The sequence below is a fragment of the Canis lupus genome, chromosome 3 (assembly GCF_003254725.2).
Source record: "Canis lupus dingo isolate Sandy chromosome 3, ASM325472v2, whole genome shotgun sequence".
NCBI classification, from domain to species: Eukaryota; Metazoa; Chordata; class Mammalia; order Carnivora; family Canidae; genus Canis; species Canis lupus.
The window spans coordinates 39,507,435-39,759,665 of NC_064245.1; the positions used below are offsets into that span (position 1 = coordinate 39,507,435).

The 252,231-nt window shown below is 44.7% G+C and overlaps 3 protein-coding genes and 1 long non-coding RNA gene across 7 annotated transcripts; 2 read left to right on the forward strand and 2 right to left on the reverse strand.

Moving 5' to 3' along the window:
- Positions 1–39,351: 39,351 nt before the first annotated feature.
- On the forward strand, positions 39,352–224,839 carry PCSK6 (proprotein convertase subtilisin/kexin type 6). Of its 3 annotated transcripts, XM_025438519.3 has the most exons (22): positions 39,352–39,703; positions 87,088–87,192; positions 102,142–102,252; positions 102,790–102,933; positions 104,037–104,113; positions 106,343–106,431; positions 137,918–138,090; positions 143,323–143,535; positions 147,212–147,312; positions 151,894–151,997; positions 153,773–153,890; positions 163,951–164,139; positions 168,244–168,380; positions 200,024–200,203; positions 200,365–200,403; positions 206,049–206,151; positions 207,322–207,518; positions 209,066–209,153; positions 211,658–211,761; positions 216,797–216,926; positions 221,538–221,650; positions 223,344–224,839. In XM_025438519.3, exons 1-22 carry the CDS (start codon positions 39,389–39,391, stop codon positions 223,439–223,441), a joined length of 2,928 nt encoding a protein of 975 aa, XP_025294304.2. In that variant the 5' UTR covers positions 39,352–39,388; the 3' UTR covers positions 223,442–224,839. The 3 variants fall into 3 exon arrangements, with proteins under 3 accessions (XP_025294304.2, XP_025294305.2, XP_035570288.1); XM_025438520.3 differs by lacking the exon at positions 200,365–200,403; XM_035714395.2 differs by lacking the exons at positions 168,244–168,380; positions 200,024–200,203; positions 200,365–200,403; ... (5 more) ...; positions 221,538–221,650; positions 223,344–224,839 and adding an exon at positions 159,060–159,253 and having other exon boundaries at positions 163,951–164,133.
- Positions 134,101–134,524, reverse strand: LOC112654130 (60S ribosomal protein L31-like). The gene has a single exon (XM_035714396.2). The coding sequence runs from the start codon at positions 134,500–134,502 to the stop codon at positions 134,131–134,133; it is 372 nt and encodes a 123-aa protein (XP_035570289.1). The 5' UTR covers positions 134,503–134,524; the 3' UTR covers positions 134,101–134,130.
- Positions 224,840–231,240: 6,401 nt separating the features above from the next.
- LOC118354257 (uncharacterized) lies at positions 231,241–233,892 on the reverse strand. The gene is made up of 2 exons (XR_004814418.2): positions 233,752–233,892; positions 231,241–233,479 (listed from the first exon to the last, which is right to left on the reverse strand). It is a non-coding gene; the product is annotated as an uncharacterized LOC118354257 (long non-coding RNA).
- On the forward strand, positions 233,473–247,271 carry SNRPA1 (small nuclear ribonucleoprotein polypeptide A'). 2 transcript variants are annotated; one of them, XM_025437542.3, is made up of 9 exons: positions 233,473–234,142; positions 235,952–236,099; positions 238,071–238,149; positions 241,694–241,740; positions 241,990–242,092; positions 242,726–242,805; positions 243,224–243,299; positions 243,981–244,074; positions 246,808–247,271. In XM_025437542.3, exons 1-9 carry the CDS (start codon positions 233,719–233,721, stop codon positions 246,864–246,866), a joined length of 1,110 nt encoding a protein of 369 aa, XP_025293327.2. In that variant the 5' UTR covers positions 233,473–233,718; the 3' UTR covers positions 246,867–247,271. The 2 variants fall into 2 exon arrangements, with proteins under 2 accessions (XP_025293327.2, XP_048964351.1); XM_049108394.1 differs by having other exon boundaries at positions 233,473–233,950.
- The last annotated feature ends 4,960 nt before the right edge of the window (positions 247,272–252,231 follow it).

Here is a 252,231-nt window from a genome sequence, read left to right on the forward strand (position 1 = left end):
ACCACAATGGAAGACACAGGACCCAAGAAGCAGAAGCTCTATCCCAAAAGCCCAGTAAATAGAAGTCCCCAGGTGACAAGGATGCAGCAGACCTTGGGAATATGGGGTCCAGATTTGAGCCTGAGTCCAGGAGGCTCTAACATGTATCTCTCCAGCCAGGTAGAGTCAGTGCAGTAGGATAGCACGTGGGTCAGGATCCAGTCAGGAAAACAGACACTCCTCTAGATATTTCAAACAGAGGGGGTTTATGATCTGGGAATTATTCTAAAAAGTATTGCAAGCAACTTATGGTTTCTAGTCTGGCACATAAGGAGGTTGGAAGTCATCACTTCCATCTTTACGACAAGAAAAAAGCTAAACTGAAAAATCAACAGCTCTTAGATCTATAGGAGTATTGAGGCCACAGGCAAATCACTGCCAAACAAATAGTGGAGAAACAGACAGGCAGGTACAGGGAATCACAGTTTATTGGAGCAGAAGGCCGGGAGTGAAAACCTCCATGGAGCCAGTACCCAGCTAGAAAAACCTAAACTGTCACTGATGAATTGCTGGAGATTCCATGTGGATGAATTTGAGAGTTAAAAACTTTAGGAGTCCTGGTCTTAGGGAGGGCCCCACACATTTATGAGTCTTATCTCCAAGGTTCTTTACACGTTCTCACAGGGAATATCAGAAAAATTCCCTTATGTTTTTAGCAGGACAGTTGGGAAAGTAACCATTTTGAGATCTTCCTAGAGCATTCTGTTCTTCTTCCTCTTCTTCTTAAGAATTTATTTATTTATTTGTCACACACAGAGAGAGAGAGAGAGAGAGCACAAGCGGGAGGAGTGGCAGAGGAAGAAGCAGGCTCCCCACTGAGCAGGGAGCCCAACACTGGGCTAGATCCCAGGACCCTGGGATCATGACTTGAACCGAAGGCAGATGCTAACCAACTGACCACCCAGGTGCCCCTGCATTCTGTTCTTCTTGACAAAGGCTGCCCTCAAGAGAAACTATTTTACTAGAGCCTAACCAACTGGTGTTTTCCCAGAGCCTAACCAATATGGGGCGAGGGAAATACCCAATTCCAATCCCTTGGCCCTTTCTCTTTCACCTAAGGGGGTGGAGGAACTTAGAGGTACTTGTGAAGGTCACAACCAGGGGACAGACACTTCCTAAAAGACTAAAACTTGATCGTAGGACTATGGGATGTTTCCCCTCTTCTACACCTCACCACCACATCAGCAGGGAGCCTGGATAATAACCAAGCAAAACAATTGAAAGAATTGCACGTCTCAGAATTTATTTAAGAAGTCTCCAGGAAGGCCCAAAGACAGCAAGAGAGACTAAAACAAGGACACCAGGAGAAATTTTAGCCTCTGACCCCTACAGCTACAGCAAGCAATAAACACAACCTAAAAACTGCTAACCAGATAAACATAAAATCTCACAGTAAAGACTTATCTATCTCACTTCCTTTTATCCCATACATCATGTCTAGCTTGCAACAAATAATTACAAGGCATACTAAAAGACAAAAAAAAAAAAAAAAAAAACACTAGAATTTAAAGAGGCTGAGCAAGCCTCGGAATCAGACTCAGATATGGCAGAGATTTTGGAATTATCAGATAAGGAATTTAAAACTACTATGATTAATATGGCAAAGGTTCTAATGGAAGAAGTAGACACCATGCAAGTATAGATTGGTAATATAAGCAAAGGGATGAGAACTCTAAGAATCAAAAAAAAAAAATGCTGGAAATAAAAAACACCACAACAGAAATGAAAAATGCTTTTTATGGTCTCATCGATAGACTGAACATGGCCAGGGAGAATTAATGAGTTGGGAGAAATGTCAGTAGAAACTTCAAAAACTAAAAAGTAAAGTAAAAATATTGAAAGGTAGAGGAAGAAAAATGGGAAATTGATATTATCCCATGTTTTAGTTTGCTTGGTCTACATAAAAGAAAGTCCACAGACTGGGTGGCTTAACCAGTATTTTCTCAGAGTTCTGGAGGCTGGAAATCCAAGATCAAGGTGTTGGCAGGTCTGGTGAGAACCCTCTTCCTGGCTTGCAGACAGCCATCTTCTCAGTGAGTCCTCACAAGGACTTTTCTTTATGCATTTGTGCAGAGAGAGAGATTGCTGGTGTCTCCACCTCTTCTTATTGGGACAACAGTCATATTGGATAAGGTCTCCATTCTCATGACCTCATTTACCCTTAATTACCTTTTTAAAGATTCCATCTCCAAATACAGTCACATTGGAGGTTAGAGCTTTAAATTTTGGGGAGACATAATTCAGTCCCTAACACCCAAAGATCAGTAGGCATAGGCCTGAAATGGAAAGTGGGGTTATCTAGAGCTTGTGAGTACTACTGCCACTCATCTGGAAGCCAGGAGCTAGCCCTCTGGCTGGTGCTGCAGAGCATGGAACCCACAGCTCCACCACTATTGCCACACCTACTACCAATCACATACAGTTGCTGCCAGCAGAACAGAGCAGGGGAAATGCTTTCTCCCATCCAGCCTCTAGTACCTTTCACTGCCAAAACCTTCCTGGGAAATATAGCTAACAGACCTCCAGCTCTGGCAGTACAGATGGGAATATAGAATGACAACTTTGGAGCTGTGCCCGTGGATAAATAACACAGATGGCAGGGTTGAAAAGCTTGAGAATTGGGAGGCAGGTATTCTTTGTCAATAAGAAAAAAGAAAAGTAATTAGAATATTTAGGAAAAAACCATAAAGTTGTCTACAAAGGGACAGTTTAATAATGAACAACTAAATGTGTCAGGATCTTGAGCAAGATGAATGAATGCACTAAGACAAAGAATCCATTTGACCTTGATGCTCAAATCATTCTCCTTTGTGCGGCCTGGGAAAGCCATCAGGCCTATAGAGAAGGAAACAACTTGCCTGCTAGGAATAGCACTTACAGAGTTATAAAAAAGCAAATGTCATTTACTTGTTTTAACACGTACTAAAACTTAACAAAGAACAGAAAACTTAATTATGGTTTCAAGTAGAATATTGTAAATTTTTGATATTGTAAAAGGAGAACCCATCTGATGGAAGGGGAGAGGGAAGCAGGAGAGGAGAGATGGGGAACGCTCAATATGTCTAGAGTGGATGAGAAAGCAATATGTGGTCAACACTACATTTAGAGCTGTCGTAAATATAAAAACTAAAATTCATGATTTGGAGGAGGTGGGGTTAGGTGAAATGAATGAAATTCTCATCTTTTTCATAGTGCAGAATGAGAGGAGCTTGAAGATGACAAATGAAGAAGTAAAGATAAAGCATATTACAGAGAGTCATGATGGTGAATAAATGAGTTGTTTTCAAGGACGGAAACAAGGCCAAGAACTCCAGAACTGTGTCACAGACAGCTATTGGTCCAGAGTCCCCTAGAGGGGTTGGCTGCCCCATTGCCTCTGAACGGTTTTGTGCTCTATTTTGTTTTTATCTTTTACCATTTGCTTCCAAAGATATTTACACAAGTTTTTGTTTCCTTGCGCGGTAAGAGATTGCGAGGGATTTTTCTGGGCCTGTTTGTCTTACTGTAAACACCACGAGGCTATGTGTATCTTGACAAATTAGATGTTGTTTGTTTCACTTCTCAAATTTACGCTCTTGGCCAAAGGTACATTTGCCTTCTCTTGCTTGTTCAGGGCAGGAAAGTGTGCTTGGGTACAGCTTCAGATGCCCTGAGAGGAGCAAGCTGGCTATTCCTCAGACCCATGGGAGCTTTCTGCTCAGCTGAGACTAGTGTGCAGCTGGGTGGCCCTGGGCCTTGTCTAGCTGAGCACAGAAGCAAGACAGCAGGGTTGCCCCTAGTAGCCTAACGCAGGTCTGATGGCACCAGCAAGAAGAGGCAGCCAGCCATTGCCAGGCACTCACATTCCTGGTGGCCCATAGCCATGAAACTGACTCTGGACAAGTTTCCCTACCCCACCAGTGCCCACTTCCCAGTTTGATGGGATTAATGGTGCCATGTCCCGCACAGGCACCTAGTAGGCAGCAACCCCCTCACTGTCCATTGTTTGGGGTTTTCTTAAGCCCAAACTTAAGAAAGGTCCACCAAGAACTGCCAAGGGGTAAAAGGCCCCCTGTTTTACCCTCTGCCAGGGAGCTGGCTGCTGAGATCCACCTTTTCCCACCTCTAGATCCTACTTTCTAGCCTGTCCCCTGGCATTTCTAGTACATTGTGTGTCCTGTTCTTTCTCTGTACACACTTTGCTCTTGGCTTTTCTTGTCTAGCTTTGACTCCTGACCTTGCTATGACTCCAGATACTGGCTTGATCTTTCCAACCCTGTGTCTACCCATTTTTGCTTTGAAGCAGTCCATTAAGTGACCCACTATAGGTATGCTGTAAACAAGGGGACAGATAAGACATCTAGGACATGACAACTTTTGTTCTTAGCAAGTGCTTACTGCGTGCCAGATACCATTCTAGACATTTTATACGTTAACTCATTTACTTCTCATTGCAACCCAATTTTATTTTTTCTATAGATGAGGCTATTGAGGCACAGAGGAGTTAAGTGACTTGCCCAAGGTCACATAGCCAGTACAGGACAGAGAAGTATTTGAATTCAGGCTCTAGAGTCCAGGCTCTTAATTCCCTACAACTTACTACCTCTCCCTGAGGGTTGCTGGTGAAGTTGGTCTGGGGTAAAGACAAATTCTATTGCATTGCTCTCCTACTTGTTTCCTAGAATATAGAGAAGGATACAGACAACCCCTCAGTGTCCTGCTGAGGCCTGGATATTTAAATATTATTATCTGTGTTAGTTTCTGAGGGGTGCTGAAACAAAATACCACAAACTGCGTGGCTTAAAATAATAGAAATGTGCTGTCTCATAGTCCCAAGGCTAGAAGTCCAAAGTCAAGGTGTCAGCAGGGCTACATTCCCTCTGAAGCCTCTGGAGAGAATCCAGCCTTCCTTCTTCCAGCTTCTGGTGGCTCCAGGTGTTTGCTGACTTGCACCTGCAGTGCTTGAATCTCTCTCTCCACTGTCACCTGGTCTTTTTCCTGAGTGTGTCTGTCTTCTCTTCTTGTAAGGACACCAGTTGTGTCAGATTAGCCGCCCCCCCACCCCCCCACCCCGATTCAGTATGTCTTCATCTTAACTTGATCACATCTGCAAAGACCTACTTCCAAGTAAGGTCATGTTCACAGGTAATGGGGGTGAGGACTTCAACATATCTTTTACAGGGACACAATTCAACTCACAGTACAACAATCTTTGTACTACATTGTTCTTTGTCATGTGTTATAGATAACTAACATAATTTCCAGAATATGCAGCAATGCTATCTCCAACACAGGAGCTATATTCCTAGAAAAATTTTTTTCATGAGCTTGTCATTTGGGAACAAGCTAACCCAATTCCACTGAGGCATCTCATCCAGGAAGAAGAAACAGAAATATGGAGCCTTGATTTTCATGACTGGGAAGGGTTTACTGGATCTGCTGTCCGGCTGCACTGGTGGAATGGAGAGGAGGTCAAAATCTCAGGTGATCTGCTCAAGGACACACAGCAGTCCTGGCCCTTGTGTTCCTGTGTTCTTCACTGAATGGGCCACACTGACACTTGGAGGCACTGAGGCAGTGCCCAGAGGCTCTCAGATGTGCCAACAGAATCTGATCATGTCCCTTGCACCCCCAAAGATCTGGTGGCTTTTGACAGTTGACCAGATCTTTCCTTTCTCAGCCTCCCCGTAGGTCAGGTGATCGTATTTGGCCCTTGAGAAATAGCAAGATACTTGCTTTTCCCTCCCTGATTAGAGCCAAGGAGCAATTGATGACATGATAAAGATCGTGTCATTCCTGGGACATCAACAGCTGAGGGGACAGAGTGGGAAGATGGAGGAAAGATCCTCAATGACCTTGCTGGGAACTAAGCACACCTAGGAACTACTTACCTCCTGAATTCTTGTTATGCACATGTGTGTGAATTAACAAAATTTCTTTCTTGCTTAAGCCAGCATTAATTGGATCCTCTGGTAGCCGAAGTCCCTGGTAGGTCCAGGAGCCTCAGAGCCTCACCTTGACCAGAGCTTCTCCATGATCACTGTCTACAGTTCAGCTGGCCCCATGAGAGGGTTACTCAGGCTTCCTGGTCCTCAGATTGGCTACTCTTTTGCAGGTCAACCCAGCCTGCTGTCCGACTTCCTTCTGGTTCAGGCAAGATGGGAGGTGTTCTGTTCATTCATTCATTCATTCATTCATGTATTGGTTCACTCAGGAAACGTGTTGAATATTATAGTAATACACAGATGAACAAGTCCTTGTAGTGGGCTCTCTGCCTGCCCATCACACACACCTCACCCTGCACGGGGTGGTGTTGACCACATCGCCTGTTTGTCTTCCCAACTTTTAAGTTTCCCAAGGACAGAACTGTGGCCTTCCCAGGGAGTTGCTCACAGTCTGGGGTCAGCAGGGGCAATGGACCATAGTTATAGCTCATCAGGGTAGTATGGTGATGTCTAAGCAAGACACATTTGCTGTCCAGCTGCTTGCTGAGCCAAGTGGTTGGTGGCAGACTAATGAGACACGAAACTCTGAGGCTGCCCCTCTACCTGGTGTCCCCTCACCCTATCAGGCCCATCTGACCAGACCTACTTTCTCTCGAGGACTTGACATCCTTTGGGCTCTGCCTTTCCCACACCTCTCCATTTGAGCAGCTTCCCTCCATCCCCCCTCGCTCTTCTCCTTCCCCCATCACAAAGCCTTCACCTATCCTGGGAGAATGCTGAAAGAGATCCTTGAGGACATAATTCCCTGTCATGTATGGGCTTTGTGTCCTCAATTCCAATACACTGGCACAACGATGCACTTAATTTATTTATCTAATTTCTGGAACTCCAGTACCCATTCAGGAATAAATGTAAAAAAGGATGCCCAGAGAGTGGTCACCCCTGGAGCAGGGGCAGGTGGTGACTGTAGGGGGCCAGAGGAAGATACGAGCCTCCTTGCGGGCTGCTCATGTTCTGTGTCTCAATCTGGGTGCTGTTTCCAGGGCTGGATTCAGTTTCTGAATGTGCATCAAACTGCACATATGTGTACACTTGTCTGCATATATGTAACATATCAATAAAAAAGTGTTTTGTGCTTGGTTTAAATAAAGAGCACAACCAGATCTGCATTTTGCTTTGGTGAACAAAGAGAACACAAATGAATGTTTTCCTTAGGGTCCTGGATCCTGGGTGTTTAAGTTCCTGCCCTAGCCAGGTTCCCCTGGTGGTGGCTAGAGGGGACCCAGATGTCTTTGCCATTGTCCTTGCCTTGCTTCCTGTGCTGCCTTCAGACACTGTCATTGGATCTGCGTTCTGTTTACTGCCTGGGAATTTCCGTTTTGATGATTTTGTGTGGTGGTTGCTGCAGGGCCTGGAGGCTGTTGGGCGTGGGTTTCATCAAGCACAGTAATGTTAATACCCATCCATAGCTCTGCAACATTTATATGAAGAGAATTAAAACCAAAGTAACTGCCATGATAAACGTTCATACCCTTGGCTCCTACCAGACCTTCTGGCAGAACTGGAGCCTGGATCAGTTCCCAAAAGGATAAACTTAATATTAATGATAATAATACTTTGCACTTGGTCTAGTAAAAATATTTTGAATACAGCAGAGGCAAGGATATGAATGTTTGCTTGGCACTATTTATCAGGAAGTGCTTCTGCTTGTTTATTATGTTAGGGCTTTGTATACAGAAACTATTTTTTCCTCCCTTGCCACCAGGGGCCATATTTCTTGCTGGTTGCTACATCCAAAGTTTAACAGGAAGTTGCTGTTCATATTTAAATGGTATGTTTTTGAAACATATCTGTAAATAGCTGAAGACAGAACAGCTGAAGGTGTGGAGTTGTTTAATATCCTCCCTGACAGATATTTTTGCACTTGAAATTACATCTCAGCAGTTGTGAAACAAGAAATTTAAAAGCACTAAGTCCAGGGGATTGTGACATTTTAATGCTTATTCATCTTTAAAAATGTGGAGGTTTAGAGATATTCAGGGAATAAGAATTTTTTCTTTAATTGAGGGTTGATTGAAGAATTATTCTTACTTATATTTAAGCATATTATATGAGAGCAGGAGATGATCTGGGAGAAGCAAAGTGAGTATCTATATTCTCTCCTAGTTGATAGGAGGGAGAGGGAATCTATTTTTTCCTACAGTAATTATTAAGAGTTTTCTTGCAGATCTTTTATTACCTCCAGGGACCATCCCCTTGTTGTGTGATACATCACCTGTGGGGAGTCTCTGGCATCTGAAACCACAGCACCAGGATGATGGGTTGGAGCTGCATACACCTGAGCAACAGGTGCCTTAGACAGATACTGCAACAATCCTCCTCCAGCACAGATAATGTATTATTTGTGGGATAGAATCATCCAAGGACCAATCTGTTCAGTCTTAACTCAGATTCCAAGATGCAGCTTCAGTTTCCTTATGGGGTCTATATTGCCATTATTCAGCATTTTGTAACCCTTGTGAGTCACAGATCTTGTTACAGCAAGTCTGGCTTCAGATCTATCCCAGGTGACTATAGTACCCCCCAAAATTGGTGGACATAAAATCTGTGCATCACAAATACATTGCCCTGGTTGGCTCAAGAACTTGGAAGGTTCACTGACTCCAACTCAGACATTTTTCTGGGTTAAGGAAAAAGCAATTATGTGTTTATTCTGAGGAAGCTTAAGAGCTCATAAAACTAGAGGAAAACAGACTTCCGATTTAAGATGATGGATTTTACACATGGATTTTTCTTTTTTCTTCCAAATCCCAATAAAGAGATACAAAAATGAAATAATCTCCTAAAGCAGGAAGGGGGGTTGAAGAAGGATTTATAGGTAAACAAGACATTAAAATGGATACCAGGAGACGGAGAGCACAGAAAACCAATGGGACAGAGCCAAGCATGAGTGCTCAGAGAATATGGTAGTAGGCTCATAGCAGTAGCCAACCCTCCCAAATGGAACATGGAGAAGCTGTAGGATCACAGCTGAAAAGTGAAAGGAAAAAAAAAAAAAAGAAAGAAATCAAACAGGATGTTTAATTAAAGGTTTGTTAACAAAACAGTTGCGTCAATCAGCCTCTTCCCCAAACCCCTCACAGGGTGAGACTGACAATCAGATATTTATCCCTAGGCAAACTGAAAAATTAACAAAGCAGAAGCCTCTTCCTAAAGACATGTGACCAGGGAGATCCATGGTGCTTAGTGTAGGTATTGGTGCTTTCTATTCTAATATCCAGAGATGGTCCCGAGAGCACCAAAATGTTATTTGTGAACTCTAAAGCAAAGTCTACTGATGCACGGGGCCATCCCCACATAGGCTGCCTCCACTCAAGCGTTTCATTAACTCAAGAGTATGGCCTGTTGAAGAGACACAACATGCCAGCTACCATGAATACGGTTCTCCATCCTAAAATAGGAATAGAAGACTGAGGATAATCAGACCCATGGGAAAGTCAGCCATTTGGTTTTTGTTGTTTATACTGAGATCGATGTATTGGTTTATTATTTAAAGGAAAGACAGCAGGCTCAAGGATCCAAGTGGCCCTCTTCCAAGGCCTAAGGGGATCTGTATCTCGGCATTCCTTTTTTTTTTTAAATAAATTAATTTTTTATTGGTGTTCAACTTACCAACATATAGAATAACACCCAGTGCTCATCCCGTCAAGTGCCCCCCCTCAGTGCCCATCACCCATTCACCCCCAGCCCCTGCCCTCCTCCCCTCCCACCACCCCTAGTTCGTTTCCCTGAGTTAGGAGTCTTTTTCTTCTCCCTTCCCTTATATTCCCTTTCACTGTTATTTATATTCCCCAAATGAATGAGAACATACACTGTTTGTCCTTCTCCGATTGACTTACTTCACTCAGCATAATACGAAAGTCAGCCATTTGTAAGAAAAAGACCAAGAATATTAAGACAATATCTGGCCCCATAGGAAAAAAAAACAAAAACAAACAGGAAACAGAGACAACTTGACAAATATAGTTATTATCTTTAGAGAGATTTAGGGGCAATTTTGCATCCACATAATCAGAAAATGGGGAGCAGCTGGATGAGTGGTAACTGTTAATAGATCCAAGAAAGGGGAAGCCTACATTAGCTCTGGGAAAAATCAGAAACTGAAGAGAACTCAGGAGTTGTAAGCATAGGTTAAGTCTCAAGGGAGGGATTGACAAATGAGGAAAATTGGTTGAAAATCTATACAAGAAGCAGATAGACTTCCCAGGATCCCCTCCCTCACTCTGTGTATTCAAGTCATCGCTGCTCTCCCTTCCCAGCAGATCAGAGCTTTCTACTATGAGAAGCTAAACTATGGGGATTCTAAACTCAGAAACACCTAAGAATGTAGCTACCAAAATTAAAAAGGAGAGGTTAGGACAGAGTCTACATACTGGAGGCTGAGATTTCTCAGTTCCCTTACTTGCCTCTACTCCAGAAACACTGGTAACGTACATGATACAATAAATGCAGAAAAATTGAGATTTTTTTTCCTTTAGGGACTCTGAGCAGGAAAAAAGGTAAGATCTTCAGATATTGACAACTGGGTCCTCCTTGATAAAATAGCTCAACCAGGTCACCCATTGTGAATCCTAGTACTTGGCAAGCCCTATCAGTCAGATTCCATATCCTCTTCACATATGCAAAATATTATTGCAAGTAAGCAAGGATCACTCAACATGTGGGGAAATCCTGTAACAGGAAAGAAGACAAGCAGAAACAGAAAGAAAAATGAAACCTGGAAAAGAAAAAAAATGCAATGACCAAAGAAGAAAGCTTAAAAATAATCATTGAAACATCAGAAATAAATTTATCCATCAAACAAGATTACTGTACATCTGTTTTAGCTGATAATAGTGTAACAGGAACAAGCTTTGTCCACTCTCTTGAAGCAACTAAAAATCTGAAAACATAGATGAAACTGACCTTTAGACATTAGACATCAGGCAACATTGGGGATGATAATTAGAAAGGGGAAACAAAAGAAGTCAGCACCCAGGTTGGCCCAGAGTACTGATTGGAGAGAGTATGCAGCTCTCAGCACAGGGAGGAGGAACTCAGGGTGGACCTGGTGGCCTCTCAGAGTTGAAGAGACAAGGCTGTAAGCCTGGCAACGTCAAAGCAGCTAGAGTTTACTGGGAAGATACTGAAGAAGAGAGAACTACAGGAGATAAAGAGCTTTGAAGATCTTCAAAGACCTCCAGGAATCTTTAGGTGAGTACTGTTAAGTGGATGCATGTGGAGAAATGACATGAGGCTAGGGAAGAACTACCCCAAAAGGGCAGAAAGACCAACTCTGGAACTTACTCAGAGCTGGGAATAGTTCATATTGTCACCAGACAGAATAAAAAACCTTGTGATTCATGGGGAATTGGGTAGAGTACTCAAAAGGATATTGCCTTGATAGAGGGGCCAAAATTGCTCAGGAGCAGCCTAGCAAAGCTTAAAGCAAATCTCAAAAATATCAAACTGTTTCCAAGTAACTTAACTGCATACAAAAACAAAGTTTAAGAATATTTATATAAGTAGAAAAACATTCATTACCCAATATGGTAAAATTCACAATGTCTGGAATCATCTAAAAACTTATCAAACATGCAAGAAAATATAACCCACAATGAAGAGAAAAATCAATATAAACAAACCCAGAAATGACCATGATGATAAAACCAGATAACAGTTATTATAGTCACATTCCATATGTTCAAGGAGGTAGAGGAAAGATGGAACATGCTAAGCAGAGAATATAGTACCAATGAACCACAGAACAACTTGAAGAGACTAAAAATCCACATGTAATCTACACTTGAGAGGGAGATGATAGCAGAGTAAAGTGGGGATAAAAGACAGAAAAAATATTTGAAGAAATAATGGCCCTAATTTCCAAAACTGATGAAAATTTTAAGTCCATAGATCTAAGGAAGTCAGTAAATCCCCCCCAAAACAAAGAAAACTACACAAAGTCACTTCATAATCAAATTGCTTAAAATCAGAGATAAAGAGAAAATCTTAAAAGCATATTGAAAAAGGAGCATCTGGGTGGCTTAGTGGTTGAATGTCTGCCTTTGGCTCAGGGCAAGATCCCAGGGTCCTGGGATCAAGTCCCACATTGGGCTCCCCACAGGAAGCCTGCTTCTCCCTCTGCCTATGTCTCTGCCTCTCTCTGTGTGTCTCTCATAAATTTTAAAAATCTTTTTTAAAAAGCATACAGAAAAAAAATACATTGCATTTAGTTGAATGTGTTAGCAACTTCTTTTTGGAAACAAAGCAAGCCAGAAGACAATGGAGCAACATATATAAGTACTGAAGGAAAATTGTCAAACTAGAATCCTATACCTAATGAAAATATACTTCAAAGACAAAAGCAAAATAAGGACTTTTTTGGACTATTAAAGCAGAAAGAATTTATCACCAACAGACACACTATAAGAGTTTTAAAAGAAGTCATAGGTAGACAAAGAGAATGGTCCTAGATGTGAACCTGAAACTGCATAAAGGAATAAAGAGCAGCATAAATGATATATATGTGAATAAATAGAAGACTTTTTTGTTTTAAAAATATTTAATCTTTAAATATGAAAATGGTAACCATAGATGATAGAGTTTATGACGTAGGTAAAATGTAGGAGAACGATGGCACAAAGTTCAGGAGAGGAAGAATGGAACTACACTATTATAAAGTTTTTATACTATACATAAAATGGCATAATATGACTTTAAGTTAAACTGTGATAAGTTAAAGATACATACTATAAACCCTTAAGCAACCACCAAAATAAGAAAACAAAGAGTTGGGCAGCCCCAGTGGCACAGTGGTTGGGCGCTGCCTGCAGCCTGGGGTGTGATCCGGGATCGAGTCCCACATCGGGCTCTGTGCATGGAGCCTGCTTCTTCCTCTGCCTGTGTCTCTGCCTCTCCCTCTCTGTGTCTATGAATAAATAAATAAAATCTTAAAAAAAAAAGAAAAAGAAAACGAAGAGTTATAGCTAATAAGGCAACAAAGAAGATAAAATTAAATAATAAAAATACTCAATCCAAAAGACAGTAGAAGAAAACAGGAACAAAGGAAAAATGGAACAAATAGAAAACAAATATCAAGCTGATATATTGAAACCCTGTTTGGGTTTTGATATGTTTTATCAATAATCACACTAAATGTAAATGGTATAAACACTCCCAATCAAAAGGCAGAGATAGTCAAAATGGACAAAAAAGCAAGACTCAACCATGTACTTCCTATAAGAAACCCATTAAAGTACATACATAAATGAGTTAAAAATAAAAGTTGAAAGACGGCATAAAAGGTGAAAAACAGACCAAAAAAGATAACATTATTCTAATGTCAGGGCAAAGAAATCGGGAGTGGCTATCAGATAAATTAAATTTCAGAGTAAAAAATATTATCAGAGATAGAGAGGATAATTTTACAATAATAAAGGACATAATTTACCAAGAATATACAAAACAAACACAAACATCAATGTACATCACAGCAGAGCTTTAAAATATATAAAGCAAGAGTGGATAGAAATGTAAGGAGAAATGGACAAATCCAAAGTATAATTAGATATTTCATCATCTTATTTACCATAATTTGCAGAATAAGTAGATGAAAAATCAGTAAAGATATAGAAAACTTGCACAAGACTTCAAAATGACATAATTGATATTTATAGAGCATTACATTTAACAAGAGAATACACATTATTCTGCAGTGCAAAATTTTGCTAATATAGACTAAGTTCTTGGTAATAAAAAAAATCTCTAGATTTAAGTCAAACGAAATATGTTCTCTGACCACAACAGAATTAAATGAAAGCTTAATAATGCAAAGATAGATGGAATAAACCCCAGATATTTGGAAATTAAATAACACTGTTTAAAAATAACCCATCAATCAACACAAAGATAAATCCAAAATGGATGAGAGATCTAAATATAAAACAGGAATCCATCAAAATCCTAGAGGAGAACACAGACAGCAACCTTTTTGACCTCAGCCAGAGTGAATTCTTGCAAGACACATTCACATAAGCAAGGGAAAACAAAAGCATCAATAAACTATTGGGACTTCATCAAGTTAAAAAGCTTCTACACAGCAAAGGAAATAGTCAACAAAACTAAAAGGCAACCTACAGAATGAGTGAAGATATTTTCAAATAATATATCAGATAAAGGGCTAGTATCCAAGACCTATAAAGAACTTATCAAACTCAACACCCAAAAAACAAACAATCCAGTCAAGAAATGGGCAGAAGACATGAACAGACATTTCTCCAAAGAAGACCTACACATGGCCAACAAGCACATGAAAAAATTCTCTACATCACTTGCCATCAAGGAAATACAAATCAAAACCACAATGAGATACCACCCCACACCAGTGAGAATGGTGAAAATTAACAAGACAGGAAACAACAATGTTGGTGAGGATGTGGACAAAGGGGAATCCTCTTGCACGGTTGATGGAAATGCAAACTGGTACAGCCATTCGGGAAAACAAATTACTTCTGTTTATACCATAAGAAGTACAAGAAAGAAGAACAAATTAAATTCAAAGCAGAGACCCCTGGGTGGCTCAGTGGTTGAGTGTCTGCCTTTGGCTCAGGATATTGTCCTGGAGTCTCAGGATCAAGTCCCACATTGGGCTCCCCTCGAGAAGCCTGCTTCTCCCTTTGCCTATGTCTCTGCCTCTGTGTGTATGTGTGTCTCTCATGAATAAATACATTAAAAATCAGGATCCCTGGGTGGCGCAGCGGTTTGGTGCCTGCCCTTGGCCCAGGGCGCGATCCTGGAGACCCAGGATCGAATCCCACGTTGGGCACCCTGCATGGAGCCTGCTCCTCCCTCAGCCTGTGTCTCTGCCTCTCTCTCTCTCTCTGTGTGTGACTATCATAAATAAAAAAAAAAAAAAATACATTAAAAATCTTAAAAAATAATAAAATAAAAAACTAATAAACACAAAGCATAAGAAAAGAAATAATAGAGTTAAAAGTTTGATTAAATGAAATAGAGAATAGAAAAAAAAAATCAGTGAAAGCAAAATACAATCAATAGAATTGAGAATCTTCTTGCCAACAGTGTCAGGGAAAAAAGGGAGAAGATACAAATTACCAATATCAGGAATGAGAGAGGTGACATAACTACAGACTTTATAGATATTAAAAGAAAATTAGGAAATACTATTAATGATTTTATATTAATCAATTCAAAAATTTAAATGAAAAAGACAAATCTTTTGAAAGATGTAAGCTATCAAAACCCTCCCAGAGAGAAATAGATAGCTATAATAAGGAATAAAATTCTGATACATGCTACAACGTGGGTGAACCTTGAATATTTTAGGCTAGATCAGTGAGCCAAATACAAAAGGGCAAATATTGTATAATTCCACTTTTATGAGGTACCCAGAATGGACAAATTCATAGAGAGGAATAGATTACCAGGGACTGGCTGGAGGCGGGGAAAAGGGTTTTGCTGTTTAATAGGTATAGACTTTCTGTTTGGAATGATAAAAAAATATAGATGCATAGATAAACATAGATTGTGATGATTGTTAGAGAACATTGTGAATGTGCTTAATGCCACTTAATTATACACTTAGATGTTTAAAATAGTTAATGTTATGTTATGAATATTTAACACTATACAAAATTTTAAAAAGAAACAATCTGAATCTGAAACAGATCATCTGAATCATAAATACATCATCTGGCTATGAGTAGACCTATTAAAGAAATTTCATTCGTAAGTAGAAACTTTCCCCAAAAGATGACTGCAGGCCCAGATGGCTTCACTGGTATAGTCTGCCGTACATTTAAGGAAGAAATAATACCAGTTATACACAAGCTCTTCTACAAAATTGAAGGGAAGGAAATACTTCTCAAATCTTTCTATGAAGCCAGCACCACCCTGATACCAAAACCAAAAATGAAGAAGTTGCAAGAAAATAAAACTACAGAAAATTGCCCTTTATGAAAATACTTAACAAAATGCTTAACAAAAATTTAAGATACTTAACAAATTTAGCAAACTGAATCTAAGAAAAAATTGAAATAATGCATCATTGCCAAATAGGGTTTATCCCAGGAATGCAATGTTTAACATTTGAAAATCAACCAATGTAATTCATCACATTGGCACATTTCACTAAAAGAGAAATCACATGACCATCTCAATTTATGCAAAAAGAGTATTTAACAAAATCCAACAACCATTCCTTTTTTTTTTTTTTAAGATTTTATTTATTTATTCATGAGAGACACAGAAAGAGACAGAGGCAGAGACAGGCAGAGGGAGAAGTAGGCTCCATGCAGGGAGCCTGACGTGGGACTCGATCCCGGGTCTCCAGGATCACGCCCTGAGCTGAAGGCGGCGCTAAACTGCTAAGCCACCAGGGCTGCCCCACAACAACCATTCCTGATAAAAACTCTCAACAAACTAGAAATAAAAGAGAATTTCCTTAATCTCATAAAGTGTATCTATGAAAAGTTTGTAATTAATATCAAACTTAATGGGAAAGCAGAGTACTTAAAATGAGATACTACTACACACCCATTGGCATCCAAATTCAAAATGCTGACAACAGCAAATGCTGACAAGAATGTAAGGTAATAAGAACTTTCATTCATTCCTGGTGGAAATGCAAAACGGTACAGCCACTTTAGAAGACATTTTGGCAGTTTCTTACAAAACTATACATTTCCCATATAATCTAGCAACTACATTCCTTGGTATTTATTTATGCAAATGAGTTGAAAAATTATGTCCACACAAAACATGCACGTGGATCTATAATAGCTTTACTCATAATTCAAAACTTGGGAGCAACCGATGTGTCAGCAATAAAAAGAAATGGCCTATCAAGCTATGAAAAATGAAACACAGGAAACTTAAATACATAGTACTAAGTGAAAGAAGCCAATCTTAAGAGGATACTTACCATGATTCCAACAATACAACATTCTGGAAAAAGCAAAACAATGGGGACAGTAAAAAGGCAGTAACAAATGTGCCATTCTGGTGCAGGATGCTGATAGTGGTCAAGGCTGTGCATGTGTGGGCACAGGAGGTATAGTGAACTATGTACTTTCCACTCATTTTTGCTGTGGACATATCACTGCCCTGAAAAACTAAAGTCTATATTAAAAAAAAGGAAAATAGGTACAATGCGAGGTTTCAGTATGATGTGTTTTCTTAGAAGACTTCACCTCACCCTTACAAACTTTCTTTGCTTTGCTTTGCTTTTTTTTAGAGAGAGAGTGTGTGAGTGTGAGTGGGGGTGGGAGGGCAGAGGGAGAGGGAGAGAATCTCCAGCCCAACATGGAGCCTGATGCAGGGCTCTATCTCATGACCCTGAGACTGTGACCTGAGCTGAAATCAAGAGTCAGATACTTAACTGACTGAGCCACCCAGGTGCCCCAAAAAGTTTCTTTGATGATTTTACTTTGTGCTTCTAATAAAATAATCTTTTAAATTAAAAAAAAAAAAGGAATGCTTTCCCTCTAAGGCTAGGAACAATTCAGGATGTCTGTTTTTACTACTTCTTTCTGACATTGTCCTGGAAATTATAGCCCACTTAATAAGGCAAGAAAAGGAAAAAAGCCATCCAGACTGGGGGAAAAAAAAGGAAAAACTGTCTTCCTTTGCAGACATGATCATCTACACGAGTCTACAAAAAATCTTCATGAGTCTACAAAAAAGGTACTAGAACTACGAAGTAATTTACAAAACTGTAGGATGTAAGATCACCATACAAAGAAGTTAAATGTGTTTCCATATACTAGCAATGAATAACTAGAAATTGAAATTCCAAAAACAATACCATTTACAGTAGCACCAAGAATATAAACTATTTAGGAATAACTTTGAGAAAAGATAGGCAAGACCTTTATACTGAAGAAAACAATGCTGAGAGAAATTAAGGAAGATTGAAACAAATGGAGAGATATGCCTTGTCCTTGAATCCGAAGACTCATTATTAAGATGAAAATCTTTCCAAATTGATACGTAGATTTAAAACAATCACAATAAAAATCCCAGAAGATTATTTTGCAGATATTGATGAGCTATTTCTAAAATTTATATAGAATTGCAGAAGACCCAGAATAGCCAAAACAACTTTGAAGAGAAGAACAAAGGGCTTTCACTACCTGATTTTAAGACTCATGATATAGTTACAGTGATCAAGTAGTATAGTGTTGGTGTAAAGATAGATCAATGGAAGACAGTACAGAGTCCAGACAGAGACTCACACATACACAGGTAATTGATTTTTGAAAAGGATGCCAAGACAATTCAAGGGGGAAAGGATATCTTTTCAACAAGTGGCACTGGAACAGTTAAATACACATACGCAAAAAAAAAAAAAAAAAAAAAAAAAAAAGGAAACCTGACCATTGGTTCATATTAGATCATAGACCTAAATATAAAATCTAAAACTACAAAGCTACATGAAGAAAACATAGGAGAAAATCTTTGTTAGCTGAGTCAGGTAGAGATTTCTCAGATAAGGCATCAAAAGCACAATCCGTATAAGAAAACACGGATCAGTGTCGCTGCATTTAAGTTAAAAATTTCTTTTTTTTTGAAAGATGTTAAGAGAGGGGCACCTGAGTGGCTCAGTGGTTGAGCATTTGCCTTTGGCTTTGGTCGTGCTCCCAGGGTCCTGGGATTGAGTCCCACATCAGGCTCCCCACAGGGAGCCTGCTTCTCCCCTGCCTATGTCTCTGCCTCTTTCTCTGTGTCTCTCATGAATAAATAAACAAAATCTTAAAAAAAAAAAAAAGATGTTAAGAGAATAAATAGAAGAGCCACAGACTTGGAGAAAATATTTGGAAGTCCGTATCTGATAAAGATTTGTATCCAGAATACATACAGCGGTCTTAAAGTGTGATAATCCAAGAAACAATCCATATTTTTTAAATGGGCAAAAAACTTAAGAAGACACTTCACTAAAAATGAAATGTGTATGTGTATATATGAATATTCACATACAGATAGAAAATAAGAAATATATATGCAGATAGAAAATAAGCACATAAACGATGTTTAATAGGAAATATATATTAAAATCCCTATTAGATACCAATGTACACTTTTTAGAATGGTTAATTAGAAAGTTTGATGATTCAAAATGTTGGTGAGGACAAGGGCAACTAGAATTCTCATATGCTTCTCTTGGGAATGAAAATGATACACCACTTTGGAAAACCGGCATTATTTTGACAGGGTTCCAAATGATCCCCACTCCTGGCTGTCTAGCTTCATGTAATTCCTCCTCTTAACCAGTATAATGCAACAGCATGGAAGGGATGTCACTTCCATGACCCGTGACTAGGTTATAAAAGATTGTGACTTCCAATTTGTTAACAGATTCTCTCCTTTGCTGACTTGGATAAAGCAAGTCATCATATCAAAGAGGCCTATGTGGCACGGAACTAAGAGAGGTCTCCAGCCAACAAAGAATTGAGGCCCTAAGTCCAACAATCCTCGAGAAAACTGAATCCTTCCAACAACCATATGAGTGAGTTTGAAAGCTGATCCTTTCTCAGTGAATCTTCAGATGAAACCTCAAGGCTAGCTAACACCTTGGTTGCACTCAGCTAAACTATGCTTGGATTCCTGACCCACAAACATTCTGAGATAATAAATTGTGTTGTTTTAAGCCAGAGAGTTTTGGGGTAATTGGTTATATAGCAATAGATTATGAATACTGGCAGTTCCTGAGAAAGTTAAACACACACATCTACCCTATGGTATAACCATTCTACTCTTAAGTGTTTACCCAAGAGAAATAAAAGCATATGTCCACATAAAGTCTAGTACATGAATGTTCATGGTGGCTTTATTTATAATAGCCTAAACTGGAAACAAACCAAATGTCTCTATCAGCAGGTAAATGGGTAAACAAATTGTGGTATAAGCAATATACAATGGAATACATAGAGCAATTAAGAAGAATGAACTATTGATACATAGAACATGAGTGAATCTCAGAATCATTATGCTAAATGAAAGGAGCCAAACAAAAAGAGTACATTCCTCATGATTCCATTTATATAAAGTCCTAGGAAGTGAGAACTAATCTACAGTGACAAAGAGCAGAATAGTGATTATCTGAGGATAGGATAAGGGCGTCCAAGGGGAAGGGTGAAAAGTATTACAAAAAAGCATAGGAAAAATTTTGTAAGTGATGGTATGTTTATTATATTGATTGTGATGATGATGGTTTCATGGGTATATACATATGTCAACATTTATCACAATGTACATCATAAATGTGGACAATTACATATTAATTATACTTCAATACAGCTGATAAAGGAATGTTGCTATAGAAAGGAATATTTAGAAAACAAAAATAATTTTGGAACTTAAAAATTAAAAAGAAGAAATGAAAACTTTAGTAGAAGCCTAGAAAGAAGCTGGGAAAATCTCCCAATAATTAGAACAATTACAACAAAGAAATGGAAAATAGAGGCTAAAAAGTAAAAATAAAAAAAAAAATCGGACTAGATGGGAAGTAGAAAAGTTTAAAAGTTTATCCTATTGGATAGGACTTTCAAAAATAGAGAAGAAGGAAAACAGAGCAATTTGCCAAAGAGACAATTCAAGAAAACTTCCTGGACACAAAGAACATGAATTTCTCGACCAAGGGGTTCACCAAGTGCCAGCACAATGAATAAAAACAGTCACACAAAACACATCAGTGGAAAGTTTCAAAACACTGGGGACAAAGAGAAGGTACTAAAGCTCCGAGAGAGAAAGAATAAGTCACATACAAAAGGCTTAGTATTAGTTCTGCAGTAGACTTCTCAATAGCAATTCTAAAAGCTAAATGATAATGGAGGAAGATCTTCACAATTCTTATTGAAAATGATTTCTAACATAGAATTCTATATCCTCAGTCAAACTCTGAACATGCTGTTAGGATAGAATAAGGACTATTGGACATTTTCAGACATGTAATATCTCAAATTTTTAAAAGTTGCTCATGTTTTCTTCCTTAGGAAAGAGATTTTCTCTTCTGTTGAAAAGTTTGGGGATGGATTTGTGACAGATACATTAAAACACAAACTATGCAAATAAAAAAAATTGCAATGAAAACCAAAGAATGTGTAAGAAAGAAAAGAAATGTTTAATTATTATTTATTATCTTATTATTTAATTATTTATAGGGCTACGGCATAACTATAAATTCTAAATATTAATTTGTTCAAAAATTATGACATTCTTTTAGAAGAATAGGAAGTTAAAAAATATACTTAAGGGTATGTAACTGGAGTAAAAGAACTAGACCCTTATTGTCCATTGACTGAAGTAAGTATATTTAAAACGAAGACACACACACACAAAAAAATATAAAATAAAAAATAAAACGAAGACACAAATCAATAAACAGCAGTTTAAGTATGCTATTTAGAAATATGAGGCAAATATCAGAAAGCTACAAGTTTTGAAAGTAGTGGCTTCTGGGAAGGAAACTGCTAACTTCACTGTAAGACTTGTGGAACTATTTAATTTTTTTAATCATGTAAATGTACAGCTATTATTAAAATGAAAAGAATGATGACATGACAGAAGAATGTTTCCCAGAACTGAAGAAAGATAGTTATTTCCGGACTAAAAGACCCTCCAAGTTCCAACTAGGTGAAGAATAAAAGAATCACGCCTTGATTCAAACTCAAATATTTCAGAACATGAAACATAAAGAGAAAATTCCTAAAGCTTTCAGAAGAAAAGAAGAGTAAAAATAATACTGGCTTCAGACAAATTATCAGGAACTTTGGATAGTAAAATTCTGAGAAATAGAATTTAATTTTTTTAAATTTTTTTAAAATTTATTTATGATAGTCACAGAGAGAGAGAGAGAGAGAGAGAGGCAGAGACACAGGCAGAGGGAGAAGCAGGCTCCATGCACCGGGAGCCCGACGTGGGATTCGATCCCAGGTCTTCAGGATCGCGCCCTGGGCCAAAGGCAGGCGCTAAACTGCTGCGCCACCCAGGGTTCCCGAGAAACAGAATTTAAAACCCAATATTCTATACCAAGAAAATTGTTATGCATGTAAGCAAATATTTTTAGATTTATAAGTACTCAGAAAATTTGTATCCAAAGCACCTTTTCTGTTATTGCAAGATATAGTCCAGCAAAAGGCTTCTGAATATAGTATGATTAAAAGGTTCATAAAAGGTTTGTAAAAGGTTTGAAGATCTAGTAAAGGTATGTTTCTTTTCTCAACAAACAAAAATTAAGGCAAATAAAAATCCCAAGAAAAACAAAAAGTTATGTGAGAAACTCATGTTTGTCTAAATATGAAGGAAGCAAAAATGTGGCATGAATTTAACAATTGGTCCTTCATGGGACTTATAGTTAATGAGACTGGACCCACAGAGAAGGAAATAAAATCCTACCGTAATGATTGACTTTGATCAAACAATACATACTAGGTCACAATAGCATAAACAATAGTTATTGCTTTTAGGTTTTTAGAACCATCCTGTGAATGAAACATGAAAGTTAATTATGTTCGTAAAATAGTACATAAAATGATGAACTCTAGCTAAGTAAAAGTTGTCGTGGTATTGGTGAGAGAAATTAATAAACTGTCTGAAAATAATAGAACAAGAAATGAGATTTAGGTGTAAGATTGAAACATACAAAGGTAACCAACAGAATAATTAAAAATAATAACTGTTAAAATTTAGAGATGCTGTAGTACAAGTCAACTAAAGCCTCATCCCTAGCAAGGGGTCCATAGCTAGTGCCTAATTGGATATCAAGATACAGATATAAATACACCATTTAGAATTAGGATGCTAACCATCAGAAAAGCCAAATGGGGGAATGGTTCATGGTGGTGGCCTCTGAGACTATATGTGGTGAAAGAGAATGGAGTGGGTGATTTTAGTTTTTCATCCCATGTCCTCTTCTACCATGCGCATATTCAGCAAAACATTTTAAAATTCTTTAAATGAATAAAATAAACATTGAATTATACATATATCTATGTTCTGAAAACTAGGTTTAAAAAAAGGGGTTGATAGTGAAGTGTAACTTCCTAGACCATCAGGACACGAGTGTATTCTGTATCTGTCATATACTTGTCATCAGGCTCCAAGATGGTGGCCTTGCCGTAGGTAGAAGGGACAGTCTCTTCATCATTCATGAAGTATTGCTCTGATGGCCATGTATGTGTGCATACACACACGTGCACCAGGCAGATTACATGAAAAGGTGAGGTGTCCAAGTTACCAATCAAAATTGCCAACTTGGTTTTTAATATGCAACATGATTCAGAAGACCTAAAAGAAGGCTCAGCATAAGTGAAAGTCCATTATTGAGACTTATCATGCTATAGACAACTGCCATCAAGGACCCACTATTCTTTTTTTTTTTTTTTTTTTTTTTTTTTGAGGACCCACTATTCTCACAGATTTCTACATTGGCCTCTGGTCACAATGAGAGTCCCTTATGTGTTGGTCTTATGAAAGAATCATTTAAGAAAGCCTTCCTTAGTTTAAGAGATTGGGACCATCTTTCTGTTTTCTATTTCCATAACCATGTGACCACCTCTGACTATAACAGACAGACCCCTGTTGAGCTACTTCGTTGACCTTCCACTTGGTAGGTGCAAATGGCTTCCTATTCTCCCAGTTCTCCCGCCCCTTTAATTGTGGGAGGAAGTTCCTATTTTGTATGACTTCCTACACGCCAAGCAAAACCTCCCATGGGCCATGTCCAACAGTCCAGATCATGGACACAGTGTCCCGTTGACTCTGAAACTGTGGCCATACGGGCACAAGCCCCCGGAGTGATCTAACTCCCCATGATCACACCTACCACCCCGATAGGCAAGTTACATGAGGACAGTGTGGGCCACCTGGGGGACCCCTGACTCTCAGTATCAGTGAATTCTCTGGACTTTCCATCAAATCTGGTGTTTCAGAGTGATGACAAAATGCTGAAGATCACTTACATATTATACACGGAAAAATTCTCACCTGGCCGGAAATGCAGGCCATCTGACTACTAATTCCTTCAGGTTATTTTCATTGCCTTCTCTGCTAACACTTAAAATTTTACTGTAATTGCATTTTTCTTTGTTTTCATGACCACTTGGGTATTCTTTCCTTTGGGACTGTGGGCTGGACCTCTTGCCTGGCATCTATAGGAAAGGACCTGAGTGAAGTGTATTTGCACGGAGGTCAATGATGCATTGCTGCATCGTGTAAAATAAGAAGCCACACTGCCTTTACATGAGGCATATAAAAGGAGTAAGAGCAGAGAGGTAAGAGCAGAATCACAACTATGTGAGAATTATTGGGGCCAGGTAGGCTATTAATACTTGATCTGAAAGGTGCTCAGACACCCACTGGCATGACACATCCTAACTACTTCTCAGGCACTAGGAATAATCCACCCTGTCAGAATTTGGTCCGTGTCTCCAGCAATGGTCAGCAGGGAGTCTCCCCTTGCCTGCTGGAGTGCAGGTAGGGGAGAATGTCACTGCAGATGCACTTGGCTGGAAAAGCATTCAAATGATGGGCTGGTAGCAAAAATCTGTGACATTTCGATAGTTCTTTGCCTTTTTAACATTGCTCATTTGGGGTTGGCCGGGTACCTGCTTCTCTGCCTTGATTCATCATCTGGGCAGAAGCACAATATAATAGAGAATAGAAAGAATTCTGGATCCCAAGATGGCAGGTACAGCGAGATCTCTGTTAACCTGACAACACACAGATTATTCAGACCGTGTGATTAGCACATTACTGTGTACGGCAGACATGAATGACCAATTTTTAAGTAATTAGAACACAGTTCAATAAAATACTCTATCATGGATTCTATTTAACTCATGACTCAGACAGCCCTAAGACTGCTTGCCACCTTGACATCGATGTCCTGAACATTGTCATTATTCTATAGGTCTTTAAAAGAGCTGGTTAATATAGAACTATAGTTAATTATCCATAACCTAAAAAGAAAAAGAAAAATTGTCCACGACCCTGCCTCTTTCCCCTTTCCTCCAACAAACTAACATTTGGAGCTAGAAGACAGTGCGGGTGACATTTCCTCCATTGTGCTGGACTCCTCGTTGCAAAGGGCAATGTGTGTCCCCATGATGTCCTGCCTGGTGTTTAAGCTGCCCTAACAAATTGTTTCTCACGTGCTAAGTGTTCTGGTGCTAAGTGTAGCACATGGGTGCTGCAGGGCAGCAAATGGCTATTCTGTCTCTATCTGCTCCATCCAAATCAAGTTCACGGAAAAGTTCTTATAGGACAGAAAGGTTGACGGACTAGGATTCCACATTGGGTTATACAGAGAGAATAAAATCAAAACGTTTGCCTGACATTTCTTTGTAAAATGTTAGCAATACATTGCTCTCCCCAATTTCAGTTGGAGCATTTGACCCCCACCTGGGGTTGCCAGATTTAGCAAATAAAGGTACAGGATGGCCAGGTAAGTTTGAAGTTTAAATGCATAACAAATCACTGTATTAACATAGGTATATGCCAAAGATTGTATGGGATATATACTCAAAAAATTTTTTTCATTGTCTATCTGAAATTCCAACTTAATTGGGCATCTAGTATTTATCTGGCAACTCTGCCAATTAATCCCTCAACCATTCTGTGAAAACATTTAACGCTGCTCTCGTATACAGGAGACACATTTAGCTATATTTATTGCCTAGCAATTATCCGCATTATCTGTTCCTGATGTGCATGCCTGTCTGTTGGGATGTATGCAGGTATATCTCAGGTGGTGAGCTCCCATAGATACCCTCCTTCTGAGTGGTCCTTAATATGCTGCCCTCATAGTGGGGGTTAATGGGCAGATTGCTCTCAGAAGGTGGTGAATCCACAGGAGGGAAGGATGTGGGGTGCACACCAGCTTTGTCAGAGGCAGGGATGGGGTCCCTGGGAGCAAGATTTGGCACTGCTGATGCGGAATTCTGGATTTGTGCAGCTGGCCCTGGGAGTCCCTGGGACTTCTTCACCTTCTTGGAGGGTAAAGGAGGCCTCTCTTCAACATGTCCCACAGGTTCCCAGCCCCCGCACCCAGCCTTTTGTGAGCCCCTTCTAGTTCAGGGGGCAGACCACCTCATAGGCAGCACACCACGTATGGAAGCAGCGCTACCTGTTGGCCTATCCCACACCATCTTCCAGCCAAGGAAAGCCCAGCTCAGAGAGGCCAAAGGAGTTTCCCTCAAAGCAGGGAGTTCTGAAGAGGCCTTCTGGTCTGGAAACCTGCTTCGTTTCCACTGAACTCTGCTCTTGCTCTCTTGCTTTCTTGCTGCCTGATAGAAGGCCACAAGCATCTGTTATTTTTTCATGTCAAAAAGGACATGTGTCCTAAAGACATGAGTTGAGACTGGGCAAGGGGTCCTACGTGTGTTTTTTGGGGGGTGAGCCAGGAGAAGCAGAGTGGGGCAGCTCTGGCAGGTGATGGGCATATAATTCTGATGGTCTGCTCCCTGCAGCCTGCTGGCCTGTCAAAGGAAGAAGAGTGCAGTGACTGACAAGAGCCTTAATTTTCTCCAGTGACAGAATGGCTCATAATTTACAGCCCGCTGAGCCAGCTTGCACCACATCAGTTGAGTCTTCTTTTTGTAGGCAGTAATAAATTGTCTTATCACCGGTGCTGACATAACATGCTCTGTTTTAAGTGCATCATAATTTTTATTTTTAAGGGAATATTCATATTTGATGGCAGAGCTCATGGGCATCTGCATGCTACCCTGGAGAGAGGACTTTTTCTCTTTTTCTTTTCTTTTATTTCTATCCTTTTTTTTTTTTTTTTTTTTTTTTTTAAAGAAGGTATAATTCAATACTGAAATGTTATTGGCAGGGGAAGCCTTGGTTTCTCAACAGACACTGGGGGGCAGGAAGAAATTTCTAGACTCTTGATAAACAGAATGACTTATCCCTCAGCAGGGAGGTATCAAAAGGATGAAGGTAAAACACTTTTAATAGTTCAAGTTGGGGGATCCCCGAGTGGCTCAGAAGTTAAGGGTCTGCCTTCGGCCCAGGGCATGATCCTGGAGTCCTGGGATCGAGTCCTGCATCAGGCTCCCTGCGTGGAGCCTGCTTCTCCCTCTGCCCATGTCTCTGCCTCTCTGTGTCTCTCATGAATAAATAAATAAAATCTTTTTAAAAAATTCAATCACAGACATTGACTTCCAATAAAATATATATATAAAAAATAATGGTTCAAGTTGTCTTGAGTCCTGGCCCCATCAGAAAGTATTCTGAAGTTTTAGATCAAAACCTTAGCTTGGCACTTCTTTTTATTTATTTATTTATATTAAAAGATTTTATTTATTTATTCATGAGACATAGAGAGAGAGGCAGAGACACAGGCAGAGGGAGAAGCAGGCTCCATGCAGGGAGCCCGATGTGGGACTCAATCCCAGGACCCCGGGGTCATGCCCTGAGCCAAAGGCAGACACTCAACCGCTGAGCCACCCAGGCATCCCTTGGCACTTCTTTTTAAAATATCAGTGATGCATCGCCCTCTTCAATTCCAACTTGAGCACTTTGGTCCCCAGACTTAGCAAATAAAAGACAGCCAGATAAGTTTGAATTTTAGATAAATAACAAATCATTTTGTTAGTTTAAGTATATCCCATCTATAGTGTAGGATATACTTATACTGCAAAAATATTTTTAAAAATTTTGTATCTGAAATTCAAATTTAGCTGGGCACCTAGTATTTATCTGACAACCCCACCAGCTAATTCCTCAACCATTCTATGAAGTCATTTAACCCCAGACTCATAGCCAATGCATGTCCTCAGATGTGGCCATACCCCTACGTCTAGAAGAGAGTGTTGGTGTATCCCTGGTCTTTCTTTTCCAAAGGGGCAGTTTTGCCACCACCCAAGGGACTTTCTCGAGTTTTCCCCGACAGGGAGGTCTGAAGGGTGATGCAGACAGCCAAAGCAGCTCCTGGGTTGGCAGCCTACCCAGCTTGTTTCTACCTCACGTGCCCTGGACTCTCTCAGGGGTTTCAGCAGCCTGGGGAGTTCAGGCACTGCTTTTCCCTCCTTCTGTATCCTCTAGGGGGTGACAGTACAGCCTCCTGATCCCCAGGGAACAGTTCTGGAGGGACTCCAGGGGGTCCCAGGTGCACAGCCCCAGGATGGCCATGCCACTGATGGTCACTGATGACCAGTGACTACCCTGGGTCTGCTCTCTATTTCAACTGACTCATGGGGAGATCAGTTCCCCTTCCCTCAAGGCTTCTTGTGCCTTGAAAATCTAAGGATTTCCCTTGCCGTTTGGCCAAAGAGATAGGGACCTCTGAGCTACTACTCGGCTTCCTGTCTTTTGCCTCCTGCCTTCACAGCTACCTCCTCAGCCTCCAATGAGAACATTTGCTAGCTCACTTAACTTCAAGGGGTGAGAGGCCTTAGGCAGGGCCCTTCTTCCCTGAGTCCTCCCTTTTTTATCTGTTAAAAAAAAAAAAGAGGAAGGATCACCACTGCACAGGGTGGGTTTTTGTTTTGCTTTGTTTGTTATTGTTGTTGTTGTTTTTGCACAGGGTGGTTTTAAAAACAAATGAGACACAGATGTACACTAAAGCCTTACAGAGGCCTCAGTAAATAAATGACAGTATGTTTCTCTTTCTGGGCCATTCCCCTCTCTCCTCTTCCTTGCCTGGATCCTCCCTTCTTATCATGCACATATCAGGAGAGGGAGCTGATGCTGTGTGCTCCTGCTAGGGCTGGGATGTGGAGCATCTCTTCTGGTGGAGATACAAGGCTAGCCCTGTGGGGCTGGCCAGCCAGCCCAGAACTCATCTGTGCTAACACAGCTGCACACACACAGACACTTCTAGCACCACCTACGTTTACAAGGAGCAATCAGTTATTGTCAAACCTCTGGTCTTATGATCATAGTTCTTACACAATGCTGTCTAGGTGCAAGGCCCAAATCAGAGCACTTTACACCGATTCATGCTAGGTGCCCATTTTATGCGCGGTTGGGAAAACTAAGGACCAGAGAGGTTAACCAATTCGCCCAAGGTCACACAACAAGGAAATGGCAGAGCTAGAATGAAAACCAAGATGGCCAGTTCAAGAATTTCTGCTCTACTCATAGTGAATGCTACCTTTCATATTCCTGCCTGGGCACCCCTACTCCATTCGGATCACTCCCTGCCTATTCCGTGGGACAGGACCCAAGCACCACCTCCTGTCACCGTGGCCTGTTGTGTGCCATGAGTCCTCCATAAGCTTTGAGAGGCACAGTTTGAACAGGAGTGAGAAGGTTCCCAAGAGTGAAGAATGAATTAGGTTTCCCTCTTAACGACAGTGGCCATCTACGACCCGTGTTGGCTACATGCTCAGGAGGAAGCACACTGCTCCATTTCACTGGTTTCTAATGCAAGATCAAGTTTATGGGATGGAGGGTAAAAGGGCTTAGAAGGAGGCAGAGAAAGAGTAAGAATAAGAGACTTGGCTTCAATCCAGAGGAAGAAGAGCCAGACACAAAATCATCCAAGCCACAGGATGTTGTTTGGTTACCAAATTCCCCACCTTTAAAAATGACAATATTGGATGGCAGAAACTTGTAGGGCCACTGGATGGCAGGTACCCCTGCAGTGTCAGGGTGGCCGAGCCTGTGAAGGGCAGAGGAATCCCAGGTCTCACTCCTTGAGGAAACAGAGTCAGGGGCTTGTTGGGGCCACGGGTCACGTGGCTGCCAGTGAGCTTGGGTGGAGAGAAAACACAGTGGGAAGGATTTTGGCTGGGTTGGGGATTTGGGAAAACTGGGACTATAAATAGTGAAGAAGATGTAAAAAGCCTCAAGTGCATTTTGGAAGCCGTAAACCTACCACATAGATCCAAGCAAGATAACAGGGACCATTTAGGTTTTAGTAACATCTAAATGTAACTCGGCATGGTGCCCGACCGCCCCACGCTTCTGCTGTCACCACAACCCCTGCCAGCATCTGCCAAGCTGAGGATACACATCTTGAGGACGTTGGCTGCCAGTATGCGAGCTGCAAGGGCTGCCCTAATCTTACACGGATGTCCTCACTCACTCTCCATAAAGAGGTACCACTTTAAGTATCGAGAAGGATGGAGGGAACCAAGGCCTGAGATCATAAGCCACCTGTCCAAAGTGACACAGCCAGCAAGAGCCAGGCTGGATTCCATGCTTCGCCCAGAGCCCACACCCCTAAACGATGCCCACCATGCCTCAGAGACTCAGTGGCAGAGGCCCACACTCAAGCAATCCCATAGGAAGTAACAGTAAGATCAGCAGAAAAATCAAAGCAGCATGTGGAAAGGAACATGTGGAAAGGAACAGAAGCCTCTGTCTTGCTTCTTGGGGTCTGTGGCCACCAGCCTTCTCTCATCTACACAGAGCTTATTTCACTTCCTGCGTTGACTTGTCATAAAGTCCCTCTGTGCTCCCATGGTCCCAGCTCAGCCAGCCTGAAGCCTGTCCTGGTCACAGTCTGTCTGGCACCAACCGAGACCCAGATCTTAATGCCCTTGCCCTATGTCTGCTGCCAGCTCCTGGATTAGCTACAATTGAGTCTTCTGTTCTTGACTCTTTCAGGAAAATGCTGTCACCTAATATTGAGGGAAGGATAACCTGGAAAGGGTGACATTTAGGATTATAGCTGGCTATCCTATTTGTAGAAAAAAATCTGGGGTTCTAATTGATTTTTTTTGTTGTTGTTGTTGTTGTTTTTTGTTTGTTTGTTTAAACCTATTGGATTCCCTTCTGAGCAGCGCCTACCCTCATCAGATGAGCCAATCCCTTCCCCAAGGTGCTGGAAGAAGAAAATCCTTGGACTAGATCTGAGATCCGGTCTTGTTTAAACAGGGGTAGAGCAAGCCCACCAGGACTAAAGTTTCATCACACCAGTGAAAAGTGGGGGCAGCCCAGGGAGCCCCACAGATTGAAAAGCAGCTGCTGAGGCCCAACTCCCAGCTGGGCAGTGAGCTGGGTGTGAGAGATCCCGTCACCAGTCATTATGGTTGGGCCACAAAGCATAAGGCAATATACCCAAGGTGAGCAATTCTCCCTGGGAACAAAGATGGGGAGGGTTGGCACGTGGGAGAGGTACTTTTGGTTACAGAAAGCTTCACAGAGGAGGGGACCTGTGGTGTAGGCCTGTGAGCGTGAATCTGAGTGTGCAGGAGAGCCAAGAAAGGCATGCCTCAGGAGGAAGTGGTGAAAGTCAAGCTGCCCGGGCCTGAATGGCTAGTCCAGGTGGGAATAGTATTCAGCCTCATGGCAGGGCAGGAAGAGCAAGAAAGAGCACCTGCTGGCGAAGGCCATGAGGGCTGTGTCCCTGAGTGTAGGTGTCACCCTGTCGGCTGCAAAGACTTGAAATGGTCTAAGGAAACTGAGCCTCAGGTCAGTGCACTGGGGGGGACCACAGGCTGGGGGCAGATTCACCATGTGGGAAGTGTGAGGCATGACGAGGGCCTCGGCAGGGCTGGGGATGGGAAGGAAGGAACGGGAAGAGAGATCGGAATCAGGTAGCAACTATTTGAGGTTGCTGAGAAAGTGGCACTTCTGTGAACACCTCAGGGGACCTCAAAGCCAGGGTCTGGGCAGGTTGGAAGTGAGAAAGCTGATGAAGGTCACTCTATGTTTAAGGGGCTGGAGACGGTGATGATGTTGAGGAGGAAGATAAAGATGCGGGAACCAAGGTGTGGCCCTCTGAAGACAGGAAGGCTGCATACAGATGCAGGCTTGAGAAGCACTGAGGAGAGGCAGGTTGGAGCAGTGGGTGTGTTCCTCCTCAGACTTCCACTCCTTTTGGGATCAAGTCCAAATTCTTGCCAGGGTTAACGAGGCTGTCACAGCCCAGCCTCTGGCTGTCCTTCCTGTCTCCTTTTAGTCCTTTCCCTCTGCCTTTTCTACCACACCACCTTCCTCTAGCCTCAGGCCCTTTGCACACGCTGGCCCCACTATCAGGTACACTGCAGGGAGGTGGGTAACACATCTAGGGATGGGGGAGACTTGCTAATCTCAGCTTCTCTATTGTCAGCGTCACCAATTCCCTTATTGTGAATGGTGTGGTTTCTAGCTTCCCGCTTAGACCTGACTGATGGTCCACTCCTCCGGGTATTTTCTGTTTATTTCTTTGAGCTCACCTTAGAAATCACTTCCTTCAGGAAGCCTGAGCCACCTGGTTCAATGCTCTTCTAGAACTGACAGACCCCATGGGGTGTGGTAGTGGGAGACTGTCTGAGATCTTGGGGGCTTCCTAAGGACTTTAATTTTGCTCTGCGTGAGACTGGAGGCCTTGGGAGAACTCTGAGCCAAGGAGCTGCCTATCTGACCTTCATTTTCATGTCATCCTGTGCTGAGGCTTGTTTCAAGGGGCAAGGGGCTGAATAGGGGGGCATTAGGAGGCCACTGGATTCCACCAAATGAGGGATGAGAGTGGTAGCATTGGGAGTGGTGACAAGTGGTCAGACTCTCCTCGGATTTCCTTGGTAGAAATAATCGGATTCACCGAGGCCCAGGAGCAAGTGTGAGGGGAGGGGTCAAGGAGGCCTACAGGCTTTGGAGCTGCCCTTTACGGTGACAGGGAAAAGTAGGGGTGGGGTGGGACAGGGAAGATAAGGAGCTCGGTTTTTGTGATGTGCCTTAGATATCCTGGTGGAGAAGTCATCAGCCATCTGGAGCTCAGGAGCTCAGGTCAAGCCAGCGACTCACGATGGGAACTATCAGCATGTAACAAGTACCCACAGTTACAGGAATGGTTAACATCACTGGGGAGTGAGGGGAAGGGAGAGGGAAGAAGCCCTAGAACTGGGCCTTGGGCACTCAATGCTAAGAAGGACCAGTCAATGGGGATGGGGAGGGGTAGCCACCGAGCTGGGAAGAGAAGCAGGCAGGTGGTGAGGGGTGTCCTGAGGGCCACAGGAGGAATGATTCAGGGGCAAGAGGAGCTCTGCAAGTCAAATGCTGCAGGAGGGGCTCCTAGGACCAGGACTCAGACCTGACCACTGGATTTAGCAGCTCAGGGAATGCTGGTGATGGTGACAGAGCATTGGGGTGTAGCCTGCTTGAAGTGAACTCAAGACAGGACCTTAGAGAAGCTGAGAGTGCATGAAGGCAGCTCTTTTGAGCATTTTGTTTTGCTATGAAGGGAAGAAAGGAAATTGAAGGGTAGCTTCCATGTTATTTCTAAGGTTTTTTTTTTTTTTAATTTTTAAAGATGGATAGAATACCAGCATGTTTGTTGTGAAATAGGGAATTTCTTTTTCTGTAACCTCTCCTGAATTCAGCAGGAGAAAGTCAGCCAAGAGAAGTGCACAGAGATAATCCAGCAATTGGTGCAGGGACCCCCTTGTGAGATAGGGTGGGGTCGGGCAAGACTAGAGTGGGTTGCTCTGAAGGAGAAGGGCGTGCCTATCTACAGCAAGCAGGGGGGGTGGGGGAGGGAAAGGCAGAACCACAGGGCAGGTGCAGGGGGGTGGGGAAGGTCTCTCCTTGGAAGGAATTAATAAGGAAGCCAGCAAGGGAGGGGGGGTGGTGTGTGGGTGGGAGTTGCAGAAAGAAGGTAGATACTGCCATTGAGAACAGTGGGTTTTGGTTTTCAGTATGATTGCAGAAGTGTGTCATGAGGAATGTCAAAGGAGACCAGGGTGGTTTTGTTTCTTCTCCAACTGTGGTCTGTCGGTCGGTCGGTGGGTCAGTCAGTTGATTGATTGGCTGCCACTTAGGGTACAGCTGCTGAGTCAGGAGGGAGCTGAGTCCAGGGTGACACTCAGGTGAAGACCGAAGGGACCTTTCACAGGACCTTGCTTGTGAAGAAAGGAGGAGGGAGAGAGAGATGTTATGAATGGGCAAGGGGGTGAGGGTGCCTTTATAGGGTAAATATGCTGCGGAGGGGACAATCTGGGGAGAGGAAGAGATGACTGGGTCAGGAGTGTGGGCAACTAGCAGAATAAGATCCACAGAGGGAGGACCGCCATAGGGACCAGGCAATGGGGAGGGGCAGGAGGACAGAACAGTGGCAGTGTTGGTGCCTTCTGGCCTTTGTTTCCTTGCAGGAAGAGAGAAGCTGGAGGGTGAGATCTGCTTTCCAGGAGGGGAGCTTTCCAGGGAGAATCTAAATGGCCAATTCCCCGCCCTCTGCCGCCAGGCTACTTCATTTGTGTCCCCTGGGATGCACTTTCCCCACTATTTCTACACCCAGGCTCCCAAGTCTAGAAGGGACTCGTGTTTAGCTCTTCTTCTCCTTGGCCTGTGACTGCAAACCCCCCCACTCCCACCTCATCTTCTGCCTCGCTTCATTTGCCGTGCCTATGAAGGGAGCCAACTCCTAATTTATTCTCACTCGGGAGAGTACTTAGGCAATGAACCCGAAACTCATCCTGGAGTCAGAGTGATGTCTCCACACAGGAAGAAGATCTCTATCTTGCTGCTGATGTGCCAGACTTGGGTAAAATCCACCGTGATCCCGAGGGTCCACCTGGCAAGAGGGTGGGGGGGGGTTGGCTTCGGGGGCAGCCCCACCTCCTTCCTTCCATCTTTCCCTCCTTTTGATAAATATTCATTTGTAATCCTGTGTGAGCAGGATCTACAGGAAGGTGATAATAGAAACAGAGAAGGAGATGGTAGACCCGCTGGGTGCCCACCCAGCAGCCTTCTTAGAGCAGCCTCTTGCTGCCAACAGATCTCTGGTTTTGCCCAATCTGGGGCAGTAACGTTTCCCCAGAAGAAAAACCAAGGCTGCTACAAACCGACCCGGGTAACACATTCACGTTGCCGATGATGACTTGGCAGATGGGGGGTGGGCTTATGACCCAGTTCTGATCAGGAGGACCTGAGGGAGATGAGCTGGGTGTCCCGCCCTTCCTTCCTTGGATTCTATCTTGAGAATCAAGTGCTCCAGTCTGAGGGAGTGGTTTAGGCACAGGAGGAGAAAGCCAGACAAAGTACAGAGAGAAGCTATCCTGAGTCCTGATATCACTGAGCTGCTGAATTAACAACTCTGGATCCATCTATCACCAAGATTCCTGTCTGTCAAATAAGCCATCCTTACTGTCCATGGTCCTTTTAGTTGGGTATTCTAGTACTTAAAACCAATGGTATTCTAACTGCTGTGGTGAGGAGGAAATAAACAATTGTGATTTTCTATGACACATGACTCTGAGTCTCCTGGAAGCCAAGGCAAAAAGGGAAACTAGATCAGTTGCAAAGCTCTCACTGTTCATCGGGACGAGCTTCACAGGGAGTTTCTACTTTTTCTGCTCCTAAGTTCCTTGTTTGACACTAAATTTCCATGTGGGAGTTTATGAAAGGAACACTAAGATACGTAATTGTGAGATAATTGTTTTGCAGGAGAAGCAGTTTTTACAAGGCTCTTTCTTAAGACAATGAGGATCTAGATATAAAGGGAAAGTCTAACCAGGGAGGCAAAGAGTGGGAGGGCGTGGAGTGGGCTTTGTGTTGCTGCATCTCCTTCCCCACCTCAGATGGTCAAACCTCCCCCTGAGCCACCTTGCCGCCCGCCCCGAAAAGTAGTAGAGTCTACCATGAATACAGAGCCTACCATCAGAGGAAGTGACAAGATATGTGGGCATTAACACAGAGTGTGAGGCAGGGCTCTGAGAAGGATGGAGAAGGGGAAGCCCCCTGACCCCACCGCTCAGAGGGAGCAGCTGTGGGTGGGACTTGGGATGGATGAAAAGGAGAGAAAAGAGAAGTGTGAAAGGGAGAAAGTGGAACCAGCTGGGGACTGCCGGTTCGTTGCAACCCGGGGAAAGGTTTCTCTGGGACTAAGGTGACAGGGTGGGAGGCAGGGAGAGGTCTGATCTTTCTGAGGCCCTCCCTTGTTGGGGATACTAACATTTGAGAAACAGGCAATGGGTAAAGGGGAGAACATTATGTGCCTGTGAATTCCCCAGAGGGACACAGTGTGCAGCCTTGTCCATTCCATCCCACTCACTCTAGGGTTCCTGGTGCCCAACAGCAGCATGGTCACCATTGTCACCACTGCTGAGTGCTTAGGAGCAGGTGCAGGACAAGGGGCTCTATATGCATCAGCTCCTGTTGGCCTCCCAGTGTGCTGCCCAGGGACAGCAGCATTACTGCCATTTCCAGCAGAAGACACTGGGAGCAGCTCTCCTGAGGTGGCACATGAATCGCAGTGAAGCTGGGCTCTGAGTGCAAGCATGTTCTTCTCCAATATCCTGAAGGTGGTGCCCATCAGACATTCTTTGAGGGATTCCACCCTGGCCCACGGAACCTAGCACATTTCCAGAATGCAATTTATCAGTACAGTGTTTATTGCTTAAATGGACACAACATTTGCATCAGATTCTGCTTCAACACACCCCAGGAGGCTATGGGAAGTCTTCCTCCATCCGTAGTCCTGGCCATACTGGGCATTTCTTGGCCCCAGCTTTGCCATCCTGTACTTGCTCTGAAGGGGATCAAGTGTGGGCATGGGGACACATAATTCAATAACAGCTTTCCAGTGATGACCCCTCCTCTTGTCCAATTTGGGAAGATTCTAGTATAAATATCACATCTTTGTATTAGCATTTCTAAAACTTCTGAAATGTGACCAGATCCCAATAATCTTTCTGGTCCATGTCTTGTCCATTTCCAGGCCATCTGGTGCTAGGGAAGCAGGATCAGCCCTCTCACCCCCATCCACCCTGGCCCCTACCCCGAGTTGTGTGACCCTTGAGGGCCATTTAGAGAGCTGGAGTCTATGTGAGTAAATCCCCTCCTGCAGGAAGACCGCCAAGTTTTATTACAGATCCTATCACAAGGCAAGGGCTGGTGATTGAACTAATCCTGTCACTGTGTAAATCAATAAGAAACCCACAAGAGGTGACTTGATTTAGGAGGTTCATTTTGGGAAGCTGGTCTCCCTATAAACATTGAAGCCAAGACAGTGCCCGGGCACTTTGGTGATAAATGCAAAATTTAGTCCAAAAGGATCAGATCTGTTAATAAAAATAAATTCAGATCCCACCAAATAAAAATTCTGATGCATTTTAGCCTCCTCAGTTCAGTGGGCTGAATCCCTTAATCTACCAAATTATTATGGAAAAACCCTTATCTCTGCCTGTCAAAATCACTGCTGTCTTGGGGGGACTCTTGGGAGGGATGAGCTGGTTCATAATAACTTAGATTATGTGCAGTGTAGCATTATCTTAAAGAGGGCCACACGCTTGAAAAAGTATAACACAAGATCTGGGACAGAGCTGAGACACAGTCCAGGTGACAGGTGTTGCCCAGATGTATTGTTGGTAGGTGACAGAGTGAGGCCTCTAATCCAGCCCCTTGACTCAGTCCAGTGCCCCTTCTCTGTGAACAGCTAGAGTGACCTTGGGAAGAGAGAGGCTGAGGGTTCTGATTATGTTTCTGCCGGATGGGGGTGGTGTACCCTCCTCTAGGGCAGCGTCGCTTACCCCAGGGCTTCCTCCTTTTTTTTTTTTTTTTTTTTAAAGATTTTATTTATTCATGAGACACACAGAGAGAGGCAGAGATATAGGCAGAGGGAGAAGCAGGCTCCCCACAGGGAGCCCAATGCGGGACTCTATCCTAGGACCCTGGGATCACACCCTGAGTCGAAGGCAGGTGCTCAACCACTGAACCACCCAGACATCCCTGGCCTCCTGTCTCTCAAGTTGGGGGTGGGGGTGGGGGGACAAGTGTCCAGGCAGTCTGGAAGAGGGATGCAAGGGGCCTGCATCTTGCAGTGTGGGGCAGGTCTCAAGTATCTGCCCAGGGAATGGACCCCATTTGGCCAGGGAAAGGAAGGTGGGAGAAGCTGCATCTAGTGCAAAAAAGAGAGAAACATGTAGGAACTCAGTCCTCTGATTCCAAGAGGGGCCCCTGGTAGGAGCCCTTGTGAACAAAGATTTGGCTTGTCCCTGTTGGGCCTCCCACCACACCTCGGTTCTCCCACCTCCATTCAGGGTGACTCACGCCTGCAGAAAGGATGAATCATGTGGGTTACGAAACCAGAGGGCTCCTGAGAGGGAGGCTGGAAAGGACCTGAGGACGCCACCTCCATGAATCCTGCTTTCTCCCCACCCCTCCTGCCCCTCATTGCCCAACCTCTACCTGCCAAGCCACAGACTCAAGTGAGCTCTATACAGGAATTTCTTCTAGAAACCGAACACCACATCAGTGGTTTTGCCTTCCCACCTCGAGGCATCCTCGGCCTATGTTTTGTTTCCTCTCCTGTATAAATGGGGGTAAAAGCTTGCTTTCCACAGGAGCCTGGTTGGGACCAACAGGTCTTGAAAGTAATGGGAGAAGAGATTCTAAAGGGGTCCCTGCCTCTCACCATTTGCTTGTTCACAGTATGAACATTTCTGTAATTCTCCAGGGTGCACCAAATAATTACCCAGAGCATTCTAGGTTGCTCCTGGCAATAGGGACAAGCGTGATTCAACTCACTTTCCCACTGACTCGTCCCAGCTCAGTGGGAGCTTTTAAGAGTCTACGCAGACGAACACCTACCGTGTGCAGGCCCTGAACTCGTAAAAAAACAAACGTTTATGGACGGCTTACTGCGTGGCAAGAGCTCATGTTATCCTCAAAACAGCCCTACGGGATAGATACTGTTCTCATCCCCATTTACAGGGGGAGCCCTGCTCTCAGCGAGGACAGCGAGGACAGCGAGGACAGCGAGGCGCCCGAGATCACAGCCTGCGAGGTGGGGAGGGGGGCCGCTGGGGGATTCACCTGTACCGCCTGCCTCGGGGGTGGGCCATAGCCCGGGGCTGGGCGGCAGGTTTCTCCTGCGCACTCCGCGAACCCGGCTCACCCGGCAAGTGTCTTTGCCCCACTTGACCTGCCTCTTCAATCAGGCCTCGTTGGGACGGGGCCGTGACAGCCCTTCCTTGTGGCTTCTCTCCCCGAGAGCCCAGAGCCCTTGCGAGCTCAGCACGTCACACGGAGATGAGCGGGGCCGCCCTGCCAGGAGATTAAAGCAGAGCTGGTGGCCGGGGCTTCCAGGATGCCCGACGGTGGGAGGACGTCCCCTCGGCCGCCGGTCTGGACTCACCTGAGCGGCCCCGGGCCCCGGGGGCTCCCGGGAGACCCTGCGGGGCCCGGGCCTCCCGGCCGGCCTGTGCCGAGAGCCCCCAAGGCCGGCGAGAAGTTCCCCGGTGGGGGGCGTCTGGGGCTCGCCGGGCCGGGGCCGGGTCGGGGCCGGGGCCGGGGCCGGGTGCGGCCGCTCGAGCGCGGGCCCAGGGGCGCCACCCGGCCGCGCGGGCGGGAACGCGCCGCGGCCGCCTCCGCCTCCCTCGCTCCCGCCCGCAGCGGCGGCGGCGGCGCTTCCCCGGCGCGGAGCGGCTTTAAAAGGCGGCACCCCACCCCCCGGCGCACTCGCCGCTCGGGCGCCGCGCGAGCCTGCCGCTGCCATGCCTCCGCCCGCGCCCCCCGCGCCCGCGCCCCGGCCCCGGCCCCCGCCGCCCGCCGCCGCCGCCGCCGCCGCCGCCGCCGCCCCCGCCGCCCCCGCCGCGGACGCCGCCCCGGGGGCAGCCGGCGGGCCCGGGCTCCGGCCGCCCGCGCCGCGCCCCTGGCGCTGGCTGCTGCTGCTCGCGCTGCCCGCCGCCTGCTCCGCGCCGCCGCCGCCGCGCCCCGTCTACACCAACCACTGGGCAGTGCAGGTGCGGGGCGGCCCGGCCGAGGCGGACCGCGTGGCCGCGGCGCACGGCTACCTCAACTTGGGCCAGGTGAGTGCGCCGGCCCCGCGCGCCCGAAACTTTCCCGGCCGCCGGGGGGCGCGGCGCGAGGGGCGCCTCCTTCCGGGGGCCGAGGGTCCCGGCGGGCTCGGCCAGCGCGGTCGGGGCGGCGGGCGGGGGCGGCCGAGGCGCCGGCCGGGGGGCGCGGGGCGGGACCCCCGGGGAGCTTGCGGGGGCGCCCGGGGGGCAGTCGGGCGGGCCTGGGGCTCGGCGCGGGCACCTGCCGGGCGCGGCGGGGCGGGGAGGGGCGGGGCGGGAGCGGGGCTCGCCGGGCGCTGTCCTCAGTGGCCCCCAAGCTCCTCCACGCCGGACCCGCCGCCCTCCACGGACTGCGCGGGGCTCGACCCTGAGCGCGGCCCCGGACGTCCCGCGGGGGCCGGGCGGCGACAGGACCTCGGCCCGGAGTCCCGGTGTCCGCGCTTCCCGCGGTTCCCGGAGGGGAGGGAGGGCAGCCCGTGCCGGAGCCTGGAGCCTGGAGCCTGGAGCCTGGAGCCTGGAGCCTGGAGCCTGGAGCCTGGAAGCAGCCCAGCCGTCGGAGGCTTTGGGGACAGCTCAGGACTCTGCAGCCGCGCGGGGCGGGGCGGGGCGGGGGGTGGCGGCTGGAGGGGGGGGGGTCCTGCGTAGAAAACCCCTCCGGCAGGGGGGGAATTGGCTTTGTTTCTAGGCTTCCGATGGCAGCTCTCCGCATACTAGCCATATGACCTTAGGCAAGTCACTTCCCCATCTTCTTCGTGTGTAGCGTCGGTGCCCGCGTGTATGGGCTGCAGTTGTTGAGAAAATCCAGCATTGGCTGGCAGCAAAACCCAGGGCCAGGGCTTGACCCTGGTGGGTGAGCCCAGGGCCCTCCCATGGCCTGGGCTGTCGCTGGTACTCTGTTCATAAGAGAGGACAAGCCCTGGGCGTGAAGGTGGCATAAGTCCAAAGAACTGCTGGGGCAGGTCCCCTTTCCCTGACCCAACCCCATAGGGTGGCAATGGGGCAAGGGGTTGATTTATGGCAGGTGGAGGGGCTGCAGCAGACCCAAGTGTGCCATTCCAGCAGGGGACCTTTCAGTGTGCAGTTAACAAATCTCCTACAAAACTGTATGCACTTTAGAGGATCAGGCGAAACGGCAGGGAAGCGCCAGCTCATAACTCAAACTGTAGTGTCGGGCAGTGTTAAATTTAGTTTCATCATTATCTGTGACAGAAGCCAGCAAAGTGTGATGTGGCCCTAATGTAAATGACATTTCTTCTGGATCCTGAGTCCTGCACAGATGCTGCTAATGGGAGATGTGTGGCCTCCTGGAAAAGTAAATTCTGCCGCTTGCTCTGTACTTTTACATGGTGGGTCAGAGTGTTTCTGGGAGAGTGCCGTCCTGTCTTTTGTGTATCTATAGCTATCTATATCTATATTGACAGCTCGGGTCTCTTCAAACACCCTGTGATTGAAGATTTTGCCTTTGGGGAGCACTGGCTTCGTTTCTGCCTGTGGTTCCTAAATCTCCCTGGCTGATGGTCCAGACCCGGTTCCATCCCCATTCATTGCCAGGGCCCCCGGCTCCAGCTACACTTCACTGCTCTGCCCAGGTGGCCTGGCAATTTGTCTTCCGCTAAAAGTGACTCTTAAGCTGCACGGTAAATTACAAAGTGCCTGGGTTTCTGGCTCCTATAATTAAAGAAGCAGGGGGGAACTGAAGTTGAGCTGTAAGGCTCCGGGATGTTGCCACGGGAGGCACACACAGTGATTCCCCCATCAAAGCTCTTGTCCAGCAGAATCAAACATGCCAGGGCTTTGAAGACCACTTCCGTCAGGCTCACTGAGTTGAATATCATATGCAGAGTTTTGCTGTTCTCATTTTGCCCGTTGGGGAGGTTCCTTCAGGTATGTAGCTGCCCGGACCTGGGACATTCTGGAGAGTCTCTCAATGTCTCCTCAGCTCTGTCCAGGGCTGCCAGGGTGGGCTGCACGTAGCCCTGTCGCCCAGCTTGGGAGGCAGGGCACTGGGGGAGCCACCTTGGGGATCTTTGCAAACGAAGGGATTAGTTGGTTGGGGATCCAGGGTGTGTGAGAGATTACTCAAGGAGAGCCTATTACTCTTTATTCCAAAACCAGCTTTTCTCCCTCCCTCCCTCCCCCAAGTGAACTACTAATGTGGAAAAGGCCTGGAGCATTCCAACCTCTACCTACTCTATAAGAACTCTTTAAAAACCTTATTTGCCTTTTTCAGCCAGGAGAATTTGTGACTCATAAATATGATGTAGATATTATTAGCTTTGATTTATGGACAAGTAAACCAAGGGGAAGCAAGGCGTGGAAGCCGTTTGTGTCTACGTGGTGCGTGTCGCCTCCGACAATTACGCTCTCTGCTCTTTGTTTCCTGCTACATTCTCTGGTCTGAGTGTCCTTTGTGTGACTCTTTCCCTTACCCTTAATGGGCAGTTAGTGTTTTGCCTGATACCTGCCCTGAACTCACAGCCCTCCTTTTCTCCTAGGTCTTTGCGATGCTCTAACTCCTGGATCGATTGTTTTAGTTTCTTTCATGGCAACTAAGAACCTGATTCCGTGTATTTACATACATGTACACAAAGGTAATTGAGACAGGTGGTTATTCACCTTTCTTGGACACGGTAGCCTTTCAGATTGATCAAGGCTCTGGATCTCCTGTGAAAAATATGCATTGTCAGGAAGCGGAACTATGAGCCTCATTTTTACTCCTTTATCACAATACTTGAGGTCCCATATAATGCACCACAATGTAAAAAAAAAAAAAGAAAGGATGGAAGGAAGGAAGAAAGACAGAAAAGTTTGGAAGAGTCATGTCATTATTGGCAGATGGTACAACTAACTGTAGATAATCCAAGAAAACCCAGAGGCTGTTATAACGAGTCATAGACTTGAGCAGGGTGCATGATCGACAGTAGCAACCTATTCAACAGCAATATCTGAGAAGATAAAAGAAATCATAATACACTCAAGCATAAAAGCTGTTAGATAGCTAGGAATAAATTTTTGGGGGAAAAAAAAAAGGTGAAACTTACCCAGAGAAGATTATAAAATATTTGAAAGATGTATTCATAGGTCTGAAGTAATGGAGGGATAAGCCATGTTCCTGGACAGGAGAACTGATTATCACATGCTCTCCCCCAATTAATCTCTAAATTCAGTGTAATTTAGTTGACATGCCAACAGGGTTTTATATGGGATAAGAAATCGTACAAACGAATGCTAAAATTCACATGGAAGAGTAAGTTCCCAGAATCCCTGAGACTACTCTGAGAAGGGAGGAAGGAGGAAAAGGAGGGGAGTGTGCTCTGCCAGAGAGCAGAACTTCCCATGAAGCTGGGGTGATCATGACAGTTGGACATTGGCCCAGGGATGATCCCATCCAACAGTGGAAATCACTCAAACCCAGGCACGTATGGGAACTTGTATATGCGAGCAGAAGAGTTATGTGAGCAGAAGAGTTACAAATGCACGGGGAAGGATGGGCATTTCAATTAGTGGCACTGAGACAGTTGACTCAGGAAAACAATCAGATCCTTACCTCATCCCCACACTACACAACAGTAAATTCCAGCTAGAAATAACCAGAGTGGAATACCTTTATGACATTGGGACAGGAAAGGATTTCTTAAACAAGATCTGAAAAGAACAAATAAAGGAAAAGATGGATCCGTGAAAAGTTCTGAATAACAAACACATAAACATAACAAACACGTAATCATAAAAGAATTTAAAAGCTTACAATAGACTAAAAAATGTTAATAACATATAACACACAGGTTAGTGCATCAATTATTTAAAAAGCGATAAATCAATAAGCAAAAGAGAAATGGCAGGTAGAAAAATGGAGAAGTATATGAATAGAGAATTCAGTGCCCGATGTGAAGCATCCACATCAAGTTCAGGTTAGTAGTAGCCTCTGAGAAGGGAGAGAAAGAAGGAAGAGACTAGGAGACGGATGTCACGTGACCAGTAAACATGAGAAAAGCCACTTAGCCTCCCTGGGAGTTATGGGAACAACACAATATGAGGCAGTAACCAGACCACTGCACACCCTCAGATTGGCAGATGTGGGCAAGTGTTAGTATCAAGTGTTGGCAAGGATATGGAGCCATGGAACTTCCAGATGCTGCTGGTGGGAGTATAAATCGGTAGAACTACTTCAGAGAGCAATTTGGCACTTGACAGTGAGGTAGGTAGAGTTGTATCAGCAGGTTCACATCCAGGCTTCTACTAGAGAGAAGATATTGCACAAGAGCACAGGGAGCCTTGCAGGGTGACGTCACAGGGGCATTTTTTTAAATGAAGGGAAATACAACCTAAATAGCCATCGGTAGAAGAATGGAGAATTAAATCAAAATAGTCACATGATAAAATGCTATATAATAGTTAGGAATTAACCAGATATGCATCTGCATAGAGAAGTCTCAAAAATGATGTTGAGCAGAAAGGCACATTGGAGATGCACAGTGTGGTAGTACTTATGTAAATTTTAAAAAGCACACTAAGTAATTTTAAAGCTTTTTAAAAAAAATTATTTATTTATTTATTTATTTATTTATTTATTTATTTATTCATGAGAGACACAGAGAGAGAGGCAGAGAACACAGGCAGAGGGAGAGGGAGAAACAGGCTCCATGCAGGGAGCCCGACATGGGACTCTATCCCAGGTCTTCAGGATCAGGCCCTGCACTGAGGGCTGCGCTAACCCACTGAGCCACCCAGGCTGCCCCACACTAAGTAATTTTATGTTATGTATGAATGCTTACACATGGAGGAAGCATCCAGCTCAAGTTCAGGTTAGTAGTAGCCTCTGAGAAGGGAGGGAGAGGGGAGAGACTAGGAAAAGAATGTCAAACTTTATCTGCAGTGTTCTAATTCATAATATATATAAGTACAAATCTGTATATATAACATATAAATGATATACAAAATTGTGTCTCCGCATTTTGTGCTTTCTATCACGCGTGTATACATGTACAGACACACATGTATGTATACATGCATGCACATATATACACCTACACACACGTACATACACGTAGATGTAGATACACATGAAATGTTCAAGGGGAAAAAAAGAAAAGAAAATTGCACATCATACACACATGTCCTGGTGTTCCTGTGTTGCCTGAAGCCTGTCGGTGGGCACACAGGTGCCTGTGGGCCTGGGGTAAGAAGCCAGTGCTTTAGACTACCTCCAGAGCTGGGCCAGTCTGCTTGTGAAGCAATTGGTGGCCTGGGGAACCAGAATGCTTGGCTTAGATCATGGGGCTGTTTGGATAGAGCCAGACCTAGAGTGCTGGAACCCTCCTACTAGGCTTCTTTCTCCTTCAGAGCATCTTCTGCCCACCTGGCCCTCACTCTAACCTATGTGCATTGCAACCTTCGACAGTGATGGCTCCAAAAATAGACAGGTTGTCTGTGTGAAAAGGATGGCAACAGGAAATTCTCACAAACCAAATCATGACATCTCAGCATCTTTAGCTTTTGGAAGTGATGTTTATCTAAAAAGTGGCACTCAGACACCATACTTTCCCTTGCATTTTTGCTTTGCCTGGGGTATTGAGCTAATTTGTTGGTTCTGAATCTGAACATAAAAAGGCAGGCTGGCTGCCAGGGCCCCTAAAACATCTGAGAGCCTTAAATGATTTTGAACTTGCCTTAAATAGTTTTGCTTAAAATAGCTACCAAGTGGGACATACCTGGCCCAGAATTTCAGGTGGGCCTACATAATTCACTTGTCAGCAGAGGAAAATTGTCATGCTGCAGGCAGCTTGTTCTTACAATTTAAAAAAGAAGAAGAAAAGAAACTGAAGCTTTAGCCAGGTGTTAAAATAATGGGCCAGCATTTGTTCCACCCAGAGTGCTGGGGGCTTGAGATGGACAAGGAGAAGCCCAGACTAGCAGTCACCTGTGACCTAGTTATCTGGTTTTGATTTTCAGTTTGAGGCTGCCTTGCCTTTATGCTCTGAACCAAGAGCCATGTGCACGGCTGGCCTGGGAGCAGAAAGGAAGAGGTTCCGGGTATGAGGTGGGTGGGTACAGACATGAGTGGGATTGTGAAGCTGGAGGCCTCACACCCTCACATTTGACATCTTTCTTTAGTTTTAAGTAGGTGGACTGCCCTGGTAAGTCACCGGGGCTGTGATAGAGAGAGTTGCCTGGAGCTGAGTACCTATGCATGGAGCCAGGTGACCAGGCGAGACTCAGAGTCAGGCCAGAGCGGATGGCTCAGCTGACTGGTCCCCTGGAAGACTTTGGGTTTCCCTTGAGGCAGAGGTCAAGGATGCAAAGAGAAATAGAGCTCTTGACCAGTGGAAATCCCCATCTAAGAAGAACCTGTCCGAGGCCTCTGTCTGGCCTTGGTCTTTGGGTTGGCAAGAGGGCCACATGGGACTGTTCACATGCTGGGCAACATCCTGGGCTCTTTTGAGTCTCTGAGCCTCTGTGCAGATTTTGCCCCTACAACATACTTCTTCCGATCTTCCATAGCCCAAGCCAGGTGGCTGCTGCTGCGTCTCCCTCTCCTTCTCCTGGGGCCCAGCACATGGAGGGCTTCTGAGTAATACTTACCGTGACTGCCTCTCTCCCTTCTGGCTCTTGGATTATGGCTTTTGGCCTTGGCATTGACCAGAAGCCCGGGCACGTACTCGTGCCAGCCAGTGTTTCTTGTGTTGGGTGTTCTTGCTCATGGAGCCTTGCACCGACCCAGCAGAGAGGTGTCACCAGGCCTGCTTCACCACGAAGAGAGCTCAGGTCCAGTTAGGTTCTGACTTGTGCAGGTCACAAACCCATACCCTCCTGACCCGCCTTCCATTGTCCTCACCCTTGGCAGATGGACCTCATCACTGTTTCTCAGAGAAGGGTAAGCCACCAGGCCAGAAAGCCTTTCACTTCTCTGCTGCCATTGACAAAGAGCTTACGTGGACCCCATTAGCCAGTTTCTCCTTCTTTCCATGTGGCTCACACGCACACACACACTGCTGCATATCCACATTGTTCCATCTAGAAGAGTTGGTACTGGCTCCTTCTCATCAGTATTGAACTTACACCTCACTGGGGCTCCTGGGCAGCTCAGTTCGTTAAGCATCTGCCTTCGGCTCAGGTCATGATCCTGGGGTCCTGGGATCAAGCCCCATGTCAGGGGGCTCAGTGGAGAGTCTACTTCTCTCTTCTTCTTCTTCTGCCCCTCCCCCTCTCAAATAAATATATGAGTTAGATTTAAGAAAAAAAAAAAGAAAAAGAAACATATATCTCTCCATTTCGGAGGGGAAAAAAAACCACTCCAATTCCTCCCACTCCTTTTAGGACAGATGCTACACTCAATTGCTCGAACTCTGCACATTATCTACCAGACTAATCATTCCTTGCTGCAGACCTCCTCTCTGGGTGGTCCATGTCTACGGAAGAGATGGTCTGGCCTGGTGTCTGAGCTCAAAGCCCGGAAGTTACGGCTGCCTCCCCCTGCCTCCATGCCTCCCATCTGGTCTGTAACTCGGCTTGTCTCATTGGTCTCCTGGATGGCTCTCAGGTCCCCCTACCTTCTTGCTGCTGCTGCCCAGCACAGGCCAGGACCTCTGTCACCCCTTGCCCGTCTGTCCAGCTACAGGGCCTCTTTCCACCCTGGTTCCAGCTCCAGCTCTGCCGAGCCACTTCATGATCCTGCTTCCATTCAAGCGGCCTCACACTTCCTGCTACCCTGAAGGCCCCTCCCACCCCCTGGCTAGCCCCTCATCCCTCCCGGCCATCTGCAGGCCTGCCCAATTTCCCCAGCCCTTCTGTCAGCCCCGTTGCCCTGACATTGCCCATTGGCTTGTCTGCTTCTGCCCGTGGGCTCTGGGCTTCCTGGGTCTGTCAAGCCACAGCTGGTCCTCCAGGCTGCTCTCCAAGATCAGTCCAAGTCCTGCCATTTCACTGATGGTGGAGGGGTCACTCCAGGCCAGCGAGAGGACACGCACTCATTTACTCAGAGTTTGCCGGGTGCTCTCATTGGTGTTGGGCCCTCAGAGATAAGAGACGTGGCTCCTGCCTCGCAAGAACCTCTTGGTGGAGGAGGTGGTGAGCATTTGTGAAGGAGCAAGGTCACCTCCTAGGTCTCCACATCGGTTGGATAAGCCATCGCCACCCCCACTTTTTAAAATTTTAATCCCTTTCTTTTGGGAGTCACCCAGCCGACTGGCGTCTCCTGGGTTTGTGCTTGTGTTCGTACCTGGGGACCACCCTCCTTGTGATGCTATAGTTTGCTTCTCAGTCAGGGCAGCCACATAGGAGCAAGGCCCAGCAGTGTCCTGGAGACTACCATGGCTGCCTCAGACTTGATGGGTCCTGTCAGCCCATCTAATCCCAGATCTTCCCAATGCCCTTGTGCTTCTGCTGGTGGAGGATTTTGGAGACCCAGCAGCAGGCACAAGGCCCTCTGTCCCGCGCTGCGAAGAACAGGGATGAATAGCCATCAGCTGTTGGAAGGGAGCCTCATGCTCCACGGGATGGGATCAGCAGCTCAGGTTCCCATGGTAACAAGCCCATCAATGCCCTCAGTGTCAAGACGGTACCACTGCTGAGAGGAAGAAACAGTCTTATTGTCTCCACTTTGGTTGCTTGGGTGCAAACCAGCTATGCTCCCCGCAGGGCCCAATAGCCTCTGGGTGTTGCCCCCCTGCAGCATCTGACCTGCTTGCAGAATTGGGGCCAGAAAGCAGCCATCCTTGGGGCCTTTGAATTGCTGTCACTGGCTGAAATCAGTCACTTACAGAGTCCTTGTTGGGTGAATCTGACTTCTCAATGGGAAGAAACAGCCCAACTGGATCAGGCTCCTGAAGCTCTGAGCGATGAGCCAGACGGCATTTGCCACAGGGGTGGATAAATCTCTGTCCAGTGGTGGCAGGCGGGGTTTTGGCAGGGCCCTTCATTTCCAGACGCTCTCCTTTTTGTTTCAGAAACTTGTGTTGATGCCTCCTGTGTTCATTCAACCAGAATCTCTTTTTTGCCCACGAGGGGATGGGGCCCCGAGTACCCCCCATCAGTGATCTCGGCAGACTCTCCAGGGTAAACAGGGTGGAAGGGGCGGACAGAGGGGCCGGCAGGGCTACCTACTTGCCAGGTGAGGGCCTGCAGTTCTCCCTGGCTAGGAGAAGGCTCGCCCTTTCTCATCCTCTGTCCTCCAAGCTGGAAACTGGGACCAACCCACTGGCTATGGCCCTGTCCACTCTGCCTCCTGGCTTTTCCCTTCCAGCTCTGCTGGCTCCTGACACACTCACATTCCCTCCTGCAATGCCTGGGTCACTGCCTCAGTATTCTCACTGCCTCCCTTCCCAGCCACTTCCCACACCGACTGGCCAGGGCCTCAGCAGCAAAGACCTCATTCCATCCTTTCCCAGCTTTGAACCTGGCAGGTGCTCCTGCATGTCAGGGCCTCACCCTTTTGGCCCTTGGGGAGCCAACTGTCCCTCTCTCCTGTTCCAGCCTTAACCCAGAACCCTTCCCTTTTGTGTTCCAGCCACTCCTTTGCCATTCTGGAAACTTTCCCTATACTTTTTCTTTCTTTTGCCTCCACTGTTAGTTGCAGTTGTTCTCACCTGGATGCCCACTCCCTGTATGGTCACCCTGGAGAATGCTGCTCTTCAGAATTAGTCAATGTGGCATTTCCAGACCTATCTGCTGCCTGGCAGGCCCGAGCACAGTGTTCTCAGAGCTCTGTGGAAGGTCTCAGCTGGACCCCTACCACCCACCACATGCACAGACATGGCACGGGAGCATCTTGTGGTCCTCATCTCTGTTCATGTCTGCTTCCTAAGGTCCTTGTCCCACTCACTGCCCGCAACCACCTCCCGGCTGTACCTTGTGACTATGTTTCATTAGAAAGGGTTACTGAGTCACTGTGTGCTGGTACTCCCAGCATGACCACCGCCAGCAGACTCCTATAGCATTGCCCCAATGATGAAGAAGCTCTGCTCTGATCATCACCCCAGCGCCCTAGGAGTGACCCAGTTGAACAAACAGGCTCCAAGCAGCTAAGTGCCTTAGTGCAGCTTTTGTAAATTTCGGAGCAAGGCTTTCGGCTTGGACCACTTTGATTCCTGGCCTTACTCACCCACAGTCCCCGTGTCCATGTTAGGAAAGGCTACAGAGAGCCGATGACACCTGACCTGGCCACGGAGCTTGAGGTGGGGTTCTCCAACTGGTAAGTCCAGACAGATGGAGGGCTGAGGTCGACGAGGCACCCTGGGGAGGCATCTGCGAAGGCCCATCCCAAAGGAGAGTGGCTGTCCTGTAGGACCCTCACTTCTCATCAGCGCTCTGGCCTGGGGCTACACTTCAGAGGTTTATCTCCACAGGAATGAAAGCTGCCCACAATATTCTTGACTTTGAAGTCCAGGAGTCTCAAGGGCAGGGAGCTGTTCTTGGACACCCTTCCCCCAGCCTACCAGAGATCTAGGTGTTTCCCACCCTGGGAGGATAGTGGAACACTGTGGAACCAGATATCTGACAAGGAAACTGGAACCCCATGAGGAGAGAAGGGGCTTAATGAGGGCCCAAGGATACTCAGAGGGTGGCACAGCCTAGTTATTAAATTGTGTCATTACTTAAATTTTCTTAGTGCTATATAAGAGGAATGAATACACATCAGTAGAATATTTAGAAAACACAAAAAAGAACAAAACTCCAAAAATCATTTATAATCCTCCCACCCAAAGATAATCACCATTAACATTTTGGACTATGTCCTTTTATTATTTTTGGTTTTAAACTGTGTGTGCATGTGTGTGTGCATGCATATATCTGTATATGAGTGTGCACATATGTGTATATGTATGCACACACATGCTCACACATACATGAATGTCTTCTACAAATAGGAGTGTGCAATCTGGCACCTTGCACCTCCCAAGCTTGGAACTGCTTACTCTATGGTGCAATTTTTAAAAAGATTTTATTTATTTATTTATTTATTTATTTATTTATTTATTTATTTGAGAGAAAGAGAGGGAGCGTGCACGTGCAGTGGTGGGAGGGTCCAAGGGAGAGGGAGAAGGAGACTCCCTACCAAGTAGGGAGCCCCACACAGGGCTCCATTCCAGGACCCCAGGATCATACATGACCTGAGCCGAAGGCAGGCGTGTGACTGACTGAACCACCCAGGTGCCCATCTACGGTATAACTGTTAATAGTTGCTCAGTGCATCGTTTAGTGTCTGGCCCATACTTGATTCATCTTTCCTCTGACATTTTAGGTTAGTGGATTCTTTGCGACTTGTTGGGGAATCTGGTCTGGAATGTGAGCACCATCCCGGGGGGGTGAAAGGGGTTCTGTTACCGCCTTGTCTAGCGCTGACATGCCTGGCGCCCCTGGGCACAGTGGCCCGGCACATTTCCCTGTGTCTCCCCATCCAGCCCTGCGGGAGGTCCAGGACTTGATACCATTTGTTCACTTCATCCCACAAGGATTTCATTGAGCATTTTTTTCTTGTTTTATAAAGTCACACATGTATTGTATATTCTCCCATTGAAAAGGATTCAAACAGTGCAAACGTATAAGGAGCAAAAATCCAAAATCTTCCTCCTATCGCCCCATCTTCAATTCCCTTCTTCCCCCAGATGCCACTATACTTTCACATAGGAGTGTCTGTTTCAGAAACATACATGTTTGTGAAGGTTTTGTTGTTTTCTGTAAATGGGATCATGCTAAACATGTTTTTCTGCACCTAGCTTTTCTTAAGTCTAACTATATATCCTGGAAAGCTTTCTACTCTAGTACATAGAGATCTACTCCATTATTTTAAAGTCGTTTTAAACTGTTTTACAAGTGTGACATTTTGTTACATCATTAACCTATTAATGTTCATTGATTTGCCTCTGGCTTTGTTTTGTTTGTATTATAAACAACATTGTGGTGATCATCTTTATTCATGCCTTTCTTTGCACACATATGATAATTTCTGTACGGTATATAATAACAAAACCAAATAATAGTTATAATAATAAGTAATGATCACGGACATCTATCTAGCCCTTATTATGTGCCAGGTAATTTTCCAAGTGTTTTCCTGGTATTGACCCATTTAATCTTCTTAGAAACCCCATGAAATAGGTGCTGTTCTTAGGCCCATTTTACAGACGAAGGAGCCAATGCACAGAGAGGTTAAGTAACTTGTCCATGGTTACACAGCATTTAAGTGTCAGAGTCAAGATTTGAACCAAGATGATCTGGCTCCGGAGATTGGGAGGCAAAGCATATATACATGTTATGTGGTATTAGTCATCGGCAGGTGGCTCTCCAGGAGGGCGGTGCCAACTGACACTGCCCCCAGTGGTGTATGAGCAGTTCTCAACAATCTTTGGAGATGGTTCCTCCAGGTGAAAATGAGATCTCACTGTTGTTTTAATTTGCTTTTTTCTGATTCCTGTTAAATACCTTTTCATAAAGTTATTAGTCATTTTAATTCTTCTCTGAATTGCTTATTTGCATTCTTTGCCCATTTCTCAATCGGGTTGTTTTTCTTTTTATCGTAATGATTTGTAGGTGCTGTCTCTGTATTGTGGATATTAATCTCTTGTTTGTAAATACACTGCAGATATTTCTCCCATCTGTCACTTCTCTTTGAACACTGTTCAAAGGGTTTTGCTTGCTTGTTTTCTGAAGTAAAACCTGAAGTTCCATTTGTTTGCGAGGCTTTGGGCTCATCACTAGGTATAGTGCAGTGATTATAATCTGTTCATTCGGGTCCTTACTTACAACAGACAGGCACCTACATGAGGAATAGTGAAATTAATGTAGAGATGGAAGCCAGATGCTTTAGGATAATAGAGGAGAGGAGAGCTGCTTTTCACCTGGGAAGTTCAGGGAGGGCTCTGAGCCAGACCACAGAGGGCCCACTGGACTTTTACAGAGAGAGAAGCAAGGAGTGAATGTTTCTCTGCAGGTGGATCCTGAGTGAGTGCATCAATCTGCATCCCGTTGGGGAACAGCTCACCTTGACTTGGGTAGAGACTCTCATAAGGGGCTATTTATAGAGATGTGAGTGGGGATCAGGGAACCAACAAAGGGTATTGAGGCACCTGGAGAGCAGAGCAGCGGTAGGGGAGCTATTACTCAACCTTGAACGGGAGGGACCAAGGGAAGGACCAAGAGAGAAACCTGGCTAGCAGAGCCCTGCAGGACCTGGGGCTCCAGGGGAGGCTGGCTCCTCCTGGCTCCACCCATTGGCCATCCAGAAGTGTGGTCCAGGTGGGGGTTCTTGGAGGGACACAGGGCAAGGCAGAGAAGGGACACGAACCAGCACGGTAAGGATAAAGAGAGAAAAAAATTGGGGCACAGTAAGAGCTCACCTAGCACTGTGATGTTTTTAGAGGGTAGAGGAATTCATTTGCCTCTTCTTTTATCCAGCAGGCATTTATTGGGTGCTGGCTCCAAACCTGGCCCCATGCAGGGTAGCAAGTTGCAGAGATCCGTCAGGCTGGCTTCACATCCAGGGATGTGTGCCTTAGTGCCAGTTTTAGCTTTCCACACGTCCTCTAGGAGGGTTACAGCAGAGGCGTGTGGTTTTGTTGCTGTTAGACCCCACGTACCTGGATCTGTGCCTCCTTGTTCCAGAGGGAGTTTATTTAGGTGTGTCTGTCTGAGGACAGCCTTTAACATGGAAAAATACGTCCACTTCTGGCCACCATTGCCCTCAGTCTAGTATACATCTTGATCTTCTACTGTTTTCTTAAGCTTGAACAAACAAACAAAAAACCCCTTATTTGTGTTCCTCTTAATAAAGCTAATTTCTGCAAAAAACAAAACAAAACAAAAAAACACCTTATTTCTGTCCTGCTATCAAAGTAACTGTTCATGACTGAGCTCATTAACAGTCTTTTTAACACACATCTCTTAATTTCTCATTTGCAGGAATATGACACTATTAGCCAGGAACAAGAAGCAGGATTTGTTTCAGTGGCTTAAACAAGTTTATGTACCACAACTTGCCAATTCAAGACCCTCACAACCCTTTCTTTTTAGCACAAGATGCAAAAGCCCATTTGTGAGAATGAATGCTTTCTGTTCCTGCAGAGTTTCTGTTCTTGTACAAAAGAACTTGAACTCATTAGTATTTTCTAGGATTGTTTTTGCAGGGCTGGGGTGGAGGTGGGGGTGGGTGGGATTTACTTTTACAAGGAATGTGATTTTCAACCTTCCTCTGATATTTGGCCACACCAGGAACATTGTAAAACCAAATTGATTCCTTCTCACACTAAATAGTCCTTAAATCCAAACAAAGCCCCAAAGGTAGATCTGCGAGCTCTAGATGATTCTAACCATCCTTATAAGGCTCATGTTGTGGGGGCCAGGACTAAGCACCCCACATAATGGTGAGCCATGCCTTATGGCATTCCTAGTCTAAGTACCTATCCAAAACCTAAGTAGGATAATCTCTCTACTTTTCCCTTTTGATATTTACTCATGAAAGGTACTGGATATTATTCTCTTTTCTTCTTGGGTTGGAAGTACTGTGGCTACATAAAACTACAGAAAATCCTATCTACAAGCCAATTTCTTAGTGTTACTGACAGTTGGCTTTACTTTCCAGCAATTGGTTCCTTTCCTGAAGGGAGTCACTCACGGGGCTTTGTAGTTGGTCTGTGCTGATGGCTGTGCCAGCCTGGGCTTGTCTTCCTGCCAGGCAGCCACTCATCCTCCTACCTTGAGCTGTTCCTGCACACTGACCTGCTCAGGGGAGTCTTTCAGTGACCAGGTGCTGCCACCAAGAGATCTTTCTCCCACCAAGCCCTGGGAAACCTGTTTGTGGACTCAGCACTACTTTTCTCCTCTCAGTGTGTATGTTTTATTTGAATTGTGTGGTCAGGCTGCATGAATTAAGTTGCAAGTCTCAAGGCAGGGCTGTGTTTCTGCATGCTCTCTGGGCATAGAAGTGATGCTCAAAGATCTTAGAGATGATGGGTGCAGCTGGGTGGGAGCCTCCATCTTGTTAAACCTGACAAGTCCATTTCAAGTGGTATGTCCTTGTCCTGTGGTCTTTTGGGGAGATTCCTTAGTGTTGAGCAGTTTGATTTCTGCATCAGCTTCTGCAAAGCAGAAGATAATGCGTTACTGCTATGACCAGGCCTTCCTATGGCCAGGTAGAGCCGGTGCTGTGGCTTCTTCAGCAGGTCATGGTGCTTCAGTGAGAGAATCAAACCAACAGGTGCTTGCATTAACACAAGCGTGTCCGCAGTCTGCCTATCACCCTGTCCAGAGATTCTCTGTAATCTGGGGTGCTGTGTCTGTTGGGCTTTTTAAAATTTTATTTTTAAAAATATTTATTCATTCATGAGAGATACAGAGAGAGAGAGAGAGGCAGAGACACAGGCAGAGGGAGAAGCAGGCTCCTCAAAGGGAGCATAATGTGGGACTCGATTCCAGGACCCCAGGATCATGACCTGAGCCAAAGGTAAACGCTCATCCACTGAGCCACCCAGGTGGCCTTCTGTTGGGCTTTTTTTCCCCCCAGAGGGTTATGAGGTTCCCTGGAACATTCAGCTTGTTCTTTAGGTCCATTAATAAGAGAATAGATAAATAAATGTGGCATATTCATATAATGGGCTCTCTTTACTCAGCAATAAAGAGGAGCAAACAAACCAGTAACACCTAACAGTGACAAGCTCATAGACATGATATGGAGTAAAAGAAACCATGCACTGAAGAGCTATCTGATTCCATTTATAGTACGTTCTGGAAGAGGCAAAACCAATCTGTAGTGGAATAAAAACTAATGTGCAGGGGTGGAGATGGGCTGGGAAGGTGCATGGGGAAGCCTTCTGGGGTGCTGGCTATGTTGTACATCTTGCTAGGGCTTTGAGTTACAAGGTATAAATATCGATCAAAACTCAACAAATGTATAATGAGCGTTTGTTCATTTCATCGTATGTCAGTTTTCCTTCAAAGGGGAAAAGCCATCAGCAAATATTGAACCTTCTATAATGATATGTATGTTGAAGTATTTAGGAGAGAAGTATATTGATGCTGCAATTTACTTCAGAACACACCAGAAATAAGGTGGATGGACAGATGGAGAGAGAGACATGGATAGATGAAGAGAAATATGATAGGGTAATTGTAGTAATTATGTTAATGGTAGAATCAAGGCAGTGGGTATGTGGGTGTTTCCTGTACAATTCTTTCACCTCCGCTGTATGCTTGAAAAATTGCATGAGAAAATGTTGGGAGAAGATGATCCTTAGGGTAGTGGTGGGCATAGGATGGATTTAGGAGAAATCTACTGTCCTTGGAGACATACTTATAAATTTGTGTTTGAAGATGAGAATTAAAAGCCTAGAGATTTCATGGGGCAAATGAGGTCATCAAAGAAAGCCCCACAGGATCTGACTTGAGGCGGGTCATAGACTTTTGTAAGGTGGGTTCTGGTCACCCCGGCATCTGAAAGGATTACTGAGGCTCCCTGAGCCCCTGGCTCAGTTAGTTTTCCAGGGACCGAAAGATTCAGCCCTGGGGAGAAGCATCCCAGTAAATGTAAATGAGCGGAGTCCTGCAGTTTAAGTACCTTTCTGCAGAGGAAAGATAAGCCTGCAGCAGATACCTGTGGCACAGCCATGGTAGTCTGGGTTGCTTGCCTACTAATTATCTTCTTGTCTTGCTCTGCAGTGGTTTTCTAGTTTCAGGATTTGAATTATTGACTTTATGTACAATTTTCAGCCTCTTGTTGTTGAACTGAAGGGCAGGAGTAGCAGCCATTCTGTACACAGTCCTCCTGGTTGAGTGTCCTATGCCAGCACCTTACCCCTGTGCTCCCCAGGGGGCTGGTCCCAGACCAGGAGCATCAGAGACACAGCCATAAGACTCCTTGTAGGAGAACCTCTGAGAAGGAAGCTCCTGGTCTGCTGGTAAATTTAGGGAATTTGTGAGGAGTGGGGGTAGGGAGAGGGGAGAAGAATGAAAGCATTATTCTAAGAAGCTGCTTTTATTTATAGATTCTCCTAATTCTATTAAAATGAATGCCAGAGGGATATAAAACTTGGAACATGTAACACATAATAGAAATGAAAGGACGTTAAGCTAAAATAGGGAACAATGGTAAAATGAGAAGAGAGTCTCAGTACCGAGAGGAAGATGTGACATTTTTCCGACATAAAATCATCTTCAAGCACACAGCGCAGGGAAAGTGAATTAAAAGAAGGACTTGGTTAGGAGAGGACTTGGAAGGAAACATGAAAATATTTCATAATGAAAAGGAGAAAGTGTTAAACTGACTCAAGGGGAAAACAAAGACGGAGATTATACTAATTACATTATAGAGACAAATAAATGTCACTGTGGTAAGAAGAAATAAAACTAATACTTAACACACGTTAAGAGGAGTTGGTAAAATAAAATGTATCAAATTCGGTAAAGTATGTAAATAGCCATAATTTGCCAGTGCCTTATTTCCTGCGTATAAAACGAGAGATTTTTGATTCCCTGGATAACACGCAAAGTAAGGGGCCACGTACATTAGATGGGCTGGAAGCAGGCAAGCACTTTCAAAGGAACAAATTGATGAATGACTGGGGATTCCTTAAAGCGAGGAGTTGAAAAACGCGCACTCAAAAAAGCAAGAGACAGAACTACCCCCTAAAATGAAAGCTTAATGTGTTAAGGCACAATAGAAGGCCTCAGTAACTCAATCTCACTGTGCCTCAGCAATTTCTACTGAAAAAAAAAGGAAAAGTTATCAGCACCTCCAACAATCAAATGCTTAGCACAGCGCCAGGCCCAGAGTGGACTTTTGGTGCATATTAATACTAATAATATTATTATCATCATGGTGATTATTAATACCAAAAGGGAGGGAAGTAACATGTCCTTTCAATGTCAGGCATTGGAGGCAGGCTAAGAACTAAGAGCTAGCAAAAGGTGACCTGGAGGTGATTGCAAATAGGGCGCTTCTATTACCCTTCATCTTTTTAGGGGCAGGAGGTGCAGGGAGAAGATTTGCTGATGTGAAAAGTTCAGGATGAGAAGGGTGGGAGGTACCGGCTAAGAAAGAGCCAATGAGCCATAGTTTACAAAGCCAGGACATGCCAGGCTGCAGGGCATGCTCACGGGCTTGCTCCTAGGGAGGTGCCTGCTCTGGGAGTCGCTGCAGCCCCGGGGAAGGTGCCCCCTCCTCAGCTCCTGGCATGCTCAGCTGGGCTCATGCCCACCACCACCGATGCAAAAGAGGGCCCTCTTGCTTGGAATTAATAAATGATCCTCTCTTGAGGATAAATAAAATAAAACTTTGGATTAAACACAACTTTCCATGTCAGTTAGCCTATGCGGGCATCTGGGAGCCACATAAAGCTTATGAAGGGATGGTCTGTTGCCTGAACGTAGCCAAATAGGGCCTGGAACAGCTCTCCACAATGTGCATTTGCCTATTAATTATAGCTGACACATGTCTGTGTCTGTCCCCAAAGGAGAACTGTGCGTCTGGAGATGCTGGATTTTTATGCATTTTTCCAAACTTTTCTTAGCCTGGATATCACTCAGGATGGATTGTACAGAACACTGACTCTCCTAATTAAATGAGCCAGAGGCATAATGGGACTCTGGAAACAAGGAGGCAGGAGATGGGTTGTTTTTTCTCCTCTTGCTCCTCACTTTGCCCCCCAATAATAGCCAAATTTCCCGATGATACATGAAGGCATGCATGCATTTCATAGGGCTATTTTGATGGTAGCTCTTGCAGACAGAGCCATTGGCAAAAACATAGACTTAGAAATTAGAAGAGACAGATTCTAATTCCAACACCTTTGACTACAAGTTGGTCAACAATTGGCAAGTCTCTTAATGTCTCTGGATGTCAAGTCCTACATTCATCTGTCAAGTATGATTGTAATGATGATTACCCAAGTCGTGTTCTCATCTAGCTGTTGGATCATAGTGTAGACTTAAGCCTCTGTGTAACTGAAGGGTCAGTTATTATTATTGTGGATGTGAAGTGACAGACACTCTGTACAGGTGCTCCAGTGTGATACCTAATGCCATCTACGCTGGGGCCACTGACCCAGGGCCCAGAGGGTGGTGGCCACCCCTATTTACTAGAACCTGCTTCTGCCCTCTCCCTCACATTTTGCCTAGGTTAGTGCTGTATTGGATTTTGGAGGTGCTGTGGAATGCTGGGTACTTGTAGAGCCCTGGAGTCACAGCCCGCCTTCTGATTGAGAACTGAAATTTGGAACGATCAAAGTGCGGTAATCTAATTAAACCAGTAATCTATAAGCTCCCCTTCTGAGAGCGGATAGTCTGCCTTCTGCTGGGGAATAATACACCCTGTGCCACCAATTTCAGAGCAGTATCAGATGGTCACAAGGAATGCATTTAGATGCAAATCCAGAAGATGATGGCCAGGGTCCTTTTACGCAGCAGTCCTGGAAATGGGCCATTCAGGGTTGGCACTGTGCCTGGTGGTGTCTTTGTCTGCTCTGCTACACTCAGCAGGAGGTCTCTGTCCTTGTGGCCGTAGCATGGTGGTTGGGGCACCTTCAGGCCTCATGTCCAAGTTCCAGGTAGGGTTGAGGGGCAAAAGGTAGAAAAGCATAGGTCTTTCCCTTTTTGTTCAGGAAGGGTCACTCATCCAAGGATTTATGCGGACATCTCATGGGGCAGAACTATGTCTGTGGCCCTGCTAGCTGCAAGAGAGTCTGAGAAGCCAGGATTTTAGATTCTAGAACCTCTCTGGAAGGGGGTGGTGGGCAGCCGAAAAATTGTTGAAAACAGGTAGGGTCAGCCAACCACACATCTCAATGACTGTAGTATGCTCCTGCTATCTTATGGATGATCAGGAAGGAGAGAGGGAGGAGAGAGCCTTGTGTTATCACAAGAGAGAAATTACTTCCCAATGTTACTCAGGTTAAGCAACAGTTCACTGTGGGGCAGGCCCTGACCTAGCTGCTGTGGGGAATGCTGATGGGACCGAGACAGGCCAGCTCATCCCATCCCTTGCTCTGTAGCAAGGGAGGTACCTGTACCAATAACCATATAGCAGTAGAATGTGGTGAATTACCCAGTAGGGATGCAGGTGATACTGGAGGACTGGGCAGTGGGGAATCACTTCCATTTTCCAAAAGAGAAGGAGGAGGAGGAAGAGAAGGGTAAAGAGAACGATGAGGATAATGATGGTGATGAGAATGGTGAGGGTGACCATGATGATAGGGATAATGATGGTGAGGATGATGACATTGACGATGACAAGAACAGTAAACTCTTACTGGGCTAGAAATCCTCATTTGCTCCCTATAACAACCCCACAAAGTGGGTGCCCCTCCCCACCCGCCAGGTAGCAGATAAGGAAACTGAGGCATGTAGCAGTTAAGTGAATTACTCAGATTAGACGTGGCAGAGCCAGAGCTGACAATACATGTATTTCTATTTCATTATCTTTAAAACATGTTATTTAATACATATAATATAGTTCCCATATGTGTTAGTTAGAAAAAGTATAATAGCAGTTGTGAAGGCACTACCCAGTCCAGAAACTAGACGATCATCAATATTACCTATATATTTCTCTTCTATCTTGCCACTGCTAAAGGTTAACTGAGGCATATTACAAATTTTAAGAATTTATTTGAGCAAAAATCTGTTTGAATCGAGCAGAACCAAACCAAAGTGGTTAGGAGCACCCTGTTGATAGGAGCAAGAGAGAAGAAGATGCCAAAGCAAGGAAGTGATTTGATTGACTGTCGCCAAAATGGTTGTCTTGTTTGGGAAAGCCTTGTTGGCTATTTGTGATTGGCTCTCCCTGGGTTTTGATTTCTTAGCCTTGAAGCATTTTCAGGCTTAGGTTTTGGTTTGCTTATGTAGGCTGCTAAGGAATTAGAGCCACCTCAGTCCTAATGGCCTCCTTGTTTAATTAACACCACCCTGCCACACCTGTCCAGCTCCACAGGGTATATAACCACTGTCCAAATGGTGTGTCACAGGTTGGATGTTCTTAGACAATGCATTCATTGCTCAGTTTTGTTTTTGAGCTCTATGAAAATGATGTATGAGGGTCCTGGACTGGGACTTAACTTGGTTATCTTCCTTAACATCTTGCTTCTAAGATTTAGCCACATTGAAAAAAAAAAAAAAAGATTTAGCCACATTGTAGCTACCCTGTTTAACTGTGGTTCATTTATATTCACTGCTATACAATATTCATTGGCCAACAAATTGCAATGTATCTGTCCATTCTCCTGGCGATGAGTGTTTATGATTTTTATGAAGAACAATGTTTCTGAGAATAATCTTGTACATGACTTCTGGTGCTCATATACCAGACTCTTGGGTACTTGCCTAGAATTAGGATGACTGGATTCATATATTGTGGATATCAACCCTTTGTCTATTACAAATGTAAGAAATAGCATTTTCCAGTATTTGAATGTTAAAGAAAAACTTGTGTAGGTGTTTTCTGATTAAATAGGAGAGTTAACTTTCAGGTAATTGTATTATCAATCTTTTCTCTTTTTTTTAATAACAGTTTTATTAAGTTGCAATTCACATAACATATGATTTACCTATTTAAAATACATAATCCAGTGGTTTTAGTATATTCACAGAATTGTGCAACCATCACTGCAATCAATTTTAGAGCATTTCATTATCCCAGAAAGAAACTCCATACCCATTACCAGTCTTTCCTCATTTCCTCTCCACAGCCCCAGCCCCAGGCAAATATTAGTCTACTTTCTGTCTCTATAGATTTGTCTTTCTGGACATTTCATGTAACGGAATCATACAACAGGTGGACAACAGGTCCACTTAGTGTGTTTTCAAGGTTCATTCATTTTGTAACATGTATCAGTACTTCATTCTTTTTATTTCCAAATCAAATTCCACAGCAGGGATGTACCAGTGTATGGATGCTTTGTCTATCAATCAATGGACATTGAGGTTTTTTCCACTTTTTTGACTATTATGAATTATGCTAGTGTGAAAATTCATGCACAAGTTTTTGTGAGGATATATGTTTTTACTCCTCTGGGATTATATCTGGGAGTGGAATTGCTGAGTCATATAACTCAGTGTTTGACCTATTGAGAAACTGCCAGGTTGTTTTCCAAAATGGCTCCACCATTTTACAATCTCATCAGTGGTATATGACGTGTCCAATTTCTTCACATCCTTATGAATACTTGTCATTTTGTCCTTTTTTATTATACCCATCTTAGTGCTCATTGTGGTTTTGGTTTTCATTTCCCTGATGGCTAATGTTGTTGAGCATCTTTTCATGTGCTTGTTGGCCTTTTGTATCTCTTCTTTAGCAAGCTGTTCAGATCCTTTACCCACTTGTAATTGGTTTGTCTTTTATTATATATTCTAGAGGCAAGTCCCTTTTCAAATATGTGATTTGCAAATCTCCCCCCCCCACTTCTGTAGATTGTTGTTTTACTTTCTTGATGGTGCCCCTCGCAGCACAAAAGCTATTGTTTTTCCATCCATTCTTCCATTCTCTTTTAATTGGTGTATTTAGATCATTCACAGTTAAAGTAATTGTTGACATTAGGTTAATATCTACCATGTTTACTGTTTGCAGTTGTCCTCCCCCCACCTTTTCTACCTTCTCTGATTATAATGGAGCCTTTTAGATATTTTCATCTTATCTTCTCATTTAGCATGTCAATTATACTCATCATTGCCTCCCACCCTCCTTGCCTCTGATCTGCCACTGGCCTCTACCTCTTAGGATCCCATGGTTCCCATTGATTGTAGAGAAGGAGCCCAGGGCCATTGGAGAATCCCTTGAGCATCCACAGGATAGAGAGGACAACCACCATGGAGCTCTTTGGGGATGATGTTGCGCCTTGCCCAGGAATCTTCTTAACTTCTTGTTGAAGGGACTATTGGTAGGGGTAGCATAGCAGATTTCACATAACACGTCTCTCCAACATTTCCATTCTCCCAATTCCCACCTGACCACCAGTGGTGGCATCATTTAGGATCACATTAGAGATGCTAGTTCTTGGACCCTGCTACATACCTACTTCCTTAGAAACTCTGGGAGCAAGTCCAGAAATGGAGGTTTAAAAAACCCTCCAGGGCATTCAGTGTTTGCTAGAGCTCCATAGGGATCAGGAAATTCCAGCAGGTTGGCCTTACCAGCTATGGTTTTTGTTCATTCTTGATGTTGGCTAGACAGTCTCATAGATGGTAAACACCTCCTAGGTATTTGAGTTACACATGAAATACTCTGATGGTGGGGAAAGCACCCATGTCCTCAAATTTGTCCAGACCTGGGCTATTACATTATATCCCCCTTCTTTGCACAGTCATCTAACTTACTCCAACACATAGTCCAGGCTCCTGCAGGACATACTAGCCCTCTTCTCTGAGAGCAGATGCTGGACCTCTAGAACCCGGCTCATTTTATGGGCCTGGAAAGTGAGGAATGTAGGCTGGGTCATGAGGAAAAAGGACAGTGGCCTAGTAGCAGCCATTGGAAGGCTTTTTCATAGAGGTCTTGTCCCTCGTATGTGGCCAAAGAGTTGATGAAGACAAAAGAGTTCAGAGTTCTCTGTTGTAGCCCATGTCTGCCTGTGTCTAATGGGCCCAGTTTTCCCCCAACTTTCCTAATTTTAAGAGACCTAGAACTGTCAAACATTTCAACACCTTTTTTGACTCTAAAACCTTAAAATCACACTCTGGGGGCTGTCGTGGGGGCCCTTTAGTTGTGAATGTGTTCTTAATTGATTGTTTTTAGCTTATTTCTCTTTTTCTCCTATATAGGCTCTGTAGGGCTACATGCAGAATCTACCTGACCTTACAACCTTTGCAGTCGCTGTTGCCACACCCGTGTTCTCCCAGTGCCTCACCCTCCTTCTGTACTTCATTCCCAGGTATCATTATGTGTAATCAAGAATGCTCTGGTTTTGCATATAATCCGAATGCTGTGGATTACTTTTATTCACACACACACCCCTGCCCTCAGCAAGGGGATGATCCCAGTGCTCTCAGAATATATGCACAACCCAATTCCAGAGTCCAAGTTTGAGGATTTATTTTAAGATTACTTCTAGTATAGGCAGCCCAGGTGGCTCAGCAGTTTAGCGCTGCCTTCGGCCCAGGACGTGATCCTGGAGACCCCGAGATCGAGTCCCGCATCAGGCTCCCTGCATGGAGCCTGCTTCTCCCTCTGCCTGTGTCTCTGCCTCTCTTTCTCTGTGTCTCTCATGAGTAAATAAATAAGATCTTAAAAAAAAAAAAAAAGATCTAGTAACAATGAGTTTATATGTCAGGGTCTCAATAAGAAAGGAGGACACAGTCAACTTAGGGTACTTTGAGGAGGATTAGTAAGTTTTTCAAAGGTGTGGACATTGTTCCAAGAAACCACTACGGATTATTAATAGAACTTTTTCCATCCCATAGCCCCCATAGAATAAAAAGAGGAGACACTGTATTGACAAGGTGCCCTAAGAAGAGCAGTGGCCTTCAGGGAGAGATACAGCTAGTCTGACCTAACCCTGTAGGGAGGATCAGGGGAGTAAATAGGCCACCTGCACCCTCTACCCTCCCTTTGATCTTTTCCCAGGGTAGTTCATTACCAAACCCAACCCACCGCCTGAGGGCAAAGGAACCCAGTGATGAAGTCCATATTCCTGGGGCAGAGAGCCAGGTAGAGGAAGTTGATTTAAGTACTTACCCTAGCTCAAGTTTGTTTTTGTGTTTGATGAAAAGTAGGAATGTAATTTTTTTCTCCATAGGAATTTCCCAGCATCATCAGATGATAAGTCCTTCCTTTCACCCTTGGTGTTCCATTGTCAATCAAGCTCCGAATTTGCACAGGTTTTGTCACTCTCTTGTTCCATGGGTTAATTTTTTTGTCTCTGACACAATGCCTCCCAAACTTTAGTACTGTAGCTTTATAATAAGGCTTGATATCTTATAGAGTAAGTATTATTCTTTTTCAGGAGTATCTAGACTATGCTTGGCCCTTTGTTCTTTCATATTAACTTTTTTTTTTAAGATTTTATTTATTTATTCATGAGAGACAGAGAGAGAGAGAGAGAGAGAGAGAGAGAGAGAGATGCAGAGACACAGGCAGAGGGAGAAGCATGCTCCATGCAGGGAGCCTGGGAACCTGACATGGGACTTGATCCCGGGTCTCCAGGATCACACCCTGGGCTGCAGGCGGCGCTAAACTGCTGTGCCACTGGGGCTGCCCCTGTCATATTAACTTTGAGACAATTTGACAAGTTCCACAAGACAAAAGCTCTGTCAGAAATTTGACTTAAATGTTATTTAATATATAAATCTATTTGATATATCTGTTATATCTTTGTGATATGAGGTCTTCATATCCATGAATATGGTATATTTATTTAAGTCTCCTCTTTAATATCTGTTAGTAAAGCTTAATAATTTACTATATATAGGACTTATACATTTTTGTTAAATGTATAGGTACCTTAAGCTTTCTAACAGTTGTTGCTAGTGTTGAGGGAATAGAGGACTAACTGAGGACAAAACATGAACCTGGGGCAGTACATTGACAAGTCCTTGAAACAGGCAGAGTGACATTACTCTATGGACTGAACTGCCTCAATGTTAATACTTTGCTGAGGGCAAAAGGCAATCTTAGCCAGATCCCCAGGATTCTGTAAGCCTACTTTAAGTATACAGATTCCTTAAAAATTTTCCTTTATCTCTACCCACCAAAATACATGTTGGCAATCATCCCCCAAGCACATGGCCCACTGACATACATCTGAAGGTCTCATGGCTCAGGTTTTATTAGCCTGTAATAAGTGACCTTTTCCCAAAAATAGCTAGCCCCCTCAAGGGTCCTGGAAACCTTGCTTCCAAAATTACTTAGAGAGTACTGTATCCCCAAACCCTCCCAAACTCCCAGGTGTATAATCAGCCATTCCTCACAGGCCTGGTGCAGCATCTCTTCCTGCCCATGGGTCCTGTCCCTGGGCTGTAATAAAACCACCATTTTGCACCAAAGACATCTCAAGAATTCTTTCTTGGTCATCAACTCTGGACTTCACCCCACCAAACTTTACCTATATTCCAAAACTGCATCACTGGTATAGAAATGCAATGGATTGTTTTTAATATTGGCTTATATCCAGCCACCCTGCTATAAACATTCTTATCTTTTCTAATAACTTGTCTATAGATGTTATGATTTCCTATATAGTCTTTTCACCGATGAATAATGTTAGCTTTATTTCTTCCTGAGCAATATTTAAGCTAATTATTTAGTTACTGCTGATGGTGCTGGTTAGGACCTTCAGTATAATCAGCAATAAAAGCATTGCTTGTAGATAACATTCTTGATTTTATAGGGAATGCTTTCAGTATTTCCCTTTTGAGATTCATATTTTCTATTTGATTTTTATATAGATAAGTCTTTAATAGGTTAATGAAATTCTCTTCTCTTTCTACCTGCTAAGAGTTTTTCACTAGATGGGCTTTTAATTTTATCAAAAACTGTTCCTATATTTCTAATTTGTTAATGTAGTTAATTACATTCATTGATTTTTCTAGTATCAAAATACCCTTGCATTTCTGGAATAAACTCAGTTTGGTCATGGTGGATTATCTTCTTTACTTACTGCTGAATTTGGTTTTCTAATATTCTAGTTAGGAGTTTTGCTTTTATATTTATGAGTAAAATGGACTTAAAATCTTTTCTTATACTGTCCTTGTCTTGTTTAATATTAAGGATAATCTGGCCTCATCAGATTTTACTGTTTCTATTCTCTGGAAGAGTTTCTGCAAGATTGGGATTATCTACACCTTGACATTTTGGTAGTTTACCTGTAAAACATGTCTAGGCCTGTTTTGTGAGAAAGAAAAAAAGATGTTCAACTAGTGCTCCAGTGTCTTTAATGGAAAGTCTGATTAATTCCATAAACATTTCTTCTTTGGTTAGTTTTCATAAATTATATTTTCCAAGGATCTGTTCATGTTGTCTAAGTTTTCAAATTTGTTAGCTTAACATCAATAGTGTTTCCTTAGTATTTTTAAATTTTCTGCTTTATCAGTAGTTGTATCTCTGTTTTTATTTTATAATATTACTTCTTTGTGTCTAATTTTTTAAATCAGTGTTGCCATGGGGCTGCCTATCTTGCTACATTTTTAAAGAACTGCTTTGGCTTTGTTTAGACTTGTTATCATAAACTTATTTTCTATTTCATAGAGTTCTCCTAACCTTATTATCTTTTTTCTTCTCTGCTTTATTTATTTATTTTACTTTTTTGTAAGACAATCTCATGAATGTTCAGCATGTCTACTCCTAATATGAACACCTAAGATTGACACTTCCCTTCTAGTTTTATGGTCATTAATGCTCATGAGTTGTCATATATAGTGTTTTCACTCATTAGGTTTTGAGTATTTTTAAATTTCCAATATGATGCTTTATTTGACCTATGAGTTATATATACATGTGTTTGTTAATTTCCAAATGTGTGAGATTTTTAAATTCCTCTTTGTATTATAGACTTCTTACTTAATCACACAATGATTGGAGACCTATGCTGTCCTGGAAACCAGTTCTTTGATACTCTGAAGAAATCGGTTATTTGCTTTTAGACCTGTCAGGTTTTTTGTTTTGTTTTGTTTTGTTTTGTTTTGTTTTGACCTGTCAGGTTTTTAAAATGTCCTGTGTATCTGGAGAATAGTATCGTCCTCTGATGTTAAGTGCAGAGTTCTAAGTCTGCCAGAGGACATCTCTGGATAGAGCGACTCAGGTCTCGTTCACCACCATTGACATTTTGTCTGTGTGACCCTCTGTGCCTTATGGCCTCTGGAGTCCAAGAACTTGTTAAGGAAGAGCAGGTATTTGGGCTCCCTGGAGAATGAGAGAGACAGTAGGTGGAGGGCCTAGACAGAGGGAGTAAAATAAATACTGGTGAGAAAAGGGAGTGGCGTAGCCTCTGGGGAGAAAGCCAGAGGGTAGGGAGGTGCCTGGGGCAAGGACAGGAGACCCTAGGAAAGGCTGTTCTTTAGCAAAGAGGCAGGAGAGAATTGTCTGAGGGGTGAAGACAGAAAGGAGAAGCCTGCGTGGTTTGAGCTGTGTGATCCTGATGTGGTAATGGTATAACTGAGTGATAAGGATGTCCTCATCCATGCCTGGGGATTGGAAAAACAAAGGTGACCAAAGGTGAAGGGACAAACAATGTGGGGTTCTAATGAGAGCATGGTTGAGACAGCTACCCCAAAGGCCCAGGACCAGCTAGGGCAGGATGGACCAAGAATCCAGAGTGCTCAAGGTCATGATAAATGGGAGGGGAGAATGGTGAGGGAGGAGACTGGAGTCTAGGGGCCTACCTGGAGCCATGCTCCTGGTTGCTGGAATAGACTGGGGGCAGCAGGGAGAAGATAAGGGTACTCAGGAATTTTGAGGCCAGGGCATTAGGTAAATGACCTAATGGGTGTCAAAGTCATGTGTTGGTGGCAAAATGGTGACAAAGGAGGAGGGTGAGCTCCTGGATAATGGTAATAAGGAGTATGACAAAGGACAAGAGTGGTGATAGCAGGTGGTGTGTCGGCTTGGGAAGAAGAAACACAGGGCTTGAAAGTTTGGAGATATCCTTTCCTGGGAGGATGAGCATGGCCACAGAACTTACCATTCAGCCCAGATGTTTCTAAGAGTGAAAATAAGAGCCATAATACTTATACAGGAAAACAAGGGTGAGAAAAACTGGACACATTCTATTTATTAGGAAAAGTTATCAGATAAGAGTTTTCAACCAAGACAAGAGTGTATAAGCAAATACCAAAGGGGGTAAAAGAGTTTTATATTTGTTTGTTTGAGGCCTTTAAAAAAAAAATGCCTGTGGTAAAATACACATAGCATAAGATTTACCTCTTCACCATTATTCAGTGTACAGCTCAATGGCATTAATTACATTCACACTGTTGTGCATCCATCACCACCATCCATCTCCAGAACTCTTGATCTTGCAAAACTGAAATTTTTTATTTAGCACTAACTCTCATCACCCCAGCCTCTGGAAACCACCATTCTACTTTCTATCTCTACAAGTTTGACTACTCTAGGTGCCTCATTCAGGTGGAATCATAGTATTTGTCTTTTATGACTGGCTCATTTCACTTACATCATGTTCTCAGAGTTCGTCCATGTTGTAGCAGATTCAGCATTTCCTTCTTTTTTAAGGCGAAATAATACTCTGTTATATGTATATATCACATTTTGGCTATTGATTTATCTGTCAATGAACACTTGTTGCTTCCACCTTTTGCTATTGGGAATAAAGCTGCTATGAACATGGGTGTACATAGATCTCTTTGAGATCCTGCTTCCAGTTCTTTGGGGGCATATACTCAGAAGTAGAATTGCCAGATCATGTGGTAAACTTATGTTTGCCTCTTTTGAAGAACCACATTGCTGTACCATTTTATATTCCCACCAGCAGCACAGGGTTCTAATTTCTCCACATCCTTCCCAACACATGTTTTCTGTTTTGGGGGGATAGTAGCCATCCTAAGATATATGACATGGTATCTAACCTAATTTCCCTAATGGTTAGCAATGTTGAACATATTTTTATGGGTTTATTAGCCATCTGTATATCTTCTTTGGGGAAATATCCATTCAAATCATTTGCCCATTTTTAGATTACTGTAGTTGTAGGAGTTCTTTATGTACTATTGATATTAACCCTTTTCAGATATATGATATTTGCAAATATTTTTTCCATTCCGTTTTTACAATTTTTTAGATAATAGCAATCTCTATAGGTTCAGTGGGAGGAGCTAATAGTGGAGCTTGGTGAGGTGAGGCGATTTGGAGATGGTGGGTGGGAGAGGTGACTCACATATGGGTAGCTGGAGTGAGGGAAGTCGGGCTGTTACATTGGACGGGCAGAAGAGATGGCTGGCTGGCTGAGCACCTAGTCGGGCTGGGGGCTCCCAAGCATGCTGATATGACTTGCAGGCCAATTATGCTCTCAGATATCTGGATGCCGATAGCAAGGTAGAGACAGTTTCTTTGACTTGGATCAAGACAACCTCTCAAACAAGTTGAATTTTAGGTTTTTTTTTTTTTTTTCACCCATGATCTTTTCTTCTATTCCAATGCCTTTCTCCTTGGCTAGGAAAAGCCACATACACAACTATTCTGTTGAGTATGTGGCATGCAGAACCACAGCAGCAGAACTGCCGGTAGTAAATAGCCAGGTGCATCAAAGAATTCTTGAGAAAAGATTACATGGGTTTGTCAGGGGTAATCAAATGAAATGGAAGGCAATTTGTTCTTTTTCAAGTAAGACGGAGATATAGGAATTATGTAGAAGCTGACAGAAATATACGAAAAGCAGCTAAACTTAGCCTGGGTTTGGAAAAGAAAGAGGTTAGAAAGGTAATGTGCTGCGTAATTAGACCCATCCTCGAGAAATCCGAGTGATCATTTGGCAAAGTTTGTGTCTATACTTGTCACTGGGGAGAAATAGAACAGAAGTCTTTAAAAGGAGGCTGTTGACCGTGAACTCTAGAATTTTTGGTGCTTATGAAACACACTGTGGGCTGCTGGAGTCTGTTTCTGGCAGAGCAGAGACTCTGAGGGGGGAATGGGTCATGAAATGCACAGGAGGGCATGGTCCCTGGAAATGGATGATGGTCCATAGATGGGTGAGACACCATTAGCCAGGAACCTTGCTGAGGGTGACGTTGAGGGTGCTCCAGGTCACTTGGTGATCCAGGGATAAGTAGCCCCCCGCCCCCAGGTGTATTTTATATTGACTAGAATGTTTTTAGAAAGTTGGATAGCTCTCAACATTTAAACTTTGAGAGATTTCAGATAGGAATTTGAATTTCTAGCTTCTCTTGAAAAACAGGAAGAACAGGCCCTTTCCCTACAGGGCCACAAGCAGGGCAAGGGGGAAAGTGACCACAGAGTGCTGGTGTCCTTCCTGTTGGGTTTCATGACACACATTCCCTCTGCCACACCCTAGCTCAACCTTCCAGCAACACCTGGTAGAAATAGTGTTGCGTGAAGGTAGGGGAACACAGTGGGAATTTGCCGGTCATTCACTGGGAGGTTGCGGATAGCAGCCCAGCCATGTCAGGTCTGTTCACCCAGCTCATGAAGAGTAGCCGCTAAGCCCTCTGAGAGCAGGTGTGTAGCCATTGCATTTCGAGTCACCCCCAAAATTGCTGGATCTAGTTCGACCTGTCAGGGGGATGTGTCCTCTGAGTATCTGTAGGTGAAGGTATGCATTGAAATACCAGTTCTCAGCTTTAGTAAGTGGTAACCATAAATCAGACAGAAGCTCACAGTACCTAATGAGTACATCTCTCACTTGAAGTGAATTTATCTTTGCAGACTTGGGTACATGAGTGATGATATAAGGCACGAATTCATTTTACAGAATCAGAAGTCTAGAACCTAAGAAATGTGTCGGCCCGGAATCAACCATTTATTGGCAGCTGTGTTTTATAACAGCTGAGAAGAATGAAAGAGATGACAGGAGTTAGTTTTGGGGAACTGAAAGATCCAGTGGACTGGCAGATATGGGACAGTATCACGTGCCACGACATGGTAGTAGGGGCTGCATGCGTGTGGCGTGTGGTGCTGCTTCCCCACAGGCACGCATATTCTAGAGTGCCCAGAGCACCGCTCCCAATCCCACATGCCCCCCAGGTACAGGCCTGCCAGCAAGGTGATACGATTCATGCTAGGACTGATAAAGAAGTCCACTTTTTAAAAAAAAAAATTAGAATCAAGGGGCAGATGGGATTTGTTACTGAACCAACTTTGCACCTGGCTTTGTGGCAAGTGAGATGCACTCATGTTCTTTTCTTCTAGAAGTCATGTGAAAAGAGCTATCTGAATGACAGCTTGCCATGTGCTGGCCCCAGTTACCCTCCCAACAGCCTTAGGGACAGAACACTTGTCCCCATTGCATGGAAAGGGAGTCAGAAGTGAAGAGAAAGTAAGGCACCTGCCTAGGGCCTCTTCAGTGAAACAGAGGAGCTGCAGTTCAGATCTGGGCCACCTGGCTGCAAGGCCCAAGAGGGCCACTTAGAGTCCCATCAGAGTGTCCCCTGCAGTCCATGCAAGGGGATGACTGGGGTTCCTTTGCCACCTGCTGACTTGGCCTTCCATCCTCACCTGTGGTGTCCTCCCTCTCTCTACTGGCCCCCGTCTTTCCTCGGAAGCCAGGTAGAAAATGTTTGCTCCACCAGCAGGACGCCAGCCATTCAGAATGCTGGTGCTTATTTCTATCTTATGATGCATTGCGGCAGGTCACTGCTCAGTTTGCCATCCAAGCACCAGCTGGGCAGAAAGTCTTCCTTTGGGTCTCCGCCCCGTACCCCCCCCTGCCCCCCACCCCTTGCCATAGGGAACTCACTCCTATTGGCCTCTGGCCTGGAGGCAGGTCCTGCACTATATGTAAGAGCTGCTAGATCCCCCCACTCCCACCCCTGTGTCTAGAGTAGTGCCTGGCTCAAAAAGCTGCTCAGATACTTGCTGAGAGAATGAGGGGGTGAATGGGCAGCTGCCCAGCAGCCCATGTGGGCATCACTAGCAGTAAGTATACAGCAAGGTCACTGCAGAAAAGCTGGTGACCATGGGTGGGTGGTGTGCATCCAGTCCCCTGTTCACAAGGCACTGTTGCATGCACTGTCTTAGGGAATGATGGGCCAAGGTGAGAGGGCAGCCTGGTGATGTTTTCTCTAACCTTCCTTCCAACAGTTACTCGTTGCCTGTGAATTAGCACTTCTGAAGTTTGACTTTGAATACAGAAGTTCTGTTGAAATTTTTTATTGCCAAATAGTCTATAAACCATAATGTGAGCATGAAAGGGAGAGAAAAGTGAATCCAGCCCCCCCCTTGAGTGAGGAGGAGCTGCGGCTGGTGAGGGGCCAGAGATGGGCCACCACCATCTGGGTTGCCTGATTCCTTAGCACAGTGGCTTGCTAGCTCCAGAAGCCCCAAATGCCACACTGAAAGGGCTAACCTGAAAATTATTGCACGAAGCCCTGTTTTTAGTTTACAAACCAGGATGTGCTGTGCAACCGGGAAGGGGTGTCCCTCAAGTGGTGTTTTGGTGAAATCATGACAGCTGCTTCATCAATAGCTTCTTCATTTTTAATCACTGGCTTGGGGTTGAGTCACAGAAGCCAAATGACAGAGCATGTTTCTCTTTACATCTGTTTTTAATTGGCATTATTGAGTTTGGGCACTAATGCAGTTCGACTAAAGTTTTCCATATCTTCATGTAACGTCAGCTGCCTGTCTCAGTAGGGCAGGCCCCTGAGAGGTCAGTCTAGGGGGGTTAATATGTGGCCTGCCTGGTCAGCAGACCTTCAAGGCCATCCCTTGGGCTGGACATCTGGATAAGAGGAAGCTGGGGTGATGGGGGTCAGGTGAACTTGGCCAGTCTCCAAGAGCACTGTTGTCTCCTCTCTGGTATCCTTTTGCTCTGGAAGGGAAACCACATAATGGAGAGAGACCCAGGAGGGGGATGCGCCACCTGGAGCCAAGAGTAGTTAGTAATTACAGCTGGGCTGCATAACTGGACTCTGCTGTCTGTTCTCTGCTCCTTGAGGCTGGCTGCACCTTCTCTCTGGTGCACCTCCAAATGCCTCTGTCACGGGAGCTGAGGTCCCCAGCACCCTGAGTGACATGGCAGAGGAGTCTGTTTTAGGACAGGTGGGGAGAGAATGTGCAATATTATATTTTTACTGTGGTAAAATATCCCTGGTAAAATTTGCCTTCTTCATCGTCTTTAAGTGTGAGTTTGGTGTCATTAAATGCCTTCCCAGTCATGCAATCATCACCACCATCTATCTCCAGAACTTTCTCATCCTCCCAAATTGAAACTATAGCCAGTACACACTAACTCCCCCTTCCACATCCCTCAGTCCCTGGCCATGCCCGTTCTACTTTCCATCTTTATGAACCTGACCACCCTAGGTGCCTCACCAAAGGGGAATCATACAATATTTTTTTCTTTTGCGACTGGCTTGTGTCACTAAGCATAATGTCCTCGAGGTTCGCCCATATTGCACCATGTGTCAAAATCTCCTTGCCTTTGAAACCTGAATAATATTCCATGGTATACACAGACCCCATTCATCCATTGATGGAAGCTTGGGTTGGTTCCTCCTCTTGACAATTGTGAACAGTGCTGATGTGTGCATGGGAGTGCAAATATCTATTCAAGTCCTTGCTTTCACTTCTTTGGGGTATAGGAGCTATTTATTTTTAAAGTGGAAAATTTGAAGATTAATTTCTCGAAAATCCTCCTTAATTTCCCTTAGGATAACTGCTCTCCAGTGAGAGTGTTTTAGATATTAAAGTTTGAATTTTAAACATATCTCTCATCAGGACAAAAATCCCTTTCTTTTTCCGCCCCCCCAAACCTTGCAGCCTTCTGACCTTCCTCAGTTAAGCATCCCCAAACAAGCCCAGTGCTGGCCTCTCTGGAGATATCCAGATGGACCCACTTGGTTTCCTTGGGTGCTTAGTGTCGCTTTTCTCTTGGATCTTCTGCATAACCGGCCTGCCAGATGCACTGTGCGCTATCATTGGGGCCAAAGGTCACAGTCATGCTTTACTCCATTCACAAGCTGAGATGCTTTTTGCTGAATGCAAATCTGGGCATGTCCAGACCTGCTCTTCCGTGGTGCATTTTACAGATGAGACTTTCTGAGGATAAGGCCATGGCTCATGTCTTGCATACCCAAAAAGAGAAAAGTAGGCAGCGGGCCTCCAAAGAGTGAGGGAAGTTTAAGTCTAAACCCAGTATCTGGATCCCTCCATTGCAGGGACCGTGGGTTCCCTGAGGCCTGTAGGCTTCACAGTGGTATTAACATTTTAAAATTAATTTCTACCTCCCTGCTTCCTCCCTGTCATGGGATCCCTGCCTGGGCCCTGTGGGCATCAAGGGTACCTTTAGTAACGGAGACCAAACCTGCACAGAGCACTTAGTGGGCAGCAGGGACACATGGAATGAACCTGTCCTCACTATCAGATCACCACACAGGTGGTAGGGAACAGCCTTGGGGGCTGGGGTGGGGAGCTGGGCCCTGGATACATGGAGAGCAGGCTAGGGGCAGGGCTGGGTGGGCCTCAAGCAGCCTCTCAAACCTAGCGGTCATCTGCCCTTGAAACAAACCCCACTGGCCTCTTGTCTCTTTTGCGAAGTTGTGGGCCGGATGGGTTGTCCTTTCATGGGAGAGAGGAAGGCCTGGTCCCAAGGGCCAGCTCACCAAAAAGTCAGTTGTTGAAGTGATTCAGGTACTGTCTTCAGTTCCAGACTCTAAGTCCTTTAGGCTTTATTTGGGAAAGTGTGGAGGGGATTCTTGTTACCTGGTTGTGTTGCAATTTAAATATTCTTTTTTGAAAATAGCGTAATAATCACGAGCTTTTAAAAACAGTTGGGAGTGCAGGATAAAATACAGCTTTTTCCTCAGCCACTTGAGAGTACATCCCTGAGTTGACCTCATCACCCCTCATCCTTCTGTGAGTCTTTCTTCATAAACAGGGCCAGTCTCTACAGAGCTGTGGCAGCATGGAAACCAGGGGACTACAGATGCTCTTGCACCATCAGATCCACACACCTCAGTCGCTGTTGCCAACTGCCAAACAGTGGTCTTCACAGGAGAGCGTCCTGTTCAGAGTCAGGTGTTACACATTGCTGTTGGGACTCTTTTGTGGGGTCAGGCTGAGGGTGAGGAGGGGGGAGGTACTCACCTGGCACAAGCCATAAGAGACAGATGCCAGAAGAAAACTCAGTAATCAAGGTAAATAACATTTTAATGCGATTTTTAAAAATTTGAAATGAATGAAATCCACAGTGACCAGAATGTCAGAAATTTAAATAAAGGTAGGCTCAGCATGATTGATTTTTCCTTGGCCTTGGGCTCCAGTATGGCTTCACACAACACCATTCCTTCCTATCGGGTTCTAGAGTGGTTCCTCAACATTCTCTTGACTTTTGTGGCCTTGACACTTGCCAGTGGCAGGCCAGCTGTATTGTGGAAGGTCCTTCCATTGGGGGTTTGTCTGCTGTTTGCTCACAGTGAGGTTCGGGTTCTGCACTTTGGGCAAGAGTCTCACAGGAGTGACACTGGGTTCTCACTGTGTCCAACCCCATGGCCCCCATTTCAACTTGCCTCATTGCTGGTGGTATGCTTGTGGATCACTTGGTTAAGGGGCTTTGTCTGCCTGTCAAGTTTCTCTTTTCCCCTTGACAAATTAGTAAATAAGGGATTATTACTTTGAGACTATGTAAAAATAATTGATTCAGGGGCACCTGAGTGGCCCAGTCAGTTACGCATCTGTCTTTGGCTCGGGTCATGATCTCAGGGTCCTGGGATCAAGGCCTGTGTCAGGCTCCATGCTCAGTGGGGAGTCTGCTTCTTCCTCTCCCTCTGCCTGCTGCTCCCCCTGCTTATAGTTTCTCACTCAAATAAATAAATAAAATCTTAAAAAAATAAAAATAAGTATAAATAGCCAATTTGTATACTGCTTGGGATTTGTTATTAAGTATACCTGTATAGACTCATGGTTTCCTATTTTATTCTTGGATTGTAACCTACCAGAGTGATTATTTATTTTGATTCTCAACTGGCCCTCTGATTTGGCCTGTGGGGGCCTTTCAAGTCTGGCTTCTGTGTATGAGTGATATGTCTCTAGAGTTCTTCGAACCGTTTCTTGCTCTCTTCCCAAACATGGTATTACAGACTCCACTTGCACTTTCCCTGCCCTAACTCTGGAGTCAGCCATTTCTCCTGGTTCCTTTTAGTAGAAATGGTATTTAGAAGCCAAGACCCAGGCTCTGGGTGGGTTCACTGTTGTTGTGTGCTGCTGCTCACAGGCCTGTCCAGTAGGGAGAGATGGGTGTGTGTGTGTGTGTGTGTGTGTGTGTGTGTGTCTATCTAGCTATCTATCTAGATATCTATCTTGAAAACTAAATTCACATGGCTATCCAATTCCAATCCAACACCACAGAGTTCTTTCCAGTTTTCTTCTCCCAACAGTGAGAAATTGCTCCCAGTGCCCCAGCGTGTTAATAACTATATTTGATCTTTCTCCTTGTGGGGAACCAGTATTCCATGTGTTTCTGTCTACATCTCACCGTGTGGGACATACTTCTCACCCACACTTAGGCTCTGATACCCAGACAGGGCCGCCTCCTCCCAGCGTGGACAACCTCCCCTGCCACCTGCTCTGGGCTGCTCCAGGTCTCCTTCCATGCCCTCCCCACATACCAGAAGCCATGCTGTGCCCACATGGCTTTAGGATTGAATTTTTTCAAGGAGGATGAGTCTTACTTCTTATTTTTCAGTCAAAATGAAACACAAATAAATACAAAAGGGAAGGTTGGGTTTAGAAATCTAGTAACCTGACTAATTCCAGACAGCCATAAAGAAACCTTTCAACAGTGAATGTTTTCAAAGGAAGATCTTCAAAGTCAAGATTGTTGAGTTTTCCAGATGTCTGTTTGTGGACATTAAAGATATAGGTTGAGACCAAATATAGAAATGAAACCTCCTCATAGGAGGCCAGACCACTTGGTTTGGCAACTTCAGGGAAAAGAAGTGAAGGTTGCTAAGTCAAAATTAATGATTTTTCAGGAATTTGTAGGAAGTCAAGCAGCTTAATTGCAGACTCTGGGTGGATATGTGTTGAAGAAAGCAATTTTAGGAGACTAGGAAATTGTGCAATAATCTTAACTTGGGTCAGAATTGTAATTATTGCAGTAACAGAATGTTGCTAAGTGTATATGTGACTGAAATGGGAAACAGGGTTTTCTTTTTCTTTCTTTCTTTCTTTCTTTTTTTTTTTTTTTTTTTTTGCTTTAAAAAATAACAACAAAACGTCCATTCTCCCTCTCTGGACTTCCTTAATTATAAATACTAGGTAACTCAGTGCTGGCTAAATATAGGTTCACTAGCCATCTATATTTATAACTTTCTTCAGGTAGGAGTCACCAGAGCAAGACAGAATTAATTTGGTGTGTAGGTTTTTATAGGCTTTAATTAGTTATGTTTTTCTTAAGCAGACCAAGTGAGATCAGTAATATTATATAACTGAACTCTGACGTCCATGGCTTTTAAACATAGACTCTTCTCCCCAAAGCCAAAGGCCCCTGGAAGATGCCAGCCGTGAGAACCAGCAGCTCCAGAAGCAGGCATGCTGCAGCTGCAAACTGACAGAACTCGAAACATCTGTTCCAGCCAAGGGCAGGTTTTGCAAGTGATAAAGTGAAGACTTTTTTTTTTGCACAGTCAGAAGTCTCATCTACAGCCCATTCATTTCTGAGACCTTGAATTGTGACATTTCGTGGCTGCTTATCAGCTGTTCCTGTGAGGCAGATTTAACTGTGTGAGCCTGGAGAGGTGGGGTGGCATTTTTGTGCACTGACCAAAGCATGCACTTAGTCAACCCCCCAGCACCCCCTCATTCCCCGCCCCCCAGGCCAGCTTGCTGACTTGAGGGCTTAGGGAACTGACTGCACCTGCATCTGAGGTCACATTCATTGGCAGGCCGAGTGGGCGGGTGGACCTTTGGAACCCTCCGATGTCATTTGGGGTGGATTTGGCATGCTCGTCAGTGACTCTGCTGCAAATCAAATGTAATAGATTAGATGGGGCTCTTCTCCACCCTGCCTTAGGAGCTGCAAAAAGTGACAAGTCATCTTTTTCATCAGGAAGGCAGTTTGCACCCTAGCTGCCAGCACCCACAGATCCCTCAGACCTCACACCTGCCCTATATTAGCAGGGAGGTGATTGAAAGCTGGTTGTACTCAAATTTATAGGGGGAAAAAGAAACAGGACAAGAGAGGCTCTTCCTGTAAACATCCCCAGCCCAGGCCTCTCCCCCACTACACTTGGCTCCTGCCCCTTCCTTGTTTGGCTTTGTGAGCTGTTTACACTCATCCCACCTGTAGTCCCCGAGAGGCTTCCTCTCCAAGGCCGGTAGCTTGCCATGAGTGAAGGGTGCCAGGCCACTTGGATGGAGTGCAGAGTCATGCATGGCCTTCCTTGCTCTGCCTGCACCCTTGGCTGTGGAGCTCAGAGGAGCCGCTTGGGGCCCAGCCCAGGCCACACAGCTAGTAGATGGTCTGCCTGACTCTACAGCCTCAGGACTGTCTGGGAAGGGGGCAGGGCAACAGTCACTGGGCTGGGAGTCATGGGGTCTTAGCTGGTCCCAGGGCACAATGGACAACTCTATGTAGGGGGAAAGAGGAAGATGTGTGTGTCCTTCCCATGTCATTTGAAGTCTGTTCATTTCCCTGAACATTTTTTGAGCTCCTGCCACCCTCCTTAGACTGCCAGGGCCTGAGGATTTATAGACAATTCCTGCCTTTGAGAGCTTACAGTGGAGGGAGAGGTGGGGTAGGTTGTGATAGCAACCAGGGCAGACCTGGGCCTTTGAAGTCCAGGAGGGCTTCATGGAGGCAGTGATAGCTCAGGTGATGGTTACAAACAGAGTGGGAGGTGGTCTATTGGTGTGAAGGGGCTGGCACAGGCGGGCTCTGAGGTGTGAGACAGCAAGTGACAACAGAGTCCCTCACACATAGCAGCATCGCTGGAGGACAGAGGTGACGCTAGCAGAGCCAGGCCCTTGGCCAAAGAGGTAGCATGGCCCAGTGGTGGAGATCTTTATGTGCCCTGTGAGGGGATGAGACTTCATCCCCTAAGAGGAGGCAGAGTGAGGTGGGTGTTTACACAAGAATCACAAATAAATGGCTCTGAAGTACAACTGGGCAAGTCTTTGGTTTCCTCAAGGCCAGTAGCTTGCCATGAGTGATTGGAAGCTGGTTGTACTCAAATTTACAAGGGGGGAAAAGAAACAGGACCCACTTCCAGAGGGTTTGGCAATACTGGACACACGTGGAAGATGTGGGGCCATTCACCAAGACAAGGGACTCCTTGGGAGGAGGAGCAGATCTGGAAGATGAGGGTGGCAAGAAGACACTGACATTGGGATGGCTGCTCTGGGTGTGGCAGGAGTCATCTGGGACATGCACCTTGAGGGCTGCTTCCCCCACTACACTCTGCCAGGAACAAGGAGACAGAGTTGCAAGGGTAAGGCCTGGGCCCTGGAGGACTCAGCCTGTAACAGTACAAGTACAAGTGTGCTGGGGACCCGTGTGCGTGGGAGAGGCTTCACAGAGGAACTGGCGCTGAGCTGAGCCTGGAAGACCAGTGGGAACTGTGACTGGGCAAGGGAAGGGTACACTCAACACAGCCCCTAGATGCAGCTCCGCAATCTCCTGGGGAGAGTTTTCAGAGTCCACATGAACAGTGTCCTGGACCCTTGGAACCAGAATTTTTACCTGGGGGTAGGCCCAGCCCATAGCTGGTATGCTCATGCTATCAGCTGACCCTGACCAATGTGGTGGCCACAAATCCAGAACTTCTGAATGAGGGCAATTAGCAGCGGGCTCAGGAGGTCCACTTGCATATGAAGGCTGTGGGGAAACCAAAGGCTTGCCTGGTTATGCTTCAAAACCATTTATTTGTGAATCTTGTGTAAACACCCACACACAATTATATACCTACACACATACCTGAATACATACATACTTGTATATATACGTGCACACACATTCATGTGTATGTACATACACACTCATACCTCGTTGTATATACATACCCACACGTTATCTGCATGCATACATATATGCACTCACACTTGCACATCCCTATACATACACGCATACATGTACACACATATTTGAATACATACATCTATAGGCACACTCATGCATGCATATACATACATGTATATGTGTATATAAATACATAAAACATATCCATACATACATATGACACACATATGCTTCATGGAAGAGATGCATGTGTGGAACATAATGTATGTCTCGCATGACTTCTGCTTGAAGTGAAGGAGCATGAACACTTGTGGAGCCACTTGGCCCTATGTGGGCAAACCTGCCACTGAGGATGAGAACCATGGCAACTGATGCTGTAAATGTGTCAACAGGCAGAAGGTATGATAGTCATGAATGTGAACTCTGAGCCTAAATCCTGGTGGTGCTACTTACTAAAGATGCACTTTTACTTAACCACTTGGTGCCTCAGTTTCTCCAATTACAAGATGAGGATAATCACAACATCTACCTCATCAGGCTATTGTAAGACTCAGACAGGTTCATGCATCTAACTGGGATGCAGTGAGCTCTCAGCAAGTGTCAGCTCGTGAGCCTGGAGCACCCAGTAAAAGTTGGGGATCCTCTGTGGCTGGGAGACAGGAGAAGGAGGGAGAATTGCTGTTCCTCCTGTACTGTCCATATTTTGTACCATATGCATACATTATCTAGATTTTTAAAAATGTCTAATAGAGTACCCAGTTACGGAGAAACCACGCTCAATTATTTTCACTATGCGTTCTTTGATCTCATTCCTTCCAGTGCTCTAGCCCAGAACATTTAGTAGGGTCTTTAATGATATTTTAATGATGTTACCAATTTTATCAACTAATGTGTATAATTACATATCAGTGTTGAGTGAAGAGACATGAGCATTACATATTCAGCAGATTGTTCATTTTCTTGGATGGGGTACTAAGGGACTGGCTCTAATTAACGCATTGTGAAAATACACAGACAAGAAAGAGAAAAGGCACTTACTGAAATTTTGTGTTATGACTTACGAAAAAACATACCTTGTAGACTAGAGATCAGATTCATCAACGGAGAGCACATTGAGGTTCTGGAAGTGTTCAGAGCGGAGCAGGACTGGGAGATAGCCTGATATTCTGGGGGAAGAATTTCTTCTCCATTCTCAAGGAGGGGAAGGAAGTGGGGGCTGCCAGAGCCTTCGAGCAGCAGTAATCCCATGGAAGCCACTGTACCCTGTGTTTATAAAGTCAGACTGCTTCCATATTGGCTCAAGAGGTGGGGCCCAGAGCATGTGAGTGGTGACCACTGAGGCACAGTGAGGCCTGGCATAAAAACTGCCCTGGGATAGCAGCACAGAATGTCCAGGGCTGCCCAGCCAGGAGTAGCTCCTTAATATCAGTGCAGAAATCAAATCAAAATTAGGGTATTTCCTCTGTTAGGAAATTGCTTTAATTCAAAAAGTATTTAGGCTGCCCCTATTTTTCTGTCCATTCTTATGATTCCAGCTGTGGTCAGTTTGATTCTGAAGGTGTACCAAAAGCATTGCAGTAATCCCAAATCCTAATTTGTGTTATCTCTATGTCATGTGGTGCAGAGCTTGTCACCTGTTCATCTGTGGGCAGTGAGGGGAAATTGCTGGTTCAGGAATTGGGAAACTCAGAGGGTGACAGTTGGGCTTGACTCCCTGGGCCTGTTTTCCCATGTGTAGAAGAGGGCCATTCCCATGGTTCTTTCCTATACCCTTATCTGTAGGTCAGGGCCACGGAACAGTTAGGTGTCCTGTGAGTTTAACCAGGCCAGTGGCCATGTCCCCAGGGACTCTACTGGAGAATGGGGGCTTTCCAGGCTATCACCCTGAATATGCCCAATCTCATCTGATCTCGGAAGCTAAGCAGAGTCAGGCCTGGTTAGTACTTGGATGGGAGAATAGGGAATTCCTAGCCATCTTGTCTTCTTAGTTCATAGATGCACCCAGAGATCTTAAGGAGTAGCTCCCCGAGTTGGGAGGGGCATGACTGGGGTCGACAGTGCTGTGGCAGGCAAAGTAAGAACCAGAGAAGGACTTAGGTGGGGTGGGGGAGGAGGAGGGAGCAAGACACAGCTACGTCGTAATGCTGCATCAGCCAAGCCAAGATGACTTTCATTGGGCTGTGTTCCATGACAGCCAGGTACAGCCATCTCCTGCTCTGTCACCCCTTGATCCTTTCTGACCTCTTGCCCATGATGTAAACCTCATTCCTGACCCATGCCCTATGCCAGGGAAGAGCCATGGAAGAGGGCAGTGTAGCATGAGTCAGACTGATGGGAGTGACCTCCTGGGTCATCTGACAAGGAGGGTTCCCGGAGAAAGGACAGCTCAATGACCAAATGAGGCACTGGTGCTGGCATAACAGCTATGCCTGTTTCTAAGCAGAGCCCCTCAGTGTGTGCCCTGGTGGCCCCCAACCTTTAGAGAAGCCATGTTCATCATCAGAGACTTTTCTGGACTCCCAAAATACACCCAGCAGCAAATGCTCTGAATTATACAATGGCAAGCTCTTTTTGTAAAGTCCACATATGAAATGTTTTAGGCTTGTGGGTGGGCCAGAGGGGCTCAGTGGCAACCACACAATTCTGCCATCGTAATATGAAAGCGGCCATGGGCAGTAGGTCAGTGAATGAGTGTGACTGTGCTCCAATAAAGCTTTATTGATAAAAACATGAGTTGTATATAAGGCCCAAAGCATTGAAAGTAGGGTCATGAACAGATATTTGCACACCCATGTTCATAGCAGCATTATTCACAATAGCCAAAAAGAGTAAGCAATCCATGTGTCCATTAATGGATGAACGGATAAAATGTGGTATACATATGCAAGAAAATGTTATTCAGCCATAAAAAGGGAAAATCTTGACAAATGTCATGACATGGATGAACCTTGAAGACATCATGTTTAGAGAAATAAGCCAGTCACAAAAGGGCAAATGATTCTATTCATATGAGATATCTAAAACTGTCAAGCTCACAGGGAAGAAAATAGAATGGGGGTTGTCAGGGTTGGTGCAGAGCAGAGAGGGAGAGTTAATGAAATGGGTGCAGTTTCTGTCTGGTGGTGGTGTTGGTCACACAATACTCAGTGCCATTGAACTGCAGGCACACTTAAAAATTGTTAACGTGATCAGTGTTCTATTAGTGTGTTTTACCACAAAAAAATAAGATAAATAGGAGGCAGACCAGATTTGACCCATGGGCCATAGTGTTCCAATCCCTACTGTGAACTGTTATTAACCACAGCTTTGGGAGGACAGTTGTAGCCATACTTTGGGGGCACCATGTTAATCTGTTCTGCAGACAGTGGGTGCATACTAGGGAGTTGACTCAGAGGCTTTTGTGGTATCTAGATTCCCTCCTGAGGATCTGGGCTCTTCTTCCTCCTTTTCTTATCCTCACAGTAATTCCAGTATCAGGTGACCCTTTCTGTCCCATGCTGCCCTCAGTGACACTATCTGGCCTCAAATCTTTGGTTGTGAGGAAGGAATGTGGCTGCTCCTCATGCCCTGAACCCTCCTCCATAATTACCAAGGTGGTGGAAGGAGGTACACAGAATCTCAGAGGGGACCCTTTGCTGCTTTCAGATTTATGAACAGCCAATGACTTGACCCCCTTGCCTTTCTTTTTTTGAAACACATTCCAGCTTCTTCTGCAGCCTGCTTTGTAGGGGCAAGAAGGCAGCCTTGGCTGGTATCCCCTTCTCCTGTGCTTCAGGAGTAATCAGTCCTTCCCAGACCCTCAGCCCCCATGCTGGGCTGGACATAAGTTTCTAAACATGTTTGGCATTGGTCACTGTTGCTCTGCCTGGTCAGCCCTGTGGGAGAGCATTTCTTCTTTCCATGGATTCCTCAAGGAGAAAAGCTCTTGTTAACTCAGATCCTTTGAACGGTTGCTAAGGATGGTCATGGTGGCTCAGAGGCAGGGAGGTGGATGGCCTTTGGGTTGGCTGCCAGTGGCCTGGCTTGTTGGCTTCCAGGGCCGCCCTGATATGGGTTTGCTTAGGGTCAGCAGCTCTGCAAGTCATTTATCCCTTTGCCAGCAAATTCGATTTACCTCTTAGTTTCTCCATGTCCCCGAATGGGAATTGACTTGAATGCCCAGAGTTAAAAGACCGGAAGTTGTGAAACATCTCTCAGGGATGGTGGCAGGGATAGAAGCAAACAGGCTGATTAAATACTGTTCCAAGTAAAGACTCCATTATTGCTTCTGGTTCTAAATCTTAGCTCTGGCACACATTAGAAGGATGCTTTGACACATACGGCAATTACCTTTGTTGAAGAAGTGAGCAAGGTGACTTATCTGTAGGAGAAATATAAGTGCTTTTGTGCAAAATAGGGCCGAAATAATGAGGTTTATGATGGTAGGAAAAATGTCTTGATGTAGAAAATGAACTGAGAATCTTCATTGCAGAAAACCATTTATTGAGCACTTACTACCTGCTGAGCACTCTGCTAGCTCTTTCTAGATTTGTGTAATTTAAGTCTTAGAACAACCCTTCATGTAATTTAAGTCTTAGAACAACAGTAACGTAGTTACTGTTTTCACAAGGCAACTAAGAGAGGGTCTGAAGCCCAGGTCACCCCACAGGAAGGGATCAAGCTGGAATGTGGACCTAGATTTGGCCAAAATCTAAAGCACCTGGTCCCAGTGAGGGGCATGGAGGCACCGTGGAGAGGAGCCAGACAAAGAATCCCACGCAGCTCCCCACACCAACCAGTGTTTGTTGACATCCACCAGGTTCTAGCACAATACAAATGATACCTATTTAATCTTCATGACTATCCTAGTATTCAGTGTTCTATCGTTGTAAATGGCAGGAATATATGGCAGTAAACCTAAGTGAAAAAGGAGGATATTTGGGGCACCTGGGTGGCTCAGTGGTTGAGCATCTGCCTTTGGCTCAGGTTATGATCCCAGGGTTCTGGGATCGAGTCCTACATCAGGCTTCCTGCAGGAGCCTGCTTCTTCCTCTGCCTATGTCTCTGCCTCTCTCTCTGTGTCTCTCATGAATAAATAAATAAAATCTTTAAAAAAAAAGAAGAGAAAAAGGAGGATATTTATTTTAAGGACAAATGGGTATCTCCTCACACTCAGGAATAGGAGACAGCCAGGCTGCCCAGGATTGCTGGAAATGAGAAGTGCTGGAGGACTCTTGCCTTGTGGAAAGATGTGGAAGTGGCCATTCAGAGTGTCTGTCCAGTGTCTCTCCCTGGGCCTGTTAACCTTTATAGGGTCAGGTCACAGCAGACAGAATGGCTTGAGTGAGGCGGGTATAGCCAAAGATGGTTGTGAGTTGTGCAGACTCTATTCCTTTCTTTCTTTCTTTTTTTTTTTTTTTTTTAAAGATGTTACTTATTTATTCATGAGAGAGACAGAAGCAGAGACATAGGCAGAGGGAGAAGCAGGTTCCCCCCAGGACCCCGGGGATCACGACCTGAGCCAAAGGCAGACACTCAACCACTGAGTCACCCAGGTGCCCCCACTTTAGTTATTCCTAACTCCAATGGTTAGGTAGTTTTATCCCCATTTTATACGGAAGGAATCAAGATTCACAACATTGCAAATGCCCTTGCAAATGCAAATGCAAGGTCACATGGCCAGTAGTGGTGAAGGGAGAGAGCAGAGTTTGAACCAGGTTCCTATCAGAATCACCACACATGTGCCACTCTTGAGTACAAATGGTATTAAATTCACTCTTTGATCAGAAGCTGGAAGAGAAACTAGGATGGTTTAAGCTGAGACGGGTAACTTGAAAGTCTATATAATATTTGGTCCAGCCTCATTTAAAAAAACTCTGCTTTCAAGGACGGTGACCAACAAGCCAGTTTCAATAACCAGTGAAAGTCAGAACAAGAAACAGGTCTTCTGAGAACAATGTCCTGATACTCAAGGGTCACTGAGGCAGGAGGGCTGCCTGTCCTGAAGGCCACATCCATTGCTTCTCTTGGTTCTGTCCAGCCCTCAAGCTGAAATCTGTCTCGACAAACCACCCCTGGCAGAAAATTGGGACGCCCTGGGGGTTTGAATGTTCTCATCTGACCTTTTCACAATCCCCAAGCAGATGGACCCGCGTGTTTTTTTTGGCTCCCTCGTTAAGCTTGGGAGTGAATGTTCATTCTTAGATATTTCAGTTTACCCGTGGGGTGGAGAGGATGGAGTTTGTTTAGAAATGAATATTTTGGTGCAGGCCTGACTTGACACTAACTTAGCTACTTCAGGGATGCTTGACCCTAAATGAACATTAATTCTTGTCTACAAAACTTGGCCCAGAGAGTACAAATTTTAAGTGATATGAACTTACCACAAGATTTGGAGGAGCATGTGCTTCATTGGAAATACTACCCTGCCTTGTTTATCCCAAAAGGAGTATATAAATCTACCTTCATGTATGTAAACAGTAAATATGGGCCAGAGAGATGGGTAGGAAAGCATAATGGAGGGTATGTTTTCATTGGGAACAGAATGAGTCTTTCAGAGACAGGAAAGATTTTTTTGTGGGATGGAGGATTTTTGAAGCTGTCTGTAAGACTGTATTAACTAGGGGGTGCCTGGGTGGCTCAGTTTGTTAAGCATCTGCCTTCGGCTCAGGTCATTATCCTGGGGTCTGGAGATGGAGCCCCACTTCAAGCTCCCTGCTTGGCAAGGAGTCTGCTTCTTCCTCTCCCTCCACCCCTCTCCACCGCTTGTGCACTGTCACTCTCTTGCAAATAAATAAAATCTTTAAAAAACTTTAAAAAAAAGACTGTATTGACTCAAACATCCTGCTTCTTGTTTTGCAGATTGGAAACCTGGAAGATTACTACCATTTTTATCATAGCAAAACCTTTAAAAGATCGACTTGGAGTAGCAGAGGCCCTCATACCTTCCTTAGAATGGATCCCCAGGTATGGATCTCCACTCCCGGGACAGGACCCTTTCCTAAGGCCTAGAATATTGTTTGCTTTTTGTTTGGATCTGTGGTTCTAAAAATAACTGAGTCCTGATTTTAACATGATGCTACACAGTTTTTCTTATCCACTTTGAATAAAACAAGACAGATGTGCAGCAACACATCAGACCATCTGAATGCTTGAAATATTTGGTCCCTTGTCAGACTTGAGAATTTCAATTGAAGCAACAGTCAAATGAATATAGACCTGTTGATCTTTTAAATCTTTAAAAACCAGCAAAATACACAGTAATCAGAGGAGGTAACTATATGAATATTACCCACAAAAGCAAAAAGACTAGGTAATTCAAGCTAGTGATTTAATAATAATGAAATTAGATTGGGTCAATGGTTGTTTTTGTGGTTGTCATAACACATGTTCTTAATGGTTACCATGAATTTTAAAACTTGGGCCGTAAATATTACTGTTTTCCTCTTAAAAATTCATGTGATCTTTGAGATAAGAGCAATTATAATTTGTGAAGAGGCTAACAATTAACATTTTCATATAATTCATGTTTATTGGATCATTAATTATACTTTCTCTCTGCATCAATTTGAGACTAGTATTTCACAAATGCCAGTCAACATACTTGGTAAGCTTAAAAATTTAAGATGGTCAAATTAGCTTTTGATGACTTCTTTCATTCAGCAAGTGATGTTGGAATACCAGCTATGGGGCAGCGCCGTTGGAGTGGGTGATCAGGCTGATAGAAATATGAAGCAGTAAGTAGAAAAATATGTGATCTGTCACAGGGTGATGAGTGCTATGAGGGAAAATGAAGTTCATGTGAAAAGCAGTAGCAACAAAGAAATGAGGCCATTGGTAAATCATAGTTTTCAAATGTGGAAATCGCCTTCTCTTAAAAAGCAATGTGCTAAATGTTAGTTTGGGCTTCCAAGCTGGCACACAGTACTATTTCTTTATTCCCACAGAATATTTACAATAAAGTTTCCATGGAGAAATGGGTTCTTGGTTTGTCCCAAGTCACCCTACTGATAGTCCCGGCTCCTTTTGTATTGGCTGAGCTGAGGGTAGGCAAGAGAGATGGATTAGGCCTGGGCACAGTACCTGAAACACCCTTCTCCAGAGTATTACTTCATGGTCTTCTGAATTCAAGCACATGAGAAAGTGGTCCTCATGCCACTCATTCATGTGATTGAGCTGTGACAAGACAGACATACCTGGGATCCCTGGGTGGCTCAGAGGTTTAGCACCTGCCTTTGGCCCAGGTCGTGATCCTGGAGTCCTGGGATCAAGTCCCACATGGGACTCCCTACATGGAGCTGCTTCTCCCTCTGCCTGTGTCTCTGCCTCTCTCTCTGTGTGTCTCTCATGAATAGATAAATAAATCTTTATAAAAAAAAAAAAAAAAGACAGACATACCTTGTACATATTTCTGAACTGATTTTATAGATGGGTGACTAAATGGATAGGTGGATAGAAGGAAATAGATATGAAGCATTATGCTAATCCCATTATTCCTTCCTAGCAGGGAAAAGAATTCGATGTTTATTAAGAGACTACTGTGTGCTTGAGCACTTTAATGTATGTCATCTCCTCTGCTCATAGGGTGCTATGATTATCCCTACGTGTGTTCACACCACGGAATTGGAAGGAATGTTTTTCAAAGGGGCTGGTGTATTTTTTTTTCCTCCTGGAAGTGGAGTTAGATAGTAGTTGCTGATTCCCACAGAACGGGACAATTGGAGAAGGATGAGCAGACCTGATGCTTCTATCAGTGTAAAGCTGAGTGGAAGGGGTTCTCTGTGCTGGTCACCAAAGAAATGTGGATTCTTTGAAGCTGCAAGAAGTATGCCGAGATTCACAGCAGCAGCATCTCTCAAAGCATCGAGAAACTTCTGAGCTGGGAAGAGAGTTGCTGCCAGGCCGTCCACAGTTTCACTTCCAAGCGAACAATGTGCCCTGTCTTGTAAAGACAACATGCTTGTTCTTCATCGGAAGTCTTCAGAGTTATTAAATTTTTACCACACAGATAGTTACAACACAGGTCAAGCCGTTTGAATGGGGGAGCTCCCGTCTCCCAACAGAAGCATGCAATAAGAAGATAATGTGGCAGTGTACTTCCTGGCTCCTTTTCTGCAGGGCGTTCTGAGAATTAAGCTGTTTCTCAATTGTTAGAACTACAGCAGAGTTGAAATAGGACCTGAGTTTTATAGACATCCTTTTTTTTAAGTGACTAAATTTTAAAACATTTAAAAGTATCTTGGGCACCCGAGTGGCTCCATTAGTTAAGCATCCAACTCTTGATTTCAGCTCGGGCCGTGATCTCAGGGTCATGAGATAGAGTACCACATTGGGCTCTGCACTCAGCATGGAGTCCGCTTGAGATTTTTTTCCTCTGCCTCTGCCCCTACCCCTGCTTGTGTTTAGTGTCACTCACTTTCTCTCTCTCTCAAAATAAATAAATCTTAAAAAAAACAAAACAACAGGGGTGCCTGGGTGGTTCAGTTGGTTAAGCATCTGCCTTCAGCTTAGGTCTTGATCTCAAGGTGCTGGGATCAAGCCCTGCATCAGGCTCCCTGTCAGTAGGGAGTCTGCTTCTCCCTCTCCTTCTGTAGCAAATAAGTAAAAAAAAAAAAAAAAATCTTTAAAAAAAACCAACACTCGGGGATCCCTGGGTGGCTCAGAGGTTAAGCACCTGCCTTTGTCCCAGGATGTGATCCTGGAGTCCCGGGATCAAGTCCCACATCTGGCTCCCTGCATGGAGCCTGCTTCTCTCTTTGCCTGTGTCTCTGCCATTCTCTGTCTCTGTGTGTTTCTCATGAATAAATAAAATCTTAAAAAAAAAAAAAACCACAACATTCAAAGGTATTCAACTTGACTACATTTCCCTTTCTTCCCCAAATATTAATTGTGCACCTGCTGGATACTAGGCTCTGTGCCCCAGGGGAGGCAGAGATGCCCACCCAGCTGGTGTCTGCCCTGGGTGAGCCCCCAGCAGATTAGGGCACAGGAGTTGGGCATGAGATTGTCCGATGTAGCAGAGAGGGAGCCCGGGCAGGCTTGAGTGCACCGGGTGGGAGTGTCCAGACCCACCTTCGCAGTAGCATCTATGGTGCCAGACTCATTCATATGAGGTGCATTCAGAGCCCTACATTCAGTTTGGAACTGAGGGCAAACCATTCCCAGTGATCAGCTGTGTCCTTGAAGGGAAGATTAGGAAGGATGGACTTTCTCTTAGCAAAGGCTATGGCAGTTAGGTTTTTCAAATAAAAGTCCTTTTTATACAAGAGCTTCTTAATAAGCTCCTGGCAGGGCTGCTATCAAAGCGTCTTGCCACTATAGAAGAAAGAGAAAAGGTAAACAGCCTGCACATTCCAGCCCTGCCTGCGACTTCCACGCGATTGGCTCCTGCTCTCTTGCAGCACTAATTAAATTTGTAGCCGCAGGGAAAACATAGAGACATCTGAACCAATTATGAATTCGGAATCACAAGTGAAATACTTCTGTTTAAATCAGTCTAGTTGAATACAAAACAAATCAATTAGCTGTCAGGCTGACTAACTAATATTTATTTTGCCTCGTCATTCTGATTAAATATTGAGCAAAACTAGCTGTTTTACACAAGTGTTGAGTGTCACTTTTTTCTCACAGCACACCAGGATGCTTTCCTACGTCAACGAAGCGTTTCTGCGGCATCTAGGCATTTGGAGATGGTGTGATTAGTATTAGTAAGGAAAGGACAAGATGAGTTAATATTATTCAGAGACACTGGAATGCAAAGTTGCCATTGAGTTTGAATGACCGTACTGGAAATGAATGTTGCAGTGCTTTGGGTACAGTGCGATCGAATGCAGATGGTATTTTATTGTAATTAGCTTCAGTCTCTATTGTAAAAAAAAAAAAAAGCGCTTTGATAAGGGATGGAATTTACAATCCACCCCAACCTCACAAAAGAAAGCAAAACAAAACGCAAGTGGGAAAGGAGTATTTAAGACTTCTTTTCGCTGCCCATGTGCACACGCACATGTGTACATATGGACATTTATTAAGCTACTTTTTGCATGAACCCTGTACCAGAATTGTGCTGTAATTTTCTTTACATTCTTAATTACCTTTACTTGATGTTTTTGTTTTGTTTTGTTTTGTTTTGTTTTGTATCAACCACCCTTGAAAAGGGCCATTTTGCTCCAAGTGCTTTGTGGATCAGCCTCCTCCTTGGGAGAACAGCCTGACTGTTCTCCGCGTGCAGTATCAGTCACTGGGTTTTTCCAAGGGCTGTCATTTAAGCAAACTGAAAGCATTTGTTTTTTAACTTGTTCTTTTGCCAAAAGTCTGGAGAAGGGTGGATGCTACAGAAGCATCAGCCAATGGCTGTAAGGGCTCACAAATTTTTTTTAAATTACTTGTTCTGATTTTGTTCCAAGCTGGCTTATAGTTCGGCATGGCTGGCTGCATCTTCCAACCCTTACATTTTAGTGTGATGACTGTGGTTCAGCCCTTCCCTTCCTTTCCGTTCTCAGCCAGATTGATGACAGAAATGGAAGGATAAAGATGTTATAAGGCAGGCCCTCTGTGGCTCCTTCTGGGGCGGTGGGAGCCTTCAGTTTGAAGCTTCATTTCAGTGCTTTCAGCTCAAAAGTTGGAAATGATTTCTAGGACCAGGGTAGGCATTCTGTCTTGTAGGATGGGACTCTGCCCCCAGAGTTTAGTCAAAGCTCAGGTTTCTTTCCAGCAGTGATGCAACGTTTAGGCAGATCTTTCCATTAACCACAGATGGAATTTTATCTGAGAGTTTTGTGTGCTAGAGCCATTCAAAGTGCAAACAAAAAGTTCCTGGCAAATCCAAGCACATAGACAGTCAGTGATCAGATTGATCTCAGGGGCCAATGAACTTGAGCGGGCTGGGGGCATGGGAGGGCTGCCACCCAGGGACTGATGGATTTGTCCATCTGGCGACAGAAGAAATTTCCAGCTGTCTCTTCACATTGTCAGTATGACCTGGCCAGGTAGAGTGGAATGGCTACTATGAATGGGCAAAAATTAGAATATTAAAATATGGTTTAAAAGATGGACCTTTATTATTTTTTCACTAGCACATTCTATGCTTCTGCCTAGATGCCTCATAGATTCTCAAAGTCCACACATCCCCAACCCAACTGACCGCCTCTGACCTTGCCCCGTCTCAGAAGCGCCATCTGCATCCATAGCATGAGCAGTAACCTCCCTCACACCCACATTTGTTTTACCTCCTACACAACTCTGTGATGCCCGTATACTGTGTCACCACCTGCACCCCTGCCTTCTCTCACCTGGACCACTGCCCTGCTCTCCTCACTGGCCTGCCATGTGCTTCCTTGCCTCTCACCAGTCTGCTCTCCCTCTCCCAAGAGATCCTATAAAACACACGTGTGATTCTCCCACTGCCCCATTGGGAGGTCCTTCTTTCTCTGTCCTCCCTGTGGCCCTTGGACACCAGCTACACTGGCCTGTCCTGTCCTCCTCAGATGGCACTGGCTCTTTCTCCCTGCAGAGTTTGTACAGACTGTCTTTCCCACTGTGTCTCTTCATCATCTCATCTCAGCTTATTTTTGTCTGCCACCAGAAGTTAGCTCATCTTCTCTGACTTAACTTGCTCTTCCTACAGTTGTATGTTTATATTCTAGACTTGTGAGACTTCCTCACTGGATTCCAGAAGTGGAGGGGTCATGTCTGTTTATCCCCCTTCACTTGTCCCAGTCCAACACTCAAGCTTAGCAGTGGCAGGGCCAGAGAGAGTCTTGGTGTGGGCTCTACATCCGGCATGCATTCCAAGCTGACCACCGTCACAGGAGATGCACCATCTTGAAGGGTTTAGTGGTCACACAGGTGTAGGAGAAGTGTCCCAGTACACACAAGAGCAGGAATGAAGCCTGTCTGGCTCAGCAGCTGTCGGACTTACTTGACCACGGCCTCCTCCCTTTTGTTCCTGTAAACATCTGATTCCTGGCCATTTTGGAAAGAGTGCCAAGATTGCAGGCCCAGGTGGGGAGCACACAGGAGCACACAGCAGTGTTTGGTGGAAATGATGAATGGTTTAGTGTGCTTGGGATCTGGTAATGGACAGGGACAGGGTCAGCAGGAGCCGCAGATGGTGCCCAAGGGTGCCAGGAACATGAGCCTGGGGAGAGTGTTCAGTTTTTTGGACCCCAAGGAGAGGCAATGGGAAGGTAAGCTGACCTGAGATAGACAAACTTATAGTTAGAAGCACATGAGCATATCGCTTGCCAGTGGATTATAAAGTGCTCAAGGGCCAAGGCCACATCTCAGTTTTATTCCCTTATGAGTCTAGCAGATTAATCAGTAGATAGTAGATGGATGCTTAGTAAATGTTTATTGAAACATCTCAACTTGCACAGAGTAGGTTCACATAATCAAGTTGTATCTCTTATCATCTGTTTATCCCCTTCTTTTTATGTAATGACTTTAGAAGTGACTTGTGGCCTGCCTTTGTAATATGATGACAAAAATCCTAGAAAGGGCCTGAATGAATTAATCATGTTGCATCGTGTATTGCTAAAGCCCACAATGAAGATAGGACTGACAATGCCAGCTGGACACTGGGCACGTTGACCAGGGTCTACTTGGTGAACACCAGTGGGGAGCTAAGCTCTAGCCACCTGCCCTGTTGTCTGTGAGTAGAGGCAGGTGATAACTCAGAGGTACAGGGATACCTTCTCTTTTCTTTCAGCAGAGTAAGAACTAACTGACAAATGAATGAAGAGAGTCAGTTTCCCAAAGTACTTTCACACTTCCTATTCTCTAAAACGGGCAAAATGACTATTGTCATGTCTCACCAACGTGAAACATTCGTGGCCTGTATAATGCAGCTTGGATGGCAAGAGCTGGAGATGGTCTACATGTTGTTTCAGCCATGGCTGTGGGTGAGGAAGTGGATTTGGGGCTAGGTCCCAGTCATCTCCCCGACATAGGAGGAACAGGGTGGTGGGTTTCTACACTGATTCAGAATACCCTTTATTTTGTTCGTTCATCTTCCTTCTCTTCTCCTTCATCCAGGGCCCAGGAGCCCTGGCTCCTGGGTTTCCAGCTGAGCAACTGCCAGAGCAGCCGAGCATCCCTTACCCTACCCCAAGGTGAGACCCTCAGGGGGGCTCAGGCATCTTACTGAGACAGGCTATAAAGAGGCTGTCCAGGCATTGCTTGCTTGGGAGGTTGGTCCCTCTGCCCCTCCTCACCCCTAGAACGTAAGTGCTACTGCACTTCTCAATTCCTCACATGGAAAGCTCTGATCTACTTTCTGTGAGCCTAGCTGAATTCAGTGGCTCATACTCATTTTGGAATCACAGGCCCCTTTGAAAAGCTGATGAAAGTTCTGGATTCTTTTTCTCTCTCCAGAGGAAAGAAAAGGAAAATACATGCTCGTGTCCATACCACTTTGCCTCTAGTTTTTGGGGCTTCCTGGGACTGTCACCTGTCTTTCCATTCTTGAGGGGCCCTAGGCCCTAGAGGAAGAAAGCCCCAGCTTAGCTCCCTGCTCATATCATGTGTGCATTAACCATTGCCTGTCACAAGACCAGGGCCACCTTGCATGCTGTAGGGTAACTGACACTTGTCAAGGAGTATTCTTTTTCTTTCTTTCAATTCCCTACTCAGGGGGTTAGCTTCTTACTTAGCTCATCACCTGGTTGAAAGTTGGCCCAATGTTCGTGTTGGCCCACGGTGTTGAGAAGAGTCAGTGTTGATGGGCACCGAGTTCTAAGTATCAGAGCCTAATGGAGTGCAAAGGTGGCTCAGGAATGGGCTGATCTGACCCCCTGATTACAGATTGGCCGCTGAAGCGCAGGCAGGCTGCCTAGCCTCCTACAAGCAGAGTGAGAGGTTGATTGTCTACATTATCTCTGGTGAGCTCGCTCTCTCCTGGAGGAGGTCTTGGGATTTGGTGGCACCTGGGCCCTCGGGGGTCTGGCCTCTGACTTCTTCCATGGCTATTCCCTGGCCTGCAGTCAGGACTGGCTTACTCACAAGCTAACAGGAGAGGAATTTCCCTGTCCTTCAGCAAGTACAGAATAAGCTGCCCTTCACTTTGATGATGCTTAGGGGGAAAGAAAAAAGATTGCTGGCAGGAGCTGTCTCCCATGTTCTGGATACAATTGTGCATGGAACTCAGAACCTACGTAGAATGAACTCTCAACAAACCGAACATACCAGTGGGCACTTCATGGAAGTTTAGCAGCTTGAGTCAAATGTGTGGTCTTCCCCCTGAGGCCGTAGGGCCCTCTGAGGGTGTGGGGACAAAGGATCCTGTGAAAGGCCTTTTTTGCCTTAGCTCTATCTCCAGACAAAGACTCTGGAGCCCCCCTCTAGGACTTTCCAGCTCCTACCAACTTCCTGAGGCTTCTGAAGCCATAGTGGGCCCCTATGAGCAATTGAGGGCTTTACAGCAGGGCATGGACACATGGTGGCTTCGGGTGGAACAGAGCTGGACTTTCATGCTCTCATTGGTGGCATTGGCTCATGGGAGGAAGCTACAAAACAAACCCCATTGTCACTTGTCAAGCCTATGACTGATGTGCTGGGCCAGCTTCTGGTCTGTCAGCATGCTGTGGGCCACAGGAAAGAGGACATGACCAGGGCTGCCTAAGGCATTAGTGACACTTGGACACTTTTACAGTACAGTAGCATTGATAATCCATGATACCCACAGGCATCTAGTGGAATCCTGATCATTTATGTTACCTCTTTATACCCATCTTTAAATTGTAATTACCTTATCAGGGCACCTGGATGGCTCAGTCGGTTAAGCATCTGCCTTCAGCTCAGGTCATGATCTCAGGGTCCTGGGATGAAGCCCCGCATTGGGCTCCCTACTCAGCGGGGAGTCTGCTTCTCCCTCCCCCTCTGTCCCTTCCCCATTTTGTGCTCGTGCTCTCTCTCTCTCTGTCAAATAAATAAATAAATAAATATGTTTAAAAAAAAATTTTTTTTTACCTCATCTACAGAATGGCATTCACCAGATGCCTAATTTTAATTTGATTGACTTCTTGAGAAGAAAGATGGAGGGGCATGCCTGGCAAAAGAAAGCATTGCTATTCACATAACCTTGGGAAGATTTTGAAGTCTTCTGCATGACTAGAATTCTCTCCCGCAGAGCAAATAAGTTCTATGATAAATATGCTATATGTATAGCAAGCAACATAGAAAAAAAAAAAACAAAGATAAAAAGAAAAGGATCAGTGTGAGGTTCCACCTTCACAACATGACTTTGAGGAAATCAAGACATTTTATACAGGTTTGTACAGATCTGCTAAAAGAGATGATTTGTTTGGGCCAGACGTGGCATTTGACAAACCATGCTCTTGCCCCAGATCACTTTATGGTTGATGTTACACACACACACACACACACACACACACACACACACACAAATTCAGTCAAGGTCATCGGGTAGTCATTAAGGCTATCACGTTTTCTCCTCTGCAATGTGTTTTTAAAAGTCTACCTGTGGTTATATTTGTAATCTGAAATGTATCCATTTACCTTCACTCTTGCATTCAAGAAGCATGTAGTGAGCTCCTTCTGTATGCCACATGTTGCCTGGCATGCTGAAATACAGTGCTGAGCAAAACCCAGGCCCTGCCCACAGGCCCATGGGGAGTGGAGGGTCATCAGACAGACCTCCAGACACATCCAGTTATGAACTGGCCAGTGCTGGAAGAGCGAGGTGCAGGACAAGCCCTCAACTTCTGGCAGACTCACCTAAGTATGTGTTCATTCTGTGTCAGTTTTCATTTTGCCTTTTCAGTAAGAAAGAGGATGATCTATCAGTCCAGCAAATCTTTGCTGAGCAAGTACCTGTTGCAGGGCAGGTGTTTGCTGAGAGCTGGGGAAACAAGGGTGACCTCAATCATCCCTCCTCTGAAAGGAAAAAAGAGCTGTCAAATAGTGTGCACACTGTCAGATGAGGGCATGCAGGGGTGCCTGGGCCCCCCAAGGGTAACCCCTCAACAGCCAGCCTGGATGTCAGAATGGGCTTCCAGGGTGTGCAGAGGTCAAAAGATGGATACAAGGATGCCTGGGTGGCTCGGTGGTTGAGCGTCTGCCTTTGGCTAAGGTTGTGATCCCAGGATCTTGGGATTGAGTCCCACATTGGGCTCCCCATGGGGAGCCTGCTTCTCCCTCTGCCTATGTCCCTCCCTCTCTCTCTCTCTGTGTCTCGTGAATAAATAATTAAATCTTAAAAATAAAATAATAAAATAAAATATAATATAATATTGGTAAAGAGCTGCTGCCTCGAGCATCTCTCCCTGGCCCAATGCAGCCTCAGCCACCATGGCCACTTCTCTGGGGTCCTCTATGTTCTCATCACTAGCAATGAGAAGAGAGGTCTGACTGAGCTAGGGCTTCCAGATCCTCCTTTAGCAGAACAGCCTCGTGGATTCTGAAACATTTAAGAATCTCAGCCCTAATTAAGGCCACTATTTAAATCCACATTACTCTCTGAGGGCAGCTGTAACAAATGACCACACACTGGGTAGCTTAAAATAATAGAAATTTATTCTCTTACAGTCCTGAATTCTAGAATTCTGGAATCAAGGTATTAATAGGGCAGTAGCTCCTCTGAAGACTCCAGTTGAGAATGATCTCTCCTTGCCTCTTCCAGCTCCTGGTGGCCCCAGGTGTTCCTTGGCTCATGGCTGCATCCCTCCCACCTCTGCTTCTGTCTCTGTCTTCCTAAGGGCTTGTCCTTTTGCCTTCTTGTATGGGGACCCTTGTCGTTGGAATTTAGGTCACATCCAAATAATCCAGGGTGGTCTCATCTGGAGATCCATAACTTAATTACCTTTGGGAGGCCACCATCTACTTAGGTATAGTAGGTGAGAGGCCAGCTACTATAAAACCTATGGAGAGGGATCCCTGGGTGGCTCAGCGGTTTGGCGCCTGCCTTTGGCCCAAGGCGTGATCCTGGAGTCCCGAGATCGAGTCCCACATCAGGATTACTGCATGGAGCCTGCTTCTCCCTCTGCCTGTGACTCTGCCTCTCTCTCTCTCTCTCTCTCCCTCATGAATAAATAAATAAAATATTAAAAAAAAAAACCCTATGTAGAGGCGCCTGGGTGGCTCAGTTGGTTGAGCGTCTGACTCTTTGATTTTAGCTCAGGTCATGATCTCGGGGTCACAGGATCAAGTCCCACATTGGGTTCCACGCTCAACGTGGAGTCTGCTTGAGATCCTCTGTCTCCCTCTGCCCTCCCCCCTGCTCATTCCCTCTCTCTTTTTCTCTCTCTAAAATAAATAAATAAATAAATAAATAAATAAATAAATAAATAAAAGAAATCTTTTAAAAAGCCTATGGAGAGCGAAGTAGAAGGACCAGGTACTTTCTTGTGTGCAGTATTTCTCCTTCCTTCAATCCAATGACCTGAAGGTTTGACAAGTCTTCGTAAGGAGGTTGGGCTCAATCCTTACAAGGCATACTTGGGCATTAAATGTATTTTATTATGCTCCAGGCCCACTCCCTTGCAGGCTTACTTGAGTTTAGGACTTATTTTCTGAGCTATATGTCTGTGGCCTTGAAAGGTAGATCATGTGTAGTACTGTCTCTTTCATTTTTCACCAAGAGGAAGTCTGAGTGCCTCCTCAGGAAGTTCTGAGGGAATCTGGATGGACCATGAGGGAAGCTTCAGTGAAAAGGGACAATCCAGGTAAACTTCCAGAGAAATATTATGAAAAACACTTGAAACCCCACAAAGGATCTCAGGTTGCCTTTTCTAATAAAGATAATCACATGCATCAAGGAAAATAGCCTCAGTCAGGTCTCCCTCCCAGCCATGACACCCATCATCAGGACTGTTTTGCCATATTTGTTCTCCAGTTCTGCAGAAAAATGATTCCATTTGTGACACCTCCTTGGAGATGCTAAACTATGTACCCCTTTCTCATAAATCACATCACTATTCATGAATGAAGACCCTCAGACGTGCCTGTGTGAGGGTAACCCCGTTAGCAAGGACAGGTCCAGATATTATTTGATGAGATACCTAAAGTTTCAGTCATGTGGTTTTGGGCCATTAGCACCTCTGACCTTCCTAGATAGGCCAGGTGGCTCCTAGGTTCCAACCTGAGGGGCATCTGCAGAGCCCTGTCTTTGAGTTGGAGGTGCAGGACTTTAGTACTTTGGTGCTGGATGGGACCCAGTGGTATTCAGGCATCAGACACAGAGCTAGACTCTGTCACAACTTTGTCAAGCAGACAACTGAATGAGCAACCACAAGGGCCATACCATCCAGAAATCAGGGCAGGTAGACCTAGCAGATGCCAAAATGCAGGAGTCTAGGATCCCCTTGTATTTCCCTGCAGTTGGCTGAGAAACAAGGCAATGACTGGGGCCCAGAGAAAGAAAATGGGAAGCAAGCCCAGACCAAGGGACCACTGGCCAAATCAGCCTGTGACAGTGAGGTCACCTGTGATTCTATCTGAAGAATTTGTTGTATTTGGTTCCATTGGCCTGACAGGGCCTCACTGGCAGTCAAAGACTTATAATAACCTGTTGCGGGAGAGAGGGCTGCCCCTGAGACCACATTGGAGGGAGAGCCCCAAACTGTACTGTGGACCACAAGCCATTATAGCCCACTCTCAGAACTGGGTGGTAACGTTGGATTTTTACCTAGAGTCCAGCCGTGACTTGGAGGCCAGGATGCCCACACTCTTTCATCCCACTAGAGGACTATCTTATAACTTCTGGCAACATGGTTTCTTATGTCACCTACCTGATTTGGGGAAGTCACCCACTCGGGCTTGAAAGAGGAGAGAGTTCACCTCCTCCTCTGTAACTGAAAGTGGGGCCTGGTGGCCACAGTAGCAGAAGGTGCTGGATGTTAGTAAGGTAAGTGGTGAGTCAGTGGGGCAAGATGGATGGGAACACAGTGGAGCCATTAGTGGTATACATAACACTTGATTTTGTAATTAGGATGTTTAGCAGATTAGGAAATATTGTCTCAGGTATCTTATGCCAAGCAAATCTTTTCTGGTTCAGGCAATGATATATGGGCAAGTTGCAGAATGCCATCGGAGGGTGTTCTGAAGGAAATATCTCATTGTATAGTTTTATTTTCCATGGAAGTATTTATCCATGGCACTTATAAATTATCTAGGACTTGGGGCCTAATATTAGTACCTAAGCCCAAAATTGTTTTTGAGCTGTTTATGGTATTTCTAAGGAACCTGGTCTCCTGGTGTTTCATGAACAAAGCACATTGGTGGTGGGACAGGCTGTGATACTTCTTTCTAAGCATTTTGTCTTGTTGACCAGGGTTGCCTTTCAGATCAATCCCTACCCTTAGATGTGAGGCTGTGTATGAGGCTGTTCTGCTTTTGTCCGTCAGGACAGTGTAGGGTAGTTGAGGGCAGGAGAGGTCTGAGGGAAGACATCTTGCCCCTCTGCCCTTGGGTGCCTTTATTCCTTTCAAGAGTTGTCTTGGGTGGCTCCCATGGTGGCTGTGCCAGCCTTGGGTCTGGAGCCTGGGGTCACCAGCCTTGCCTGGTCTCCAGGTCCCTCTGGGTTTCTACCACCCCCAACTTTGAGGTTCCCATCACCCACTCCTCCTCCTCCTTCTGCTTCCCTACCCTGTGCCACCTGTCCACTACTTCAGAGCCTGCATCACACTCTGGGCTGCTTGGTGCAAGACCCCACCCAGAGCACAGATTCCTGAGAGCAGAGCCCCAGTGCCCTCAGCCTGCCCATCTCTACCCCAGCCAGACTGAGCCCCAGAGGGAGCCATTACTGAATCAGGTGAGACCACAGTAGCAGGACCAAAAAAATGCTTTGCTTGAGGGCATGGGAATTCTTTTGCCCATGATCTTTTAAAAATAAAAATAAAACAGAATGAAACAAATCTCTTCTACCTTAAAAAACTCAGACACACATACACTTAAGTGAATACTATACCAGTTCATATGCCAGTGCCCCCTCAAGACAACTTGTGGTGAGACCCATTGTACAGATGAACAAACTGAGGCCATGAGATTACTGGACTGCTCTCAGTCATCCAGCTGCTGAGTATGGGACTGGGTTTTGAATCTAGGCAGCTAAGCTCCTGGATTCCTGCTCTTAAATGTCATGTGTACTCCCTCTCAAACCGTTTTCCTTGGCTGTGAAGGCAGATCATGCCAATTGAAAATTTATGAAACTGTGAAAATAATTTAGAAATTTGAAATTACCAATAATATCACCACTGAAGGGCAGCCCGGTGGTGCAGCGGTTTAGCACCGCCTGCAGCCTAGGGCATGATCCTGGAGACCCTGGATCGAGTCCCACGGCAGGCTCCCTGCATGGAGCCTGCTTCTCCCTCTGCCTGTGTCTCTGCCTCTCTCTCTGTGTCTCTATGAATAAATAAATAAATAATCTTTAAAAAAGAATGTCACCACTGAATTGCTGCTATTAATATTTTGCCATATCTCTTTCTAGATTTTTTTCTGTGTGCTTATTTTGGTGCCGTGTTTCCAGTGGCTGCTAAAAATTCCAGTGAATTTACTGATTCCTGTCCTCTATTGAACATCTTGCTTCCAACTTCCAATAACCATTTGATCAGTTTCTCCCCTCTTTCCTCTTTCAGCTCTTTCCATTCTCATACATGTATTTCCTTCATATTCAGGACAAGGGTCACCAGACAATTTACTGGCAACTTCACAAGCTGTCTCTCTCTCTCTTTTTCAGTAGAATGATCTCAAAACCTCTTTTTCCTGCCACATACACAAACGAGTTCTAATGTTTAAATGTGGTGAAAGTGAAAAGGAGTGAAAAGGTCTCCTTGGTATTTACGATCCAAGACTTCTGTGACACGGATATTCATGAAAAAGGACACTTGTAGCACCTACCGAGAGGCTACAGACAATTATGAGACCCTCTTTAAAATAAATAGTAACTGCATTTCTCCCTGCCAGGTGCAATGGCTCCAACAACAAGAAGTGAAACGCAGGGTGAAGAGACAGGTGCGAAGCGACCCTCAGGCCCTCTATTTCAATGACCCCATTTGGTCCAACATGTGGTACATGGTGAGTAGGATGTGGGCCTCACTGCCCCTGGGGCATTTGCACTGCTGTGCTTCTGAGATAGATTAATTTCTCCCAGCAAAGCTAAATTCTCATGACAACTGGAAATTGACACACTTCCTATCAGTGTGAACCCCCTACTTCAGTGCTGTGTAGCACAAGCTTTCTTGTGCAGGTTTTAAAAATGATGTGCAAGCTCCCAGGGAGAGTGGCGGGGGGTGGGAGTGGTGTTTGAGCAGGGGAGTGATTTATAAGTTTAATGAAAATGAGAGCCCCCAAAGGGAGATGGTGCCCTAGGAAAATGATAAATTGCCAGGTGTGGAAAAAGCATGGGAGCTCTTCCTATTTACTCTTCTTAGAAATGGGTGGGAGAAAGCAGTTGTCTGCTCTGTAGGGCATGGGGAAGAGTTTCCTCCTTATTGCACGCATAAGAGCATCCCTGCTGGGTTTACAGGGTATGATATATCCATCTTATTCCAAGGGATGGCCGCAAGGAGTGCCCCTGCTGGGTGGGGTGCTTTGTGTCTTCTGTGCATACAGCATTGTGGTGACAAGAACAGCCGCTGCCGATCAGAAATGAATGTCCAGGCAGCGTGGAAGAAGGGCTACACTGGGAAAAATGTGGTGGTCACCATCCTCGATGATGGCATAGAGCGGAATCACCCGGACCTGGCCCCAAACTATGTAAGTCAAGCCTAGGAATGTGCAAAGATATTCAACCATGCTAGTCAGTAAAGGAATACAAAAGATTTCCCCCTCCTACCCCATTATACTAAACAACACAGAGAGCCATGATGGGGAGGGGTGGCAAAACACACTTCCCTGTGCTATCCTGGAGCTAGGGGTTGTACAGAAGGATTCGTTCAGATGTTTGAGGAGTCACATATGCACACATGACATGATTGAAGCCTGGGCTCTGGACCCAACTGCCTGGGTTCCTCTTCTGCCTCACAGCTTACTAGCTCTGAGGCCTTGGGCACGTTGCTTCATTTCTGGACCTCAGTGTCACCATCTGTAAAGTGGCATCTCATCAGGTAGTTGTGAGGATTGAATGTGTTTGTAAGTGTAAAGAAGAGAGCCAGGCATGGATTGCATACTTTCGCTATTCTAAGGAACCCGTATGCCTAACGACAGTTAAGTTCAACCATGTCGTGTCTGTTTGAGAGACAATTATGCAGCCCTTAAAAATGACAGTTTTGAAGTCAACAACTCGGGAGAGATTTTCTGATGTGTTTTAAAAGGAGGATATGAAATGATATGAATACAATGATTGTGAATGTATAAGCAAAGACATGAACATTAGAAGTATAAGATGCAGGACATTCTGACACATACAACAACACAGATGAAGCTGGAGGACATTGTATGCAAGAAGCCAATCATGAAAAATCCAGATACTATATGATTGTGCTTGTAAGAAGCACCTAGAGCAGTCAAATACACAGACACAGAAAACAGAAGGGGGGTTGTCAGGAGCTGGGATAGTGGGGAGTTAGTGTCTGATGGGTGCAGGGTGTCAGTTTTGCAAGATGAAGAGGTGTGGGGATGGAGGGTGGTGATGGTTGCACAATAGTGTGAATATACTTAATGCCATTGAACTTTATACTTTAAAATGGTTAGGGTACGTTTTGTAGTGTGTATTTTACTGCAATAAAAATATATATAAGATGATAGTTATAGGAAGAGAGTACCAGGTGTATGTTTTTCTCTACTTTCTAAAAGAGGCATGAAAATAATTTAAAGCATACTGTACTATTTCTCTTCAGTCACTGATATTCCTTTCTTAGGATTCCTATGCAAGCTATGATGTCAACGGAAATGATTATGACCCATCTCCACGTTATGATGCCAGCAATGAAAATAAGTATGTTACTTTGTCTCCTCTTTCCTTGCTTCCCTGTCCTTCTCCCTGCAGAATCACTATTGAACTGTCCCCCAGGAGGGATTCTAGGAGGGTGATGGGGCTGCCTGGCTAGTATCTGGGGCTTACCCAGAAGCCAGATGTGGCACAGCCTGTCAGGCACAAGACAGTCTCTGTGGATTTTTGCCTCTTCCTTAGGTGCATCACCTCTGCTGGTCAACTAGAAATTGATGTGTGACCAACATTATTCCTATTTCCAACCTTGTCTCCATGACCAGCTGTGTTAAGACAGTGGTTTGGGGGTACCTGGGTGACTCAGATAGTTAAGCATTTGCCTTCAGCTCAAGTCTTGGGATTGAGCCCTGTGTAGGGCTCCCTGCTCAGTGGGGAGTCTGCTTCTCTCTCTCCTTTACCCCTCTGCCTCCTCCTCCCCACCACCACCACTCATGCATGCGCTGTCTCTCTCTTTCTCTCAAATGAATAAATAAACTCTTAAAAAAACAAAACAAAACAGCAGTTTGGCCTATTTGAGCACAAACGTCAGTGCCTGAGCTTTTTTTGTCTCCATCTATGACCTTGCAAGAGAGGTGGAAGGGGTGTGAATGATATTGGATAAACCTGGGTTTAAAGCCTGACTCTACAGATTCCTGGCTGTGTGGCTCCATCTTAGTCTTAGAGACTTTCCCGTGGAGATGATGCTCCTTAGCTCCTGGGGTTGTGGGATGGGTGAGCAGACAGGTGAAGGACATACACTACGGGGGGCGGGGGGATGTCTATATAGCTGTTTTCATCACTTTGCAAATGAAGGCAGTGGGGTCTGGAGAGATTAGGTCACTTGTACGCTGTAAGTGGCAGCCCTGGGGGTAGAAACCAGTTTCACAAAACTGGTCCTGGGAGTTCATTTGCTATGTCCTGCTTATCTTTTTTTTTCTGTTAGCATTTCCCGTGCCCTGAACTCTTACCATTCCTCAAAAAATATTTAGAAGGAAAGAACAAAAGCCCTTTCTTTTATCTCCCAGCTGACATTACACTTGCCAAGGTGCGTTCTCCCTCCATATAGTATTTTGCTTTTCTGTAGATTCCATGGTGAGGTTCAAATTCTGCTGCCCATGCCGTGCTGTGCAGGGAGGCTCAGCGAAGCTGACGTGTTCTACACAACAGACTGCAGAGCTCTCCAGAGCCCGCAGAATTCCCAGCCCTGAGGGCTGCCTCCCTGCCTCAAGTCCCAAGGTCACGGCCAGAGATGCCCTTCCTGCTCAGCGGTTGACATGCCTGGGGTGCAGGGTGCCTTGATTCCCAGCCACACATCCAGGGGGCAGGGAGGATTGATCCCGACTCAAGGCAGTGACCCATGAAGGGCAGGCTTGAATCTGGATGAGGCATGGAGCTCTGTGAAAATGGTAACAGCCCTAGCCCTGGCTGTGGGGCCGCCCAAGGTCAACAGAAGGATGGATGACTCCCTTCCAGAAGGCTAGCACACAGACCTAGGACTCTTTAAACATGGTTTTAAATTTGAATCAATGATTCTCATCCCTGTGGACTCTTCTTAGAGATGTGCTGTTTAAACTTGCCCATATTTTGGTCTGCTAGAGAAATTACCTCGATGCAGCACATTGGGAAATGGGGTCATTACCAAGGAAAGCAATTTGTTTTTCCGGTAATTTCCTCATAATCTCTCTGCCACTGTTGAGTGTTCCAATTTAGAGCGTTCTTCCTCAGCTCCTGCTTAAGTGACCGTGGAGGTGATGGGAAGACTGTCCCGAGGTGAGCATGGGGGCAATGGGTACACAGGGGACCCATTGGTTCCTCCTTCATCCTGTCAGCCCAGCAGTCTATACTGCACCTGTAATGTGCCAGGCAATGTTCTGTTAGTCATTTGAATGCATAGCTCCAGAGGAGGGAAGCCTGGGACCCTGGGTGCTGGAAGCAGAAGCCCCACCCTCAGTCCTAGGGTTTTGGGGAAGAGATACCCCTGAGCCAATATTCACCTTTATGGCCAGAAGGCCTCATTAGCCTGCTGATGTGGGCTGTGGCAGGGCCAGGACTGTCCCAGAGGAGCTGGCCATCAGAGGAGGGATGTTGTTGCACTGAGAGGGGAGGCAGGACGTAGGCTTTCGTGTCATATCTGGACTTAGGGCTAACTGGCTCTCTTCCTAGAAGACCTGAGCAATGCCCTGAATCCACCACAGGTTGCTGGGATGAGCCCTAACCTCGTTTTCTGCTTTGCTTCAGACATGGCACCCGTTGTGCAGGCGAGGTCGCTGCTTCGGCCAACAACTCTTACTGCATCGTGGGCATAGCATACAATGCCAAAATAGGAGGTAAGGTCTGGGAGCACAGGGCCTGGGAGCTTTGGGGCCAGTGGCAGGGGTGGCGGGATGACCCATCCTGCCAGGCTCAGCAGCTTTGCCTCTGCTGCCTCAGATGCCCAGGCCTGCAGCCACGTGCTACATATGCAGAGGAACTGCTCACTGTTTGACCTGAAAAGCCATCAGAAAAGCACCCTCTTTCTCTTTTCTGGTCCTGCTAGTCTGACTCACCCCCACTCCCCAGACCGCCCCTCCTATGAGGCCACATTGGCTCCCTCCTGCTCCCAGCCCTGCAGTGGCTCTGTGTCACTTCCATAACCTGCTGGCCCCCATCTCTTGCCCCTGCCCCCCTTTTTAGCCAGAAGACATTTATCATACTGTCTGTCCCCACACCCCCCCACCCCCCTGCCACATGTAATCTTCCCAATTTGGCCTGGGCTGGCAGCATTCCTTCCCATCACCCCAGAGCCTCCTTCTGCCTCTCCCTTTGGCTCCATGCCCACTTGACTCCTCCCTGGCTTGTTCACCACAGTGTGTAGGGGACTTGGTCTTCCAGGACCCTGTAAGGAGCAATGCCTGACCCCAGGTATTTCTGCCTTTCCTGTTCTCCATTTATGATTCAGACTTCTCTTGCTAGGTTAAGGCTTTAGAGCACAGTCACAAGTCTTCCTTCACCACCTGAGCCTGGCAGTTTGACAGTTCAAACTGGCAATCAACAAGTACTCTGAAGTATCATTTGGGAACATTTCATTGAGCTGGGAACTGAGCAGGTGCATGCCATGGGCATGAATGGCCCTTGACCATCCAGATGGCTTTGGGGCACCACTGTTCTCATTTGGGACTCTCTCAGTTTGGAGGTACTCATGCTCACTCAATGGGCATGCTAGGATGCTGCCTTCCTGTGGCACTGCTATAGCCCTTTCAGGTCTGCTATGCACTGCACAAGTAGAGAGGTTGGGCTGTGGATTCCCTGGATCCCCCTGGAGGTTTTGATGAGTGAATACTCCTAAAAAGTCTCTCCACAAACTGTAGGACCAGGGTGACCTGGATAATAATCCCATTCCCATTCCCATGACCTGCTAGCTGTGTGTCTTTGGATAACCAATGTAACTTCTCTGAGCCTTGGTTCCTTCACCTGTGGGGGAAGAATGGCAATAATTCAGCTGACTCCTGGGGTCTGTTCTGACACTGAAGTGAGATACTATGTGTGAAAGCATTGGCTCAGGGCTAAGTCTGCAGGGAGCAATAGAATCTGAGCAATTCCATTCCTCCTACTAAAACTCAAAGGGATAGACCCCACCTTTAGGATTGTCTGAGCCTTGCTCCCCAGAGACCCTGGACTGGCAGCATTGACAATGTCTGGGAGCTGTTAGAAGTGCAGCGTAGTTGCCCCTGTCCCAGACCTATTGGGTCAGGATCTACATTATAACAAAATCCCTAGAGGGTGGGACAGTGAGAAGTGCTGGTTTAGTAGTTTTTGGAGTCAGGCAGGTAGGTAACACCCACACTGTGGGCTGTGATGAGCAGCCAGTGGAGTTATGGAGGTAAAGAATCTCCAGAGAATGTGCACGTGGGTATGGTTGGTTCTCACCCTATACTCATTGCAAAATTGTATACCCCAGTTTCCCAAATTCTGAAGAGATCAAGTCTATGACCAGAGATTGGGACCAGGAATATATTCTTTAATTAATGCATTTAATACCTTTGACGATGAACTGTACATATAATATGGTGCTAGCCACTGAAGGGAAGGATAAGACAGACATAATCTGGGACCTTCTAGGAGCTCCACACATCTTTGGTATGAACAGTGTGAACATGAAAGACAGTATAAGACCAAGTCCTGAAATGATAGAGGCAGACCAGGGTTCCCAAGGGTGGCAGTGTAAGCACTTGGTGAAGGCAGAAGCATGAGAATAAGGCATGAGCTCAAACTGAGGGAATTTGTGAACAGAGAAAGTGCTGAGGGAAAAATAGGATCTGGAGCGTGGAGGCATGCTACATAGAGTTAGGGACCACAGAGTGGGACTGGCCATGGAGAGGCAAGTGTGGGGTTGGAGGCTGGCACTGGCCCAGGGAATCTGTGACAGTTGTGTCTACAAAAATGCCTGTGCACTGCTTCAACCCACCACACAGGCAGCCATCCCTTCTTCCTCCAAGCCCAGCCCTGGATAGGGCAATCTTCAGGCACCCCTAGTATAGCTTCCCTCTTTGCATGTGCTAATGTACAGCAGAGTTTTTCTGAGATGCCCATGGAGCTGATCATGAGCTAGACTCTTAAAAAAAATTTTTTTTTAGCTGTTGCCCAAGAGATTGAAGTATATATCCTAACTTCTTCCAATCTCTTTGAAATTACTATTATACAATTTCACGTATTACATATGAACAGATTATTTGAGTTCATACTCTCATGCTTTTGTTCTTATGTTTTATTTCATATGTTATAGACCCACATACATTGTTATTCTTGCTTTAAACAGTTGACTATAAAGTACTAATGGAAAGGAATATATTTGCATATTCACCATTTCCAGTCCTCATCCTTACTTTCTAGCTTTGGATTTCTATCTGGTTTCGATTTTTCTGTAGCCTGAGAATTTCTTTTCGTATCTTTTGAAGCACAAGTATAGTGGTGATAATTTATCTCAGCATTTATCTGGAAGTGTCATAATTTCATCCTCATTTTTGAAAGAAATTTTACTGAACATAGGATTCTAATGTGATCTGTTTTCCTTTCAATACTTTAGAAATGTTCTTCCATTGTCTTCCTGGCATCCATTGTTTCTGATGATGTCACATAATGTGATTACTTTTTTTGTATATGCGATTTGCCTGTGACTAGAATGTCCTTTGGTGTAATTCTGTTCATGTTTATCTAGCTTGGGGTTTGCTTGGCTTCCTAGTGGCTTGTTTTTACTTTTTGGTCTAAGTCAAATGTGGAAAAAAATTGTCAGTATTTGTTTTAATTTTTTTCAAACTTATTTTCTCTCTCTTCTCTTTGAGTACCAGTTATAGTTGTTAGATTGCTTAACATACCTTACAGGTTATTGAAGCTGTGTTCATTCTTTTAAGTCCTTTTTTTCTCTGTGTGTTTCAAATGATAATGATTCTATCACTGTCTTTGGGTCCATTAATACTTTCTTTTGTTGTGTCTAATCTGTTGTTAATTCCATCCAATGATTTTTTTTTTTTTTTAACTTTCAGATCTTGTCCCATTCTGTCCTGTGATTTCCACTTGAAATTTTTTTTCTGTTTCCAGGTCTTCCTGAGATTCTTCTTCTCTTCACCCATTATTTCTATCTTTTCTCTTAGATTCTTTACCATATTTGTAAGAGTTACTTTAAAGACTTGTACTAATTCCAGTCTAGGTCTGGGTGTTTCTAATGATTGGTTTTTCTTTTTACAGTGGGTCACACACCTCTGTTTTTTGCACATGGCTAGTACTTTTTTCCTGTGCACCAGACATTGTTGTGCTACCTTGTAGAGACTCTGGATTCTGTGATCTTTGAATGCTATTGAGCTTTGTTCTAGCAGTCTAGAGGTTTGATTATTCATTTTTTGATGGTTGATCTCTTTCTGATTTGTCCCTAGCCTTAGGGAAGATTCTTTATTCCAACCACATGGTCTTTACTTCTAGATTGTGACCCTTTGGGCATCTCAGTGGAAAGATGGAAAGGTTTACCAAGACCTCTAACTTGACAAAAGTCAAGCTCCAAATTGACTCCCCTGTGACAGGCAGCAGCTGAGATATCCACTTAGCTCATTCAACCTCCAGCTGTTCTTTTCCTCCTGAACCTCTTAGAGTCTTGCCCAAACATGTTTAGGTCAAGGTTCAGCCAAGTGTTTGGAAGGAGTTATATGTATGTCCTCTTCTGTGGCTCTCTCCTTTCTAGGATTTATCGCAATTTCCAGCTGCTCTAGCAGTCCCAAACCACATCCCCTGACTCCCCAGGAGAATTAGATTGTGCTTTCCTTCTTGAGTTAGCTTCTCTATACCAAGAGAATTGGGGAGTTCTCTCAGAAGAAAAGTTATTTAAACTTAACATCATAACCAGTATTCCCTTCTTTCAAGAACTGAATCCCCTGCCTGCCGCTGCCTTCTCCTGGTTGCTTTCTGATGCCCTTAAAAAAAAGCCCTATTTCTATTTAGTAAATATTTTGTTGAGAATTTACCATTATTGTTTTTTAAAGGAGTTGGTGTGATAGAATCTACTCTGCTGATATTAGAACCAAAACTAGTGGTTTATATTTCTTTAATGAATAGATGATATATTAGGTACTATTGCTGCATGACAGTCACTGCAAAACGTTGCTCCTTAACCAACAAACATTTGTCATCAAGCAGAAACAGTGGCTCCGGGTCACTCATAAGGTTGCAGTCAAGCTATTGGCTGTGACTTTAGTCTGAATGCTTGACTCGGGCTGGAGGATCCACTTCCAAGATGGTCACTTATTTGGCTATTGGCTGGAGTCTTCCTTTCCTTGCTGACTGGTGGCAAAAGTCCTTCTTCCTTGATTCCTCACCATGTGCAGGTCTCCATAGGGTTCTTAGAGCATCGCCAGAACATGGTAGTTATCTTCTTTCATTTAAGGTGAGACAAGAGAGACAAGAAAGAAGCAGCAATATTTTTTATAACCTAGTCTTAGAAGTTACATACCATTACTTTAGAGAAATGGACCATTATGTCTGACAAACAGTCAAGGGGAGAGAAATTAGGCCACACCTCTTTTTTTTTTTTCCTTTTTTTTTTAATTTTTATTTATTAATGATAGTCACAGAGAGAGAAAGAGAGGCAGAGACGTAGGCAGAGGGAGAAGCAGGCCCCATGCACCGGGAGCCCGATGTGGGACTCGATCCCGGGTCTCCAAGATCGCGCCCTGGGCCAAAGGCAGGCGCCAAACCGCTGCACCACCCAGGGATCCCCAGGCCACACCTCTTGAATGGAAAAGTATCAAAGAATTTGTGGGTGTGACTTAAAATCACCACAGATGGGCTCCTAAAATTTTGGCTACATATTTATACAAATGGAGTAATTTTGTTCTACCAACTTGCTTTGTCAGACTGTGCATTTCTTATATGTTCTTTCACATAAAAATAATTAAATCAAATGAAAGAATTAGTAGAACTGTCCAACTATCTGTAAAATAATATTCTCACTAGAACATTACTAATACATGTAATGATTTATCAAAGAATGGAAGAGTACAGAGGAGAAGGTAAAATATCTAGATCCTGGTGAAAATAAGAATTACCAGTACTTACTGAATGTTTGCTAGATAATAGGCACTGACCTAAGGTCTCTGTATTTTTTTTAATTTTATTTATTTTAGAGAGAGAGTGCACAAAAGCAGGGGGAGGGGCAGGAGAGGGAGAATCTCAAGCAGGCTCCAACTCCCTGCTCAGCAGGCCAGAGCCTCCATCTCACCACCCTGAGACCGTGGCCTAAACAGAAATCCAAAGTTGGTCGCTTAACCAACAGAGCCATCCAGGTGCCCCTATATGTATTCTTATGTAACCTATGTAAGACACTGTGTTACAAATGCTGCTGTTACCTCTATTTCAGTGATGAGGGCCAGAGAGGTTTTCTAATTTGCCCCAAGATCAAACCAACCTGGCTCCAGGTACCAGCTCTTTCTATCCACTCTTTAATAGAAATCTTTAAACCATATATACAGATGGATGGGTGAATGGCTGGCTGGATGGCTATTATTTCATTGACATTTGATCATACTATACTTGTTTTTAGTAAAATATATTAAGCTTAATTTTATGCAAACAGCATGAGAAATTAAATCAAACTGAGTAATTCCTGAACTCCAGATTTAATTTTATGTTTCAATTTATATATTTGTTTAACATTTAATTTTATGCTTAATTTGATTTATGTGAATGTAATGGAAGAAAAAGAAACTTAACTTGAAACCAAGACATTGCTGAACTTCACATAAATATTTTATTGTAATGAAATATTTTCTCAAATAGCCCTTTAAGGTTATTTAAAACAAAACAAATCTCAAGGTTGTGAAAATCTTTCAGAGGCCAAGGTTACTTTTTTAATGTCTAATTTGACTTATGTGAATTTAACAGAAGAAAAACAAACTTAAAATGAGGGAATTGCTGGGCCTCACATAAATATTTCATTATGATGAAATATTTTCTCAAATACTCCTCTAAGGTTATTTAAAAAAAAAAAAAAAAGCACCCAAGACCATGAGAATCTTTAAGATTCTAGGGTTACTTTATTTTTTTGAATTATATGTTTCCCATAGTGGATAATTAGATAATTAGCACCTTTTCACCCTCACAGCTTGATTTCAGATTTTTGTCATTGTTTTTAGCTCTCAGGGTTCAATAGTAATCATCTGTCACTATCATTCTGACAGTTAGTCTTGTTTCACCACCATCGTTTTCAGTGCAGTTTTTCCATTCCTGAGCTATTTGTTTTTGATTCATCTCTTAGTTCACTGGATTTCATCACTGAGGAATTTTCTTCAGGAAAGGCAAACAGGTGCTATATTTTCCTAGTTCTTTCATCTTTGAGAATGTCCAAAGGTTGCTTTTGTCCTTGAATTATATTTGTGTTCTCTATTCTATCCTTACAGAACCTAGCAAACATCACTTTGTTTGTCCCTGGACTCACTGTTGCTTGGAAAAGTTAGAGGTCAACCCGATTTTTTTCCCCTTATAGGACACATGACTTCATGGCTTGTGTAGAATTCTTCCTTTAGACATGAAGTCCAGTAGCTTTGCTGGGCCACCTGGGTCTGAGGATTATTCTATAGCAGCTGTTCTTGGGATTTAATATTCTTGAAAAGATCTGGGTATTTTTTTTCTTTCAGGCAACTTCTGTTATTGTTTTGACTATTTTGGGTTCCATATATGCAGTTCTATTCTTTGTGTGTACCACTTATGCATATATTGGGTTTCTGTTATCTTACTTCTGTATTTCTTTCCAATCATATTTAACTTTTTGTTTATTTCCCACTTTATCATTTTATTTATTTATTTATTTATTTATTAATTTATTATTTATTATTTTTTGTTTTTCTCGAGCCTGTCCTCTATGTTTTTAGCAGTTTCACCAGTGTCTTTTTTCCTAAAGAAAACTCTAGTAAGGCTTTCATTTCTAAAATTGTTTAATGTTTTCCTTCTATTTCTGTCCTGAGGATAAAAACACTTAGGGCCTCTTTCCTTTGTCTTATCATCTCTTCATTGAACTCTTGTATATCTTTGATCTCTTGCTTCAGAGAGAAATTATATTTTCATTCAATTATGCAGAAGTGTTTGTTTATGCTTTCATTATTCTCTTGCACTTGTTATGCCCCATTTTTCCTTGTTTCTTGTAGCATTATTGTATAGATATCATGCTAGTCACCTTTTGGTTCTTATTAATGACCAGCTGGAGAGTAGATGAGGGCTTTCTCTCTAAGCCAGTAAGATGCTAAAATTTGGGGGTGAGGGGTAGGGAGGAGCAGGAGAGAGATCAAGGCTGCGGGCATCAAGGTCATGGGTCTGTGGACCTAGATCCTTCTCTTCTGCCAGTCTAATAGCTTTAAGAGCTCCTCTACCCTCATCAGTGAATTAGTGTTAGCTCATGTTATGCTTGCCACAGTGGGGATGGGGCAGAGCTGATTGTCACTTGCTTTTTATCCTCCAACAAACCATGTCACAAAAAAAATGCCTGTTCTTTTTATTTTATTTTTTTAAGATTTTATTTATTTTGAGAGAGAGAGAATGAGTGGGGAGAGGCAGAAGGAGAGAGAGAGAGGGAGAGAGAAAGGGACAAGCAGACTCCCTGCTGAGTAGGGAGTCTGATCTGGGGCTCGATCCCAGGACCCTGAGATCATGACCAAGCCAAACTCAGATATTTAACAGACCAAGCCACTCTGGTGTCCTAAAATGCCTGTTCTTGGAAAGACAACGCGTCTGTATAGTTCTTGATCAGACCGCACTGTTTCTAGAAGAATAGACTTTTCACTTTTGCTGTGAAAGCAATGCAGTGTGGCAAAGAAACAAACCCCCCTCCTAATCCCCCAGCCACCTGATGCCTGGTCACAAGGTCCTTAGGTGTATTGCCTACTTTATGGTGGAATCACAGAGCCATGTGTCATCTTCATTGTTTTCAGAGAGGAGAGTGGGGTTAACTGGGAGTCTCTTTCATTTCAGAGAAATTTTAATCTTTTTTAAGTTGTAGAGCTGTATATTAATGATTTGTGCCTTTTTTCTATGTATAATATTTCAATAAAAATCTGTTTAAAATTTTTTATGTTGTTAGATTAATCATTTTCGTGACTCCTGGGTTTGGAATCTTGCTTAGAAAAATCCAAGATAATAAATCAATTGTCCTATATTTCTTCTAAAAATGTAGCTTTAGAAAAATAGTTCATCCTAAAGCTTTTATGGTTTTGTCTTTTGCATTTAGCTTTTTAATCCATATGGAATTTATTTCTGTGCATGGTGTGAAGAAGAGACCTAACTTTATTTTTTCCCTGCAGGTAATATTTAGTGATCTGCACATGCCACCCTAATCCTCCATTGTCTCCTTAGTTTCATCAGCCTATTTGTTTTTAATCCTTAAATGAGACCTCACTATTAGTTATTATATAGTTTAAGCAGATTTTTTTAGATAACTTATAGGACAAATTTCCTCTTACAGTTCTTTTTCAAAAATTTCTTGGCTATTCTTGCACATTTTCTCTTTCAGATGAACTTGAGAATCTGCTTGTCAAGTTCCATAAAAAAATCCTGTTGGGATTTTGATTGGGATTGCATGGAAATTATAGATTAATTGGGGGAGAATTGACATCTTTACAATATTGAGTCTTCCCACCCAGGAACATGGTATGTTTTTCTTTATTCAGGTCTTCTTTGACATCATTTAAAAGTGTTATCACTGTCTTCATATCAATCTCCTGCATTTCGTGTTAGGTTTATATCTAGGTTGATTTTTTGAAATTTTATTACCAATTGGTTATTGTTGAAATGGATATAGGAAACTATAGATTTTTGCATGTTGGGTTTTTGAGTCTGGCCACCTTAATGAACTCTATTGGTGTTAATTTTTTGTTCTCTTGGCTTTTCTGGACTGATATAAATAAAAGCTCTATAAATGTAATGGTGGTTTTTTATCTCTTTAATAACTCTCATTTCTTTTTCATGTCTTATTTCAATGTACAGGGACTCCTGATGATTATTAAATAGTGGCAATTTATAGGTTTTGTTGTTTTATTTCCTGCTTATACAGGAATATTCCTAGGGTTACACCATTTGTAGATATCTTTCATAGGTTTTCTGTGATTACTTTTTACTCCATTAAGGAAATTTTTATATTCCTAGATTTCTAAGAGGTTTGATGAGAAATGGATCTGTTGAATTTTATTACATGCTTTTTAAGGAGCATCTATTGAGGTAATTATATTGCTTTTCAAATGTGCTATTTAATCTGTTTATTGTGTTAAATTATAGCCATAGATTTCCTAACAGTGGAAAATTCATTCTTCTATTCTTAGAATAAGTTCTATTTGATTATGAGTATTGTTCTTTTAATATACTGCTTGCTATGTTCAATTGTTAATATGTTACATATGGTTTTGAATCTTTGTCTATTAGATAGCTTGAACTACCGTTGTTGTGTTTTGTTATGTCTGTCTCCAGTTTGGGTATCAGAATTATGCTGGATTTTTTGTAGAATGAGTTGTGAAGTTTTCCATCTTTCACTGTGCTCTGAAACAGTTTGTATACTGTGGACATTGCCTGCTTTCTTAAATGTTGGTAGGGCTGATAAATCAATCTGACCAGGCAGGGTAATTCTTTAAAGGGCTAAGTCTATTCAAGTTTTCTATTTCTCCGTGAGGAAATTTTGGTAGTTAAATTTTCTTGCAAAATTATTTATTTCTCCAGATTTTCAAGTATATGACCTATAAATCTAATATTGTATTCTTATAATTAAAAAGATATATCCTCCACATTCATACTTATAATTGTTCCTGATCTTGTTTGTGGCATCTCCTTTTTTCCTTGATCAGACTAATGAAAAATTTGCTATTTTATGAAAGTTTTTTTTTTCTGAGAACAAGATTTTGATCTTTTAAAAAATTATTTGAGTTATTTTGTTTTCTAACTCATGAATTCTACTTTCCTTTGTTTATTAATTCCTTTGGCTTTTTAATTTTTAATATTGTTGGTTTTTTTCCTAGCTCCTTGAAAAGAATGCTTAGTTCTTTATTTTCAGGTTTTGATGTGCTCTAATAAGGAAATAAATGTTCTATATACTTTCCTCTCATTACCTATCTCTGGCTTAATAATACAGTGCTCTTACTGTTATTTGTTTCTGAATAATTTTTATTTCAGTTTTGATTTTTCTCTTTAACTCAAGAGTTCTTTATAAGGTATTTAAATTTTTTTCCAACTGGATAGATTTTTTTTGGCACCTCTTTTGTTGCTAATTTCTAACTTCATTGCATTGGAATCAGAAGCTGTGTTCTGTATGTTTTTTGCTTTCTGGAACTTGTTGAGTGTTTCTCTGTGGTCTAATGCATGTTCAATTTTTCTAAATATCCCAGTGGATTTTTGAAGAGTATTTCTATCCTATGCTTATTGAGTACAAAAATCTGTATAAATTAGATCAGAGGTTGCAACTGGTAGTCCACAGGCTGCCTTGGCCTACAGATGTGTTTTGTGTGACCCACATGAGTGTTTTTTTAACACTTAAGCAAACATTTACAAATCAAGGCATCTTCTATGAAAGTAGGAGTTTCTTTCAGAAGTTCTGGCCATTTTGGCCCTCTGCTTCATGGCGACAGTTAGCTGGGGCTGCACAGTGGCTGCTCCTTCAAAGAGCAGTTCATCCATCTCCCTCACTGCCTGGTTTGGTCGACATATCCCCTTCAGCCTTTTGTCCTGACTTCCCGGTGTCCATAGGCATCCATCTGTGTCACCTGTGGGCCTGATCAAGCTCTTTCAAAAGTTTTGGCAGTCTTGTTCTATCTGCCTGGTCAGTTTCGGAGAAGGGATATTATTTCCATGATGATTGTGGACTTGGTGATTTCTCTCAATCTTTGGTATATAAATGTCATAGCTGTGTTCACACAGTGCACAAAGGTTATCATCTCTTGTTGATGTAATGACTCTTTCTTTAATCAACATAAAAATCCTCTCTATTTTATCCTTTTTTTTGCCTTTCATTGTTTTTGTTTTTGTTTTTTATCATCTATTTCCTCGTATGTTTTTCATTCCTTTATTTCTAGCCTTAGTTTTGCAAGCAACCTGTATCTGGCTTTATTTACTTATTTTTCTTGTACAATCTAAGAATTACTTCAAAGAGGAAATTTGATATGTCCACACCTGTTCTGATTTCAGATATTTCTAGATTTATGTATGTGACCATATTTTGCTTTCTCTTAATTGACTGACTTAGTTGACGGATTTATTTTTACTGTTTTTTTCTTGTTTCTTTTACTTCCCTTGAGAGATATAGTTTCTTTTCTTTGTTTCCTTTCATTCTAATGGCTTAAAATCTTTACATTCAAACTGTCTTTCTACTCCCCCGAGGCACACGTACTTGAGTTTATGTTTTCCTACACTCTTTAGCATTACTCAGTACCTATCCCCTTTTCCATAGCAAAACAAGAATCTTACCATAGTTCCCATTCCCTCTGCCACCTCTCTTCTCCTTCATCACCTCCTCAGATTGGGGCCATCCAGGATTTTCACTCCATATTGTCATTCACAGTTTTATATTATGCAACCTCAGTATGTCACCTTAACCATAATGGTTGACCATTTTCTTTGGTCACCATTGTTTCTTTGATCTTATGGCTTCTTTATATTAAATTCTTTATTTTACAAGATTGTCTTTTTCATTAAATCATTCATTCTTCTAAAAGATATTTTTAAGTGGTCCTATACAAGTGGATAGTTATATAGGTAATTAATTTTCTGAGCACTTGTAGGCTTTATTTTCTCCCAACACATTTGGCTGTGTTGAAATTTTAGGTTCAAAATAGTTTTCACTCAGAATTTTAAAAATATTGTCCCTCTCATCTTTTGTTATCTAGTGTTGTTGATGAGGGGTCCAATAGCAATATTAATTTTTGTGCCTTTTCAGGTAACTTGTTTTTTGTTTCCAGATATTTTCAGGATTTTTCTCTTTCATTGTTCTGGGACTCAACCTCTTTGAGTCTGGATGTGAGTTTGTTTTAATTTTCCTGCCTGGCTCTTAGTGAGCCTTTAAAGACTCCATATTGTTATTAACAGTTAAACATTACACTTCAATAATTATGTGAGCTTAACTAAAAGGTAGACCAGTTTCTTTGGTCACCATTGTCTTAGGTGTTGGGAGAATCCCTAAACTCAGTATTCCAGCTCTCTGAATATCTCCTATCTATTCAGTTTGTAAATTTTGAAAGTAATCTCCCATGTCGGATTTCTAGTTGGTGTTTTCAATTAAACTTTTATTTCAAATAATTGGTAGATTCACAAGTGATCATAAGAAATAATACACAAAGATCCAATGTATCCTTTACCCAGTTTTCCATAATGGTGACATCTTGCAAAACAATAGTACAATATTACAACCAGGATATTGACACTAATATAGTCAAAATATAGAATAGTTCCATCACCAAAATAATCCTTCATGTTGCCCTTTTGTAGCACACATACCCCTTCCCTAACTCCTTCCCTAATCCCTTGGCAACCAACCATTCATCTGTTCCCACTTCTATAATTTTGTCATTTCAAGAATGATATATAAATGAAACCATATACTGTGGAGCCTTTGGAATTGGTGTTTTCACTCAGTGTGATTCTTTGGAGATTCATCCAGGTTGCTGTGTATATCAGTGGTTTGTTTCTTTTTATTAAAAGGTAGTTTTCCGTGGTATGGATGTACTACAGTCACCCACTGAAGACATTTGGGTTATTTCTAGGTTTGGGCTATTAAAGCGCCTAGAAACATTCTTGTATAGGTTTTGTGTGAATGTAAGTCTTCATCTCTTTGGGATAAATATACAGGGGTGCAATTGCTGAGTTCTGTAGTAGTTACATGTTTATTTTTTTTAGGAAGCTGGCAAATTGTTTTCCAGAGGATCTGTACTGTTTTACAATTCCACTAGCAAAGTATGAATGATCCAGTTACTTTGCATGCTTGCCAGTAATTGGTAACATCACTTTTTAAAAATAGCCATTCTGATAAGTATATAGTGGCATTAATTTGCATTTCCCCAAGGCTAGTGATGTTGGAAATCTTTTCATGTGTTTGTTTGCCATCTATATATTCTCTTTAGTGAAATGTCTGTTCATATCTTTTGTTCATTTTCTAATTGTAATGTTGTATTTTTAATTGTTCATTGTTGAGGGTTTTTTACATATCCTACCTACTAGGTCTTTGATGATTATGTTGTTTGTGAATATTTTCTCCCATCTATAGCTTATGTCTTCATTTTCTTTAACAGGGCCTTTTGCAGAGTATAAATTTTAATTTTGATGAAATCTATTTATCAGTTTTTCCTTTTATGGATCAAGGTTTTTAGTGTCAGTCTAAGAACTCTTTGCCTTGTCTTTGATTCTGAAGTTTACCCTGTGTTTTTTTCTAAAATTTTTTTACGGGTTTAAATTTTACATTTTGAATCCCATCTTGAGAGAGAGAGATCCATTTCAAGTTGGTTTTATATAAAGTGTGAGACTTAGGTCAAGGTTTCTTGTTTTGTTTGCCTATGGATGCCAGAACCATTTGTTAAAATGCCTATCTTTCTTCCATTGAGTTGCTTTTGCATTTTTGTCAAAACTCAGGGACATTTGTGGGAGTTTATTTCTGGATTCTCTGTCTGGTTCGTTGATCTCTGGGTCTGTTTCTCTCCTAGTACAGCACAGTCTTGATTACTGTAGCAATGTGTAAGTTGTGAATCAGGGCAAACTGATTGCTCCCACTTCATTTTTCTTTTTCAAAATAATTTTAGCTGTTCTAGTTCTTTGGCTTTTCTGTACAGGTTTTATCATTATCTTGCCAATATCTACAGAAAAATCTTCTGGGCTTTTGGTAGGGATTGTGTTAATAAACCTATACACCAATTGGGATAATTGACATCTTTACTATGTGTGGAGGCTTTTAGCTCATCCACGGTGTCTCTCAATTTGTTTGAGTCTTTGGTTTCTTCTATCAGCATTGTGTAGCTTTCACTATACAAGTCCTATACACAATTGTTTAGATTTATACACTTAGGTATAAATATCACTAGATATAAATATCATTGCATTTTAAGCAATGATAAAGAGCACTGTATTTTGAATTTTGTGGGTTTTTTTTTTTAAGATTTTATTTATATAGTTCAGAGACAGAGACAGTAAGAGAGAAAGAGAGAGATCGTGAGCAGGGTAAGGGCAGAGGGAGAGAGAGAAGCAGGCTCCCCACTGAGCAGGGAGCCCAATGTGGGATTCCATTCCAGAACCCTGGGATCATGACTGAGCCCAAGACAGAGGCTTAACTGACTCAGCCACCCAGGCACCCTGTATTTTGAATTTTGATGTCTATATGTTAATTGTTAATATATAGAAATGTAATTGCTTTTTATATGTTGATCTTGTATCCAGCAATCAATCTTTCTGAACTCGCTAATTTGTTCTAAGAGAGATTCCTTGAGATTTTATACTTGATAAAGTCATCTGCAAATAGGGCTAGTTTTATTTCTTCTTTCTAATCTACATGGTTTTTATCTTTTCTTGCCATATTGCCCTGGCTAGAACCTATAACCTAGAGTAGACATCCTTATCTTGTTCCTGATCTTCGGGGGGAAACATTAACACTTTCACCATTATGTATTATAATGTCACCTACAGGTTTTTTGTAAATGCTCTTTAGGAAGTTGACAATGTTCCCTTCTATTTCTAGTTTTTTGAGAATTTTTAAAAAAATGAATGGGTATTGAATTTTGTCACTGCTTTTTTTCTCAATGAATGATATGATTATGTGATTTTTCTTTGGCTCATTAATATGGTAGGTTAAGTTGGTTGATTTTTGAATTACTGATCCAGTCTAGAATCTGTGGAATAAACTTCATACTTGGTAATGGTGTTTTCTTTTTATATTTACTAAAATCTGTTTGATTTCAACAGATTGAGGATTTTTGTATATATATTCGTTAGGAGTTTTGGCCTATTTTTCTTCCTTCCCTTCCCTTCCCTTCCTTTCCCTTCCCTTCCCTCCCCTCCCATCCCTTCTCCTCCCCTCCCCTTTCCTTTCCATTTTTTTTCCCATACTATCCTTGTCTAGTTTTTTTGTATCAGGGTAATACTAGCTTTAGTAAATGAAGTGGGAAGTAGAACCTTATCTTGTATATTCTGGAGGTGATTGTGTAGAATTGGTGTTGATTCTTTAAACTTTTAGTAGAATCCGGGACACCTGGGTGGCTTGGCGCCTGCATTTGGCCCAGGGCGTGATCCTGGAGACTCCAGATCGAGTCCTGCATCAGGTTCCCCTGAGTGGAGCCTGCTTTTCTCTCTCTCTGCCTCTCTCTGTATCTCTCATGAATAAATAAATGTTTAAAAAATGTAAAAAAAAAAAAAAAAAAAAACCTTTTAGTAGAATCCTCCAGTGAAATCATACAGACCTGGAGATCTTTTGGGGAACTTTCTTTTTAAATTACAAATTCAATTTCTTGAAAAGTTACAGGATTATTCAAATTATCCATTTCATATTGGCCGAGTTGTAGCAGTTGGTATTGTTTGAGGAAGTGGTCCATTTTGTCTAAGTTGTCAAATTTATATGTGTAGAGTTGTTTGTAGTATTACCTTATATACACTTTTAATGCTTGTATAGTCTGTGATAATATCCTTTGTTTCATTCTTAATAATGGTAATTTGTGTCTTCTCTTTTTTTCTTTATAATTCTTACTAGAAGTTTATCAGTTTTATTGATCTTTTCATTAAAGTCAGCTCTTTGTTACACTTATTTTTTCCTAGTGTTTTTCATTTTCAATGTCATTGTCTTGTGCTCTTATCTATATTATTTCCTTCCTTCCTCTTGTTTTGGGATTGCTTAGCTTTTATTTTTCTAGGATCTTGAAGTGCACGCATAGGTTATTCATTTGAGGCTTTTCCTCTTTTCTAGTATAAACAATAGTGCTATAAATATCCCTCTCAGCAATAGTTTAGCTGTGTCTCCCATGTTTTGATATGTTGTCTTTTCATTTTTGTTAAATTTAGTGTATTCTTTTTCCTTGAGATTCCCTCTTGAACCCATAGATTATGTAGAAGTATTTTGTTTTGTTTCCAAGTATTTGGAGATCTTTCTGTTATCTTTCTGTTACTGATTACTAGTTTGATTCCATTGTGGTTGGAGAACACAATTTGTGTGAGTTCAATTCTTTAAAGTCTGTTGAGGTTTGTTTAATATGACACAGGATCTAATCTATTTTGGTATAAGTTCTGTTGGCACTTGAAAAGAGTATTTATTCTCCTATTGCTGGATGGAGTGTTCTAAAAATGTTGATGAGAACTTTTGTTGTTGTTGAGTTCTTCCATATACTTACTGATTATCTGTCTAGTTGTTCTTTTATTTGTTGAGAGAAGAGTATTGAAGGCTTCAACTATAATTGTAGATTTGTATATTCTCCTTTTAGTCTGTTTTTTGTTCACATATATCGTAGCCCTGTTGTTTGGATTACTATATCTCTCTGGTGAATTAGCCCTTTTATTATTATAAAATGTCTCTTTCTGTCTATGGTAATTTCCTTTGCTCTATATTCTGTCTCCTATTAATATAGCTACATTGTTTTCATTTAGGTTTTGATATTAACAATATATATATTGTTCTATCCTTTATTCTCAACCTGCCTGTATTGTTATATTTGAAGTGAGTTTCTTGTAGACAGCATATATTTGGGCCATGTTTTTTAATCCACCCTGCCAATCTCTGTGTTCTAATTGCTATATTTAGACCATTTACACTTAATGTGATTACTAATATACTAGGACTTAAGTTTGTTATTTTATCTTTTTTTTTCTGTTTGTTCTTAGTTTATTTTTCTTGCCTTCCAAAGGTTATTTGAATATTTTTTAGAATCCATTTTATCTATAGCTTTTTGTTTTGAGAGAGAGAGTGCACACGTGAGAAAGAGAGCATGAGTGGTGGCAAGGGGCAGAGGGAGAGTGAGAGAGAGAGAATCCCAAGCAGGCTCCACACCCAGTGTGGAGCCCAACACAGGTCTCAATCTCATGACCCTAAAGTAATGACCTGAGCCAAAATCGAGAGTTGGACACTCAACCAAATGAGCCACCCAGGCACCCCTATCTATAACCTTTTAAAGTGTATCTTCCTATATATCTCTTTTTAGTGATTGCTCTTGGTATTAAATTATATATACATATCACAGTCTTTGGTTGTTTTCATTTTACCAGCTTGAGTGAGGTATGGAAACCTTACTTCTTAGATCTTATTACCCACTCTTATTTGCAATTGTCTTAAATAGATCTCTACATACATCTAGAACTGCATTAGACGGTATTATAGTTTTTGCTTCAATCATTAAATATAATTTAGAAAACTCAAAAAAAGGAAAGCCTATTGTAAGGTGAAGTTTTATGGGTCTTGCCAAATTTGGATAGAATTTAGCCATTGTATCTTCTAGTACTTTGTCAGCCCTTCCCTCTTTCTCTTCTTCTCCTGGGACTCCAGTGATAAGAATGTTAGATCTTTTGTTATAGTTCCAGAAGCCTCTCAGACTCTGTTCATTTTTATTGAGTTTTGTTGTTGTTGTTGTTGTTGTTGTTGTTTTTTCATCTGTTTTCTCTCTGTTGTCAGATTGGGCAATTTCTGTTATTCTGTCTTCCTTTTCACTCTTTCTTCTGTACACTGCATTCTGTTGTGAAACTCAGTCACTTAGTTCTTTAATTTTGACTATTGTATTTTCAATTCTAAAATTTCTACTCATTGCATATTGATATCTTTTATTTCTTTACCGAGATATTGTTTCTTTATTGATGTTTTATATTTTTTCACTTGTTTCAAACATAGTTATAATTGCTCAGAGAAACATTTGTATCATCACTGCTTTAAAATCTATATCAAATATTTCTGGGCAGCCCAGGTGGCTCAGCGGTCTAGTGCGGCCTTTGGCCCAGGGCATGGTCCTGGAGACCTAGGATCGAGTCCCACGTTGGGCTCCCTGCATGGATCCTGCTTCTCCCTCTGCCTGTGTCTCTGCCTCTCTCTCTCTCTCCCCCTGTGTCTCTCATAAATAAATAAAATCTTTAAAAAACAAAACAAACAAAAAAATACTTCTGACATCCCTGTTACCTCAGCATTGGCATCTATTGATTGTCTTTTATCATTCCTTTTGAGGTCTTGCTAGTTCTTTTTATCATGTGTGACTTTCGACTGAAACCTGTACATATTTGTATTATATTATGAAGCTCTGGATCTTTTTTGTTTTTAAGATTTTATTTATTTGGGATCCCTGGGTGGCGCAGCGGTTTGGCGCCTGCCTTTGGCCCAGGGCGCGATCCTGGAGACCCGGGATTGAATCCCACATTGGGCTCCCGGTGCATGGAGCCTGCTTCTCCCTCTGCCTATGTCTCTACCTCTCTCTCTCTCTCTCTCTGTGTGACTATCATAAATAAATAAAGAAAAAAAAAAAGATTTTATTTATTTATTCATGAGAGACACAGAGAGAGAGAGAGAGAGGCAAAGACACAGGCAGAGGGAAAAGCAGGCTCCCTGTGGGAAGCCTGATTTAGGACTCAATCCCAGGACCCCAGGGATCACAACCTGAGCCAAAGTCAGATGCTCAACCACTGAGCCACCCAGACATCCCACTTTGGAACTTACTTAAGCCTGTTTCAGATCGCTTTCTCTGATACTGCTAGGTGGGGGATGGGGCTCCCCTGCTTCACTGTTGCCAGGTATAGGTAGACATCCAAGTCTGCTCGCTCACCCACTGTTGGCATGGGAGAGTGGGAGGGCTTCTCATCAGTGCTGAGCAGGCTCCTCATGTGGCCTCCATCGTGGGGTCACATTCTTACTGTGGTTGATGATGAAAACCCTAACACACCACCAGGCCTCCTGATGTGACATCAGCAGGGAGGAAGAGAGACACCTTCTTAACTGCCAGGTAGGGTAGAAGACCAAGCTTCCCACAGGATCTTCACTGACACCATGGGGGTGAGCCTCTTTTTTGGTAGGCAGGGGAAAAGGCACCTAGGAGAGGTGTTGGAGTGCCTGACAAGAGTGAAAGTCTAAGTTCCCCACTTAGTCTTTGCTGCTGTGTGTAGGGATAGTGCCACAAGGTTGTCTCTGGTGTTTGGCTGGAGTGGTTATTGTGTGAAAAAGTTCTTTCTTGCTTTGTTGCCCATCGTTGGTGCTTTGCCTAGAGGGAACAGGCTTTGGGGGACTATTTTTTGGTCTGCTCCCATTGGTACTTTCAGGTTGCCAGCAGCTCCATTTCCAAGTCTGGAGATAGGAGAGACAATCCTGGGGAACTCACCATCTTGTTCCTTGGGTCCCAAGATCCCTAGATAGTCTGCTGCCTTCTCTCTACCTTTCAGGTCTTATGTTTGTTTTTTTACACAGAGTCCAGGGTTTTCGCTTTTCTTGGCAAAAAGAATGGGGCGAAGTGACTTCTAGTTGCTTCTTTTTTTTTTTTAAGATGCAGTATTTTCTGGGATCCCTGGGTGGCGCAGCGGTTTGGCGCCTGCCTTTGGCCCAGGGCGCGATCCTGGAGACCCGGGATCGAGTCCCACGTCAGGCTCCCGGTGCATGGAGCCTGCTTCTCCCTCTGCCTGTGTCTCTGCCTCTCTCTCTCTCTCTCTCTGTGTGTGACTATCATAAATAAATAAAAAAATTAAAAAAAAATAAGATGTAGTATTTTCTTATATCATTTGAAGGATATTAACAAATACTTACTTTAAATTTTTTTTTACCATTTGCTGCATTAACCATATCTCCTTGGGTTTATCTTATTGTCTTTTTTGTTTAGCTTTTTAATTTGGTGGTTCTCTTTCTTGATGTTGGTTTTCCCCCTAATTACTGATCATTGGTTATCCATTTGTGATTGTGCTCACAGATCCTTGTTTGGCTGTGGTGGTTGTCAGGCCTGATGGCAGCAGTCTGTCTATGATGTGGGAGGGGGAGGGAACTGCTGCTAGATAATGTTGCAGAGTGGGGGTGGAGGGGGGACTCCCTAGGCCCTGGGAGGCACTGTCCCACCTCTCTGGCCTCAGGACCCTCTTACCCTAGTGTTTGAATAGAGCCTGCTGCTACTCATCTGCTCTCACCCTGAAGGGGGAGGCAGTTAACCTGCTTCTTCCTTAGCTCCTCACACCTAGGCCTGCTCAGGGGCTCCTCCTGTCCTTGCACACCACACCTGGGAGCGTCAAGTACTTCTGGAATCGCTCCTACTGGCTGATCCTATCTGCTTGCTGTCTGTCCACAATTCCTCAAAAGATCTCACCTTCTGATTCATTTTCCAGGGCTGTTATGGATTTGTTGGTTTTTTTCTTCTCTTTTTTATGTTATTTCTGAGGATTTGGGCCCCAAGGAGAGATAGACTGAGTACTCAGTTTTCTGTCATGGTCCACTCTCCTTAGTGTTTTTATTGTGATGATAGTAACAGCTCTCACCACTAGCTGTTGGCATCTCATCCTCAGAACGATCCTGAGTTGGAATTATTACTGCCATTTCATACCAGGGAAAAGTGATAATCAGAGAGATCACCTACCACACCTAGGCTCACACAGCTGCTAGGAGGCAGAGCCAAGATGTGAACTCAGGCCTGCTGACTTGAAGCCTGGCTTGTCCCTTTGCAGTGGGGTCTCTCTAGTGCTGGGACATAGTGGTGATTAGATGAGGACAGCAGCCACCAAGCCCTGGGAGCAGGAACAGAAGCAAAAGGAAGTTTCCATGGCGTGCGTGTGTATTCTTTTCCTCGACCAAATTCATTTTCCTCCTAAACACAATTTTGGCCTTGTTTCCCATTCTTAGCCTAAAATATAATAAACTAGGCTTTTCGACCTTCGTCTGATGATGGAAATAACATAGGAGGGCAGAGACAAAGGATAGTGGTTATTGTTTCTAGCCTTTCTTCTCATGTAGCCTTTTGTTTTGTGCCCATTTCAGCCAATTAATGCAGTCATTTGCTATAGGCCCCAGGTGAGCTTTGCATGGCCTCCTCCCCTTTCTGAACTGATGTTAGAACTGGACCAACCCCTGTGGTTCTTATTACGATTGCAACACAGCCTTCAGCAACAGATATCAGGAAACTGGAAAACATATTATTACTGACAACCTGAAAATGACACAGCACCGGGGGCCACGTAGCAAGGTCATAGGTACAGAGAGAGACTGCATGCACAGGTGGTGTGTATGGGGGAGGAGGGTCTGCTTTCTTTGGGGTGGAGGATGGGGACCTGGGGATCCATGGGCTCACTCTATTGGTGAGAGTGAAAATATAAAATACCAGAGTGGGAATTTCAAGTGCTGGGAAGAGAAAAGACAAGTGGCCCAAATGGTCAGTCATCAAAATAATCAACCAAGATCTCTAAAACAAAGGAGCCTGGATGGAGGTAGGGGGGTGGTGTGAAGGGGGAAGGTGGCCTGACCCTTTATCTACTGTGGCTGGCAATTTGTTTATTTGCCATAGATAGTCTTTGAAGTGGACTCCTCTTTATAATGGATGCCTTAAGCAAGTAAAGAAGCTTAATCTACATTTGCATTACAATAAAGAATCCAGTGCACAACCACAAAAACAAAACAAAAAACCCTGCCAGTACACCTTTCTTTACTCTTTTAAAAGATTCCTTCCTATGCAGTTTCCCCTCTTTCTCTTTTTTTTTTTTAAACTTTTTATTTTATTTATTCATAGAGACACAGAGAGAGAGGCAGAGACACAGGCATGGAGCCCGACACAGGATCACGCCCTGGGCCGCAGGCAGTGCTAAACCGCTGCGCCACTGGGGCTGCCCCAGTTTCCCTCTTCTCATTCTGTGTCATGCTCATCCCTCTCACCCCTTGTGCTTCCTGTTGGCGTGGGTGGTGGGCAGCTCTCAGCCTTGGCTGCCAGTGGCTCAGCAGCAAGAGCAGCTCACCTACAAGCTACCTTCCATGGGACAAAGCCTTTCCTTCTGTCCTCAGGAACATGAAGGCGTCTCCCAGGCTGTGTGCTGAGGGTCTGAGCCTGGCCACTGCATCAGGGTATTCTTGGCTTGGTGCGGGGGGAGGCATCCCAGCATCCTGTAAGGCAGGGGAGTGAAGCCCCTGCCCCTTTAACGTGAGGAGGTGCCGTGCTTTCAGCAAGCCTCCCACATGTGATGCTTAACAAGATTCAGACATCTTCCTGAGGCCAGATGAGTGTCACCTGGGACAGGTGTTTTTTGGGTACTTCACACCTGCTTCTAGCCATGGAGAAGCACCACTGTCCTGGGAAGCAGATCCCAAGGCTACTCTGGGCAGGCAGGAAGGGAGCAGGGCAGCTGGAGGCTGTGAGGACACCCCACCTTGGGCCTGGCAGGTACTTAGAAACAGAACAGCTCCCCTTCTCAGGCCGCAAGAAGTACGTGCATCTTTTCAGCATGTGTTTACTCTGGTTCTGGGAAGGAAAACTGAAAAAGAGCAATAGCCAAATTTCCGTTGGCCTTTTTATTCCATATTTTGATTGGGGAGCTGAATCATGTTTTTCCTTTCATAAACACAAAAATGTTAAGTGCATAACAGCTAAATTAGTCCGGGCTCATAAATTAGTTAATTATGTTAATTCTGAGTCACAGAATTCTCAGTCTCATTAGCGTTTCCATTAAGCAGTTTAGGCTTGTGAGCATTTGAAGAGGATAGTTTAAGCTACAGATTAATCTTCAAGGGCTCCAAGTATATTTTCGACTGCAGTAGGATTTGAGACACATTGGGAGGTGCATGGGATTTAGTTAATGTGGGCAGCTACTGTATAGGAGCTGGGACTCCCCACCTCCCTGGTTCTCACCTCCACATTGTCATCAGAGTCTCCTGCCTGCTGGATCTGAGCATCCTAGGCTAAGCAGTAGCTGGGGGAAGGAGGAAATGGACAAGAGCAGCCATAGCTGCCTCACCCCTATGTCTCCCTGGCAGCTGTGGCCTCCCAAACCACCCTCCTGCAGTCATCCCCACAGGACAGATGAGACTGGCTCTTGGATGTCTTGGGGCACACAATCTGGGCTCTGGAGACTGCCCTCACAGACACTGGATGAGATGTTAGCTGCTTCCGGGTGTATGTGAGAAAGACAGGGAGAGATGTGCTTTCAAGTCTAAGTAACAGGCTGAGCCTCCTCCGGTGGCCTTTGTTTGTGGCCAATTTGAATATCTTATTTCTACCACCTTCAGAGGCCAGTTCAGGTCATGTGCTCCCTTACTCTATCACAGGTGAACATCCCATCAGGGTCCCTTGCTCCCCGCATGCGCAGAGTGTATTTATGGGTGCCCCATCTGGCTCAGAAGCATGCTGTCGTGTCCAGTGGCCCAAGCCGCCAACTCTCCCTGAATATCTGGTGCCTTTAGGTGATCCACTGTTGTTCTCTGGCCCCTGTTCCTTGGTCGGGAGACCTAAGACAGCCAGTCTAGATTTCAAATCTCAAGACAGTGACTGAGCTCTTCTAGTTTTTAACCATTTTTTGAAAAATCAACAGAACCCAATTATGAAAGAGTGACCTGTTTTAAGCTATAGCTTTCATTATTGTTTAGGCCTGGGGAGGCCAACAGATCAGGAGACAATGGTCATCGAACAGAGTTTGTCACTCACAGTTCCCAAGAGAGTACTCCAAGCCATGGAGGCCTGGAGGCCAAGCATCAGGGCTGGTGGGGAGGAGAGGGAGCAAGAGAAGGCATGGGCTGAATGGTCTTTGTAGTGGTTTCTTCTGGAAGGAGTGAGCATGGCAGAGGAAGCAGAGTTGGGATTGGTTCATTTGAATAATTTCAGTGGGCTCTGAGGCTGAAGGGCTGTCCCTAGTTGTCTGGTACCTGGTCGTGGGGTGATTAGAGTAGTTGGAGGGTGATCCCAGAGCCCGAGAGCTCCATAAAGGAGGCAGTTGCAAGTGTGGGCTCTGGATTGCCTCTGAAAGGCATGCCTCTTGGGAGAGTGCTTTACTATTTTGAGGAACTGTCTAGCCCTGGGGTATGAAGGTGTCAGTCTGTCCAGAGTCAACAACAAGGCCCTAAGAGGTCAGAGCATCAGAATAACAAAATAAAAGACATGGTTGGGGGGCTTGGCTCAGTAGGGGAAGCATCTGCCTTTAGCTCAGGTCATGATCTCAGGGTCCTGGGATAGAACCCGGTGTCAGGCTCCCTGCTCAGTGCAAGTCTGCTTCTCCCTCTGCCTCTGCCTCTGCCCTTCCCCCACTTGTGTGCGTTCTCTCTCTCAAAATAAATAAAATCTTAAAAAAAAAAAAATGACATGGTTAAAGCAAGACCGTAGCTGACATGGGCTTCATTGTCCATTGACATGGGCATTGTAAACATGCCCATGAGTTTACTGGTGGTATAGCACTGGCTACAGCTGCATTTCTTTCTGCTCTGGAAGGAGATAGCCTGGCTCTATCAGGAGATCAAGAACAGAGCAGGAGACCAAGAGAGACTTGGCTTGCTTTTCAATCAGTGGTCTCTAAGCATTTCACATAACAATGGTGAACATAGATGTGCCTTGACAACCCAGCAGACCACAGCTCCCTGGGGTTTGTAGAATAAGGCTGTCACGTGTGAGCATATTCAGAGATCGGAGAGCAGAGTGTGTTACAGTCTTAGGCAATAAGTAGAGTTGACCAAAACCTTTTAGGTTTGTAACATTTCTAAACAACTGTTGAAACCTCACTTGGCCCAGAATGGCTGCTGCTAGAACAGAATGTACTGTAATCTTTGGGGGGGGGGGGGGGGGGGGACGGAAAAAAACAACAGAAAAACCCCCAAAACCAATTCTCTGTGGATATATTAAAATAAACTCAGGATTAATGAGCAAAATTTGTTGGGGAGGCCTATTTATCACACTCAGAAAGCTACAATCTAATTTTACTTGTTGCTGTTCATTGCTCTTGCATTGCCATTCATTTGCTAAAGGCAAAATCCATTACTTTTCAATAAACAAAAGTGGGCTCAGCATGTCCTGCTCCCCTGCCTTCCTCCAGAGATAACAACCTGGGCTGATAACTGACTACTTATGTTGTATGTGTGTGTGTGTGTGTGTTCTTCTCCTTGTTCCTCTCTCTCTCTCTCTTTTTTTTAGTTCATCAACAGAAATTTATTTTCTCTCAATTCTGGAGGCTAGAAGTGCAAGACCAAGGTATTGGCAGGTTTGGTTTCTTGGGAGACTTATCTCCTTGGCTTGCAGATGGATGCTTCTTGCTGAGTCTTCCCATGCTCGTCACTTGGTCTGGTCTAGGTGTTGTCTGTGTCCAAATGTCCTCTTCTTATAAGGATACCAGTCACATTGGATTAGGGCCCACCCAGATGGCCTCATTTTAGCATAAACACCTCCTTAAAGAACTTATCTCTGAATCTAGGCATGCTGACCTTGCCATGCCTTTTAACATTGAGCTTCCTTGGAAAGTTCAGGGGAAAGGCTGTGTCTTGCGCTGCTTTACAGGGTCAACTGCATGTCAACTGCATGTCGATAGGCTGTAATTTCAAAAGTTGCACTATAAATTAGTAGCAGGGAGAGGAGGGGAGGAAGGACAGGTCACTCTGGAAAAAAAAAAAAGTACGGCTGGTTATTTACACTTGACCAAGAGACTTGTAAAATCATTCATTTCAGCAAGTTCTCCAGGGCATGTAAAATATTATTGGGTCCAGGCGGTTTTATAGGAAAGCATATGTTGTTTAAAGTGAGGCAAGCCTGTATGGTTTGCTCTCAGATGTAGCTTCTGTGCCTTCCAGGGCTGCCTGCCTGGGTGGGGATTGAGCCCTGAGAACATTCTGATCCCAACTCATGGGATCCTGTAGCTCCTGGAAAACACCATCTTCCTTTTCCTCAGTGCTCCTCCCATAGCCTGGTCCTCAGGGCGGACCAGTGGAGCACATTTGTCCTGCTACTGTGAGCTCTGAACCCAGCACACCTGCAGTGCACCACCACCCAGAGCTAATTTGCCATACAAACAACTTGCCCCAATTTTTTTTTTTTTGTACCTGACAGTTTATGGTAAATGGATCTTTCTTTTTTCATGAGAGAAATGATTACTGTTTTTCTTCAATTTGGCATTTCCAGAAAACCATTCACATTTAAAGCTAATATTGGAACAGCAGGTTTTCATTGAAAATATTTACCTTTTCTTTGTTGGCAAATTGTCAGTGTTGGGAAAAATAGATGCTTCATTAAAATCTAAAGACATTATGCTTTCTTCCTCACACATCAGTCACTCTTCTTCCATGATGAAAAGCAGCGTGAGAGGTGTTGAGAAATTATTCTGGTCATCTTTTTTTACTGTATTTTTGATGTCTTCTGGCCTCTTGTTCTTCTTGTTCAAAAGTAGTAGCTGAGCACTGAGTAAATGCATAGAATTGTTGAATCATTATATTGTATGCCTGAAGTGAATATAATACTGTACATTCATTATACTGAAATTTTTTTAAAAGTAGGTGTTCCGACACCTATAATTTGTATGGAGAGGTCTAGAACAGCAGGTTACATTTTGGCACTAGAACATCAGAATTGATTTTGGCTGCCTGTGTGGCTGGCAGGGTCTTCTCCTGCCCTGGCAAGCACCCGGTGGAATATAAGGGCATATAGAACAAGGCCACCGTTTCTCAAACAGCACTAGGTGTTGTGGCCTCAACATATATTTAATCCTCTCAACTACTCTGCCAGGTAATCATGGTGGAAAACAAGGGCTCGAGCTCTTGGCCCAAGGTTAGGCAGAGCTGAGATCCCACCCCAGGACTCTCTGATCCCTGGCCCCTCCCTGCTGCCGCGAGGTGCTCTTTATCTTGCCAGAGGCCACACCTTTGCCACACCACAAGGCCAGTGTCCTGTATGGCTTATGGCCCCTCTCTTTGGGCTGGTGGCTGAGTCAGCCACACCTGGGCCTAGTGTTTCTGACATAGGAGGCCCTGGGCTCTCAGAGCAGTGACTGAAGAAAGCAGGGGCATCTGGATGGCTCAGTGGTTAAGCGTCTGCCTTTGGCTCAGGTCATGATCCTGGGGTCCTGGGATTGAGTCTTACATCAGGATCCCCACAGGGAGCCTGCTTCTCCCTCTGCCTATGTCTCTGCCTCTCTCTGTGTCTCTCATGAATAAATGAATAAAATCTAAAAAAAAAGAAAAAAGATAACATTTCAGATCACCCTGATTCCTCGTGTCCACCCAGAAATCAGAAAAGAGGAGGTATAGCCTGAGATGATATGACCATGGCTCTGCCTCACCTCTAAGAGGGAGAAAGGAACCCCATAAGAGATGCCAATGAACTTGGATAAGTTTAACCCCTATCATAATTCCCTTGATCTTCAAAGGGAAGTTCTTCTTACTCCATTGAAATTAAGTATCCCTGTCTGTCAAAAGGCAGCATAATCAGTGAGAAGACAAGACCGTATCAACTGGAAGAAGATACTTATAATGTGTATAACCAACAAAGAATTGTTTCCCAGTACAAGCAAGACTAAGCCATATATATTATTCAAGGAAGCATACAATTGTGTTAAAACACTAGTTTTTTTAATTTTTTATTTCTTTTTTTTTTTTTTTGAGTTTTATACCTTTATTTGACAATCAGCGATTAGTTCTCATCCACATTAACAGTTTGTAGGTTTTTGAAAGTGGTGACAGGTACATAGGTAACCAGTGTGTAGAGCTTGTTTGGTGAATCTTCATCCTCGTTACGTTTTCTGGACAACCGCACACGGATACGGTATGGAACATTCCTTATTCCTTTGGCCCAGACAGCTTTGTTGAGCCTGGTGTCAGTGCGCACATCTGGAGTTCCTATCTCCTTCATGGCAAATTTCCGGATCTCTTTGAGTGCCCAAGGGGCACGCTTCTTGAAACCATGGATATGTTTGTGAATGTTGATGGTGTATTCTCTGGTCACTACCTTGTTGATGGCAGAACGGCCCTTCTTCTTCTCACCACCCTTCTTTGCGGGAGCCATTCTGCCGGGCCCTAGTTGGAAAGAAACACTAATTTTTAAAAGGCAATGAAAAGAATAATCTAAAATTTGGAGGAGTTTCCTCTGTGAAGGGCAGGGTGTGGGTAGAGACCCCAATCAGTCAGGTTTATATTTGCATTGAATGGATGGAGGGTTCATGGGTGTCAGTTATTTTTTTAGACTTTATCACTAATACATATGTAACATATGATCCTTCATACATATCAATATAATATATGTTTTTAAAATAAAGGTAAAAAGTAATTAACAACTCCTGGAAATTGATGTCTTCACTCCCATTTTTTGCAGATGGGAAAACTAAGAATTAGCAGGTTTATATTAACAACTAACATGCACATTGGGTGCTTATTGCCAGGCATTTTACCTTAATCATCTTTTTTAGTTTTTCTGGCACCTCTGTAGATACAGTAACTTTCATCACTGTGACCTACAGGAAATGGTGGCCTAGTGACATGAGGTAAATTCCCTGCATCACTAGTTGGTGGTCCCGGCAGGGCTGTCACCTGTGGCATGCCCCATCACCCTCCTGCTCCCTCCAAGGCACAGTGTGGGGGAGGGCTCTATTCCACAGGCCTCTCCTTGGCAGTGGTGAAGAGGCATCCACATCCATTTGCCATGTGGCGCCATCTTTGTGCCTGCACAGTGGTGGCTTCCAGGGGCCATCCTAAGCCAGACAGCTGAGATCCTGTCTGCATCCACTTGGGCTACCATAACAAAATTCCACAGACTGGGAGCTTAAACAACAGACAGTTATTTCTCATAGTTCCGGAAGCTAGAAAGTTCAAGATCGAGATGCCAACTCATTCTCTCCCCCTGTGACGGCAGTTCAAGATCAAGATGCCAACCCATTCTCTTCCCCTGTGACGGTCCACTTCATGGCTCGAAGATGGCTACCTTCTCGGTGTCTTCATGTGGTGGAGACAGAAGAAGCAAGCTCTCTGTTGACTCTTCTCATACTGGCACTCTGCCCATCATGGGAGCACCCCCCTCAGGACTTCATCTAAATCTAATTACCGGCTAAAAATCCTACCTTCATCATACTGGAGGTTGGGGCTTCAACATGTGAATTTGAGGAGACATATTCAGTCCACTGCAGGTAGTAAAGGGAGGAAGGGAAATAGATGAGGAGCTGGAAAATAGAACAGAGAGCATTGAAGCTAAAATTTATTTCTACTTATCATTGTCAAGGCCTTCGGGCCATAAAGAGATGGTTCTTCCAATGATTCCAGCACCACCCTCTGTCACCACCTGTGCCGGTTTGGCTGACACTCCCAAATGGCTCTCGACACTGTCATTGAACTGATATCTCCCAGACCTCACTCTCACTGCTATAAATTTCTGTGATACCGATTTTGAGTACAATTTCCAGACTTTGGGAGCAGGAGTTTCTGGTTTGCTAGGGATGGCATGCCCTAAAGTGTGACTGTCTGACTCGGCCTCCCAGGGACCCTGTATAGTGCCTCTGACCTTTTTTCTCTCAGCTCACAACAGGGACCATGAGAGTTAGGGCAGGCATTAAGGAGAACACTTCAGGGCAACCTGAACCTTTCAGAACCGGGCAGCATGATAGGGTGGAAGAATTTACTGCATTTAAATCATCTTCACGTGCTCTGTAGGTAGGAAGTTCCGACTCACCCCGACAAATCACAAAGTACTTTTATTTGTTCATCTACAATCCATGTGTTACTGGCTGAGAGATTAGGCATCATTTGAAATTTATGTGTTCAGGATTTCTGCCTCTCCACTCTCCACCAAAAGTGACAGTGGAGCATCTCTACAATTACAGTTTAAAGGGTGGGACAGAAAGATTGAATTTATATAAAACATCTGTCCCTGAGCTCCTGGGGAGGGTGTCCCCTCAGAGAGTCTCCTTCCCGTGGTTCCTCCTGCCAGAGCCCTGTACCATCTCTTTTCATCCTGGGGAAAAGTCACTGTTGTGTCTTTTAAAATCATTTGTATTCAGAGTTTCTATTTTTGGCATACTGGCTATATGTGGATGCAGATTCTGGGATTCTGCACAAATAGATCCAGTCCAGGCTAGGGGAGCTAGGGGCCTCTCTGCTCAGGGAGGCAAAGCTCCACAAAACTGCATCCAGGGCTGGGGTGCAAAGGAGGGGAAGCTGCAACCATTTACAATCGTGTCTTAGAGGAGTCTTTAATGGTGCAGGGAAATGTTCTGTATGAAGTTCTGTGGTAAAAAAAGAACTTGGAGAGAAAATGCCTGCTGTGGCCAAAGAAAAGTACTGGAAGAAAATAACCAAAATATTATCACTAGTTACTTCTCTATTTTCCAAACTTTCTGCAAAGAGCATATGTGATGCTTATAATCAGAAAAATTCCTCTTTTCTGTTATGTCTTAAATAGCTCAAGATTGAAAATTCATTGGCATGGCCACTGCACACATGGAGCTTGGCCTAGTGGAGGAGGGGCTCCTTGGGGGCCTCTGAGCAGGGTGACTGGGGGTGGAGCAGTCACCTAGAGTGCTGATCCAGGGTCATTTGGCCTGGAGTTTTCTGAGTCTCCAAGAGGATTGATTTTATATATTTACTAGTGTCCAAGCAGGACATGCTGGTGGCTTTCATTATCTCTGCTTCCCAGTCATGGGCCAGCATCACTGAGACCACCTCTCTGGGTCAGGCCCAGGGACATCACACCTGCTGGATGCAGAGTGTGATCAGTAATGGAGGCAAATGTTGGGTGTGGGGTAGGCGGGGACCCTTAGCTGAGGAGGTAGGCACTGGGAGAGGCTCATGGCTCCCTCCTTCTCCTTTTAGGGTGCTCTTGAAGTGGTACTCCCCAGCATCTAAAGACCCCCCTGGGAAATACAGAACCTAAATGCACATTGAGATATAAGGTGGCTCCTCCTTGATGGGCTACAGTATGGCCTTCTGTCTTCCAGGTTAAAAACTCCTAGTTACAAATCAGAGATGATAATATTTTAAAAAGAGAGAGAGAGAGAGAGAGACATAAGAAACAGGAAAAAAAAAACAACAAAACTATTGACAGCAGGGAAAGTTGGAAATGACTCCAGAGTTCTATTATAAAAATAATCGTCGTAATAATGATATTATGTTCCATTTTTCAATGCCAGAGTGACATCGTGCTACCAAGGAAACTGTTTAAATCCTGTATTTTCCAAACAATTCTGTTTCCTTTGTTGATGTCATGTGTTGGGGATGCCACAACATGGCCCCAGATGTCATTTGAATTCTTTCACATCGGTTGGCACACGATGGGGAGAAGGGTTTTCCAGAATGACGCTGGCAGATTCCTGAGCTGTGTGGGGCTACCCGGCCGTGCCCCTGCACCCGGGGTCCCCTGCACCCCAGGGTCACAGTGTGTGCGGCCCTGAAAAGTACAGAGCAGGTGTGCACGGAGCCCCCTTGTGTGCTTTCAGGCATCCGTATGCTGGACGGCGACGTGACGGATGTGGTTGAGGCCAAGTCGCTGGGCATCAGACCCAACTACATCGACATTTACAGCGCGAGCTGGGGGCCAGACGACGACGGGAAGACGGTGGATGGGCCTGGCCGACTGGCTAAACAGGCCTTCGAGTATGGCATTAAAAAGGTGTGAGTCATCCGGGCTACGGTGGATCTCTCAGGGGTGGGGGGAATAGTAAAAAAAATTTTAACAATAAAAAAATTAGAGCGACACAGGCCAGAGTCCTAAAGTGGGACTAGGAAGGCTCTGCTGTGCCTCAACCAGTGTGATAGAGGAGTCATTTCGGGGCTCAGGGAAGTGGCTCTCTACCAAACTATTGGTAGAGAATATGGCTATTCCAGCAAGTGCCAGCTGGTCACCCACCAAGCCCAGGACTCTGTGCCTTGAAGCCTGACAGCCCCCAACTAAGGGGTGTGTGCAGGTGGGCAGTAGGGGTCTTAGTCTAACTACCTGGCCTGTTACCTGAACTGTGTAGGTAGAAGGAGTGTCCTGGGCCTTGAACCACCTGCCCAGAGAAACACCCAGCCATGGAGCTTCCTGTGTCCATCATGGACTGTGCACTAACCCAACATCCCACCCCTGCCACTGAACAGGAAGTCTTGGCCTTATTGACCTCACTGCCAGCACACAGCCTAACATGTTTAGGATTTCTTGGGTAGTGCCTCACCAAGGACTAAACAGAGCAAACATCCAAGCATGGGTTCTCCACTGACTGACTGAGGGGAAGCAGAGGACGCTGGCAGGCTTCTCCTCTTCTGGCCAGGAGGCCTACCCACAGTCACTCTGTGATCATTAGTTCTGGATCCTTGGGAGTCAAAATTGCAGGGGAAGGGGAGAGAGGGATCTGGAGATGACCCAGTTCTTATAAGCCAAGTGGTGAGGCAGATTTCTGGGTGAGGACAGCTTCTTGGAGCAGACAGACAGAGCTGCGGTCAGTGGCTGGGTAGCCCTGGGTGGCCCAACAAGCTCCAGCCCAGAGTTTAAGGTATGGCCTGGTCATGCTGGTGGGGCTTTGGGCAGGAAGTCCAAGCATCCCTGGGCCATCATTCATACTTCCAACTTCTCTTACGGGAGATGGGACAGTATGGCTGTAAAGGGGAGTGGCTCCAGTCCCTTTTATTATTTATGCTTTAAAACTTTTTTTATGATGAGACGAGCACTGGGTGTTATATTCTATGTTGGCAAATTGAATTTAAAATATAAGAAAAATTTTTTAAAACATTTGTTAAAATACTTAAAATACTGAGGTCCTTATTTTATTATAACCTGTGTACCGTGATTAAAAGGTGATTAATAAATATTTAATGAACAAATCAAATATTATCAGACGATTATATTAAAAGCAGCCTTTGTCTCCCCTGCCCATCCCCTAGTCCTACCCCGTAGAGGAGCAATCTTTTTTTTTTAACTCTGTTCATTTTTTTCCCTTTCTTCTAAATAATATGATTTTATTGCTTTTCTGGATGTATTGATTTTGATCATTTTCTGTGACTTTTTTATGAGGTTTGACTCTTTATCTCTTAGAATGTCTCCAGCCTGGCATTTGACCTCATGGTCATGCTTGGTATACCATATATCTTCTCTTGTCTGCCATGATTCTAAGAAAATGCAAAGGCTGCTTCCGTCAGGTTGCTGAGCACCTGAGCTGTGCCAGGTGCTGGCTCAGGAATGCTGGAAGGGTCAAGTGTGACCAAGTCACCTGCTGCCTACAAGGGACTGCCAAGTAAAAATATCTTATCTTTCCAGTGCTCAGCTTCTACTACCCACTAGATCACATGGATCTCACTCTTGATGACAAGTGGAACACCCTAAAAGTGAAGCTTAATTTAAGCTGTAGATTAGAGATCACATTTTCTGTGTGGAAGATACTGCTTTGAACAGTATCAATCCTAAACCTGTGTCATGCTATAAGATGATATCGAAAGATTTGAAGTCTTAGGACAGGACCCCGCATTTCCTGGAGAGGTCAGTGATGGTTTTATGATTGTTAGGTATCTCAACTCCACTTAGTTTTGTGTAGACTGAATCTGCACAGGACTTTGGAAAGTATGGAGCCTCAGTGAGGGGCTTTTTGCATTTCAGATTCCAAGTAGCATTGGCTTTATCAGGCTGTCAGGGTAGTGAGGAAGTTGCAGAGGGAACCATGTGGCTCCTCGTCATTCTTGTCACAATTTCTTGAAATACTGAGGTCATTTCATTTTTTCCCCAGTCATTCTGAAGTAAAATATGTCATATAGGGAGCCTTAAATCGTAGCTGTCTGAAGTTGTCACTGAAAATCTCCTAGAAATGTGATGATCTCAAACCAATCCACATTCCCCCATCTGTTTTTCCTCCTCGATGCCCCATTTGTCAGCTACAATCTTTTTCTGTCAAGTCAAACTTCATCTCTGGTAGGTGATGTGGTTTGGTGGTAGGAGACTTCAGAGGCCATAATTTGGCATAGAAGTGAGTCTGACTCCTCACGTGGCTTGTCATCCCCCAGCAGAGAGGCAGCCTCGCTGAGGCTGGAAACGCTGGCCTTGTCCAGATGCCGGGCATTTGCAACCCCTCAGGAACCGTGCTTTGGAGTTCACAGATGACCCCTTCACCTCCCGGGGAAGGCACTGAAATATGTTTTGATTGGGTTGAGGTTGTAACTTTCCTAAACAGAAACACAAGTTCATGGCCAGGGTTGAACTGTCCTCTATAGCTTCTGGCCCGTGGCTTCCAAGACCTGGGAAGTGAAAATATAAAATGCTCAGAGACAGCTAAAACATCTCCTCAGACCTCTGATTCAGGTGTTTCCTCCACCTCATCCTTATGTCCTCTTTAGGAAAATTTGCAGGAGGAAGAGAGGTGTTCTGAGGCCTTGACACTTGTGAGAATGGATTGGTCAAGGAATAACTGTGCAGCGTGAGGTGGAAGATGCGGTCCTTTGGCATTTTCAGCCCTTTAGTTATTCAAAGTGGGGTCCAGAAGCAACCACATGGGCATCACCTGGGAGCTCAATAGAAATGCAGGATCTCTGCGCCCCCACCCCAGACCTGCCGAGTTTAAGCCTGCCATGTAGCAAGACTCCCAGTGACCTGCGTGCATGCTCAAGTAGAAGGAGTACTGTCTGGGGGCCCTACTTTGCAAAGTGACAGCCTTTCATTAATAATTTGGAGTGGAGTGGGAAGCATCTTACAGATGATTCTCATGGAATAAAGATAGGCTCTGATGGGTTAAATACCTTTCTCTTTTTTAAAAAAAAGATTTTGTTTATTTTGAGAGAGAGAGAAAGTGAGAGGGAAGAAGCATGAGCAGGTTGGGGAGAGGCAGAGGGAGAAGCAAGCTCCCCACTGAGCAGGGAGCCCAATGCAGGGCTCGATCCCAGAACTCTGAGATCATGACCTGAACTGAAGACACACGCTTCACTGACTCAGCCACCTAGGCACCCTAATATCTTTCCATTTTGATTTTAATTTATTTGAACTAGCTTATTAATCTTTCCATATAGGGAATTATATGCCCAGACACACCACACCCATTTCTATAGTACTTTGTGCTTTCTTCCAGAAGGTTGACCTTTTTTGCTAAATATGAGTAACCTTTCTGTTGAGCTCTTGGCCATGTGGACAGATCCACCTGGGAGACATGGAAAGCAGAATGAGCAAGGCAGTTTTGAGCAGGGAGCCTAAGGGATCTTCCATGAGGTCTATTGAGAGCCTCTGGTTAGAAACTGAAGGAAATGTCAGAGTCATGACAAATAGGCACAAAAAGGCCAGAATCTTTTTCTACTTGGTCTACAAAGTGGAGGAACATGAGGCTTTCAGAGCAGGTGGGTCTGCTCAGCCCAGGGTGGATTTGTGTTTTTGTTTTTTTTTTTTAAGATTTTATTTATTCATGAGAGACACAGAAAGAGAGAGAGAGAGACAGAGACCGAGACCCAGGCAGAGAGGGAGAAGCAGGCTCTATGCAGGGAGCCCGATGTGGGACTTGATCCCTGGTCTCCAGGATCAGGCCCTGGGCCAAAGGCAGGCGCTAAACCGCTGAGCTGCTCAGGGATCCCCCCAAGGTGGATTTGAACTCTGGGTGAGTGTGATGCATCCAGTCGACAGCAAAACTTGAGTTGAACTCTGTGGAGATCGCAGGATTTTGTTGCAAGTTTTCTTTAAATTGGCCAGTTGTTGAGCAGAAGTATCAATTTCCTTCCACATGTTTGGGGAGGAGGGTGCTTGCAAAGACACCAAAGTTATCAGCCCTTGTGGGTCCAGTTTCACAGAGATGGGTGTTGGCACTGATCTCTGGGGCTGGGTGTGTACCACCAACAGGTCCAGCCACTCAGAATGGGTCAGTTCCATCTTGGATTAGTTCATCTTTAACTAGTGTTTGTGACTGGGACAGGCACTTGGTTGGGTCAGAAATCATTGATTCTATGAGTGTGGGATAAAACAGCTGCCAGAACCAAGCCACTATCTTTCAAAGATTCGCTTTCACTTATATGTTCTTATAAATGAAAACTTGCACACAGGTGAGGCTGCTGGCCTTGGCTGGCATTGACCATCTGACTACTATTTTTTTTAAATGTTTAATTTATTTATTTGAGAGAGAGAGAGAGTGCACAAGCAGGGGGAGGGGCTGAGAGAGAGGGAGAAGCAGGCTCCCTGCTGAGCAGGAACTCAATCCCAAGATGCCTGGATCATTACCTGAGCCCAAGGCAGACAACCTACTGAGCCACCTAGGTACCTCATCTGACTACTTTAATGACTACCCATGGCAGAGACTCTGGGGAGCTCTCACAGGGTGGCCGCAAGAGGCTGTGGCATTATGGACCATGACCCATTTTACCTGTTTATCCTTCACCCAGAATTTACTGTCCCATCCCTTCTTTTCAAAATCTTGCCTGTTCCCCAAGACTTGTGCTTCTTCTTCTGTTTTTTTTTAGGAAAATTCGCCCTCTGCCCCACAGGACCAGCTCTTTCATTGCCCATAGGACCAGCCCTTTCAATCTCGAAAAAAATTAATGTTATAAATTTGGCAGCAACTTTCATCTCAGTAATACTTGGGGCACTGCTTGCTCTTTGTGATGATAGGTTATTATGATGGAAATCACAGGCATGGCTCTGGGACAGAATATCTCTTTGAGGGCCCTTGCTTTTCCCATGAGGAACAGAGATGTCTTTCTGGGCCACCTTCTCAGTGCCATGCTGTGATTCAGCAGTGCTCCATTAATAAAAACGAGCCCACAGAACCATGTGGCATCCAAATAGTCTGAACACGTCCTTCTCCAACCCTTTGGAAGGGACATTTGGAAGGAAGGACTTTCTGCTGGTGCGAGACCCAACCTGCAAGGTTCTGACTACCAGGCCTGACACCTTCTCCTTCTTCCTGTCTAGGGTCGGCAGGGCCTGGGCTCCATTTTCGTCTGGGCATCAGGGAATGGCGGGAGAGAGGGGGACCACTGCTCCTGTGATGGCTACACCAACAGCATCTACACCATCTCCGTGAGCAGCACCACGGAAAATGGCTACAAGCCATGGTACCTGGAGGAGTGTGCATCCACCTTGGCCACCACCTATAGCAGCGGCGCATTTTATGAGCGGAAAATCGTGAGTGCTCTTAACCAAGACAGAGCTTAGGATGCACGCCTTCCACCCCTTTGGGGGAAGTTTCTTTCCCTCTTTGCAAAAAGATGAGCCAGGTTGAGGCCAGTTTGAACCAGATCCCAGAGTACCGACCTCACCCATCAGTGAGCTGATTGTCCTGGAGGGAAACCCCAGTCCTTTGGCAACCATCCTCAGACCCTGCCTTTCTAATTTTTGCACTAAATACCAATTAAAACCCTCTCTGGCTTTAGGGATCTAAAAATAGCATTTAAGAATGGGGTGTATTCTCTGTGCCATGTCTCCTTTTAGCTCTCTAAATTTCTGTGGTCACACTGCTTGGGATCCAAGTGACCAGTTCAGTGTCAGTGTGCCAAATAGAGTTAAGAGAAAGTCTTGATTTTATACTGAAACATTTTGGAGATCCAAGTGTTCTTCTGGGCAATTCTTTCTCCCCAACAAAAGGACTTTCCCTGGACACTTCAAACTGTGCCATGGTTTCTGTCTGTTTCGCTCACTTCAGTGAACATCAAGTGTGATTTATCTTTTAAAAAGTGACTGTTTTCTTTTAGTAGATGGGTGGAATTGGTGCTTCCTCCTTCCCTGCAGGGTCTCCTACCTTAAGCAAAGTAAGAAGGGGGAGGATTTTTGAGCCGAAATTAATGCAGAATTCAAATGCACAGTCATTAAGTTGGTTTTTAGACATTTAAAAAAATGAGACCGGGGAGCTGGCCAGACATGGTTTAATTTTCAGGCAAGCTCACTAGCATCTTTTTATTTCTCCTGCTGCCAAGCCACATCTCTAGAAATTATTTGCAAATTTATTTTTACATCTTTCTGTGGGAGCATATAGGCTCCCTGTTTTCCACTTTGCTCCGTACCAGTTGAAGGGTCGGCCACGGCTGCCGGGCCGCCAGCCTGGTAGCAGCCCGGGCTAGTTAACTAAGGTATTAATTTATTTTCCTTTTCTACTGAAGCATGCACCCGAGACAGGCAGCTGAGCTTCTGAACGGTGTCCTGTTCATTTAGGCATCTAGCTCATTTGAACACGGACTTGCTGGAGTCTTGTTAAACAGGCCTGCTGGCTGGAGGTGTATGGGGTGGAGATTGTGTCATCGAACACTTTGTACTAGAGGCTTCATGCTGGGACGACTGTGTCTCCCATTCCTGGGAGCAGGGCTTGCAGCTTTATCTGCTTAATTAATCATACTGCGTGAGCAGGCATCTTAGGCATAAAATGCCTTAATTCTTTTCTTTTCTTTTCTTTCTTTCTTTCTTTCTTTCTTTCTTTCTTTCTTTCTTTCTTTCTTTCTTTCTCTTCTCTGAGCAATACCATATGGGTCAGAAGGGTATAGTGGAGAGGAGGATTAAAGAGAAAAATCACTTAGTTGTACCTGCCGTGCTAGGCTTTGGGATTCTTTGAGTGTGGATGGTATTTTTGTCAAGTTTGTTGTTGCTGATGTCATTTTCAGCTCAACCAGAGCCAAGATTTTGCTCCGAGTCCCTTCAGAGAACCCACAAGGGGATGGGTAACTGCTCTGGATGGTTGGCAGCTTGCAATCTCTTTGGTTCAGGCAGGTGTCAGCTGGAAATCCAGGATCTGTCCCACCCATGTTCTCCTTTCCTCTCTGTCCAGCAAATGCCAGTGTTCGCTTGGGGGAAGGGATTGCCCAATGCTGACACATGACTCTTAATAAAAGGAACAACACCTAGCAGAGCATCTCTCATTCATGCCTTGGCTCTTTCTTTCATTCACTAAACTTGAGCAGAGTTCCAAATGCATGACGTTGGGTCTCAGGAAGTGGGGGCTGCCCCACCTTGGTTGAGCCATTCCCTCCCTTCAGATGGGCCCCTCTGCTTGCTTCCTCGTAGCCTTTTCTTAGAGGCTGGCCTCCTAACCCAGACACCCTCAGTGTCCCTCCCTGGGCAGCACTTACTGAATGCCAGTATGTCTCAGGTACCAGCTGTGACTCTTACCAGAAGTCTTGTGAGGGACGTATCATGACGCCTGTTTGCAGATGAAGATCCCAGGGTCAGAAGATGCATCCTTGTCCCAACTTCCCTGCCCTAAGCTGCCCCTCCTCAGGGAGAGGAGGAGGCAGGTCTCTGCCAGGGTTTCTGTGGGATCTTCCCAGTATATGTGTTTGAGACAGGCTGGGTCCTGTCTCACTGGGTGATTGTCAGCCCAACCGACCTGTGAGGATGGAAGATGCTCTGCTAGAAAGAGGATCTAGATTGTTATGACTGGGGAAATTCATTCTCCAGGGCTATGCAGCTCGGCTACTGGAGTCTTGCATTTAGTGTGGATCTTGCTTCCTATGCTCTTGTAACAAATTATCCTAAATTTAGCAGCTTAAAACAGCACAGAATTCTCATCTCACAGTTCAGGAAGCCAAGCAGTGCAGCAGCCTTGACTGAATTTGTATTCTGAGTCTCCAGAGGCTGAAATCCATGTGACAGCTGGGCCGGGTTCTTTTCTAGAGGCTCTCGTGGAGAATTCGTTCTGTGCTCATTCAGGTTGTTGGCAGACTTTAGTTCCTCGAGGTTATAGGACTGAGCTCGGGTTTCCTTGTGGGCTGTCTGCTAAGGGCTGTTTTCAGCATTTTCGGCCGCCCACATTCTTTGGCTTCCATTCCCCCATCTCTCCCTTCTAAGCTGGCAAAAATGGTTTGGGTCCCCCTTCTGCCTCAGCTCTTTGACACACTTTTCTGCCTCCTTCCATTTTCCAGGGCCCTACAATTACATCAGGCCCCCTGGATAATCCAGGATATTCCCACTGATTTAAGGTCTGCTGGTTAACTACCTTAATTCCACCTGCAGAGCACACAGGAGTAGCTGAGGGCCAGAATCTCATCTGGCACACGTGAACCCACATGTGGTGATTCCACAGTGCTGCTTCTCCACTTCAGTTCACGGCAAGGTACAAATCAGTCTGTGCACTAGAGAGGTCCAGAATCAATATCCCCACCCAGCTGGGAGCCTATGCCCCAGAGGAAGGCCTGCAGAGCTTCCCCAGTGTGCAATCAGCTCTTTCCAAGGAGAGTGGCCAGCCTTGTCATCTCCCACAGCAGGCCCTGTGAAGGTAGAGAACACTCCAGGTTTCTCTGCTGCTGCAGATGGAACTGGGTGCTTTGGGACACTGTCAACTATCTGAGGAGGATGTCCTGGTGGGGAGTGATCTGTAACTTTCTGTGACTGGTCTCTGATCTGGCAGAGATGGTCTCTGGGTCACTTGCGCAACACCCGCCCCCCCTCCCCACCATGTTTCCAGCTGCTCTGATGTCAAAGGTGACTTGGGGGTTGTTAACATGGGCTACGGCAGGTGGTCTTGCCTTGGGGACTCTGCCACAGAGGACCCCTCTTTGCTTCATTCTGTCTTATCTTTGTGTCTTAGCCCACACTCTGCAGCAGTGAGGTTATATGGCTTCCTGCTGCTCATCTTCTCTCTGCCTTGTCTCCCTGTTCCCACCCTGTGATTAGCTCACCCCTGCAGCAGTTCCGTGTTCTATGAATAAGAGCAAAGTGGATGAGCAGGGAGGAGCAGACACAAACCTTGATTGTAGAGATACATCTGTGTAACACCTTTTCCGACTAGGGGCCACACCTGTCCAGGCATAGCATCTTGAGCAGCCTCTGACATCTTCTGAGAGCTAACTTCACCTCTTGCTGCCCTGTCACCCAGGTCACCACAGATCTGCGGCAGCGCTGCACGGACGGCCACACAGGGACCTCAGTTTCAGCCCCCATGGTGGCGGGCATCATCGCCTTGGCTTTAGAAGCAAAGTAAGTTCCCACTTCCCTCCCCCTCTTTTCTTTTGTTTTCTCTTTGCTTTTATTGCAGTAAAATACACATAACATCAAAGTTACCATTTTAACCATTTTTTAAATGGACATTTCATCAAGCACATTCACCTTGCATAACTATCACCGTCGTTCATCTATGGAACGTTTTCATCATCCTAAACCCATTAAGCAGCATCTGCCTGCACTGGTCAGCTAGGATGTCATAACAAAATACCACAGACTGGGAGGTTTAGACAAAAGAAATAAATGATCTACCAGTTCTGGCGGATATAAGTCTAAGATCAAGGTGCCCAGCGGTGTTGGTTTCCTCTGAGGCCTCTCTCCTTGGCTTGTAGATGACCACCTTCCCCTTGAGTCCTGACACAGTCTTCCATCCATGTGTGTGTCTAGATCCTTTTATAAGGACACCAGTCATAGTGGCTTAGGGCCCACTCTAAAGATCCCATTTTACCTTAATTACCTCTTTAAAGACCCTGTCTCCAAATAAAGTCACATTCTGAAGGACTGGGGGTGAGGGCTTCAAAATATAAGTTTGGGAGGACACAGTTCAGCCTACAACACTCCCTGTGAACCCTTCTCCAGGCACTAGCAATCACCATTCCACCTTTTGTCTTTAAGAGTTTGTGCTAAACACCTCACGTAAGTGGAATCATACAGGATTTGTGTTTTATGACTGGCTCACGTAACAGTGTCCTCAAGGTTTATCCATGATGTACAGTGGGTCAGGATTTCCTTCCTTTTTATGACCACCCTTAATGGATATGAAGAGATTCCTTTCCTTCTTTTTCCTTTTTTTTTATTTTTTATTTTATTTATTTATTTATTTATTTATTTATTTATTTATTTATTTATTTTTTTTAATGTTTTAATTTATTTATTTATGATAGTCACATAGAGAGAGAGAGAGGCAGAGACATAGGCAGAGGGAGAAGCAGGCTCCATGCACCGGGAGCCTGACGTGGGATTCGATCCCGGGTCTCCAGGATAGCGCCCTGGGCCAAAGGCAGGCGCTAAACCGCTGCGCCACCCAGGGATCCCTATTTTTTATTTTTTTTAAGATTTTATTTATTCATGAGAAACACAGAGAGAGAAGCATAGACACAGGCAGAAGGAGAAGCAGGCTCCATGCAGGGAGCCTGATGTGGGACTCGATCCCGGGACTCCAAGATCACGCCCTGGGCTGAAGGCGGTGCTAAACCACTGAGCCACCTGGGCTACCCCCTCTTTTTCCTTTTTAAAGCTCACCATCTCCACAGATTGCTGAGTGGGCCAGAACCCCAAGCCTACCTCCCATTCTGTGTCACAGACCAAATTTCCACTTCGGGCTGCTACAGGTGCTCTTTATAAACTTTAGTTGATAAAACTGAGAATGCAGTGGTGACATTTTATCTGTCACAAGCCAAATAAAAACTCTAGAATTTTAGTGTCTGGATGATCAGAAAGAAGAGAGAGTTTACTACACATACAATCATGGTGTCAAAAACAAATTTAGATTGGACATCAAAACTAGCTCAGAACAACCCTGCCATTTGAGATAGTCAGTTGTTGTCGAGATTTTAAATGATTCAGAAAATCATATTTGGGTTACTTAAATCCTGACAGTTATGAATGTTTACATATTGGTTTGTCCAAGGCGAAGAGCATACAACTCAAATGCTATCAGTTTAACAAAGGAATAGCTAAATGTGTTTTATTTTTAGGCCAAAATGTTAGCTTCTGTGTCCTGAGGCTCTTTAAGAAAAAAAAAAAAATGAAATAATTACTTACTTGTGTGGAAAGTGGCATTCACAAACTTAGCAATTCACTGTTTTATATTTCCTTCCATTCCATATTAGAAACATGCAAGGAATTTTGTTAGTCAAAACTAAATAGAAAATAAGCTTCATTTCATGCCAGCCTGTCCCATTAAACTTGGCCTATGGACACATGAAAACTCTGGTAGTCATCTTCCTCACCCTTTTAGCTCCTCCTCAGAAATTTCCAGGTAGCTTGTGAAGCAAACTTCATGCTAGTCAAGAAAACAGCTTCAGCTCAGAGCATTTAAACCTGCAGAACTGGTCAAGGAAGGGACAGGTTATAACAAGGGACCCTGCAGACCCGAGGTGAGGAGATTGGAGACCAGGATAGCTCAGATGTCCAGAGAGTAGGCCTGCTCTCACGTTCCTGGCATTGCCTTCAAATTCTGCTCACTTCTACTGTAGAAGGCATCAGGACCAAGCCAAATATTCCTGAGTGGAGAAGGTCTCAGGGGGTCAGGGAGGGCCTGTGGACAGCATGTAACAAAAATGAAGAAAAACCCTCATGGGTAAGAATGGTGCAAAGGTCATCCTGGTTTGTGGCCATCTTGGTACTTCTCATCAGTCCCATCTTCATTGAAAAACATTTTCAATACCATGTCTTAGCTTTGTTGTTCATACAACTATATATACTTATTTATAGTATTTTATTTATTTTTTATTTATTTGAGAGTGAGAATACAAGTAGAGTACAGGGGAGTGGTAGAGGGAGAGGGAGAAGCAAACTCCCCCTTGGGCAAGAAGCCCAATGTGGGGCTCGATCCCAGGCCCTGAGATCATGACCTGAGCCAAAGGCCAGATGCTTAACCAACTGAACCATCCAGGGCCCCCTACAACTGTATGTTTTTTTATTATTAGAGTCCAAAATAAAATGGACGTCCTCATAATGAGACGATTTCTAACATTCTCCCTTTCTGCACCCATTCTGTCCTGAACTCTGAAGCTCATGCTGCCTGACATCTGTTGCTGAACTCCTAGGTAGACTGGCTGTAGCCATCCTTGAAAGGCCCTGTTGACAGGAGCAGTAATTTGCCAGGTCACACAGGTAACAAGGAGCACAGCCCCATCGGCTCTGGCTGAACTCTAAAGCCTATGCCTGTATGCAAGGGTGAGAGGCTCTGGGCCATGTGGGGCCTCAGAATCCCCCCTGAATGATGAGGTTGGCCATGAGCCCTCAGGAGAGGCAGTAGGTAAAGGGAGAAAGCCAAGCAAGGGCCTGGAAACTTCACTGATAGACATCATTGCGGGGAGGTGGCTAGGAGGCCAGTGAGGCCCTCTTACAGCGGCAGGAGCATGCTGGAGAAATCAAAGAAGACTGAGGCTAGCAACTGCAGAGTGAGCCCCAAGAGAGGATGCATGTGTGCTCCAAGACTCAAACCACAGTGAGGTCCCAAGGGACAACAGGCAAAGAGGTGGAAATGTAAAATGGTGCAGCCACTGTAGAATCCAGTGTGGGGATTCCTCAAAAGCTTAAACAAAGAATTACCATGTGATCCTATAATTCCACTTGTGGGTATATACCCAAAAGAATTGAAAGCAGATACTTAAAGAGCTCTGTGTACACTACGTTCATAGCAGCATTACTCACAGTAGCCAAAAGGACAAGGTATCTGGAGTACCTGTTGAGAGATGAACGGATACACAAAATGTGGTCCATACAAGCCTTCAAAAGGAAGGGAATTCTGACACCTGCTACATACAACATGGATGGACCTGGAGGATGTTATGCTGAGTGAAATGAGCCACTCACAGCAGGACCCATACTGTGTGGTTCCATTTATATGAGGTTCCTAGAGTCATCACATTCATAGACACAAAGCAGAATGGTGTGGTCAAGGAAGGGGCTGGGGGCAGAAGGAAATGGTCAGAGATGGCATAGAGTTCCACTTGGGGAAGATGAGATGGGTGGTTTTTTTGGACGTAAAACAATGTACAGGTACTAATTGGCTCTGCACTCTGCCCAGAAAAATGGTTAAGGTGGTCACTATTATGTTATGTATATTTTTAAACACACACAAAGAGTAGGTGACAGGAAAGATAGTTGTGGCCGCTGTGGGTGAGGGCAGGCCCTAGTCAAGAGGAGCTGGTGCAGGCTGCACAGAGGGTACTTCAGCCTCTGTCTGGGACCTGGTCTTGATGCTGTGGGCTAAGGGGGTGATGACAGAGTCTCATCGTAAGTTGGATCCTGGTTTCCTGTGGTGTTAAAAAGGCAAGACAATGTTTCATAGACTCAAAAAACTCTGATAGTGGGCATGTGTTCTTTCTATGAAACATTTCCCCTTTGCACCAAAACAAATGCTTAAGAAATTTAGAATTACTAACATCTCAAATGATAATCAGTAGCAGGTGGATCTACACAGGGTGGGGCTGGGCAGATGATGACTTAAGTGTGCTCTCATGCACCGTGGAGTTTGCTTGCCTGGTGAAGAGTAGCCCCCAGTAGAGACATCAGGATGTCCCTCTCCCTGCTACAATTTCTTCTGTAGCCCTTGTTCACACTCAGGTACACCTTGGCAGCAGGGCTGGAGTTTTAGTGCTATGGATCTGAGGTCACCCACTGTACTATTTTGTCTTAGAATTTAATCCCTGGAAACCATTCTTTACATAGAGGTTATGTAAAAATGAACCCTTGCTGAGGAATGGATCTTCTGGGCTTCCTCAAGTCCCAACTTGGGGCTGGCTCCCGATCCACCACCACTGATGGGCCTGGGTGGCCGTCCTTTTGACATGTGTGGGCTTCACTGGTCTGTCATTGTGTTTGCAGTAACCAGTTAACCTGGAGGGATGTCCAGCACCTGCTGGTGAAGACATCTAGGCCAGCACACCTGAAAGCCAATGATTGGAAAGTCAACGGTGCTGGTCATAAAGGTGCGGTGGTAGCTCCCACTGGGCTGGGCTGGGTGGGGATCGGCAGCCCATCCTGGAGAGCCCACTGGGTGACTTGCTGGAATCTCTATTAAAGGGATGACAGAAAAAAAAAAAAAAAAAAGGGATGACAGGAGCTTTTCAGAAAGAATTCCCAAATGGTATTGATTGTGTGTCACAAGAGTGAGAATTATATAGCTAGAGGTTTAAGAGAAGTATCCTGGAACCTCCCACTGACATTAGGGAAAAAAAAACCTAAGATCAGTAGAATTCAATGTCCCCTCAATGTCACGATTTTGGCCACATCCAGACACCACCTGAACCAGGGTTGAAGTAATAGTTCTCTTTACCCTGACTTGCATTTTTTTTTTTAACGTAATGACATACATTTTAAAAGGAAACTCTATTACATCCAGATAATCACACAGGTTTGATGTCTATTTTTATTTTTTTTAATGCACATCAAAACAAATCCATGACCATTAAGATAAATAATGTTTATTTGTGTGAAGCCTAAGGGCATCTTGCACTCTTAGTCCTGAGTAGCTCCATGATTTTGAAACTGGCCCTCCGTTTCCTTACCTGTACAATGAGGACACTGTGACAGTTACGTAAGTTACTTTCTAACTATAAAACTTCTGTCTGTGTTATAGAAGTAACTCATAGAACAGCAAGGAAAGAATTCCCCAACCCAGCCTGGTACAGACTTAGGTTGCATGAAATCAACCCATGATCAGGGCTTGTAACCCAGATATTTGGAGCCTCGCTGGCAGATAATTATAGGACTGTGCCATTGGCTTTGTTTGTCTGGCTTTTTACCAGAGATACTTGAAAAAGATTTACATTCAGCTAGGGTATATTAGGGAGGACTTCTTTTTCCTTTTCTGAAGCTCAGGCCCAACTATTTTGACACTGAGCCTGATATTACTATCTGTAAAATATAGGGCAAGTGTTGTCACTGTAAGTTCCAAGGGACATTCCTTTTTAATAAGAAAGCCATTGACCAGGCCTAATGCATCTTTGTTTTGCAAGAATGGTGGTGGTGGTGGTGTGCTGTAACAAGAGCTGACCTACATTTCAATGTTGGCCTAATTAAATAGGAAAATAGATTGTATCTAGTTCTTGACCTTGCCTCTTAAATTAACTTTGGAACTCTCCTGCCATGGCCAAATTAAACACTGGATCAGGCCAACTCACTCATGGTCTGTGTTCTGTGCAATGCCACTTTCCCAGAATGCCCTGGGAATTTAGCAGGGAAAAAAAAATAATGATAAAAAAGATGTACCTGGCCTTGCTTTCTTGTTTATTACACATCATGGTCATGTGAACCAAGGGGTTTAAAGCTTTGTTTCTCTTGTCTGGTTTATGATTCAAGGAGCTCAGATGCCAACAAGTGCCTTCAGTGTACATAAACCCATCCCTGTCTCACACAAAGAAAGTGGCTACACTCTCTCAACACTTCCTTTTCCTACTCTGCACTAAAATGGGCCACATTTCCTGGCCTGCACTCCTGACCTGAAGGAGTATAGTTCAGGGAGAATTAGGGAAAGCAGCTGGGATTTTGGAGCTGTCCTCAGAGGGGCTGGTCCCGCAGCTCAGGGCTTCCAGGCGATGGCTCATGTTCTTGCCACCCATGAGTGAAACGAGTGGTCTGTCCCAGGACCGTGGCAGTTGCGGATGAGGTGCCCTGCATGGGAGCCAAGCAGAGTGTGAGAGCCAGGCCTTGCTTCATTCCTGGGGTGGGGGTGTGTGTGATTCTGAAGGCTCTGTCTTTTCAGTCAGCCATCTCTATGGATTTGGCCTGGTGGATGCGGAAGCCCTCGTCATGGAGGCAAAGAAGTGGACAGCAGTGCCCACGCAGCACATGTGTGTTGCCACCACAGACAAGAGGCCCAGGTGAGGCTCAGCTCAGGTTCCAGGTGGCTTTTCAGGAATGTCAGTGAGAACCGAACTCTCCTGTAAGGTACCGCGGAGGAGGTGTTCACACATACATTTCTAGTGCACATCTGTAGACACACGTGTGTGTTGGGGGATGCATGGTTGTATACCTATAGATGTGCCTGTGTTTTCTCTTATGGATTCTGGAGCTGTAAAAGAATCACTCCTTTTTTAAAAATTTTTTTTAAAGATTTTATTTATTTATTTGAGAGAGGGAGAGAGCACAGAGAGAAAGAAACAGACTCCCTGCTGAGCAGAGAGCCCTACATAGGGCTCATGAGCCAGAGGCAGACACTTAACCCACTGAGCCACCGAGGCACCCCTAAGCCTGGGCTTTTTTTTTTTTTTTTTACCAAGCCTAAGTTATGTGCTGTAGGACCCTGGTTCATCTTTCTTCCATGATTAGGACACTCCCAGCATCACCCTTTGTAGTAGTTGTTCTAAATCAGGTACATTTGTTCATTGAAATTTTTGTTTAAAAAACAAAAATAGCTACAAAGTAAATCGATAGCAAGGACCCTACTCCATTAGGAGAAGAGATCAGATCATTCCTCTGAATTCTGCCTTTGTCTCTATAGTGTTTAAAAAGGAGAATGGTGTTTCTCTAGGCCTCCAAATCTGATAAACAACAGAATGCTTTTTTCCCCCATAGGTGTCACTATTTATTACGTTCGGGAAAATGTGCGTTTGGAAAAAGAAATTTTGGAGTGATTAAAAGTGACCCTTTCTTTATCAACAAATGCAGCTTACTCCCTTTGATACTGCCTCTTCTTTGAAAGCACCTACCTCTTATAATATGTTCCTTTGCTATAAAATGCTGAGAAAAATGTTTCTCGCTGCTGCCCGGCCTACAGTAGGAATTCAGAAAGTGTTTGTTGCCTGAGTAGCCGTGGAAGGTGCTTTTGAAAAACTAAGTTTGCATCCTGCTGCCAGTTGTGAAGACTGAGTGCTGGGTGAGCCCTCCCAGGCCTGACAAGCCAGTCGGCCAGCAGCAGATCTCAATCTTTACATTTTCAAGCATCATTTTCTCTGGAGAGCCTGAGCCTATCAATTCAGAAGAAAGTGGGAGGAGGTTCTCTGAGATAAAGAAGGTTTTGCTTTCTTTTGTTTTGCTTGTTGGAAAATGCCCTATGCATGGAGAATCAAACTCCAGGTAAGGGGATGCTGGGCTCCTGGGAGCTGGGTCCTGCCCCGAAAGGCCGCCACGTCCAGGCCCACTTCCTTCCCTCTGGTCTCCCCATCAGGGCGACTCCTGAATGAAGCATTCTTCTCCTGCCAGAAATAGTTTTAAGATGATAGAGTGGTGCCTAGATGGCGAAGGGTTGTTTTTATTTTTATTTAATTTTGTTTTTTAAGTGAAAGCACACAGAGTCTAGACAGCACAGGTCGAGGGAACCAGCCGTAACATACAGTATAACATTGTTCCTGTCCTTTGAGGGAAGAAAGAACTCTGCAAATTCTAAGAGGGGAAGAATCAGACTTCTGTTTCGGAAGAAAAATCATCTTTACATTTAGCGGTTTAAGGCTCTTTCTAGAATATTCAGCTAACTTGCTATCCCAGAGCACTTGCTTCACTGCACACTCAATTGCTCCCAAGGACATAAGGGCCTCCAGATAGAGAGAGGGAGAGGCAGAGGCCTCTATGTGGAAAGTAGAGGCCTCGTTTGTACCTTTGGGCTTTGTCTTCTGGCAGAGAGCTCCAGCCTACCTGTCAGGGTCTTTTGAACCAGGGCTGCTGAGCACCCCCAATGATTATGGCCAGTTTCTTTCATCAGAGTTGTTGTCTAACTTTGCCCAAGCTGCTGGAGTCATTTGGCTTAAACATGAAAAGGTAGTATTCCCACACATCTGTTTTTTTCCTCTCCTCACTGCCTTTCTCTGTGGTCCAGCTGTCTACTCTTATAGCCTCATTTTGGTTTCTGCTTCTCATGGTGGAACCCCAGGTCTCTCTGAATGTCCCAGACCTGACTTCAGCTGCTTCCGATGGAAAAGAGAGTGTGGGGGGAGCTTCCTTATCTGGCCATCCCGTGTGTACCTGTGTGTGTAACCAGAGATACGTTGACCTCTTTCCTCTTGGGTAGAAGAGAAAGGCCACCCTGATGTGATGAAGGTCAAGGAACTGTGTTTATTGAGCATCAAGTATAGACAGCCTAGAGGAGGTTGTGGCCACATCTGCCATTTGTGCAGTAATGTCCCACAGGGTGCTGAGTCAGAAGGCCTGGGTGTTGATGGTCACATGCCAGGGTGGGAATGAAGAATGGTGACCTCTCCACCCTCTTCTGCCCTTCAGCCTCAACTTGGCCTTCCTCTCCTGGGAAATGTCACAGCTCAGGGAGATAGTCCTCGTGGCCCCTGTGGGAGGAATCAATGGGCCATCCTCTCTGCAGAGCCCCCCAACCTGTGCTCAGACACTAACAGTGCACCCACTGGGCCCCAAATGACCACCCAGGCCCCTGTTGGTATTCCTCTGCTGGACTGCTCTGTCCAGTGCCACCCCGAATCGCACTCAGGCTGAAAGAAGCCAAAAGGCCAACAACAGCATAGCATAGGAGAGACCATGATGGAAGGAAGCTGGGCTGCCACTGCAGGCACAAGAGAAGAGCCCTATCAGGAAGCAACTGTTAAAAAAAAAAAAAAAAAAAAAAAGAGGAAGCAACTGTTACTGATTTTCTTTAATTTAAAGAAAAGCCAAGCAATATGTCAACATTTCTAGTCTGGACACTGTACATCTAGGGACTCTGGAGTTTAGCCTGTCTCTGTCTAGATCCCCCTCCTGAGAGAGAATTAAAAGTCTCATGATGCATGGAGAAGGTCAGGAACCAGCAGTAACATACAATATAACATTGTTCCTGTCCCTGCCTACCCCTGCCTACACCTCTTGCAGAAAGAGAGGGAACTGCAGGGGTTGGGGGTGGTGAGGAAGGAGAGGGGCCAGGCCTCCTGCTCCAGCACACCAGCCAGATCTCGCTGAGCCATCTCTTTACGGCCTGACAATCCCCCTTCCCCCCAAACAGACTGAGTCCCCCAAAACAGAGGCCATGGTATCTGGCCCAGCTCTCTAGCACCCACAGTGCATCCCAGGAGCTGTCCATGAATGCTAAATCTAAAAGCAATGGCAAGGGGAAAATCACTGCAACTCGACAGGTATTTTGCAAAAGAGAATGCCTAGTAAACATTCCAACACGTGTAGGAGAGTTCCTTTCCTAGTCTTAGGCACAAACAGGTTTTCATCTACTTAGAACCTTTCTTCAGTTAGAGGAGGGTACCTGGGATCAAGACCCATGACATTGCCTGTGCAAAACTGTCTGTCAGAGTAGGATAAGAAGGATGCTTTTATAACCTTTCTAAAACTGAAAATGAGAATCAAGTTTAGTATCATTAATATGAGTGAAAAAAAAAAAAAGCCCAGCTATTAAATATCTTTTTTGACCCTTAGGATGTTTCTAGCCAACACTTCCCTTGTGTCTTTAAAAATCCAGGCTCCAGTGAAACATTTTCTGACAGCCCTCTCTACTCCCTACTGGAAAAGCAGCAGCAACAGCAGGGGCTCTTCAAGCAATAAGACCTTATCTAGTTCTCTTTAGTTTTTAGTAGATTTGGCAGGTTACCACCCAGACAGAGTTTATGGTTTAGTGTGGGTTGTCTTTTACTTAAAGGACTCACACCACCCCAAAAATATACTTAGGTCCTAACGGCTTTGAATATTAAGAATTCTCTGTAGGCTGGACCATACATTTATAGATGTTCAAGAATTCACTGTGGATTAACTATATACTACTTACTCTTCTGGGATTTCCTTAAACCAGACCACATGCGATGGTGACTTTCTAACAACTCTACTTGGAAATATGTAGGTAGGCATAATGGATAATGATTATCAGGTGCTTACTGTGTGCCAGGCATTGTTCCCAGTGCTTTCTGTATACTCACACATTTGAAACAGCCAGCAAGGGTGTGTGAAGTTTGGGAACGGTTTTATTCCCCTTTTATATAGTGAGGAAACTGAAGCACAGAGAGGTGGCAGCGCTGAGCTGCTACCCCGGGCTGCCTGTCTCTGGAACCCATCTTGCCTCCCCTGGGAAAGAGCTCATCATGAGAACTCAGGAGTGACCTGCAACATCAGAGTTGTTGTCTGTCCTGAGTCTCCAGGAGACACCTTCCCTCCCTCCCTTCTGTGCCCCCAGCCAGCTGGGCCCTGAGATGGGAAACACATTGGCTCTGGCTGCTTGCAGATTCCTCCAGCTCTGACCAGCTATCAGCACCCCAGAGGCCAGGCCAGGCATCTTGTCTGCAGCTTAGCTAGGCAAGCGGGAAAGGCCACATGGCTACCACGTCCTGCTGGGAAAGTACCTACATGGCCAGGACCCACAACAACCCAGCTTCAGGATCCTGCCGTGCTGTGGCACACAGCCTGGTTTAGCATCTTTTTAAAAAGAGCCCCTCTCACATTTGGGCTCTGTCTGTACTGTGCGGGTTGACTCCACACCCCACCTGGCACCTCTCTCTGGGACATCTCACTGTGAGCACTCCTGGATACCATAGGAGGCCCTTGCTTCTGGCTTCTAACACCATGTCATTTTGTCACGAGGCATGGCAGGGTGTCCTAAGAAAATCTGTGCTCTGCTGTCCTGCCCCCAGGGGTGGTGGTGGTGGTGGTGACCATACCTGGGTCCTGATATTTGTCCTACTTTCAGCCCCCTTGGAAACACTGGGTAACATTAGTAAGCTGCCTCTTTTCCTATAGCCCTTGCCCTGCCAGGCTTACCTTTTGCTGCAAATCTGCTCCCCCCAAATTATAAATGCAACTTCACTAAAAAATTAGTATTTGAATTTGAATAATGCAGCTAGTTTTCATTATACACAGTAGTTATGTTCTATGAAGTTACCACAAACACTGAATTTGCAAATACAGAGCCATCGCTCCTACAGGACATACAGGGTTAGGTTCCTACGAGCCTCTGGTCACAACATTTTCATCAACTGATCCATACATAACTTTGTCTTATGTGTTTTTGTTTAAAAACATTTAATTTAATATATATTACTGATTCATTAGTATTGCCTATAAGGCTAATAGCTATAACTCCTGTCTGAATGAAGCTTATCCAGCATATGTGTTTTCTCTAGAAGGTGCATCTCAGCCTTCCAGCACCTAGGAACCAGACGGCACCCCAGCAGTATGTGTGAAACCACCAACAAAAGAAACGAAAATGTGAAAAACGTAGCATTAAAAATAGATCACAAGAAGGACACTTGTTCACAGCATGAGAGCAAAAACCAAAAGCCAGAGTGTCACCTTGCTTGGCCTCACCTGTGCCCAGGTGAATAATGAGAATTGACTATATATCTAATTGTCTTTTTCAACTCTGCATCAGATAGAATCTTAGAGCTGGAAGAAATCTTTACAGCCAGCACTTATTTCATACAGAAGAAAAATAAACGCTATAAATTTAAACACTGTATATTAAAACACCTTACAACTTAATGATGAGCAGCACGTCTAAATTAATGTACTGGATTCACCTCTTTTTCTTTTTTAAATTTTATTTCCAGCCTAAATGATGTGCTGTGGTTTCATAATCAAAAGTAATTTAATCTAAGGAAAATCCTAAACGTCAGTTAATATGAATAAGAAGTATATGGAATCTGTCTATCTCAGACTCCATGACCATTCTGTCAAGAATGTTCATCCTAGAACATAGGTCTAAGAAAGTGACTCTGAAGCTTCTTAATGTCCCCATTCAGATCACTCTGTGCCCTCCAACAGACCAAGTTGGTTTTGTACAGTTTTATTTAACAAGTGCCCCAATTAACCCCTTTCCACTCTACTCATTACCCATTAGAAGGTCTGTGAAAGCGTCTTCTGGTTGATCTTCTGCTTCTTCCCACTATAATTGTCCTCAGTTCCGCAGCAACCTCATCTCTCCAAGACAAATACCAAATACAATGGGGGAGGGTGTCCCTGCTTTCTGCTTTGGCAGGGGTTTGGAGGGGGTATCTTCACACACTAGCATGATCTCAGAATTATCTGATGAGGAACTGGACCAAGCCTGCTCTTGCCCCTGCCCTGCAGCTTGGTAAGACATCATTGCCCTGGAAATGCTCTGTGCCAAAGCACAGATCTGCCCTTATAGATGAGCTGGAAAGAGGTCTTTAGGGTGGGAGTGAGAAATACTATCTTGTAGTGGGTTCCCAGCCAGGACAGAAAGACAAGTGGAACAATGGAGGATTCCTACTGGTAGCTACCAATCCCCCTCCCTCCTTGCTTTCCCTGGCCACTTGTTTGTAAGTAGCCTTACACCACTTTGCTTCAATGAAAGTCTTAGTACCTTTAGTATCTAGAAGAAATCCAAAGAGGATTTCTGCTTTTACCAAAAAAAAAAAAAGGACAGAAAGCAAAAATAGCGTTCAGCATTGGTTTTGCAGTGAGCTGTGATAAAGGCAGTGCACGCCCTGAGCAGCGAGAGTGGCCCTGCCAAACTCCTTCCCCAGGAACAACACCCAGCATCTCAGCTATCAAGCCGCTGGAGCTTTGAACAGTGTCCATGAGCATCTGTGCTTTATCTCCATTTATTTTGTGCATCTATTAGCAGGATGTTTCTTAAGGTATCAGAAAAACCTCAGAGAGGTTATTTTTTGGGTCTGGGAATGCTCCCACATTTTTTTTCCATACAAATTAATGGTAACTGCTTCCTTGCTTTACGCCTTTGCTCTCAGCTTGAGAAAGGTTTCACAGGAATGCTCTGCTTTCACATAGCAGGGAAAACCTGTCCTTGAAAATATGTATCTTTGGCTCTGGATTTCACTCGGATGCCAGAAGAGTCTAAGCATAGTGATTTGGTGAGTGCCTTGAATTGAGTGAATCAGGATCTTGTTTCTGTACATTTATGAGATACTAGATGCTATTATACGTTGGAGAGAAGTAGGAGGTCAAAGGAGTCATGGTCTGGAGGTACAAGGAAGTTCTTGTCAAGGCTGCTTGTTGTTGGTAACCCTCCACCCCCTCAGGAGAACGGAGCTGTTTAAGAGACTTCAGGATGAAAGAAGAACATCTGGAGTATCAGTAATTAAGTCTGAAATGTGGTTCAACAGGAAGTGACAAGTCTGTCCTCAGAGATCATTTCAAAGTAGGGCAGTCTCCATAGTTTAAATATCGCTGGGTCTGGAGATAGGTCTTGTGGGATTTTTTTTAACTCCTTGGGTGCCTTTAGGGCACTTGGAGGATGGCCATGTGTACACACAACAATTACAGAATTTAATCACAATGGGATATTTTTAGTTACCTTAGAAACTTGAAGATCTTTCTAGATCAATTTTCGTGGTTAAAGGACAATTTAGCCGTGTTCTCGTAACAAAAATAACCCCTGAGCGTTGCTTTAACTGAAAAATAAACGGCTTTGCAGTTGACTTACATGTTCTGTGTTCTCTCTCAAATAACTGTAGGATGGGGAAAAATCCCCTCCCCCCCCCATATAGGTTTCACCTTCTGCCTAAGAGTTCATTCTTACACAGTGATGGCTTTTGCTATTTGGCTTCCCCACTTCTACTTGGGGTTTCTATCTGAAATACAGAAAAATCTCAGCTCGACTATTCTGAAACATTTTAACATATCTCCCCTCCACTTTTTTTTTTTAAAGGAAATTTAAAAGCTCCTGATTTGGAATATTAAGTTATTTGTTCCAATGGGAGCAGAAATAAAATGTGGGGAAGGCTGACTGCCGGTAAGGAGATGTAACAACTCGCTGTCCTTGGGTGGCTGTCCTGGGCTCCCCACCCTCCTCTAGAACTTGCGCAAATGTGGAGGGCTGGTGGCCTGTAACTGTGTTGTATCATAAAAACTAATTGTTATAATTAGCCTTGTTCCCTGGAGGAAGGGACTCCTAACCCCCCAGGTGAGGGTAATGTCTTAGTTTTGAAAATCTAACCAGGCTAGGCCCTAACACCCAAAGGAGTTGCAGGCCACCCCCACCCCCGGCAGCCACCCCACTGGCAGCTGCCAAGTGGCCCCTGTCCATTAGACCAACCAAGCTTTCTGACCTCAGGGATGGCCTCACAGCTAGAATCCCTTAGCAAGGATAAAAGTGTAAATGCAAGAAGCTTTTAATAATCTCACGGAATATTTAATAGTCCTCGAGATTTTTATTTTTCTCTAGATGTCGACACTGGACAGGGCACAGGAGGTGGGCAGGGGAGGCATGGGGTTGGGTTGCAATTTCTTTACCCTGTTCCTATTCTCTGAAATCCTGTGCTTACTCCTTTAGGATTAAGGATTCCTCGGTGGGATTTCAGGTCTATTTCCAGGTCAGAGTGATTGTTCCTCCCCATTGGTCAAGCGTTAGAGGGATGGGGCAGGTTTTTATTTTTATTTTAAAGATTTTATTTATTCATGAGAGACACGGGAGAGAGAGAGGGGAGAGAGAGAGAGAGAGAGAGAGAGGCAGAGACACAGGCAGAGGGAGAAGCAGGTTCCACACAGGGAGCCTGACGTGGGACTCGATCCCAGGTCTCCAGGATCAGGCCCTGTGCTAAAGGCAGTGCTAAACTGCTCTGAGCCACCCAGGCTGCCCTGGGGCAGGTTTTTGAAACGTTGTTATGGCTTTTGTTTTTGCTTTAACTTGATCATCCTCTTGGGCCCAGAAAAGGTTTTGCCTCTGCCACAGTGGGGGGCCTGCTGACCTGTAAACACAGACAGGAAAATTTGGGAGAAGGCTGTGAAAGAAGTTAGCATCTCTAAATCAATTTATGATGCGTGCAAATCATGTTTTCAAATATTTACAGAGTCTCTGAGGGAATTACATCACTGTTTATAGATGTTTTGATTGTTTTTTATGATTCAGGCCCCGTAGAGCCAAGCAATGTAATTCCTGAGAGATGCTGAGCCTACGCTTCGAGCCTCCCCTCCTGAGCGGAGAGTCGGGGTATAATGAGCAAAGCGCTCCCCGTAATAAACTGAGCACTGGCTGAGCAGTGGGGAGTTGTTAATGTGCTGCAGGGTGACTGGAGAACTTTCCTCAGTTTACAAGAGGTAGGGGCGAGCCATGGTAGCCCAGAATAGGCGGGAGCTGCATGCAGGTATATGCTTTGTATTGCTTTGTATCTCCCTCCTCTGGGGAGTGTTAGAAGATTCTAGTGGAACTAACTCGTGAATGATTGGGACCTGATGTTTGTTCTTAGATTCCATCTCATATGGTAAAACTGCCTTGACTTAATTAAGAGAATTGTCATCCATTCCCATGAGGGGACCAGAGAGGGAGGGGACCCCAGTTTCTCCACACATGACAGTAGGAACTAGACCAGCTCCTGTCCGTCCTCCATGACTCTGGTCCAGTCGCTATGGCTTTGACCAGTGCATTTAGCACAAGAGCCCAGCTCTGGCCCTGGGGGCCTTGTCCATCTCCTCTTCCTCGGTATCTTGAACACAAGCATAGGTTGACACCAGCATCCTTGTGGGACAGTGTGCTGCACAGGTGGAGGCAGTGAACTTGAGCCTGGTATCCCAGCTCTGCTTCTCAGTAGCTGTGTGACCTTGAGCATGATCCTTGACCTCTTTCTAAACTGGATCCTCGTGAATTCTCAGACTAGTGCCATGTCTAGTGCCAGGCATACAGTCAGCTCAGGAAATGTTTGCTGTTATTACTCAGCATCGTGTCTTCTATTAGCAAGGCCAGTCTTTGCCACAAAGCAGTAGCGGTTTAGAGCCTTGGTGACTCCCAGCATTTGATGCAATGTGTTGGCCAAAGGCTACTTGGAGAGAAGCCAGCTCCTGGGCACTGAGGGCTGATCACTGGGTATGTTAGCTGAGTCTGTATGAGAAGCCATTCTTTAAATCTCTAAGCAAGTTCCAGAACAGCAAACATCTTCTGGATTGGCAAGATAGCTTCAATGGGAGCATCCAAGAGTAGGACATCCAAGAGGGGCTGGAGGTCCCTGAGGGTCCTTGGGAAGGCCTGAATCCACTGCCTTCCTGCGGGCCTTGGAGCTTCTGGTGCGAGCCCTTAGCCCCTCCCCTCTCTCCTAGGAGCATCCCTGTGGTGCAGACGCTTCGGACCACTGCCCTGACCACTGCCTGTGCAGACCACTCAGACCAGCGCGTGGGCTACCTGGAACACGTGGTGGCTCGCATCACTATTTCCCACCCACGTCGAGGAGACCTCCAGATCCACCTCATTTCTCCTTCAGGAACCAAGTCTCAACTATTGGCAAAAAGGTAAGACCAGGCCGGCCTAGCGGGGCTGGCACAGGGGCTGGAGCTTATCAGGAGAGCCCACCCAGACTGAGGTCACAGCATCCCTGTGGGACTCCCTCACCCTCCACCCTTCCACCCCAGGCAGGTGGGTTCTTCCAAAAGCTTCCTCTTGAGGACATTCACACACAGACCCCGCTCACCTGAAACCTGGCCTTCAAAACCATCCTGGAAAACTTTCATTTCCAGGCAGTAGTGACAAGGGTTTTGTTGTTGCTTTGTTTAATGGAAAGATTTCTGGAATTCTGGCGATGATTTAATTGCTCTTAGAAGTGCACTGAAGATCATTTTTATCCTATCATTTGGGATCTGAGGTGAGCATATGTGTCGGAGGAGGACTGCCTTGCCTCCTAAACCTTCTGCATGGCCCTGCGTCATGTGTGGTGCTGTTGAACTTGTGTGGACCAGAACTCTGCTCTGTGGGAGACATGGCTTTTATGGGGTGCTCAGAGACTTCCCTCTGCAGGGTTCTCACACATGTACCTGAGAGGGCCCTTGTTTAGCTGAAGGCCTGAGAAACAGGCTCTGAATTCTGGGGCTTCACATACAGTTCATGGAAAGCTATGGAGCCATTTCTTCCACAAGGTCAGGGACAAGGAGGAGGGCTTTGATGCATTTGTGTCGCTCGGAGGTAACTGGGGTGAAGGGATTTATGGGAGCTTGGGGGAGGAGGGGAGAGGCACTGGGGCTTCTTTTCAGCACCTTAGCTAAGAGACAGAAGGAAGAGAAAGGTTTCAGGATAAGCCAGCATTTCTGGCTTTTCTTGAAAAATAGAACTGGCAACCGAACTCCACCACCTGCAACTGCCTATCCCCTGGGCGGTGGCCCACTCCCTGCTTGCCCACGCTGGGCTTGCTTGACTCCTTTGGGTCCCCTGCCGGGGGCGGCAGCCACATTTGGAGGATAGGATTCAGAGATGGCGATTGAGCAAATGCCTCTTTTCAGGACTGGATAGGAGTTGCCCTTTTTCTTAGCCCCCTTCTACCTCACCCCTACTTAGCAGAAGACTGAGAGATTGGCCTGCTGCAAGGACAGGCAGATGCGGGCCTTTGTCTGAAGAAGTGGGGAGCCATGCCCCGTTTACCACACCCGTGCCTGGTGGCTCTGCCACTGGGCGAGCACTGAGTTTGTTGGTGGTGCCCTAGAACCAGCCCTGAGACCAGATCCTGGCTTCAGTGATTTCCAGGGCTTGGCCATCGGGCTTGGTCCCTACCAGGTTAGGCTTCACTCTTGTAACACAAGAGCGTCAGGGGGCATCTTTCCCTCCTGAGGGTAGGCCTGGACCACACTCTGCCTCTGCCTGTAGAAGGCAGCCAAGGCATGAGCAGTCTGGGAGTACCAGCTGGGGAGCCAAAGCATTATGCTCTTTTGCAATCAGAGTTGTTGTTATTGTTATTGTTATTATTATTATTATTACTGGAACTTCAAGAGATCTCATCTAAAGGCCAGGTTTCTAGCACTTCTTGAAGGATTGGAAGTTTGCTGATAATGGGCCCTCATTGCCTGTGGGAACACCAGACTGGGCAGGTCTGCTTCAGGCTCCCTAGGCCAGGTACAGGCTCTACTTTTCTGTGCTCTCCTGAGGTCACCTCCTTGGAACCCTATTTGCTCCAGGCTGGATACCAGGAAACATCAGAGGTAGTGAGCCCTGACTTCAAGGTAGGACCTGGGTATGGGCACCAACTGGTGACTTGGGTTGACCAAGAGGACAGTGAGGCTTAAGAAGTTGTGACAGCAGTCTGTAGGCCAGTGGGCCAGCAATGAACTGCAAGGACCAATGGCGAGATGGCCTTTGGAGCCCAGAGACTCATGCTTCTACCCATGCTCCTTCACTTCCCAGATGGGCACCCAGGAGATGGCCATCTCTCCTCTCTCTATTCCTCCCCTCTAGAAATGTCATTTTACTCCTGTCACAACCAGGATTGCTACAAGAACTGCATATGATGATACAGATGAAAATGCCTGGTGCAGGCAGCTGGCTTCCCATCCTGTCCTGCTTCCATCCATCTACCTGACCTGGAAGAACTTTCTAGCACCCCAGCATCCCTCCTGATTTCCTTGCAATCAGTTTTTCCTCCCCTTCTAACCTCCATCCTGCTCAGGCCTAGTATGAGCCACTCACAGGAGAGAGAGCGGGTCCTGCCAAGTTCCTTTGGTTCACGATAACCTGTTTGCTAGGAAGTGTGGTTCCTGGGCCATCAAGCAATTTAAACCTGCCTTGCAGCCACTTGGCACTCTCCTGAGTCTTGGCAATTGGGTTTTTTTTTCCTGCCCCCCAGGCACAGATTTTGTGATTCTATCAAGAGTTTGTATTCGGGGATCTATTACCTCCTACCTTACTTCATATCTTGCTCAATTTGGCAGCTTTTTCAGGTTGCCAGATTCTTTTCACTGAGAGTTAAGTTGATATTCATGAAGTATTTCAACCCTTAAGGGACAGTTTTGTCTTTGTTCAGAGTGCGTTGCATTTGGCATGGTATCGTGTGTGAAAATCAGCCTTGACCTTCACACGGCTGTACCGTGTGAAGGGACAGGGTGTACCTCTCCCCCTCACTCTTCTCCATTCCCAGAACGTTCTCTCCATAAGCATGTCTATACATTCATTGGACATTTGGAGAACACCCAGATCAGGACTCCAGTCTTATATCACACAAAACATGTCTATGAACTTCTGATGGGCAATAAAGAGCCCCTTGGATTAAGACACTGTCCCCATTGGGCACCTGGGTGGCTCAGTGGTTGAGCATCTGCCTTTGGCTCATGTCGTGGCCCAGGGTCCTGGGATCAAGTCCCATATTGGGCTCCCCTCAGGAAGCCTCCTTCTCCCTCTGCCTAGGTCTCTGCCTCTCTCTGTGGCTCTCATGAATAAATAAATAAAATCTTAAAAAAAAAAAAAAAAAAAAGACACTATCCCCAAATAGAGATGTAGTTAGATGGGGAAGGAAGAGAGAAGAACCTGAGATTGTTCCTTCCAAGGACAAGAGACCAAACAGGGCACGGGGGTATTGGAAGAAAGAGGGCGCCCGTGAGCCACTTCCTGTTTCCTGCTCAAGTCAAATAAGAGAAAAAGGATCTGAGTTGAAGTCCTAGTCTGGAAAGATCTTGGGGTATGGAAGGACCAAGAGAGGCTCATCAGAACCCTCGAGGGGAGGCTGGCAGAGGGGAGGGGCCTCCCGCACACACTGAAAAACAACCAGACTGGTCAGTTATGTCATCTCCCCCCAGATGCACCTGCTGAAGCTTGTTAAGCCCTAGAGAGTTACATGTTTTGCCTTCTTTGTATCTTTTGGAGAACAGCACACAAGAGCTAGCTAGCTCCATGAAAATGTAAAGGTTTCATGATTCCACAGGCCAGCATTTTAGAAAGGCCTCCTATGTGATGCCCCTGGGGTTTCCGTGGAAGAGTTGTGTGTGGCCTGTCCTCTGTCTGCTTTTGTGCCCTCAGGCATTGGTATATGGGCTCTGTAGGATCACTGCTGGGGTAGGGAGGAACCACACAGCTTCTGAAGGAACGTTTTGGGGGATTAGGTTTGAAGGCCTTCCTTGGTTACCTCTTAAACATTTCCTTATGCTGGAAAGAATAAAGACAGGAGTCAGTATGCAGATACAGTATGCAGATAAGTCCCAGCTCAGCCAGGTATAGGCTTTTGGACCTGCTACTCATCACTACACTTGGGATCTCTCCATCTGTAAGTCCATACATGAGGATGGCAGGAGGGAGACCATCACTCTCTTTTGTTGGGCACCTGTAAGTCCTGCTGGCCAGCTTGCCTCTCAGAATGTTTCGGGGACCCAGTGTGATAATGGAGGTGAAGCTGCTGGCCAGGGCTGTGTCATCATGCAAGGGTTTGAAAGCAGTCACCTGCTTTTACCTGCATTTTGGCCTCAGCTGAGGGCCAAGCCTCTTTCCCTTCCATTCTCAAAGCTGCTGCCTTTGAGGTGCTGTTTGGTGGGATTGTACCATCACTTGAGTAATTCCAAGGTGGGAAAGAGCCCTCTCAGACCTGGCTCCCTACTCACTGCTCCTTTCTGGACCCTTGTGTTCTTACCCCGAGTCTCCAATTGCAGATTGCTGGATCATTCCAATGAAGGGTTTACAAACTGGGAGTTCATGACCGTGCACTGCTGGGGAGAAAAGGCCGAGGGGGAATGGACCTTGGAAATCCAAGACATGCCATCCCAGGTCCGCAACCCAGAGAAACAAGGTCAGTGGCTCTCGGGAATTTCACACACCACTTTATATCTCAACCCTTTTGTTTACTCCAGACATTTATTTGACTGTAGTGTCTCTGATAATTCTTTTTTTTTTAATTGTTTTCAATGGAGATACAATTCGCCATTAATCCTTTTCAAGTATGTAACTAAGTGGCTTTCAGTACATTCACAGTGTTGTGCAACAATCCCCACTTACCCAATTTCAGAACTTTGTCATCATTCCCATTGAGTAGAGACACTCCCCATTCTCCCAGCTCCCAGCAACCTCTAATCTGTTTTCTGTCTCTGTGGATTTGCCTCTTCTGGACATTTCATGCAAATGGAATCATACAACATGTCACCCTTCACGATTGGCTTCTTCCAGTTAGCATGCTGTTTCCAAGGTTCATCCATGTTGTAATAGGTATCCATACTTCATTCCCTTTCACCATTAACATGATTTAATTGTACAGATTTGATTATCTAGAACATTTTGTTCATCCCTCCATGAGTTGATGGACAGTTGGGTTGTTTCTACTTAATGGCTGTTTTGAATCACACTGCTTTGAGCATCCATGTTTTTCTGTGGGTGTATGTTTCCAGTTCTCTTGGTTGTATGGTAATGCTATGTGACTGGTTGAGGAGCCATCAAACTGGTGTTCACAGTGGCTGTACCATTTTACCTTCCTACCAGCACAATATGAAGATTTAATTCCTTCCCGTCATCATCAACACTTGTTTTATTATTTTCATTTTCTTCTCAGTATAGCCATCCCAGTGGGTGTGAAGTATATCTCACTGTGGTTTTGATTTGCACTAATTTGGCGGTTCCATGGTGTAATGGTTAGCACTCTGGACTCTGATTTGCACTAATTTCCCTAATGACTAATAATGTTGAGCATCTTTTCATGGGCTTATTGGACACTTTTACATCTTCTTTGGAGAAATGTCTATTTGGCCCTTTTGCCCATTTTAAAAACTGGGTTGTTTGTCTTTTATTACTGGGTTGTAAATGTTCTTTAAATATTCTGGATACTGGGGCAGCCCCGGTGGCGCAGCGATTTAGCACCTGCCTTCAGTCCAGGGCATGATCCTGGAGACCCAGAATCGAGTCCCACGTCGGGTTCCCTGAATAGAGCCTGCTTCTCCCTCTGCCTGTGCCTCTGCCTTGCTCTCTCTCTCTCTCTCTGTCTCTCATGAATAAATAAATAAAATCTTTAAAAATAAATAAATAAATAAATATATATATGTGTGTGTGTGTGTGTGTGTGTGTGTGTGTGTGTATATATATTCTGGATACTTGATCTGGGCCAGATATCTGATTTGTAAATTTTCTCTCCCATTCTATGGGCCGTTCTTTTACTTTATTGATTGTGCCCTTTGGTGCACTAAAGTTTTCCATGTTGATGAAATTCAGTTTATTTTTTCTTTTATAGCTTGCACTTTTAGTGTCATATTTGAGAAACTATCACCTGATCTAAGGTCAAGATTAAAATCTGTATTCTTCTGAGAGTTTTGTAGTTTTAACTCTTACATTTAACTCTTACTTTGATCTATTTTGAATTAATTTTCTGTATAGTATAAGTAAAAGTACAGATTCATTCTTCTGCATATGGCTATTCAGTTGTCCCAGCACCATTTATTAAAAAAATGAAAAAAACAAAACAAAACAAAAAAATGCCCTGTTGTGTCCTCCATTGGATGACTTTGGCACCCTTGTTGAAAATTTATTGGCCATAGATGTATGAATTTATTTCTGGACTCTTTGGTCTATTCCACTGGTCTGTTCACCACTGCCTATGCCTATGCCAGTACCACACTGTTTTGATGACCATAGCTTTTGTAGTAAGTTGCAAAATTGGGAACTATGAATTCTCCAGCTTTGTTCTTCTGTTTCAAGATTGTTTGGGCTCTTCTGGGGCCCTTGCAATTCCATATGAATGATAGGATCATCTTGTCGATTTATTTATTTATTTATTCATTCATTCATTCATTCATTCATTCATTCATTCATGAGAAACAGAGAGAGAGGCAGAGATACAGGCAAAGGGAGAAGCAGGCTCCATGCAGGGAGCCCGACACAGGACTGGATCCTGGGACCCCAGAATCACACCCTGGGCCGAAGGTGGCACTAAACCACTGAGCCACCAGGGATCCCCCATCTTGTCTATTTCTGGGGGAAAAAAAGGTAGTTGGAATTTTGGTAGAGATGTCACTGAATCTAGTTCAATTTGGGGAATATTTTCATCTTAACAATATTGAGTTTATAATCCATGGATGAGAATGCCTTTCTGTTTATTTCCATCCTATTTCATTTCTTTCAACATTGTTTTATGGTTTTCATTCCACATGTCTCTTACTTCCTTGGTGAATTTGTTTTTGAGTATTTTGCTCTTTCTGACACTATTGTAAATGGAATGGTTTCCTTAATTTTGCTTTTAGATTATTTTTTACTCGGGGAAGGTAGCCTTTCATGACTCTCCTTTTGGTTCATAACCATCTCTTGAACTGACTATTATTGAATTCCTACTTTGGGCTAGACACCGACGGAAGTGGTGGAGCTACACCAGGAGAGAGAACAAGAATAATCTTTATGTCTTCTGCTGTAGTCACTGACAGCGATCTCTGACATCTTCGTATCTCTCAGTTAGATTTGGACTCATAGTAAAGGACAGGGATGACTCTCCAGTCTTGCTTCTCTTTGGAGACATTTCCCTGAGGTTTGCTTTCACTTCTGTTGTTCCCAGGGGCTTGCTTCTTGATCACTCTAGAATCTTCCTCTGCCCTGGTCCTTTTCTGAATTTTCATGAAGCACAGTTTTGGGAGGTTTTTGTTTGTTTGTATTGAACCGAAGAGAAGAGCATTGACTTGCCTTATGTAGAAAACTGACTTTAAAAAAAAAAAAAAAAAAAAAAAGAAAAGAAAACTGACTTTAAATGATCAAGTCATCTATAAGGTTCCCCCGGTCCCCCCTTTAAAAAAATAACTTTCAGGGATCCCTGGGTGGCACAGCAGTTTGGCGCCTGCCTCTGGCCCAGGGCGCGATCCTGGAGACCCGGGATCAAATCCCACGTCGGGCTCCCAGTGCATGGAGCCTGCTTCTCCCTCTGCCTATGTCTCTGCCTCTCTCTCTCTCTCTGTGTGACTATCATAAATAAATAAAAATTAAAAAAAAAGAGATTCTCTTAAAAAAAGAATAACTTTCAGCCTTGAGGATAATAAGTAACTATTTTGAAAAGACATTACTATAACAAAACCTAAAAATACAAAAATGCTGAGGTGCCTGGGTGGCTCAGTCAGTTAAGTGTCTGCCTTCAGCTCAGGTCATGTTCCCGGGGTCCTGGGATTTAGCCCCAGGTCGGGCTCCCTGCTCAGCAGGGCATCTTCTTCTCCCTCCCCTGCTCCCGCTCATTTTTTCTTTCTCTCTTTCTCTCAAATAAATAAAAATACAAAAATGCAAAATTTTAAGTCACTTGAAATTCATATATTTTAAGAGCAGAAACTCCTGTATTCGTTTTTAAAGCCCCAAAGTGCACTGGCCTGCTGGTAACAGGTAAGGATCAACATCTCATGCCACCTCCATCCTCAAGCCTTCCTTGCCCCACAGGCACAAGGCAGAGTCCCAGCACCCATCGGCATCTCTGCTTGCCCAGGAGGCCAGTACTGTGGACGCAGCTGTGGAGCTGTGTGTTCACGCAGCACAACTTGTCTGTCTGATGTATATACGTGGACATCAGGGCAGAGGTCTGGAAATGCAAGTGTTTAAGTGTTGTCAGCAAGTAGCTCTGGTAATGAAAGCCACAGTGTGGATAAGCTCTCCCGGGGGGGCAAACGGGGATACCCAGGGGTCTTCCAGGGGTGGGCACTGGGAGGAGATCTGTTTATGTCATGATGATTCTCACAAGTACAGGTACTGCACTTGAGGGTTGCTGTGGTACCCAGCACAGAACTACATGCCACACACCTCCCCAAGCCTTCCCACCGCCTCCTGCCCACATGGCACTCACCAGCTCTGACTTCATTTTCCATGCTAATCTCTGTCTGGCCCTTGTCTTCTGGCTCCTGCCATGTTCCCAGTACCTCCTGCTGTGGGGCTCATCACAGATCACAGTGGTCATTTGGTGAATGAGTGAGGACAATTGGAACGTTTTGTGATCATCACAATACCAGACGTTCTGTGTACTACAAGGGATGCCGGCTAAGCAATGCAGGGGATACCTCCCGAGGGTGGCCCTGCATTAAGTCCCAGAACAGGCCAGTGTCCATCTTTGGGCATGATTAGAACATAGATCTTTTGGCTGGGTGGGACAGGACCAGAATAGGCTCTTTTAGCTCTGCTCTTCTGTGGCTTATTGGAATAGAGGGGATCAGGACACACTGTCACAGAGTGCACTTTTCTGCAGCTGTTCCTGCAACGTTGCATGCACACCCACTTTACACTGGCGGGGTGCTGCTCCTGAGCTGCCCTTTGCAGGAACAAGCAGGCAAATGGTCCTGCCACTGAGACCATACTGCAAGCCCTGTTTTCTGTGCACAAGGAGGATGGATGCCTCTCTCTGGGCTACATGCTCGGCACATCCAGGCATTAGCACCTCCTCCCTTTGCAAATGGTGGCCTTGGTCTTGCTTCCAACAGTATCTCTCCAGAGTGAGGGGGGCGGGTAAAAAAAAAAGCAAGAATGATCTTTTAGCCTTTCTGCCTTTCAAAGCAGGGCTGTCCTCAACACTGACATGTTCATATGGGGACCTCAGCTACAGAAAGTGACACCAGTTGACCAAAGTTTCTCACCAACTCCAGCTTTCCAGGGCCCAGGTGAAATGCGGACTTGGGAGCTGTCTGTCACTGTTGGTACCCCGGGGAAGATTGATCCCAAAGCACATGTCTTTCCCTCCCCGCTTATTGGGTCTGGGTGGCTCCTTGGTACCAGGTCACTGCCAGCCTCATGGCAAGAATAATGCAGCAAACACAAAGAGACAGCCTGGTTAGAAAGAGCAGCACCTATCTCATTTCTCTACAGTGCCTCTGACATCCCGTTTTGGGAGTGAGGTGCTGGTTCCTGCATTGTTCACTTCAATATCCTTCACATATCTGCAACTGACTTAATAACTTAAAAAAAAAAAAAAAAAAAAAAAAAAAAACAAGAAAACAAAACCCTAACAAATCAACTCAGCTCCAATGGCATGCTATGGAATAGTACTTGAAAATCTCAGTTAAGACCAGGGTTCCAGGGCAATATACACATTTAATGCAATCCCTATCAAAATACCATGGACTTTCTTCAGAGAGTTAGAACAAATTATTTTAAGATTTGTGTGGAATCAGAAAAGACCCTGAATAGCCAGGGGAATTTTAAAAAAGAAAACCATATCTGGGGGCATCACAATGCCAGATTTCAGGTTGTACTACAAAGCTGTGGTCATCAAGACAGTGTGGTACTGGCACAAAAACAGACACATAGATCAGTGGAACAGAATAGAGAACCCAGAAGTGGACCCTGAACTTTATGGTCTACTAATATTCGATAAAGGAGGAAAGACTATCCATTGGAAGAAAGACAGTCTCTTCAATAAATGGTGCTGGGAAAATGGACATCCACATGCAGAAGAATGAAACTAGACCACTCTCTTTCACCATACACAAAGATAAACTCAAAATGGATGAAAGATCTAAATGTGAGACAAGATTCCATCAAAATCCTAGAGGAGAACACAGGCAACACCCTTTTTGAACTTGGCCACAGTAACTTCTTGCAAGATACATCCACGAAGGCAAAAGAAACAAAAGCAAAAATGAACTATTGGGGCTTCATCAAGATAAGAAGCTTTTGCACAGCAAAGGATACAGTCAACAAAACTCAAAGACAACCTACAGAATGGGAGAAGATATTTGCAAATGACGTATCAGATAAAGGGCTAGTTTCCAAGATCTATAAAGAACTTATTAAACTCAACACCAAAAGAAACAAACAATCCAATCATGAAATGGGCAAAAGACATGAACAGAAATCTCACAGAGGAAGACATAGACATGGCCAACATGCACATGAGAAAATGCTCTGCATCACTTGCCATCAGGGAAATACAAATCCAAACCACAATGAGATACCACCTCACACCAGTGAGAATGGGGCAAATTAACAAGGCAGGAAACAACAAATGTTGGAGAGGATGCGGAGAAAAGGGAACCCTCTTACACTGTTGGTGGGAATGTGAACTGGTACAGCCACTCTGGAAAACTGTGTGGAGGTTCCTCAAACAGTTAAAAATATACCTGCCCTATGACCCAGCAATTGCACTGTTGGGGATTTACCCCAAAGATACAGATGCAATGAAACGCCGGGACACCTGCACCCCAATGTTTATAGCAGCAATGTCCACAATAGCCAAACTGTGGAAGGAGCCTCGGTGTCCATCGAAAGATGAATGGATAAAGAAGATGTGGTCTATGTATACAATGGAATATTACTCAGCTATTAGAAATGACAAATACCCACCATTTGCTTCAACGTGGATGGAACTGGAGGGTATTATGCTGAGTGAAGTAAGTCAGTCGGAGAAGGACAAACATTATATGTTCTCATTCATTTGGGGAATATAAATAATAGTGAAAGGGAATATAAGGGAAGGGAGAAGAAATGTGTGGGAAATATCAGAAAGGGAGACAGAACGTAAAGACTGCTAACTCTGGGAAACGAACTAGGGGTGGTGGAAGGGGAGAAGGGCGGGGGTGGGAGTGAATGGGTGACGGGCACTGGGGGTTATTCTGTATGTTAGTAAATTGAACACCAATAAAAAATAAATTAAAAAAAATAAATTTATCAAAAGCAAAAAAAAAAAAAAAAAAAAGACCAGGGTTTATTAAGTAACCAAGTCTCCTGAGTATGCTAGCTCAGACAATACTCACCTCCTGTCAGATTGAACCTGATTGATGTAATTTGTTTTAAAACTAGTTTTTGAAAACCAAGTAGCAAATGAGTCATGCATGTTCCTCTTCAGTTCCTGGGCCAAGGGAGGGGTGTGTCTGCTCCCAGGATCACTCTCCTTCTCTGGGAGAAAGCAAGGAATGGAAAGGAGTGCACATCCTGATTCATAGCTGCATTGTGTTTACCAGAGGCTTCTCGTTCATTCTTGCATTCAGCACACCTCTATTCCACTCACCTGAGTTCGGATCCGGGTGCCCTGGGACCTCACTTTTCACCAGGGAAGCAGCTGCAGGCCCAGGGGTTGGGAACATGGGCTCCACAGGGAGCCTGGCATGCAGGACTGGTGTGCGAGTCCAGTGCCCCACAGACCACCTCTGGGCCAGGTTGCTGGTGACATTGTGACCAGAGCAAAGGTCCCACCTTGCAGAACATCTTCTGGGGATACATTTTAGAAGGTTTCCACCTAGGGCCCCTGGGCAGCGTAGTCATTAAGCATCTGCCTTCAGCCTAGGTCATGATCCCAGCATCCTAGGATTGAGCCTCGCTTTGGGCTCTCTGCTCAGGGCCTGTCTCTCCCTCTGCCTGCTGCTCCCTCTGCTTATTCTCTCTCTCTCTCTCTGTCAAGTAAATAAATAAAACAAAATAAGTAAAAATAAAATGTTTAAAATAAATAAATAGAAGTTTTCCACCTAGAATGCTCAAAATTTTAAGTTTGGGTCTTTCTGAATGCAGGAAGTGTCAGTTGTCTGGAACCCCTATCTGCCTCATTCCCCTGTATCTTGTTTGAAATAGGCCTGGGATCCATCAGATCCTCCTGCCTCCACTTTTCCCAAATCTCTGATGTCTTAGTCCATTCCAGCTGCTATACCAAAGTACTACTGATGAGGTAGCATATCAATAGCATAAGTTCATTTCTCAGAGTTCTGAGAAGTTCGAGATCAGGCTGTCAGAGTGGGCGGGTTCCCAGGAGGGCTTTCTTTTATTTATTTATTTATTTATTTATTTATTTATTTATTTATTTATTTATTTATTTTCCAGGAGGGCTTTCTTATGCGTTACAGGTGTCCACCTTGTCCTTGTCTCTTCGCATGGCAGAAGGTTGGCAAGTGAGCTTTTTGAGCCATTTTTAGTAGGACACTAACCCCATTCACAAGGGCTCTACCCTCCTGACCTAATCACCTTCCTAAGGCCCACTACCTAATACCATCACAATGGGGGCAGGTTTCAACATATGAATTTGGGGGCAGGGGGTGGTGCCTGGGCTGCTCAGTTGGTTAAGCATCTGCCTTCAACTCAGGTCTTGGTCTTGGGGCCCTGGGATTCAGCCCCAGCATCGGGCTCCCTGCTCAGGGGGGAGTCTGCTTCTTCCTCTCTCTCTGCTCCTGCCCCCACTCACACACACACTCTCTCAAATAAATTTTTTAAAAAATATTTTTTTAAAGAGTTTTTTTATTCATGAGACACACACAGGAGAGAGAAAGGCAGAGACACAGGCAGAAGAAGCAGGCTCCATGCAGGGAGCCTGACGTGGGACTCGATCCAGGGTCTCCAGGATCATGCCCTGGGCTGAAGGTGGCGCTAAACCACTGAGCCACCCAGGCTGCCCAATAAATAAATAAAATCTTTAAAAAAAAAAAAATATGACCTTGAGGGAATATAAGGATTCAGTCCAGAATGATACCTTGCCTTGGTGCTGTGCCTTTTCTCCCATAAGATGAGGATGAGCACACTTGGCTAAGGATTTGGGTAGAAGGTGCTGACCCAGGCCAAGAAACTTAGGATCACTCCCCCACCACCCCCCTTCCCCATCCTGCCCTCACCTCAGAGCCCACATTGGTGGTCACCTGCCCGGCACAAGGCAAAGTGTATGCACCTGCACCACTCCAACCAGCCTTCCTGCCTAGCCCCCTGGGGCTCCTGCAAGCACCCTGATGCATGTGGCAAAATGGGTCCTCTCCTGTTTGGCTGGAAGCGAGTTTGGCCTTGGGCAGCATCCAGGATATCTTTGCTCCATTCTTCTCCCATTCACTCAGCATGCACTTACTTAGACTGCATGTGGGCCACATACCAGATCTGCTGGGCAGGTGCAAGTGGAAGCATGCTTCTTCATTCTTCATCTCTGCACCCCATTCTGCGCCTGAGGGTTCAGTTTGGTGCTGGGCACAGAGAGCTCCGTCAGGGCTATGGTGTGTCTTCTGTACCCAGATCACACTTCCTTCATGACCATGAGCCTGCCTGAAGCTCTTGGGCACCTCCACCATCTTCCCCTCTGAGGGGAGCTGTGAGACATCAACTTTAAACAGAAAATATCCTCAAGCAGGCTTCCCAATCTTCTGTCATCGACACCATGTATCTTATTCTAGGACTCCAATGGGTTCGTTTCACATACTTGGTATTCACATAGTAATAAATAGACTGTCTGAGACAATTGATGGCACTTTTAAAACTTCTATGTCATTTCTCTTGAATGCAGAGAATTCACTTTTTCTTCTTGATTGAAATTTCTTTTTTTTTTTTCCTCTAGTTTTGCCTCTGATTCCAAAAGAGCAGCAGACCACATGGGGCAGGTTTTTCTTGATCTCACCAGCATTTCCAAATTCCCACTGATCTAGGGGGAGCAGTAACATTTATCAAAGAGAGGAATGGGCTGATAGTCAGTGCTTAGGTATTCTCCATCAGGTACTGATGTCATCTGATCTCATTGATAAAAGTCAGTATAGAAGTAGGGCATCTTAGGGATCCCTGGGTGGCGCAGCGGTTTAGCGCCTGCCTTTGGCCCAGGGCGCGATCCTGGAGACCCGGGATCGAATCCCACGTCGGGCTCCCGGTGCATGGAGCCTGCTTCTCCCTCTGCCTGTGTCTCTCTGCCTCTCTCTCTCTCTGTGACTATCATGAATAAATAAATAAAATCTTTAAAAAAAAAAAAAAAAAAAAAAAAAGAAGTAGGGCATCTTAAACAGTCCTAGATGATGATAAGGAATTAAGGTTTATGGAAAAGAAGTTCTTATTGATAGTGATACATACAACAGTAGTTACGAGTGAAGTATTAATGAGATCTAGGACTTACTTTAAAAAACTTAAGGAGAGAGGCTCCTGGCTGGATTAATCAGTAGAGCATGCAACTTGATCTTGGAGTCAAAGCCCCATGTTGAGGGTAGAGCTTACCTAAAAAAATTTAAAAAATAAAAAATAAATACTTCGGGGGACATGAGGTGGAGGAGCAAGGAAGGAGTAAACAGGGGAAAATAGGCAGAACATTGATGATTATTGGTACTGTGTGATGGGAACATGGGAACCCATTGTATTGTTTTCTCTATGTTGTCTTCACTTGAAAATTTCCATCATGAAATTGAAAAAAAAAATTCACATGGGGGACATTTCTTCCCAAGAGGTCAAAATAAAGGCTGTCCTAGAGATTTAGATTGCATGGTTAAATAAATTAACAACAATGAAGTTGCCTGGGAGCAAATATAATTCCCCATATACGTGTGAGGAACAGAAAGGTTCAGTATGCCATGGAAGAGCTAGTTTCTTTGAACTAGGTTATTTGGACTTTCTTTATCCTTAAATCTGTATAGGAATAAGGCAAGGCACCAAACTGTGTGTGTGTGTGTGTACATGGATTAGAGTGGGATCATGTGTGTATATATGTGTGCATGGGAGTATGTATGTATCTGTATATATATGTGCACGGAAGTATGTACGTTTGCATGAATGTATGTACTATGTGGGTATGTATATATGCATGAGTGTATATATGTACTATGTCTGTGGGGTGTGGGTATAGGTAGGTACGTATATATGTATGAGTGTGTGTGTGTTTGCTTGTTTTTAAAGAACCCAGCTTACCAGAGGTTGAGCTCTGGAGCCACCCTGCTCATCAGATCCACATTCTGCCACTTGCCAGCAGTGGCCCCTGGACAGGCCATTACCATTCTCTGAGCCTCGGTCCCTCTTCTGCATCGGGCTGTTGGAGGGATTTGATTTACAAGTCCGTGCCAAGTGTTTGGTGTTATATTATTAACATGACTCCTCGTGGCAATCTTATTGTTGAGTGTTTTAATCCTCATTTTGTGGGAGAGGAAGCTAATTCCAAGCTCCACCTAGGATCCTGACCAAGCTCACGCACCTAAGGGCAGAGCCTGGACTCACTGTGCCTCTTCTGACCACAGGCAGCCTTTAGTTGATGTTTCTCTTTTTAGCTCTGTGGTTTTCCTATATCTGGCGTTAGGATATTTTTGTTTATTTTATTTTATTTTATTTTAAGTGTCATAATTATAAAGATCAATCAAATATTGAAGTCTAACAGGTGTCTTGTACTAGGAACATCTGCTCTGTACTATGGTCATGACTTTTAGAAAGTGTTTCTCTTGAGAGGTTGCTTCACCTGGACGGAGAGTTGAGAGAGCCCAAATCTTTATTTTTTTGACCTACCAGAGGACTTGAAATACAACAGGCACTTAGAAGAGATGGTTATTGATGTTTAAAGGGTTTTCCTCTGTATTGTATTTCAGGCTTTAATATCACTGAGGTGGCCGTTGTTCATGAGTCTACCATTTGAAGACAACCTCAATCAATATTACCATGAAACTAAGGGGGTAGGAAGAACCTAACTAAATGATTATAAAGCTTATCTGTAAGAGTAAACACAGAGAATAGTGAGAGAACTTCCAAAAACTTAAATGCAGGTATTCAAACATACAGTTGACCCTTGAACAACACAGGGGTTAGGGATGCCATCCCACCACACAGTCAAAAATCCACATATAACTTCTGCCTCCCAGGGCCTGGGTAGCTCCATTGATTAAGCATCTGACCCTTGGTTTTGGTTCAGTTCATGATCTCAGGGTCATGAGATTAAGCCCCACATGGGGCTCTGCGCTGAGTGTGGAGGCTGCTTAAGATCCTCTCCCTCTCTCTTTGCCCCCCTCCCCCTGCATTCTCTCTCTTTCTCTCTCAAATAAATAAATAAATAAATAAATAAATAAATAAATAATTTTTAAAAGATTTTATTTATTTATTAATGAGAGACACACAGAGAGGCAGAGACATAGAGGGAGAAGCAGGCTCCTTGTGGGGAGCCCGATGTGGGACTCGATCCCTGGGACCCCAGGATCATGACCTGAGCCGAAGGTAGACACACTCAACCTTTGAGCCACCCAGGCGTCCCTAAATAAATAAATCTTTAGTATATGTGCTGCCTAAGCAAGCAAAATAAGTAAAATCTTAAAAAAAAATAAAACCAGGGACTCCTGGGTAGCTCACTGGTTGAGCATCTGCCTTTGGCTCAGGACGTGATCCCGGAGTCCAGGAGTCCCGGGAATGAGTCCCACATCCAGCTCCACGCAGGAAGCCTGCTTCTCCCTCTGCCTATGTCTTGGCCTCTCTGTGTCTCTCATGAATAAATAAATAAAATCTTTTAAAAAAAATAATAACCCCCAAATTTCTGACTCCCCCAAAACTTAACTACTAATAGCCTACTGTTGACCATAAGCCCTACGGACAATATAAACAATTAACACATACTAGTATATGTTTTATATACTATATTCTTACAGTAAAGTATGTTCAAGAAAAGAAAATGTCATTAAGAGTATCATAAGGAAGAGAAAATACTTTTACAGTACTGTACTGTTTGTATCGAAAAAAATCTATGTGTAAGTGATCTGTGCAGTTCACACCTGTGTTATTCAAAGCTCAACTGTATTTTTAAACTAAAATAATTAAAACAGTATGCCCCTGCTGCTGGTATAGAGAGGTAAGTCAGGGGGAACAGAAAAGAGAGAGTCCATAAGTAGAGATACACTAAGTGTAGCATTTCAAATTGGTGGCGAAGAATGAGGTATTGAATAAAAGCTCTCAACAACTGGCTAACCATTTGGAGAGAGCATTATTTTGGTAGATTAATACGCATAAAATTAGAAACTTCTACTTGGCAAAAAAAATGCCATAAAATTAAAATTCGAAAAATATTTATAAAATATTTTGGATGAACTCAGAGTGATCCACAAGTGGTCTTTTTCACTTCACTCAAGTCTGATGCTTTAAAAAAAGTCTGATGCTGTTTTGTTTTTTGTTTTTTTTTGCTTTTTTTTCTTTTTCTATAAAGGGCCAGATAATAAATGTATTAGACTTTTCAGGTCTCTGTGACAGCTCCTCAGCACTGCCATTACAATATGAAAACAGCCATAGAAAATAAGTAAATGTATGCATATGCTGTGTTTTAACATAACTATACAAAATCAGGTGGTGGGTGGTGGGCCCTAGTTTGTTGCTCTGTGCTCTAGCCTATTTACAAATTGCCTTTGAATGGAGTACTCTGTTACCTTGTAATTAAGAGGCCTGCTTATTTGGGTGTTATTTGAGGCCTCTCATCCTGTCCCCATTTACCCACCCATGGACCCCCCACTGTCCTAGTAAATACTTAACAACTAGCACTCCAGGGGGCAAGTGTGTATGTAGAAATGTATATAAAATTATTTATGTGTGTATGCAATATTATAAATTTTACTGATACAAAGTATGTGTAGCACAGTTTGCAAATAATAAGAAACTACACTGTTCACATTGTAAATTGCATATAGTCCATTGATTCTAAGAGAACCCGTTCATTGATTTTTGCCAGACTCTAATATCTATAGTCGATCTGTGGTTGCAGTTGATGAACAACTGTCCTTTGGCATAAATACAAGTTGGAACTTATTTGTCAGTGATATGGGCAACCTCATTGCTGAATTGGATGATGGTTTTCAAACACTAGAAGAATGTATTCCCTCAGTTTTTTAATGCTGTTGCTGATATAATGGCTACAGATATAATTCACTTTTAAGTTTAACCTGCATTATGAATATTTCCTCCTCCATCACTTTCTCAAATCAAAAAAATCAACAGCAAATCAAGCCCTTTTTTGTAGTGTTTATCAATTTCCGTGTGTAAATGCTCCCACCACAGCTGATTTCAAACCACCAATGAGATGTCACTGAAAGTAGAGTTGAGAAGAGTACACAGTAGCCACTGATAGTATTTCTACTCTATAGATAGGATAGATATAAATAACCCCCAAAGCATGGATTATGTCAAAATACAGTAAAATGATTAGAAAGTGATGATTTTTGATTATTTGTTACCTTTGTTTTCAATATAATTTATTAATTATGTTTATATTATTTAATTTTTAATAATGGCTATGTTTATCAATCAGTTCACAAATTCCTGAAAATGTTAACAATCAGTAAATCGATGCAAAGTGGCCCTAGCACACCACTGCTTATTGGGAATCATATAGGTAAAGGACTATTTTTTGAGATGGGTATCCTTTAAGAGGAATGCATTCAATGCATGGCCAAGGCTCAGATCTTGTAATGTGCTCTGTTCCCCAACCTCCACCTCCTCATTATCCTAACAGAGCCAGCCCATCTCTGAGTAGAGCCTTGGTCCCTCCCTCAGGACTAGACATCACAACCAGGGGCTCTTATTTTATTGGTTTATTTCTTCTCAAGGCCCATTCAGAAGAGTGAAGGTCTAATTGCCATTGGTTTAACTGCTTACTTAACAAGTCAAATTATTTTTCAGCCTAAATATTCCTGATCAGCAAACAGTTATCATTTGATTTTTCAATGTGCTAAACAGTCCTCCTTGCAAGACAGGAAGTTAAAAACAATATTTGGCATAAAAAAAATTACAATACACAGGCAGATACCTTCTTTATCTCTAGCATCTTGACCACTATAGCTAGATGATGGCAAACAAAGCTTTATACTATCATAGCCTTTATATATAAAGAGTGCTTACAAATCACCAAGAAATACACAAAGCACCCCGGGAGAAAAATCAGCAAAGGAGCCCAAAAAGACAGTTCATAAAGAAAAAAATATAAATAATCAGTGAACAAAAGATTGTCTTTGTCGTAATTGAAGAAAACATAAATGAAAACACAGAAAAGTAAATATAGTGATAGCAAGCCAACAAGTAGAAGTTCTAGGGATTGCAGAACAAATACCAGAGCATCCGTGGTATTCTGTACTGGGATCACAGTGTGATTTGGTGAAAAGAAAATGAATGTGGAAGTAGGAAGGCCTGGAACCCAGTACTGGCTCTACCAGCTACTGTCTGGGGGACCTTGGGAGTAATAATTCTCTCCTAGCATGTTCTGAGCACCCTGATGGGAGCAAACTTTTCTAGCACAACCTGGCATATGGTGGGTTGTTCTGGAAACTCAGGTCCCTGAGGCTGCCCTCACTTGCTACAAGCATAGGCTCTAACCACAGCTTTAGGAAATGGTCTTTTTGCCCTCTGGGTAAGTTCCAGCCCAGAGGTAACTGGCAGAGACCTGTCTCAGTGCCTTTGAGGGAGATTAAGCTGGCTCTGCTTTTCTGGAGAACCCAGGAATTTGGAAACAACAGAATCCAGGCTTGCTGTGCTGAGGGCACCCTGGATCACCCTTTAGTCAACAGACCCAATGAGAAACTCTTTCAAGTCTTGAACTCAGCAGGTACATTTCTCTTCTTTCTTCTTCTTAAGCAATGCTTTTTTTTCCCAACAAAAGAAACCAAAACTTGCTAACCAACAGCTTGGTTTCGAAACTGCTGTGAGGAGATACTACCCCACAAACTGATTGGCTTTTCAGTGGCCTTTGTGTGTGTGTGTGGTGCGTCCCCAGGGCCCGAGCCATTTAAGAGTTCTCACACATCTTGGCTTTCTTTGGAGCTCAGCCCAGTACACCCAAGTCCACCTGCTCACGTCTGTGGAATCCCATCTCTGCCTCTCTCCTTAGCACAAACGTGAAAGTTGAAGCCAGGGTGAGATCAAAGAAGTCCAGGAAGAATTTAAGTGCATTTGCCAAAACCTGCAGAATAAGCTATAGGGTTACAGACAAGCTATGAATATCAGACCCCATCCACAGTCCAGTTGACTTGACTATGACCAGGTGGGCAGTGTGAGGAAGGCCAGGCTGCCACATAATTTGGAGTCGGGGCACAGGATTCGGGTGTTGGGACCTGTTTTGGAGTGAGCCCAGAACAGAGGGTCTGGCAGGTGTGTGGTCTGAGTTCCAAGAGGGCCACTTGCTGGCTTGGTCACGGAACCTCTCTCGGTCTCCATTACTGCATATGTGTGATAGGAATAAGAGTACTTATTAATATTATAGTAGTATTATTTCATGGGCCTGGTTGAGATTCAAATGTAGGAAAATTTTATATGAAACAAATACCTCATGAGGATTTTTAAAAAGTTTTGATCAGTGTTTGACCATAGTGCCTGAAATATTAAGATCACCAACACATATTTCTCGGTGGTAAGTGTGTGTCATGTGCACCCAATTCTACAAGTCTGCCTTTTACCATTATACAGTGTCTTACAAAGGTGCTATGCTCACTTGAATGGAAGACCAGAGAAAGCCTAGGGGAAAAGATTCTTTTCAAATATTGCTCATGATAGTTTGTGCCTTCTACCTCCAAGCACATGTAATGATTGTATTTTACTCCATAAATGGCACACTGGACCTCTTACGTGTCTCTCCAGATTGGCTCCATCAGCCCCTCTGTGCAGTGGAGAGGTCTGGCCCCCAGTTTATCTCCTCATTGCATGAACACCTGCGTCCTAGCCCAGGTGAAGGTTAGGCTAGTGCACAGGTATTTGCACACAGGTAGAAGCTGCAATGGTCCTAGGGAGTCAGGTCCATCCCACCCAGCAAGACATGGGGAAGCTGTGACTTTTCTTTCCACTTCTAGAGGAGGTGTGGCATCTGGGCTCCCCAGTATCTGGCTGCCTGGAGGGGACAGGTGATAGACCAGGAAATGCGCAATGAGAGACAGGAGATCAGCTCTTCCCCTGGCCAAGTGCCCTGCTGTTTTGTTGTGAAGCTGGAGCCAGCTTGGTGTCCCCACCCCCCTTCCCTGCCAAAGACCTTTCAGCCTCACTCTTGTTGCCCTGGGATTATGCCTCCCCATAAAGCCTCAGCCCCATAGGCTTGGCCTCCCATTTTCTAGGGAACCTAGGCTAAAGCACATACATATTCAGGTGGCAGATCAAACATGAGTTTCAATAATCTGTAGGAAATATTGGAGAGGGAGAGAGGATCAATTTAGAACGGGTCAAGTGTGATTGGGCAAAGTTTGCCTTTGGAAGTGCCGCACTAGGGCTTTTGTCTCCTCCCGCCCCAGCCCGAGTGCTGAGCACAGTCAACGACTATTTGTTGAGTGAATGTGCGTGCATCCATGAATCTTGTTTAAATCAAGAGCTCATATAATTTTAATCAACTCTGTTTTTGTCTGTGCACATTCAGTGAAACATTTAATAATCGGTTAAAAGTGGAAGAAATTAGTCTCTTTTGTGTGACTGTTTTTTTCCTTTTTTTTTTTAATCATAAAAAGTTCCATGGTTTTTTTTTTAATTTCCTTTCAGTTAGCTCTTTCATGCATTGCTTTTTTCCTGAGAGCAGAGCTGTTCTCATTTTATTGTTATTTAATGACTCCTCTTTAATTGACATCTGTTTTGAGCTCATCTCCGTTTGCAAGATGAGTTGAAATTTTGCAATCTGTGATCAATGGCTCAATCTATCTTGCACTGGCGGCTAGAAAGGAAGTAAGATTGAAATCACGTGCCTTCTGTGCCAGCTTTCAAGTTTGTGACTGAACTCTCTCATTTCTGGAAAGTGCAATTAGAGTATCACTCCTGCTTCTCTTGAAATGGGACCAAAGAGCTCAGTAAGGTTTCCAAACAGTCAGCATATGCACCACTCTCCAAAAGTCTCACTTCTAACCCCTTTTGCTTCACTAGGGCTCAGTGTTCCAGCTGGTCTTTTTGCTTTCTTTCCTTTTGTCCAAGGGACTGCAAAGAGCAAGCGGCATCATTCCCCAGGTCTCCTAGTTTAAGCAAAAAAGTATAGATTCCCACTTATGTAGGTGACAGTACAACCCAACCGCTGCTGTGTGTGGTTATGGATCATGGCATTGGCCACTTGGTTCTGTGTCTCCTGATAGTGAACATAACACAAAGATGAGAGTTTTATTTAATATTTCACAGTTGCAAATAAAATTCTAAATGTGCTGAAAATGAAAAATGAAGTATTGTGAGGAGAGAAAGAGGCCTCCTGAAACCCCTTTTTCAGATTCCTCCAGATGGCGTCAGCACTTAGTACAAAGACTTAGCTTGAGGGCAGCTGGGGTGGCTCAGTGGTTTAGCGCCGCCTTTGGCCCAGGGCATGATCCTGGAGACCCAGGATCGAGTCCCAAGTCAGGCTCCCTGCATGGAGCCTGCTTCTCCTTCTGCCTGTGTCTCTGCCTCTCTCTCTCCTCTCTGTGTATTCTTATGAATAAATAAATAAAATCTTAAAAAAAAAAAAAAAGACATAGTTTGAGGTTCATGCTGTCTATGCTGCCCAACCTTCTGGCAACAAGATCTACTATCAAATATATAAATGCATTTAGTTTTTGAACACTTAACTTTATTACTTTTTTCAGCAACATGTCATATTCAAAAGTATATCTATAATTTTTACTTGTTTTTTTTCCTGACATTTTACAGAGTTCAGAGAGTGCTGCATTCCTAACTTTGTATTTCTTTTTTGTTACTTGCATATCAAGCACTTTTTAATGTCATATATCCTTTGTAAGCAGCATTTTGTATTTTTTAAATAAAACTTCACCGGGCAGCCTGGGTGGCTCAGCGGTTTAGCGCCTGCCTTCGGCCCAGGGCCTAATCCTGGAGACCTGGGATCGAGTCCCATGTCAGGCTCCCAGCATGGAGCGTGCTTCTTCCTCTGCCTGTGTCTCTGCCTCTCTCTCTCTGTGTCTCTCATAAATAAATAAAGTATTAAAAAAAGCCACATTAAATAAATAAATAAAACTTCACCAAGTAGAAATGCTTTAATTTATTTAAGCTATACATCTATTGTTGGACATATAGGCTGTTTTCCTTTTTTTCTCTTATAAATAGACAGCTTCGTGCAGAAAGCTTCTCCTAAATTTAAAATTATTTTCTGGAGGGCAGCCCTGGTGGCGCAGCGGTTTAACGCCGGCTGCAGCCCAGGGCGTGATCCTGGAGACCCTGGATCAAGTCCCATGTCGGGCTCTGCATGATGCCTGCTTCTCCCTCTGCCTGTGTCTCTGCCTCTCTCTCTGTGTGTCTCTATGAATAAATAGATTAAAAAAACTTAAAAAAATTATTTTCTGGAGATCATTCACCAGAAGTAAGACACTGGGACAAATTAGAGATGGAAGCATATTTACTTTTTGATGGGTATCACTAATTTGCTTTTCAAAATAATTGAACCAATTTACAGTCTCACCAGGCATACTCACTGGCCAGCTCTAGAGGAAATAAATGATATCTTTCCTTAATTTGCACTGTGATAATTACTAGTGAGGATGAATACCTTTTCAAATGTTTGTGTACAAAGTATATTTTTTCTTCAGAAAATTGCCATTTTTGTTTCTGTCCCAAGAGGTCTCAGTACTATCATTATTAAGCTAAAAAGTACTCCAGGTAAACCACAGATGTAATAACCATGGTATGAGATAGTTCCTATAAATATTTTTTCTGGTATGCTATTTGACCTTTAATTCTTTACAGATAATCTTAAATTTTTCCTCCAGAGTTCTGATAATTCTTTTTTTTTTTCATTCCCAGTTTGTTTAGGATTTGATTTTCTCCATAATGTTTGGATTTTTTTTTTTTTTTTTTTAGTGTAAGGTAAATGGTTTTTCTAAATTGCTGACAAATTACCCCAAATCAAAGACAGAACCGAAATGTTAAAAGATGTTATAGAACTCTATCTCCAACAATACACCGAGTATCTTGCCTGCCCACAGAAAAAAATTTTAAATGCTGATTGAAATGTTGACAGAGAGGCCAATGGAGTAATAATGGTGGCTTGTGCCCTAGGGTATTTGCTGGATCTGGGAAGTTGCATCTGCATAAATCTGGGACCTCAGAGGCACAGAAAGTTAAAAAAAAAAAAAAAAGAAAGAAAAGAAAAGAAAAGAAAAGAAAGAAAGAAAGAAAGAAAGAAAGAAAGAAAGAAAGAAAGAAAGAAAAAAGCCAATGGCAGAACACACAAAAGAAGTGGTTCAAAATGAGTCCAATTGTCAATAGTTTCAGTGAAGGTAAATAGACCAATGACTTTGTTTTAGAAGACAAAAATTATCATATTAGATTTTTAAAAAGTATATTTGCTGTTGCATCAAGTGTGTTTCCCATGCCCACCAGCTCCATTCTCTATTCTTCTCCACCCTACTCTGCATAAGGAGGCTGGCCTAATCACAGACTCTGCCTGTGGCTTAATGTTGAGTTCAGCCGAGGGGAAACACCACAGGAGAATGGAGGGAAGGAATTATTTATGAGGTTTTGTGGGTTTTTGTTTTTGTTTTTGTTTTTGTTTTTTTTTGCCCTTCAGCTGCCCTCAGCAGCCAGCATCCCTCTCAGGGTCACAGCCCTGCCCTCCCTTTGCCACAGTATAGTACACCTAAGGGCTTAACACACATTCTGTTACTAGCCCCAGAGAACTCCACTATCCAAAGTTGTGGCTTTATTTTGTTCTGCTCACACCTTTGTAAATAGCCTCTTTATTGAAGCCTCTGTAGATTATCCCAGTTTAATTATGCTGTCTGGTTCCTGCTGGGACTGACCCATAGAACTCTAAGGAATGGTATCTAAAACAGAAAAAAAAAAAAGTTCAAAGTAAAGCAGATGGGAAAAGACATGGCAAGCAAATACCAACCAAAAGAAAGCTGGTGTAGTTATATTAATATCAGATGAGCAGAAATGTCAGGACGATAGGCATCGTTAGAACTAAAGAGTATTACTACACGTTGATAAAAGATTTGTTTCACTTCTGACATGGCCTCAAAATATAGGAAGCAAAAAGCTGTTAAAACTACAAAGAGGAAAAAAAAACTCACATAAACAAACTCACACACAAGGTAGGAGATTTAATATGCTTCAAATATATTTGATGAGTAAAACAGCAATCCTGTAAGAATACAGGATTTGAACATCACAACTGACATCCAAGGTCTAATGGGTCTGTTGGTGTGTTGTATCCACCAACTGAAGAATAGGATTTCTTTTCAAGCATAAATGGAATATTCATGAAAATTGGCCACATAGTGGGCTATTTGGCAAGCTTTAGCATATTTCTAAGGATTGGTAGTATATAAACCCTGTCCTCTGATATTATACTTAAGTTAAAAATCAAAATAAAAAGATAACTAGGAAAAGCTCATGCACTTGGAAATTGAAAAACACTTCTGAATAACAAGTGTCGGGCTCCTGAGTGGGTCAGTCAGTTAGGTGTGTGCCTTCGGCTTGGGTCATGATCTTGGAGTGGGGGGAGTCCTGGGATAGAGCTCCACATCAGGCTTCCCGCTGAGCAGGGAGCCTGCGTCTCCACCCCATCACCCACTGCGCCCCTGCTGCTTCTGTGCTCTCTTTCTCTTGTGTGCTCTCTTGCTGCTCTCAAATAAAATCTTAAAAATAAAGAAATAATTCATCTGTCTAAGGAAAAAGACTATAATTTAAATTAGAAAATATGTAGAACTACATGATGATAAAAATAGTACATATGCAAACAAGTGGGATGCCAATAAAGCAGTGGAGAGAGAAATTTATTGCTCTAACTGCATGTATTAGGAAGGAGGAAAGGCTGGAAATTAATTTACTAAGCATCTCAACTTACGGTGGTAGAGAAAGACCAACAACATCAATGCAAAGAAAGCAAAAAGAAGGAAAAAAAATTTTTTTGAAGGAAAAATTTTTTAAGAGCAGAAATTAATAAAATAGAAAACAAAGATATGGAAGAGAGAATCAAAGAAACCACAAACCGGTTCTTTGAAGAAATACATAAAATTGATAAGCCTCTAGGAAGACCAATCAAGGGAAAAAACTGAGAATATATTATTTTGGGAACGAAAATGAGGAACATTATTACAAATCCTGTATACATTAAAGCTATTGTAAGAAGGTATTATAAACAACTTTGTGACAAAAGAAAGAAAAGCAAGGAAAGAAAGAAAGAAATTTTAAGTAAAATGAGCAAATTCCAAGAAAAAAATACAACTTGGTAAAATTGACACAAGAAAAAAAATAAAGACTAAAATTATCCTCAGAAATTGTTTCTGTAATTTAAAAGAAACTCCAAGGCTGGATAGATGAACTGGCAAATTCCACTAAACATTCAAATGGAAGAAATAACACCAATATTCCATAAACTCTTTCACACAGTGGAAAAAAGGGAAACAGTCCCCAGTAGTTGAATGAAGCCTGTGTATCCTTGGTGCCAAATCCCAACAGCACGTTATGGAGAACTTTCAGCCAGTCTCACTCAAGAACATAAATATGAAAATTTCACATTCAACGTTAAGCAAAAAGGTTTCTCTTCGGGGCGCCGGGTGGCTCAGTTGGTTGAGCGTCTGACCTTTGATTTCAACTCAGGTTGTGATCTCAGTGTTGTGAGATCGAATCCCAGGTCCAGCTCCGAGCTGAGCGCAGAGTCAGCTTAAGATTTTCTCTCCCTGGGCAGCCCTGGTGGCTCAGTGGTTTAGCACCGCCTTCAGCCTGGGGTGTGCTCCTGGAGACCCGGGATCGAGTCCCATGTTGGGCTCCCTGCTTGGGGCCTGCTTCTCCCTCTGCCTGTGTCTCTGCCTCTATCTCTCTCTCTGTGTCTCTCATGAATAAATAAATAAAAGCTTAAAAAAAAAAAAGATTTTCTCTCCCTATCCTTTGGCCCCCCCCCTTAAAAAAATGGTTTCTCTTTTTCTGCCTTTTGGGAGGGTATTAAATAATTTTGAATATTACATTTATTTATTTTATTGTCCTTTTAGCCATATTTGTGTGGTCACTCTAAGGATTACAATAGGTATCCTCATTACATTACAGTTTATTTAGAATTGATATCACATGACTTCACACTTTATAAATGTAAGAACCTAACTACAGTTTTTCTGTTCCCCTCTACTCCCAACTTTCTGCTATGATTGTGTCATATATTTCACCTCTGTATGTATTACCAACTCTATTTTATAGTGATATTTTTACTTTAGGAGGCTTTGTCTTTTAAAGAAAGTAAGAGAAGGAAAAATTGGCTCTTTTTTTTAATTTATTCATGTATTTCCATTTCTGGTGCTCTTTATTCTTTCCTAGAGATCCAGTTTTTTATCTGGTATCAATTTCCATCTGCTTAAAGCATTGCCTTTATCATTTCTTATCATGTTGGCCTGGTGGCCATGAGTTTGCTTAGCTTGGATTTATTTCAAAATGTCTTTATTTAAACCAATTTTATTTGTTTGTTTTAAAAAATGTGTATATTCATTTGTTGATACATTGACTTTGACTGTGGTTTGAATAAACCCTCATGATGTTTCCATGACTCTACCCAGTTTTTTTTTTTTAATTTTTTTTTTATTTATTTATGATAGTCATACAGAGAGAAAGAGAGAGAGGCAGAAACACAGGCAGAGGCAGAAGCAGGCTCCATGCACTGGGAGCCTGACGTGGGACTCGATCCCGGGTCTCCAGGATCACACCCTGGGCCAAAGGCAGGCGCCAAACAGCTGCACCACCCAGGGATCCCTCTACCCAGTTTTGAATGCTATTTTTACCAGATATGGAGTTTTGGGTTGGCAGTATTTTTTAAAACTATTTTTAAATATTTTATTTATTTATGTATTTGAAGAGACAGAGAATGGGGGAGGTGTAGAGTTGAGAGGAGAGAGAGAATCTCAAGCAGACTCCACACTGAGTGCGGAGCCCAACCCAGGGCTCAATCTCATGACCCTGAGACCATGACATGAGCCAAAATCAAGAGTCAGAGGCTCAACCTACGCATCCCAGGGTTGGCAGTATTTTGTTTTGTTTTGTTTTGTTTATTCATGAGAGATACAGAGAGAGGCAGACACATAGGCAGAGGGAGAAGCAGGCTCCCCACTGAGCAGGGGGGACTTGATCCCACCCAGGACCCTGGTATCACAACTCGAGCCAAAGGCAGATGCTCAACCACTCAGGTGCTCCAGCAGTATTTTTTTTTAATTTCAGATTTCAGCACAATAAAGATATTACATTTTCCTCTGACCTCCATTGTTCTGATGGGAAGTATTTACATATACTATGTAAGCATTGTTTATATCTGAGCCACCTTATACACTATGATAACATTTTTTTTCTCATATTGTACAAGCTAGCAAGTTTGCTATATACAAAATGAATGAACAAACAAAAAAGTGTGTTTCCATATTCTAACACACAGAGCTTCCAGTCAGCTTTTTAGTACCTTACTACCGAATATGAAAAGACCACCTCAGGGACCACCAGACTTTTGAGGAAATTACCCAACGGTAAACTAGAAACAAACCCTAGCAGAGAAGAAGCTTAGAGGGGAAAGAGCAAGTCGGCAGCGAAAGAAAACTTTAGAAAAACTATTATTGCTAGTATAAAATAGAAAATTTTAGTTATTCCTCCCCTGAATAGGGAAAACTTCAGTTATTTCCTACTGTGTTTTTCTCCTGTATATCTCCTTTACTATTCACACAGAACATTTCACCTCTGATACTTCTAGTCACCAAGTGTGTGGTTTTTCCCACAACAAACAATTCTTAGTCACGCCCATTGGGTGTCCTATAATTTAACTCAATTCTGATACCATCTACCCAGAGATAGCATCAGATCTCACAGCTTAAGGGCTCAGTCCCACAAGACTGCCTACCACACCTACACACTCATATACACTTCAGATGCCAATAACAAGTTCAGGTTACCACCGGTGATTTTGACCTACTGTAGATTGGTGTAGATTGGTGTTCTAAAGAACTCCTCTTGGGAGTCCGTTGATTTGCTAGGACAGCTCACAAAATGTCGGGAAGCATTTACTTACACTTCCCCAGTTTATTAAAGGAAGTGATAAAGGATACAGATGAATAGACTGATGAAGAGATACACAGGAAGGGTGAGGTCTGGGAGGGTCCCAAGAGCAGGAGCTTCTGTCCCTGCAGAGTTAGGGTGTGTCACCCTCCTGGTATGGATGTGTTTGCCCACCTAGAATCTCACCAGACCACATACTATTGAGATTTTAAGGAGGCTTCCTCATGTAGGTATTATCAGTAACTGACTTTATTTTTCTCCCCTCTCTAGAGAAGTGGGGGACAGGGCTGAAAATTCCAAGTTTCTAATCGTAGCTTGGTCCTTTTGGTGACCAGCCCCCATCCAGGAGCCCACCCCAAGTCCCCTTCGTAGAACAAAGGATGTTCCTAGTGCTCTTATCACTTAGGAATTTACAAGGATGTTAGTACTGAGTCAGGAACAGGGTCAAAGGCAAATATTATAACAAAAGATCCTCCTATTGCTCTTCCCAATCAGGAAATGACAAGGTTCTCAGGAGCTCTGTGCCAAGAACTAAAACAGAGACCAGGATATAAATTCTGTTATCTCATAGGTGTCCTCAGGGAAGATAGAAGAAAATATTTCATCTATAAAACAAGAACAGATTTATTCATTTTGAGAAAAGAACATTGGAAGAACCAGATCAATGCCTTGAAAAATTTAAACATGAGGCAAAAATTAGAAAGTCAATTGATAGGTTAGAAGACCTATCACAAAATGAAATGAGAGTGGGGTGGGGAAGACACTAAATGCTGACCCAGTAAGAAATGGTGTTAACAGAGTGTTGGGGATTTGGAGAGGACATGAGTGTGTGAGGGATGGTGTGAGAGTGGGGCTTCTCCATGTCTTAGGTAGGTTGTCACTGGATGGTGTCTAAAACTGAGAAACTAGGATATAGCATATGAACATTTAATCAAGCAATGTGGTACTAAATGCTAGAACACACGCTCAAAGTATGAAAAGATGCTGTGTTGAGGGATGGACTCAGAGAGGTAGGGGCGAGTGACATGAAGGACTTCTGTCTTTGGTCTAAACCACGTAGCTTAAAAAAAAAACTATGTAGCTTACTTGACTTGGCAAACTATTAATTCATTACTTTGAAAAAAAGTAAAAAATATGAAAAAGATGGTATTTGAGCATTTCCTATCTAACCTTATTGGTGCCATTAAGGAAAATACGATTTCGGGGATCCCTCGGTGGCTCTGCGCTTTAGCGCCTGCCTTTGGCCCAGGGTGCGATCCTGGAGACCCGGAATCGAGTCCCTCATGGGGCTCCCGGCATGGAACCTGCTTCTCCCTCCTCCTGTGTCTCTGCCTCTCTCTCTCTCTATGTCTATCATAAATAAATAAATAAATCTTTTAAAAAATTGTTAAAAAAAAAGAAGAAAATGCGATTTTGTACATTGCTGTACAGGACAATTATTCTTCACCAAATGTGTATTTGTTTCTACCCTTTATTTATTTATTTATTTATTTATTTATTTATTTATTTAAAGATCTTGTTTATTCTTGAGAGACACAGAGAGAGGCAGAGACCTAGGCAGAGGGAGAAGCAGGCTTCCTGCAGGGAGCCTGATGCCAGGCTCAATCCCTCATGACTTGGGCTGAAGACAGGTTCTTAACTGACTAAGCCACCCAGGAGCCCTCTACCCTTCATTTAAATGAACACTGGAAACTAGGATTCTTAGATCCTTTTCCTGGTACTGAAAATATCATCTTTAATGGTTTTTATGACTACAGGATCATCTACCCTGTCTTACATTGGGCTCTGAGGGTGAGCACACACAGGTGTACACTCTTCCTTGTCCTTTCCAGATCATTTCCTATATTCCCTTTATTTTCCTCCCTTTTAGTTGCCATAATGTGGGTCTAAAGTGCATTTTTAATGATGTGTTAAATTTATTGAGTGAATGTTGGGTTTCTCTCTGTGTATGTATAATAGACTCGTGTGTGTATAAATATATATATTCACAGTATTTCATATAATAGCTTTATTGAAGTATAGTGAAATATAATCCACATACCATAAATTCCCCCCTTTAAAGTGTTCTTGTATATTTTTATAAACAGAGGGTGGTAAGCTTTCTTTATTCCTTTCACCAAATCCTCTTCATTAAACTTCATAAACTTTGCAAATCAGGTTCTTTGGCCCTCACAAAAAAACTTCCACTAGGGGGTGAAACTGAAAAGTATTTCGTGATTTTTTTTTTTTTTCCAGACATCTCTTTCTTTACTATGTTTTGACTAAAGAATTGCTCCCAGCATATTTTCTTTTCTTTTTTTTTTTCTTTTTTTGCATATTTTCAATATAAGGGTGGGGGGAGGATTAATAAATTCTTTATTGTTAAAACTTCTTATGACCAAAGAAAACCCAAGAATTCTAAAGTATTAGCTCAGAGTCCTTAGCCTAACAAAACCTTTCCCCCACTTCTACCCTCTTTGTCTCCAATTGTAAATTCCCCTCTCAAGGATTTTTAATGCTTCATTCAAAATGCCGGACAGAGAAAAGCTTCATTACTGCTGGTACTTTCCTATTGGTGAATTCAACCTTAGTCTCCCCTTAATGCTGGTTCTTCCTTTGAATAATAGGAATAATCCTGTTTGTTCATTACCAATTCAATTCATCGAGGGGAAACGCTGCACTGAAGATAGTGAATGATGATAAAGCCATTTATTGGCATCAGCCAGGATTACCGTCTGCCTCTCACACAATTCTTGTTGCCTGGGCTTGCTGGTGACATTTGGAGGCAGAATCCTGGTGGTGCCGGCCCCAAGTGGTTAAGCAGGTGGATTTGTCATTCTTTCTTCTACAGTCTCAGGAATCTGATGGGAAGAAAAACCAAAGAATTTGGATATCTTTTAAGACCCCTTCTCCTGGAAATTAAGGAATTAATGGTAGCGGTTGAGTTTTTGTCAGGGTAAACTTGAACAAGCATGCATAGTATCTTGAATGGTGAAGAATATTTTCTGGTTAAATGCTGTCAAAAGCAAGCCAATATTTTGAAATCCTCCTGCAGTTCTGTTGAGGATGGATGCAGTCCCTGGTTTGGCATAGCCCCCCCCCCCCCCCATTATGATCTCCTATTTTTCTGTGTTTTTTTCTATGCCTATATGTCTCATCTCCCCAAAGCGAGGGCAGACTCTGGCGATGGTGAGCATGGAAGGAGCTGGGACTGGGAACCTGGTCACACACTGGAACTTCTATCTTTTTCTACCTCTTTCTCCCTCCCTGGATCCCTCCTCTTGTGACCAAGGTTATAGCACTGTTTGGGCTTTGTTTTGTTTGTTTGTTTGTTTGTTTGTTTGTTGTTTTAAGATTATTTATTTATTTGAGAGAGAGAGTGAGCAGGAGCAGAGGGAGGGGCAACGGGAGAGGGAGAAGCAGGCTCCCTGCTGAACAGCAGTGAGGGACTTGATCCCAGGACAGGGAGATCGTGATCTGAGCCAAGGCATTTAATGAAGGAGCCACCCGGGCGCCCCACAGCACTGTTTGTAATTGCAAATTAAAAACAAACTAACTGCCCATCAGTTGGGACCATTAAGCAAATGGCTCAACATCTCTCTGATGCAGTGATGAGAAGGTCACCAATATGTATTGTTCACAGAAAAAGCAAGGTGCAGAAGGTTCTACGCAGTGTGTTAATAAAGGGAAGGGGGGGATATATGCACATATGCTCATACTTGCTTGGTAAAGAATAAAATGCCTCCGGAAGGATGCATAAGAACGAGTAAGTGCATCACCTGTGGTAAGAGAGATGGTGGCCAAAAGACGGGGCTGGAGGGAGACTCTGCTGTTTCCCCTTTTACACCTTTGGACTTTGAGCTATTCGTATGTATTACTTATTCAGAAACATAAACCAAAAGCCCTGAATACTACAGTTTTTTAAATGTTTTTTCTATGACTCTACAACCACTTTTTTTCCCTTAAACTAAATTTCTTCTTAAATTATATATGCTGTGGCTTAAAAAATAAAACAGTCCCCAAGGGAATACAGTAAAAATGAAGTCTCTTTTCTCTTCCTGAACCCTAAACTCCCCTTCAAGGCAGCTCCTACTGCTAGTTTCTTAAATTTCTTTTCCTTTTTTCCTTTCGGTTTTATTGAGATATGACTGACACTCAGCACTGCACAAGTTTTTGGTGTACAGAATAATGACCTGGTTTATATAAATTGTGAAGCAGTTACCACAATAAGTTTGGTTACTATCCATCATCTCATATAGATGTACATCCACACACACATGCAAAAGGAAAAAAAAATCTTTGATTCTTTTTTTTTCCTTGTGATGAGAAATCTTAGGATCTACAGTCTTGGTTTCTTGTAATTCCTTCTGCGCTCCCTCCCTCTATGGGGTGGGGTGCTGATCCTGAGCTCAGAGTGGCCTCTCTTTTTTTGTCCTACCCAAACTGTTTCTGAAAATATGAACCTAATTTCAGTGGCAACACCCTTTGGTGGGTGTTTTTAGAGACATGATACAGGGTGGAAACAGATCTTGACTCAAATGACAGCTTACAGAGCTTTGCTCCCTGTCGTTGGTCCTCATGCTTCTGCCTCCATCAGCTCCTTGCCCTGCAGTTAATGTGCCCAGGCTCCTTTGTGGTTTTGAAATGTGTCTCTAATTTGGTCTTCAGAGGTTGAGAACAGATGATAATTCGTAACCAGGGACTGTGTTTTCTGCACTTGTACCCTTGCAAAGTACTTCTCATGGTGCCATCAACTGTGTGGTCCATGTTAGGCATGTGTTCAGGAAATGGCCTTGGAGTGTCTAGAAGAACCAGGCCCTTTGGAAGTCTGTGTACTAGCAAGTAGCTCAGGAATGTTTTTGCAAATTGAAGGACCTGCATCATCCTGCTCTGGCCAGGCTGGGAGAGGCCCATGTGATGCAGGGCCTGACTTGGGAAGTTGGAGGGCTGCAGGCTTTGAGGGGTTTAGGACCTTGGTTAGCTAGAGTGTGGTATGTGCCATGTTGTGTAACTGAATCAACATCAGACACCACTTAGAGCAGCACCAGAGTGTGGCCTAGTATGTGCAGTCCTGCCTCTGTCCTCCACGTAGCACCTCCACGTAGCACCTCCAGTATGGATTACTGCTCAGAGGTTCCTGGAGTATGTGGACAAGCGGGAGCCTCCTGTTCTAGGATTTAGGGAGAGTATGATATTCCTGGGATTCAAACAAAGTATCAAGTTATACCAGCAGAACCATCCACATTGCAAAAATAGTGTATAGGCAGATATCTAATGGCAGATGGCCTGCCATTCAGAGCAAAGAAGTAGAGTAATATGAGCAGAAGTGACAATAAAAACATAAATCAATAGTTAAGAATGAGAGCACTAATTTCCCTCACCTAAAGCATTCTGATTGCCAATAAAACCAATGATGGAAAATGAAGAGGAAGACAGAGATTTGTCCCAGCTGACACAGATATGAAGCTGGCAAAGACACTGTTCCCAGCTTGGGTCCCGGTGGCTGGTCACAAGGGTTCATTGAAGTGGCTCACAGCTAGATGATTGTGTGTGGGCCTGAAGCTACAGTGAGTCCATGAGCGTGAGGAGTGTGTCCCCTGCTGGTCACACTGGACCTTGGCCCCTCTTTTGCACTAGAAGGACAGCAGTGGTGACCTCCTCAACGTGGTCTCACTGCTCTGAATGCTCAGGGACATGATCTTAAGGAAGAGATGCCCAGACCTGTGGTCTGCACCGGGGTCGGTCCACATGCATGTCTACTAAAGATTTTATTTATTTATTTGACAGACAGAGCATGAGCAGGGCAAGCAGCAGGCACAGGGAGAAGGAGAAGCAGGCTCCCTGCTTAGCAGGGAGCCTGATATGGGGCTCCATCCCAGGACCCTGGGATCATGACCTGAGCAGAAGGCAGACACTCAACCACTGAGCCACCCAGGGGCCCCTGAAGTGTTTTTTGTTTTGTTTTGTTTTAATTTATTTATTTATGATAGTCACAGAGAGAGAGAGAGAGAGAGAGAGAGAGAGAGAGGCAGAGACACAGGCAGAGGGAGAAACAGGCTCCATGCACCGGGAGCCCGATGTGGGACTCGATCCTGGGTCTCCAGGATCGCGCCCTGGGCCAAAGGCAGGTGTTAAACCGCTGCGCCACCCAGGGATCCCCTGTTTTGTTTTGTTTTTTAACATCACAGATTTCACCTGCAAATTGCGGGCCAGGTTTCCCACTTCTCTTTACCCCTGGGAAAACCTAGCAGCATGGGGCATCATTCCCACATGAAGGTCGATGGCAGGGGGTGGGTCTCTTCCACCCACTTTCTCTTTGCTCCACCCCGAGCATGGCTGGGTATGCTCCTGCCCTCCGCATACCTCTCACGCCCCCCACCCCCACATAGTCAGGCATCTGTGCCATTCATCTTGCCATTCTTAAGGACATCCTCCCTGCACCCACCCTCTAGGGACATTTGGGTTTGCACAACCACTGTCACCTCATCACACTTCCCTGCACACCCATGCTGGCTACACAGGAAGGAGCCCAAGACCAGTCTTCCTGTGGTCTGGGTGATTGATCCAAATAGCAGGACTCCTTGGTGTAACCCAGCTGTCCCATTTGGAAGCAGATGGGGCAAGGCTTGGGGCCAGGCCCCAGATCCACTCTATGGATATTCCAAGAAGGGGAAGAGAGCCAGTTGGGGGAGCTGCAGTGAGACAGGGTGGGGGTGGGGGTACAGAGAACAAGGCCCTGGTCCTTGGGTGACTGGGAAGGGAGGTAGTGGGGGCGGAGCTCTCCAGTGGGACCCCTGTGCCTGGCACTTCTGTGAGTGCGGGAGGCCTTGGGCCAAGGACCTCAGGAGCTTTCTGTGGGAGGTTTCATGACTGGCCAGTGACCCTGGGCTTGGTATCTTTCAGGGAAATTGAAAGAATGGAGCCTCATCTTGTATGGCACAGCAGAGCATCCTTACACCACCTTCAGCTCCCATCAGTCACGCTCTCGGATGCTGGAACTCTCAGCCCCGGTGCTGGAGTCCCCCAAGTCTGCTCTGTCACTGCCCCAGACCGAGGTTCCTGAGGATGAAGAGGACTACACAGGTAATGAACATGTAGCCAGAGTTGATGGCCAGCCTCTGAGTTTTGGTTTTCCACCGTGGCTCTTAAATGTGGCCATTCCTGGCCAAAGGTGGGGATTATGATAGTGGGTCTTCCTTCTTTTCTGGAAGTTGTAATAATGATGGTAATTTGCACTCACACAGCTCTTTCCACCCACGGCTCTCCTAGTATCTTACAGACCAGTAAGTATGCTTCAAACCAGTAAGTATTCTCTAACATTTCCAGGCGGAGAAACAGAGGTTCTATATGCCCAACCAGAACTGGGACTCGCCACATGGCAAGTGAGCCTCCTCCTGGGTCCCCCCCTCTTACCCTCAAAGTCCCTCATCTTTGGCCTCAGCCTCTTGACCCTCTCAAGTCCATCCACTTTCTGTGCCTGTAGCCAGAAGGTGGGAAGGATGTGGGTCCTAATGGACCCAGGAAGGTTGGGTTGAATGAACATAGCCAGGAAAGGCACTAGCAGTAGAGGTCTTGATCACCCTTGAGGGCTGAGATGAAGACCCAGGGCAAGATCTCAGGACCTTATGTAGATACTGATGTCACCAAAACCAGGTTAAGCATCTCACAGGAAGTAAATATGCCTTACATGAATCCCTCTTCTCCAGCTGTACCATTGTCAGGGTTGGGGAGAGGGCCTGGTCCTGGCCTTTCAGCCCCCTGCACAGAGATGGCAGTCTGGAGAAGGCTTCAGATATTTCCAGCCACTGGGCCAGGCACAGTCATGATTAGCATGTTAGGTTCCTTTTTCTCTGAACCATCCCACAGTGATTTGTGAGAAACCAAGTGTTTCTGGTTGGGCATATTTTCCTTAGCCAAATATTACAGCTGCTTGATAAATGATGGCTGATATCTAAGGATATTGATGTTTTGAGTTATCTAATAGCTTCTGAAAAAAGAAAAGTAACAAAACAGAATTCCAATACATATTGAACATAAATTATGGTTGATTCAATTTTAAATTTCTTCTACAGTTCCTTTAAAATGGAGCATTGAATTATGTATGGACTAATCTGCTCTGTTTCCCCCTGTGATTTATAAGTGATGGCAAGACTCAGTAATTATTAATAAAGGACTGATTTTTTTTTCACCTAAAATCTGCTACTGACTCTAACCTTACACTGTCCTGGAATCTCACTAATAGACTGCCCTGCAGCCCAAGTGACTTAGTCTCCCCCAAGTATGGCCTAGATGGATACAGGGTGTCTCTGTGGGAATAGGATGTGTTCCTGACTCTCAGGGAAGGTCCTACAGTCTTGGGGCAAGTGGGACGGGTAGACCAGTAATAGCAGGAAGAGCCAGAGACAGGGGAAGAGCAAGAGAGGCATGAGATTAGGAAGGTGCGTAGTATGGAGTGCAGTGGGAGAGAAGAAGAAGAGGAGAAGAAGGAGAAAGAAGGGAGGGAGCGAGGGGGAGGAGGAGGAAGCAACCATGTTAGATTCCACTGTCAAGGGCTTGTGGGATGGAGCTCCTCATCTCATGCCTCTTGTAGGAGAAGCTCAGTCCCAGATAAACCCCAGTGCAGAAGCTCAGGGAAAGAGAGGGTGATTTTGAAGTGGGCCTATGATTATTATCAGCAGTTTTAGCAGAAGTAAGATGGGTTGAAGCAGGAATTTGCAGGGGTGGTTACATGGGGGAGAAGATTCTCAAGAATTCAGAGAGCTGGCCATGGACAGAGGTACATGGGGATGATGAGCACAGCCTGGTGTGCTCTCCACCTAGGGCCTGTGCATCAGGAAAGGGTGGGGGAGTCTGATGGAGCAGTGGTCCCAGGGGCAGCAAACTGGGGGCCCCAGGACAGCACTGCAATGAGGGCAGAGATGGGGGGGGGGCAGCTCTCCCAGGGACAAGAGGTAAAGGGGAAGAGGTGAGCAAGGGGCAGAGACGGAGTCCAGCAACCCAGACAGTCGGCAAGGATCCCAGGGTGGTAGCGGGCAAACCATCTACCAAGAAGGAACAGGACTCCTGTGCGGGGTGTTGGGTGCCTCCCCAGCGCTGGTGGGAAAGCTGCCCAGGCAGAGGTTAGCCATGTTGCAGATGGGCAGCAGTCATATTCTCAGCCAGCATTGCTCCTGGAAATGGGGACAGAGGAGGTGGCCACAGTTATGCCCCCAGGGCCATAGCTCGTGGAAGTCCATGGTAGTGGTGAATTCTGGGTTTCCTGAGGTAAAAGAGCATGTGGAAATCCAACGTAGGAAGGAGTAGGGCTGGGAGATTGGGAGGCTGGCGGGTCCAGCAGGAAGGAAGTGCGGTAGCTGCATGGCCGTGGAGGGTGCCAGGGAAACATGAGTGGCTGAGGTACTTAAAGTTGGAGAGCCTGTGGCGATGGCCTGCATGCTGGGACAGAGCCGCCTGGGGTCTGAGGAATAGCTAGAGCCCCTGGAGAGCACTGGGCATGGCAGTGAGTGAGGCCACCCCAGTAACCCACACATCCTAGAGGCAGATTCAGCAGGTCTGGGGGTGCTTGGAGGCCATGCTAGGTGATTCCAGGTAGGGGGGCTGGGGAATGAGGATGGTGGCAGGCCCCGGGGAGGTGCTTAGGCTGCTATAAAAGAGTGGCCTCGAGGGAAGGACTGGTAATGAAGAAGAAGGGAAGCCCAAGCTTCAGGAAGGCAGGGTGCATGGGCCGAGGATAGCTGGGGACAGTGTGGTCAGCCACACAGGACTGAGGGGAGCCAAGAGCCCCTGCAGCCTTTGCCTGGACACGTTCCAGGACAGCTCAACAGGCACAGGGGAGTTAATATGCAGGACACGTAACATGTCCAGTACAGTACCGTGTCGGGTCATAGACATAGTCATCAGCCCTTGCCCAGGAGCACTGAGGCCCAGGTTACAGGCTGTCAGGAGGGAGACCAGACCTGCAGTGAAGTTTGACATTCTCATCCACAACTCTTTTTTTTTTTTTTTTTTTTTTAAGATTTTATTTATTTATTCCTGAAAGAGAGAGAGGCAGAGACACAGGCAGAGGGAGAAACAGGCTCCCTGTGGGGAGCCTGATGTGGGACTCCATCCCTGGACTCCAGGATCATGCCTTGGGCCGAAGGCAGGCCCTAAACTGCCAAGCCACCCAGGGATCCCTCCGAGCCACCCAGGGATCCCCTCATCCACAACTCTTGTGTGCAGTCAAGCACCTCTGCCCCTGCAATCGGCTTCATGTCTAACGTTTTGCCCGTGAGGTTCTAGCCCACTTTTCCTGGAATGTCAGGGGAAAGATCATGATACTTAGTAAGTCCTTCTGTTCCTCCAGACACTGGCCGAAGCACCACCTAATGACAAAGGCCTTCTAGAACACCCAAGCTGCTTTCTAACATTTGTTTGTAAGGTTTTCTCACTCCTGGGTTTTCTTCATGAAATATTTAAGGTAGAGGTTTCAAATGAGCCTGTGATGTTCTAACACCATGTAGATGGGGGGTCAACAGCTAGTCAGTGCATGAATCATGGCTCCCCTCATATCTGGAGCTCTGGGAATAGATGCTTACCCCAGGAATGCGTTACAGCATTTGGGAAAAAAAAAAAGACTCATAATCTTAGGAATGATGGAGTGAGTGGGTTAAGACAGCCAGCTGAGTAGATTGAATCCGAGAACACTTCATTAAGAGGTGAATCTTGACACTGGGCTTTTTGAGACAACTCACGTAGATGGCCGAACTAGAGGGTGCTTATAGATACTCATCTGAGCCTATTCACTGGGGGCTGCACCCAGCCAGTTAGCTAGACGCCCAATGCCAGGTCGAGGTTTTGCTGCCTTCAATGTTGGGTGGACCCCAGCCTTGAACAGGACTCCCCTGAGGTTATTAACTAAACTCTCCACCACAGAGAGGCCTCAGGAGGGAGGAAGAGGGCAAAGTCCAGTCCAAATACCATGAACTAGGCCTTCCCTAACACTATCCTTCTCTTGGGACATTCTAGAACCTTCTGTTTGTGGATGTTCCCCAATTTCCACCCGCTCTTCTTTCATCCATTCTATCACCCTTGAGCCGGGCACCTGCCCTATGCCAAATGCCTTTCTAGGTGCTGGGAATGTAGCAGTAAACACCCTAGTCCAGATCCTGTCTTGTGGAGCTCCTGGGTCCGGTGCCAGGAAAGAGTGGGGGAAATTGGTCTGTCTCCTCCCTGTTCCTGCCAGATTTCCTTTATTTTATCAAACAAGACAGACCTGCTGCTTCCCTTGGTCTTTAGGAGAAATCAGTACAGAAGGCAGCTGGTCCTTAACGTGGTGTATCCTCAGGGCCGCTGTAGGAGGAGCAGGGTGGGAAGGCCCAGTAGTCTAACTCATATGTCTTCAGCGTGGCAGACTGCAAAATAGCCCAACAGTCTGGAGCTGGGGAAAGGGGTGGGGGTGAGGGTGGGTTCGGTGATAAGCTCTGGGCACATCGGGCCCTGTGCTTGAACTGAGACTTGAGGCACCAACTCCAGAGCCCTCCCCTACCCCAGCCCAGCATGCTCCTGGGGATGAACACAGCTTTGAAAGGGGTTCACAGTGGGACCCACAATGAAAACTTTGGAAATATCAACAGCCGTAAACCTTCAGGGAGGGAAGCAAAATAAACCGGGTCTAACACTAGGAAGGTCTGCAGGCCCTTTAAGGAGGAATGAAGAGGGCTTTGTGCATCTCAGCAAAGACCCATTGTGAGCAGCAGAGAATGGGGACTTTTGTCTTTGCCTGCATCCCCGTGAAATGCTGGTGGCCAGCAGATCACCTCTTCTTTTGCTTCTGAACTCGCTTCCCACCCCTTCCAACAACTCTAACCTTACAGAAGGCTTTTTTTTTCTTCTGAAGACCCAAAAGCCCTCATAACACCCCACTGGGCCCCTCCCCACACGGGGAGGTTTTCTGAAGCCATTGCCCAGAGGTTAAGGCAGGCAGGGGTCTCACTGCAGTGGTGTTCCTCAGCGTGCTGTGGTCACGTTCTTTAGGCCCGGTGAAGGGGATACCTGTGGACCTGCCCCACCCAGGCATGGGACACCAGGCATTTCTAACTGGGCTTCTCTGTGTGGCATGCCTGCAAGAGTGAGTCTTGCTGGAGTCCACCCAGCTCCCCGTATTTCTCTCCATTGCTGGTCCAACAACACACAGGCCCCTGGGTCAGAATTTAGGGATCACAGGGGACTTGGAAGAAGACAGGGTGGCCTATTGTGGACGCCAAGTGGGAGGGAAGCCCAAAAGGTTTGCAGGAAAGGGCCCAGTCCATGTGTGAGGCCAGCCCTGCCCATCCCCTCTCCACCGGGGAACTGCAGCTCCCGGTGGCCTTGAGCTTGCAAATCCATCCTGTTCCCACCAATGCATGTAGGGCATCCTCTCCTCCACTTTTCCTGCTTAATTCCTGTCAGGTCATCACTGCTTGGCAGCAGCTTGCCTGATATGCTCAATGCCCCATACTGAGTTGCCTGGTCCTTCACCTTGGAAATCAAGAGAATTGGCTGGTCCCAAGATCACGACCTCCAATGCAGGGTTTTGCCCTGAAGAAGGGTGTTCTGGACCTCTCTCCTGGTATCTCACACTGCTCATCTCCTTGTGCATCCGGGTCCCCACCTACACCTAGCTCTTTTCCTTTCTCTCGCACTGCCATTTGAGTCATCAGAACCTCTGACACTGGGTCAGAGTGTCAGAGCTGAGTTAGGGTCAGCTCTCAGCATAGCCAGGTTGCTGTGGGGGTGGGCACTGCGTGCAGCTGAGTGTCTGGTCGTGCAGCCTCAGTGGCCCCACCATTCCCCAGGAAAGCTTCTCTTGCCCCTCTGAGGCTGGGAGACCCAGACACAGGGTCTTAGGGGACTGCATTTGATGGATAAAGCATCTCTATGGGTGAAAGGAAATGCTTGTTTCTTTAAGGTATGTGCCATCCGGAGTGTGGTGACAAGGGCTGTGATGGCCCCAAAGCAGACCAGTGCCTGAACTGTGTCCACTTCAGCTTGGGGAACGTCAAGACCAGCAGGTAAAGTGCTGGGGCTTCTGACTGCGTGTCCTGGAGCCCCTCAGAGGGGTGCTAAGGTGACCTATTTCCAGCTGTGTTCTTAGCACCCCACAGCCTGGTGCCCTAATTATGAATTAATGTAATACCCCCCTGAAAAGGAAATTCCACTGAGATTTACTGCTTTGGGGTTGTATAAGTTTGAGTTCCTTTTTTTTTTTTTTTTAAGATTTTATTTATTTATTTATGAGAGACACAGAGAGTGAGAGGCAGAGACACAGGCAGAGGGAGAAGCAGGCTCCATGCAGGGAGCCTGATGTGGGACTCAATCCTGGGTCTCCAGGATCAGACCCTGGGCTGAAGGCAGTGCTAAACCGCTGAGCCACCCAGGTTGCCCAAGTTTGAGTACCTTTTTGTCCTCATCACATGAGTAATTCATGCCTGTGAGAGAGAAATCAAAAGCTGTGGCAGTGTGGTATCTGTGCTTATAAAATGTTTTCTAGCCATTTGGTTAAACAAAAATGGGTCATCCTGAGTATGCCAAGGCTGGCCACTTGGGACCTATAGACAAATGTCACAGTAGAGGTCAGGACTGTTCTAAAAGCCCATCGGGCCCAGCCTGGGGGGGGGGCTCCCATCCCTGAATGCCCAGTTGGTGGTGTGGCCACACATGGTGACACAAGGCCGTGCATGACTTTCCTGCCATCCCAGAGCTCCCAAACACAGCCACACTCACCCTCGTCTTATGAAGGTAGCCAGCCTGCTGCTTTTACTCACTGCCAGTGAGACTAGCTCCCCAGGGGCATCAACCGCGAGGCTTTACCAGAGGTAAATATTCCAAAAGCCAAATATCATCATCCAGGTGCCACCGAGCACCTCCTCTGGGGAGACTTTAAAAGGCAACTCTTCCCTGAATCTTATGCAAGTCTGGGACCCTCTCCTATGTACTTAGGAATCTCTCCATGTGTTCCCCATGACAAGGGGCATCAGTGATTTAACCTTCACCCTTGGGGCCTTTGCTTCCCTCCGAGTTTTGCTGACCAGGGGTGGGGAGGGGTGGGGATTTGCAGAGGCTAGCTAGAATTTCCTCTCCAGCTAGCTGCCCTGCCCCCCAGGTCCCGGCTTTGCTGCGGGCTTTAAGGGTAGTGGTGGGGGTGATTTGGAAAGGTCCTCTTGTGGCTCCTGCTCCCACAGGAAATGCGTGAGCGTGTGCCCTCTGGGCTATTTTGGGGACACAGCAGCAAGACGCTGTCGCCGGTGCTACAAGGGGTGTGAGACCTGCTCGGGCAGGAGCCCAACCCAGTGCCTGTCCTGCCGCCGCGGGTTCTATCACCATCAGGAGATGAACACCTGTGTGACGTTCTGTCCTGCTGGATTTTATGCTGACGAAAGTAAGTGCATGTCTGTGTGGGTAGGAATGATGAGTCAGCCCCCCTCTCTCTCGGAGCTGGGATCAGAGAGGGAATCTGGCACCAGCTTATGGACCTGGTAGTCGAAATTGGGAGAAGGCCCTTCCTAGGAAGAGCTGCTGAGCTGAACTCGGGAATCGAGTACGGGCAGAAGGTTTTCAGTTCTCCAAAAACAAAAAGGAGCCTACTGGCCAGAGTTAATTAGGCTCAGAAGAGATGCATTGATCTTTGTGGCACATTTTACAGGTAGCGACCACACCCCTATGAGGTGGGTGATGCTTTCCTGGTCTTACAGATGCGAAACGAAGCTGAGAGGTGGCAGAGGGCCCCTAACTAGTAATGGCACGGGTGGAACTTGAACTCAGAGCAGCAAAGCCAGGTGTGCCAGGTGTCCTGCCATTCCACCAGGCCCAGGAAGGTGGGTGGATGGGTGGGACTCTGGGGCCCAGGACCCATGCCCGCATTTCACCGAAGCCACAGAAGAGGGCTTCAGCCACAGGGTCTGGGTTAAACAGATGGAGGCTAGTTCTCAAGTTCAAAGAAGCTACTGTTTTGACGTTGGTGATTTGCGTAGGTCACAGCCTTCCCACAGAGGCCCTTGCTGTGCAGGAGGGATCATTGATCCAGCCTATGACGTTACAGTTCCTCCTATAGAGAAGGAGCCAGGAAGTCTTTAAAGACATACAAAGCCACCAAATAACCGGAATGTCTTTAGAGGAAAAAAACCCAATCATCTGGCAAGATGCATTTCACAGCCTTTGTAAACACCTGCCCTAGGCTGCCAGCCAGACCTGTTTTCCGGGTTGAGGTTCCTTCATCCCCACCCTGCTCCCAAAGCAAGAATCAGCCACCCTCAGTGATCCAGTGTCCTGCCTGAACACCTGCTGCGTGTGTGTCATGCCACCTATGGGGGCCCTAGGCGGGGACCCAGAGGGGTAGCAAGCAGCCCTTCCCTTCCAGGCCCAGACACAAGGTGGCGTCAATGAGGTGCCAGAAGGAAAGACCAGATAATAACAGGCAAAATTCTCCCAGCATTAACCTAGTTGTGATGGGCGTCCTTTATGTCTGTGTTTGTAACTACCAAGTCTTCAATAAAGTCCCCTGTGAAGGCACCAGCGGAGAGCTGTGAGGCCTCTGCAGGCTGCACCCAGTCACTTTTTTTTTCTTATGAAGACTTACACCTGATTAATCTCTGCTCCATCAGCCAGGAACTGGTTTCGTTCCCGGTTGAAATAAACAGAAGCAGAGCGTGTCTTCTCTGGAAAGGGCCCACCTCCAAAGCCTCGAGGTTGTGTAAGGGCTTTAATTTACTCCAGAAAGGAGAGGAGAGACACCTGTGATCCCACACGTGGGCCTGCGGTCTGGCCATGACCTCTGGCTGTTTTATTACTCCATCGTCCTGCCTGGAGGCGGACACCGGTGACAAGCTGTTCTATCAACGCTGCTTTGAAATGCCAGTCTTCCTTGCCCAGAATGGATTCACATCTCTTCTTCCCCCTTCTCTCCTCCTCATCTTCTTTTTCCTCCAGGTCAGAAAAATTGCCTTAAATGCCACCCAAGCTGTAAAAAGTGTGTTGATGAACCAGAAAGATGTATTGTCTGTAAAGAAGGATTCAGGTAAAACCCTGCCTTCAGACCCGAAGAAGAATAGCAGAGTGTCTGTGGTGTTTGTTTGTTTGTTTCTATCACTGTTTTACGAAGTTTTGGCGACTTTTTCCTAAAAGATCAAAGCAAAGGCCCAAAGCCCTTCAGGGTAAAGAGTCTGAGTCTGTAGAAACCAGAGTTCCACTTGGAGATCGATGTTTAAAATTGAAAGTTAGAGGAAAGGCAAAATCTCTACCACTTATGCAGAACTTGGGGAATGTTGAAAGCAAGAAGCAACCCTATCATATAAAGCAGGGTGGCTGCTGGAAAGGTGAAGATTCTAACGGAGCTCCCGTTTTTAAGCACCAGTAATGGCACGCCCTCCTGTGCCCCTTCCAGTCTGCCCCATTGCAAAGCCCCTCGCCCCCTCTCCATTTTCTGCCTTCACTATCTTTTTTCCTGGCTCTGGTATCTCCTTCCCACTCTGGGAGCTCGCTCCCTCGGGATGCTTTTTAGATTCCTGGTTTTCCCTCTTCCACCAAGCTCATCACACGTCTACTTTAAAAACATTTTACTGGGTTAATGATTTTTGTTGGAAGACTTTGAAATGTTTGCTTAGCCCATTTAATGCAACCAAAGATATACTACCTCTGCCTCCAAGTTACTGTCTAGAGTTTAGAAAACATACTATTCAAAACTATGCCATGAACACACCCAGAGTCCAGGGACTAGAACCAGGAAAGAAAGGGAAGGGTCACGGAGAGCAGTGCCCTCCCCCCCCCACCCCCGCCCCTACAAGTGCATGCAAAGAATCACCAGGGCTCTTGTTAAAATGCAGATTCTGCTCCAGCAGCTCTGAGCAGAGCCTGCCACTCTGCATGTCTAACAGGTTCCCAGGTGATGAGGATGCTGACTGAGCTGGAATTCACCAGCAAAGCTGAATGTTTTTGGACTAAGTAGGGATGAGAAAAATTTTACCAGTACTTATTCCAGGTGCTGTCATCAATACTGCCTCATTTAAATCTTCACAGCAACCTAGGACTTTGAAATGATTTTTTTTTAAATTTTATTTATTTGAGAAAGAGCAAAGGAGTGTGCATAAAGAGGGGGAGGGGGAGGGAAAGACTCCCCGCAGAGCAGGGAGCCTGACATGGGGCTCTGTCCCAGGACTCTGAGATCAAGACCTGAGCAGAAGGCAGATTCTTAACCTGCTGCCTAGGCACCCTGCAATGTTGATCATACTGCTCCCATTGTAGTCACTGGGGAGAGAGACTTTCTGAGGAAGTGTAATGACGCTGCCTTCATGGGGTTCCCCTTAGCCTGCCCTTACTCCTCCAGGTCACAGAGAAGATCAGAAGAGGGTCCATGGCCCAAGCTTCCAGGAGTCAGGGGAGAGGAAAGGGAAGCAGGAACCCCCCCCACCCAGAGTCTCACATCATGCCTGTGGTCATGTAAACTCGCTAGCTGGACAAGGCAGGATTAATAGGAGGAGGATGAAGCAATCAAGGAAGGAGGTCTCCAAAGGGAACAGTGGCATTGAGCTGGTGGCCACAGCTGGTGGCCTGGAACAGGCAGCTGTGATGGCACCCCCCCACCCCGGGCTCCCAAACCCCAAGCAGGTGTCGGGGGTGGTGGGGAAGCTTTGTGGGTCCAACCCACTGGAACTTGCTCTCTGCCTTGGGAGCGCTGGGGAGTCCCAGGAGCTGTTTTCCTGGTTCTGTGGGTCCTGTAGGGGAAAGGAGGTCAGCTGCTCAGGTCAGGAAGAGTGTCACAGACCAAAAATGCCTGCCAAAGAGTAGTCACACGGACTGGTGCAGCCGTTCCAGCCATGACAGGCATTCAGAGAGGCACGCAAACTCTGAAAACATCGTCAGCCATAATCCACAGAAAGCTTCCTTTTATTGCCCAATATCCTTTTAAGCTGTGGCTTCAAATCATCGCTGTCACGTTAAAGCAGTGAGAGCAGCCGAGCTGCTGAGTCGCGGCCATCCATCTCTTTAGGGGGATAAATGTGGGAAGGGTTTGAAGGGAAACATCACTTACTAAAGACTGGATTAAACTGCCAGTCTCAGGGGCCCCTGGAGCCCTGAGCGGGCATCCACCATCGATGCCTAGAGGCTTTCAGACCCCCTGACATCTCACCACTAACACAGAATTCTCTGGATCTTGCTAACACCCCAGAGCACTTGTCCCCTGGTGTCTAATGGCAGACAGCTTCCTACATGTGTATCAAACACCGGGTAATCTTGCACCAGGACCAAGGCCCCAGGGAATTTCCAAGGTCACCTGGACTCCGAAGAGGTTCTGCTTTCAGGTCTGGGGCATTCCTTCTTGCTGGGCCTCCAGCTGGCTTCAGGACCACTTTTCCCCTGCTTTCATGAGCTTGGAACCTCAAGTAACACAAAGAACCATGCTTTAGCGACTTTCCTTTCCTCTCATGAAAGGCGATTGCAGGCAAATTGTAATTTAATTAGAATTTGGGAAGGGATATGAAAACATGCCTTTTTTTTTTTTTTTTTTTTTCCCCTTTTCAACAGCCTTGCACGGGGCAGCTGCATTCCAGACTGTGAACCGGGCACCTACTTTGATTCTGAGCTAATCAAATGTGGGGAATGCCATCACACCTGCCAAACCTGTGTGGGTGAGTTCATCGCCTGGAGGGGCCTTGCTTTCATTATGCCAGACGGTTGGGACCTGGGTCACGGACTCTAGGCCAACTGTCCTGAAGCCAGGAAAGCCCTAGGATTCCAAGGGCTTCGCTGGGTATTGCAACATTAAATCATAGGGGCCCTTCCAGGAGACTCGGTGGGGGAGGGGGAAATTAGTGTTTATGGGTATAGAGTTTCAGTTTGGGAGATGAAAAAGTTTTGAAGATGAATGGTGGTGATGGTTGCCTGACAGCATGGATGTATTTCATGCCACTGAACTGTACACTTAAAAATGGTTAATATGGCAAATTTGATGTTCTGTTCCTTTCATCACAATTTAAAAAATTCAAAATAAAGGAAAATCGTTAAGACCCTTTAATGAGCCAGCCCCGGTTTCCAGGCATTAGAAACCCAGCCAGGAGACGGATGCTTGGGGGCCACATAAGGAAGCTGAACCGCTCAGGAGCTGCTTTGCCTGAAGCTCAGCCCTCTCTGCAGAAAGACACTGCCTCGGATGCAAGACTATAAAGATTCAGAGAAATGGGGGCAGATCCTGGTGGTGAAGTGAAGGAACCTTTTTAAAAACATAGTCTTTCTTCTTTGTACCTAACTTCACTTATTTGGAACATTTTATTCAAAGAGGAAAAGACTTCTATAAACAGTTTTATGTGTATTATAATTTCCTACAAAGATTATAGCACAGATGTCTCCCAGGCACCGTTTTTATGCAGAAGAGCAGAGAATGTGTTCGTTTTATGGGGTTTCCTGTTTGCAGAGTTATTTGCATTAGATGTTGAAGTGCATTATGAGTTTGTGGGCTTGGATACATTTTAGGTGAAGTCTTCTCTTGACCCTCCCTCTTGATCCAGCACTTGGCAGGAGTGGCACAGCCTCCCCCACCTGCCCCCCCACCCCCACCCCATCCCCTGTGGCCACGTGAGCCCCCTGTGGGCAGGCTGTGCTTCCTAGGCATGGCCGTGCCAGAGGAAGTGGGGCTGTGGCAAAGGCCAGTGCCCCCAAAGCCTACAGGAGCTGTGCCTTCCTGTGATGCCCTCCTGGGACAAGCCCACGGGAGCAGGAGCTCTGCATTTGGAAGCATTCTCAGCCACCAGCAGTTCAGTTGTTTTTCCTAGCCCTTTGCCCTCTTACTCTTTTGCTCTCGTTTTTATTCTTTGTTTCCTTTGTCTTCTTGTTTACCCCAGGTTGATTAAGGAGCATGGCTAATGTTACTTATTTAAATTTCATAGTCACTCAAATCCGTAAAATTCAGAAATGTGCCTTTACAATGCTTTTGATTTCAATAATTCAATTTTCGTTTACCACATCCCCAGACAGCCTGTTGCAAACAGCTTTACAGAGTTGCTCAGTTTCTCTCATCTCAACCCAGTGGCTGCTCTGTCACTTCAGGCATTTAATTCAATGGTGTGCAGGTCTAAGGCTGTCTTGGCAGGAGGGGGTGGGGTGGCCCTCTCTTCCTCCCTGTGCCTGCCTGCCTGGCTTCTTCCTAAGCTCCTGAGTTGCATGCGTCCACCCCCCACTTCTCAGCTCTGAGTTGCCTGGAGGTTTTTTGCTCCACATCAGATGTTTGTGTCTGAAGTAGCTGTTGTCAGCATTCCACCCCCTTAAGGGCCTCGCCCACTGAGCCTTCCCCTCCCTGCCCCCAGTCAGTGATTACTGCTGCCCATCCCTAGGACAGGGGCCTGGACATGGTCATGGGCAGGGTTGTGGTCGGGTACAAGTGTAGAGTGGGCCTGGTGGCATGTCTCCATCCGGGACTGGCAGTGCCCCAGGGCATTTGGTGGGCGACTGGCTGGAAATAAGCATCTTGCCAATTTCCTGGTCCACATACCCAGCGTCTTGGTACAGAGGATGTGACTCGTTGGAGTTGCCTGATAGCTGTGGGTTGCTGTAAAGGACCTTTGGGACAGAGAGGTACCTGGTTCAACTTGTCCCCAGCTGGGGCATGGCACATTGGTCAGCACTGAGCAGCGGATAAAGCATATGCCTGATGAGCTGAGGGGTGGCACCCCATGTCGTTGTGAGGGTCGGCCCTTACCTTGGGCATCCCTTCCTCAGGCCTCTGCCCAAGGGAGAAAGGCTTGAAATAGCAGATAAAAGCATCACAACAGGGCAGCCCCGGTGGCGCAGCGGTTAAGCGCCGCCTGCAGCCCAGGGCGTGATCCTGGTAGACCCTGGATCGAGTCCCACATCAGGCTCTCTGTATGATGCCTGCTTCTCCCTCTGCCTCTCTCTCTCTGTCTCTATGAATAAATAAACAAAATATTAAAAAAATAAAAAATAAAATAAAAGCATCACGACAGCTGCATAGAGAGATTGCAGAAGCAAGGAAAGCATGTTATATCAGTACCCTTTATGGCACATTCTTCTGCCTTTTGAGCAAGTACCCCTCATGTTCACTTTGCAGTCAGCCCCACAAATGATGTATCGAGTCCCGAATAAGCAAAACCCATCCTGCTGTTAAAGTTAGGATCTATGGGTGCTGTTCAAGTGTCTGAAGCCTGTAAAGACTTGGGATTTGCCAGAATCCTTAAGAGACTTTGGGTTATAAAGTTCATAGTTTTTGGTAATTGTGAAAATAGTTTGTCCAGAAAAATGTGTGTGTGTGTGTGTGTGTGTGTGTGTGTGTGTGTTTTTAAAAAAGATTTTATTTATTTATTCATGAGAGACCCAGAGAGAGAGAGAGAGGCTGAGACACAGGCAGAGGGAGGAGCAGGCGTGGGACTTGACCCCAGGTCTCTGGGATCACGCCCTGGACTGAAGGTGGCGCTAAACCGCTGAGCCACCGGGGCTGCCCGAAAATTTGTGTTTAATTAGGTTTTTTTAATTGCAGCAAAATATCCATAAACATCAAGTTTTACCAGATTAACCGTTTTTAAGTGTACACGTCAGTGGCATTAAGTACATTTGCGTTGCACCTCACCACCATCTGTTTACAGAACTTTTTTCCTCTTCCCCAGCTGAATATGATTCATTGCTTTACAGTTTAATACGTTGAACTTCTAACTAAGTACAATTGACCCTTGAACAATGTGGGTTTGACCTGCATGGGTCCACTTATATGTTGATTTTTTTTCTATAAATACAGTATGGTAAATGTATTTTCTCTTCTTATTATTTTCTAAATAACATTTTCTTTCCTCCAGCTGACTTTATTGTAAGAATGCAGCCTGTACTACACATAACATACACAATACGTGGTAATTGACTCTTAATATTATCGGAAAGGCTTCTGGTCAACAGTAGGCTATTAGTAGTTAAGTTTTGGGGGAATCCAAAATTATATGTAGATTTTCAACATCATGGAGGGGTTAGTGCCCCAACCTGTGTGTTGGGTCAAGGGTCAACTGTACAAATACGAACTAGTATTCTTTCCTAGACATTGAGGACCCTAGTGGCCAAGGCAGGGCAATGTGAGTAACAGGATTCAGCAGGGAAGGCCCCAGTGGAGACGGCCACAGGGACCACACAGCTCCTGAGGCCCTGGGTTTCCAAAGGCCAAATGGCCAATCCTGGATGCTGTCTGGAGATAAATGATGGAGGGGTGGCCAAAGCACAGGAGCGATCTTGCATCTAGAACAACATAAACTGGACAGAAACCCTACACATTTGTGGGGCATCACAGTGAAGGAAGGAGGACATCCCATATGGAGGCTATGGGTGGGTGGGCAGCTGTTCATTACAGAGGCTCCATGACCCCTAAGGGTTCCTGCTTCTGCATCCCACTCACAATGCTAGATGAGCTCAGAATTCCCTTGCAAGCCTAACATTGTGGTTCTGAGAGATAAAACCAGCCGCCAGAGCACCGAGCATTGGGGCTGGTGAAACCACTTTGCAGACAGACCCCTGTCTGCAAGGGAATCTTCCCTTGACACAGCCAAGAGGCCCCTGCCAAGTCCAGAAGCTATTCCAGGAAGAGAGCCAGATATCACTGCCTTAGCTGCCAGGCCTCAGCCAAGACCATAGCGAAATTAGAGGAAGAAGTTTAGCAAGGGACTGTGATCACCTAAGCATCTAAGATGACTTCTTTCCCCTATTCAACCCCCTAAGCTATCAGCCAGCGGCCACATCGCTGCTCTCTCTGATGTCCCATTGGGTGCTCCTCAGAGTAGAGGAGAAGAGGAGTCTATACAGAGTAGACACCAGCGCTTACTTGCTGTTAAATGAATGAATGAACAAATGGACAGGTAGGCAAGCAGACAGCACAGTTTCTTCATTCTAGACCAATGTCTGCCTCAGGCTGATGAGAACCACGTGGTTCTCCCTCTTGACTCTTGGGCCTTCATTTGGAGGTTTTGTCTCTTTGAGTTGCTACCCCCACTCCGTAAGCCCTTAGTTGTTTGTTATCTGTCGTCCTGGTTATCCACACCAACTACTTGTCAACACCATCCCCCCCCAAATCCCTTCTGTCACTTTTCCCACATCCTACAGTGGTGATCTGCCCAAAAGAAATATGCAAACTGCCAATGTAAGCCACTGATACAACTGTAAATTTCCTACAGAAATAGGCAGAAATAAGTATAATAACATCTTATTTAATCCAGTGTACCTAAAATACTATCATTTCAACATATAGTCAACATAAAAAATAAACAAGCAGTTTTCTATCCTGTTTCTACACTGTTTGGAATCCAGTATGTATATATTCTGTGCTTGCACGATGTCTCAGTTTGGTGCAGCCGTATTTTAACTGTTCCGAGCCACACATGGTTGCCTCTAGCAAAAAGAAGTGGGCAAGGAAGCATTTGGAATCAGGGCCATCAGACGTGGCACAGGCAGTGGGAAGCAGGCTCAGCTTGGCTCACATCTCTGTATCCCTCCCTATGGAATGGGGATGTGGGCAAGGATGGCCCAGTGCAGGCATAGGGTGGACACCTGGGACCCCTAGCTATAGTGGTGGACATGGGGTGTCTGAAGCATACCCCAGATCCCCAGGGCACTGTGGCAGGCTCGGAGCGTGTTAACAGGTGGATGGTCCCTGACATCTGCTTCTATCCCTGAACCCCCCAGGGCCCAGCAGAGAAGAATGTATACACTGTGCAGCAAACTTCCACTTCCAAGACTGGAAATGTGTGCCGGCCTGTGGTGAAGGTTTCTACCCAGAGGAGATGCCGGGCTTGCCCCACAAAGTGTGCCGAAGGTATGTAATCCTTTCAGATGGTCTTCCTGGCTCGGACCAAGATTGCTGGGAAATGGATGGGGCGCCTGGGTGGCTCAGTTGGTGAAGCATCCAATTCTTGATTTAAGCTCAGGTCATGGTCTCAGGGTTGTGACACTGAGTCTCATGCTCAGCAGGGAGTCTGCTTGAGATCCTCTCTCTCCCTCTCCCTCTGCCCCCCCCCACTCATGCTCTCTCTTTCTCTCCCTTTTTCTCAAATAAATGAATAAATCTTTAAAAATAAAAGTTGCCAGACAATGGTGGTTGCCTCTGCCAGCAAAGGAACAGCCAGAGGGCCAAGTCTGATGGCCTCTTCCCTGGGGCTGGGGGAGGGTGCCACATCACGCCACAGCAGAGGTTGCAGCAGGTACGGTGGGGGTACTGGGACCCATTTATGACGGAGGAGACCTCTGCAGTTGGTGATGGCCAAGGTCACAATTTGTTGGTGGCTTTCATTCCTTTGTTCATTTAATAAGTTTTGAGTGCCAGGCATGGGACAGGAAGCAGAAACACAGGTGCCTTCCTGGCGGTACTTGCACCCTCATAGCCAAGTCCACAGGAGCTCTCTGTGCCACAGCCCAGGAACCCTTCACACTGGTGGTTATTAAGGAAACCATGTGTTGTTGTTGTTGTTGTTTTCTTTTTTTTATTTTACATTAGATAGAGAAAATTTAGGTTCAGATGATGTCCTCATTCTAAAATTATTCCCTGTGCAGCCAGTGAACATACACTGTAACTCCTCTCTCCTTTCCCATATGTGTCTGCGTCGTGCACCATTCTTGTGTGGTGGTTTCCAACCCTGTGGCATTCCTTCCCTTTCTCATTGGACGTGAGCAGTGAAAAGAAGCCATTTGTTTGGGGGTGTCCTCTTGTCTTGCTGAATATTTATTGCCTTACCTCAGGACTTCATAACGTAAATCCCAGGACAGGCAGGGCAGCCTGTCTCGTTCAGGGTAAGAGCAATAATGAGATGTTGCAAGGTGGCCTTGATGATAATGATTGTGGGGCTGGGGGAGGGGCCTTCCTTCTGAAACAGATTCAAAACAAGGGAGCCCTGGAGGCACATATTACAACAGGGCTAGGGAGACCTTGCCCTGTCTTCCTCTTGGCTGGGGACCGGTGGTGGGGTTGCCTCCCCAGGCTGTTTGAGACCTGCTCTGGGTTCCAATTTATTCTCTTAAGACAAAAACAAGCAAACAAACAAACAAAACCCCATAGTAAGCCCATGAGAGACCAAATCCTGGCACTTTTTTGACTCACAAAAGAAGGTCCTGAGGGATTTACGTATCTGTGCAGGCATCAGCCCCCTCTTTTGAGCTGATTTGAAATAGGAAACTTGCCACCTTCACCCAGCCTTGCTGAGTCCTGCATAGGGTCCTCGGCATGTGTGTCTGAAGTAAGTGTTTCATTTTAACCAGCCCCACTGGTTCAAGGGTAATTGTACTAAGAACAGCAGCCCAGGAAGTGTGTGGAATGAAAGTGATAATCACTTTCGTTTGTCAGACGCCCAGGTTCCCACAGGATGTTGGGCATCCCCATGAACGTGGCCCCCAGCCCCCTGCGGGGTACCTAGAAACTATGGCCTCCCTAGCCTAGAAGGCAGGAGGTAGGCAGCCCCCCAAGCTCCTCCTGGACATCAGAGGACAGCAGCTTCCTGGGTGCTTACCTCCACAGGAGGAAAAGCTTTCAGTTAGAGAGGGGAGGCCAGTACTGGGGCTATACCCAGGAGGAGCCCTGCCCAAGGCCCTGAGGTGGTAAAATGTCAGCCTTTAGGAAGCTTCTGTCTTTAGAGTCCCCTGGCTCCGAAGACCCCTTCTGTGTGGATTCCTCCTTTAGGAAGAATAGTCTTGGTCTGCTTGGTTTTGCAGGGCCTCTCCCCACTCAGACAGCAGCAGCTTTTGGGTTTGGCCTCCTCCGGGCCTTAGGATGCTGAGTAGTGCCGTGGCAAGCCCCTGCTGGCAGGCCTGGGGCAGCTCTGTGGAAAAGCCAGGCTGGGACTCAGGCCTGCTGGGTCGGCAACCAGGATGCCTAGAAGACTGGTGGAGCTGAGGCCCAAAGTGTAAAACAGTCCATGACAAAGATCTCAAAAGAGGCACTGGAGACCCCCAAAGCTTAGTAAGAGGACCCAGAAGAGGGAGCAAGGACCTCTCTGAAGACAGCAATTCGGTGGGGCACTTGCCTGAGGGGTAAGCTAGCCTCTCATTCCCCCGGTCCTCCCCACTATTCTCTGCTCTCTCCACCCCTCCCAGGTGATCACCAGGGCAGAGACTTCAGGCATGCCTTCTGCTTTATTCTGTGCCCAGACTGAAATGTGACAAGACTTGCTGTCTGTCACCCAGAACAGCAGGAAGGCAAAAAGAAAGAAGAGGACATGGTCCTTGCCATGGAAGAGGGGCTGCAGTGGGCATGCCTGTCCTTCCAGATTTTGGCAGGGCAAAGTTGCCATGGTGTTTTGTGGGGGATGTAGGTACCATAGAAAGTGACAGAACCAGAGATGTTTGGAAAGCCCCCTCCCTGCCTTTCTGCAGGGCAGAAAGGAGCCAAGAGGGTCTTTCAGAGAAGCAAGGACCTCAAGGCAATTGTGGGCAGGGGGGGGCGGGGTGTCACCTGGAGGGGTATCATTCCTCCCTGGGAGCAGCATAATGCTGGATTCTTCCAATTCTTCCCCTGAGCTGGGGCCTCCACATCCAAGGCCAGGCCAAGCTGACTCCTTGACCTGGGCCTCATAAGACCCTGAGCAGGGAGCTACTCAGAGCCTGCCCAGGGCTCTGCCTGTCGAACTGGAAGATCCTGAATGGTGTTTGTGTTAAGCTGCCAGGTTTGTGTTAATGTGTTACACAGCCATATAAAACTGACATACCTGCATTCCCACTTGGGGCTAGAAGGGAGCCCCCCGAGCTTGGTGAACTTATATTTGGAGAAGGTAAGCCGTATGCAGGTGGTCCTCTACCTTGGCGTGCTCCACTCAGTGTTGCATCGAAGCAGCCCGTGGCCACGGCCTGGAAGTACTGGCCCCCAGGCTTTGGGATGACTGACCCCCACCTCCTCCCATTGAATAGTTAGGCTAGGCCCTAGTTCTGGTCCTATAGGGGTGATCTGAAGAAGCCAGAGATCCCCAAGGGAAGTCATCCCTTGTGCTGTGACACCAGGGATCTGTGGCTGGGCCACCAGAAGGTACAGCAGGATGGACCAGACCCTAGTGGTTTCCCCAAAGTGCACAGAACCAGGGTCCCAACACAGCAGGCCCCACCCTCCCCTCCAGGTTATATGGGGGTAGTGGCCAGGCTCTCGCTATAGGAGAAAGACATGAGAAGGACAAGTTTGCCCGTGGGATTTACCCATTTATGAGTATAGACTATGGGCCTGAACTCGTTTGGGGGCACCCTGCACTAGTAGAATAAAACCCCCCTCTCATCCAGGCCGAGGGCGTGACCCACCAGGTACTCCACACAGGCAGAATCACAGGTGAAATCAGAACCCAGCAGAAGGCTGCTTTGAGGAGAAGTCTACAGGAGCCTTGTTGATGACATTTAGTCACTGACTAGGCAGGTGGCATATGTCCTGTGCAAAGAACTGGCCACACAAGGCAGATGCAGGAGTCCTCAGAGCCAGGTTTCTGCTCCAGATGCACCTCCCACCCTGTGTGAGCGCCACCTCCAGGGCCTGCTCTGGCCGCAGCTGGCATGGGGGGCGGGGGAAAGGTGGATGGCTGGCTAGGGCCCGGTGAGACCCAGTCACCAGGAGCTGGACTCCGAAAAGGCAGCAGGTACAGCCCACCAGAGGGGGTGAGGTGAAGATGCAAGCCCTGAGGCAGAGATGGCAAGCTCTCTCTGTAGAGGGCTTGGTGGTAAGTAGTCTGGGCGTGGCAGGCCTTGTGGTCTCCATCACGACTATTCAGTTCTGCCATCATAGGAGCAGCTACAGATGATATATAGTTGAGCAAGTCACTGTTCCAGTAAAACTGCTGGATGTAGCTTGCCGGCTTGTGTGCCGACCCTCCCCTGAGGTCACAGTACTCTTCATTAGAAAGAGCCCTGGGTCCCATTTCTGGGGCAGGAACTGGAAAAGCCTCACCCTGCCCACCTGCCCTGTGGGGAGACTGGTATCACTGTGAAGGATGCTCAGCCTGATGGGCAACAGCAGTCCCCCAGGCCAACTTCAGGATCAAGTCTGCCCCCACCCGATCCCTGAGTCCCAACCTTGTAGCCATCAGAGCTGGGCAGCTGTCCAAGGGTGCATGTGCTGGTACTGCTTGAGGAACCACCTGTGGAGTGGGTGCCACAGTGTCCCAAGAAGGTGTCCTGGTGAGCCACAGGGAGCCACAGGAAGCCACAGGGACCTGGGCCTGCCTGCTGCCCTTGGGCATGTTCCTGCTGAAGGGCCCTGATGGTCTTCACCCTCCCAGGGCAATAGTGCATTCAGACGGGAGGAAGGATGTGCAGACGCTTGGCTGGGATCTCAAGCCATCACGATGGATGCAGTTGCAGGGCGGGTGCAATGCAGGAGGGCAGGGAGGCTCCAGGAGGGGTGCCCGGAGCAGTCAGTCAGGCCCCTTCCCCAAGTAGCAGCTGTTGAACCTCTGTCCTCCCACAGGTGTGACGAGAGCTGCCTGAGCTGTGAAGGCTCCAGCAGGAAGTGTAGCAGGTGTAAGGTGGGCTTCACATTGTTGGGGAACACTTGCATCACCAACCACACGTGCAGCAACGGTGAGCACCGCGGGGGAGGCAGGGCGGGCCAGGGGATGCACCTGGGTTGACCTCGGGGCTGTCCTTGGAGGTGCTCAGCTCACTGGCTTCTGGCTCAAAGAGAAAGGAAAAGGAGATGCAGGGACAGCAGTCCCTCTGAACGGGTGTGCTGGCCACTCCTCTGGGTGACCATCGGGGACACCTCTCATCTTCCTCCTGTCCCTTTACGCCTCTCACGTTGACCAGGGAGGCATCCTGGCCACCAAGCCACTGCTGGTCTATTTGTTGGGTGACTCAGAAGACTGATTTTGTTCTTATACTGTTCCCTCTCATTCCATAAGCCCTTGTGGTCTGGGCATGTGAGTTCTCTTAGGGGAGGCCGGGGCAGCCCGGGTGGCTCGGCGGTTTGGCTCTGCCTTCGGCCCAGGGCCTGATCTGGAGTCCCGGGATCGAGTCTCAACGTCGGGCTCCCTGCATGGAAGCCTGTGTGTCTCTCTACCTGTGTCTCTGCCTCTCTCTCTCTCTGTGTCTCTCATGAATGAATAAATAAAATCTTTAAAATAATAATAATAATAATAATAATAATAATAATAATAATAATAATAATAATAGGAGAGGCCCAACCTTGGGGATCAAAGCCAGGAGGAGGCCTGAGGGGTCTCAGCCTCAGAGCCCAGAGTCGAGGCCCCCACATCCCACAGGGAAGCCCAACATCAGTGCTGTGGATGAGCCCTGGTTCCCTAGGTCCACTGGAGACCAGGAAGGGCTGCGAGGACATGAACTCCTGAGGGAGACCAGAGACCAGGTTGGCAGCTCCAGGCAGAGGGCTCTGGCCTGGACAGCGGGGTGGGAGCTGTGAGCAGCCATGCTGTGGCAGGAAGACTCCGTGCTCAGCAAGGCGCTGGGAGGAACAGGGCAGGCCGGCTCTGGGCATTGTGAGCTTACACGCAGGAGAGAAAGCAGGCGGTCCCGTGGAGCTGTTGCTGGCCCGGCCTGGCAGCGCACAAACCCAGCATGCCCCAGAGGCCTCAGTGTGGCCTCCTTGCCTTGCTGTTTGGTCATTTCTTTTTGGTTTGCAGAATTGTGTGCTCTCAAAGGCTAGGAAGCTCCCTCTTTAGGATGACACCTACTCAGGTTATCTAGCCAGCCCAAAAAAGTGGGGGTGGTCACAGGAGGGTCTCCCAGGTCCCATCATCAATGCCAGGGCATCTTCAAATGCCAGCAGCCAGGTGGGATGGGCTGGCCTCCATCCCTCTTCCCCTCCTCTTTTGCATTAACCTTGACAACTCTTTTCCTCCTATCTCATTAGGTTTGGGGTTCTTCTGGGACACAGGAGCAGCCTCCATGCCTGTCCCTTCCATGCCTGCCCTCCTACCCTCCCCCGGCCCCAGAGTTTTTCTCCTAAGTTTGCCACCACCACAGTTATCTGGAAAGACAGATGCGCAGGAGCACTGAGGCCAGGCTGGTGTAGCCACCTCCACCCTCCATGCTGCCTCGAGTCCCCCCTTGTCCATAGCCGGGGCCCCTCTGCCAAACCAGGCTACACATGTCATGGGAGGACGGCGAGGGCCACCCTGGCTGCTGCCCCTACCTTCTCTGGGAACCCCCACCCAGCCCACCTTAGGGGGCTCAGTGAAATGGGCTGGTTGGAACAATCTTAACAAGCCCCGAAGTCTGATCTGTCCCTCCTCTCTCTTTCCTGGGGGAACCCCAGCTGACGAGACATTCTGCGAGATGGTGAAGTCCAACCGGCTCTGTGAACGGAAGCTGTTCATTCAGTTCTGCTGCCGCACGTGCCTCCTGGCGGGGTAGGAGTCCCCCAGCCGACTGCAGAGGGCAGGGCCCCTCCTGTCCATCTGTTCACCCGCCTTTTCTCCAGACTGTCAGCCAGAGCCTGTTTCAGGGGGACCCTGCATCTGACAGCTTGATCTCCCTGCAAGCAAAGTCCTTCTGAGGCATCTCCCAGCACCCGGTCTGGGTGGGGGGTGGGCCTTAAGGAGATGCCCCTCAAACAGCGATAGCCTCTCGAACTCTGCTTGCTGGCTCTGTTCTTCTGGCAAACCCCAAATAGGAACGACGTGAATTCCAGGAATCCACAGCTCCAGCTCTGGAGCAGCGTCTGGGACCGTAAGTTTATTGAATCTTCAAGACCAAAGCAGAAAGGCAAGATGCTTGGCTTCACACATCACTCTCTTCCCCGTGCTTTTGTACAGCCTCCGTGAATCTCCCCTGCCAGGCCAGGGCAGTCCCCACACGGGGTGCCCTGGGCAAGCGTGCATCTGCTCCCCACCCACCCCCTCCTGCCACAGAGGGGCCTGGGGATGGTTTGGTCAGACTGTAAATAGAATAGACTGGGGGGCGTAAAATACATGACCACTGAGGATGGAGCATCTATTTCTACATAGTCAGCAACTTCTGGAATTGCAGCGATGTCTTAGAATATCCGATTCCAAACCTGGATGGGAAGAGCCTTCCTTTCTCCACCGCACTGTCCCGCCAAGTGCCCGTTGTCACCACGTTCTGTCATGTTTCCAGGGGTCTCCTGGTCCAAATGATCACCTCTACCTGATGCAAAACCTTCTGAGGAGGGCTCCAGGGGCATCCTGGGGGCCAGCCAAAAGGAGCCCCAGTGACTTAAGCAATTCCTCTTACCAAAATAGAACCCCAGCCCTTGAATCATTAATCTGATCACTGCCCATTTTGTGGAATTGCTTTTGAAATATGCTTGGCCTCTGCTCACCGGGAGACTTGCTCTTAAGGTGGATGGTCCTGTGTCTGTATGTACTATGAGCCTAATGACACAGTTGGGTCTATTTCTGCCAAACCTGTGTAGGCATTTTATAAGCTACATGTTCTAATTTTTACCGATGTTAATTATTTTGACAAATATTTCATATATTTTCATTGAAATGCAGACCTGCTTGATCAGTTCCCTTGACTATGGGAGTGACATTTGCCTTAAATTTTTTCAAGCTTGTTCTCCATTTTGTCCTGCTCCCCTCTATGACTGTAATGCATTTGCCTTGTCCCCTAGGAGCTGAGGAAGCCCAGCTGTTGTTTATTGAATCCACAACTTCAAAAGAGAAATCCACAAAGCAAATACAATGTTAACCCTGTTAATAAAAGAGTTAACATCCCATGACAAAGAAGCCCGTATTTCTTTCCAAGGCATAACAATTAAACAATTAATAAACGTGGGTGTTGACCAAAGTGTGAAATGGCTTTTTTTATGGTTTTGGATCTCTTTGATGCCATTAAGCCGAAGAGCTTTAGCTCATGTTAGTGAATGTCATGTGATGAAGTCAGGGGGGAAATCCCAGAGCTCCAGCCCCAGGGAATCTTTTGGTAACCGGCCTTCTTCAGGCCACCAAAGCCTGGTTGGGTGGAGGGGCTGGAGACAGAGATGCCCTTCATTGTCAAGGGGTCGTCCTCCACAGCCCCTACCACATGCCTCTTCAGCTCTGCTAAGTGGGACTTAATTAGGACACATCTTGTCTTTTGCATAGTGACTGAAATCCCTGTACCCATGGGTTCTGTGCTGCATGGGATTTTTACCATGGCTGCTCTTTGAGGTCAGAAGCTTGTATTTGCTGGGAATCCAGCAAATTTTTGGTTTTTATTTGCAGCCTTTATGGCTACAAATAAAGGAAATGCACTCACTGGAACTGACTTAGGAAAAAAAACAAAAGTGGGTAAGGGCATTGTTTTAGGAATCCAGGGTTAACTTAGAATTCAGGAAGGGTGCAGCTGGGCCTTGGGGCTCCTGGGACCGGCATTAAAGGTAACAGTATTATAGCCTGTCCTCCTCACCTCCCCAGCTGATCGGACAAATAACGAGTCCACTGACACCTCCCAAATGAAACTGGTACAAATCAAACTCCCGAAGCAAACTTTCTGCATCTGCTTCTTGGCCATGGTTACCCTGCTTCGCGTTAGTGTTCACCCAGCCCCCATCGACTGTGGCCACAAGGACGGTTTGTACAGCAGAACATGGCAGCAGGGAGCTTTCCAGAGACCTCAGAGCTGGAAGAAGGGAGCAACATGCAGTTCTCAGCAAGTGGGGTAGGCCACACAAGCTGACAGCTGCCCCCACGAGTGTGAATCGGCTGGAGCTGCCAGTGTGAGGCAGTGATGGAATGAGTGTGTTCGGACCTGGGCAGAATACTGGTAAGGGTTCAACTTTCCCCATGAACCAATTGAATTAAAACCAGCAATGCTAAGTACCTCTGGTGCAGGGACACCATTTCAGCCCCTGGAGCTCTTTTCCCATTGAGAGCAATGGTCTCACATTATGGGCACTGAGTCAGAAGCAAATTCCTTTTATTCCCAAAGGATCCCAACTATGAGAAGCCAACCAGGCTGCCTCAGAGTGCATGTCCCCTTGCTGCTGTGGCTGGCCAGCTGGTCCTGGGGCTGTGGAGGGTGGTGGCAAGCTGAGAAGCTGTCCACAAAATCCTAGGGACTGGGACACCTGGGTGGTTCAGTGGTTGAGCATCTGCCTTCAGCTCAGGTCGTGATCCCAGGGTCCCATAATCCAGTCCCCGCCCCCCATTGGGCTCTCCGCAGGAAGCTTGCTTCTCCCTCTGCCTATGTCTCTGCCTCTCTCTGTGTGTCTCTCATGTATAAATAAGTAAAATCTTTAAAAAAAAAAAAAAAGTTGTAGGGACAAAACACCACCTTTTTAAAAAGGAGTGACCGCATAAAGTGCCTGTTTGCAGATGGCCCGACTTTAAGGATATTTGGACTCAGTGGGGGTGAGGCACGTTTATGGATTTTGTTTTATAGGATAAAGTCAGGGATCATCTCTAAATCTGTTGTTTTGTAGACTGAGGCTCATAGAGGTAAAGGGACTTGCACTGGGCCACACACTGGCAAGGTGGCTCCCTTGCTGTCTTTAGAGAGAGGGAGGCTGGCTCTGTGTGTGTGTTGTGGGGGGGGTGGGGTGAGTTAATTCTACGGTTGGCCAAATCCAGCCAGGATGCATTTATTTTAAACTGGCTTTATTTGCAGGAGATGATAGTTTTCTGACCTTGTCTCCATGTGTGCATCTCCATCCCTCCCAGGCCACTGCTGACTTTATATTTTGTAACTCTTGAAAGGTTTGGGGGAAGTTGCACTTTTTAAAGAAGATATACCTATAACAGAAAGGGAGGAATTGAACTTGAAAAAAACAGAAGGTTTCTATAAACCTCTATGGCCAGTCATAGAGAGCACTTGAACTTGGGGGAGACTGCTGTCCACTGCATTTGACTCACCGTAATAGGGCTGAAGAGGGCTGTAAGTTTGAATGCTTGAAGTATGCTGGGACCCCTGGGAGCAGGTGAGGGGAGCAAGGGAGGTCCAGATCTGAGGATGGAAAGGGAAGGGGGTGGAGAAGTGAAACAGAAAGGACATTTTATTTTATTTTATTTTATTATTATTATTTTTCAAAGATTGATTCATTCATGAGAGACACAGAGACACAGGCAGAGGGAGACACACAGGGAGCCCAACGTGGGACCGGATCCCCAGACCCCAGGATCACACCCTGGGCTGAAGGCAGGCACCCAACCACTGAGCCACTCAGGGATCCCCAGAAAGGACATTTTAATAAGAACAAAGAGGGATGATGGAAACCAAGGCCATCCTCCAGCATCTTAAGGTTCTTCCCATTAAGCTGGGAGGCATCTGGGTTCTGGCAGCTGTGGGAAAGGGGTCTGTGTCCTACTCAGCCAGCTTTTTCTGCTGCTTTCTTTCCTTGAACCCAGGACTTATCCTTCCTGGCTGCTTGTCCAAGGCTTTTCCTGACACTCCAGGCTCTGTGGTTTGTGCACAGACCAGAATCCCTACATGATACAGCACTGAGCACCTGCCAGAACCCCAGGTCCTGGGGTTCAGTTCCCACCACCCAAAGCTTCCCCCTTTACTGACAGACAGACAGACAAACACACACACACATACACACACTATGTACCAGCCATACTAGGAGTGATCAGATACCTCTAGGCTATCTGTTGAGCAAAGAGGAAACTAAATGCTCAGAGCAGAGAACATTCTGTTGCCAGAAACAGTGGTTCTCAACCTGTTGGTGATTTCCTCCTCCTAGGGGATATTTGTCAATGTTTGGAGACATTTTTGGTGGTCACACATTTTGGTGGATGTATGTACAGCATCTAGTGAGCAGAAGCCAGGGATAGTGTTAAACATCCTTCAGAGCACAGGACAGCCCCACAAAAAATAATTATCTAGCCTCAAAGTGTCAACCTCTCAAATGAGGTTGAGAAACCCCACCCAAAGGAAATGAAACTTAAAAAGGTAATCTCAACTTCATAGGGATGTCGTACAATGAATAAAACCACCTATAGTTTGACTTATGTCCCTCTCTGTTTGCTGAAGTGAGGGAAACTCCTACAATTTCCCTTTAAACCCCCTTTAACCAGAAAGAGTGGCCAAGTAAAACTAGCTCCCTGCTCTAAGGACTCCACCTGGTGGCTCTCTCTGGAATGAAGCGTTCTGGATTATTTTAACTTTTATTTTGAGACAATCTCAAAGTAAAATTACAGAAAAGTTGGCAATAGAGTACAAAGAAATGTTTTCCTGAACGATTTGAGAGTAAGTTACTGATATGATACCCTCTTCCTCCAAAGAACTTTATTTTCCTATAGGCAAAGACCTTCTCCTACATAGCCACCAGGATCAGGAACTTAACACTGATGTATTATTACTACCATCGAATCTTCTGACTGGATTCAAGTTTTGTGAATTGTCCCAAAAATGCCCTTAATAAAAGGATCCGCTTTAGATCATTCTTTGCATGCTCTAGGTTCTTTCAACCTAGAACAATTCATCAGTTCCCTGACTTTCATAACCTGGAAACTTTGAGACCATCGGCCTGTTACTTGTAGGCTGTCCCTCAGTTTGTATTTATCTGAGGTTTCCTCACATTTCCATTCAGATCATGCATCTTGGACAGGAATCTCCCAGAAGTGATGCTGTGTTCTTCCAATCCCATTCTAGTAAGTGAATCATTTTTTTTCTTTTTTTTTCTTTTTTTTAGTAAGTGAATCATGATTTTGATATGTTCCCATTATCGGTGATACTAACACTGATCACTTGATTAGGGTTCTCCTCCCCACCTCTCCTCACCCCAGCCTGTTAAGGATGTCTGCTTCTAGCATTGCCCACAACATCATGCTGAAGATCCCAGCCAGTGAAACTACACAAAAAATAAAGAAAAGACTGATATAGGGCAGCCTGGGTGGCTCAGCGGTTTAGCGCCACCTTCAGCCCAGGGCATGATCCTGGAGATCCAGGATCGAGTTCCATGTCGGGCTCCCTGTACGGAGTCGGCTTCTCCCTCTGCCTGTGTCTCTGCCTCTCTTTTTCTGTGTGTGTCTCTCATGAAAAATAAATAAAATCTTAAAAAAAGAAAAGACTAATATAAAAATTGGAAAGAAATAAAACTATCATTATTCTCAGCATGGTATGTACACAGAAAACCCAAAAGAATGGTTATGAATCATTAGAATTAATATGTGAGTTTAGTAAAATTGCTGGATACAATGTTAGTATTAACTGTATTTTTTTTTTTAAATTTTATTTATTTATGATAGTCACAGAGAGAGACAGAGACATAGGCAGAGGGAGAAGCAGGCTCCATGCAAGGAGCCTGACATGGGATTCGATCCCGGGTCTCCAGGATCGCGCCCCGGGCCAAAGGCAGGCGCCAAACCGCTGCGCCACCCAGGGATCCCTATTAACTGTATTTCAACTAGAAATTGTTGAAATTGTATTTCAGTGTCTCACATTGAATAATTAGAACATGGGATTTGTTTTTTTGTTTGTTTGTTTGTTTTGTTTTGTTTTTTTTCAGTTTCTGGTGCTTCTTTAGCTTTTTGATGTTTATAACAGCAGCAAAAACTATTATATACCTAGGTCTAATAAAAGATGGATAAGACCTCTACATACACACAAAAAAACTATAAAACACTATAAGAAATTAAAATCTAAATTCATGTAACGTTATACCATGTTCATGGATTGGAATACTCAATACTGTAAAGATATTAATTCTCCAAACTTATCTACAAATCCAATATAATATAAATCAAAGCATGTGTTCTTTCCTGGATGCAAAATTGACCTAAAATGTATACTAAAAAGCAAAGGACAAGAACAACCAAGACTTGAGGATCTTTAAAAAAAAAAGGTGTAAGCCTTTTTAAAGGCAAATATCAAGTTTGTTTTTTTTTTTTTTAAAGATTTTATGTATTTATTCATGAGAGACACACAGAGAGAGGCAGAGATACAGGCAGAGGGAGAAACAGGCTCCCTGCAAGGAGCCCGATGTGGGACTTGATCCTGGATCCCAGGATCATGCCCTGAGCCAAAGGCAGATGCTCAACTGCTGAGCCACCCAGGTGTCCCAAATACCAAGTTTTTAAGTGACAGTACGATATTATGCCAGAATAAGCAACCAAACCCATGGACTAGAATAGCTAGTCCAGAAGCAGACCTTCACATATTTGGACACTTAATTTTTGAAAAAAGTTACTGCAGAACAGTGGGTAAGGGTTGGTCTTTTCAATAAATGATACTGAATCAAATGAATATCCATATGGGGAAAAAATATATCTTGATCCCTACCCCAGACCATACACAAATGTCTATTCCAGACATACTGCAAATCCAAATGTGAAAGGTGAAACAACAAAACTTTTAGAAGAAAATATTCATGAGTTGGGGGTGGGCAAATTTCTTAAAGAGGACTAAAAAGAACATGAACTACATAAGGAAAAGTTCATAAATTATACATTAAAATTAAGAACTTCCAGGAATGCCTGGGTGGCTCAGTCAAAGCATCTGCCTTTGACTCTGGTCATGATCCCAGGACCCAGGGATCAAGCCCCATGTTGGACTCCCTGCTCAGAGGGGAGCCTGCTTCTCCTCCTCCCTCTGCCGCTCCCCCTGTTTGTGCTCTCTCCTTCTGTTAAGTAAATAAAGAATTTAAAAAAAAAATTAAGAACTTCTGTTCATCAAAAGACACCATTAAGAAAAGGCAAGTCACAGAGAGGGGGAACATATTCACTACACATATATCTTACGAGAACTCATATCCAAAAAATATAAAAATCTGCAAATCAGCAAAAAAGAACAGCCCAATAGAAAAATGTGCAAAACACTTAAACAGACATTTCAAATAGCAGTGATCTAAATGGACAATATTTTTTTTTAAAGTTCTCAATTGTGTTAGTACTTAAGAAAATACAATTAAAACCACAATGCAATACCATTGCTGACCCACCAGAATAGCCAAAATTAAAAAGACAGACACTATCAAATGTTAATGAGTGTAAATTAGTACAACCACTTAGGATAACTAGTAAGAATCAACTTAAGGTGAATGTAAGTTAACCCTATGATCCAGCAAATCCATTTCCATGTATGTATTAGCATATGTATTCATAGGTGCTGTATTCATAGGTGCACTATTATAATAGGTGTACTATTTTTAATTGTTCAAACTGGAAATTACCCAAATGTTCATCAACAGCAGAATGGATAAATTGGAATATTCACACAACAAAATACTATATAACAATGAAAATAAGTTAACTACAACTAACACAATGTTAAGCAAGAGATACATAAGGCACAATTTTATTTGCATAAATATAAAATTAAGCAAAACCAATCTATGCAAGACGTGGTTACCACTAGGGCAAGAGTGTGACTAAAAGGACAAGAAGGGAGTTTCTCAAATGTGGCAATGTCCTGTTCTTGATCCGGATGCCAGTTACTTGGGTGTGCTTGGTTTGCCTTCTGCTGTGAGTATATCATAATTCAATAAAAATTTCAAAAGGAATGAATTCTGGGGGATGGTAGAGCTACGTGTGAAAGGTAAAACAATTAAGCCTCCAGTAGACAACAGCAACAAAATATTTGGGGGCACATGCACAGACATACAACCCTCTAACCAGAAAGGAAAAGATGAATTGAATTACATAAAAATTAGAAACTTCCAGTCATCAAACAATACCATTAAGAGTGGAAAGGCCAGGCAGCCTGGGGTGGCTCAGAGGTTTAGCGCCGCCTTCAGCCCAGGACCTGATCCTGGAGTCGCAGGATCGAGTCCCACGTCGGGCTCCCTGCACGGAGTCTGCTTCTCCCTCTGCCTGTGTCTCTGCCTCTCTCTAGGTCTCTCATGAATAAATAAATAAAATCTTAAAAAAAAAAAAAGAGTGGAAAGGCCTGTAAGCAGAAAAATTTTTTCTGTCCCAGACTACATGACCACAGTGAAACTTTGTCCCAACAAAAGAGGACAAAAGATAGTCAATGCGTAGGGCTTTCTGAGCTAAGCTTTTCCTCTGAGAACTCCTCTTGAACTGGACCATTTGAAACCTTGTTCTCACTGCAAAATGGGTTGAGGAAGCTACTTTAGTAGCCTTTTGATTTGAATTGCAGCCAGATTATGATTTGGTGATCTAGGGAATAGGATGTTATCCTAAACAGAACATAATGGACTATAATTTGTGTTTGCTGCATTGATGACTTGTACAAGGACAGTATTTCTGGTCTCTGCAAATTCTTTTGTATTTAAGCAGTTTTAACCAAAAGAAAAAAAAAAGTGCAAAAGGAGGCCTCAGAGTGTGCTCACATCCAGCATACATAAAGAAATCCCATTAATCAATAAAAAAAAAAGTCAGACAATCCAGTAAGAAAAGAAAACGGACCACAGACTTGAATGGGCACTTTGCAAAAGATACCTGAATAGACACCATACATGACAAGGTCCTCAACTTCATTAGTTATTAGAGACAAGCTAATCAAAACAATAGTGCAACACATCCATAAGAATCCCCATAATTATTTTTTATACTAATATTATTTGTTTTTATTATTATTATTTTATTTTTTAAAGACTTTATTTATTCATGAGAGACACACACACAGAGAGGCAGAGACACAGGCAGAGGGAGAAGCAGGCTCCATTCAGGGAGCCTGATGTGGGACCTGATCCTGGGTCTCCAGGATCTCGCCCCGGGCTGAAGGCGGCGCTAAACCGCTGAGCCACCAGGGCTGCCCTACTATTATTTGAAAGAGAATTTGCATGCACAGGGAGGAGCAGAGGGAGAGGGAGAGAGAATCCCAAGCAGGCTCCTCGCTGAGCCCAATGGTCATGCTCCATTCCACTACCCGAGATCATGACCTGAGCAGAAATCCAGAGTCCCACGCTTAGCCAACTGGGCCACCCATGCACCCCAGTCCCCACAGTTATACTGGCAATACTAAAGGGGCTGAGGTTGGAAGTGATGGAAACCCTCTTGCACACAGCTAGAGTATGTATATTAGTATTATTTCAGCCTCTTGGCCTGTTAGGCATTACTTATTGATGATAGTATACCCTATGCCCAGAAGCTCTACTCCTGGAGAAACTTGGACACGTGTGCATTGGATCCACGTACAACAAAAATGCATAGCGGTATTCGGAACAGCCCCACGACAAAACGATCCTAATGTCCATCAACAGCAGAATGGCTAAATTGTGGTCTGAGATATACCATGGGATTCTGCACAGCAGCGAAAAGTAAACAAACCATTGCTGGATGCAACCTGGGACGGATTCCAGTTATAACACAAAACCAAAGACACCAGGCACGGGAGCACGCTGCGTGACTCTATTTGTATCAAAAGCAAGCAAAAACTAATCTGTGGTGTTGGGATTCCTGGTTGCCTTTGGGAAGGGATGGAGGCTTTCGGAAAAGTGTTCTTTTTTCTGGACCCGGAGGCAGCAACGCAGGTGCGCTCCCTCTGCGGGTATTCTTCACGTTGCAGATTCCTGGTTTGCGCACTCTTCTGTATCCCGTGCTTCTGTTAAATATTTAAATACCTGGAGGTCACAAGCCTAACCGAAAACTGAACTGTGCGCGGGGCAGGGTCGGGCGCGCTAGGTGGTAAGACGATCCCAGCGGGGCGGGCTGTGATCGACCCTGCCCTGGTGGGGCGGGAATCCTGAAGTCCTGAACCTTTCACTGGATCCCCCGGGTGCCCGTCCCTCCTGGGTGGGGCGAGGGCAGACACAGCGTTTCCTCCCGCCTCAAAATGCATTGATGCATGAGAAAGTTCTATTCGGGTGCGATTACATTTTGCTTAACTTGCGGACAAGAGCATCATCAGGAATCAGGGGCCCTCCTTCAAGCACGCCCCAAGGAAAAACCCAGAACCCGAGACACGTTCCGCGCGCTCCAGCAGCTCCGCAGACAACGAGATCGTGGGCGTGGCTCACGATCGATTACTTCGGCCTGGGTGCCGAGCGGCGCGCGCATGCGCCGGCTGCGATTGGTGAGGCCTGGCGGCGGGGCGCGGGGTACGCCGGGAAGTCTGGCGGGCGGGAGGCGGCGGGAAGCAGCCGGTGGGCCGCGGCACCGGCAGCGGCAGCGGGAGGCAGCAGGATGGTGAAGCTGACGGCGGAGCTGATCGAGCAGGCGGCTCAGTACACCAACGCCGTGCGGGACCGCGAGCTGGATCTCCGGGGTGAGTCTCGAGGAGTGGGTGGGCCTTCGCGCCCAGCCGCGTGCTCGGAGGGCCGGCGCTTGGCCCGCGGGCCTGCCTTGTGGGCGCCGAGCCGGACTGTGGCAGCACCGCCCGGGGCTGCGTCTTCCCGGTGCTGCCAGAGACCATCCCTAGGCCCTTCTGAGCCTTGGGTTACCCTCGTTCCTACTCACACGCCCAGCCAGTAGATCGCTTCCTGGTCCACAGCCGAGGGCCTCAGGCAGGCCTTGCTTGGCGTAGTTCTCAGTCTCAACTATTTGAGAGCTGGCAAGTTGTTCGTGCTGGTAACGCTAGTGCGCAGCGGCTGGTTGGTTCTTCGTAAATACGTTCAGGTGTTACTGTGGGACGAGCGTAGGTAAGAGAACGTGTTACCTGTAATTTGCGAGGGGGGAAATGACGTCGGAGAACAAAAGCGATTGCTTCCGCAAGATTTCTTCCCTCTTCCCTTCAGTTGTCCCATATTTCTCTTTTATCAAAGCATTTGAGGGGCACCTGGGTGGTTCGGTCGGTTAAGTGTCTTTGATCCCCAGGGGTCCTAGGATCCAGCCCCGCATTGGGCTCCCTGCTCCGAGGGGAGCCTGCTTCTCCCTCTTTCTCTGCCCGCTGCTCTCCCTGCTTGTGCCATCTCTCTCTCTCTCTCTCTCTCTCTCTCTGAAATCAATAAGTAAAATACTGAAAGAAAAAAAAAAGGTTTTAAAGAGGCTTGCAGTACAAGTTCCCTGTGTAAGGCGGTAGAAGCTCTGAACTATTCAAATTCACGTAGCCATTTCAACCTTAGTAAAGGCTTGGTGGGAAATTGGGAGTGCAGCTGTCTAATCAGCATATCAAGGAAATGACTCTAGGAATGATGTGAAGAGCAGTTTCTCTGGGAATACAATTTGGGCCTGAGATTTGGCTCCACAGAAGAACACCGTCTGAGGTGCAGCACTGTTGTGGGCTTTGCCTTAAGCTTGGATTCCTTGCTGACAAAGCCAGACTGCTTTCATTTTGTTGAAATTAAGTGTCGCTCTCTTGGCGAAGATTGATCTTTAACCATCTAAGCGTGAAGTGCATCGAGTGTTGAGGCTACTTGTTTTGATATAGCGTTTGCTTTGCTACAACCCTTGTTGCTCTGAATTATGTACTTTAACCTTGGCTTGGATTCGTTTCTTTCTTCCGCCAGCACCTAGCACAGTAGTTATGCCCATTTAAGACAAACTCGTGAGGGTTTGGTGAATTGTTCACAGGGTGATGTATTATTGTGTATAAACTGTTGACCTTCAACTCTGAATTGGAGCTGGGGGAAGTGTACAGTAAGGGAGAACTGTCATGAGATCACAAGGATATCCTGGTAAGTTTTATGAATCTGGCCTGTGGGAATGCAAACAGAGTCAAGAGCTGTTGTCCACAATGTATGAACAAGACTTGGACGCTGACAAAAAAGCAGCTTACAATGTAAATTCTCATTATGCCATTTACCTATTTCTGGAGCTTTGGTTATAACAGCGTGAGGGACCTTAAAAAATACTCCTGCAAATGTTAGCTACCAATATTACTATCAATAAGTGTCGGGTGTTGTCATGACTGACTTCATGTCCACTCCTAGACTGTGGCAGTGGGCCATCTGATCCTTGTTCCTCATTTTATGTGCCAGATACTTGCACAGTGTTTGGCACAGCACAGGTACCAGGTAAACACTTTCTAAATAAATGGAAGCTTTGAGTCAAATTACCATGAAGTACTGCTAAGGTTTTAAGGTATCGTTTAGCCATATCAATACTTGTGTATTTTTTTTTTCCTTCTACTTTGCAGGGTATAAAATTCCTGTCATTGAAAATCTGGGTGCTACCTTAGACCAGTTTGATGCTATTGATTTTTCTGACAATGAAATCAGGAAACTGGATGGTTTTCCTTTGTTGAGAAGGCTGAAAACATTATTAGTGAACAACAATAGAATATGGTAAGTGTCTGCTAGTGGAGAGTAATTCTCCCCCCGCCCCCCAGAGTAAATATTGCAGCATTCCCTGAAGAAGCCATAGTACATATACTGCCAGTTGAGCCTACGTATTCTTATTTATTTATTTATTTATTTAGATTTTATTTACTTATTCAAGAGAGACTTGGAGAGAGAGGCAGAGACACAACACAGGCAGAGGGAGAAGCAGGCTCCATGCAGGGAGCCCCATGCAGGACTCCATCACGGGTCTCCAGGATCACACCCTGGGCTGTAGGCAGCGCTAAACTGCTGGGCCAGTGGGGCTGACCTATGTATGTCTTTTTTTTTTTTTTTTTTAATGTATTTCTTTTTAAAATGAGAAACAAGCTACACTTTTGCCATATAGGCCCATAGATTAACTTGGTAATGGTCTTGTTTTTATTTGCATTTGTTCAGAAATACTTATATATTTATGGTAATAGATATTTAAATTGCAAATATTCTGTTTTGTGCATATTTTGGCTTCTAAAACTAATTGTAATTATCAGAGGGATTATATTTTGAAGATATGTAAAGTTCAACAATTTTATATAGATAGATAGACTGATTTATTTTAGGGAATGAAAGCCCATGCCTGAGAGCAGGGAGTGGTGCAAAGAGAGAGAAATCCTCAAGCAGCTTCCCCACTGAGTGTAAACCTCCTTGTGGGGCTCTGTTGCAGCACCCTGAGATCGAGACCTGGGCCGAAATCAAGAGTCAGGCGCTTAACTGACTGAGCCACCCTGGCACCCCCAACAGTTATATTTTTGGCTGAATGAATGTCTCTAACTCACACCCTCTGCCATTTGTTTTTCTTTACAACTGATGTTTAGAATTTTACATATATATATATATATATATATATATATATTTAAGATTTTTATTTATTTATTTATTCATAGACACAGAGAGAGAGAGAGAGAGAGAGAGGCACAGGCAGAGGGAGAGGCAAGGCTCCTCACCGGGAGCCTGACATGGGACTCGATCCCGGGACTCCAGGATTGCTCCCTGAGCCAAAGGCAGGCGCTAAACCGCTGAGCCACCCAGGGATCCCCAATCTCTGAGTAAATTCTATCAAAAAAAGTTGTTGAAAGTCAATAGACAATGTTTTTAAGAAGTATTAGGTAGTGACTTTCTTATTTTTTTATTTTTAAAGATTATTTATTTTAGAGAGAGCACACACATGCTCAGATGCAAGTGGAGGGAGGGAGGGACAAAAGGGGAGAATCCAAAGCTGACTCTCCAGTGAGCATGGAGCCTGGCACAGGGCTCCCTACCAAGACCCTGAGATCACAACCTGAGCCAAAATCAGGAGTCAGACACTCAACTGACTGAGGCACCTCAATGACTTGCTTTTTAAAAATGTCGTATTTCAGGGGTACCTGGGTGTCTCAGTGGTTGAGCATCTGCCTTTGGCTCAGGTCGTGATCCCAGGGTTCTGGGATCAAGTCCTATATCCAGCTCCCCACAGGGAGCCTGCTTCTCCCCCTGCCTGTGTCTTGGACTCTCTCTCTATCTCTCATGAATAAATAAAATCTTTAAAAAAATTTTTTCTTATGGATTTAACCATTCCCTGATGTAGTTGTTGTTTGTTGTGTACCTGAGGTGTGAATGCAGAGTCACTTGTACTTCTGTGCTACCTGCACAAAAGTTCTACACGGGAGTTTCTTCCTCTCTTAGCTTTCACTAGATAGTGTGGTGATGGAAGGAACCCCAGGCAACCCTTGGGAGGCGTAGGTTCTAAAATCACCCCACTTCCGCCACTAACCTTGTGACCCCAGACAAGGTTTTCCCTTTCATGCTTCATTTTCCCTGTCAAATAGGGTGGTGGAACAAAGATCTCTAAAGTTCTTTCACCTTTAGAGTCTGAAATCTTCTGTTCAAGGATTTAGATAAAATGGTTAGCTTACCTACTTTTTTTTTCACTTTTACAGAAGTCTTTTATTTTCATTTTAGCCGTATAGGTGAGGGACTTGATCAGGCTCTACCCTGTCTGACAGAACTCATTCTCACCAACAATAGTCTTGTGGAACTGGTAAGTCCAACCGGGTGAGGGGGGTGTATTTGGGGGAGGAATTAAAGGTGCTACTTGCCTCTTACAACTTAGAAAGTCCAGAAAGTTTTTTCATCATCCATCATCCTTTATCTTCTTAATTCAAGATCAGGGCCTCGTTCAGTTAAATAGCCTTTTCCACTCTGTAGCTCATCTTTTTTTTTTTTTCCTTTTTTTTTTTTTTTTTTTTTTATGATTTTATTTATTCATGGAGACAGAGGCAGACACAGGCAGAGGGAGAAGCAGGCTCCATGCAGGGAGCCCTATGTGGGACTCGATCCTGGGTCTCCGGGATCCCGCCCTGGGCTGAAGGTGGTGCTAAACCACTGAGCCACCCAGGCTGCCCTTCCTTCGGATTCTTAAAGGAGTACTTAACTCCAAAAGTAAGAGAGCACTGACTGGTCAGGCTGTCTTTTCTAAAATATACCAGATTTTCAACCCAAAATGCACATTCAAAGGAAATGTGTGCCAGGATAGAGGCTGTATTTTTATGTATATTGTATTTATATTTAAAGCTGTTTGTAAAGATGAAAGCTGAGTTTGTGCTATCAGTTACTGGAAAAGGTGTGTTAAAGTCTCATACATTGGGACGCCTGGGTGGCTTGGCGGTTAAGTATCTGCCTTTGGCCCAGGGCATGATTCTGGAGTCCCGGGATCGAGTCCCATATTGGGCTCCCTGCATGGAGTCTGCTTCTCCCTCTGCCTGTGTCTCTGCTTATCTCTGTGTCTCTCATGAGTAAATAAATAAAATCTTAAAAAAAAAAAAAAATCTCATACATCTTCCTGGATTTGACAGGGAGTTGTATTTTAGTAATGTATTTTGAAGTTCTCTTAGTTGATATACACAAATTTTAAATTGTTAATACCTTCCTGGTAAACTAACCTTTTTAATATTGTGTCGTGCTCCTCTTTATCTTTTTTAGTGATATTTTACCCTGTTTATTTTATCTGCTGTAATTACGCCCAAACAAGCTTTCTTTTATTTAGTATTTGTATATTTTTTTCTATCCGAAATTAACTTCAGGCTTTACTGTAACTTATGTTTTAGATTTATCTCTTGAAAACAGCGAATGATAAGATTGTTTTGTGAAATCCAGTTTGAAGTCTTTCTTTTAAATGAAGTATTTGGTCTGCTTACATTTAATTTAATTACTGGTGTATTTGAGTTTGTCTTCTCACTTTTTCTGGAGGTTATTGTTTGACCCACTCATCATTCATTTCTTTTTCTCTCTTTTACTGTGTTCACTCTGTGTGTGTGTGTGTGTGTGTGTGTGTGTGTGTGTGTGTGTCTCTGTGTGTGTCTCTCTGTCATTCTTTTCCTAAGAGTGTAGGAATTACTCATTCCTATTCTTAGTATTGTAGGAACTAAAATACGTATTTATTACAGTTTTGAGTTAACCAATACCTCTAGTTTCTTAAACAATAGTGACCTTAAACATTTCAAACCCCCCACATATTATTTACTTAATTCTGTCTTTAAGAAACCCATCAAGACACTGTTTTCCACAGTTTCTGTGTCTCTGTGTAACAAAAGTTGCCATTCGTTGTTCCTTTTTGTTTTGTTTTTTTGCAGCTTTACTGAAGTTTGAGTGATAAATAAAAATTGTATGTATTTAAGATGCAAAGTGTGATTTTGATAGATGTATAGTTTTGAAGTGGTCACTGTTACCAAACTCACATATTCATCACTCAAGTATTTACTTTTTTATTTGTAGGGTAAGAGTACTTGAGATCTATTATCAGCGAATTTCAAGTATACAGTAGTAAATAGTCCCCATGTCAAACAGAACTTACTTGTCTTATAACTGAAAGTTTGTACTCTGATCAGTAGCTCATTTCCCCTCCTCCCCCACACTTCAGCCTCTAGTAACCATTCTTTTTTTTTTTTTAATTTTTTAAAATTTTTATTTATTTATGATAGTCACACAGAGAGAGAGAGAGAAAGAGAGAGGCAGAGACATAGGCAGAGGGAGAAGCAGGCTCCATGCACCAGGAGCCCGACGTGGGATTTGATTCCGGGTCTCCAGGATGACGCCCTGGGCCAAAGGCAGGCACGCTAAATCACTGCGCCACCCAGGGTTCCCAGTAACCACCATTCAACTCCGTGTTGCTGAGAGTTGTTCGTTTTTCTTTAATTATTAGATTACACATACGAGTGAGATCATTCGATGTTTGTCTTTGTCTTCTTTTAGGTCATCTTGTGTATTCCTTTTAGGGGTGACATGCCAGTAGCATGCTCTAGAGCTCCCTCTGATGGTTGATTGTGAAGCCTTTAAAAATAGCAACCAGGGGCAGCCTTGGTGGCCCAGTAGTTTGGCGCTGCCTTCAGCCCAGGGTATGATCCTGGAGATTCTGCATCGGGCTCCCTGCATGGAGCCTGCTTCTCCCTCTGCCTGTGTCTCCGCCTCTTTCTCTCTCTCTCTCTTTCTCTCTCTCTCATGAATGAATAAACAAAATCTTAAAAAAAATAAAATAAAAATGGCAGACTATTTTCTGAACTCCTACTCTGTACCCCTGTACTTTTCTCTCATTATTCCTTTTGCCTTGTCCTCAATTTCAGTCTGGTCCTACCAGTCTATCCTCACTGTAGGGCTTTGTCCTGGAAAGGATACCATTTGTGTTTAGTACGAAGAATGAGGGCCAGAATTGCCCAGCTGCTTCAGGACTTAATGTACTCCTTATTGGAAGATACATAGCTATTGGCTGCTGTTCTCAGACTGAACTCTTGGTCATTTTGGGGTATTCACATTTGTCACAAGCCTTTCTGCTGTCCTGCTGTTGCTTCCTGTACAAATGCTGGCTCCCAAGCCAGTCTTGCAGCTCTCACAATGGTCTGTCTCTACCTGCTAGGATTCTTGCCAGAATGCCTTTTCGTCTAGGTTAATTGTAGTTGTTGACCATAGGCTTTTGGTTTTGCTATCCTTGTTGAGCTGTATCTTATGTGATAATTTGGAAAGAATCAAAAACTAACTTGCCTTTATCCCATAATTGTGTCCTTTTTCTTCCCCCTATACTCTTTGTCCTTGAATAATTATCTAAAGCAGTTTGAGGGAACCTTGAATAAAGGTGCCAGGCCTCAACGATGATATGCCTGTGTCACCACCAGGCATGTCCAGGTACTAGTGGTAAAAACCGCCTTACCCCAAGATCCAGTTTGAGGTTCCTTGTGTGAATAATTTGCTCTGAAGTCACATAAACTTTAATATATTTCTTTTCTAAATAATTCCTTTAAAGTCTAGCCCTTTTGAGCTTGCTACAGGACATATAATTTTTTTGAGGGGGAGGGGTCTCTTAATATTGAGACAGAAGCTGTTATGGCTAGGATTTTCAGTTTAAGAAGTTCAAATCTACTTAACAGTTTAGTCAGTAATTTACTAAGCATCGGTGATGTGCTAGTATTGTGCTAGGTGCTAGGGCATTAAAGAAATAAAAGATAGGAGTCCCTGTTCCAAAGGCATCTGCCATATCAGAGTATCAGAATAGCCTATGGTATTCATATTCTTACCTCTGGCCATTTCTTTTACAGGGTGACCTAGACCCTTTGGCATCTCTCAAATCACTGACTTACCTAAGGTATGGAAATGATCTGTGGTGGTGACAGTTAAGTCCTTTATAATAGCACCATTACCAGCCTTGATCTTAGAGCAAACAGTTAGTAAGAAGGACCTTTGAAAAACAAGGACTGAAAATGTGAAACCTCCCCAATGTGAATTTAATAACTCTGCAACATGACAAAATTGACTCATCTGATTCCATTAAAATGGACCTGTTGAATGCTGCACTGTGAGTAAGATTGGCATTATGTTATTCCTTTTCTTGTAGTATTCTGAGAAATCCTGTAACAAACAAGAAGCATTATAGACTGTATGTAATTTATAAAGTTCCGCAAGTCAGAGTACTGGATTTCCAGAAAGTGAAACTAAAAGTAAGTATTGTTCTGTGGGTTATAAGTCATTGTAGATTCGTGTGTTTCATTTTATACTTTTGTTACTGATTTTTTTTTAATTGCCTAATGAGTTTTCCTATTGGTTTGTAATAAAAATGTGGGAAGGAAAATGTTAAGTCCTTTATTTTTCATAGCAGAGTTTATATAGCAGGACTTTGAGTTAAAGCTGTCTTACATGGTAGTGTTGGTCATTCAGAGGTAGTACAATATCAGAGCAACCATGAGCACCATCAACAACAGATCGTTTAGATCCACTCCCCTGTGGGGACCTTAGTATAATCCATTTTTCAGCAGCTGTAATTGTTAGAATGATTTTCTCTTTACTAGGTGTGTTTTTGGTTTGTGTGTGGTTTGTGTTTTTTGTTTTTTCTTTTTAAACATTCTTAGTTCCTCCAGACCCCCTCCTCGAAACTAGGAGGGGGAACTTTCTTCAGGGAGCTTTCACCAGAGAAGGCAAGGCCATTTGTCTCCTTTTAATTTGAAATTGGCTTTTTGGTATTTTTACCAGCCCCGAGTGTTTCAGGAGAGTTTCCTTCCATGTTTTCTGAGGAATGCATTTAAATGCATGTGGTATTCCTATTTCCATTAACTCTGTGTGTGGTGTTGCTGTAGGAGCGTCAGGAAGCAGAGAAAATGTTCAAGGGCAAACGGGGTGCACAACTTGCAAAGGATATTGCCAGGAGAAGCAAAACGTAAGATACAGATAATCCAACTTCACTCCACTTCACCTTCAGAAACACTATCTGTCTGGCTTTTTGCCCTCCTACAGAATTAAACAAAACACCTGTGACTAACACAGTATTGAATTCGTGTGATGATAGCCCCGTGACCATCACTGGTCCACACATCACATGAGATTTCCATCAGGTTAGCAAATACTTCCATGTTCAGTCTTAATGCGACATTGTATACTTCCTGCTTCTTCTCTATAGGAAGATGAACTGGGTGGTGTTTCTGAAGGAGGGAGTTTCTTGTATCAGTTTGTTAACAAAGATAAGATACTACACTGGTTGAATTACTTTCAAAAGCTTTTTTTGAAAGTAAAAGAGAAGCAGTTTCCCTTGTCTGGATTTAACAGTTGCATTCTTCCCTCTCCTTTCCCCTCCCAAGTTTCAATCCAGGTGCTGGTTTGCCAACTGACAAAAAGAAAGGTGGGCCATCTCCAGGGGATGTAGAAGCAATCAAGGTAATAACGGGTTAGGACTCTTGGACTGGAAAGAGTTGCCGTGGGTTTTAGGACATGAAATATGTAATTGACCAAATTCTAAACATTGTAGTGTCTTCCCCCACCCCACCCCACCCCACCCCACAACCCCACAAGAGTTAGGTTCCTGCTATGTTCCGTGTAAGGAAGGAACTAGCTTAAAGTTACTACCTGATTTTGACTTGAATTATTTACATGAGCCAGTCAAAGCAGAGGCAGCTCTGGTTCTTTGTCATTTTCCCAGGATCTATTTTTTTTTTTTTAAATAGTTAAATTACCTTAGCATGTTGTCTCAGTGTTTGCCTTAGCTTTTCAAAGATTTGCTGTCTGAAAGATCTGTTAGTTAATCATGGGAAATCCTAATTTCATAATACTGCTTCCTAGATTATCCAGTAACATAGTTCCAAAAAGGTGCTTTAATTCACTAAATTGTTAGGACATGTGCAATGATTATTTTCTCTCTTGTAAGAGGGTCCACATCCATCTACCAATTTGGGGAATTTATGATTTGGTTTGATTTCAACATGACGATAAAATTCTTACCCCAGCACAACTGTATAATAGTCCACCTCACAGAGTTGCCGTGGACTTCTGTAGGGTTTTCTGTGTGATTGACACTTAGATGCAATAAACTGGTCATGTCCATTGTTTTCTGTCCTCCAGAATGCTATAGCAAATGCGTCAACCCTGGCTGAGGTGGAGCGGCTGAAGGGCTTGCTACAGTCCGGTCAGATACCTGGCAGAGAACGCAGATCAGGTCAGGACATGACTTCCAAATAAATTAATGTTATACTTGAAGTGATTCCAAAACAGTTCAGATGCTATGACCCCAGAAATGCTTGCATCAACGTACACGAAATCCCTCTATATGCTCTTCAAAGAGAAGTTGTTTGATGTAGAATATTATGATATAGGACTCTGAGAGTTTTTGATGTAAAAGTTGAAACATACATTATTCCCCAGCCATGCAGTGAAACCGAACACTAGAGTAACCTTGTAGATTTGGACCCGTGTGTATGTGTGTCTGTGTGTGTAGGATAGATACCTTACTACTTGGAAACACAAGCTTCGGGGGCAAACAGCATGAAGCTCAGATCTTAGCCTCACCGGCTCTATCTTTAGGTGAATTTCTTCATCCTCACTTAATTTTAAGTCCATATCTTCATTTTAAATTTTGAAGTAACATATAGTAACAACTTCAAAAGGTTTTTGGGAGGATAAGTAAGACAGTTCATAGATAGCACTTACAACATTAGCCTAAATTTTCGGTAAGCGTTGGCTATTCTGATATTTGAAGGCCAACTTTGTGACAGGATGTTGGAGGTGTAAAGTAAAAACTACTCAACATAACACATAGTATAAGTTTTGATATGGATGTAACTGAGGGCTTCTACCTCGCCTGGCAACTCAGGGAAGGTTCCCTTGAGCAAATCATGTTTGAACGGAAGCAAAAAATGAGTAAGACATTAATTAGACCAGTGGTTCCCACTATGTAGCTCTTGAGCCTGCAGGCATCTCAGAGGTGAGAACTTTGTATAATGACACTAGTGTGTTACTTGCTTTTTCCCCCATTACTGACATTTGCAATGCTGGTGCAGGAGTAGTGGTGGGTAAAATTGCTGGTGTCTTGGCACAGGTCAAAGCAGTGGCCCAAAGGATATTAGTAGTCATCATTCTAAACTACTGTGGACTCTCAGTAAGATAACTGCTTCCCTTGTGAAGCAGAGAGATAAATGTTATCAAATACCACCTTTTAAGTGCACATCTTTTGATATTCTGGGTTGCAAGAGGGGGGTGTGCATGAGCACATGCCTAAGTTGGACGGTTGTCTCCTTGCACTCATGCAGTGGTTTTAATTGAGAGGCAGGCATCTTCTTGAACACGAAGTAAACTCGTCACTTTAAGGAAAATGAGATACATCTATGGATTTTCAAGTAAGAGTATGGAAAGTTTATTGATAAGGTTTCAGGCTCCATCTTGTACACTAACCCTTCAGAAACTACCACTTTTGTCAAGTTTTAGCATATACTCGGAAAACCCACAATTGTCCTCAAAGACTGTTAGAATACTCCTTCCTTTCCTAGCTGCACATCTGGGTGAGGCCGATTTTCTTCATATCCTTCAGTGAAAACAATGTATTGCAGCAGTGGATTGATGAAGCCAGTACCTACCAGGGTCCAGCTGGCTGCTCTTCATCAGACATTCCAGAGATAGGCAAAAAAATAAAATAAAATAATACTAAGCTTCTCACTTAATATTTTTGTTTTGGAAAATGTTCTTTTTTTTATAAAAACATAAAAGTTAATGTGTAGCAGAGACTTTTTTTTAACGAATTACTGTTTTTTAAAATACTGTTTTAATGTCTAATACAGTGTTGGTGAATTTAATACTGTATTGATAAATGTACATAAACAAAAGCTCTTTGTGTCCTAAAACTAAGGCGTTTGTGAATTGCTGAACTAAACAAAAGCAGAGTGGCATTCTAGTGGCAAAGTGGGTGGGGGAAGGGCACAGACAAAAGCACCTATGGCAAATAGGAGCCTTGCACACTTTTACTGAAAGAGGCCAGTATGAGTGAAGTTCAAGGCACAGGGAGAACGTGGTGAGACGAGCCAACAGAGAAAGCATGCAGTAGGCCACACAGGTACCTGCAGACTGTAACAGATGCGATCTTCTGAGAGCATTGGAAGTCTGTCAAAGGTTTTCAAGGCTCAGTGGTTTCAGGTTGCTTATTGTGATTGTCATATGACAGAAATATTGAGTTTATTTGTTTTCCCTAATATGTTTCATTTGGGCCTTTAGGATCTCTTGGAATTTTCACTGTGATCTGGAAGTTAACTGGGGAGAGGAAGGTGGACATGGTTCAGGGTACTCTGTAGATTTCAGTGGGCCTAGGCTTCTGAGTTTGCCAAAACTTGACTGACATTCTTATCTTGGTAGTTTGGTATCAAGAAAACTGATGTTGGGGCTAACTGTAGAAGCAGTGGGCTTAAACAAGACTAATTTTTCCAAACCGTGACAGAGTTAAAACATTTCCTTTTTCAGAATACATTGGCCAGAGTGTCTGTCATAAATTGATGAGCAAATATAAGACTTTGGTTGTTGCCAAATTTTCTCTAATTTAGAGACCCTAAAGGCACTGAGTATTCCCATTTTCTTTGCCATTTTATGGTAATGGTAAGAACAAAACAAAGTAAGCTTCACAAAAAATGAATTATCAACCCAAAATGGGTTATTAGAATGTCAGGCAGGGAGTTTGACTTTTATAAAGCACCTTTGTGGCCCATTCCCTAGGAATTGACCATCCCTTCCCATACCTGCCAAAGATGGGTAGTCTCTGGACTATAAGGTCTTTGAGGGCAGGTGTTGTTGGGTTTTTGTACCTAGTGGAGGAACTAGCAGGCAGTAGCTTCACAGAATGGCCACTCGCATATGGAGTAAGCACATGCTCTAAAATCAATATGACATCTGGCTTTGTGTTTTTCTTTAGGCCCCACTGATGATGGTGAAGAGGAGATGGAAGAAGACACAGTCACAAATGGGTCCTGAGCAGTGTGGCCCAAGTATCTGCAGGATGCGTAATATGCCTACTTGGGACAAGTCCTGTTTTTTTGAACTTGGAATAATAACCTTGTTTGAGTCAGCAAAGTGGAGCTTATAGGCATTGTTGAAATGCTTAAGACTGCTGCCCGTAATTTTGTAATACTATAAATTTTGAAATCTAAATGCCAGTTTTCTACAAATAGTAAAAATGTGACATTCACTGTGCTGCCAAGCTGTCTGTCATCGGGCGGGGGTGGGTGGGTGTGCAGTGCTGTGAGGTATGGACATGTGGAGGTTGGAAATGACAGAAGTCAATGTTTCTAGATAGGCTTCCCAGGCCTCTCTAAAATGTTTAGATTTTTAAGTTCTTAATAAAACTCAAGATAATTTGCTGCCCGTGGTTATCAGTAAGACTGTGCAGTCTCTGGTGCATTTTTTTCCCCATAGAAAGAATAACAACAGCTTCATTAAAGGCGGCAGCCAGTCTTTAATTACTGATTGGAATAATTATAGGGGAATTCAACTTCTGCTTTTTGGAATCTGAGCAGAGACAGCAGGCAGGACATGGTTGGGGGTGGGGGTGGGGTGTCTTGGCCTAGTAAGCAGTATACAAATACACTTTGTTATATTTCTCACACCCTGTTTAGGCTCATCTCAGGAACAAGGTGGTGGAGGTGAGCACCTTCATCCATGTTTTCATCTGATGTTCTGGGTTTTTCTTAAAGCTCCCTGGGAGATTCAAAATGTGAGAAACACTCCTCTTAGACCCCTGAACGGTTGTGAGTGATTGCTCATGGGCTGATTGGCTGTTCTTATAAAGTGTGCACAAGATGGATAAGACAAGAAAGAGTTTGATTTTCAAGGAGCTGACAAGACGGGCTGGGAAGATGGGACCGTGGGCCACTGTGGGGCTAAACCCCCATGCAGTAGCAACTATAAGAAAAGAAGAGGGTAGAGCGTTCAGAAGGGAAATGGAACTTGGGTATCAGGAAACCTTGGCCATTAGATTTCCTCAGTATGACCCTAAATCAGTGCTTTACAACTCCAGTGTGCTGTGAACTTCAGGGCACCTTTTAAATGGCAAGATCCCGTGGGGCCTGGGGCTGCACTTCCAGTATGTTCCCAGTTGCTGTCCATCAGGACAATGCTCCCCAGAGGATTTCCAGCCTTAACCTCTCACCACTTCCTTAAAATCTACCTGGCGCCTGTCAACTCCTTCAAGAACAGTCTGCTGTAATCCACTTACTGATGCTCAAACCAGAGTGGATTGCTGTGTTCTTGTTTTATTCTCACCTTAGCAGATTTGGAGTTTGATGTTTCTTAATGATTGCCTGAGGCCTGGGGCATTTAGGCACCCAGGAACTAACCCAAATACACAGTAGATGGATTTATAAACTGGAATTTGATTTGAGAGGAAGATAACTGCAATTCATGCTCTGCTGTGCCCCTCACCCAGATGCCCTTTGGGATTAGAATGTTACTAGGTGTACATGGGATCAGAACAGAAAGATGTGGGGTGGGGTTGGGGGTGGTCTTAGAGATCTTCCTGGGCTGGATTAGAATTTAGCTTCTACAGCACCTTTCATGACCTAAGTGGCCATGAGGCTGCCTTCTATACTTTCACAGAGCCTTTCTGTAAATGCACATTTACCCAACACTTCTGTTTCTGATAGGACAACTAAAACAAGTCCATTTTTCTTCTCCACACTTAAGATCCAGGGAAGCTGTTGCCATGCTAGTCAGGAGGCTCCCTGCTCTCATCATTTATAAGCCACCTATTAAGGGGATTCTGAAGCCTCTGGTCACTAGCCTCAGTCATAACATTGGTTGCAGTTCACCTCCCTCCAGTCACGTTCCTTATTTACCTCTTAAGTAGCTTACTGTGGTCCTGGCTTTGACTGTGGGCAGTACTTAGCAATAATACAAGACGTGCCATCCCCTGAATGGATCTGGACTAAACAGGATTACTTTGGTACTAAACAGTTTAATGACTCGTGGTTAATGATTTGAGAGCTGCTAAGAAAAAACAGGAGACCTTGCTACTGTATGCCATGGTCCCAAGTGAGGATTTTTCAAAAATTGATGAGATGAAAGCGAGAGCTCCTTGGCTCAGAGCTCAACCAACATCTTTGTGTCTCAGGACCAGAAAAATGAGTTTTGCCTTCACCCAGTTTTTCCCAGAAGCCCTATGTTTTCAGTGTGCAATTTTGCAGAACATAAGGTTTGGTCAAAGATACCTTCTATCATGTTATAGTAGCAACTTGTACCAGTGGCATAGTCCTGCAACACTCAGATTTATTTCTGTGTAACTACATTAAGATGTTGATTTGATTATTAGTAGTTTTATAGTATTGATGAAGGATAGTTGAAGAGAGGCAGGGCAGGACAAGGGGCCCCACCCTAAGGGGAAACAACCCTTAAAACGATTTTACACCACTCTGGAAGGAGCCCTCTACCCTTTCCCATGTGACAGATGACAAAAGTCCGATTGGATGACAGGTGCAGGGAGGGTTAATCAGATTAAAACAGCCCTCCAACAAGTCCATAAAACTCTAGACTTAGAAACTCCAATGGCAGCCCTCTTGGGTCCCCTTCTTCGGGAGTTTTGTACTATCACTTTACTATGGCTCAATAAACTTTTGCTGCCCACCATTGTTCTCCTGGTCTATAGATCTCTTCATTCTTTGAAATGGTGTGACCAAGAACCATGGGCACCAAAGGAGAAGGAAATCCTGTAACTGCATTTGTATGTGATTAGGTTTTGAGGTTCAAAGAACTATACATTTAGGAAATGTATATAATTACATATACATAAATATATAGTTTTATATATGTAGATATTTAACCTAATTATTTTTTAAAGATCTTATTTATTCATGAGAGACAGGCAGAGACACAGGCAGAGGGAGAAGCAGGCTCCATGCAGGGAGCCCAATGTGGGACTCAATCCCTGGGCAGAAGGCGGCACTAAACCGCCGAGCCACTGGGGCTGCCCGATATTTAACCTAATTTAAATGCTGCAGTAGGGGGCGCCTGGGTGGCTCCGTCAATTAAGCACGTGCCTTCAGCTCAGGTCAGGATTCAGGGTCTTGGGATGGAGCCCCGAGCCCAGCTCCCTCCTCAGTGGGGAGTCTGCTCCCTCCTCCTCCCCTGTTCTCACTCTCTTTTTCTGTCTCAAAACCTTTAAATGTTACAGTAGGAATCTATAAGAATGTCATTGAAAGGGTCATTCGAGTTTGAGAAACACTATTGTTTGACTGCCATCTCTGTAATCTCCCTTAGCTACCAACACCTTTAATCCTGTCTTGTTTTATACTTTTGTTAAAAGGTGAAGTGTTAGGCAATTTATCAGTTAGCTATTGCCACAATGATGCTGCATAACAAACCACTCCAAAACTCAGGCTTTTAAGTGGCAACCACCATTTAGTCTCACACCTGGCTCTGCTTTTCCTTGCAGGTCCATGGGTTAACTAGCATGACTCAGCTTTACATATCTCATTTTCCTTGGGCAAGTCAGCTAACTGGACAGTGACACAAGGAGAAAACACTAAAATCTTAAGACCTATACTCAAAACTGACACACTGTTAAATCTGCCTACTTGCCATTAACCTAAGCAAGCCACCTGGCCAAGTTCAAAGTCAAAGGATGGGCAAATAATACTACCTTGAGGCTATTGCAAGGATGTGGTTGTAAGAAGGAATGATGAATTGGGGACATTTAGTCTACAATGGTCTGACTGGTTGGGAGTTCTGGATACTACCTTTGTTCTGTTTTTCCAAATAACCTGTGAGCAGTTGTATCGAACAAGGTGTGTGCTGAAATAACTTTATGGTTCTAAATAAGCTAGGTGAGATACTTCCTGATTAAAGGGACAAAGGTAACACATCAGCCTGGCTAGGAAGAATAACTTCCATCAGTGGGAACTTAAGAACAGCAATGTGCTAAGGAACTAAAGCAAACTCTCTTTATCCATTGCATCCTAGCAAATCAAAACCTATTAGATTTTAGTTGAATATACTATTCATCATACTGCGAGTACATATGTAAACACAGAGACGCTAGTTCATAATAGTATGCAAAAGCACTTTACTCTTGGTGTTTAAAAATGTGCGCAATTTTCATTACTGTTGTGCTGGTTTCTTTTTTCTACAAAATCTTGAGTGACAGGAATTCTTCATTCTTTTTGTTTAAATGATAGAAACGAAATGTTAAATTTATTCTATCTTCATCCCTGCAGACGCTGCAGGGAAGGGTAGGTAAACAAGGCAAATAAACTCTTCTACATCATTTAACCAGATGCAACATTTTGGCATTTTTAGGATTTGCAGGTTGACTTAATTCACTGACTTGGTTTGAAAGCTGGCACCAGTAAGGTAGGATCTCTGCAAGGTCAGATCTTTCTCCATAGCTACTCCAAATACCGTAATTCCTGGGCTACACTGTGAGCTCTGAAATGATGTTTACTGCAACATGCTTGATGCCTTCATATCTTAACCTGATGCCTTTTGTCGGGGCAGGGAACTATCTGTTAAAAACTTTCTAAGCTACCAGCAGTCTTAACCACTAAGTGACTGTAAAGAAAAAAAAATGAACATAACAAGCATGAATCAAAACCTGTGCCAGATCCTTTTCCAGGACATTAATGCTCCGAGAAAAGAGAGAGGTCCTCATCAATGGCTTCCATGAGCAGTGACTCCTACAGTATAGTTAGTGTATCAGGTCCAGTTGGGCAACCCCAACCTCTTGACTAGTTTATCACTATTTATACACAAGGCATGTTTAAAGCGGATCCTCAATCAAGTACTGCAGTCATAATCCCAAGGAATAGTCCAGTTTTAGCACATCGAGTTCCTGCAAGATGCCAGATCAAGTGGGAAACCACCTCCAAGAGTGATGGCACATCACCTTTTACAAGCGAGAGGGAAACATCAAGAAGGGAATAACCTTTCTCCCTCCTAAGCTCATCAGATCAGTGGCTGACAAAGTCCAGAGTCCTCCATTTCCCCGTTTCAAGAGCCCATTGTCCAGGTGAAGAGCTTTGACGTTATCCCCTGTTCGCTGTCTTTCCACGACTGTTTTCCTGATTCTCAACCCTCCTCTCGAGACACGGCTAGGCGTGTTCACCTCAAAGCCTGCTCCAAAAATCACTCAAGTTTTCAAGTTTCAAGTAGGGAGAATGAAGGCTTCAGAGCAGAGGGAAGGCGATGGAGGAAGTCTTTGCAGGCCGAGGGAGCCGCCAGGCATCTATTATAAACAACTGACACCGCCTGGTGACACCTAGGAGGATTCAATACGTGCTGGAGCCACTGCTTTAACTCTCCGGAGCCGAGAGGAGGAGAACCGTGAGGGGAGGTGGGATTTCCTCCGCCT

Excerpts from the sequence above, each read along its gene's own strand:
- SNRPA1 (XM_025437542.3), top strand. The coding sequence starts at position 233,719 with ATGCATGAGAAAGTTCTATTCGGGTGCGATTACATTTTGCTTAACTTG. Across the intron at positions 242,806-243,223 it reads ATTGCCAGGAGAAGCAAAAC|TTTCAATCCAGGTGCTGGTT; the intron begins GTAAGATACAGA and ends TCCCCTCCCAAG. Across the intron at positions 243,300-243,980 it reads GGGATGTAGAAGCAATCAAG|AATGCTATAGCAAATGCGTC; the intron begins GTAATAACGGGT and ends TCTGTCCTCCAG.
- LOC112654130 (XM_035714396.2), bottom strand. The coding sequence starts at position 134,502 with ATGGCTCCCGCAAAGAAGGGTGGTGAGAAGAAGAAGGGCCGTTCTGCC.
- PCSK6 (XM_025438519.3), top strand. The coding sequence starts at position 39,389 with ATGCCTCCGCCCGCGCCCCCCGCGCCCGCGCCCCGGCCCCGGCCCCCG. Across the intron at positions 102,934-104,036 it reads CGGACCTGGCCCCAAACTAT|GATTCCTATGCAAGCTATGA; the intron begins GTAAGTCAAGCC and ends TTCCTTTCTTAG. Across the intron at positions 209,154-211,657 it reads GTCTGTAAAGAAGGATTCAG|CCTTGCACGGGGCAGCTGCA; the intron begins GTAAAACCCTGC and ends CCTTTTCAACAG.